Source organism: Saimiri boliviensis, chromosome 7 (genome assembly GCF_048565385.1).
Source record: "Saimiri boliviensis isolate mSaiBol1 chromosome 7, mSaiBol1.pri, whole genome shotgun sequence".
NCBI lineage: Eukaryota > Metazoa > Chordata > Mammalia > Primates > Cebidae > Saimiri > Saimiri boliviensis.
In genome coordinates, this window is record NC_133455.1 from 62039342 (window position 1) to 62327699 (window position 288358).

The 288358-nt window shown below is 39.0% G+C and overlaps 2 protein-coding genes across 5 annotated transcripts; both read right to left on the reverse strand.

Annotated features, from left to right (window-relative positions):
* Window positions 1–14524: 14524 nt before the first annotated feature.
* MYRFL (myelin regulatory factor like) lies at window positions 14525–161412 on the reverse strand. The gene is made up of 25 exons (XM_039472239.2): window positions 161367–161412; window positions 127759–127849; window positions 107556–107623; window positions 107198–107456; window positions 106356–106447; window positions 99434–99584; window positions 95279–95474; window positions 92329–92405; window positions 90682–90792; window positions 88928–89018; window positions 69407–69607; window positions 62485–62593; window positions 61650–61759; window positions 44669–44832; window positions 43980–44043; window positions 38954–39039; window positions 35377–35451; window positions 35229–35281; window positions 34933–35112; window positions 25032–25094; window positions 24320–24407; window positions 21403–21477; window positions 18680–18800; window positions 18350–18424; window positions 14525–18229 (listed from the first exon to the last, which is right to left on the reverse strand). Exons 1-25 carry the CDS (start codon window positions 161410–161412, stop codon window positions 18143–18145), a joined length of 2733 nt encoding a protein of 910 aa, XP_039328173.2. The 3' UTR covers window positions 14525–18142.
* A 1114-nt stretch (window positions 161413–162526) lies between these two features.
* RAB3IP (RAB3A interacting protein) lies at window positions 162527–237489 on the reverse strand. 4 transcript variants are annotated; one of them, XM_003927788.4, is made up of 11 exons: window positions 237306–237489; window positions 212791–213066; window positions 211797–212055; window positions 193741–193836; window positions 182387–182464; window positions 181565–181768; window positions 178468–178596; window positions 177114–177226; window positions 173272–173371; window positions 173116–173185; window positions 162530–170808 (listed from the first exon to the last, which is right to left on the reverse strand). In XM_003927788.4, exons 2-11 carry the CDS (start codon window positions 213039–213041, stop codon window positions 170726–170728), a joined length of 1383 nt encoding a protein of 460 aa, XP_003927837.2. In that variant the 5' UTR covers window positions 213042–213066; window positions 237306–237489; the 3' UTR covers window positions 162530–170725. The 4 variants fall into 4 exon arrangements, with proteins under 4 accessions (XP_074258662.1, XP_003927837.2, XP_010336730.2 ...); XM_010338428.3 differs by lacking the exon at window positions 237306–237489 and adding an exon at window positions 236439–236959; XM_074402560.1 differs by lacking the exons at window positions 193741–193836; window positions 237306–237489 and adding an exon at window positions 236439–236960.
* Window positions 237490–288358: the final 50869 nt, after the last annotated feature.

Consider the following 288358-nt stretch of genomic DNA (forward strand, 5'->3'; position numbering starts at 1 on the left):
GACTGGGCTCATGCAAGTCCACATCTCTAGAATGTGATACACAAACCAAAATCCAGTTCATTCACAGTGAGAACCGAAGATACCAAGCTGGTTGGTATGTTCATGTCAGTTGATCAATACCTGCTCCCTACGGAAACTCTATATGGAAAGCCAGATTACAATATGAAGTTTTCTTGACAAACACAGGTTAGGGGCAAGTGGAGTTACAAGCAAGATCCATGCATCAGACTGATACGCTGAGATACCAAGCTCCAGGTTTATTGATACACCTGCTAAATGGACCCAATGCTTATAACACCAGCTCATTAACACCTTCTCCTAAGAACAGTGCCAAACACTCGCTGACAAACATTTGATCTTTGGATTTTCTGTATACCATTTCCGTTTGGTTTATGCATCACAAATTCTGTTTTGAAATATATTAATTCCAATAATTAAACATTTCTTTTTCCATTTATTCAAGATTTAAATACATTACCAGGCTTTGTTTTATCTAGTTTTATATCATGCCTTTAAAGTACAAGTTTTAAGAAGAAAATCCTAATCCATGATCTAATGGACTAAATACCAATAACAAGTTTGGAAGAAAGTCTAGGAGTCTCCCTTCATTGACTATGAGAAGGCTGACAACTTTGTGATTATTTTGAGTATTAGTCCCATTCCTAGGGGCGTAAAACAGGAAAACTGAAACAGGGACAATTTCAGTTTTTATTAAAATTATTTACCAACATTTTCTATTCATATTCTTGGCTTATGATCTATAGTAACTTGCTTTGATTATCATAAATGTATTTTCCACATCCAGAGTTTGAAAGTAAAAATGCAAGAGGATGGTCTTCTCCAAGTTTTCCATCATCCCTTCCCTGCCAATACTTTCATCTTTTATGACCTTTTCTGTTTTTCTAGCCACAAAGGATCAGAAAATGAAGGATTCTGGAGTAGTTCTCATTCTCATACACAAGAATTAAAAATAAAGTCTGGCAAATAACATTTATCAAGCAACGTCTTCTCATACATTCCCATCTCAAAGTTTAATATACTCTGAGGTGTGTACCCAAGGTCTTAATAGAATCAGAGATGGTTAAATAAAAATCCAGAGAAGACCGATGTGTGTTTGTGTTTGCACTTGCTTTGATTCCTTTCGTGCTTGGTTATTCCGTGCATGTGTGTGTGTGTGTGTGTGTGTGTGTGTGTGTGTGTGTGTATGCGCGTGCTTTGATTCCCTTTGAGCTCAAATCTTCTAAAGATCTGCAATACAGGCTGGAGTGAAACTGCTGGCAGGTGTTTGATTTGTCTCAACTAGTGACAAGAAAAGACAAGAGGAGAACACAGCCAAGGGGGGCCTGACGGTTAAACATGTGGTGGGTGATTCCAGGTTTTGTGAGTCAAATGCCATATTTCTGAATGAAATCAAGTTTTAGGTTGTGCAAATGTTCGTGGCCTATTTACAAAGAAAACAGAAACCTCAACTGTGATTCTAAAGCTATCACCTAACCTGGTGCCCACATACACCCTATGGTAAGATTCTATAGCACACAGCTTCTAAAGATCTCAGAAAACTCTTTCTAGACAATCCCATGCTCATGATGCTCATGCTTGGCTCTTGCCTTTAGTTATATCACACTCTTCTTGCCCTCTCTAAACCTTACTTAGGAATCTTGGTCTATGGTGGTGCCTCAATTTCTGCTGCTCAATGAGGTTGGGTAGAAGCCAGAAGGAATCAATCTAGAAGAGCACGTGGCCAGAACAGGTGCAGGCAGTGGAGACATCCGCCAATCACGGTGCCTGGCAAATTCTAGTCATCAGCTTAGGGAAGTAAGTAATTGTGCCTGATGAAAAAGGTTTCAACAGCTGCAGGAAACAGAGCCCAGAAAATAATAACAACAAGTATTTACAGAAAACATAATTGTACTGCTAAGCTCAGCTACGAATAACATTTATAAAGTCCAAGTAATGAAAACACAAAATAGGAATTGTTAGAAAATTTTCATATAACTATATTGGAAGATGGGGTAGGAGGTAGAAGAGCTAAAATCTTCATTTACTTAAATATCTAAAATTGGCCGGGTGCGGTGGCTCAAGCCTGTAATCCCAGCACTTTGGGAGGCCGAGGCGGGTGGATCACGAGGTCAAGAGTTCGAGACCATCCTGGTCAACATGGTGAAACCCCGTCTCTACTAAAAATACAAAAAATCAGCTGGGCATGGTGGCACGTGCCTGTAATCCCAGCTACTCAGGAGGCTGAGGCAGGAGAATTGCCTGAACCCAGGAGGCGGAGGTTGCGGTGAGCCGAGATCGCGCCATTGCACTCCAGCCTGGGTAACAAGAGCGAAACTCCGTCTCAAAAAAAAAAAAAAATATCTAAAATTGATAAACAATAGCAGCATATGCATATTATTTAGAACTATGGAGCTAGTGCAAGAATAAAGAGTTAAGCAGTAGAAAATGCCACTGGAGAGTGGAAGGGTATGCTGAGAGAACTAGTTTCATCCATAAGATTACCAGTCCTATTCAATTTCTGAAACTGTGTGCATGCATTGCTCTGGAAAAAAAAAAAAAACTTCTTAAAATTGAGCATTGTCCAACTCCATAAATCAATACATTGGGGCACTAGTATTACAAATGTCTCACTTCTTTTCTAGAAGCAAAGAATCATAATGTCTGCTATCTCGCATACCTTGCAATTTGGAGTCCTTTCATGCAATCCCAAAACACTATCTGGGGTAGCAAATTACCATGGACTAGAGTAATCCAAAAGTTTATTCTTAGCATTTCTAGGTTTTCTGCACACACAGGCTTCACACACAAGAGGCATTATGAATAGTACTGTTGAAGGAAGAATTTGTGTAATAATATCAAAATAATTTGCAGTAAGAGACAAACATTGGCAATAAAAAGCTACTAGTTATTAAGAGAAGATATTCCTTAAATTGCCAGCAATGACCATAAATTTAGCTTTTTATGAAGACAAAAATACAAAGTAGCAAATGTTAGGCAACTCTTGGTTTTTAAAGATGGGTAATAGCCCCTTAAGGGCTTGCATAATTTCTCTCTTAAATTCATTTGCACATTTTATTATTTGCACATACCTCGCTTCATATAAGTAATAAAAGATTTTTATTTCTCTCTGTGTTTATCCTTTAGTTACACACCAGATGCCTTACCTGAAACTAGAAGTACAAGAAGAGGCTGCTCCAAACAAAAGCATGAAAGCTCAGAGCCAGAGAGTTCTCTGAAGACAAAGGCTTTCAAGTCTAGTTGAAAGAGAGCCCCGTAATGAGCAAGAGAGGCAGCTGTTAACCAGTGCCCCACTCCCGGCCCAGGGTAACCAAATTCCTTACTATTCTTGGGGAGAGAAATGCAAATAACGCTAACTTCAGCCAGGTAACCTATGCTGATTCTCAAGCCAACAATCTCTGGGTGGGGTCGGAAACTCATGCCTGGAAGAGCAATAGCAAGCCCTGACTCAGGTTTAAGAGCACTCCTGACCTCCACACCCAGACACCTCTTTAGCCGGTTCTAGGGCGCTTAGGGCTCAGTTTAAGGCTTTATTCCGCACTCCCAGGATCCTCCTGAGATGAATGGGGAAAGAAGATAAAGTTTGATGGCTATTAGAGTCAGTGGAGTCAAATGCGATGCTGCCCTTGGAACTGTTGGAAAGATCAAAGAATGATTGCAGATCAAGAGTGGTAGTGAGTATGGGGACATACACTCACACTCATCGTAATAGGATAGAAACCAGAGGGTTTGTGTTCAGTTATTAACTCTACAGCTTCCTAACTTAAAACGTTTGCCTAATTACCAACTAGTAAACATCTGCTACATGGTGAAAGCTCCATAATTGTTGGTTAATGAATGTTGAAATCATGTAAGCTTTACTGGGTCTTTCTGGCTCCATATTAAAAATAAGGAGATTGGCCAGGTGTAGTGGCTCAGGCTTATAATCCTAGCACTTTGGAAGGCAGAGGTGGGTCGATCATTTGAGTTTAGGGGTTCGAGACCAGCCTGGGCAACTCGGTGACACTCCATCTCTACCAAAATTACAAGATTAGCCAGCAAACACCTGTGGTCCCAGCTACTAAGGAGGCTGAGGTGGGAGAATCGCTGGAGCCCGGGAAGTCAAGGCTGCAAAAAGCCAAGATCCCACCACTGCACTCTAGCCTGGGTGACAGAGTGAGATCCTGTCTCAAAAAATAAAAATAAGGAGATCGGACTATATGATTGGTAATAATGATAGGCACTAATGTTTACCGAATACTTAATATATGCGGGGGACCATTGTGAATTAATGAAATATATTGTCACAAAAAAACATGTTATCTCCTTTTAACATACAAGGAAATCAAAGCATAGAGAGTTAAGGTAACTAGCCCCACATCACACATTTGGTTGGGCAGAACCAAGATTCAAAACTTCAAAGTCCATGTGTTTTCCCACTATGTTATTGTCAACTTCCAGCTTTTGCTATTATAATTATTCCCACTTTCATTACCTGTTACCTTTTCAATATCAATAAGATGTTTGACCTCTTACTCCAACTCTATATAGACTGCCTGTATTATTTCCCAGAGATTAGTCCTCTGTGTATCCATCAATACTTGAGCCTTCAAACATTAGTGAAAAGCCTGTACTTATATTATTCAAATAAGAGAAACTAGGCATTTTATATTTACTTGTGGATAGTATAAAGTGGAGAGGGATAGCAAGTATGTTGGATGACAATCACCCTCTAAACATACTAACAAGCGACAAAAAAGAACTCATCTAACAAGATATGAGTAATGGGAATAAATGCAGTGGTATGCTGATGAACAAGCTCTCTGAAAACAAAAACCCTGTTTTGGAGCATCTCCCTGAGAAACGTTATGGGCCAAGATGTACGCGGAGGAGCCCACAGTTGTGTGGGAGAAAAATCACAGGACTTGGATTTAGATGTCTGAGCATAAGTTGTACCTGCTGTGCAAGCCTAAGCAAGTCTGTTTACCTCATGGAACCTGCCTCTACTGCTGGAAGTGGGGATGTGTCAAGTACCTCACAGGTTTGTCATGAGGACTGAGTAAGATGACATAGGGAAACACTTACCAAACTCTTTCCAAGAGCAAGCCCTGAGGTTTAGGAGCACTCCTGACCTCCACATCCAGACACCTCTTTAGCCTGTTCTATGGCACTTAGGGCTCAGCTTAAGGCTCTTTGTCTTTCATTCCACACTACCAGGATCCTCCTGGGACGAATGGGAAGAAAAGATAAAGTTTGATGGCTACTAGAGTCTTGCACCTCAGGGTGTGTCTCATGACAGCAGCATCAACAGCATCCAGGACTTTGTTGGAAAGGTACATTCTCAGGCTCCACCCCAGATCCACTGAAATAGAGTCTTCATTTCCACAAGATTGCCAGGTGATTTTGTGCACATTAACATTTGAGAAGCGCTGTTCTTTTTTTTTTTTTTTTTTTTTTTTTTTTTTTTTGAGACGGAGTTTCGCTCTTGTTACCCAGGCTGGAGTGCAATGGCGCGATCTCGGCTCACCACAACCTCCGCCTCCTGGGTTCAGGCAATTCTCCTGCCTCAGCCTCCTGAGTAGCTGGGATTACAGGCACGCGCCACCATGCCCAGCTAATTTTTTGTATTTTTAGTAGAGACGGGGTTTCACCATGTTGACCAGGATGGTCTCGATCTCTCGACCTCGTGATCCACCCGCCTCGGCCTCCCAAAGTGCTGGGATTACAGGCTTGAGCCACCGTGCCCGGCGAGAAGCGCTGTTCTAAAGAACAAAACAAATGTAGTCTGTTGGAACTTTGGACTCTTTTTCATATTCTGCCAAGGAAATATAACATGGCCAAATTTAAAGGACTGGGCCCCTCTCAGAATTTTCCATAATCCTCCTACTCTGAGTCCTGATGACTTCCCTGGTGTCAGGAAGCAGATGCCCATCATGGAGCTCAATAGGTTATACTTGGAGAGCAGTTCCCTTTGCTCAGGAATGGACCACTTGAGTGAGTCATTGCCATACAAAATCCCTTGTTGTTTTCAAGGGAGGAGAACGAGTAAAATGAAAACCTACTGATAGGTTGTGACTGTATCCCCACCCAAATCTCATCTTGCATTGTAGTTTCCATAATTCCCACGTGTGGTGGGAGGGACCTGGTGGGAGCTAATTGAATTGTGGGGGTGGTTACACTCATGCTGTTCTTGTGATAGGGAGTGAGTTCTTATGAGATCTGATAGCTTTTATAAGGGGCTTTCCCCCTTTACTTGGCACTTCTCTTTCCTGCCACCTTGTGAAGAAGGGCGTCTTGGCTTCCCCTTCCTCCATGATCGTAAGTTCCCTGAGGCCTCCTCAGCCATGCGAAACTGTGAGTCAATTAAACCTCTTTCCTTTATAAATTACCCAGTCTTGGGTATTTCCTTATAGCAGCGTGAGAATGGACTAACACACCTACATATACAAAACTGTCTCAACCCTGGGAAAGATTGTTAAATTTGAGACTGAATGTAAGTAACAGCTATATAAGTCCACTCTTGCTTGCATTGCCATAGTGAAATACCTGAGACTGGGTAATTTATAAAGAAAAGAGGTTTAATGGGCTCACAATTTTTGCAGGCTGCACAAGAAGCATAGCAGCCTCTGCTTCCAGGAAGACCTCAGAAAGCTTCCAATCATGGCAGAAGGTGAAGAGAGACAGGCATCGTACATGGGAGGAAGAAAGGGGGTGGTGCCACACACTTTCAAATAACCAGAACTCATGAAAACTCTATCACTAGTGCAGTGCCAAGGAGATGGTGCTAAACCATTCATGAAGCACCACCCCCATGATCCAATCACCTCCCACCAGGCCCCACCTCCAACATGGGGAATTATAATTTGACATGAGATTTAGGCAGGGACACCCAAACCATATCAGCAGCCAAAGTGGAGTTGAGGTGAATTTTAACCTTTCCTCTCAGAGTGCCTCGGATCAACAGCTAAAGGTAACAACTTAGAGTAGGAGGGTGCCTTATCATAAATTTATCTTTTATTACAGCCCTGTTTCATGAGAGACACATCACAGATGCTTCACAAATACCCCTTTAACAGACTTGAACACTATCAGCTACCTAACTGCCAAAAGGCCCTTTTAATACAATTATGAACCTGTTAAGGCACCAGGGATTGAATAGATGGAATGTAAGAACTCCTTGACTTTTGGCTAGCTCAATTTCATTTTACATGTATAGACACAATACACACACACACACACACACACACACACACACACACAAATTATTGTTCCTGCTTTTTACCAGTTATCATTTTCTCCACTTTCCATTCTCCTGATCAAAAATTAACCATCTATCATCTAAACATATAGATTGCAATAACCTGTCAGTGTCATAATAGAAACAAAATGATTCCACCTAGAAATCACTATTTACAAGAAACTTTGCATTTCAAAAGTGCTTTAAGTAGATGTCCTAAATTTGGTTTAAGAGACAGTCTGTCCCAGAAAGTCTATGAATAAGGTGCGAATGAAAAACTAAAACCCGTTATTGAAGTATTAGTGAACAGACTTAAATAATTGTGCATTGGTTTAAAACTTCAAAGGTCAGAGATTTTTACTGAGCAGAAATGTGTCAGGGGAGAGAGGAGTCTTTTAGCTGGAGAGTATCTCACTTGGGGAGTATTCCAGTTGGGTTTGTGTGCTCCTCAGGAATAGTGGTATTTTAAGTTTTTTATTTGGTTGGTTTGGCTCTTGTCACAAAAGAAAAAAAAAATGAGTCTATAAAAGGGCAGTAGCACTCTCTCCTTGAAAGTCTAGCTGCTGAGCACAAACTCTCTGAGTGTGAGACACAGCATTACCTGGGACGACCCTGATCACCAAGATTCCAAGCCCAGAAACACAGGAACTAAAGTAGAGCATATGTGTCCTCGGATACATTGCTTTTCCAATATGAATTAGCGTTACTCTACTTCAGAGGTGGGATTATATGAAACACTATTTGATAACCTTGAAAAATCTGTCAGAAATTGTCCCATATAGTCACATGTATTTGTTTATATTTGGTTCTAAAATCTATGTTCACCTACGGTTCAAGCATGTCTGAAAATGAGGTGAGTTCCCGGGATCTTTGTAACATGAAAAACCAGAAGGCTCGTCCCAGGAGAAGCAAGTGGAGGCCAATAGCTTTGGCTCTAGGACAAAAGCAGCTTCTGGGAGGGAGATATTTATAACACAGTAGAGCCCAACTTTCACGTCAAGCGGCATGAATTCCATTTAGGCTGAATCCTAGGAAGAGGAGGCTGCCAACCAAGAACTGCCTGAGCACAGCCCCCTGGAGGTAGAGGCCTGGCACTGTCAGACCCAGCCCTCCAGCGGCAGTGAGAGCCCTCAGCACTGGTTTGGCTAAGGCTGCCAAGGCACAGACGCTGATGACGCGAACAGCAGCACCTTGAGCAGCTATTTGTGACATCTTCAGTAAGTGTCAATGGGTGACCAACTACGTTTGGTAAAGCTAGTGACCAAAGATAATTCCCCAAGTAGCCACAAAAGAGAAAAGGAGAATGGCAGCTGTCACATCACAACTGAGGGCGGGCCGCCAGGGACATCGGAACTGTTTAAGGTGGGATTGGAGTGTGGCCGGATGAGGGAGCGGGATGAGTCCTACAGAGCAGGTCCCATTAGAGATGAGTTCTGCAATTTGTATTAATTAAAATTATAAAAATTATATAATTTTGTAATGGTATTAATGAACATTTGCTTTTCTCTCTCTAAGTCTAGTGAAATATGAGAAGTGAAGAACAGAGTAGGAAAGTCTAAGTTTGTGGGAGCATGAGCTATAAATCTGAGATTCAGCTCTCCATATTTATTGAAGACCCAGACAGAATACTTTATGACAAGATCCATCATTCAATTGGCAGCATTTACTACTCAAACCTATCAATTAGGAATCGAATCTCTAGCTGTCTTAACTGCTGCCAAAACCCCTTCAGCAGTGGGGATCCACACACATGCCCCCAGCACAGGCCCACCATTATCCAACTACTTTTTCCTTTGACCTTTTCCCATCGGGATTTTCACTCTTGTTCACTTCTTCATGAGTGGATAACAGTGTTTCATCCAAGATATGGTTCAAATTTTCTTCTTCAACCTTTTCTTTCTAGATCACTACTAATGTTTGATTTAAAACCGTAAGTTACTGCTATTAAAAGAAATCCTTAAAAATCAGGACTGGATATGTTTGAGATGCTCAAGAAAGTGAGACCACATAATTTTGCATTGACAGAATAGTGCTGAGGAAACCACTTGCAATCTGAAGTAGAGTCTTGGGTTTAAAATCCTACATTTGTCACTTTCTAGTAGCATAGCATCAAACAAGCTGCTTATCAAGACTAAATCTTATGTAAAATACGGATAATAATAATTTCCACCTCTCAGAAATATGAGGACCAAATGAGATAAAGTGTCTGTACTGAAAAATGCTTATAATTTTCTTCTCTACTTACAGAATCTCTATCCACTAACACCAACCGTAGCCTGAAAGGGGTAGCCTTATAGAACACATTTATCTCGCCACAGCTGCTTAAATCCCACATGGATAGCTGAGCAAAGTTAAACCAGTCAGATGCTCTTTCACGAGAATTTAAAACTTGAGATACTGAGTCATTTAGCCCTGAAGAACCAATCTGGAAGGTAATGGAGACTTGGGGTCCAAGACTACATTTTAGGGTGGCCATGATGGGTGCAAGCAAATGAGCGAGTACCCATTTTTTTAACGATTTATCTATAATTTAATATTATCTCAGTAACATTAATTACCTTAAGAAATCAGAATTTGTTTTCTGAATACAACTATACAAATGAACACAATAAATACAATAAAATTAGGAAACTATCTTGATACATTGCTCGAAGTTAGACAGTATGACACTGAAATCATGATTGACAAGAGACAAGTAGACCAAAGAGATGGTTAAACTGCTGATACTCAGAGGTGGAGCTGTAAAAATGGAAGAGGGACATTTGGAGCCCCTTTAGGGAAATCTAACATTCATGTGGACTTTTCTCCTATGTGCAGCTGAAATGTAGTTCTTCTCACTACATTTGTCTGAGGAAAAGGAGGAGGAGACAGCCTTGTAGAGAGAAGCCGGCGGGATGTCAGATATCACATGGACTCCCAAAGAGAGTGAGTGAGATTAGCCTCTGGTGACTGTCTAGTTCTCGTGAAGCTCAGCTACATGTCCTACATTTGGTGTGCAATTCTTCTACATTCTTATATAATAAACCCACTGTTTGTTAGTTACTTTGAGTTTTTGTTCCTTGCCAAAAATAAAAATAAAATAGGAGAGAGAAATAACTGTAGAACTGTAAAATGAAAGCACTCTACAAATAAAAGATTAACTTTGTCTTTGATATCCACTTAGGGCTTAGCAGCCATTAGGGAATGGACGAGAAGTAAATAACCTGGCCTTCCAGGCAAGAGCAGCTCAGTGAGGGTTGGAATTCACCTTCCAAACCCTAAGTAATAACCAACACCCTCGCAAACCAGGTATCAGCATTTGGAATCAGCCATTTGGGCCTCCTGTGTGCAAAATGTTGAAAGAATCTTCATAAGAGCCGGTATTCATCAGAACTCTTTTGGCAATGTGGCAAGATCCAAATTCAGCCTAACTAGAGAGAAATGGAAATGTGTTAGTCCACCTAACTGCTAAGTCCGTGGAGGACTTTCATGGGAATTTAAATGTAAATTTCATATCTGGCTTAGAAACCTGCCCTTTTCATATCTCAGATCTATTTTTCTTTTTGTTGGCTTCATTCTCTGGCAGGCTGCCCACCATGATGGCAAGGTGGTCCTCGGAAACTCCAGGCTTATTCTTGCCAGCTGAATGATTTCCACAGAGAGTACCTCTTTGCCTGTGGTTTCAATCCGACACCCAAGCATGAGTGTGATTGGCCTAACCTGGGTCATATGCTTACCCCTAAAGCAATCACTGTAGCCAAGGGAATGAAATGTTTTCTTTGCCAAAGCCTGGGTCACGTCTGGAGCGATGGGATGGTATCAGCCTCATCTGATTCATAGAGACTGAGCACTAGGGCATGATAGTTCACTAACAGAAAATCAGGGTGCTGCTACCAAAGGATTGGAAAAGGCATGCAGGGAGGACTTAGATGCTCCCAGCCCTACCCACCATGAGCACCTGAGATTCAAAAATAAGAAGTCAACTTTCTGTAGGAAGGAAAACTTTTTTTTAATTTATAAATGGGTAGAGTGACCGGAAGACTTGTGGCCTTGCTCACCACACAAATGTTATCTCTATGGTAGCACAGAGAGACAGCAGTACCTGTGGATGAATCAGGCACTGGCCCCAGGCTCAGCCTCCCCACCCACAGTCTCATTGACAGCTCACTGAGTCATCCCATGCCCCACCCAACATGTCTTGTTTTTCCCACAGTTTCCTTGAATCTCCTGGGACAGATGGCTGGCTTTTGGAGCTGAGGAAAGGAAGTGGTGTCTTTCAGAAATAAGAGTGCCTCTCCTGTTAGTAAAGCTAACAGAAGAGCTGGCTTAAGATGGGAGGGGGTGGGAATTACTTTGCAGTTCCTGGTGCACTGAAAATCAGTCTCTTTCGTATAAAAAAGGGATTCATATGCAACGTCTGCCTTTCTCCATTTGTTTAACAAAACCCCCCAAACCCTTCTCATCCTCGTAGACCCAGATAGCTCAGGTGCCTCTTCCTGCTTGTCTTCCCTTTCCTGCTTCCTTTTTCTTACTTACCTGAGAAGCAGCATTAATGACCCCTTCCCTGTTCTCTCCCAGCACGATGTCAGTGCCACCGTTTCAGGCTGTTGGTATTGTGTGATGGCTGTGTGGCTGCCTGGCCAGTCCATGATGCCTCAAAAAGGTCAGCAGTGATGGATGCCATGCTTCTGTTGTATCCTAGGACCTTGTACAAAGTCTGCGCACCAAAAGTCCTCCACAGATGTTTGTTAAGTGAGCTAACGAGTGAATGAGTGAAAATGAATAAACCGTTACAGAGTTCAGAAGCAGAATGAATTATGTGCAGGCTCATCTAGGCTGAAGTATTGTGTGTGTGTTGGGGGGGGGGGTTGTTTTGTTTTTGTTTTTTATCTCCAAGAAGTAAAAGCCTCTTTCTTTTTACATACCTTTGAGTAGTTTCTCTACTGTAGATAATCCCTGATACTTCTCCTGAAAGCCAAGAGCGTCCACACTTAAGAGGAAAGGTTTTTCAGTAACTGAATACAATGACAGTCCTGCAATCTTACAACTCACATCAGGGCAAAGACTACAGCAGCCTAATTACTGACATATTGCATTCAATGTTTAGATACAATATGAAACATTTATTAAATGCTCTACAATTAATCTGAAATGAATTTAGATACTTATGCAGTTGTGCTGAACAGAATTAAGTGCAGCAGTATAAATATAAATAATGAATAATAAGCTGTAGTTGACTATCATTGTTCTAGAATTCTCTAACAGACAAATAATGAGCCATTTGGTTTTTGTAGTTTCTATGGGAAGTCATTTAGAAGTGTTTTAAATGTACTTGGGCAAGAGAACAATAACCTATTATTCCAAAATAATAATAACATAATAATACTCCTATTGTTTTAAATGGTAGCAATAAAAAAGTCACAATAAAAGTGAGAGGAATTAAAATCTGTTTTAATATATCATCTTGTCATACTCTCTGGTAAATAAGAGGAAAATGTTTCTATTATCCACTTTTTGCTTAATAAATGTTAATTGATTATCTACTATATGTTAAGCAACATGATTTAGAGGTGAAGAAGAGCTAGAAATGTAAGTAACTTAACCCTAAGCATTATGGACTGAAACTCACTAAAATAAGAGAGAATTTCTAACATCTGATTTATTCATTCAAAATAATGTCTTCTCAGGGACAATGCTTAATGATTTCTCTATTCATATAGCATCTTCCGCTATGCACTATAGTAGCTTCCACTTTGCAAAGAGGTTTCATATAAATATCTCATTTTGTGTTCACAAATACCCTTAGCAGTGGTCAAAACTATTACAAATCCAATTTTGCAATTGAGAAAGTGAAACTGATAGAAGTTAAGTCAATTATCCACGACAACACCAATGAAAAGTTATTGAACCAGTATTAGGCCCAAGTCTCCTGGCTCTGAGCTTAGTTCTCTTCCCAGTTACTTTTGAATTTAAACAGTGGGTCAGTCTGGTACAGCTTAAAATGTCTTGAGAACTCAGCTCTGGTGAAAACATGTTATCAGGGGTCTTCCTAATATAATGGTCTCATTTTATATTTGTGTAGAGCCACAAGGAAGTTGAAGGATTGGGACTGTGATCTTTGGCACTCATTTCTGCTCCAGTTACATATTTTAAGGGCTCAGAAAGACTTTCCCATTCACAGAATCCAGCCCCCAAAAATGGTGTAGTATACTCAGCACTGCCGGTCATTTGGAAGTCTCTGAAGCTGTACTTCTTCAAGCTTTAGACAACCACTCAGCAAAAAGTCACTAGATTCTTAATCCTTAGATGCTTCCTAAGAGTTCAACTGGCTCTTTAGAATCAGTCACAAAATCAAGGACACATGTCCTTAAAGAAATGAAAGCCAAAACACTTTCAGCTTTGCCAAGGCAAGATTTCACTGAAGTGTTTCTCAAACAGAGGTTGATATTTAGCATTCTCAAGTGAGCTGTTAAGCTCTGGCACAACAGAAGATGTAACTTAGTGACTGGTGATAGGAGACTCCACCCATCTAGGTCCCTCTGTTCTCTCCCTATTCTGTATTTTGACAAAATGGCCTGTTAGTGACTTTTCAGCGGGTCAATATGTGAGTTGGTGGTCTCTCACAAACTCCAAAGAGTCATGAAGAGAGGAAACAAATCTCAAAGGGGAAATTAGGTAATGGAGTAGAAAGGGATAAATAAGCACCAGAAAACCTGGCTCACCTCTTATCTTGCTTAACCTCCCTATGCCTCAGTTTCCTTAACTATATAATGGAGAAACATGAATACTTCCCCTCACCCCCAACATCACAGAGTTATAAAAATCAAATGAGACATCTGTGAAAATACCTGTAAACTGTTAACAGATTGCTTTTATTTTATTTTTTGCTTTGCTTTTGAAGATCTTTAGTTTCATGATTCAAACAATATATTGTTAAGAATCTGTCACTAATGTTGAAATCCAAAAGTTATATAGGAAAAATATATTAAAATAAAAACAGGGCTTGTGCGGTGGCTCATGCGTAATACTTTGGGAGGCCCAGACAGGCAGATCACAAGGTTAGGAGTTTGAGTCCAGACTGGCCAGTATGGTGAAACCCCATATCTACTAAAAAATACCAAAATTAGCTGGGTGTGGTGGTGGCACATGCCTGTAGTCCCAGCTACTCAGGAGGCTGAGGCAGAAGAATCACTTGAACCTGGGAGGTGGAGGTTTGCGGTGAGCCAAGATCATGCCACTGCACTCCAGCTTGGACAACAGAGTGAAACTCTGTCTCTAAACAAACAAACAAACAGAAAAAGAGATGGGTAATGAGCACTATAAAGTGTTTTTATTTTTTATATGCTGGGGGGTTGAGCACATACATACCAGTTGTTTGTTGTGAGTTAATTTTTATGGTTACATTGTTTAAAAATTTTTGACAGAGCTTTCAAATTCTCATTTGAGTAGGTTTATTAGAACTCATGAAAATGTATTGTAATTCTTTATATTATATAATTATCTCAGAATACTCTCTAATATTTGGGGGCTAATTAGATTGATATAAGACTCTGAACTTAAATAATTGTCAAACCTGGGAACTAAGATATTTTGAGGTTCTGAAGTTAAATATAGTACCCATTTTTAATGCTTGAACTTATCCTGTGTTATTACAAATAGCACCTGGTGGCAGGATGTGATTTTTTAGCCCAGCTCTTATGAATCATTTTCCAAGTTTTTAAAAAATAACCTTTTTATTTTAGAGCAGTTTTAGATTTACAGTAAAATTGCAAGGATAATTGTACACAGAGTTCTCATAAACCTCATGCCCAGCTTCCCCTATTGTTAACATCTCACATGAGTGTGGTACACTTGTCACAATTAAGGGGACAATATTGATACATGATTATTAACTAAAGTCAATGCTTTGCTTAATATTTCATTCAGATTTCCTTAGTTTTTACCTCATGTCCTTTTCCAGTTCCAAGATCCCATCCAGGACGTCACATTACATTTCATCATCATGTCTCCTTAAGCTCCTCTCGGCTGTGACAGTTTCTCAGACTTTCCTTGTTTTTGATGACCTTGATTAACACTTTAGAAGAATGCTTATCAGATATTTTATAGAATATCCCTCAGCTGGGATTTGTCTGGTGTTTTTCTCATGATTAGACTCATAAGTTTCTGGGAGGAGACTCTTACAGACACTTCAATTTACTTGATTTTGAGGATGTTACAGTGGAAAGTAGAAAATTCTCTGGCATAAAAAGAAAGCCTCTTGGCCTGAAGCAGTGTGGTCTGCAGTGAATATCTCACAACTGGAAAAGTGCTGCAAATACAAAGAGAATCTTCCAGCAAAGTCTTTTCTCCCAATAGGCTTAACTAACCCTAGCATGTCACAGGTTGTCATAAATCTATTCTCTCTCTTAAATCCTTCCTTTCTGAAGGCTTTCAACACAATTTCCTATAGAAGTTTTTCTGTAGGAGAAATACTTCCAGTTTTAAAATATAATTTAATGAGAAAATGGCACTTATTTTATAGAAATCTCTTTATAGGCAATATTTCTGAACTATGTTAGATATCTGAAATCTCCCATATTATCCCAAACTTAAGTGCATGAATAAGAATATGGGATTTATTAGCCAAAAGATCACTTGAAATTCTGCTGCTGAAAAACATTCCTTCACTAGGAGAAGAGTCAAATTAATGGAATCTCTCCCACATCAACCACTTAGGATCCTGTTTTAAAATGGTGTTACAACTATAGTATCTAGCCCTAAGTCATGCTAGGACAGGCTGATACTACAGCTTAGGAGAACCAAGTTTGAATCTGAATCTAAGAAACTGGTGGAATACTGAAATGTTCCTCCCAAGAATTTAACTAGCTTATTCCATTTTCAACAAAAGCTATGCTATTAGTAGAAATAAAAAGGAGAATAATTTTCCAAATACAGGGGGCCAAGTGCAGCGGTTCAGGCCTATAATCCCAACACTTTGGGAGGCCAAGGAAGGAGGGGAATCACTTGAGGTCTGGAGTTTGAGACGAGACTGAGCAACATAGTGTGACCCTGTTTTTACCAAAAAAAAAAAAAAAAAAAAAAAAAAAAAAAAAAAAAAGTTAGCTGGGCATTGGTGGCATGTCCCTGTCATCCCAGCTACTTAGGATGCTGAGGTAAAAGGATTTCTTGAGCCCAGGAGTTCAAGGCTGCAGTGAGATGTGATCACTCCACTATACTCCAGCCTTGGCACCAGAGTGAGACCATGTTTTCTAAAAAAAATAAATAAAAATACATTTAAAAGAAAAAATGTAAACATTATATGATATACATATGTATGGTTTTGTCTACAATTTAGTTTTTATAGTTGATGAAGATGCCTTGATGTATGAGTATTTACTCAATCCCTTTATAATCCTACTGTAATCTTTATAATTATTCTGTTCTATGAAGATATAACAATAACAGCTCACATTTATTTACACCTATCTGTGCTCTACATACATTATCTATTTAATCCTGTCTGTTGTAGATATTCACTGTCTTCTACAAGGGAAGAAATTGCAACTTATGGAAATTAGATAACTTGCTTAAAGATACACAGTTAAAATCATGATTTGAACTCAAGACTAAGCTAAGCCCATCAGAATCTCAGCTCCTAATAACTGGGTAAATGACCTTTGTGTTAATATGTTTATTTTAAAATGCCTTCTGTGAGAGCAATGACCATATCTTTTCTTTTCTTAATTGTTGGAGTCTCACATTTAATTTCCATCCATACGGCACCATATTTAATAATAGCTGGAAAGAAGGAAGAGGATGTTTTATTATTGCTGATTACCACTGTGACACACACAAAAATCAAATTTCTTACCCTAATTGACCCAGAGACCAACAGTGAGATAAGGCAAGGCCAGCCGTTCAGCATCCCTGTTACCCGGAACTGCAGTGATGGTGGCTTGGAGCTCCATTTTCTAAGAAACAGCTTATTAATAGAAAATCTGAGGCATAAGACCAGCAGATGAGGAGATAACTGCCCTCCAAGAGACAGTTTGTTATACACAGCTCAAAAGAAAAGAGGGCATGCCATGGCGGAGGGACTCACCTGGGAAGGCCCTAGGATCAGTTGGGAGATTGAAGGAGAAGGAGGAACTGAGGAACTGTGGGCAAGAGCCTTGATTGCGGTAATCTGAGAGAAGGAATAGGAGAGGCAGAGTAAGCAGGCTTAGGATTGGCTAGTTTGATTCATTTCAGTGAGCTCTGTGGTATAGGAGTTTCCATCTTTAAAGGGGGCATATCATACCCACACAGAAAGTTTAGTGTCCATCAAGCATTACAAAGCAGAATTGCAACTATTTCGCTAAATCCATTTCATCAGCAGGCTACATTCTGTACACAAGCGTATATGTGTATACAATACACACATACAAACACACACACACACACACACACACACACGCACACACAGAGGACAATTTGCCTAAATGTGAGCTCAGCATCAGATACCAGCCCCCACAACTCCTCCACATACCACACCACACATTCTCGAGAGTCTATGTTTAGTGGGCCCAAGGTGACATGGCCCTTTTGATTTTTCTCAAAAGCCTTAAAATACATTAAAACAAAGTAGAGCTAGACCTGCTTATTCTGAGCTCACAACTTCCTTAATACCAGAAACACTATTTTCAAATTCAACAGTACTGTTTACTCCAGGAAATGTTTTCTTCATAGTCATGGCAAAATCAAACACCATATTATTTCAAGTTTCAGCAAATGCTTTATTCCCCTCGTTATTGTCTCAGAACTGTTGGAAGCTAAAGCCTGAAAAAGTCCTTCAGCAATAAACATAAATGTTTTACAGAAAAAGAAAAAAGAAGTTGCAAGACGATGTCAGTTTCTGTTAAATGGGTTCCTGAGTATTTTTCCTTGGTAAAGTCCCCAAATGTGAATGAATTAGGTACAGCGTCGATAGAAGTAAAAGAAGTAATCTGTGAAGAATATCCCAGCAAAATAAGGATCAGTTGAACAGTCAGCTAAATCCTGTCAGAACAGGAGAAAAAAAGAGGATGATTAATGTAAAAATTAACTGTAGTTAAAGTGATTTTTTTTTTATTGCTCAATTTCTTTCTCACTGAAAAGAAAAAGAGAAAGCAAGCTTACCGCTGCAGCTACACGGAAATGGAACATGCTGTCGGAAAATGGGGCTACAGGGAGGCTCCAAATGTGCTGATATCCCTGAATAATGAATAAAAGAGGATCCATTTCATACCCACATTTGACAGTCAGTAGGAAAGAGTACAGGCTGAAAAGCATTTCTTCAATGGCTGTATGAGAAGTATCGGGATCACAGCTTTTGATGGATGTCACCAGAACAGTCTACAGCTTTGTAAGGACGCAAGGAAGAGGCTGACCAAGCCCTGTGACTAAGGTTGGCGATTTGCTCACTGTATCCCTCTCTCAGCAGAGAACAGAGGAGACAGAAAACATTACCTGTGTCATCTCCTGGGAGATTTCTCTGTGGGTTTCAATCCCTTTGGTTTCCCTTTTATTATGGAAACATATATTTCCAAGGGTGAATTTGCACTGGAAGACTATCAATGGCTCTGTTGTGCTTCAAGAGACGAAGAAAAGAAAGAGCACGTGAAAAAGCAGTTACCAGCGTCTATAGGATACTCCTTGATAAGAAGAGGGTCTAATGGAAACATAACTTGGAAATCCATTCAAAGTTCACAATAGGCATTGTATTAGGTGAAGCTCACTGATGCCAATAGGCCAGATCACATCTCATTACTATAAAAAGAAACCCAGTCTCAGATGGCTACTGAAACAGTATATGATGGTTTCTTTTTTCTTTTCTTTTTATTTCATTTTTTTATAGAGACAAGGTCTTGCTATGTTGCCCAGGCTGGTTTCAAATTCCTGGGCTCAGGCAACCCTCCTGCCTCAGGCCTCCCAAAGTGCTGGGATTACAGATGTGAGCCTGGCTGTGTATGATGGTTTCTAAAACCTAATCTCATCACTTAAATCATCTCACATCAGAACTTATCTCCATAATATTTTTTCTAATTTTTGGATATATTCCTTCTTTTTCCACTGACACTGAGTTTGCATTTATCTGAAGCTTTCAGGATTTTCGATTTTGCAAATTCCAGTTCTGGGTAGATATTGTTTAAAATAACAGAGCAAATAAATACAGACAGGAGTTTGGGAGTGAGCCCCATCAGAAATCACTAGATTTTAAAGCTGTCAGAGTTGAAAGCCTGCAAGAAAGAATGGTTCTTCTTCTCTGGAGGTTAGTCCACTAATCATCATCAAGAGGATGAGATCTATTTGTCTTTGGGAACAATCCTTTTGCACAAGTTGGGGCAACTTACAATCTCAGTTGAGTATATGTGTTATTTATTTATTTATTTATTTATTTTTGAGACTACAGATGTGCACCACCATACCCAGCTAATTTTTGCATTTTTAGTAGAGACAGGGTTTCACCATGCTGACCAAGATGGTCTCGATCTCTCGACTTTGTGATCCACTTGCCTCGGCCTCTCAAAGTGCTGGGGTTATAGGCATGAGCCACCACACCTGGCCAATGTGTTACTTTTAAATCAACCATTTTACAAAAAATGGTTTTTAAACTAAAAGACCTCAGTTAACGGCTCAAAGTGATCTGCCACTTCAGGGGATATAGCATATAACCTTATTTCCTTCCACTAAAAGCTAGAAATGTATAAGAAAACGTTATTTCAGATTACTCAAGGAGTGCTAGATAACAGTACTTTCAGTTTATAAGAATAGTACATTTAGCTTTTGCTCTGCCTTGAAATATGGTAGGTTCTGAGTCACAAAATATTAGTTGCTTGAAAGAAACCTTTCCAAGGCAAGCAGTTGGCTTGAGTGGCACTGGTTCTCACAGAGGCGAAGTTGATAAGAAAAGGAGTATGAAGCCCGAGTAAGACAGAGGAAGAGGCAGAGGGCACGTGGTGAAGGAGGGAGGAGGGAAACAGATCTGAACAAGCAGAGGGAGAGAGGGGAGGACAGAGGGAAGGGAAAGAGTGAGAGAAAAGGAAGGGGAGAAAAAGGAAATGTGGAGGGGAATAGAAAGAAGAGACTAAGATCAGGTGACACAAAAAACCATTTATCTTCATGGAAAGTGGCTCATTGCATAATTTTTTAGTGGAAAGTCTTTAAGTTGCATAATCATTTAAAATATCTGATAAGAATAGGTTAAGTTAGAGTTTTGTGATTCGAGAGGAAAGGTAGTGCTAATAAGAGCTACCATTTATTGTGTGCTCACTATGTGTCACGAAAGGGCAGTCTCCTTGCATGTCTTATCTCACTGGGGAGGCAGGACAGGACAGTGATGGCTCAGAGGATGGACTGAAGTTGAAGCCCAGCTCCATAACTTAGTACCTGTGATTTTCAGAATGTGACTTGCCTTGCCTTGTGCCTTCCTCTCCCCACCCCTTCCCGAAACTCTAAACCCAAGTGCCCCCTTCTGAAAAATATAAACTAGAAAAAAAAAACAGTGAGGATTTTATGACCCACTATTAAAGCCTGGCATCTAGTGTGTGCTCAGCAGATGGTAGTTACTAATTTCACTATTATTAATAATTCTCACAGCAGCTCTATGTGTTATGGTATAATATAATACTTATATTACAGATAAAGAAACAGTAGTTCAAAGAAGATAAGTGGCTTTGGGAAGATCACATAATAAGTAAGTGACAGAATCCTTGGACCCTGTTCTGTCCAATTCCAAACTCTGGTTCCTTTTTTTTTTTTTTTCTGTCTTTTGGAAGATAGGGGTGGTATCTGCATTAACATTGCTACCAGGAGCTCACCAAAATGTGCATCTTTCCATCTGGGGGCCATGTTATTATTCTTCTTTCTATTCTAATTCTCTCTCTCCAAGTGAGAGAGTCAGGAGAAGTCTACAGCTTGTGAGCATCAAACCAAAATCAACCCCAATTTGTAGGCATGGGTGTAGAGTTTAGAGCCCTTCCATTTCCTGAAGAAAGCCTGGATGATCATTTCAAAATGATCTCATTTTGAAAACCTTTCCCTCAACTGGCCCACCTTTCAAACCATCGTTAGTTAACAAAAACTGATAGCTTTTTGCTTCTTCACTTACTGACAAAATTATGAAGTAAATCCAGACTTGCTATTCAATTAATGATAAAAATAAAATTGTTTTTTTACAGCCATATACTTACTTTATTTCCAGAGAGAACTTGACATTGGTGGGTGTATGCTTATTAACAGGAATATTATAATTGTAATTTCCAGATCTAATTATGGAAAAAAATAAAACCACAAATCAAAATATGCAGCAAAGTCTTCAAAGCACCTTTTGATACTCATTATATACTATAAAAAATGTGAAATATTGTATAGTAAATAATAAATATAGAAAATTGAGTTCGACCTGGTATTATTTTTTTTTTCTTATATACCTGTCAAATTTCAGAGTAATCTCTTTCAGGTCTTACTATAAAATGTACCACAAAAAGTTATAGTTTTTTAGAACACACAGAAAAAGAAATGAAGGAAAGTCAACTCCCAGACCAAATGCACACAGGAAATGACTTTAGTCCCCTTTAAAGAGACACAGATTTCCGAAGACAAATGAGGCAAAGGCTCAAATTAACAATTCCCTTGGAAATCATAAATATGTTTTTTCTACCGTAAATCACTCCGTTTTGAGCAACAGTACGAGAAAATACCAGGTACTTTTAGAACCTGAATCTGCTAAATTGTTATAATGCTAATTACCATTTAGTAAGGGAGAAAATTGCAAGACAAGTGCTTATACATAGATCCCCTCACACCTTTAGGAGAGATCCCTGGATAAAAGGGAAATTATTTGATTTGTATTGTAATAAAAAACTCCAGCAAAAAGACATATGGTGTCTAAAACGATTTCTCCTTATGACCTGACCATCCCTTGAATTACATGGAAAAGCAACTTAAAATCAGATTGATGGGAAAAAGAGTCAATCGTTTCAGATTATTTTTAAGCAATGCTAAACTAAGTTGCTAAAAAGGTAAAAGCAAAAGTAAAGGAAATGGAAAGATCCTATGTTTTGCATTGAATAGGTATATTAAAACAAAACAAAAAAACATTATACACCTTGAATATAAACAGTTTTTGCTGGCCAATTATACCTCAATAAAGCTGAAAAAATAAGAGTGCATCTTGCATATCAAATTGAGAACAGTGTTATTTCAGGGAGTGAATGTATTTTTTAAAACAGAAAGATGTGCATAGGGATTAGGAGCATCTTGTTTGACTGGGAGAAGCTTAGATAAATGGAATTCATTTCCTAAGATGTGTCTCCCATTATCTGCATCCTTCAACAGCAACCCAACTCAGTTTTGACAGTATCCCCACCTTAGAGCTGAGAAATGGGTATTTGGGGAGAATAAACATCTTGTCAAAGTTCTAGGACTTGAACTTGAATCATCTGACTCTTCTCTATGTCATCCTACCACATTAATTAATATCTGTATCTGACACTTACAGGTGATCTTAGGCAAACTTTTTCAAGTTCACTGAAATTTAACTACAAAACAGGGAGAAATTATACCAACCTCATAGGGATTTTGTGAGAATTCGAAGAGATAATGAACATAGAGGTCATAAACAAATCATAAAGCACCATACACGTCACTTTAATAACTCACAGCCATCAACTTAAAGCCCAAGTTATGTCAGGTTGGAAAATAAATGAGGCTGAAAACCCACAGGATTTGTGACACTAGTTCAAATTATAGGCCTTGCCTTTAATCTAGCAGGTGCCCAAAAATTAGTTTTTTTGTTTTCGAGACAGAGTCTCACTCTACCACCCAGGCTGGATGCAGTGGTACGATCTTGGCTCACTGTAAACTCCACCTCCTGGGTTCAAGCGACTCTCCTGCCTCAGCCTCCCTAGTAGCTGGGACTATAGGCGTGTGCCAACATGCCCGGCTAATTTTTGTATTTTTAGTAGAGATGGGGTTTCACCATGTTGGTCAGGCTGGTCTCAAACTCCTGACCTCATGATCCACCCTCCTTGGCCTCCCAAAGTGATGGGATTACAGGCATGAGTCACTGAGACCAGCCCAAGAAATAACTATCAAATTAAGAAAATAACTCCCCCTTTCTCTGTGTGTGTGTGTGTGTGCGTGTGTGTGTGTGTGTGTGTGTGTGATAGAGAGAGAGAGACAAACAGACAGACAGGGTCATACTCTGTTACCCAGGCTGGAGTACAGTGGTTCAAACACAGAGCTCATTACAGCCTTGACCTCCTGGGTTCAAGAGATCCTCCTACCTTAGCCTCCCAATTAGCTGGGACCACAGTTGTATGCCATCAAACCCAGCTAATTTTTGTGTTTTTATAAAGACAGTATCTCATCACATTTCTATAAAGACAGTATCTCATCATGTTTTCCAGGCTGGTCTTGACCTTGAACTCCTGGGCTCAAGCAGTCCTCCTGCCTTGGCCTCCCAAAGTGCTGCAATTACAGGTGTGAGACACCACACCCAACCCTCCCCATTCTTAATGCCTACAACTGGCTCATTTTACTCTTTGAAGTAACTTGTACTCTCTGCTTCTAGATGTATCATTACCTTGATACAGGTGATAAGGCATATACTGGAGATGGATGCTGCTGATAACTTTTGCCATATCTGATTTTTTTCCTCTTAACTGAAAAGCTAAGTTATATTTTTTCAGCAATTAAAATAATGATATCCCTTGTTATTAAAATATACAAATGTCAGCTAACTCGTAACTTGGAGCCATCAGCAACAATGTCATTCTTGGCTATAAAATTAACTGGCAACTCCGTGCCCTTGATATGTGCCCTCAGAGAGTCAGCCGCAGAGCTCCTCCCTAGGCTTTCTGCTTTGGACTTATCCATCAAACCAGGAGACTGGAATAACTGGGGTTATGGCTTATTGACATTTGCTAATACTAACCGTTTTATGATTCTTTCTCCCACCATATAATAAAGATGCTTTCACTTAAGGAGCAATGTAAGCACACATTGATTTTATCATGTAGCTTTAGCTTTCACTGCAGTCTTAAAAACCCGGAGCTATGAGTAAATTCCAGAAACAACCAGGGCATGCTGGGGAGGCTTACCCACCCGCACTGGAGGCTTCGGCTGCAATACTGATGATCTATTATTTGCTGGATTTCCATAATCTGAATAGAACTGATAGTTGTATCAATCCCTAAATTGAGAAGAAATAGAGAAAAGAAAATAAACTTTTCTGTAAGGGAAAAGAATATTGTATTCCAGCCACACTCCCCAAATTACAGAATGGAAAGTAAGAGTTTCCTGAAGAGATTCCATTTGCATTTAAATGGAAAAAAAGGAGGAAAAGAAAGGGAAGAAGGCTTTTGGGGGGGGAGGGGGTGGTTATAATAAACTTTAGAAAAACTATTAAAAACTCAGGCTCCAATAAACAACCCCTAAAACATCCAAAAGAATTTCTGGACCATGGAAGTCCTACTAAATCAAAATTTATTGAAAATGGAGGGTACAACATGAAATGCAATCTGTTTCAGAAAACAGACTAAAAATATAACCAGAATAGAAGAGGAGGGCAGGAAGTTCAAATAAATTACGAAAATCCATGGAGACCAATCACAAGTTGTCTGGTAGTAAGCGGCCATTTCTAATGCCTCATTAGTGGTTAGGGTGGCATAGATCGTAACACGCAGTCCCACGAATATATGTGGCAGGCAGACTGTAGCCTTTGTCCCTTCTCCTCACTCCAGCAATGCTTTTACAACTTGTTAGTCTGCCTGGCCCCACGAAACCAAAGAATGGTGTCACTTAAATGTCAACTTACGGTCACTCCCCCAGTCAGGGCCGCTAAGCGCATTTCTTGCCAGGAATGATTGGCTTCTGTCTTCTGAAGAGGAAACAAGTCTGTCAATCTTGAAGCCTTGCTCAGGAGAAGAGATGAAACCCCATGTGTGATCTAGGTCATCTCTGTGAGTTCAGTGTTCCTCCACCCTTTCTGTCTCCCATCCTTCAACCCATCTAATCTCTATGCTATTTCTCATAGATCTAGTTTATTCTCACCCTTCTGCAAGAAGTCATCTGTTATGGACTATTATTGGGTCCCCCTTCCCAGCTACCAAATTCAAATGCATATGGTGAAGCCTTATTTCCCAGTACCTCAGAACATGACTGTTTGTAAATAGGGCCTTTAAAGGAGTGATTAAGTTAAAATAGGCTGTGAGGGTGGGCCCCAATACAATCTGACTTGTGTTCATGTAAGAGCAGAAGATTAGGACACACAGGGAGACCCTAGAGCTACCTGTACACAGAGGAATGAACATGTGAAGACACAGCAAGTTGACAGTCATCTGCAGGCCAAAGAGAGATGCCTCAGAAGAAATCAGACCTGCTGATACCTTGATTGTGGATTTCCAGCCACCAGAAATGTGAGAAAATAAATATCTGTCATTGAAGCCACCTAGTCAGTGGTATTCTGTTGTGACGGTGAAGCGGACTAAAAAACCATCTCCAACTAGGTCTGCAGCTCACAGATCACTCCTCTAGAATGTCATAGCATCTGTTACTGAACCATCTAGACAGTCATCAATCAGTGATATAACTGTCACCATACTGAAGGGCATATTACCTCTGTATTATTACTTAACTTTTCATGTATATTTGTCATTTCCTGACAATTCCAGAATAGGGAATGTCTATTAATATTCTTTGAATCCTTTGTAACCCCTGGCATAACATCTTGCTCAGTCTATGGAAACTATTTTTCTTTGATGACAAGCTAATGATAGTTTTCTTTCTCATCTATTTTGTGAATGAACATTGTTAATTGAAAGTACTGTATTTAGATTATCTGGATTCTTTTTTCTCCATCTTAGTGTTGCTATCTCAGGATTACACCTGATAATGTAAATAAAGAGATAAGTAACCAAGGAATTTCTGTTCAAACACCTCCAGTGACAGGGGACTCACTGCACATTCTTCTGCTGGGCAGTGCTAAATACCAGTTTTCCCTTTCACTGAGCTAGCGTCTGCCCTCCTGTTGATCCCCTTCTCATCCTGATGTTACTTCTTGAGTGAGTATAACAGGCCCTAAAGGCAACTTCTCTGGCCAACTGAAACCTGGCTCATAAGAAGTTGCAAAGAGTAGGAACATACTCATTAGTCATATTTACTTTCCTGAGTGAAAGCAAAGCCTATGAAAATATAACGTTTAGAAACTAGCAAGGAGAAAGAACTATTCCTGGAGATCCCAGGAGAAAGATGGAGATTTCACTGAATAATCCCTTTGGAGTTGAGTCCAGGTAGCACCAGGACCTAGCATCAAATGTATACTGGTCCCTATAGGTTTTTCAATCCTGCCTACTTCTGTGATCTCTCTGCTACTTGATACATCCTTTTAAAACAGAAAATACGTTTAAGGGCAGTAAAGAAACTGGGTAAAAATGAAGAAAAACAGGAGCACAACTATCCCTACAGTAAAATAATGAAACATTAACTTTCTTCATACAAATAGAGTTTGTGTCTCTAAAGATAAGCAAAACTTATAAAACAAATTGAGCATGTCTTCCTAATTGCTTTAATGACTTGAATAGGAAATGTTAGAGGAAATTCTGGGGGACATATATTTTTGCACTGAAAGATAACAATGACAATTACACCTAGTATTTGTTGATGCCTACTTGAGGGAACATTGTTCTGAGTGCCTTACAAAAGCCCGAGAGGAAGGTTATCCCCGCTTGACAGATAAGCTAAGTGAGGTACTAAGGACTTGTCTGGTGGGTAGGAATAAAGAGATTCCAATTCACACCATCTGATTCCAGAGTCCACCATTTTGCTATTTTGGGAATATGTGAAATATGATCCACGTAGGAAAAAAACTGAGCTTAAAGTCTAAGGTAGGGGTGTCCAATCTTCTGGCTTCTTTGGGCCACTCTGGAAGAAGAATTGTCTTGGGCCATACATAAAATACACTAAGACTAATGATAGCTGAAGAGCTAAAGAAAAATTTTAAAGAAAACCTCTCATAATGTTTTAAGAAAGTTTACAAATTTGTGTTGGGCCTCATTCAAAGTCATCCTGGGCCATATATGGCCCATGGGCCATGGGTCGGACAAGCTTGTTCTAAGGTAAGGCTTGAGCTGCAGCCAGCTGAAGGGAGGAATCAGATTGCTGGTGTGAGGCCAGAGCAGGCTTGTGGGGAGGGAGCCCAGGGAATGGCTAGGCTCCTCTCATCACCCAAAAGGCATTTTAAATGCAATTTTGAAAAGGTACCCATTCAGATGAATGTTATTAAGACTATTTTTTAATGTATCTTTTTAACATAGATAGTGAAAGCAATCATTTAGTGGGTTGCTAAACACACCTAATAAAATAACTTTATGAAGTTTTGGCAGTTATTTTTTTCCCATTAAACCAGTATTTTTATTATTTTTTTGTCCTGTGTCCTAATTTTTATTATATTTAAAAAAAAAAAAGAAAAAGAAGAAGAAAGAGAGGGGGTTCTAAGGGGTAAATCCTTTTATGGTGGGTCCTGTATCTTGCTGCAGTACTTGACTGAGACTTTGACCAACTCAGCCAGTCTCAGCACCCTTATTTCCAATATTTAAAGTATACATAAAGAAATTAAAATTCTATGAAGATTCTATAGTTTAGAACTGGTTCCTTTTTAAAACCAGACAAGTTCTGGTCAGAAAAAAAGGGGAAACTTTCAAATGAATACACAGACAGTGAAAGAAATAAAAGAGATTCTCCTATAAATCCAATTGCAGGTAGAATTCAATTATTTTATTTCCAGCTTTGGAATACATGTTTTGGACTTGTGCTTGAAATATCTATCTAAGACCTGGGAAATGGTCCCACCGACAAGTGGCATCATCTTTTGGAGCCTTTTGGCCTGAACATTCCTGCAAGGTAAATGTATACATAAGTTTAAATAAAGAAAATGATTGCACCCATTAGAACTTTAATGGGACCAACATAGAGGTGATCTAATAAAAAGTTAAGACAGTCATTTCATTGATATATGAAATTGACGTCTAATACTCACTTTGTTTTGCAGAATATTTTAATATTCAATTTTAGTTTTGCAGAATCCTGCCATAGGAAAAATGGAGCTGTTTGGCGCATCTGTAAAGAAAATTATGCTGGACCTAATTGTGAAAGGTAAGCCAATAAAATGTTCTATTTTCTGTGTAGGTCAAAGGAAGCTTTCTGTTTCTTACACTCAACAGCTCTGCCTTACTCCCGTTCAGTTGGTATTAAAGGAGAGGCTTAAGAGGGGTGGAGGGACCACATTTCAAAATCCCTTAGGGAAGCTTTCCCCAAATCTCATGCCCCAGATACAGCAAATAACAATATGCTTCCCAGGGCTCCAGGCCAAGGCCACATCTCAGGATAAGCGCACAGCGAAAAAGGAAATTGAGGATGCGGATTTTGAAAAGATTCTCTATGTGGTTTTGGAATGCTCTTTTTTTAATTTGCAGATTTAGATGTATGTTCAAGTTTCAGTATCCAATTTGAGGATAGAAAGCAAAAGCAATAGTACACAAGACTTGGGGACAATCACTCCTGAACATCCCTGACCTGGTTAAAACTGCTCTCACTAGGTGGAAGGATTAGTTTACTTACACTTACCCATTCACTTAACTGTGGGCTCCTTGAAGACTACATCCTATTTACTGTTGTATCTCACATAGGGTAATTCTGGTCTCAAGGTGGTACTCAATGAATATGGGTGAAAGGATGGAAGGAAGAGAGCCAGGGAAGGAGGAAGGAAAAGAAGAGGGAAGGGCCAATTTAACCTTTAAGAAACTTTCCTCTTACACATTCACAGGGAAAGTTCGCAGGGGAAGAGTGCAGAGGGATGCTGGGAATTAATATGGGAAGGTAGGCTCCTTTACGCTATTAGCAAAAGGAAGCAAGACACAACCGGAAGGCAGGGCAAGTTTCTGAGCCCAACATGACGCTTTCTATTAAGAAATGGGTCCTGATATATGAGAAGTTTCTAGAAAATTGAATATTTATTTTCTTTTACATGTAACCATATATGCTGCCAAAAAGGCCTCCAGATTTCTGGGATTCTTGCTATTCTGGTAATAATTTTCAAACACATCTTCTACTATTAGTTTTACTTAAGACTGCTTCCACAGAAGGTTGTAAATTTACAAGGCAAATGAGGCATAAAGAGAAGTGGAAATCAGGATTTCTCTGTCCTGTCTGTTTTCTTTTCCTATCTTATGTTCTACTTGTCTGCTGAATTTGCAGAAAAAGAGCTCATTATAAATTCTGGCAATGGAACTACAGATTTGCCTTATTCCACAGAACTGTGGTTTCAGGTCCTGGAGACATAGAACCCTATGAATATGATTGAGTGGGGTAAAGTTTTTTTAAAAAACAGCAATAAATAGATGGGAATGAAGAAAGATAATCCGGCAGATCAGAATTATAAACATGATTTTTCAAATACAAGAAATAAAATTTAAATTTCCCGTAAAACACCTCCAATTTACACTTCTCTGAAACAAGACTATCTGAGTCTGAAAGGCTGGTTATAGGAAAACCATAAATCTTCCAGGAATCATACAGGAAGTCACAGAAGCATACTTTCAGTACCTTCTAGAGTTGATCTCATTTTACAAATGCCTTCCAGTGATATTCACTATAAGCTTCATATAGTATATTTCCTGCAGTTTTCATTATAAAGTTGGAGATACATTTCACAATTGGTGGAAAGCTCTCCCAATAAACTAAATTAGAAACTTCTGGAGAGTAAAGATTTAGGATGGTGCCCAACAAAAGCATACTCCTGTCATGGCAGAAGGCATATATTGCACTATTTGCAAGACTGTGTTGGCGGCTGAGTCCAGTACAGCATCTTAGATACCTTTCTCTTCCCTTCACTGAACCAAACTCATGTGCTCTGAAGAAGTCAATGAGCCCCACCAGATGGCTGAGTCCTTTAATGCAGGGGACCCTTTTCTTCTGGCCATTCACTTTTCTCAGAGTCACGGTCTCCAAAACAAAATGAGCATGAATCCCAGATATTTTTTAAATCTTCACCAACTCTAATATATTCTGTAGAATTCCACTGATGCTTTTCTCTACAGGGTCTTTACTTTTTAATAGCTAACTCTCCCGTCTACTCAAATCTTTATTGGTTCCATGGTTTAAAATCTAATTCATCACATTCAGATGGTCCCTTAGAGTAGAAGTTCAATATTCTAAAATACTTACTCTCTACCTCCTGATTAGTCTTATCCAAACTTTTTATTAAGTGAGGGGCAGAGGGAGAGGTAACCTTTCTAAAAGATACTTTATACAGACAAAATCAACTTTGGCCCAAAAGAAGGATAATGACTTGAGCTCAGCATGTCATAAAAATGCTGATTTCCCTTTACTTATTTTATCGTAGTCTTACTCCTAATGGAGGAGGCTCATAAATGTGTTTAGGCATTTAGTGAACTGTTAGATATTACTCTGCATCCCACTTAGAGCTTTTCTAAGTTTTTTTTTTTTTTGGTTACCCTTGAATTCCTTTTTTTATTCTTTAATTTTTAATTGGTCTTTAATGCCTTAGAAACATCTGGCTGAAAAGAACAGTTTCCTAGACTTCTCCTCTTTTGTATTTAGAAGCCCTGGTGTTATACAGTACCCTGAACAGAGAGGAAGAGTAAACCAGCAGCAGAAGAGAAGAGGCTTTGCTCAGACACTGAAATATCCCACATCAGGGACATTGCAATGGCCAGAGGCACTTGCCAGGAGGAGGCAGAAGAGGCCATCAAGTGAATACTTTCTGCACCTTCTATAGTTGATCTCAGGTGCATGCACATCCCATGTCCAAATCAATGGACTCAGGATGGCAATTGGGAAGGAACTCAGGACAGGGATACAGAACTAATAGGTTCTTTGACTATAAATGCCACATAAGTCCTACAAATGCAACGTAAGGGGACCCAGATTTCAATTCCAACTTTTCTAGAAAGCTGAGGAATCTTAAGCAAGATCTAGTGCCTCCATTTCAACTGCTGCAAAATGAGTAATTTGGTATAAATCAGCAGTTCTGATATTGGATCCTTGGAACCTTAGGTGACTGCCTAAAGGGGTCTGTGGTGTTGTCTATAGACTTGAAAAGCAACATCTCTCCTACAGATTTGTACTATTTTTCAAACACCACTGTTGGAGAAATAAAAACAATTCAGTTAAAAGCTTAACCAAATTTATAGTTACATTTGCCCTTTATGTGTTTTCTCAATCACATCATTGTAAAAGTATGCTTATAGTAGAATCTCAAGGCTGAAAAGTCAGGTGCCACTCACGTAGCTGTTCTCTGAGATTCCATGACTAAATCTCCAAAAGTTTTCGGGGTTTCTGAAGACAAAAGTGAATCAAACATTTGAATCCTTTCCATTTTTCTCCAGTTGACAAAAGGAAGAGGGAACGACTTTCCCAGTGTATCGCAGAGCCTAGTAAGGCAGAACTTACGTTGCATTTGTAGTCAAAGAACCTATTAGTTCGTCTAGGTGGACACAGCCTGGCACCATGGAGCAAATTTTCTTTCCTTAGGAATCACTTCTTTCTTTAGGAGTTTACATAGCTATAGAAACAAGATAAGCAGATACTCATCTTGTTTCTAGACTATTGTTTTTAGGAGAAAATTTCTAAAAACAATAATAAATTAGTATACTTTTGGAAGAATTGTATATAATCTTATGGACATGATTATACTTGTAGCCCTTAAGTTTCTATAATTTTTTTAACATGAAAATTCTGTATTGTCACAAAGAGAGCACAAGACTTGATCTGGTTTAATAAGGGCTATTCTTCCCAATATAGACATGCATTGCTTAACTATATGATTCTGGGAAATATGTCATTAGGCAATTTCATTGTTGTACAAACATCACAAAGCGTACTTCACAAATCTAGATTGTACAGCCTACTACACACCTAGGCTATTTTGCTTCTTGGCTGCAAACCTGTACAGCATATTACTGTAAATACTGTAGGCAATTGTAACACAAGGGTAAGTATTCCTGTATCTAAATATATCTAAATGTAGAAAGGATACAGTAGAAAATAGAGTATAAAAGATAAAAACTAGTCCACCTGTATCAGCAATTTACCATAAATGGAGCTTATAGGGTGGAAGTTGCTCTGAGTCAATCAGTGAGTGAGTGGTGAATGAACGTGAAGGCCTGGCACACTACTGTAGACTGTATAAACACCATACTTTTAGGCTATACTAAATTTATAATTAAATTTAGCTTACTGAAACTTTTTTACTTTTAAATTTGAAAAAACCTTTTTGCCTCTTGTAATAACACTTAGCTTAAAACACAAATGCATTCTACAGCTATACAAAGATATTTTCTTCCTTTATATCTTTATTTGATAAGCTTTTTCTATTAAAAATTTTTTTCCTTTTAAGCCTTTGCATTAAAAACTAAAGTACAAATACACACATTAGCCTGGCCTACACAAGGTCAGGATCATCAAGGCAATAAGAATTTTTCAGCTCAGTTATTATCTTACGGGACCACTAGTGTGTATATGGTCCACTGTTGACTGAAACGTCATTATGTGGCAATGACTATATTCCCTCAATGTGAACAGCTAGTTACTTCAGGAAAGAACTTGTTCAGGAGTCAAGAAACCCTTGAAAATGCAGAGTGGACTAGTCTACGACTTCTTCCTCTTCAGGAACTTTTATTAGTACATCTCTCACAGGCGAGATGGTCTCCTCAGAGGACTGCTTTCAGAAAAGAACATCAAGTGTCCCCAGCATGGACTCCCAAGGTAAGAAAAGTGTTTACCAGCCACAGGGTTCCATGTGCTTTCACAAGGGATAAAAGCTTAGGGGATTTTTGTGATAGTTCTAGATTGTTTCATATTTTAAAATATTGAGAATATGATGACTGAAATGAATTCCTTTCTTTAAAATGAACCTTTGTTTTACTCTACAGTGATACATCTGCTCCTAGGTTCAATCAAAAATAGTTTTCATGAGAAAAGCTCATTGCCTCCTATTGGTGTAGGGAAAGAACTCTCTGAGTCTCAGCTTCCTGACTAGTTAAAACACTGGGATAATAATGGTACTTATCTTGAAGGCTTATGAAGATTAAATGATTTCTCATGTAAATTACTTATTTGCATAGAGTAATACTTCATTACATCATATAATCATGATGATGATGACAATTTGTAAAAGTTATTTAACCGAGACTAGGATATGGAATAATGTCAAAAGGGAAAGGAAATTACACTGTACCCCAACATTTAGCCACTGACTATATTCTATGTAGGTCATTAGCAGCACTTATAAGTATTTTGGTTCATTTCTCCAGACTTGTTAGGTATGTTCTTCCCCATCTGTTTTAAAATTAGACATGACTAATGTGATGTGACTGGCTTTGGCCAATAAAGTATAAGCAGAGGTGATATGTGTTAACCTAGGTGGAAGCTATTAACAGTCAGTACATAATTTGCATTGTTGTTTTACCACAACTACAGAGACTGTGGAAATAAGTATTGTGATGGAGTCTTCATCAGCCAGATCCTAAATGACATGATGACCAATAACCCACTTTTGATTCACATTTGATACATACGGTGAGTCAGAATTAAATTTTTGCCATAAGAAGCCACTGTTATTTGAGAATTGTTGTTATGACAGTATCCTAATCAGTAAGCCACAGTAATATGTATCCTTGCTAGCATCATCATTAATACTACTTTAGATAGTTATTAATATGTATATACAGAATAACATTTCTAAAAACAATAATAAATTAGTATATATTTGGAAGAATTGTATATAATCTTTTTTTTTTTTTTTTGAGACGAAGTTTCGCTCTTGTTACCCAGGCTGGAGTGCAATGGCGCGATCTCGGCTCACCGTAACCTCCGCCTCCTGGGTTCAGGCAATTCTCCTGCCTCAGCCTCCTGAGTAGCTGGGATTACAGGCACGCGCCACCATGCCCAGCTACTTTTTTGTATTTTTAGTAGAGACGGGGTTTCACCATGTTGACCAGGATGGTCTCGATCTCTCGACCTCGTGATCCACCCGCCTCGGCCTCCCAAAGTGCTGGGATTACAGGCTTGAGCCACCGCACCCGGCCAGAATTGTATATAATCTTTTGGATATGTTTACACTTGAAGTCCTTGATTAAGTTTCTATAATTTTTAACACGAATATTCTGTTACTTGAAAAACATTGTATTTGTGTATGTATGTGTGTGTCCCTAGGAGGAAGAAGAAAAAGTTATTCTGAAAGTGGAATGCCAACCTTGTGTTTTTCACTGACTTAAATCTCACCCTGAACTCTAAATTAGAGTTTCCAAAGTCTCTTACATTTTGCCCTAGTTGGTTTGGGCAGAGAGCCCAGATGCCACATCATTTTAAAAATTCTAAATGAGCCAAGAAACTCCACCCACACGCATGTAATTACTTTGCTTGTGCTACTATGACTATCCTTGCTGGCAGTGCACAAAAGTGAACCTTTCACTTGGTGAAAATTATAAGTACTTGAATCAACCAAAATTTCATTCCTAGGCAAGGAACTTGATATTACAGATGATTGCCAGCTTGCGTGTTTGTATTTTAAAAGATTTTGCCACCCCAAATAGAAGCATTATCTGGAACCATTAATGACCATCTAAGCAAACGGTGACAAGAAAAACAACCTGAAGTTCAAAGCTCTAGTTGCTTCTCTTTGAACATCAATCACTTACCTGACCATTGCCCCTGATGGAATTCCTTGTCTTCAGATTGTCTTTGCGCAGGACTTGAAAACCCTCTTTTCATTCCCCAGATGGGGCAGCAATAAGTCTCCTGACACGGCAGGATTTCACAGAAAGTAATTTCAGGTACTCGTAAGGAGGCCGGTGTGGTTACCAGGGATGTATTAGGTGCTGCAAGGCATTGGGCAGAGGGGAGGGAAGCAGGAAGGTTAACCTGAGAGGCTGGTTTCTTCTGTTGACAGTTCACATGAAACCGGGTCTGAGGGTGAGGAATGAGAAGCCTTTACCTGAGGACAAGGCTGTGGGCAGCAGAGCTGGCTCCCGAGAGCTTGTGACATTGCTGGAGAAAAAGAATGAAATGATTAACGAAAGATGCCTGCAAAAATCCTTCTCTCCAAAGGAATTTTAGGCCAGAAAACTGAACTGAACTCTCACCTTGGAGGGAGATTTGGGGCACGTCGGTTTTGATCTTTTAAGCTAAGTATATAAAGGACGACTATCGTCAAAGCACTGTCAAAAAAAAAAAAAAAAAAAAGCATTATGTGGCAGATTTGTTTCCAGATATATCTCACACATCCAGCTGGCCAGAGATGTACTCTCACAGGCCACACAGATGGGAGCAGGGGGGAGGGGGTGGCCACGGCTGACAGAAACACCATGGAAACCAGCACGGTTATGCTTTCTGCCCTGGAGAGAAAAAGCCCTCGGCTTCCTGGAGCTCAGAGGCTCCTGGGTTTCTCCATGCTGCTGGATTTTCCCACAGAGCAGCCCCCTGGCCCTGGCAAGCTGTCTCAGAGGCGCCTGTCACTAGTGGAAGATTACAAGAGGAAGCGTGTACGCTGCTGGAGGCAACTGCTCCTTGCAGGAAAGAGTCAGAGCAGTTTGTGTCCCGCCAGCGAGGGCACTGGCACTGTCACCCTGGGAGACGGAAGGCGGCACAGGTCTAGTCCGCTGTGGATGCCAAACCCTCTGGTTGCTGCTCTGACATCTTCCTTGCGGCTGCCTGTCTCTTCAGAGCACCATACACTGAATAGGTCAGAGGAAAAAAAAGAACTGCCAGAAAGTATTTGTTTCCACACTGTGAGACTTCAAAATAAGGAAGATGTCTTCTCCCCCATCATCGAAACTTATATATCCTAATGGAAGCTTTCCTTAAGGGTTGTGAGCCTTGGGAAGCTATTCCCAAATCCTCATACTTCGTGTTCTCCTCCTTGGGGGGGCATCTTTAGAACTCTCTCACAAGTCACACAGAAAGTCTGCTGATAGCGTTACAGCTCCACTTTGTACTAGGCTTGAAAGAGTTACCTGAGTTGACTTCTTGCCAGTTTCACGTCACACCTGGTTCTCCAAACCCTCATTATTTTGCTCCCCATCAAAGGTGCTGGATTTACCATTAGGATACACACACACACACACACACACACACACACACACACACACATACACACTGGGCCATATGTTTGAATTCTGCTCATAAAAAATAAATTCCTGAAGTGTTCTCAGCAGCAGCTAGTTACTGCCCAGCAGGCACAACACTGCCTGAGAAAAGTGGTGCTGAACCCAAAGATGCTGTCAGATAAAATTTATAGTGTCATCATGGTGATTGTTTGCTGTGGTCCAGTCAACAGAGGCAGGAGACAGATAAATCCTAGGCAGACAGGGGTGGGTCCCTAGTGAAAACCCACCTTCAAGCCAAAACAGCCTGAAACCCTCAGCCCAGAGTGAAAACAACTAGTCCTGTTTTCCTACTCTCTTCTGATTGGTTCTAACTAAATAATGCCTTTTAACCAATTGAATGTTGCTTTCTCCAGTAATACCCAGGGCCTGCCCCACTCCCATCCTGTGCCTATAAAAACCCCAGACTCAGTCAGTAGAGACAGAGCTAACCTGACTTTGGGGAAGAGATGACCTGACTTCAGGGAAGAGATAACCTGACTTTGAGGAAGACAACCTGAACTTTCCATCCCCTCTTCAGCTCCCTTCTCCACTGACAGCTGTTTTATTTGCTCAATAAAATTCTCTGTTCTCATTACCCTTCAGTCATCAGTGTGACCTCATTCTTCTCGAATGCTGGACAAGAGATTGGGACCCATTGAGTGTGGGTGCCCAGAAAGGCTGTATCATTGGCCCTCTGCCCTCACCAGTGGAGGGCAGCTGCCCCACGCGACAAGACCAGGGGTCAACTGAGCTGCTAACACACTGCTGTGCATTGGGCTGTAGACGGCAGAACTAAAACAGCTAATCAGCACACGAACACCTTCCTGGGGCTTCAGGGTCCCAGACACCCTTGCCTGGGCACTGCCGTGTTCCCCTGGGAGTGACATGCCTGGTCTGGCCACAGGCCCTGCATGGCGCTTGCTTGCTCCTGTATCAGTGCCTGGAGTGGCCGCCCAAACCCCACATCCACTTGCTCATGTGCTCCCACTCAGGTGAGCACGATGGGCCAAGTAGACAGATCAACCCGGCTGCGAGTCCAGCAAAAAGGCTGAGAAAAATCCTGTGTCACGGTCTCCACTTCTTTGTTCTCCTGCCTCTCCCACTCTCTATCTCCCCATTCTAACTCTAAAATACTCTTTATGATTTGTGTCCAGCATCTGCCTCAATGCATACCCCAGAAAACTTCTAGGACCATAGAATGAGATGGAAATCTGCTTCGTTCTTTGGGGACAAACCCTGGTTTTGACCCTGTTCAGGTATACCACAGGCCAGAAGCAAGATAATATACCTAATACCTTCCATTGACGGTCTTAGTGGTAAACAATATTGGAAATCATAATATCTAATAAGCATGTTTAAAAAGCAGTCTCTTTACCTTAAAATTAGACTTCTTATAACCTTTCCACTGGGCTGGGAATCTGTGGCTCTACAGAATGCTAAGTATGACCACTAAGACAGAGGTTCACATGCTCCTGAGTTGGGAATCCCAGCAAGAAAAGACAAGCACACTTAGGAGAAGAGACAAGTGCAAAGGCTTCTCATGGGAATTCTGGGCAGTGATGTCGAATCCTTGGGTATCTCCCTCCAGTGGGCAGTAGCAAGTCAAAAGTGAAAACACTAAGGAATGAGAAAGGCACAGATAAAGCTACATTATCTTCTCTAGCTAGGACACTGCTTTAGGTCAAGGAACTGGAAGTACCATGAGATCACAGCTTGCTTTGCCCATGAGAATAATTGTCTTCCCTAAGACAAGCCCCAGAAGCCAGTTCTTTCCCATGCTAACAAAGCATTTTTTGAGTGACAGATAAATACCCTTTCACCATATGAATAGTCAGACTAAGAACAAAACACGTGAATTCAAAGGCCCAGAGAAGACAGGCAAGAGAACACAGCAAGATGACCAGGTCTCAAAAGCCCAGTGTGGTGGGGGAGGGGAATCACAGCAGCAGAAGGCCAGAGGCCTGAGAAAGGGCCTTGCATTCTAGCGAAGGCTGCTTCCTGCCTTTGCGGGCTACAAAGGAGGGATGGTGTCAAAAGTTCCCCAATTTGCATGGCACATACTGTTGTCTTCACTGTATTGGTTTGGTTTAACTCCATCACGTGGTACATCTTGGTGTTCCTTTGGTAAAAGGCCTTCACTGAAGAATCCAGAAGAGTTATCGTAAATATGAGTGACCAGGGGAGGGTGGATTATACCTGATTGCCTATTTAACTTTTAATAGGCAAACTTCTTTCCCCTAAGTCAACATAAAACAAAGTTTGAGAAAACTCTTTGTTTTCAATGCTAAGAAAGATACTCCCCCCCAAACACACACGCAAAGCATAGTTTGCTGCTGAACATAGCAGTTAATTGAAAAAAAAAAAAGTCACATTTAAATGCAGAAAGCCAGTGCTTTTTTCTTCAAAATATGAGTTTTCAAGAAGGGTTCCCTCATTTTTATACTATCAAAGTTCAGTGTCTATAGGGCTTCTTGTCTTCAAAGTAAACAGGCCAGTCCCCAGTTCACATGTGATAAAAGAAACATGGGAAGGAAAAAAAGAGCTTGACATAGAATAACAGTGAACTTTTTCTTACCAAAACGCCATCACAGCAATCAGAGTTATAACCAACGTCTGGAAAACCCAGTTCGGACATGCCTGTCTTTTTCCTGAAAGACAAACCTATAAAAAGGTTCAGTAAAGAGCAGTGATAAATTAGCAACTCTGTGAGAAGGGAGCCTGAAGAATTGCTCCCAGTAGGGGTATTTACTGCTCTCTAGGGATGGTTTGAGTGCTTGCCTCAATTTACATCTCTTTCCTCCCACCTGCCTCTCTAAAAACAACATTCTTTCAAAGTCTATCTCAAGTCCCTCCGTTTCCTTGAAATTTTATGCTACAGCAATCCCTCTTTTCCCTGACATCCTGCAGACAATAGTCTATACCACTCATTGGGCACTTCTCTTTGCAGTTCTAAGAGAAAGGGGAACCTGACACAAGGTATTGTCAGACCACAGGTGTCCAACTCTTTGAATAGGATACTCTTGAAAGTCAAAAGATCTTCAAGACATGAAGAGATGAATCCCAATGGAGTGATTTCAGGTATCATGACAAATGATGAAAAAGGTTTTTATAGAATGAAATCCCACTAAATACTCCTTTAATTACAACACCGGTATTCAATTTTTCACCTATATATACAGATATCTCTGGGCCTGTGTCTCATTTATTCTTATATTCATTCAATAAATATTTATTGAACAGTATTATGTACAACACTATAGGAGACATGAAAATGAGTAAATTATAGTCTCCAGGATGTAAATGAGACAAAGCTTTAGGACTGATACATATTGGCATAAAAGCTTGCATATGGAGAACAGGCTAAGAGCTGCAGATTGACAGCTGTGGAACTGCTGGGGAATCTGGCTGAAGAGATAGGAGAGGTTTTCTGCCATCTTAAATGAGGTGCTACTTAAGTATGAGTTTCCTACAAATGCAATAAGTAGTATTATGTCTGCTCCCTTCTGCGGATAGAGGACAGAGTTATGCTTTTGGTCATTAGGGTATTAAAAGGTGGTAATAGTTTTAAACTGGTTCTTGGTTTAATTTATTGGGCTGATATCTGACTAAAGAAAATGTTCTTCAGCATAACATAGGGTGGGGGACTGGATTCAGTATACTGTTTTTTTTTGTTGTTTTTTTTTTGTTTTTTTTTTTGTTTTTTTACCATGTACACAAACCCTTGGGGCTATTATAACTGAGTTATCCTTCTGATGACCAAGAAGTCAATGGTTTATACTGTTCTGAGGTCTCACAGAAACTGTTCTGAGGACGTCTTAATAGTGTACTATACAGAGTAGAAACTCAGTGAAATTTGTTGAATTGACTGGAGTTAAATAGCATAGTCTCAGGATAAGCGTTGTCTCCTTTGGTCTACCCCCACAGCTGCTGAATTATTTTAAGTCTCCATGCTTTTGATCAAAATCCTTTGACCTAATATAAATGGCCTAAGACCTGGAGTCAAACTTGGAGTTGCATCTTCAAGTTATCTAAATGTCATTGATCCTCATTTTTTTGGAGCTGAGTCTTCAAGTTACATAAATGTCCTTGGTCGTCATTTTCTTTATCAATGAAATAGGAACAATAAAATAATGGCTACCTACTTTTCAGAGTTACTAGGTACAGCCAATGAACAGTGTAATGACTCTCAAATTAAGGTGTGCATAGAATTTCTGTGGTGCTTGATAAAACCCTAACTACCCTAAATGTAAAATTCTGATTCGAGAGGTTTTATTTCAGGGAAACTGGGGGTTAGGAAACTGTAAGAAGTATGATAATGAAAAGTATTTATTCATGTTCATTTTTTTTTTCTTAGATAGGGTCTTGCTGTGTCACCAAGGCTGGAGTGCGATGGCATGATTTTGCCTCACTGCAGCCTTTATCACCTGGGCTCAAGTGATCCTCCCACCTCAGCCTCCCAGGTAACTGCAACTATAGCCACCAAACCCAGCTAATTTTTAAATTTTTTGTAGAGATGGGAGTCTCACTGTGTTGCTCAGGCTAGTCTTGAACTCCTGGGCTCAAGCAAAGTATTAGGATTTTGCTTAAAATCCTAATACTGCTCTGGCCTCCCAAAGTATTAGGATTACAGGCGTGAGCCACCATGCCCAGCCATGTTCATTCTTTCCCTTTCCCTCTCCTCCTCCAAACAGTCAGTGAATTCTTACTTGAATCCTGGAGACTTTCCTATCTCACCATGAGTCCTACTTACAGGAAGAATAACCCACAACTCTTGGAGGTAAGAAAGAAGAGGAGCCCTATTGATTGGGAGCTACATCAAGAGACCTCAATCTTCCTCCAGAATGAACACCGTCTTGGCCAGCATTGGGAGCTATGCTGAAATAAAGGCAGGGCCTAGCCAGGCTTCTTATCATCTGGTAAAGTCCACTAACTGCCCACAACAGCAATTTACTCATTAACAAGACCCCCACCGTACCCCAGAATACCACTACTCCCCACTTGCACACAAGCATTTCAATGACCCACAGAGGCCCCAAGGAACAGAGGACACCTAGGAGATGGGTGGTGGCATGGAAGAAAAAGTGAACCTCACAGAAAGAGCTGAGATCTCTTAGCAGGTCAGCACAGAGGGAGAAAGTACTTCAGTTATTTGTATTTTATTGAGCTCTCTGGACAAGTCTGAAATAAGAATCGTTGACATACTGAGTTTGAACACATTAATAACACTATTGAGCAGCACTTACCATGTGCCATGAACCCTTCTAAGGGCTTTACCTATACCAATTTATTTAATCCTCACAATAATCCTCTACAACCTTATGAGGCCAGTACCTTTATCAACTCCATTTTAAAAATAGGAAAAACAAGACACAGGAAGGCTAAGTTTCTCACTCAAGATCACACAGCTGATAAATCACACAGCCAGCAATTTGGACCCCCCAAAAAAATTAGCTCCAGAATCTATGCTCTTAACCACAATGTTATGCTGCCTCCTTTTTACCATCTGTTAAAAAAAAAAAAAAAGGAAACTACACAGCTTAGATGTTGCTATTACTCAAAAGGTCTTCATGCCTTCTTTGTTTTCAGCCTTATCTTTTACTATCTTCCCTAAACCACTCCCACCTAATCCTTCAAGGGAGCCAGTTCCAGCCACCAGACTTTCATTTGTGGCATTCCATCTGTAACTTCTCCTTCAGTTTCATTGCTGTCTAGCCAAAGCTTACTCCTCCTTTAAGGTTTAACTCTTTTTTTTTTTTGAGACTGGAGTTTCGCTCTTGTTACCCAGGCTGGAGTGCAATGGCGCGAGACGCAACCTCCGCCTCCCGGGTTCAGGCAATTCTCCTGCCTCAGCCCCCCGAGTAGCTGGGACTACAGGCGCATGCCACCATGCCCAGCTAATTTTCTGTATTTTTAGTAGAGATGGGGTTTCACCATGTTAACCAGCATGGTCTCGATCTCTTGACCTTGTGATCCACCCACCTCGGCCTCCCAAAGTGCTGGGATTACAGGCGTGAGCCACCAGGCCCGACCAAGGCTTATAAACCTTATAAACCTCCTGACACTCTGAGCCTTTGCAGCATTGATGACATCCACGTACAACTGTTCTTCATATTTTCCCTGGCTACAATGCCATTCCTTAGAAGAGATCTGACTCATCTTTTCTGCCTCCCACATGCCCTCTAAAGTAACAGCAAGAGGTCCCTGAGTTGAATGGGTGCTCTTTAAGGTCTATATGAGGCCCTGACCCTGGGAACACACCCCACCCACATACCCAAGACACTGAACCACTTAAATGTTTTCTAATTTCATGCTTCTGGGAACATTTTCATACTGGGCTTCCCACTCATGTATTCATTTGACAAACATTTCTTGAGTGCCTACTATATGCTATAAAGAGAATCTCTTTATTTTGCAAGATGGGTGCAAGATGGGAGCTATAGAGACTGCAGGTGAGCAAACTGTACCTATCAGGGCTGCCATGGATGTGGATGCCACTCCCTCCATCCCACTGAAAACGGTTTAGTCCAAAGGGCACCTTTCCTACATGATACTTCTAGTGTTTTGTGTTCTCACCTACTGTGTGCTGGGTGCTGTGCAAAGAGCTTCAGCTCCTTCAAACCTAATTTAAACCCTATCAACCATCTTTGTAAATACTATAATTGTCTCTGTTTCCCAGTGTGGTTGAGAACCTTACCCCAGAGCACCTCTATGTATGTTTTTACCTGGGTATTTGTGAAGCTTATCAGCTGCATAATACTTCACTCATTTTTAGTAGAAGAATTTTGAACTCTTCCTGAATTCTTTTAGAATAATTCAACACAGTATAGCATGAGGAGTAGAGAGTAAACTGAGGCAGTGGCACAAATATCAGGTCAACCTTTAACAGGGTGTCAGTTAAGGTCATGAATATCTTCCCCAGGGAAGGGCCACCTTTAGGCCACTGCTGGATCAGAGGGAGCAAGCTGAGTTTTGTAGCTACTTACAATGTGCTGCTAGGAAGGGTGTTTGTAGCTTCTCCCTTACTGATACTTCTCTGTGATGGAGAGGGTATCCTTCAAGTTAACAAATGATTAATCTCCACTTTAACTATGAATATTATCCTACTTAATAAATGCTCTCTTTATTCATGAAGAAAACCGTCACATTTTAACCTTTGACAGCAAGTGAATACCTATTCTTCCATTTGCATAGTTAGTACTAAATAGCAAAGGGAAAGGAGGGATTTGGGAATTAGCTGAAGTCCCTTTGGGATCTCCTGAAGCCAAAGATAAGAGGGTGGGGGCAAGGCATGTGCACAGATCCCGAAGCACAAAGCCATCTGTGCACGGAAGCTGCTAGCTTCGCCTGAAGGGGACAACATAAACCAAACCTGCAGATAATAATTCTAAGATTGATATATTCTGTACTCGTTTCTCTAAACTTTGCTTCAAAAAGCTGGTTAACATCTACTAGAGGGCTAATATTTAAACACCTGCAGTACATAGGATACAAATTATGGATTTTCTCAACAAACAAATGAGAAGAAAATTCTTGACCAATTTCTGTAAAGGGTTTCTAAATAGAAAATACCGTCTCTTTTTATTGTAAATTTGTCTGTTTACCTTGTTGGTTTTCTTGTGAATGGCTCTTCTTGGAGAAGATGCACTAACAGCTCTGCTACATTTGCTTTAAAAGAGAGAGAAAATTGGTTACTATTCAAATACCTCTCCAGGAGGCGTATGACAAAGTCCCAGGCCGTCACTAACACAGCAGTATGAATTTCTTTGCAATATAGTGATGATTTGAAAAGGAAAAGTCATGGCAATTGAGAGTTCCTTTTGTGAAAAGGAACGTTAGTAAGCATAACTGAATAAATTAAATACTGCATTTCTCTTTTTCTCAAAACTAAACCCCAGAAAATGTGCGTTTACCTTCTTAAGCAATAAAAAAATAACAAAAAAAATGTCCCCCTGAGGACCAAACATGGTTTTCTAAATTTAGAAATGACCACTTCTTCTCATTAAAGGAGAAGCTGCTCTTGTGCTAAAATGTAGCACTTCCTACAACAATTGCTATTAAACAGATGTCTCATGTTTTTTTTTTTCCTACTTTTAAAACAGCAACAGAAAAAAAAAATAAGAAAGTTATCACTTAAGACAATTGTGTTTCAAAATATTCTAAAAAAATGCATACTTTTTTATCAGAAAATAATAGTTGCTGTTTGATCAAAAAGATCATTTAGATTGATCTTATTCTGGGAAGAGCTCACTCTCCTTTCCCAAATTTCTGTGGCAATCCTGGCTGCATGTACCTGATTGAGCTTGCTTCACTGGCTGAAGACTTCCAACTACTGAGCCGCTTGAGCCGGGCCAGCTTTTTGTTCCATATTTCTAACTCTTCTATTCTTTCCTCAAGGTTATTAGTTAGTTTACACAGCTGCTTCACTGCACCTACGTTTTCCATAAAGATCTGGTCCTAAAACAGAAAAATCAAACAGAGTGCACAGATTAACAATGTGAGATCACTATGGAGCTGTTCACAGCCCATTCAAAGACAGTTGGAATATATCATTGAAAATGGTTATAAACACACATATCTTCAAGTTTATTCAAGATAAATCTGGAGAGGTTTGAAACTTAATGCGGTCTTCCTAACCTGTTGGCTGTGTAGTAAAACTGCTTCTGTTCAATTTGCAATAAAGTGAAAATATGACCTGGTAACTCAAAAATGGAGCTGAAGGACACTGGTAAGTCTGGAATCGGGAGATTTATTTTCAATGGCCATTATTCCATATTTACAACTCTGAGGCAGAAGAATCGCTTGAACCCAGGAGGCAGAGGTTGCAGTGAGCCAAGATCGTGCCATTGAATTCCAGCCTGGCCAATAAGAGTGAAACTCCATCTCGAAAAATAAATGAAAAGAGAAGAGAGGGGAGGAGAGGAGAGGAGGCGGGGAGGGGAGAGGAGGGGAGGGGGAAGGGGAGGGGGGAGGGGAGGAGTCAGAACAGGCTTCTGAATGTTAATTTGCGTGTTCATCACCAAAGTCCTTTGAAAATGACTCCAGGTCTCCCTAGTAAAATGTGCATCAAATTGCTCACGTGAAGGAAGAAAGAACAAAGACCTGGGCTTTTCTCTGAGTTCTGCCACCTACTGGATGTGAGACTCCAGACAAAATGCAATCACTTTTTGGGCTTCCTTTTCTTTATCTATGAATGAGAAAATAATTCTTGATGCGTCAATATCTGTTTCAACATCCAGTGAACTATTGTGTACTGCTTATATTGTAACCTAACTTTGAAGCAATTTTTTTTTTAAAAAAAAGCACATAGTTCTTTCTGTTCACAGAAAGTCACTGACACATCAGAAAAAGAAAGGGGAGACCAAAAAAAGCCGTACAGTCCAGGCCATCACCTTCCCCACCCACAAACTTCTTGTCATATGAACACATGTGCCCATCTCTCAGCCATAACTAAAAGCCTGGAAAGCTCTTATCTACTCACATCCCAACCCCATGACCTCTCCTCCTACCTCTCTCTCTCTCTCTCTGTTTACAAGTTCAAAATCCCACAGCACTTTCTGAATTGCAGAAAGTCTGGTCCACTATTGTAAAGTGGTAAGTTCAAGGTGATAAGACTGTTTTGCGGTTGAGGGTCAAACTCAGGGCTACATGCCTTTGAGATCGTTATCAGGCAAACTGAAGCTTTGAGGGTTTCAAACACTGTAGAGCCATCACTCAGAAAGAATCAAAAGCTGAACATTCCAGATTCAAGGCTTAATGTATGTTCAAAGACAGACGTAGCTCATGATACACTGAGAACTCTCTTAAACTCCCAGAGCAGCCACACAGATTTGATGAGGCCCCCTGAACACTCTGTACTCTGCAATGTTTGGAGAGTTATGACCTCATTCCCCTAGTTACTTATGATAAAATGTCTTTCCTCAAGGCCTGTCCAAATCCCATCATACCCAGTATCTCCCCAGGACTACTGGTCAGAGAGCACCCCGCACTCTCCAATGTCCTCAAAGTATGTTCAATACTATCACTTGGCCATTTGCCTTGTATCAGGTGTTACCTGTCTGTCTGACATCTGGATCATGAGTTTGCGGAGGGCAGAATTATGTTGATTCATTTGCATATGTCATCAGCATTTAGCACATGCCTTTGCCCACAAGAAATGCTCAGCAAGAACGGACATAAGTGAATTGAAAAGTGCTATGAGGTAGCAGCTTAGGAAAGCAGAAAGCTTTCGTATTTGGTATGCAAAGCAACTAAAAGTTTGATTTCTGAGGCCTGTGTTTGCTTTAAGAAAACCAAAAACACACACACACACACAAACCAACAACAACAAAAAATCATGCTTGTATCAGCTTCTCGAATGTCATCAGAAAACCCTACGTTCTTACTGAAGTTTTACCATACATCCTTCAAAATCCATCCAAATAATGCAAATTGATAAAACCACTATGGAGTAGAATTTAGCAATATCTAGCAAAATTACATATATTTTTATTTTTAAGCCCGTAAACCCACTTATAGGAGTTTATTCCATAGATCTCCTAGAGAAACGGAAGAAATAAAAGAGACCAAAATCAAACCAAATGTCCATTGATAGGAGAATTGATAATAAACTGTGATACATTTGCATAGCAGTATACTATACAACTAAAAAATGAAGAATGTCTCTATATACTGTTATGGAGCAAAATCTGTAGTATAAGAAGAAAAAAGAGTAAATTCTGTAGTATAAGAAGAAGATAAAACATATTTATATTTTCTTACATTACTAAAATGAGGAATAAACCAAAAATTAACTAAAAATTGTTACACATAATGAAAAGGAAGAAACAAGATGGGGGAAATGGATAGAACCAGATTCTCTTTAATAGAGCTGGTTTTATAAATTCACCTTTAGAATATGTGGGTATTTTAAATACGTATAAAAAATAAACCAAAATTTTAAAAACATCCTAGAAATGGAAGGCAAAATAAAACAAATTAGGTATTGAGTTTCTGATTTAACCCTACAGAGAAGATTGATATTAACTGACTTAAAAGCACAGTAATTTGACTGCCCATTCCCAGAAAGACAAAAAATAAAACAACAAAAAAATCAACCAGAAAAGAAATCTTAAGCTTTTCAATAATCATATTGCTAGTAATAATAGTGATGGATTACATATGCATAGATAGCACACATATATGTTTGGATAAAACAAATGTATAGTTAATAATGCTATAAACCAAGATTTTTAGCATTTAAGAAAAGAGATGTAAACATAAAATTAAAACATTTAGAAAAAGCCTAGCAAATCTAAATTTAAATTGGCAATATTGCTATGAATTCCTGATATGTTTTATTTTTTAAAAGAAAAAGACATTTTCTAGCTACGTCAACTAAAAAGTACTGGAAAAAACTTCCAACCTCCTAACGATGAACACTGTTCACTGTAGCCTCCAAATACCATTCCCAATGAAAGGACCCAGAACTTTTCCAGATTTGGGGTAGGATATCTCTGAAGTAAACCTGGAATATCTTACAATATAAGAAAATAAGGAACCTATCACAGCATACTGCGGTTGGGTCAAAATGACTCAGGAGCTAACTAAAGAAGTGCTCATTGGCCAAAGACAGAACATCAAAGGACTAATTACCATGACAGATCAAAGAATCACATTTGCTTTAAAAGCATCCAAAATGCTATTCAATTTTTAAAAATATTTTATTATCCCCTTTGGGAGATATTAAGGGTGTAACTCATTTTTCTGAAATGTTATAAATAAACAAAGAATAAAACTTTATCCTGCCTGTCTTATATAACATCTACATATTTGAAAGTTCATTTAAGAATTTCAGGTAGGCCGGGCGCGGTGGCTCAAGCCTGTAATCCCAGCACTTTGGGAGGCTGAGGCGGGTGGATCACGAGGTCGAGAGATCGAGACCATCCTGGTCAACATGGTGAAACCCCGTCTCTACTAAAAATACAGAAAACTAGCTGGGCATGGTGGCGCGTGCCTGTAATCCCAGCTACTCAGGAGGCTGAGGCAGGAGAATTGCCTGAGCCCAGGAGGCGGAGGTTGCGGTGAGCCGAGATCGCGCCATTGCACTCCAGCCTGGGTAACAAGAGCGAAACTCCGTCTCAAAAAAAAAAAAAAAAAAAAAAAAAAAAGAATTTCAGGTAATAACATCTGCAGAATAAAAAAAGAAGAAATGATAGAGTTTCACTGTTTTCCAACCCCTAATGAAACAACAGATCTAGGCAATGATCCTCAAACTATTACATGTATTTGTTTCTTTGTTTTATGTATACATATGTAAAAACAAGTGGGGAAATTTCAACACCAACTGGATCGGATAATATTAAGAAATTACTGTACATTTTTAGGTGTGAAAAAATATTGAAGAATATATAATAAAAGAATATGATGCTGGAGATTGCTTTAAATAATCTAGTTGGTAGGAGAGGGTAGTTGGTGAATGATTTAAATAAGATTGGACAAGAATTGATATTAATAATTGGGAAATTTGAGTGAGACATACGTGGGGTTTCATTATTCTTCTCTCTAGTGTTTTATACATTTGAAATTTTTCATTAATAGTGTGCTTTTTTAAATCACAAAACAAAAACAAAAATCTCCTGACAAAAGCCCTTCTAAATTTCCTAATCCTGGTACAGGTTTTCTTTTACTTCTATATTTGTTGTAATAAAAATAAGACAGACATTAGGAAGCTGGAAACAGCATTCTGTGATTCTAAATCACGATAAATGTTATATCATTATTTACTATATTTACCCTGTAGAGAGCCTTCTACTATAATTACAGCTGTATTATTTACAGTGGATCACATGGTCAGCTGATGCGCACCAGCAGCCCAAAGCAGATTTCCAGCTGTCCTCTCTGACCCCTCCCTCCACCCTGCTCACTGGTGGCAACCTACCACTCCAGGCTGTCAGTTCTGCATCCTAAAGCTCCTGAACCTGCCCGCTTCTCTCCATCCCCACTGACACTACTGATTTTCTTTTTTCCCCCCTTGGTATCCGACCTCTTCTTTAATAAAAAATATTTGCTTAATATATTATGATTTAGCTCAAGCCAAAGCAGACTATGGAGAATTATAATAAAGCCCCCTCTAAACCACAGTAAGTTCTTTCTGTAGTATTTTCCTCAACAGGACTTTCAATACTGCCTCATAGGTTACAAGCAATGGCTGTAATTTTCCATTTCCTTGTCGATAATGATAAAAGGCCAGCTTTAATTTCTCCAACTCAAATTCGCCAGTACCATATATCTTCCAGGTAGATCCAATAGGCAAGGAGAGATAATTCATATGCTTTCCTATTCAAGAGGAAGTAAACACGGAGAGGAAATTTACTACCACTTTCCCGATTGTAATCGTGGCTGGCTCTGACTTTATGGATCCATCCAATAGAAAATTACTGAAAAGTAAATTTCCAATACATATTATAGGGATTCACATTTACTGAAATATTTGGAGTTCTGAGGCCAGTATAAATATGTTCAAAACTATAATCTAGAGTTTTTCTGAAAATGCTCTTTTCTATGCAAGTGATTAGGTCTACATGAACAGATTTTAACCAGGAAGCCATGTCACAGATGCCTGAGGAGATTTTTTAAATACACACGTCTGGACCCCATGTAGAATCTTGGATTCATGGGCCAGACACATTAGTTCCCACTTGTAATCCCGGCACTTTGGGAGGCCGAGGTGGGAGGACCTCTTGAGGGCAGTAGTTCAAGATCAGCCTGGGCAACATAGTGAGATCCCATCTCCAGAAAAAAACCCCACACAGTTTAAAACAGCTTGAATTCATTATGGCTGAGGGGCATTTTGAAAAGTCTCCCCATTTGATCCCCACCCTTGATGAAGAACTATTTTGTAACTGAACCGAGTTAATTACTCTACTTTGTCCAGCTATTAACGGTTTTAAATGGGGTCCACTACCTCAGCTGAAACACAACTTTACAGCTGCGATGTAGAAATGATTAAACGAACTTGCCACCAAAATTTGCCAATGCGACTGTGAAGGAAAAGGTGGCAACTGCTTCAAATCACCTGAGAATCTTCTACTCACTTTTTGAGATTTGCTATGGGGTTAGGGTTCATACGCACAGAATGAGCACCTTTTCTAAACGGGCACTAGAGGCAGTTTGGCAAGTGTATGTGCACATGAAAACAACAGGGAGGCATTTGTGAAATCAGAGCTGTTAGTGAGCTCAGAGCAGGCGTCCCTTGTCTAAAACTCATCTTTCACTACAGTCCCCTTCACGCTCCATGTTCTCACTATATTGAACCATTTGCCATTCACTGAACATAGCAGGATTCCTCTAGTCTCTGGAACTAGCACATGCTGCTTCCTCTACTTGAATCACCTGTCCTCCCTCCTCCCACCTTCCTTAAACTTGGTGTCGGATTTACCTGGAGAGTAAGCTCACCTGGACAGAACTCCCATCTCCTCCATAGTTGGCTCTCCAGCGTAGACTAATAACTCAGTACACATTTGAGGATTAAATGAATAAATATCTTACAGGTGGTTCATGCCACGAGGCACTGAGAGGCCAGTGTTGCTCTCTAGAGAAATGAAGAGAGTACCAGCTTCTAGTTTATACTTTTACCTGAAGTTTCTCTCAGAGAAGCAAAAACCAAAACAAAACCAAAACAAATAAATCACCTAAGGTCCAAATTCCTTTTTCATGTTGGGAAATGCCCATGGACATGTGAGTGAGTTAAACACACACTAGTGTTTATCATCTAAGGCAATGGGCTGGTGATCTGATTATACCTAACAAACCAGCTTCTATCCAGGTTAGGTCCTTTCCTCTTTGGGAGGGGATTCGCTCAGGAATCACACAAAAGCCCTTGAGTTCTCCCTCACCCGAACCCCTTCCAGGAAACCTCTGGACTCGGCAGAACACAGCTTGGAAGCTCCTGAGTCCATTGCAGGCCTAAAGATAATGTGCCCAAGATACTGGGGCACAGCCAGGCAGAGGAGTTGATTTCTCTTCTCTTCGGAAGCTACAATTTGTCCTTTATTTAACAACACTGCATGAGGGTAACTTAGCCTGACAGCAAAGCAAGCTTCAAGAAGTTGAAATAGGCCCTTATTTCTTTCCTCATAAGAGAGCACTGCAGACTTGAAAATCTCTCTTTACAGTAAATGATGCCTCTGATGTTGCATGGACTGATGTTGTATAATAAAACCATGAGAATAAAAGAGCCTGTAATCAAGCATTGTAAAAATGATTGCCAAAGGGAGAAAAACTGTCTTTAGCCAATGGGTGTGTCTGGCAATTGTGTGAGCTTTGAATAAGCTCAGCTTTAGATTTTTGTCCAGGAGTTTATTTTGTGGAGAATGTACTGGGCCCTGATATGGATTTAAAAAAACAGAATCCTTAAACCAGAAAAGCAGGCTGCTGGGATGGTGTGGAAGCTCAGACTTCCAGGTGGCTTTTCGACAGGTCTCTGGAGGACAGGCTTCCCTAGCATGCATATTTCTCTTGCAAAGAGGACAAATCTTGGACTCATTTCTCTTCTGCTTTACATGGAAAGAGCATAAGATTCATAAAAGTGTTTAAAATTTTGTGCAATATTGTTGCCCTTTGTTAGAATCCTCATTTAATTTTTGTTATTTTTATTTAAGTGCAATTTTCTGTGGAAAGAACTTGAGTTCTTTGACTGAGACAAGTTCCCAGTTGAACTAGCAAATGTCATAGTTTGTTGTAATTCTTTGATTTCTTGTCTTACCAAGATGACTAACAAGCTCCTTTTGAAGGCTGTAACTGTGTCCGGTGACTCCTCAAGGACGACTCAGTACCTGACACATGCAACTCAATATTCAATTGATGAACACAATCAGTAGTTCTTTACAAAGCACCTAAATATGCTAGACACTCACCTGAGTGCAGGGATAAAACAATTAGATAAAACAGACAGGATCTCTGCCCTCATAGGGCATATTTTCTAGTGGGAGAGATTGACCAATAACAAGTAAACCACAAATAAATAATACAGTTCAAAGGTGTAATTAGCACTTGGAAGGAAGCTAACAAGGCATTGAAATAGAAAATAAGTGTTAGTCTCTGAAGCTATTATTATTGACTTGGTATATTAATTTTATTTTTGAAACTACCAGGAAAGAATAAAATAACAGTCAAGTGAAAAGTTATATTCTCATCCTGAAAAAGACAAGTTAACCCAATGAAACACTGAGTCAAACCACTCACGGAAGGGAAACCTAATAGCTAACATAAAGAGACGCACAACTTTATTACTAATCAGAGAAAGGCAAATTATAACAATATGATGCCACTTTAACTCGAGCAGAATTGCAAAATTTAGAAAGTCTGACAATGTCAGGTGTTGAGGATACAGAGAAACAGGAAGCCTCATGCATCGCTGTTATGAATTAGAACTGAGCAACAATAGGTGGTATTTTACAAAATTAAGTCTGTGTGTATCCTGCACCCCACTCCTTGTACTTGTTCCAGAGAGAGCCTCACATCGCATCTCTCTCCTCCCCATTTCCTTATGGATCCTATTCATTCACTTGACTTGACACTGTGCTTACCCCATGTTCTCCTCCTACTTTCATCCAATCCTCTCAGCCCTCACAGGTTCTCTTCTTCCCCTACAGGCCCAAACTGGGTTTGTTCCTCAAGATGCTGCTTTTGGTTCTTTGGTTCTGTTTTTCATTCCATATAAACTCAAAAGCCCACAGGGCCGAGAAGGTAACAGGCAGCAGTGATATAAGGGCACATGAAGCCTCACTGGGGGAGCCACTTTCCAGGACAAGTGCCCAGCCCATCTGATACTTCAAAGCTGTAATAAATCTGATATTTTTATGAAGATCTCCTAACTTTTAAATGTAAGGAACAAATCTGAAATGTTTTAAAACACTCTGGGGGAAAAATGTCTGCATGCCAGACTTAGCCACAAGATTGTAACCTGTGACCTACACCTGTAATCGTTCCCTTCTTAATTAATATCCTCATCCACGGCTGCAGCTTCCTCTCTACCCTAACTGCCCTCCGAAGTTCTACACTCACAGTCACTTTCTGGATAATTTTTTTTTTCATCTGAATGTTCGGTTGACATCTCAAAGCCAAGATTGACTTTATCTTTTCCTCAGAAAATCACTTCTCCTTCAGATTTCCTTAAGTTAATGAATCTACTTCTCTTCCTTTCATGGAGATTTAAAAACTCAGGCATTAATATACACAAATTTTTATCGGTGTATCCATAAGTGTCAGATATTGTACTAATCAACACATCATTGATGAGGCAGATTCTCTGACCTCCGGAGCCTCACAGTCTAGTGAAGGAGAAAGATAATGGAAAGAGGATCGCAACACAACATGGTAAATACTCTAGAAGATGTGCATGCAGAGGCCTAAGGCAGTACAGAAACAGGATCAACCAAGGCGTCACAGAATTCATTAATTCATGTTACCAATATTTGTTGAATTCCTATAGTACTTGAAGTTCTGGGATAAAAGCCACAATAAAGTGTTGAATACATAGTTTAAAAAAAAAAAACCATAAATTTCTGCTCTCATATAACTAACAGGAGATACTGGCAAAGAAAAATCAGTGAATAAAGAAGACAATTTCAGTTAGGGACAAATACCCTCCAGGCTGTCCTGAACAAGTCTGTAGTTTGTTTACAGCACAGAGGCCCAACTGAGGGGGTGGACAGGGTCTGCACCAGCCAGGGGAGGCATCTTTTTAAAAATTAGAGCAAAGGTACTACGCATTCTTACAGTGGCCCTGACTTTTATAAACAAAATGAAACCAAGTGCTGCAGGGACTATTTTAGATGGGTGGTTAAGGAAGGCCTTGGCATTGAGGTCCAAATGATGAGATCATTTGAAGAGTTGTTAGGGCTGAGAACCACTCAGCAAAACAGGTCTGAGGCAGAAACATAATTGGCAGGATCGAGGAACAGAGAGTAGGAGCTGGCAAACAAGGGGTACCTGTGTCCGGGTAAGGGGAGCAGGGGAAGCTGCTAGAGAGAGATAAAAAGTAGGCAGTACAGGGAAACGCCGGGCTTTCGAAGGAATATGTAGGAGTTTTCAGGGCAGAGTGCTGAGTAGTAGCAAAGGCTTCCAAGGTAATGACACAAACACATCATATTCTGAAAGGGCCCAGCTTATTTGAGAAAAGATGAGAAGGTCATTTAGTCTGGCTACACTGAAGGCATTTTTCATGGGATTAAAAGCTTAGTGGGAGCATTCGGAAATGAGTTAGAAAGAGAAGACTCCATCCAGATTGTGAAGGGGTTAGAACGGTCTGTAGCCAGTAATGAACCAGTGGGAAAGGAAGATTGTCTGATCAGAGATTTGTTTTGCTTTGTTTTTAAGAAAGATAATTCAATTCTATTGGTGGCTAGCAGGTCAGTTAGGAGATCATTATAATAATGTGGGAGAAAAATGGAAAGAATAAGAGAATAAAGAAGAGAACTGATATACAAGAGATAATGCTAAAGGAAGAAAAATAGGACTTGGTGTTTAACTGCATATCATGGATGAGAAAAAGGAAGATTTGAGAGGTCATCTGTCCTCCCTTGGCCACACTTTCAGTCCCAAGGTCTGTCGTGTCTTTTTTGCTTAAGTCTTCCCCCTTCCTTTCCATCTGGGAACCTCTGCCCAGTCTCCAGGTATCGTCTCTCCTTCCTCTGAGCTGATGTGGTTCTTTATTTATGCATCCCATCGTATTTCTCACATTATAACTTAGAGCTTTATTAGACAATATGCTACTCGGAGACAGGAACTAAGGGTTAGTTATCATTGCATCATTCAAATAGACAATTCCTGGTACATTATAACTAAAAAAAATGGAATCAATGAGTAAAAAGTAGCCACATACTAAGCCACTGTAGGGTGGTGTATAGCATGCAATCTTAAATTTAAAAAACTGAACTGTCCAAGGAATTATTATTCATGAGACATACATACCTCACCTGTGTAAATGTTCAGTTGTGAATTACTTTAAGGCAGTACTTATATGCACTGGGTATTTTTCTTATACCAAGCACATCTAATTATAATGCTCAAAAGATGTGATCACCTACCCCTAAAGAATCACAGAAACAAAGTTGCTAAGTAAAAAGACAGATGAACAGGCAAAAAAGGCCAAGCTGCCACCAGTCTAATGCAGGGTTAGGCCACGGTGTCTACAGGTCCCCTTGCTCTCAGTGTCACTCCCAATCCCTCTCACTGCACCTCCTGCCACTGGGCCTTCACTGGGGCACAGGGAAACTATGGAGAATTGATGAGAAGAGGCAAGTTACCCCAAGTAGGAAGTTTATCTTTTAAGGTCATCTCTCCTGAGAAGGGAGAAGGAAAAGCTGCTTGTACCAACTTTGACAAAGATCAACCGACGTTGGTTGTTTGCATGGACAGTCTATAAAGATCCAGCCATTCATTTTCCTATTTTGGTATCAAGTTGTGAGGTACTCAGGGAATGTATTCTCTTTCTGGGTCCACAAGGGGGCGTAGTTTTAAGGGCGAGAACTTCCTAGAGCCATGCCCCACTCCCATCTCTCTCGGTCAGGAGATGTACTGGTTTATGTTTAAATTTCGCTGGCGTGGGAAGAAACTAAGAGTCAATCACTCCAGCGGAAGTTCTAAGGAACTCCTTTCACTGGCCTGGGGACTTAGAGAAGGTTGGGGTTCCTCCCAGGTTAAAAGTCCCCTTCTTCCACGCCCCTTAGGACTCCATGTTTAAATTCCCTTCCACAAACACTCCTTTCGTGAAAGCCGTCTTTCTGTCTCCTGGATTTCCTCTCTGGAGTCCCCTTCCACCCTCTCTCGTGGAAGCCTGTCTTCCCCTCCTAAACTCCATCTCTCTGTGTTCCCTTCCGCTCAGTGTGGAAGCTGCTTTCCTCTCCTGCATTCCGTCTTTCTGGATTCTGTCACTCAGTGTGAGAGGAGCTTTTCTTCTCTCGTTTTCCCCTTCTGGGAACCCTTCCCACTCCGTGTGAGAGCGGCTTTTCTTTCTCTCACTCACTGTGCGAGTTAGCTCTTTCTCTCTTCTCCTTTTTCTCTCTTTAAATAAATCACTTTCTACAAACACTTTTAAGTCCAGCATTTACTGCGCACTGCACCATGGTGCCCTCTCTCATTCTTGAGAGGGCAGGAGACCAAAAACCTGGAGAAACATCCTCTCAGGGGAGCTAAGGGCACCCTAAACCCATGAACCCCAATATTACAGTACACACAGAAATGATATAGCAATATTTCAACATTTTTGTAAGTTGCATTTGAACTTCAGTGAAAATTTCTTTACAAAAAAGGATCGGGTGGTGGGACAGAAATGGAGTGAAGAATGGAGAGGCTGTACCTTCATCTGACCTCCTCCACTTAGTACAGTACATGAAGCCCAGAATGTCCTAGAAACTTCCTTAGTACAAGCAACTCTGCACAAGGCAACCAAAGCCACACCGCTTACATGAATAGGTAGAAGGCCAGGAAAGCAAGAGTCTCACTGTACATCCTGCTTATTTTACAATTAATGAAGAACATGGGACAAGAGAAGCCACATTACCTGTATTCTTAATAAGAAAGAAAAAGGAGAGGCTCTGTGAGGTTTTTATAAGGTAGGGAGGCATATCCCACCATGTTGAGGGTTAAACTAGCAAACAAAGTTTATATCCTCAGAAGAGAGCCAAAGAACATAGCCGCTGGGCTTCTCCTGCAGCATCAGAGTAAGGAGATGTTCACTTGCTTGTGGTGTTACATATTGTGTGTGGGGTTTCTGTGACGTCTCCATAGACTGCAGCACTATGAAGTCCTGTTTTTAAGAGAATCACATTTCCATCCTGGACTCCTGTGAGTTTTACCAACTTCTAAACTGAGTACTGCTTTGGCATGGTTTTCTCCTCAGTTGACATATGAATGAGTCCGACTGCCTGGAACAGGAATGCTACCCCCTTACTTCCCCAGACCTCTGAGTTTGTCTTCCTAGGAATGAGCTTAGGTTGTAGCCTCTCCTGGAAGAAGGAGGATGGACCTCGGAACTCCTCTTAGAAAGAGAAGATTCTGTCTCAACTATTCCCATTCAACTCAACTGGGGAATGGGAAAATATTGGAGACAAAGGAGAGAACTCATTATTCGGCTGCCACAGGAAGACATGACCTACACACTGCCACTCAGGAACACTTCTTTTTGAGTGCTCTAGTGGAGGGCCACATCCAGATGTTATATAGCTGCCTCTAGAGGGTAACCCCAGAAGCTCCCACCTTGGCAGCCTGGTGACATGCTCCCAAGGCTGTTCCCTGGGACCAATACCTGTGCTTATACTCCATTCTTTTCATGACAGAAAGCTTATGAAAATAAGCTTTAACTTTAATAATAAAATACTAAAGTTTTCTAATAATTTCCTTCAAAAAATAAAACATCTAAATAGGCCCTAAAAATAATAAAATAGTTTCTAAAAATAGGCCCTATTTTATTTTTTAAGTAACTTAATGTAAAACCTCAGTATTTTATTATTAAAAATAAATTTCTGAGCAAAGTAGCAGGATACAAAGTCAACATACAAAAATTAGCTCCATTTCTATACAATAATAATTAATCTGAAAAGAAAAATTTAAAAATTCAATTTACAATCACATCAAAAAGAATAAGACTTTTATGAATTAACTTACCAAGTTGGTAAAAGATTTGTACAATAAAAACTTCAAAACATTGCCAAAATAAATTAAAGAAGGTATAAATAAACAGAAATACATCCCATGTTCAGGGATTAGACATGTAAAAATGACTCACTTTATGATTATATTGTAAAAGTCAAACACAATTTTATAAAAAAAAAAAAAACTACACTAAAAAAATTGCAAATTCAATGCAATCGCTATCAAAATCCTATTTTTTTTTTCTTTGCAGAAATAGAAAGGCCCATTCTAAAATTCATATGGGATCTTAAAAGAGCCTGAAAATAGACAAGGAAATCCCAAAAAATAAGAACAAAGCTGTATGACTCACACTTTCTGATTTTAAAACTTACTACAGAGTTACAGTAATCAAAACAGTGTGGTACTAGCATAAAGACAGACATACAAACCAATGGAATAAAATAAATAGCACAGAAATAAACTCTCACATATATGGTTAAATGATTTTTGACAAGGATGTCAAGACCGTTCAATGGGAAAAGGACAGTCTTTTCAACAAATGGTGCTGGGAAAACAGGATATCCACATAAAAAAGGATGAAGCTGGACTCTTACCTAACAGAAATGTTAACTCAAAATGGATCAAAAACATGAATGTAAAACCTAAAATCATAAAACTCTTAAAACAAAGGGCACAATCTTTACAATATTGGCTTTGGCAGGGATTTCCTGGATAGAACACCACTAGCATAGACAAAAAGAGAAAATAGATAAATTGGATATCATTAAAATTGAAAACTTTTGTATATAAAGACACTATCAAGAAAGTGAAAAGACAACCCATAGAATGGGAGAAAATATTTGCAGATTATATATCTCATCAAGGATTAGTATCCAGAATATATAGAGAATTTCTGAAACCTAACAATAGTAAACAACCCAATTCAAAAATGGGCAAAGTACTTGAATAGACATTTTTCCAAAGAAGATGTATGCATGAACAATAAGCACATGAAACAATGCTCAACATCACTAATGATTATAGAAATGTAAATCAAAACTAGAATGAGATATCACTTCAGACCCATATGGATGGCTACTATTCAAAAAAAGGAAAAGGCTACCAGACATACAAAGAGGAGCTGGTACCATTCCTTCTGAAACTATTCCAAATAATCCAAAAAGAAGGAATCTTTCCCAAATCATTTTATGAGACCAACATCATCCTGATACCAAAACCCGGCAGAGACTCAACAAGAAAAGAAAACTTCGGGCCAATATCTATGCTGAACATAGATGCAAAAATCTTCAATAAAATACTGGCAAGCAGATTGCAACAGCACATCAAAAAGCTTATTCACCATGATCAAGTAGGAGTCATCCCGGGGATGCAGGGCTGGTTCAACATACGCAAGTCCATAAACGTAATTCACCACATAAACAGAACCAAAGACAAAAACCACATGATTATCTCAATTGATACAGAGAACACCTTTGACAAAATTCAACAGCCCTTTATGTGAAAAAAGAAAAAGAAAATTAAAAGTTTGGTGAGGACATGGATAAACTGGAATCTATGGGCACTGTTGGTCGAATGTAAAACGATATACTCACATGGGTAACAATATGGCGGTTCCTCAAAAAATTGAAAATAGAATTGCCATATGATACAGCAATTTCCCTTCTGAGTAAATATTCCCCTCAAACTGAAAACAGAATCTTGAAGAGATATTATTGTATACTCACAATCATAGCAGCATGATTTACAATAGGTAAAACATGGAAGCAACCCCAAAGTTCATCAGTGTATGAATGGATAAGCAAAATGTGAATAAAAGTGAAATTATTCAGTCTTAAAAAGAAAGGAAATTTTGACACATGCTGTAACATAGATGAACCACGAGGACATTGAGCTAAGTGAAATAAGCCAGCCAAAACCAAAAAAATGCTCTAATGCTCTATAATTCTGCTTAAATGTAGTCAAAATCATAGAAACAGACAATAGAATTGTAGTTGCCAGGGGTTAGGGAAAGTGGATAATGGGGAGTTATGGTTTAACAGGTATAGAGTTTTTGTTTTACAAAATGAAAAAGAGTTCTGGAGATAGATGGTGGTGATGGCTGCACAACATGATGAACGTATCAAATATCAATGGCCCGTATGCTTTAAAATGGTTAATACATGTCATATTTTGTGTATTTCACCACAATAAAAAAAACCCTGGGAAATAAATATATAAATAAGCGTTTCATGATACAGCTCTCAAGTGAAATGACAGCCTGGGTCTGGGAGAGAGACTGAAGAATTGCTTCTAGTGAAGACATGTTCTTGGGAAGCAGGAGGTAGTAGGTCAACCACTCCGGTTCTGCCACTCTGCTTGTGCAGACCTGGGCTAAGCAGGCCTCCACACCCTGTCATCTAAGTTGCCATATGATCCAGCAATTTTGTTATGAAACCACCCTGTTTGTGGTACAGGAGCTGGGATGTGGCAGATGGTGGTAGGGCCTAACATGAAAAGGTATCCTCTGCTTTGCTGCTCCAAATGTGGCTTCTGACCAGCAAGTTTGGCAAGATTGGCATCACCTGGAGGCTGGTTGGACCGGCAGGCTCTCTGGCCTCACCCCATTCTTGCAGAATCAGAATCTGCATTTTAATAAGATTCGCAGTGATGCATATGCACTTTGAAGTTCAGGGAGCATTGCCTCCATTAAATAACAAATTATACATTAGTCTCCACTCAAGCATCCCTCCCCATGACTACAAAACTCTTAAATCAATTAGTATTTTCTCTCGGCATCAAATACACTGATGCAGCATGAAACAAATCTGCATCAGAGTGCATTTGCAAACCTTGCAAAAAATGCAAGATTTCATAGAATCAATAGATGTGGTATTAGGGATCTGCTCAAATCATACACATAGCATAGACAAGCAAGAAACTGGCAGATTTAGACCCATTACCAAATGAAAAGGAGCTAATCTACAGGCATGATGGCATTCCTTCAAAAGAGAATGATTTGAATATCAAAGAATTAAGAGAGGCCCTTGGGAAAAAATGATTAGACCTATGAATATCTTTGTAAAAATGACCCACTTTATGATTATACTGTAAAAGTCAAATACAATTTTATTAAAAAGAAAAACAAAAACCGAAAAAACAACCACCACTATGCTCAAAAAAATTCAACACTTCCCTTAATCTTTAATCATTCTGACAAAGCACATTGTATAATTATAATTTAGGTTGCATTACATAAAATATAATGCATTTTCATAAGTTTATTACCATTTTAAAAGATGAAGTCTAATTAAAACTTTTTCTCAGTATTTATCATGATGTTTGGCCCCTGTTCAAAGTGGATTCATGCTAAGTGTACTTTCATAGTTCCAGCTTTTCTCCAACAATAAGACCTGCTGAACTGGAATCCTTACTATTGCATGTGCATTTTTCTTTTTATCATATGGCACTTCTTTTTGGTACTTATGATCAAATTGAGTATCAATTATAAGACAGTTAATACCAACTCACTCCACAACTCAGTGAAGAATTCTTTTAGTGTCCCACTTCCTGGTTGGATGTTTCAGCCCATTGTACTACCACAGAAGGGGGTTTATCTCTAGAGTGACAGCCATAGCAGCTGATATCTTTTCAATAATTACCTTATCAACCATGAGGAAGTTCTCCAAGGTCTCTCCATTGTCGCAGGTGACATCACCAACCTCTCTTACTGCTCTGGGCAGGATTTCTTGCACCTCCTGGGCAATCATTCCTATAACAAAACACTCCAACAGGTTTAATCTTCAAAGAAAGATCTTTCTGGAGAAAATCCTCACTAAGTTTTGCTTTGATCTACAATATATCTGTAGCAAAGAAGGAATTTGGAGCCAAGAACCACTATAGAATTAAAAGTGGGAGTGGTTTTTTTTTTTTCTTTTCGAGACTCTGGGCCAAATGTTGGAAAGGGGGAGATAAGTGCCTTAAAATCCCTGTCCATACAAGGAAAGGTGGGCCATTAGCTTGATTTCCTTTCTTTTCCCATATGAAGCCTTTGTCCCTAAAATACTTCTTCCTTCTTTAGGTTTCTTGGATTGGAGTATAAACATCACTTTGCTTACCTCCTCTCTTATCTAGATCCACTTACCCTGCCACCTTCTCCCTCCATCTCCCCACTGCCCAATGCTGGTCCTCATATAGGTTGAGCTGCCATCTGCCCTGAACCCTCAGCCCATGAGCAAGAGGACTCCAGTGAAAAAAACTATATATTCAACCCACTCCACCAGTACAGTACCTTGGGGTGGAGGAGTGGAGTGCTGAATAAAAAATGACACAGAAATTCTTTCACCTTTCCTGTTCTAGTGACTATGAGTTTCACAGAGCACAGGTTAGATCAACATAATGTTGTCAAATGCCATAGTACAGAACCTCAAAATAAAAAGGAAATTAAAATTTTAACAGTTGACAATACAAAATGAAAAGGGGAATGTGTGTGTGTACCTGTTTGATGGGCGGTGTTTATTCCCATTGCAGATGCAAATTCAGGTTTATAGTCATATTCAACAATTCTCATTTGGGCTATTCTTTTCAGCTGTTCAGTTGTGTCAACCTAATTTAATTAAAGAAGAGCAGATTTTACTAGCACAGATATTTGCTATTCAAATTCATGCCCAGAGTGACCCAGAGACATCACTGAATTGCTTTTGGACATTTTGCTGGAGATAATTTCTTCAAGTGGATTGCAAGCCACGATTACCCAACTGCTGGCCCTTCAGGACCCAGCCATCCCCCTCCTCCTGGACACCCCTCCCTCACACCATCACAGGCAGCTGGGTATCTTCTACCTGCAGTCACTGCTCTTACATAGTTAAAAGCTGTCCCAACTGTCACTACGGGGTTCCAGCAAAATGGTAACAGTCAAGACAGTACAGTGAAATTTCCCTAAAGCTAAATGTGTTCGATCCAAAGGAGTCCTCTTTAAATTTAGAGATTTTATAAATGAATTGATGGTAATGGCAGAATCTATTTTTTTAATGTCTTTATCTGACAAGTAAAAAGTTGGCAGCCCTTTGTGGGAACCCTAAATTTTCTTTTGAACCATAATAAGATCGTGAAACCAGTGGTGTCTTGGCAGTTAAAAACAAACTTCCTGGGCATTCATCCATGTGATAGAGGAAGCAAAAATGCTTTTTGTTGTTGTTGTTTTAAGAAAACCACCGTCATGGTCCTCAGCTCCTCCCTTGACAGGAGAGCCCCTCCACCAACGTTTAGGATTCTCAGCCCTTACTAGCTGGGCTGGTTGTGAAAGATGGTGGCTAAACCATGAGTTTTATTTCAGGAAGCTATTCCAGAGCATAATTCTGAGCTTCCTGCTATCATTCATTCTTCATGTTACTCAACTAACATTTACCAATCACCTCCAACATATCATGCACTGCTAAGTGCCGGGACTTAAAAAGTAATTGCCTTGAGCTGGAGGCCATTAACCTTAGCAAACTAACACAGGAACAGAAAACCAAGTACTGCATGTTCTCACTTATAAGTGAGAGCTAAATGATGAAAACACATGGACACAGAGAGGGGAGCAACACACACCGGGGCCTTTTGGAAGGTGGAGGGTAGAGGGTAGGAGGAGGGAGAGGATCAGGGAAAATAACTAATGGGTACGAGGCTTAATATCTGGGTGATGAAGCAATCTGTACAACAAACCCCAATGACACAAGTTTACCTATGTAACAAACCTGCACTTGTACCCCTGAACTTAAAAGTTAAGAAAAATCACCTTTTAAAAGCTTATGGTCTAGACAGGAAGAAACACCTGGTATATACATACATAATCATATATGATTTTATTACAATATGAGAAACACAGGGCAATGGTGGAATTACACACAGAGAATCATTACAGCTCTGAGGAAAGGTGCCTAAAATATTCTTAGGGAAATATAAAGGAAGGATTCCTAGAGAGGATGAAGCCCAAGCAAGATCTTGGCTTATTCCAGTTCCTCAGACAAACTCTGCTCCTTTCACTTGCAAGCCTTTGCTTACGCTGTTTTCCCAGACTCAAAAGTTTCCTTCCAGCCGGGCGCAGTGGCTCATGCCTGTAATCCCAGTACTTTGGGAGGCCGAGGCAGGTGGATCACGAGGTCAAGAGATCGAGACCATCCTGGTCAACATGGTGAAACCCTGTTTCTACTAAAAATACAAAAAATCAGCTGGGCATGGTGGCGTGTGCCTGTAATCCCAGCTACTCAGGAGGCTGAGGCAGGAGAATTGCCTGAACCCAGGAGGCGGAGGTTGCGGTGAGCTGAGATCGCGCCATTGCACTCCAGTCTGGGTAACAAGACCGAAACTCCGTCTCAAAAAAAAAAAAAAAGTTTCCTTCCCACTCCCCTACCTTCTCCTTCTGCAATGTAAGCACTGTTCCTCAGAGAAGGTTCTCTTGACCTCCAAGTCTAGGCAAGGTTCCTCTTCTTTCTGTGCTCATAGCACCTGTTCACCTTCAGAGCATGCATCACAATTACCACAAGACAACTAATTGTGTCACCTTCATTCTTAGTCTTCCCCTACATAACATATACTCCGTGAGCATGAGGACATGTTTAAGGTCATGGTTCATCACCACGTCACCAGTTTCTAGTATAATTCCTTGCATCTTGTAGGTGCTCAACTAATAATCATTAAGTACACTACTAACCTTAAGATAAGAGTTAGGGAAAGATGTGAGGTAAGAAGGGAGGGAGAAAGGATGAGAGTAAGGCATGAATTCTAAGCAGAGAGAACGCCATGAACCAAGGCCTGAGGCAGCAAATGCCCTGTATGATACCTGCACAACCAAGGCAGAGTTTGGCATCACTGGACTAGAATGGTTAAGGCCAGAGCAGGGAGGGCCTTGCAAGTCATACTGGGAAGGAACGGTTACAATCTCATTTTGCCCTGTTCATGTATCTATCACTGTGAGTACCTTCACTCGGTCACCAAGTATTTATTGAGTAGCTACTATGTGCCAGATGCTCTCCTAAGCATTGGAGATTCAATGAATGTTTCTTACTTGGAGCTTAAATTTTAGTAAAAGTCATTCTTGGGTCTTATTCATCTCAGGACCTGCACAGTACCGAGCAAAGTGTCTGACATGTAATAGGCACCCAAAATTTTTGATGGAAAAAAAAGAAGAAATAAAAGAACGAAGGTATTGAAATGGGAGGACAATCCCTGACACGAACGGAACTGAAGCGAGAGGGTCAATCAGGAGCCAGTCTGGACTGGCCTCGCACTGCCTAGGCCCTACCCAGTTCCTCGGCCAGCTCTGGTTAGCATGTGCTCTTAAAGAATAAGAATTTGTAGCCAGGCGTGGTGGCTCATGACTGTAATCCCAGCACTTTGGGAGGCCGAGGCAGGTGGATCACAAGTCAGGAGTTTGAGACCAGCCTGACCAATATGGTGAAATCCCATCTCTACCAAAAACACAAAAAAATACATAGTTCCCTGGCAGTCCTCTGCCCACTTCCTATATCCTCCTGGTTCCTGCCCCACCTGCAGGGACCCCACTAAAGAAGGAAGCAGAGGCAGTGTTGGCTCCTTTGCTGCAGATGAAAAGCAGAGGAGAAGGTGCCCTCATGCAGGCTGTCCAGGCTACAGAGAGGGAAGTGGTCCCTGGTTTCTAAACTGGATCCTTGAATGCATTTTCGCCAAGACATACTGCTAGACATAGCATTAGGTCCTCTAGTACTACTACCATCCTCTAGACAGATTTTCGGCCAAGAAAAATTTTAAGGGTTAACTTAGAGAACTAAACATTTTAAATGGCAAGACTTGTCAAACAAACTGCTCTTCCAATTTCTGAATTTATAGGCTTCTCAAAGCCAAATATAAACAGCAGCCTGTATTGAGTGATCCCTATGTGTACACATGGACCAGGGAAAACAACTGAGGCGAAGGCTGTGCCTTCTCTGAATCCTCCCCGGGACCCTACAGAGGCCAGCGCTTACTGCTGTACCTTGCTCTTCAATGCCTGCTGAGTAAGAAACTGAAAACTGGATTCGGGTGTCTACTTTGACCTTGCCCACAGCAGTTATTGAAAGTTTGGACCATGAATGCAAATCGCCATCAGCATCATGCTGCCTCACACCCAAGGTTTCTACAATATATCACTAGCTCAAGAATTGAAGCACAGAGAACACCTTCCAGTCCGTGGGACTCAGTTTGTCCAGGGAAGGCTCTCTGTCATCTGGTGATGGCCCGTAGCCTAGGCACAGTCTGGAACAGGAGCAGCTTAAATGACACCTGCTCACCCTGAGCAGAGGAACTTCTGCATTTGGCTCCTGGCCCTGAGGGAGACTTTGCATGTTTGACTTTCTTGAGCTTTTCTCATGTCTACTTTTGTCTTCCACTAGCACACGGGTGGTGCGGTTAGGAGACAATCAAAACAGCCTTTGAGCATTTCATCTTCACTGATTTTCTTTTCTGGCTGGAACTTTTAAATATCTTGCTGCCTTTTTTCAGCCTTCACCACAGAATTTGACTGATGCATTCAACTCTCAACTTCCTCATGTTTTTGGCCATTGACACTGACGTTCTTCATGTGCCTCTGGTGCCTTTCCCCCCTAGTTTTGCTCAGTTTCCACTGTCAGAGCTGCATTTCCTTCCGCAGTCTGCAGCCACATCAGCAGACATGATGCCATTGGCTGGGAAAGTTAAGTTGCTCCTCTGCCCAGGACCTCAGTTGCAGAGGTTTCAGTCATATCTGCATCATCATCTCCATATCTTGGATCTGTGTCCTTGTGAGCATCAAAGATCTCCCCCACCAGTACTTTGTAGATAATCATGTGCTTAATATCCACAAAGCAATCTGTGTTTCCTGAGTGAGGAAACACATAGCCAGGGCAAAGCAGCAACCTATATCCATTTTCCCCAATTGTAGTATTAGGCAACATATTTGACCACTGTATTTTGTAGAAGCTCATCCAACCAGAAGCCAGCTCGGGTTAGCATGCACTCTTAAAGAATAAGAAATTACAGCCAGGCGTGGTGGCTCATGCCTGTAATCCCAGCACTTTGGGAGGCCAAGGCGGGTAGATCACGGGTCAGGAGTTTGAGACCAGCCTGACCAATATGGTGAAGTCCTGTCTCTACTAAAAATACAAAAAAATTAGTCATGCATGGTGGCACATGCCTATAGTCCCAGCTACTTGGGAGGCTGAGGCAGAAAAACCACTTGAACCTGGGAGGTGGAGGTTGCAGTGAACTGAGATCGCATCACTGTACTCCAGTCTGGGCAACAGAACAAGATTCCATCTCAAAAAAAGGATAAGAAATTGCTTCCAGTCCTAGGTGTGCCATCAAATCGACCAAGGGTCAGATTCCCAGAGTATTTGAAAGAAAGGCTCTCTTTTTAAAAGTTGCAAAAATTAAGACACAAAGAGGTGAAGATGAAATTCACAAATCAACATTACCATCATCTCCCTCATCTCAGTAATAAATAGTAGATTGGGGCAGACAAGATTTCTAGGAATATATATCTCAAAAATGTACATAGATCTATTAATTAATATGAAATAATTTAGTAAATGTCATCTAATTTTCATTTTGTATAAATAGAAAATAACATCTATTTGTTTAGACTTGTCTGGCTAAAAAAACACTTTACATATATGAGCTTAGAAGAATCTCTTAACCTGGGTAGAACAAATAAGAGCATTCCCTGTTCATGGACAGCAAAACAGAGTGACAGATCACCTCTGGACCAAAGTTCCTGGGCTGGTGGTTGCCGGAGTCAGGACTAAACTCAGTCTTCTAACCACGGGCCAGGATTTTATTTTTATTCTATTATGCTGCTGTGAGCAGGAAGGGGATACAGAAATTTCACATTTAGAGCCTGGATTGAAGTGACATTTCATCTATACAGAGAAGGCTTTTTAGAAGGGATGTGAGAAGTTCTCCGGAAGCTTGTTCTTTTAAGATACTATTTTCTTCAAACCAAGGAGCAATATTTGAAGACGTTTGGTAAACGAAGTTTTGTGTTTAGCCTGGTGGTAGCAGGAAAGGTTGTACAGGACTTTTCTCACTCGTTATATTCAATTTACATTTTAATAAGACTTGGTAGTAAATTGTATAGCCAATTGCAAGGATAAATTTGAGTTGGCATGATCTGAAATGCAGACAGATGATCTCTCTCTAAAGTTCAAAGGCACAATATCTAGGACCAATATCTGGAAATGTATGTGAGAACTCTCAGTCTCTGCATTCCCCTGGCCAGTAGGTCACAGGTCTTCTATCATGAACCGCAACTTCACAATCAGTATAAAAGTCTACAATTACAACCATTCTTTGGAATCCTCTAAGCAAAGGAGGACATTCCTTGACTAGTTTAGAAAAACCAGTGCAGATTTGCACTGAGAAAGGAATGCAGTCTGGAAGAAGGGCTAATGGTGAACAGATTAGGACTCCTATTAGCTTAAAAGGAATAAGGAAGGGAGGGAGAAGGAACTTTTAGAACACAGCCTCGCAAATGCTGTCAAGAGTAGTAGAGTGAGATGACGGGGAAGTGGCAGAAGGAATGAATGGAAAATCATTAAATGGTAGAAGAGCTGGAATGAGGTGTTAATAGCTGGCTAATGGACTGGAATCTTAATCCTCATCTCTATGGGGTACATAGAGTTGTAGCTTTCCAAGGTGATTCAGTTCAACTGGTTAAAAAATTAAAAAGAGCCAAGGGTGTCAGGCAGGCAGGCACCATTTTCATCTTATAGATGAAGACACTGAGTTCAGGAAGATTAAGCATTTTAGTGAGGGTCACAATGCTGGGGAGAGCCCAGAGCGGAGGAGCCCTCTCCTGATGTCTAGGGCTTTGTTCTGCTTTTCTCTCCACAGAGGGAAAAGGTCTTCACCCAGAACTCTTGGTGATGAACTGACCGAGTAAGGGATAAGGAGGAGGAACTTTTCAAGAGTTCCTCAGAGGAAGATGACGCCTGGGGAAGATAATGGCCAGGAGGATTGGTGCCAGGGACCTAGGAGGAAGAGGCTAGACACGTCCAAGAAAAATGTGATCAGGAACTGGACTGAGACAGTGTTCGGAAGATGAGTGGGAAGATGGAAAGGAAAAGGCAAGCTCTGGAAGCAAAGTGTGGAAGGAAGGGCAATGGCCTGTGGAAGATAACTGAGACTTGCTGCTTGTGACGCCAATGACATGTTGTCCTTGCCCACTGCTCCTGTCGGGTAAATCCATTCTCTCAGGTAGGAACTGCTTTACAATTTCAGCAGAGATGCCCAGCAGCTCAGTCATCACGCTTAAGCAGTGTGTTCGTCTCACACCAGTGGGTGACATGCAAAGATGTGGGGTGCAAGGTGTGGCAGAGGCCAGGAGCACCCTGCACATCCGACCGGGGTGTCAGAGGAGGGGCCCAGGGCCTGACTCTGTACTCACCTCCTGGATATTCTGCTTTGCCCGTCTGTCAGAGGGATGCATGATGGTCCCCATCACTTTCATGTTGCCACAGACAACCAGGGCTTCGTCCGGCGCATCTGTGTTGATTCCTACTCGACTGTGACAGACAACAGATTCTGGAACCTGTCCTCGCTGCCACAGTGCATCATTGTCATTTTCAAATTGCCCAGGGTTAGAGGCCTGGAAAAATACATAAATACATTATAATTAAAGTTACAGTAACAGGAATACATGATCATGTTAGTGTTCAGAGCAAAGGCAAACTGAGTATTATCTAAATATTTTACAAGAGAATCCTGTATTGAGTGACATATTCAAGTAACTCTGGGGCCCAGGAGACCCAGGGAGGTTCCCTAACCACTCTGCCTCCCCACTAGCAGGAGCTCTGTATGCCATGATTTGAAACATACATCTCTATTGCATCTATCTGGAATTAAGAATGTAATCAATTATATTAGGTGGGTGATAAAGAAGAAAACTAAAAATGGCTATCGTTTCAGGAATCATCATCATCATCATCATCATTTAAAATCAAAACATTACATCAGAAAATATTACAGGCGTACCAAAGTCAGATAAATAAATATACCTTTTATAGTCTCAAAATGCTTTTATATTTATGATTTCATATACAAGTGACAAGCAAATGATAAGCAAATATATTTAATATACCTCAACTATTCCCTAACACAGAGGATAAGGAAGAATAATAACAGCTATATTTGTTGTGCGATAATTCACAGTACAATTCTATGATCTCATAGAATTGTATAATTGTCCTCATTTTATTGACACTGACACCCTGAAAAGAGAAATAAATTGCCCAAAGCCACAAAGCTAATAAATTCTGGAGCTGGAACTATAAGTCCTCTGATTATTAAATAGTGATTTGCCTATTTCATGCTATTGCTTAGAAGTAGTCCTGGCAATCTTCAAAGAAAATCCGAGTGAAACCATTGGACTAGACAAAGTTCTGGAGATTTTACTCGTAAATAAAATTATTTGCCAAAGAATGTTCCACTGCACTGCCTTCCTTCCTCCCTGCTTCCCTGCAGCCACTGGATTGATTCCCAAATATTTTAAAGTCGGCATCTCTAAATCCCTCAAAATCCTCACGACAAAATTAATTTGTTTTTAAAATTACGATGTATTTTCATGATTGAGACAGGTTGTCACAACTTTAGGTAAACAGTTGTGATCCTGATTACCTAAAAAGTCAGTGCTAATACTTGACTTTTTGCCTTTCTGGTGCTATATGATACATTGCAAGCTCAGCACCTGAATATGCAGACTTTCTCCGAGGACTACTCAGGAAACCAGTAACAATGGTTTCCTCAAGGATGGAGTCTGGGAGGGGGAGAAACAGTGGTGAAAGGGAGATTCACCTTTCACTGTATACTCTCTTAATATTGAGTGTTTTGCCATATGCATTTGTTACAATTTTTAAAATAATGAAAAGGAAACACAAAGTTTATTTTTTAGTTTGGGTTCACTTAAATAACTTTTTGATGACTTCAATTTCCTAATTCAATCCCAAGTGTCTGAACGCTGAGCTGCTTGGAAGACTCAACCATTGACACTGACGGACAAAAGCAGTGAAAGAGGCCGGGTGTGGTGGCTCACACCTGTAATCCCAGCACTTTGGGAGGCTGAGGTGTGTGGATCCCTTGAGGTCAGGAGTTCAAGATCAGCCTGGCCAATATGGTAAAACCCCCATCTCTACTAAAAATACAAAAATTAGCCATGTGTGGTGGCATGCTCTTGTAGTCTCAGCTACTTGGGAGGCTGGGGCAGGAGAATCACTTTAACCTGGGAGGCAGAGGTTGCAATGATCTGAGATCAGGCCACCGCACTCCAGCCTAGGCGACAGAGCAAGGCTCCATCTCAAAAAAAAAAAAAAAAAAAAAAAAAAAAAAAAAAAAAAGCGGTGAAAGAATGTAATATAAAGTAATGGGGTGAGAGGCTAGCGGGCAGTGGGGAACGAATATAAAGTAATAACATTGAAGATTAGTTTTGTAAATTTATGTGAACAAAGGGCTTTTCTGGAAGGTCCCTAGAGCCCCTTGACTGTGAATGGCAAATTGGCTTTGACTCAAATCCTTTAGAGCACGCAATCAACTAAATCCAAAGGTATGCCATGTAAGATGGTGACGTATTTTTCTCTAATTTGAAGATAATGAGCCATTTCAAGGAAACAAAATAAGACAGTGATGGATTTTTCTGTAATGAGCTTTGGGATAGTTATTTTCATGTTGGTAACTTGATACTGAAACAGCAGATATAAGTGGATTTAATTTTTTGGAACAATTGTAACATTCTCACTTAGCTTTCATCAGATGAAAACTCAGATCCCTAAAATACGTTCACATTATTTTGGAAAGGGCCACAGATTCACAACGTTCTAAATATATAGCCCTAGGGAGAATTCCTCATCAGTAACGGAAATGTTCTCATTAGATCTGAGAACTTATGTCTCTTCTCTGGAATCTACAACGTTCACATGTCAAAGCAAGCTGAAATATACTACTTCTTTCTGGAATTATGAGTTTGTATTCACACGTGACCCAATAGTGGCTTATGGATATCAAACACCAAAATAAATGAATTAAAATGTCTAAAATACTTTTATTTGTCTCATAGCCTTTTATTTAGGGAAGAGACCTGAGCATTCTAGTCTATGTTGTAACACAAACTAGCTGTGTGACCTTGGGGCAGTCCCTTCATCTTTCTGTACTGTGTCCTCCTCTGATAAATAATCATGTCTCCTTTACCCACCTACAAGGGTTATTGTGGGATTAACTGAAATCATGTGTGCACGAACAGTTTGCAAAAATGAATATGAAAAGCCTCAAATTTATTCTCAACACACTCTCCTGGACACAGTAGCAGTTATTTAACCTCTAGTTACTTCATCTGCTCTCCTCAGCAACACACCTACAGAGTTGCACGATTCCAGGGGACGCCTTTCACTAAAAAATGCAATGTAAATGGCGCCCCCTGCAGGTCACTGGGATAGAAAACAGCATCAGCAGTAATTTGAGGCCTACCCTTTTTTTTTTTTTTTTTTTACTTTTTTTTTTTTTATTGTATTTTAGGTTTTGGGGTACATGTGATGAACATGCAAGATTGTTGCATAGGTAAACACTTGGCAGTGTGGTTTGCTGCCTTCCGTCCCCTCACCTGTATCTGTCATTTCTCCCCATGCTATCTCTTCCCACCTCCCCACCCCCAGCCCCTCCCCCATTTCCCCCCAACGGACCCCAGTGTGTAGTGTTCCCCTCCCTGTGTCCATGTGTTCTCATTGTTCAACACGCACCTATGAGTGAGAATATACGGTGTTTGATTTTCTGCTCTTGTGTCAGTTTGCTGAGAATGATGGTTTCCAGGTTCATCCATGTCCCTACAAAGGACGTGAACTCATCGTTTTTGATGGCTGCGTAATATTCCATGGTGTATATGTACCACATTTTCCCTATCCAGTCTATCATCGTTGGGCATTTGGGTTGGTTCCAGGTCTTTGCTATTGTAAACAGTGCTGCAATGAACATTCGTGTGCACGTGTCCTTGTAGTAGAATGATTTATAATCCTTTGGATATATACCCGGTAATGGGATTGCTGGGTCAAATGGGATTTCTATTTTTAGGTCCTTGAGGAATCGCCACACTGTCTTCCACAATGGTTGAATTAATTTACATTCCCACCAACAGTGTAAAAGTGTTCCTATTTTTCCACATCCTCTCCAGCATCTGTTGTTTCCCGATTTTTTAATGATCGCCATTCTAATTGATGTGAGATGGTATCTCAATGTGGTTTTGATTTGCATTTCTCTGATGACCAGTGACGATGAGCATTTTTTCATATGTTTGTTGGCCTCCTGTATGTCTTCTTTTGTAAAGTATCTGTTCATATCCTTCGCCCATTTTTGAATGGGCTTGTTTGTTTTTTTCTTGTAGATCTGCTTTAGTTCTTTGTAAATTCTGGATATCAGCCCCTTGTCAGATGGGTAGGCTGCAAAAATTTTTTCCCATTCTGTTGGTTGCCGATTCACTCTACTGACTGTTTCTTTTGCCGTGCAGAAGCTGTGGAGTTTGATTAGGTCCCATTTGTCTATTTTGGCTTTTGTTGCCATTGCTTTTGGCGTTTTGGTCATGAAGTCCTTGCCTACACCTATGTCCTGAATGGTTTTGCCTAGATTTTCTTCTAAGGTTTTTATGGTATTAGGTCTGATGTTTAAGTCTTTAATCCATCTGGAGTTAATTTTGGTGTAAGGTGTCAGGAAGGGGTCCTGTTTCTGCTTTCTGCACATGGCTAGCCAGTTTTCCCAACACCATTTATTAAACAGGGAGTCCTTTCCCCATTGCTTGTTTTTGTCAGGTTTGTCGAAGATCAGATGGTTGTGGGTATGTTGTATTTCCTCTGAGACCTCTGTTCTGTTCCATTGGTCTATATCTCTGTTTTGGTACCAGTACCATGCTGTTTTGATTACTGTAGCCTTGTAGTATAGTTTGAAGTCCGGTAGTGTGATGCCTCCTGCTTTGTTCTTTTTGCTTAGAATTGACTTGGCTATGCAGGCTCTCTTTTGGTTCCATATGAAGTTTAAGGTGTTTTTTTCCAGTTCTGTGAAGAAGGTCATTGGTAGCTTGATGGGAATAGCGTTGAATCTGTAAATTACTTTGGGCAGTATGGCCATTTTCACAATGTTGATTCTTCCTAACCATGAACATGGAATGTTTCTCCATCTGTTTGTATCCTCTCTTATTTCATTGAGCAATGGCTTGTAGTTCTCCTTGAAGAGGTCCTTTACGTTCCTTGTTAGTTGTATTCCTAGGTACTTTATTCTCTTTGTGGCAATTGTGAGTGGCAGTTCATTCTTGATTTGGCTCTCTTGAAGTCTATTACTGGTGTATAGGAATGCTTGTGATTTTTGCACGTTGATTTTGTATCCTGAGACTTTGCTGAAGTTGTTTATCAGTTTCAGGAGATTTTGGGCTGAGATGATGGGGTCTTCCAAATATACAATCATGTCCTCTGCAAATAGAGACAATTTGATTTCCTCCTTTCTGATTTGGATACCCTTTATTTCTTTTTCTTGCCTGATTGCTCTGGCTAGAACTTCCAGTACTATATTGAATAGGAGTGGTGAGAGAGGGCACCCTTGTCTAGTGCCAGATTTCAAAGGGAATGCTTCCAGTTTTTGCCCATTCAGTATGATATTGGCTGTTGGTTTGTGGTAAATAGCTTTTATTGTTTTGAGATACGTTCCGTCAATACCTAGTTTATTGAGGGTTTTTAGCATAAAGGGTTGTTGAATTTTGTCAAAAGCCTTCTCTGCATCAATTGAGATAATCATGTGGTTTTTGTCTTTGGTTCTGTTTATGTGGTGAATTACGTTTATGGACTTGCGTATGTTGAACCAGCCTTGCATCCCCGGGATGAATCCTACTTGATCATGGTGGATGAGCTTTTTGATATGCTGTTGCAATTGGTTTGCCAGTATTTTATTGAAGATTTTTGCATCTATGTTCATCATGGATATTGGCCTGAAATTTTCTTTTCTTGTTGAGTCTCTGCCGGGTTTTGGTATCAGGATGATGTTTGTCTCGTAAAATGATTTGGGAAGAATTCCCTCTTTTTGGATTGTCTGGAATAGTTTCAGAAGGAATGGTATCAGCTCCTCTTTGTATGTCTGGTAGAATTCAGCTGTGAACCCATCTGGACCTGGGCTTTTTTTGGGTGGTAGGCTCTTTATTGCTGCCTCGACTTCAGACCATGTTATTGGTCTATTCAGGGTTTCGGCTTCTTCCAGGTTTAGGCTTGGGAGGATGCAGGTGTCCAGGAATTTATCCATTTCTTCCAGGTTTACTAGTTTATGTGCATAGAGTTGTTTGTAATAATCTCTGATGATGGTTTGGATTTCTGTGGAATCTGTGGTGATATCCCCTTTATCGTTTTTTATTGCATCAATTTGGTTATTCTCTCTTTTCTTTTTTATTAATCTGGCTAGTGGTCTGTCTATTTTGTTGATCTTTTCAAAAAACCAGCTCCTGGATTTATTGATTTTTTGAAGAGTTTTTTGTGTCTCTATTTCCTTCAGTTCTGCTCTGATCTTAGTTATTTCCTGTCTTCTGCTAGGTTTTGAGTTTTTTTGATCTTGCTCCTCTAGCTCTTTCAATTTTGATGATAGGGTGTCAATTTTAGATCTCTCCTTTCTTCTCATTTGGGCACTCATTGCTATATATTTTCCTCTAGAGACTGCTTTAAATGTGTCCCAGAGATTCTGGTATGTTGTGTCTTCGTTCTCATTGGTTTCGAAGAACATCTTTATTTCTGCCTTCATTTCATTGTTTATCCAGTCAACATTCAAGAGCAAGTTGTTCAGTTTCCATGAAGCTGTGCGGTTCTGAGTTAGTTTCTGCATTCTGAGTTCTAACTCGATTGCACTGTGGTCTGAGAGACCGTTTGTTATGATTTCTGTTCTTTTGCATTTGCTGAGGAGTGATTTATTGCCAATTATGTGGTCAATTTTAGAGTAGGTGTGATGTGGTGCTGAGAAGAATGTATATTCTGTGGATTTGGGGTGGAGAGTTCTGTAAATGTCTATTAGGTTTGCTTGTTCCAGGTCTGTATTCAGGTCCTGGATATCCTTGTTGATTTTCTGTCTGGATGATCTGTCTAATATTGACAATGAGGTGTTAAAGTCTCCCACTATTATTGTGTGGGAGTCTAAGTCTCTTCGTAAGTCATTAAGAACTTGCCTTATGTATCTGGGTGCTCCTGTATTGGGTGCGTATAAATTTAGGATCGTTAGCTCTTCTTGTTGCAGTGATCCTTTTACCATTATGTAATGTCCTTCTTTGTCTCTTTTGATCTTTGTTGCTTTAAAGTCTATTTTATCAGAGATGAGAATTGTAACTCCTGCCTTTTTTTGCTCTCCATTTGCTTGGTAGATCTTCCTCCATCCCTTTATTTTGAGGCTTTGTGTATCCTTGCATGTAAGATGGGTTTCCTGGATACAGCACACTGATGAGTTTTGGCTTTTTATCCAATTTGCCAGTCTGTGTCTTTTGATTGGGGCATTTAGTCCATTGACATTTAGGGATAGTATTGTTATGTGTGAATTTGATGCTGTCATTTTGATGCTACCTGGCTGTTTTGTTGGTTAGTTGATGCAGCTTCTTGATTGTGTTGATGCTCTTTTACATTTGGTGTGTTTTTGGAGTGGCTGGTACTGGTTGTTCCTTTATATGTGTAGAGCCTCTTTCAGGAGTTCTTGTAGAGCAGGTTTGGTGGTGATGAAATCTCTGAGTGCTTGCTTGTTCACAAAGGATTTTATTTTTCCTTCACGTATGAAGCTTAGTTTGGCCGGATAGGAGATTCTGGGTTGAAAGTTCTTTTCTTTAAGGATGTTGAATATTGGCCCCCAATCTCTTCTGGCTTGTAGGGTTTCTGCTGAGAGATCTGCTGTGAGTCTAATGGGCTTCCCTTTGTGGGTAACCCGACCTTTCTCTCTGGCTGCCCTTAGCATTTTCTCTTTCGTTTCAACCCTGGTGAATCTGACGATTATGTGCCTTGGGGTTGCTCTTCTTGAGGAATATCTTTGTGGTGTTCTCTGTATTTCCTGGATTTGAATATTGGTCTGCCTTGCTAGGTTGGGGAAGTTTTCCTGGATAATATCCTGAAGAGTATTTTCCAGCTTGGATTCATTCTCTTCATCACATTCAGGTACACCTATCAGACGTAGATTAGGTCTTTTCACATAGTCCCACATTTCTTGAAGATTTTGTTCATTCCTTTTTGTGCTTTTTTCTCTGTTCTTGCCTTCTCTTTTTATTTCATTGAGTTGATCTTCGACCTCTGATATCCTTTCTTCTGCTTGGTCAATTCGGCTGTTGAAGCTTGTGCATGCTTCACGAAGTTCTCGTGTTGCGTTTTTCAGCTCCATCAATTCACTTATACTCCTCTCTATGCTGTCCATTCTCGTCAGCAGTTCGTCCAATCTTTTTTCAAGGTTCCTATTTTCTTTGTGATGGGTTAGAACATGTTCTTTTAGCTCATTGTAGTTTCTTACTACCCACCTTCTGAAGTCTGATTCTGTCATTTCATCACCCTCCTTCTCCATCCAGTCTGGTTCCCTTGCTGGTGAGGAGTTGTGATCCCTTTTAGGAGGAGAGGTGTTCTGGTTTCGGGAGTTTTCATCCTTTTTGCGCTGGTTTCTTCCCATTTTTGTGGGTTTATCCACCTGTTGTCTGTCTCTGTCCCAGGGAGTTGGAGCTTTATGAGTTTCCCTTGCACTACTGCCCTTTTTGATTTTTCTTTCAGTTCTGACCCGCCCAGCTAGCAGCAGGCCTAGCCACTGCCTGCCCACAGGGGCTTTGCTGAGCTGCTGTGGGCTCCGCCCAGCTGCCCTGAGCTCTTCCCTGTAGTCCTTTTTATATGGGTGTAGTTAGAACTGTCTCGGCAAAGGTGGGGTGGCCCTGCCTCTGTTATGGTGGATTCTCTCTGTTGTGGCAGGTTGCCTCGGCAACGGCGGGTTGCCTCGGCAATGGCAGCCTGCCTCCATAGTGGTGGAGAGTCTCCGTAATGGCGGAAGCCCCTCCCCCACGGAGCTGGACCGTCCCGGTTCAGCTGTGCTTGGTTTGGAGGGCTCAACCCAGAGGGTTTCCAATTACTGTTTTTGTTTTCGTTGTTGTTGGGGGTGGAGGGGTGGGACCAACCGAGCCTGATCACCTGGCTCCCTGACTCAGAGTCTTTTCTTTTAAGTTGAAGGACCCCGCGTTCGGGTCTCTTGTTGAAAAGGCGCCGGGATCTCCCATGCTGCGACTCACGGAGTCGGCTCGAACTGCGGCGCCGGCTCCTGGCGGATTTTGTGCCTAGGAATCTCCTGGCCTGACTCGCTATTTCAGATGAATGGGCAACTCTGCTGTCTCAGGGCTCTGCTCGCCAGCTAAGAGGGCTCCCAGACCAGCGGCTTTTGTATGGAGAACCGCAGCAACAGGGCGTGGTCACAGCAGCCGCGTGGGCGGAATCAGCCCCACAGGGGCCAAAACAGCCACACCGGCTGGGACTGCAACGCTGGTGACCCCTCTGCCTGGGTATCTCCTGGTCTGTGGGCAATAAGAGTTCGTCTGGAAATGCGGCATCCACTCACCCTCTGCACCTTCACTGGGAGCTGAAGTCCTGAGCTGTTCTTAGGTGGCCATCTTCCCAGCATTCTCTGTAATTTCTTTTGTCAATTAAAATTAATAAGCCTCCTATTAGTGGAAATCCTTTAACTATATCTCAGTGTTTTAATGGAGATGAAGTAATGATGGAAATGTGGTAAAACACTTATGTTTTCAGCAATCCCAGGGCATGCACACCCCAGACTGCTGATATAACCTGCAGCAAATGAGGAGTCTCTGGGGCAGAGGCAGGTGTGGCCTCTTCTTGTATCATAAGCCAGTCACAGAGGTGCCTGTCCGTCCCTCTGCATGGGCCAGGGCCATCTTTGACATCTCATTTGATGTCATCTGGAATTGCCTTGCTATGCTAACAAATCTGGTTTAAAGTCAAGTCTGGAAACCTAGGTTGCATGTTGTTTCTCTTAGGAAGGAATAAAGACAGATAATGCCATTCTTTTAAGAGTTAACATAGATTAAATATGATGACAGTACTCTCCTGATCGTTATAACTTCTGCTTGAGACAGATAGTCTGCTAGTCACCTGCATACTTGGAATAATTTACCTAGTGACAAGGTTTCTCTATTTGCTGCTGACAGCTCCTGCAAAGCTATACGCGGCTGCTGTGCAATTCCACACAACAGCAACATGAGAGGGAGGGAGCTCCACTCTCTAGCATCCTGTTTACCGAAAACTCTGTTAATTGGCACCTCCTTAAATCCCAAGTACAATGATAATGAGCTCATAATGATGACTTTGAGAAGCTGAAAGTTCCATAATTCAGGTTCAGTATGAATACCCAAAATATTACATTTACTCAGCATAGTTTGAGTGTCATGCTATTCACTAAATTTTCATTAAAAAAAAAAAAAAAAGATCGTATTCCAGATCTGATAGTTTTCTGCCAGATACGATTTTGGTTAAAGAGAATACCCTATTCTACAAGTGTGCTGGATAACACAAAAGTCACACTAACAGCAATGAGAAGAAAAGGATTATTAATATCAACTGTTCATCCCCACACTAGAAATACCTTATTGATATTATTTCACTCAAACTCAATACACAGAAATGAAAATGAATGCAGACTTTTCAGTCCATTTAATTAAGAAATGGCATTATTGTTCGAATTAGTGAGTTTTAGAAATGTCCACAGAATACATTTTCTGCCACGTGAGATTCTAGAGGAGTCTATATGGTGCATACAAATGGGTTGGGTAGAGGGCAGACCAGCCAACATTCTACAAAAGAGCCAGATGTGGCCGCTTAGTTCATGGCCTGGTTCTGTTAGTTTGAGCTCCAGAACAAAGAATGGAAGAAAAATCTGACACAGATACTACAAGCCCTGACCACATTAAATGGAGAAATGAAAACCGCATTTAAACAAATGCAGACTTGTTTTATGGCCTAAGAACCACTCCTCCTAATGGCAGAGATTGACATTTTACTATTTGGTAAGGGTGATTATATGAGGCCTAGATGAGTTAGAGGCCTCCAGGAAGGGTCCAGGAGACCAAGCTTGTCAGAATTCTGCTTGGAGAGAGAGTGGTGGAAAGGACCCAGTAATTGTTCATCTGGGTTGTCAATCAAAACAGCTTAAGAAGTATATTATAGTCCTTTAGCATAAATTGACCAATGAAAATTAAGGCTTACTCCAAAGAACAGATTTATTTCTTGAGTCTTTGTTTCTGGGAGAATTTCTCAGTGGAGTTCCTTCAGATTCCCCTTGTTAATGACTGGGCTTTTCTATTTCAGGCCCACTTTCCTTATAAAATACTTAATTAAACCTGGTTTGGAGTGCAATATTGCAAGCAGGAGGAATGATTACTTTTGTCTGCCATTCAAAGACAGTCTAGGGTTTCTTCATTTTGGAAAGTAATAAATTATTCCAGTTTCTTTTCCAGAAGACTAGAAATGGGCATGTCCCTAAGAATTCTTCCTCTACTGCTCTACAAATCACACTGCGTGAGGTGGGAAACCAAACCTAAGGTTGGGGAAGATCACATAATAATGCCTATATGCGCACGTGCGCGCACACACACACACACACACACACACCCCTCTTTTGGAGTTCAGGTGAATTTTTATTTACTCAAAGAAAACAGTATATGAGGCTGGGCATGGTGGCTCATACCTGTAATTCCAGCACTTTGGGAGGCCAAGGCGGGCAGATCACAAGGTCAGAAGTTTGCGATCAGCCTGACCAACATGGTGAAACCCTGTCTCTACTAAAAATACAAAAATTATCCAGGCATGGTGCCACACACCTGTAATCCCAGCTACTCAGGAGGCTGAGGCAGGAAAATCACTTGAACCTGAGAGGCAGTGATTGCAGTGAGCTGAGATTGCGCCACTGCACTCCAGCCTAGATGACAGGGCAAGACTCCATCTCAAAAAAAACAAAAAACAAAAAAAAACAGTTTACGGAGTAATACCTGTTTTGGACTCAACAGATCTTTCTGTCAAATATAGAAGGGTAACTTATGACCAGAGTACATGGTGTAAATAAGTAGTTCTCAAGCTTGTATTATGAATAAGAATCCCCAGAGAGCTTGTAAGAACACAGATACCTGTGTTTTTTATTTAGAAGGTCAGGATGCCTGAGAATATGCATTTCTAAGAGGCTTGCAGGAGATGCTGATGTTGCTAGCCTGCAGACCATGCTTTGAGTAGCACCAGCAGAGTATTTCTAGGTCCAATTTCTGTAACCCTTTCAAAACGTGCAAAAATGGATTTCCTAAGAGCTGCCTTCCTCAGGTCAAGCTCTTCTATTTGTTATTTGGCTGCTGCTTTTGAATCCCAAACGATAGTGAAACAAATTCCAGCTTTTCATTTCCAACTTAAGAGTAGGCCTAGGCCGGGCGCGGTGGCTCAAGCCTGTAATCCCAGCACTTTGGGAGGCCTAGGCGGGTGGATCACGAGGTCAAGAGATCAAGACCATCCTGGTCAACATGGTGAAACCCCGTCTCTACTAAAAATACTAAAAAATTAGCTGGGCATGGTGGCGTGTGCCTGTAATCCCAGCTACTCAGGAGGCTGAGGCAGGAGAATTGCCTGAACCCAGGAGACGGAGGTTGCGGTGAGCCGAGATCGCGCCATTGCACTCCAGCCTGGGTAACAAGAGCGAAACTCCGTCTCAACAAAAAAAAAAAAAAAAAAAGAGTAGGCCTGAATGCCGGGAAGATGGCCGCCTAAGAACAGCTCAGGACTTCAGCTCCCAGTGAAAGTGCAGAGGGTGAGTGGACGCCGCATTTCCAGATGAACTCTTATTGCCCACAGACCAGGAGATACCCAGGCAGAGGGGTCGCCAGCGTCGCAGTCCCAGCCTGTGCGGCTGTTTTGGCCCCCGTGGGGCTGATTCCGCCTGCGGCTGCTGTGACCACGCCCTGTTGCTGCGGTTCTCCATACAAAAGCCACTGGTCTGGGAGCCCTCTTAGCTGGCGAGCAGAGCCCTGAGACCGCAGAGTTGCCCATTCATCTGAAATAGCGAGTCAGGCCAGGAGATTCCTAGGCAAAAAATCCGCCAGGAGCCGGCCGGCGCCGCAGTTCGAGCCGACTCCGTGAGTCGCAGCATGGGAGATCCCGGCGCCTTTTCAACAAGCTACCTGAATGCAGGGTCCTTCAACTTAAAAGAAAAGACTCTGAGTCAGGGAGCCAGGTGATCAGGCTCGGTTGGTCCCACCCCTCCACCCCCAACAACAACGAAAACAAAAACAGTAATTGGAAACCCTCTGGGTTGAGCCCTTCAAACCAAGCACAGCTGAACCTGGACGGTCCAGCTCTGTGGGGGAGGGGCTTCCGCCATTACTGAGACTCCCCACCCCTACGGAGGCAGGCTGCCGTTGCCGAGGCAACCTGCCACAACAGAGAGAATCCGCCATAACAGAGGCGGGGCCACCCCACCTTTGCCGAGACAGTTCTAACTACACCCATATAAAAAGGACTACAGGGAAGAGCTCAGGGCAGCTGGGCGGAGCCCACAGCAGCTCAGCAAAGTCCCTGCCGGCAGGCAGTGGCTAGACCTGCTGCTAGCTGGGCGGGTCAGACCTGAAAGAAAAATCATAAAAGGCAATAGTGCAACGGAAACTCATAAAGCTCCAACTCCCTGGGACAGAGACAGACAACAGGTCGATAAACCCACAAAAATGGGAAGAAACCAGCGCAAAAAGGATGAAAACTCCCGAAACCAGAACACCTCTCCTCCTAAAAGGGATCACAACTCCTCACCAGCAAGGGAACCAGACCGGATGGAGAAGGAGGGTGATGAAATGACAAAATCAGACTTCAGAAGGTGGGTAGTAAGAAACTACAATGAGCTAAAAGAACATGTTCTAACCCAACGCAAAGAAAATAGGAACCTTGAAAAAAGATTGGACGAACTGCTGACGAGAATGGACAGCATAGAGAGGAGTATAAGTGAATTGATGGAGCTGAAAAACGCAACACGAGAACTTCGTGAAGCATGCACAAGCTTCAACAGCCGAATTGACCAAGCAGAAGAAAGGATATCAGAGGTCGAAGATCAACTCAATGAAATAAAAAGAGAAGGCAAGAACAGAGAAAAAAGCACAAAAAGGAATGAACAAAATCTTCAAGAAATGTGGGACTATGTGAAAAGACCTAATCTACGTCTGATAGGTGTACCTGAATGTGATGAAGAGAATGAATCCAAGCTGGAAAATACTCTTCAGGATATTATCCAGGAAAACTTCCCCAACCTAGCAAGGCAGACCAATATTCAAATCCAGGAAATACAGAGAACACCACAAAGATATTCCTCAAGAAGAGCAACCCCAAGGCACATAATCGTCAGATTCACCAGGGTTGAAACGAAAGAGAAAATGCTAAGGGCAGCCAGAGAGAAAGGTCGGGTTACCCACAAAGGGAAGCCCATTAGACTCACAGCAGATCTCTCAGCAGAAACCCTACAAGCCAGAAGAGATTGGGGGCCAATATTCAACATCCTTAAAGAAAAGAACTTTCAACCCAGAATCTCCTATCCGGCCAAACTAAGCTTCATACGTGAAGGAAAAATAAAATCCTTTGTGAACAAGCAAGCACTCAGAGATTTCATCACCACCAAACCTGCTCTACAAGAACTCCTGAAAGAGGCTCTACACATATAAAGGAACAACCAGTACCAGCCACTCCAAAAACACACCAAATGGTAAAAGATCATCAACACAATCAAGAAGCTGCATCAACTAACCAACAAAACAGCCAGGTAGCATCAAAATGACAGCATCAAATTCACACATAACAATACTATCCCTAAATGTCAATGGACTAAATGCCCCAATCAAAAGACACAGACTGGCAAATTGGATAAAAAGCCAAAACCCATCAGTGTGCTGTATCCAGGAAACCCATCTTACATGCAAGGATACACAAAGCCTCAAAATAAAGGGATGGAGGAAGATCTACCAAGCAAATGGAGAGCAAAAAAAGGCAGGAGTTACAATTCTCATCTCTGATAAAATAGACTTTAAAGCAACAAAGATCAAAAGAGACAAAGAAGGACATTACATAATGGTAAAAGGATCACTGCAACAAGAAGAGCTAACGATCCTAAATTTATACGCACCCAATACAGGAGCACCCAGATACATAAGGCAAGTTCTTAATGACTTACGAAGAGACTTAGACTCCCACACAATAATAGTGGGAGACTTTAACACCTCATTGTCAATATTAGACAGATCATCCAGACAGAAAATCAACAAGGATATCCAGGACCTGAATACAGACCTGGAACAAGCAAACCTAATAGACATTTACAGAACTCTCCACCCCAAATCCACAGAATATACATTCTTCTCAGCACCACATCACACCTACTCTAAAATTGACCACATAATTGGCAATAAATCACTCCTCAGCAAATGCAAAAGAACAGAAATCATAACAAACGGTCTCTCAGACCACAGTGCAATCGAGTTAGAACTCAGAATGCAGAAACTAACTCAGAACCGCACAGCTTCATGGAAACTGAACAACTTGCTCTTGAATGTTGACTGGATAAACAATGAAATGAAGGCAGAAATAAAGATGTTCTTCGAAACCAATGAGAACGAAGACACAACATACCAGAATCTCTGGGACACATTTAAAGCAGTCTCTAGAGGAAAATATATAGCAATGAGTGCCCAAATGAGAAGAAAGGAGAGATCTAAAATTGACACCCTATCATCAAAATTGAAAGAGCTAGAGGAGCAAGATCAAAAAAACTCAAAACCTAGCAGAAGACAGGAAATAACTAAGATCAGAGCAGAACTGAAGGAAATAGAGACACAAAAAACTCTTCAAAAAATCAATAAATCCAGGAGCTGGTTTTTTGAAAAGATCAACAAAATAGACAGACCACTAGCCAGATTAATAAAAAAGAAAAGAGAGAATAACCAAATTGATGCAATAAAAAACGATAAAGGGGATATCACCACAGATTCCACAGAAATCCAAACCATCATCAGAGATTATTACAAACAACTCTATGCACATAAACTAGTAAACCTGGAAGAAATGGATAAATTCCTGGACACCTGCATCCTCCCAAGCCTAAACCTGGAAGAAGCCGAAACCCTGAATAGACCAATAACATGGTCTGAAGTCGAGGCAGCAATAAAGAGCCTACCACCCAAAAAAAGCCCAGGTCCAGATGGGTTCACAGCTGAATTCTACCAGACATACAAAGAGGAGCTGATACCATTCCTTCTGAAACTATTCCAGACAATCCAAAAAGAGGGAATTCTTCCCAAATCATTTTACGAGACAAACATCATCCTGATACCAAAACCCGGCAGAGACTCAACAAGAAAAGAAAATTTCAGGCCAATATCCATGATGAACATAGATGCAAAAATCTTCAATAAAATACTGGCAAACCAATTGCAACAGCATATCAAAAAGCTCATCCACCATGATCAAGTAGGATTCATCCCGGGGATGCAAGGCTGGTTCAACATACGCAAGTCCATAAACGTAATTCACCACATAAACAGAACCAAAGACAAAAACCACATGATTATCTCAATTGATGCAGAGAAGGCTTTTGACAAAATTCAACAACCCTTTATGCTAAAAACCCTCAATAAACTAGGTATTGACGGAACGTATCTCAAAACAATAAAAGCTATTTACCACAAACCAACAGCCAATATCATACTGAATGGGCAAAAACTGGAAGCATTCCCTTTGAAATCTGGCACTAGACAAGGGTGCCCTCTCTCACCACTCCTATTCAATATAGTACTGGAAGTTCTAGCCAGAGCAATCAGGCAAGAAAAAGAAATAAAGGGTATCCAAATCAGAAAGGAGGAAATCAAATTGTCTCTATTTGCAGAGGACATGATTGTATATCTGGAAGACCCCATCATCTCAGCCCAAAATCTCCTGAAACTGATAAACAACTTCAGCAAAGTCTCAGGATACAAAATCAACGTGCAAAAATCACAAGCATTCCTATACACCAGTAATAGACTTCAAGAGAGCCAAATCAAGAATGAACTGCCACTCACAATTGCCACAAAGAGAATAAAGTACCTAGGAATACAACTAACAAGGAACGTAAAGGACCTCTTCAAGGAGAACTACAAGCCATTGCTCAACGAAATAAGAGAGGATACAAACAGATGGAGAAACATTCCATGTTCATGGTTAGGAAGAATCAACATCGTGAAAATGGCCATACTGCCCAAAGTAATTTACAGATTCAACGCTATTCCCATCAAGCTACCAATGACCTTCTTCACAGAACTGGAAAAAAAAACACCTTAAACTTCATATGGAACCAAAAGAGAGCCTGCATAGCCAAGTCAATTCTAAGCAAAAAGAACAAAGCAGGAGGCATCACACTACCGGACTTCAAACTATACTACAAGGCTACAGTAATCAAAACAGCATGGTACTGGTACCAAAACAGAGATATAGACCAATGGAACAGAACAGAGGTCTCAGAGGAAATACAACATACCCACAACCATCTGATCTTCGACAAACCTGACAAAAACAAGCAATGGGGAAAGGACTCCCTGTTTAATAAATGGTGTTGGGAAAACTGGCTAGCCATGTGCAGAAAGCAGAAACAGGACCCCTTCCTGACACCCTACACCAAAATTAACTCCAGATGGATTAAAGACTTAAACATCAGACCTAATACCATAAAAACCTTAGAAGAAAATCTAGGCAAAACCATTCAGGACATAGGTGTAGGCAAGGACTTCATGACCAAAACGCCAAAAGCAATGGCAACAAAAGCCAAAATAGACAAATGGGACCTAATCAAACTCCACAGCTTCTGCACAGCAAAAGAAACAGTCAGTAGAGTGAATCGGCAACCAACAGAATGGGAAAAAATTTTTGCAGCCTACCCATCTGACAAGGGGCTGATATCCAGAATTTACAAAGAACTAAAGCAGATCTACAAGAAAAAAATAAACAAGCCCATTCAAAAATGGGCGAAGGATATGAACAGATACTTTACAAAAGAAGACATACAGGAGGCCAACAAACATATGAAAAAATGCTCATCGTCACTGGTCATCAGAGAAATGCAAATCAAAACCACATTGAGATACCATCTCACATCAATTAGAATGGCGATCATTAAAAAATCAGGAAACAACAGATGCTGGAGAGGATGTGGAGAAATAGGAACACTTTTACACTGTTGGTGGGAATGTAAATTAATTCAACCATTGTGGAAGACAGTGTGGCGATTCCTCAAGGACCTAAAAATAGAAATCCCATTTGACCCAGCAATCCCATTACCGGGTATATATCCAAAGGATTATAAATCATTCTACTACAAGGACACGTGCACACGAATGTTCATTGCAGCACTGTTTACAATAGCAAAGACCTGGAACCAACCCAAATGCCCAACGATGATAGACTGGATAGGGAAAATGTGGTACATATACACCATGGAATATTACGCAGCCATCAAAAACGATGAGTTCACGTCCTTTGTAGGGACATGGATGAACCTGGAAACCATCATTCTCAGCAAACTGACACAAGAGCAGAAAATCAAACACCGTATATTCTCACTCATAGGTGCGTGTTGAACAATGAGAACACATGGACACAGGGAGGGGAGCACTACACACTGGGGTCCGTTGGGGGGAAATGGGGGAGGCGCTGGGGGTGGGGAGGTGGGAAGAGATAGCATGGGGAGAAATGACAGATACAGGTGAGGGGACGGAAGGCAGCAAACCACACTGCCAAGTGTGTACCTATGCAACAATCTTGCATGTTCATCACATGTACCCCAAAACCTAAAATGCAATAAAAAAATAAAAAAATCAAAAAAAATAAAAAATAAAAAAAGAAATTACAGAGGGCTCTTTGTTTCAGAACAGTTCATCACAGGCAAGAAAAGATGCCATTTCCCCAAATGGGCAGATCTTCTCCTCCTCCTCAGGGCCTCAGATTAACAGCCACAAACATGGGCAGGCCCACGGTGAACACTGCTCTCTATTGGAGCTTGCATGGACCCCTGTATTGATCGCTTTAAAGATCCATAACAACACAGCCCCTCCCACGCTGCCAGGCCTGTGGCTACCTGTTACTTCATGCCTCTGGTATTTTCAGCAGTGGCCAGCCTGAATTCACACAGCTGCAGCTGCAGCTGCCAACAGCTTTATGTTTTTGTGGCTGCCAAGACTCCCCTGCACAGCTGTGACCAACCATTCATTCAGCAAAATGTGCTGAGCCAGCCATTCCTATGTGCTAGGCAGTGGCCCAGATGCCCTGGTACCACCAATCACTTTTGGCCTGGAATGCTTTCCTACCACTTTTCCCACCCTGCGGGCTTTAGGGTCAGAGAGATCCAAGATCCATCACTTATAATTTGTGAGATCATGGATTAGTTACTTAGCCTCTTAAGCCTCACTTGCTCTGGATATAAATAATGTAATGTGAAAGTATAACAACGTAAAATGATGTCATATGTAAATTATTTAGCTCAGTGCCTAGAACATAGACTAAAAACCAGAGTTTCTCGACCTCAGCACCACTGACATTTTGGGAGGCATAATTTTTTGTTGTGGAGGTTGTCTCGTGCATTGTAAGATACTGAACAGCATCCCTGGTCTCTACCTATGAGATGCCAGCTGTGACAACCAAAAATGTCTCCAGACATTTCCAAGTGACCCTTGGGAGAAAAATTTGGCCTTGGTTGCGAACCACTATGAGAAAACTAAAATAAAAATTTCTGCTATTACTATCATTATCATCAAAATAATCAGTATCATTGAAAAAGCACATCATTGAAAATTCCAGTTCTGCCTACATGGGAGGAAAGCATGTGGAATCCAGAAAAGTCAGAGAACTGAGCTTACCCTTACAATGATCCTTTCAGAGATGTGGGCAGACAACAGATAGAACTGGTCTTGGTTAGCAGCATACAGTCCAACCACCAACATGAAGTATCTAATTCAGAGATAGCAGACCAATGTCAATGCATCAGGAATGGAGACACGCTTCGTACAATCAAATACCACCCAACAGTTGATCAATAGTGAACTTATCGAGATGAGTTCGCTTATTTAAAGACTTCCTTTTCCCTTCTACTCTAAGTTGTCCCCCCAGTGAAACAAGAGAGTAGTTGATTTACTTGTTATTGTTCTGGGTCAGCACTTTGCCCAGTTGGTGGTATTTGTGAGCTGTTTTACAGGCTCCAAAAGAGCAGGAAAGCAGGCTGCCCCAGGGAGATATCCCAGGAGGGGGCTAGGGTCAGCCTGTCTCCACGCTGCAGTCCTGGGCCCTCAGCACAGCACGGTTTACAAATACAAAAGGAAGCCACCTTAAAGGTCCCTTTGCTCAGAGCTACAGAAGCCACATGGCCTGGGCCTTAACGGAGGCTGACTCCATAGGGTCTGTGCCACCACACCGGATCCTTCTCAGTTCAGCCTGCCCTTGGCCATGTATCCTGTGCCTTCAACATTCTCAGGGCTTGACTTTAGCCAAAGACTCAGACCTCCCCTTCAATTGCTCCCAAGGCAATTTTCATCACTGTTCCTTCAACTGCCTTTTCATACGTATCACTGATGAGACAGTTTTAAGACTAGACCATTTCTTGAAAGTCAAAATTAAAACTATCCTCATCAAAGCTTTTACCCTAAGACCTGCATGAAAAAACTTCACCAACTTCCTCTACAACACTCCTATTCTCCCAGAGAACAAGAGTTTCCCTCTGTATCTAAAGTAAATCAGTAAGAGTAGTAACTGTTATCATTATTAGTATTAGCTACTATCAAGAGCTCAGTGTGTGTGATGTACCGGGCTAAGCAGTTTACCCACATTCAGTCTATTCAGATTCTCAAAACAGCTTTACTGGAGTAGAATATTGTTATTGTCTCTTATTTTACAGGACAGAAAAATGAACCTCAGAAAGGTTAAGTTTTCTGCCCAGGATCACTCACCTAGTAAATGCCAGTATCAAATGGTCAAATTCATTTCTATCCAACTCCAAAACTATGTTCTAAAACCAGCAGTTCTCGAACTTGAGCATGTATCAGTGTCACCTGGGGGGTTTGTTAAAATACAAATTGCTGAGCCCCATCCCCAGAGTTTCTGATTCAGAGTTTTCGATTCTTTGTTAAGGCCCAAGAACCTGCATTTCTAACAAGTGTCCATTTCGGCTAGTCCTGGAACCACACTTTGAAAGCCACAGGTCTAAATCATGAAAACAAGTTATTTTCTTTTTTAATCAAAAAGGTCATAGCAGAACTTCAGGTCTAGAGGCCAGCACACTGGGTAAGAAATGCAGTCAGTCATCAATCTTTTCAATCTTTGGATGGCAATGAGACATAAACATGTGGCTGCTCTAGAAAACCATGGAGGGAATTGAGCCAGGCTGAATGAGGGCTGGGCAGGAAAGTGTGCATTGCAGGGCATGAGGGTGGAGAAGAAAGATGTCCATGAGTAAAGGAGAAATGTTAATCATCTGAGAGGCAGAGAAAGGAGGCAAGTGGCTTAGGGAGGCCCCGTGTGCTGGCTGGTTTTATCAGGAGGATCAGAGGGGCCCAGGAGGGCACTTCCTGGCCAGATACAGTACCCAGCCATACTGCCATGCACACAGTGACACCAGTACCTCTGGTCTGGATTTGGTTTTCCCTTTTTTCTCATATTATTTGCTGTGGTTTCGCTGAAGTGTAATCGTCCCAGCGTTACTTTGGTGACCTGGTCGGCCAATAGGTCGATTCTAAAACAGACAGCAAAAATCCGAGAGACTATAAGAGAACATGAAATCTCCGATCATATCGAATTCACTTTTAAACTCTCAACTATGTTTGGTTCCCAGTTCTCATCACACTGGGAGAACAGTTTAATCTAATCGCCAGTTATTCACTGAAATCCACAGCGTGGTCTGGAATGGCTGCCAGGAAGGCCATGGAATCCCTTGAAGGATAGGAAATGCTCAGTCAGCAGAAGCTTAAGCCTGGAGCTCCCAACTCACAAGGGCCGTATGCTCCATATACCTGGTATGGATCCTTTTACCTCCGCAATGGGAAGAGAGAGCCTTTCATTTGTGCTGCTGCCGCTGTTGTGATAGCACTCATCTCCTGACTGAAGCAGTTTAGGTCTCACATGAATGCCTTTGCACCCTCTTCATGTATTTGCCTTCTCCTAGTCTAGCAGTGGGAGGCAGCTTCCTCCAAAGGAGGGCCACATACACCCTTCCCAGACAAGGGAGACCCAGCTGTGCCATGCACATTTAGTGCTGCGTTTGTACAAGTGGCTTCTGGTCTGTCCAGGCCATGAGACCATTTTCTTTTCAGCCCAAAGGGGGTTGACTCAGGATCACAACCCTGAGATGTCTCCATTGCATCCCAGCCAAACCAGTCAAAAAGCAAATCCCACTCATTCTAAGTCATCCTACAAAGAGGACTCGAACTTTGCATACTACCAGCTACATAAGCTTTCGCTATTGGAATCCATTCAGCCAGTTATCAATGCAGCTTTAAAGAATAAGAAAAAATGACCTCTAAGCACAGCATGGCTATACAATCTTGAAATTACTTCAATCAACACTATGCTGATTTAAATGAAACATTAAAAGAAAGATCTAGCCATAATCTATCTCAAGAAACTAAAGTTGTAAGGTTTTTAACAAAGCTTTTAGCAATAAATAATATAAAATAATAGCTTTAAAATAGATCTTTTTATAAAGAATTTTTACGATGGTTTCAAACCATAGTACAACTTTATTTTTGTTGATGGACATATATTCATAATATTAACATTAATCCTACATTAACCGCTGGGCACAGTGGCTCATTCCTGTAATCCCAGCAGTCTGGGAGGCTGAGGCAGGCAGATCACCTGAGGTCAGGAGTTTGAGGCCAGCCTGGCCAACATGGCAAAATCCGGTCTCTACCAAAAATACAAAAATAACCTGGGCATGGAGGCGGGTGCCTGTAATCCCAGCTACTCGGGAAACTGAGGCAGGAGAATCGCTGGAACCCGGGAAGTGGAGATTGCAGTGAGCCAAGATCGCACCACTGCACTCCAGCCTGGGCAACAAGAGCAAAACTCAGTCTCAAAAAAAAAATGAAACAAAAAAACAACATTAACATTATTAATTTGGATTCTATGGTAGGCTTCATTTTAAATAAGTGAAATAAATTAGGTAATTATATATATATATATATATATATATATATATATATATAAAATAAAGAAATTAGGTGTTTATTCACAAAACATTCACAAAAGAATTTACAAAGTAAATTCTTACTTAACAGGATTGAAAATGTTTTTGCTCCTATCTGCTTGGGACTGTTCAATAGCAATTATTTGATTGGTGGCTTCTACCTGTATGGAACAATAAAAAGTAGATTAATTATTTAATTTACTTACTTATAAAAATGTTAATTAGCAAAGAATTTTTGAGTATGTAAAAAGTTTTTTGAGGCATCATCCTAGGCAGGAGGGACAAGTCACTGAAAAGACACATAAGACAATAGTCCCAGGCCAGGCGCGGTGGCTCAAGCCTGTAATTCCAGCACTTTGGGAGGCTGAGGAGGGTGGATCACGAGGTCAAGAGATCGAATCCATCCTGGTCAACATGGTGAAACCCCATCTCTACTAAAAATACAAAAAATTAGCTGGGCATGGTGGCATTTGCCTGTAATCCCAGCTACTTAGGAGGCTGAGGCAGGAGAATCGCCTAAACCCAGAAGGTGGAGGTTGCGGTGAGCCGAGATCGCGCCATTGCACTCCAGCCTGGGTAACAAGAGTGAAACTCCGTCTCAAAAAAAAAAAAAAAAAAGACAATAGTCCCTACCTTAACGCAGTGTGCTGTTGATGAGGAAAGAAATAAGTACCTGTGAAATTAAACAATGAGAACACAAGACAACAGAGTATTTCAGTTAAGTAGTGAACACAGAGTGGGCTAGAACATGACTGAAACATCAGGAGCAAGGCAGCTTTTTATTTATTCATTCACTCTAGAAGTACTTACGGAGCACCTACTATGTACCAGGAACTGCTTTAGACGTTAGAGATAAGAACTGAACACAAGAAGCAAAATTTCCTGTCCTTGGGGAGCTTACATTCTACTGTGAAGAAACAATGATATACAATATAATAAATAAAACACAGGAAATAACATTTATTCAGCTTCTGCTACAAACTTCTTGTTCTGTGAATATTGGAAAGGGCCTGTGAGACCAGCCCTGTAATATACAATTCGTGTAATTTTTCTGGAAAGACTGTAAAAAATCTTTCTAGAAAGCAATTGGTGGCCTATATCAAGAGTTTTAATTATGTTTGTATTCATGTGTAAATTCCCCTTCTGGAATGTATCCTTATGCAAAGGTAGGTTTACATGGATGTTCACTGCAGTTTCATTAACAATAAAAAACTGAAAATAAACAAAACTTCCAATAATAAAGGAATTAATATGATACATCCATACAATGGAAAAGTATACATCTTTGTGAACAATATTTTTATGGGGTTCTTAATAATATTATATAATGTGATATTCACAATATAGTATTAGCAATATAAGATTAATTTTAATAACAAAAAAATGAGGAAAAAATAGCTACTGAATGGAGGATCCCAAATAAAAATGAATTTTATCTCTTTTTCATATATTTCTATTATGTTCCAAAATTTTCACAATCAACTCACATTACATTCATAATAATAAAAAGAATGTCTTTTCGTTGCTGGTTTGTTTGATATTTATAAGTATTTTTGTATTTTTTGTTTTGTTTTGTTTAAGAGCTCAGTCTGATGCAAGAGCAGTTGATGTGTGTAGCTGCCAAGCCTTGGTGCCTAAGCCCAGGTTAGCTATCAGAATAAAACATGTAGGCCAGGCACAATGGCTCAGGCCTGTAATTCCAACACTTTGGGAGGCAGAGGCAAGAGGATGGCTTGAGCCCAGGAAGTTGAGGCTGCAGCGAGCCGTGATAAAGCCACTGCATTCCTTTAGGTGACAGAGTGAGACCCTATCTTAAAGACAACAAAACAGCCACAAAAAACAATAAAATAGGCAGATAATGAATGCTACTCCCTCTTAGGAACTGGATATAAAGTTACAATTTCATAAATACTTTTTGATCACTCAGAAGTCATATTACCTGCATTCTGAACCCAGCTCTACCATTTACTACCTTGGATAAATTGTGTAACATTATTGGTTCTCAGCCTCCCTTCTGTTAAACTGTAGAGGAGGGGTATTGACGAAATTAATGACTCCTTGACTTTTTTTAAGTCACAGATCTCTTTGATAATCTGATGAAAATAATGAATCTACTTCATATGGAAACGCATAAACATGAATAAAAATTAAATTATTAAGAATACATTTAGTAAAAGAATTACAAGAGTATTCACTAAAAATGATAAAACTATAGTTTGAAGTGATACTGTGCCATTTTCTGAGCCCAGGCTTACGAAATCAGCATCTTGGCTGGATATGATGGCTCACGCCTGTTATCCCAGTATTTTGGGAGGCTGACGCAGGAGGGTCACCTGAGCCCAGGAATTCAAGACCAGCCTGGGCAACATAGTGAGACCCCATCTCTACAAAAGCAGCCACACTCCTGTGGCATCAGCTACTTGGGAGGCTCCCGTGTGAGCCTGGGAGGTCAAGGCTGCAATGAGCCATGATCATGCCACTGCACTCCAGCCTGGGTGGTAGAGCAAGATCCTTTCAGAAAGAGAGAAAGAGAAAGAAAGAGAGAAAGAGAAAGGGAGGGAGAGAGAAAGAGAGAAAGAGAGAAAGGAAGGAAGGAAGGAAGGAAGGAAGGAAGGGAGGGAGGGAGGGAGGGAGGGAAAAGGAAAAGAAAAAGAAAGAAATGGACACTTCACTTGTCTTGCAATGTTTATACTTAGAACCCACCCATCATACTGTGAAGAAACACAAGCTATCCCATAGAGACGTTCACATACAGAAGAGCTGAGTCTTGTCAGTTAGAGCCCCGTTTGAGCTCCAGTTGATGGCCAGCACTCAACAGGCATCTGAGTGCTTGAAAACGGCCCAGTTAAGCTGCCCCAGTTGATGACTTCTGAACAGAGATGAGTTGTCATAGTCACACCCTGACCCAGTTGCAGATTTGTGACCAGAAATAAAGATTATTATTTTAAGTCATTTTGGGATAGTTTGTCATGCAGCAAAGACAACAAGAACAAAATAAATGACTTATGTAAACAGAACTAAATAAAAGACGTACCTTAATGCCAAAAGCTTTCAAGTAAAACATTTCTATTGGCTTTAGGCCCATCTGGGTTTCAACAAATTTTGGGCTTCCCCAAACTTGGATGTGGATGGTTATCTGAAAATGATTCTTTTTTTGGCAAACAAAAGCTTCATCTGCTGGTGAAAAATTAAATCCTTTGTCTGTTACAACTCGATAGCCCACATCAGGTCTATGAAAAGGAAACCAAGAAACCAGTTTTACAAATGTTTTCTACATATTTCTTTTCATTAACAATATTAATTGTATAAACATTTCAGGAAAGTGCACTGTGAAAAATGCCTTTTGCTGTATTTAATCAATTGATTTCTTGAATTTTTAATGAGGAAATAAAAATAACATTTCCAAACACAGCTGGCTGTTTCCAAGCTTTTTATTTTCTCACAAAGAAGTACAATCTTTTTTTTTTTTTTTTTTGAGACAGAGTCTTGTTCTGTTGCCCAAGCTGGAGTGCAGTAGCACAAGTGCTCACAGCAACCTCGGCTTCCTGGGTTCAAGCGATTCTCCTGCCTCAGCCTCCTAAGTAGCTGAGACTGCAGGTGAACATCGCCACGCCTGGCTAATTTTTGTATTTTTACTAGAGATGGGGTTTTGCCATGTTGGCTAGGCTGGTCTCAAACTCCTGACTTTAAGTGATCCCACCTGCCTCAGAATCCCAAAGTTCTGGGATTACAGGCATGACCACCGCACCTGGCCAGAAGCACAATTCTTGCCAAATGGAAGCATTCTTTTTTCAGATGGCCTTTCCCCTTTGTGCTTTCTAGACTCTTAATTTGACTCCCTAATACTATAGAAAGATGTAGACTAGATGTTGAGAAGTCAACATGTTATTCAGACTTGTGAAATATCTAAGGTAAAATTAATCTCTTTTCTCCTTTAGAAAAAAAAAAGGTCTTTAAATTTCACCAGTAACAATATATTTAAGAAGACACTCAGATGAAAGAATATTCAGCCTATTGATGATCATATGGAAAAGCAGACTTTGCAGAATTACCAGGAATAGCTCTTAAATCAACCAGAGCCAGTTATACAATTGATTGGAAACCTGTTTTCACTAGAGTATGGTCATTTCCTTTTTATTCTCACAATTTGGTAGAGGCACTGAAAACCTACTAGGGCTGTTACTTCTGCAGAAAGAAATGGGATAGTGGTGAGGTGACTAATCAAAAATTTGCTTTATTTATCACTGGTATTTCCAATAGGAATGCTTTGTATATATAAGTTGAGCATCCCAAATCTGAAAATTCCAAATCTGAAGTGGTCCAATATCCTAAACATTTTTTTTTTTTTGTGATGGAGTCTCACTCTGTCACCCAGGCCAGAGGAGAGTGGTGAGATCTTGGCTCACTCCAACCTCCACCTTTAGGGTTCAAGCAATTCTCCTGCCTCAGCCTCCCGACTAGCTGGGGCTACAGGCGGACACCAGCACAAGCAACTAATTTTTGTATTTTTAGTAGAGACAGGGTTTCACCATGTTGACCAGGATGGTCTTGATCTCTTGACCCCGTGATCTGCCCGCCTCAGCCTCCCAAAGTGCTGGGATTACAATCTTGAGCCACCGTGCCTGGCCAATCCTAAACTTTCTGTACACCAACATGATGCTCAAAACAAATATTCACTGGAGCATTTCAGACTTCAGATTTTTGGATTGGGGTGCTCAACTGATAAGTAGAATTCAATCTTCCAAAATCCATATAAGTTCCCAAATCAGAAATACTTCTGATCTCAAACATTTCAGATAAGAAATACTCAAACTGTAATAGGTTTAATGAAATAATTCTAAAATGTTAATAAAAAGAAAACATTAAGTGTATATTATCAAATAGAAAATATAAAAGTTGAAAACTTCTTTGGTGAATTTTTCCCACGCATGTTGAAAATATGCAGCAGGATTTGTAATTCATCAAGCTTCCTAAATGCGGGTTTCTTCTCTCTACAAGCAGAGGAGGGCAGTACTCACTACTGTACGGATCTTTGCATCCTGGGATCTCAATTTGAACAGCTGCTATTATAATGAATAACACAGAGTTTCTAAATTTTCCTCTAATTCTGGAAACAGAAAATATTACTGGGTCTCTTGGGAGAAGAGTGTTCATGTTCTTTGCACCTCCCCAATGGATCAAGTTATTGAGTCATTGATTACCCTTAAGAAGCCAATCAGTCAAAGCCTCCACAATCACAGTGCCTGTCAGCAGCAAAAAGAAAATCCACTGAATGAAGAATTTGATAAAGACTACATGTCTTATGCCATCTGGAAACTTCTTATTGACTCAGGTTTCTAGAATTAATTTGCTAATTTGTTCATATAAAGGCTAGATGGCCAGAACTATATAGATTTTACTACAGAGGGTAATAAGAACTGTCTTGATTGAGGAAAAAAAGGAGATTCTTTGGTGATGCTTCATGCTTCACCATCAAAAACTCTGAAGAAAAAAGTACAGTTAAGCTATGAGCATCAGCCTGAAATTTAGGGTAGCTGTAATCAGAAATGGAATCAATCAACAAGAATTATACTGTTGATGATTATTCTGAACCTTAAACATCAATCTCTGATTATAGAAATCTGTTTACATAAAAATGGCAATTCTGCTTTTGATATCAAAAGTATAAAAGCAATTAAACTGGCTTTTTAAAAGTTCTTTGATAGCATTGAAACATTATTCAGAAAAAAATTAATAAAATTCGAATGTCCTAACTGTAATGCTTTTAGGTAACTTAAGAAAATGATACTCTTGGAACAAATTAGACCTGATTATATAAGAAAAGATAGGTGTTTTTCTGTCACATTGATAAAAGCAGTGAAATTAGGAAGGCCTGAATTCTAAAGGAAGGTAAATATTGCCTTCCTTTTTTGCTTAGAAAAAGTGAATCATTGCTAAATATTCTACATAAATCTGCCTCTATACTTTTGAGTTTATATAATCTGTGCTCTCCTTTTTTCCCATATCCTCTGTGTTCTCCATTTTTTTCTAGATTATTGAAGTTGAGATAGGCTGTTCAAACAAACTTAAAAATGCTTTTAAATAAGAAGAGAGCTAATAACACTTACCTTGAAATCTTGATCAACTTGATGCATACAGCCTGGGAAGCAGTTAAGTTTTAATTAAAACATTGAGCCTGTGTGTGACAGCTTCATACCTCGGTTATCATATTTCACATAGAACACGGAATGTTCCCCAAAAGATAATGATGGCCAAGCCTCAAAGCCAAAACCCATGAACCCCTCATTTCTTTTTTTAATTGTACACAGTAGAAAAGACAAAAAGTCATGACATTTCAATGATACAATGAGCAATGAGCTTCCTTTAGCTTATTAAACACACTAACTCCCAAAGTCTAACTCCCTAGATTTTGTTTTAAGGAAAATATTTCTTCCTCTTAGTACATTCAATATAAAAGTCCTAGTAATAAGCTTTACCATATTTGAATTTGGATAATTTTTAAAAGCCCTCTATAACTATAGCCCAATGAAAATTTTAGAAGACTTAAGTAGGTAAATTACATGCTAGGAAATAAAAAAAGTTTAGAGGATGTTTAAGAGTAATAATATAGGAGTCCACATTTATTTCTTGAAACTATATTAGGTCATAAAAATAGGGTGAAGCTTTTCCATTTCTTTGGTATGTTTTGTATTATTTAACTTCAGACTCCTTAACACAAAGAAACCATCTACCATGATTCCTGCAGGATATATTGTCAAAAAACTTGGTGATATTCATTCACAGCATATATGATGGGGTGGTCACTGGCTCACAATTTAATGTGGCCCTCAGAAAAGTATTTTATAGCCTTGTAAATTACCTGCAGGATTAAATGTTGGGGATTTGGGGAATGTCTATATTCCAGTTTTTAAACTGGTATGCGATCCCAGAAAGATTCCTTCTTTCTCCATCATTTAGTGGTTAAATTATAATCAAATAGAATTATAAGTCTGGCTTTCTGAAGGCCAGAAACCCATGCCCCAACTATGTATTTGTTAGGATGCAAAAACTGAGGAATAAGACAGACACTTTCTCATCAACTTGCCCCACTTGAGCACAGGTGGCATCAAAGCTCCAGTGCTTGAACTCAGTACTGAGCTTTGGCACTGTCTTTCTCCCCACACTCTCCAGCCCACCCAAGGCCACTTACAGTTTTTCATAATGACTGTTTAATAAGCTGTGCCAAGGAACACTATGGTATGGCTGCCACTTCAGAGCACGAGAGCACTGGTCTGTAGGCATCCCGTTCTGTCTCTCACTGTCAGGATCCTGGACTTCACTGCTGTGACTCCTACTTGTCACTGCAAAGAAACAGGTGGGTCAGAGCCTTCCTTCCAGGCTGTTTTTCCTAGACTCACAGCTAGCAGCATGGTGCTAATGAGAGGGCCATGTGTAAGGCAGAGTGACTGGGCAAGTGTCATGTGCTGGGGGTAGGTGTGCTGCTGACCTCATTTTCTCATCTGTAAAAGGAGCAGCCTAGGGTCAGTGATGTCAAAGGGTGGGGGTGAACCCTTGTTTGTAACATTGTCCCTAATATCTATCTGCCCTACAAACTGCATAGCTTCTCTTCCTTTTCACTCTGTGGGGTTGCAGTGAAATCCACTCCCAGAGCCAAGAGGGTAGGTGACCCAGTTCAATCAAAGTACAGCATTCAGCCCTTGCATCAGTAACTGCAGCAGCGGTGGACTTGTGGCCTATCCCAATTCAAGCAGAGTGGATCTCAGCATTTCGGGGATGCTCATTCTTCTCCATGAGGTTTGAACCTGCAAGATACATCCCCAACAGCTGCTGGCACCATTTGGGGACATGAGGGAAAGGCATATGGGAATGATGCCAGCATAGCCGAAGGCAGAGTTAAAAATGAAGGGCACCCAGTCCTGAAGATGTCATCTGAGTTCCGGGACCCAATTCTAAACCTTCGGGTTACAGGAGCCAATAGATTCCTTGATTTTGTTTTTTACTTGTTTTGTTGTTGTTAGTTTGCTTTTTTTGCACAAGGCAGTTTGAGGGGTTGCTGTTTTTTTAAATTTTGGGTTGTTTTCTTCATTGTAACCAATCTGTTTTGATTTTGGCAGGTCTTTTGTGGCTCTAAGATCCTGTGGTCCAGCTTTTTGAACTTAAAGCAGTTATTCACTTGGTGTCTTACTTCCCTCAACTGCAAAATAGAAATTAAAAACATGTGTCATGCCATCTTTACACATCACAGCATTACATGAGCAGAGAGAATGACATAATGGAAGTGAAAGCACTTTCAGAAGCTGGAACCAAGATAAAGTAACAGAGAAAATCTTGTTAGTGTGCAATATCAACTGTAGAAAACTGCCACTTTTCTATGTCAAAAATGGTCAAATAACAGCAATTTCACAAGTGCAACCTACTATTCTGCATAATCTTTGCAACTTGTCTTAATCTGAGTATGCCTCCTGAACCATATGGATTCAACCTCAGATAATTTTATGTAAAATGGTATTGGCATGGTTGCTGTTCCTTTTAACTCCTCTACCATCACTCATGCTTGGCATCAGGAGGGAATGGGAAATAGTGGGTGTTTGTGAGACCAGGTTCAGGCTGTCAGTAACAATGTGCAAATAGGACATCAGCTCCTATTGAATGTATCCTCTTAGCTCACAGCTTACAGAATACAGGAGAAAGGAGCTGAGTTGTTTTTTAATCATCAAACTTTTCCTTTCTTTATACTTCCATTGAGGACTTCCTAAAACAAATAAATAGAGCTACTTTTCATCCCAAATGTTAAAAAAAAAACCCAACTATTTCTCTTGGGGTATTGCTATTAAATGTCACTTAAGCGAAATATGCATTTTTTTTGTTTTCATAAAACACCAATTTTAGGAAGATTTCTCAAAACCCTGAAAAACTTTTTTCCCAGCTATAAACACATGAAGTGGACAATGCAAGGAGCTCTTCATGCTCTCACTCCTCCAAAGGCTACCTGGTCTAAAATATTTTCAAAAAAACAAAGAAAGAAAGAAAGAAAGAAAGAAAGAAAAGAAACATCCTGCTTACACCAAATTGAGAGAAAGAGAGAACGTAATTCTTTCTTTCTTATCTTCTTCTCTCCTCCAATGGAGAAAGGGCCAAAGAGCTTGGGAGTTTCAAATCGAGACAGTCCTGGGTTTGAATGACAACTCTACACTTAGGGCTAAAGCAATCTTACAAAAATGATTTAAGCTCTGTGAGCTTCAGTGTTTTCATCTGCAAAATGGGACTAATTATGTTACCTCTCGGGGTTGTTGAAGGGTTTCAAGGAGGCCATGACTGGGAAGTGCAGAGCACAGTGTCTGCCACTAGTAAGAGTTTAAGCAACGGTGCCTTCAGCTATGACCAGTGGCACTGTCATCATCACTGTCCTTGTTTCAACATGTGTAGCTCAGTGTTTCCTAAGAAGTCTTGGGAAATACTTCTGTTCTTGGCCTCCATGGCAGCTCTATCTAATGTGAAATAACTAACCCATGTGCCTGACTGAATACCAGCGAAATCATGCACTTTCCTACCCAAGCGTGGCAACAAGGTCAGTGTTCCCAGGCATGCAGTCAAAAGCCAGCTCTACTCCTCCAGACACTGATGGGGAAGGTGGACGGGAGATTGTCCTAAAAAATAACAGCATTTCCTGCCTTTGTCATCACAACAGTAAGGGTATCAGAGCAGCCGCTCCAGTAGGGGTGACACAGCTATGCCTTCCCTGGAAGATGGCTATCCGCTGGGAGATCCCTAGGGAACAGAATATGGGATTACAGGCCCACACTGAAACCCAAGGCACACACCTGAGGCTAGCTAGAACTTATTCATATCAATACGACTAACAATGTCTGCTACTTTGAGGGCTTTCTACACACAGGTGCTTTCCCAGACACTTTACACAGTATTCCAACAGCTCCTTAAATTATTTCCCAGGTAAGAATCTTTTGTTCCATAAACGTTCTTTTTTGAAGGACACTGTACATCAAGAAGAGTACACAGATCATGAGTACACAATTTTATAATTTACGAAATGATCTAATGGTACAGGACCCTTTTAGCCCTCCAGGGGATACCACATGACCCCTACCAATAATTAGTCTCTCCTGCCCAAGACTGACCACTACCCTAAAATCTAACACCATAGCACAGTTTATAGAAATGGAATACTATGATATAATATATAATCTTATATGCTGAGCTGGCCTCTTTTTCTTTTTAAGACAGGGTCTTGCTCCATTGCCCAGGCTGGAGTGCAATGGCACAATCATAGGTCACTGTAGCTTCAACTTCCTGGCTGAAAATATCCTCCCACCTCAGTCTTCTGTGTAGTTGTGACCACAGGTACGTGCCACCACATTGGCTTTTTTTTTTTTTTTTTTTTTTTACTTTTTTGTAGAGACAGGATCTCACTTTGTTGCCCAGACTGGTCTCAAACCTCTGAGCTCAAGCAATCCACCCACCTCGGCCTCTCAAAGTGCTGGGATTACAGACATGAGCCACCATGCCCAGTGTCACTGGCCTCTTTTGCCCAACAGTATGTTTATGGGATTCATTCATTAGTGTTGCAAATGGCAGTCCTTTGCTCAATCTCATTGCTGTATTGTACTCCATTGCATAAATATACTGCAATTTATCTTGATGTTGATGGCCATTTGGGATCTTTTTAGTTTTTGGTGGTTGTTAAGTAATGCTGCTCTGGACGTTTCTATGCATGTATTTGGTGGGCATATGTGCACATTCCTGCTAAGTATACTTCTAGGTGTGGAATCACCAGGTTGTAGGACATGCTTTAGTAGATACTGCCAAAAAAAAATTCCTAAGTGGTTACGAGATAAGGTTTCTTAATCTCATTTAACAAATGTGGAAACTGACTTTCAAAGACCTGAAATAACTTTACCAGTGTCACAGCTGTTAAATGGAAGAGGTGGGATTCAAACCTTCCTCTTCACTTCATGCTAGACTGAGGATCTCTTGAGAAAATCTAACAGAAGTGAGAATGTAAAAGTAGCAAACTGCCTAAGTCCAGACCTTTTGGAGAAAACTGATAGCTTGCATTTGAATGCTTTTCAAATCATGTTTGCATAACTTACTTTAAAAAGTCTTAGAAATGAGTAAAGTCAAAATTATTATTCTCATTTCATAATCAAGAAAAATAAGGCTCTGAGAATCCCAGATTCCTGGAGAGACAAGACAGGTACTTTTTCAGATGCTGCAGTGTGAATTCAGCCAGTGTACCTCTTACTGGGGGCTGCTGGCCATGACTCTAAGGCTGGAAAACACTTTGTGTTTAAGCTTCAAAATAACAGAGGGTTGAAGCCTCCCAGGGAGGCCATGATCCCTTTTTTTTTTTAAGTTGGGTTTTAAAATTACTTTGACTATAACTCATTTTTATTTATTTATTTAGAGACAGACTCTTGCTCTGTCACCCAGGCTGGAGCGCAGTGGTGTGATCTTGGCTCACTACAACCTCCGCCTCCTGAGTTCAAGTGATTTTCCTGCCTCAGCCTCCCAAGTAGCTGGGACTATAGGTGCGTGCCACCACACCTGGCTAATTTTTGTATTTTTAGCAGAGATGGGGTTTCGCCACGTTGGCAAGGGTGGTCTTGATCTCTTGACCTCGTGATCTGCCTGCCTTGGCTTCCCAAAGTGCTGGGATTATAGGCGTGAGCCACCACGCCTAGCCGAACCCTTTTTTTATTTGGGGTTAAGACCAAGTAGGGCCAGGAACCAGCTGGTAGGAGCCTGCCTACCAGCACTTCCTCTCTCAGCAAAATTTTACATTTGCCCACACCAACCCAGTGATTCTACATTTTCAGGCCTATAAAGGGGGATCTTGGAACCTTTGAGCAAAGTGTACTACTTGGGAGGATGGCACTAGAAAAGTTTTATTGATTAATTTAAGACATTTCTGATACAAAATCAGTGATCCTTCTGTCTATAACACTAGCATAATCTTTTTCTAGCAATGTGCTGCTTCCCCAGGACCTTTGTAGAAACCCTTGGCCCCTGCAACATCAAATAGGAATTATTGACTAGAAAACTTTTGCTAAAAATACAAAATGTAGTAAGAATGTGGCATGTGGATTAACTACATGCTTTGTTTTATGTCTTTCTTATTTTTTGTTTTTTCTTTTTTTTGGTCCTGAGAACGTGCTCACTTTCATGCTGGAACTGTTGTCCGGAATCAGTTATCTTTACTCAGCTTTTCAGTGACCTGTGAATAGGACTTAAACAAGGGATACAGAATTTCCTATCTGTTGGAAATCCTAGTAATTTCAGTCACTCTTCCATAGTTGTTCTCTGAAGTTGGTGAAGAATCAATGGCCTTTCTGGGGCAGGCAGCAGAAACCCATCACAGGATGGAGCTTAACTCTGGGATGGCCAGGACAATTTGAGCAGCAATCTGGTTTGACGAGGAAATTCTTGGATGACTTGTCCTGTATCCCTTAGTGAGCTAGTACATCTGCAGTAGAATGAACAGATGGTTCCCCCGTCTGGCTAGGAATTTACTCAGCCTTTTATGTTTGAGAATCATAAAGAAAGCTGCAGGCTAGATGTGGGGATCCCTGAAGAAATTAGGGTAGCCTTGCATGGGAAGGTGGATGGAGAGCTCTATCTTATCCACAAACGGGGCTTTAATTAGCATTTTGTGTTTCTAAGGTTGGAAAAAAAAATGGTGAGCAACTGCTGACCATGTTGGATGCATATAAAAAGAAAGGAGGCAGTTTGAGGTTCAGTGGATGTGAGGGATGGATGCCCAGTGCAATTCTGAGACCGCACTCCTAGGAGGTGGGTGGGACTTGACTGACAGGGTGAAGTCAGCATCCACAGAAGGCCTCCACAGCCCATGCTGGAGCTGACGCCAGAGGTCCCTCCGAGAATGAGATCTTACCATGTGCTGGTAAAGGCAAAGGCAGAAGCCCCAGCTGGAGAGATTGTGTCTTTTCCCACTTGGGTGAGTCCACACATCTCCTTTCTGGACAGTGTAAACCTCTAGAGTCTGGGGACAATGGTGGGATGGGAGGCCCAAGAAGGAAATCTTCAACCTTTTGCCAAGCTGACAAATGCAGACAGAAAAAATGGGACTTGGTACGGTGAATTTGTTCACACTGCCCACATTAGCCATTTACAGTGGCTAACAGAACTGGGTTGAGGCCAGACACAGTGGCTCATGCCTGCAATCCAAAGACTTTGGGAGGCTGAGATGGGAGACTCACTCAAAGCCATGAATTCGAGATCAGCCTGGGCAACTTAGTGAAACCCATTTCTACAAAAACAAACAAACAGAAACCGGTCTAAAGTGTCATCCTTTACCCTTAGTATATGCCATAGCATTTACTCTAAAAATGTTGAAGTTCAGGTCTTTAGACTTCAAAAGCCTACTTTGTTACTCATGTCTCTTAGCTCAAAACATGACATGTTAACACGTTATATAAGACAAAAAACGACAACAACAACAACAAACAAACAGGTAGGCTGACCACTTGGGCATTTGATGACTTGGTTAAAGAATGCTAAAAGGATTTTACAAAATTTCAAACATCCACTGGGAACTTCCCAATTTGAAGTCAGTTTGAGGAAGAGTTCAACTTTCCACCTCCCTGTTCTAGCTTCTCAGAGTGCCTTCCATGAGCCAGCAGCATCGCTATCACCTGGGAGCTTGTTAGAAATGCAGACCTCAGACCCTAGAGACTGAATCAGTCTGCAATTTACCAACATCCTCCAGCTATTTTGTGCACATTAAGGTTGAGAAGGATTGCAACATTGCAATGGCCTCTTGAAGACGCTGCCACATCGCACAGCTTCCACAGGCCTGGAGCCTGGATCCCCTGAGACACATTGTCCCTGAAATTGAAAGACTGGCATTTCACCTGCACCCGAGAGAGAAAACCGCATCTCTTCCTTGGAGGATCTTTGAGACCCTGCCTGCATGAAAGGTATGTCAAGAGGAAAGAACCAAACTCCCAGAGCCTATCATTGCTCTCCTCTGAGAAGGAAACTTTTGTAGGGCCGCTCAAAGGCTGGTAAAAAGCCTTGATTTAATGCAGAAGGCTTTGCTGGCATTGCCCTTGTGCCCGCCCAAGTTTGCTCACTTGGTCTGCAGTGGTGGGCCCACACTCGGCAGTCCCCGGAGTCTTCCAGTGCCTGCGTGCACTTTCTCTTCTTGGTTGGAGGTAATGAGGCTCTAAAATCAAGACACCAAAATGAAGGTTAGGATTCTTCCTTGTGCACCATGTTATATTAAATAAAACGTAATCTCCCAGGTCACTGCTCTCTGCTTTCCTAAGTCTAATTCCAATTAGTTAAGGTTCTTTGAGCCTTACTAGGCTGAAACTCAGTTTTCCTTGATCAAGTGGACCTGAGATTCACCAATATGAAAGATAAATTGAATAATAAATTACAATGGCAGAGTACTCATTGAGACAGAGAAGATATAGACTTAAAATATAGGTATACATCTTACACACGACAATTTTTTTTCACGTGGAGTTTTACCACAATTTTTGATGGCCCTTACTCTTTTTGGCACCCTCTAGATCCAGAAGAGGGAATAAAAGAAAGAAAAGGAGACAAGACAGGAGAAAATAACATTCGTTAATGCTTAATTAGCAGATATTTCTTTAAGAGTTCATTCACAATTCCCTTTGATAGTCTAGCTGCGGCTGCATACGCACAATCAGTGTTTCCTCCATCATCCAGAACCTCACTGACATTTTAGCTTTGGGTTGAATGAGGACCTTGGATTTAGAGGGTTTTTAATTAAAAGATTGTCTAAGCCGAGAACACTGGGACCTCGCGACGTCCTATATACGTCTAAACACTGCCATCTCCTGGACAGGACTCCACTGTGCAGTCTTTCTACCTCCCTGCCAGAGGCAGCCTGCTCCGAGGCTTTCTGCAGAGATCTTTGATGACTAAATGTCTTTTTCTTTACCCAGGGCTATGGCACAGAGGCTGCGGATGGTAAGAACAACTTATCCCCATATGGGAGGACACGGATTGGTCCAGGGGGGTGGCAAGATGACTGGCGTTTGAGTGGCAGCTGTGGAAGCCTCCGTGGATTTGGCTGGAGTCGCCCATTCCAGAGGTGACCTGCAGCGGGTGCACAGGCGGCATCGCAGGGGCAGCTGCGGGGTGGAGAAAAGGAGCTGGGGTCCTCCCAGTTGTGGGCCTTGGAGTCCGGTAGCAGGCACCTGGGGAGAGACACAAGCAAGAAGTGCCCCTTTCTCACCGGCCAGAGTCCAGGAAAAAGAGCAACAGTGCAAGATGTGCGGAAGGTGGGTCCCACTCACCTTTGACCTGCGGAGGAGAGCAGGAGTCAGATGCAGAATAGGGTGGGGTGACTGGGAACTGCCGTTGCCTGAAGATTAGAGACATGCATTGCATTTTTGTTTCACTCTATTATATTTTTGTCACAAATAGGAGGCAACCCTCAGTATACAGCCCCCACAATGTTGGTTCCAGGTGCTGGGCGTGCAGGCATCTGAGGGGCTTGGGAAATGGGGTCCCATCAGACCATGCCCAGGGTCATGTCCTGGCTAAGTGAGCGGGCTTTGGATCCCAGCTCCTCCACTTCCCAGCCGTGTATCCATGAACAAGTACTTAACCTCTCCAGGCCTCCATTTCCTTACCTATAAAATGGAAGTAATCATTACATCTACCTCCCGGCATTGTTGTGAGAATTAAATGAGATCATGTATATAAAGCCCATAACATAATGTCACGAACATAGTAAGTGTCCAACAAAGTTTAATGTTATTGCTTCTTATAAAGACGGGACAAATATTTAAAGTGATAGATATCCCAATGGCACTGACTGGATCTTTACAAATTACATGAATGTCTTAAATTATCACATTTACTCACCCATATATATACGTCTATTACCTATCAATACATTTTTTAAAATAATTACTTCTTAGCACTCCTAAATCAGAAAAAAAAAAAAAAAATGGTTGCACCTACTGTTTGGGCCAGGACAATGTAAATTGCTGTCCCTAGAGTAATGATTTTCCATTTGTGCTCCAGGGGATCCCAAAGCTCTTGAAAGGAGCTGAGGAGTTTTATAACAAGAACACTTAAATGGCTGGGGAGAAAACAACTTTTTCTGTTTGTTTGTTTGGAGACGGAGTTTCACTCTTGTTACCCAGGCTGGAGTGCAATGGCGCGATCTCGGCTCACCGCAACCTCCACCTCCTGGGTTCAGGCAATTCTCCTGCCTCAGCCTCCTGAGTAGCTGGGATTACAGGCATGCACCACGATGCCCAGCTAATTTTTTGTATTTTTAGTAGAGACAGGGTTTCACCATGTTGACCAGGATGGTCTCGATCTCTTGACCTCGTGATCCACCCGCCTCGGCCTCCCAAAGTGCTGGGATTACAGGCTTGAGCCACCGCGCCCGGCTCGTTTTCTGTTTTATATATTGAAGTGCAAGTAAAATTTTATTTCATTCATTCATTTATTTATTTGAGATGGATTTTCACTCTGTCACCAGGCTGGACTACAGTGGCATGATCTCGGCTCACTGCAAACTCTGCCTCCCAGGTTCAAGCAATTCTCCTGACTCCCTCCCAGGCAGCTGGGATTACAGGTGCCCACCACCACACCTGGCTAGTTTTTGTATTTTTAGTAGAGATGGAGTTTCACCATTTTAACCAGGCTAGTCTTGAACTCCTGACCTCAAGTGATCTGCCCGCCTTGGCCTCCCAAAGTGTTGGGATTACAGGCATGAGTCACAGCACTTGGCAGTAAAATTTTATTTTTAAAAAATGTGTACTACCACTAAAGAATTGTGAACATCTCTTTTCCAGAAGACCCACAAGTTGCTTAGAGCTCAGCATCTCTATAATGCTGCATCACACTTAAGCACCCCAACCTCTACTCGATTCTCCTTCTTGGAGAGGAAGCTTCAAGTTTAGAATGTTGTTTAAAAATCCAACATGATATGATGAAAAGTTTGCTTTTATCATTTACCAGAAAAGTTATGTTTTCTCCTTAAATTAGTTCCTTATAATTTATTCACTTCCTATTAATAAGAATGAGAGAAAATACATCTACTCTCCTCCAAAAACTCCACTCAAATGAATGTAAAGAAATAAAGAGACGTAAACACCAAAGCATATAGAGAACATGAGCAAAGACCCCAGAAGACCAAATTTCAATAGCATGGCAGCAGACAGAAATAGGATGGATGGTAACTCAACCAGTAGAATGGAAACACACACAGACACACACACACACACACACACACAACCAAGACTGTGCCTGGAAATGGTGGAGGGAACAGAGGGAGCCGATAAGAAGTTTTCCAATCAAAACTCAAAAAGCCCAGGACACAGAAGTCACCATGACCTTCTGCCTTCAGGGTTAGGGTGGAGCTGAAAACCAAGGATTGGTTAAACATCTGAACAAGAAACAACTAGACCCTTAGACCAGCTTCCCCACTATAAAGCTACCTCCATCACCCCAGCAGAAGTTGGAAAGGTTTACACTCTAGAGAAAGGACCCCAGGGAAACTGTGAGACAGGGTTACCATGCACAGTTAATGCTGTAGCTGAGCTACTGGGCTGAAAAATGGAAGAACTCATTAAAAATCTGAACACTAAACTCTGAATCTCTTCCTTAACTCTGCTTTGCATGCATCCAAGCAGATTTCCCACAAGTAATAAATTGGAATACTGTTCCCAAGAAAAACTGAATGTACTCGAGGAAAACGTAGTATTTTGAAGTTACCAAGGAAATACCCATCACCTGCCTGATCACTCTACCAAGAACAATGGTTTGCACACAGAACTTCTTAAACAGGAACAAATAAAGGACCAGACATTTTGAGAAAGCCTTTAACATTAAAGACAGAGAACAAAACCAGATAAATAGGGAATGCTAAAGAATCACAAAGAGCTCTTTCTGGTTTTTTCCTTCTTATATAACGTGTAAACTACTACCAGATCTGACCCTCCCATAGAGAAACACTCCAAACGCTGGAAATAGTTTAAAAACAAAAATAAAACAAAACGAAAAATACCACCTACCCAAAGACACTGGAAACTGGACAAAAGCAAGGAGATTCTGGAGGGCGTTGAGCTTGGAGAAGGGACTGGCATACAGTGAGTTTCTTGTTTACGGCATTTAGTCTGAGGGCTGGTTGAAGTCAGAGCCACAGGACAGCTAACCTCCGATAGAAATCCACAGCCTTTCTGGCCTGAATAACCAGAAAACAGATCTTGGGGCAAACTCAGCTGATGAAAAGTGACAGAGAATCTCGGAAAAGGAAGGTAAGAGCAGGGGACCCCCAGATTCTGTGTATAACTCTGCCAAGTATTTTGCTGATCCCTGAGTCACAATGTATGGGGCAGACTGCGCACAACCCAACCAAAGAAAACAGGACTAAACAGGACTTGAATCTAAGCAAAGTGATTGACTACTAAAACAAAAGTATACATATTCTTCTGAGGAATATAAAAGAATCCAGCCATTCCCAATGCCCAGGTAAAAACTCTACACCAGCAATCCCCAACCTTTTTGGCACTAGGGACTGATATCATGGAAGACATGGATGTAGTAGGGGTGGGGATGGTTTCGGGATGGAACCGCTCCATCTCAGATTATCAGGTGTTAGATTTTCATAAGATGCATGCAACCTAGATCCCTCGTATATGCAGTTCACAGTAGGGTTCCTGCTCCTAAGAGAATCTAATGCCACTGCTGATCTGACAGGAGGCGGAGCCCAGGTCCTAACAGGCCGTGGACAGGTAGCTGTCTGTTGCCAGGGGTTGGAATCCCCGCTCTACAAAGAACCAGAAAAATGTGGCCTAGATTGGAGGGACAGAACAATCACTGAACACTAACCGAGAAATGATCCAGGTATTGGATTAGCAGACAAGGATCTTCAAAGCAGCTACTCTAAGAAGCTAAATGGAGCAGAGAAGCACATGCTTGTGAAAAAATAAATAAAATCTCAGCAAATAAATCAAAACTACACATGAAAAAACTAAACACAAATTCTAGAATTGGAAAAATTCCAGAAAGAATTTTTTTTTTTTTAATTACTAGATGGGTTCAAAAGCAGAACTTGAAGATACAGCAAAAGACACCATCCCATCTAAACAACAGAAAGGGAAAAAATGAACTTTAAAAAAGAGAAGAAAAAGATTTATGAACCTGTAGAGAGGATGAAATAGAAAAAAATAAAGATATAACAGCCAAAATCTTCCCAAATTTAGAAAAAGATATAAATGTATATGTCAGCAAAACAAATACATCTACTGCATTAAGGTGAAGTCACTGTAAACCAAAAATAAAGAGAAAGTCTTAAAAGCAGCTGAAGAAAAGCAGCAAATTATGTGCAGGGTCATAGTGATTCAAATAATCACTGATTTACCAAAATCTCCAGAGGCCGGAAGACAGTACAAAAATATCTTTTTTCTTTTCTTTTTTAGGCTGAGTTTTGCTCTGTTGCCCAAGCTGGACTGCAGTGGCCCGATCTTGGCTCAATGCAACTTCCACCTCCTGAGTTGGAGCAATTCTCCTGTCTCAGCCTCCCAAGTAGCTGAGATTACAGGCAGGCACCATCATGCCCAGCTAATTTTTTGTATTTAGTAGAGACAGGGTTTCACAATGTTGGTCAGGCTGGTCTCAAACTCCTAAAAAACATCTTTAAAGTGCTACAAAAAGCAAAACTGGTAAGCCAGAATTTTACATCCAATGAAAATAGTCTTGAAGAATGAAAGCAAAATAAAGATATTTTGAGATGAAAGAAAACTAAGTGAACTTGAGAATAGACATGTACAATAAGAAATTTTAAAGACAGTTTTTCAGGCTAAAGGGAAACAGCTGTAGATGGAAATTTGAAACTATGGAAAAGGATGAAAAGAATAAGAAAGATTATGTTTGAATGTAAGTTATTTTTTAACTTGATTTTTTTAAAAACACATCTGAAGCTGGGCACAGTGGCTCATTCCTATAATCCCAGCACTTTGGGAGGCTGAAGCAGATGAACTGCTTAAGGCCAGGAGTTTAAGACTGGCCTGGGCAACATGGCAAAACCCTGTTTCTACAAAAAATACTAAAATTAGCCAGGCATGGTGGCATACACCTGCTCTCCCAGCTACTTAGGAGGCTGAGGCAGAAGGATCGCTTGAGCCCAGGAGATTGAGGCGTGAGTAAGCCATGAATTGCCAGTGCTCCCCAGCCTGAGCAACGGGCTGACCCCATTTCAAAAATATAAAATAAAATAACAAATAAAGTACCCCTGAGTGTTTAAAGCAAAAATTATGACATTATTTTGTGAAGTTTATAATGCACATAGGTATAACACTGAGGTATAATACAACTATAGCACAGGGGATGGGACGTGGGGATAAATGGAACCACACTGTTGATGGTTCCACATTTTATGTAAAATGGCTACAATATTAACTCATTAACTGAACTGTGAAAAGTGAAATAATGCAAAGAAGTAGAACTAAAGTCGATAGATAAAATGGAATCCTAAAATTATTCAAATAATACAAAATAAACCAACAAAGGAGTTACAGAAGAATAAGAAACAGAAGGAGCCAGAGAGAGAGAGAGAGAGAGCGGAGAGAGAGACATGGTTTCACTTTCTAAGATTTCAGTTACCCACAGTCAAACTTGGTCCAAAAATATTAAATGGAAAATTCCAGAAATAAATAATTCATAAGTTTTAACTTGCACATCATTCTGAGAAGCATGATGAAACCGCACACTATGAATCATCCCTTTTCCCAGCATATCCACAATGTAGCCACTACCCGCCCATTATCTTAGTGGCCTAAGACAGACAGATTGCCTGCCATGCTATCACATTGCTTGTGTTCAAGTAACCTTGATTTTACTTTAATAATGGTCCCAAACACAAGAGACGTAAAGATGGTAATTTGGATATGTCCAGGAGAAGCTGTAAAGTGCTTCTTTTAAATGAATATTTGAAAAATTTTGATATAGTACGGAAAGAAAAAACATGTGCTGAGATTGCTAGAATCTACTGCAAGTTTGTCCAGCCTGCTACACGCAAGCTGCATGCGGCCCAGGACGGATGTGGCCCAACACAAATTCATAAACTTTTAAAAAATGTTATGAAATATTTTTGCAATTTTTTTTGTTTTGCTCACCATCTATCATTAGTGTTAGTGTATTTTACATGTGACCAAAGACAATTCATCTCCTTCCAATGTGGCCCAGGGAAGCCAAAAGATGGGACACCCCTGATCTACTATAGCAATTAATCTTCTGTTCATGAAACTGTAAAGAAAGGAAAATAAATTTGGGCATAGCATATATAGGGTTTGGTACTATCCTCAGTTTCAGGCATTGAATAGTAGTATTGGAATATATCCTTTATGAATAAGGGGGTCTATTGTACAATACTAATAATTACTTTAGATGTTAAAAGATTAAACACTCCAATGAAAAGGCACAAATTAGGTCAGCCACAGTAGCTCACACCTATAATTCCAGTGCTTTGGGAGGCTGAAGCAGGAGGATCGCTTGAGGTTAGGAATTCAAGACCAGCTGCAGCAACATAGCGAGATCCTGTCTCTAAAAAAAAAAATTAAAGGCTGTAATCCCGGCACTTTGGGAGACCAAGGCAGGTGGATCACAAGGTCAGGAATTCAAGACCAGCCTGGCCAACATGGTGAAACCCCATCTCTACAAAAAAATACAAAAATTAGCCAGGTGTGGTGGCACATGCCTGTAATCCCAGCTACTCAGGAGTCTGAGACAGAAGAATCTCGTGAACTCAGGAGGCAGAGGTTGCAGTGAGCCTAACATTGCAATTGCACTCTAGCCTGGGCAACAGAGTGAGACTCCATCTCAAAAAAAAAAAAAAAAAAAAAAAATTAAAAGTTAGCCAGGTGTGGTGATGCACACCTATAGTCCCAGCTATTCAGGAGGATGAAGCAGAAGGATCACTTGAGCTCAGAAGTTTGAGGTTACAATGAGCTGTTATCATGCCACTGTACTTCAGCCTAGGTAATAAAGTGAGACCCTGTCCCTAAGGGGGGGAAAAAGGCAAAAATTATTAGAATGGATTTTTTTTAAAAGCAACACTCTGTTGCTGGCAAAATACTTTATAAAGACACAAATAAGTCAAAAGTTAACCAAGAGAAAAATGTGTACAAGAAGGGTGAAGCAGTTTCATGAATAATAGCTAAAATGGACTTCAAAATAAAGAGTACCACCACAGACAAAGAGGCTCATTTCATAATAATAAAAGAGTCTTTTTTTTTTTTTTTTTTTTTTTTTGAGACACAGTCTCGCTCCATCACCAGGTGCCAGGCTGGAGTGCAGTGGTGTGATCTTGGCTCACTGCAACCTCTGCCTCCCAGGTTCAAGCAATTCTCCTGCCTCAGCCTCCTGAGTAGCTGGGATTACAGGCACATACCACCATGCCCAGCTAATTTTTGTATTTTTGGTAGAGATGGGGTTTCACCATGTTGACCAGGATGGTCTCGATCTCTTGACCTCGTGATCCGCTCGCCTCGGCCCCCCAAAGTGTTGGGATTATAGGTGTGAGCCACCGCATCCAGCCTAAAAGAGTCAGTTTTTAGGAAGGCATAGCAATCATGATTGTTTATGTACCTAATAACACAGCTTCAAATATACAAAGCAAAAACTAGTGAAACTAAAAGATGTAGACAATTCTATAATCACATAGCTAAACATTTTAACATTCCTCTTTCATCGACTGATAGAACAAAATGGGTAGAACAAGTTGATCGAACCAAAAAACCAGTAAAGACATACATAGATTGAGGAATTTATTTAAGAGGAAAAGAACTGATTTTTTTAACACTGAGAAAAATTTTCAGCGTTTTTTAGAGAAGTGAGGGAATCAAAGCCAAACAAATGGTAAAAACAAGGCGATGATTCAAACAAAGCAAAAAAAGAAAAGAAAAAGAAAATTATACATGACACATCATGATAATAATGTAAACCCTGGATATTGACATAATTAAAAAATTTTAGACAACTTTATGATATTGGAAGGCTGAGTGTAGAAGTGAATGTAGAATGTGATAAAAGAAAATTAAATCTTCCCAGAAGATTATATTATAATCCTTAAGTGTATATAGCAAGAAAGCAATATAAAAACAGTAATTACATATAGGGCAGTGGATATTTCCAAAAAGACTAGGAAAGTGGCTGCCTCTGGGGAAGCCAAATTTAAAGACAAGGGTGGAGCAGGGTATTGCTGGTAATTTCCTATTATATGCTATATATAGTATCATTCCAACTTCTTACATTCTTCACATGTATCACTCTGATAAACCTATAAATTAAATTTTGTAACTGACTCTGTGGTCTCATAATTCCACATTCAAGGCTCTGGGAAGTTGTTTAGTTACCTTACAGTACAAGCATCATTGAATTTAATAATGTTAACAGCAAATGAAAACCACAAGTAAATGATCCATCTACTAAAAAAAAATGTGGCTTGGCATATTGCAAACAGGAATGCAGGCTCCATCCAGCAATCCCTTAGGGAGAACCAAAAGTCCCTGAGTTGAGTGACAGTAATATGTGTTGGTAGGTTTAAGATGAAGGTTTTAAAATATTAAATGCTGTACTTATGGTTCCTTTCCCTTCCAAAATTAACCACAGCTACTCCTTTATTTCATTGTATTTTATATATTTCCAAGCTCAATGCATTTTAATATATTTAGGGAAATGTTGCACTTCCTTTCAGAGAACTTGAAGGAAGAATTAATGACAGCTACCTTCAAACTGAGCAAATTGTTAAAACAAAAGCAATGATTAGCTCCAAGTAAAACACTTGTTTGGGATTTTTTCTTTACTTCTTAACCCCACCCTACTCACAATCATCATGTCAAGAATCCCAGAATTGCACGTCAGACTGTGTTTCAGTCTTCGTGCTCCCAATTGTCTATTATACCAAAAGGATTACCGTAAAGCAGACAAACACCAGACAGCAACAGGCACTGTGAGTCACACCTCGAGTGGCCAACTCTGTCTCTAGCTTCAGCAGGAAGGAGTTGTAAAAATCAAGAGATCCAGGAGGCTGAGGTGGGCAGACCACCTTCGAGACCAGCCTGGCCAACATGGTGAAACCCTGTCTCTACTAAAGATACCAAAAAATAAAATAAAATAAAAATAAAATTAGCCAAACGTGCTTGCTTGAACCCAGGAGGCAAAGGTCGCAGTGAGCTGAGATCTCACCACTGCCCTCTAGCCAGGGCGACAGAGCAAGACTCTGTCAAAGAATTAAAAGATTCTTAGCAGTTGATAAAAAAAGAGAATCATTTGCCTTCTAAATCCCTTCCTCTCAGACATACAACTTGTTTTTGTCTTTTGGAGAATGAATGGAGAAATAGTCTCCCAGGGGTTGAATCTACATGAACCAAAAGAGGGCGTACAAAAGAGGCTATGCCCTCCAGCTCGTTGAGGTGATATGTACATCCGAGACATTCACATGCTGCCCTCAGTGCAGCCAGTATTTCTTTCATATTCCACATAGGCTTGCTCAAGTCTTTACTGAGTGCCTACTGTGCTCATGACCCTACCAGATATGAGGTGAGACAAATACACAGTGTGTCTTCATGTGAATATCTAGGTGGGATACTCAAGACTGAGCCATCCAGTCCTAGTTTTCTCCAGTGAAGCCCCCAGTACCTTCACATAACACCAACAGCCCGTTCTCTAAAGCTCTACTGCACCTCACCCAGAGCTCGGCTCAGCACAGTGCCCATACAGAGGTGGTGCTTGACAAACACAAAAGACTGTGTTAGACTACATATGACCATGAATATGCTGTATCTATAAATCTGCATATCAAGAGAGAGCTTTCCTGACCACCCAGTCTAAAACGGGAGCCTCTCCTCCTTGCCTTACTCTTATTTGTCTTCATCTTACTGAGTGACTCTAGACTACCTGCCATTGTCTTTTTCTTCCCACTGGAGTGGCATGACAGCAATGGCATGCCAAGGATGAGGGGATGGGAATAGTTCACCCCAGGTGCAGGTAATAAGGAAATGCATTGTCTGCAGACAATTTGAAAACAATACTAAGCCTTCAAAGAGCCAGTCTGCTTTTTATTATCTACATGCATCACCAATTCTAAGAAAAATGCCTGGGTGCCCTGCCAGGGCAGACTGTTCCCACCACGCCGCCCTTGGTGACTTACTGGCAGGGATTTCACTGTTTTGTTCACTGTTTTACTGCATCCTCCAACTATAAAAATGGTTGTTATTAAACTTATTCCCCCAATTTCATATATATGATTTATCTTTTCACATGAACTTTCATATTAAAATTATGTCTTACTACTCTGTGTGAGAGCATGTGTGTGCATCTGTGTGTGCATGTGTGAGTGTGTGTATGAGAGTGTGCATGCGTACTTCATAGTGCTCCAATGGGGAGACTGTGAAAGGCACTCAAATTCTTGGTCAAGGTCAGGTAGGGTTTGTAGCCACCATCTAGAAGTTGATATAGGAAAGCGTTCTGGCAGAAATGGTGTCAATGTGTATGGTTGCCCAAGAAAACCATTTCACAATAGGGCAGCCAAAAACAAGGCAAAGAAGATGCCACCCTCTTCCTCCAGCTCTGCCTGGCAGACTGCAAGTATCTGACCCTTTCACACCCCTCCACTGCTGCTTTAGATGTAGAGAAACTTTTGAGAACCTGCTCTGAGCCAGGCACTATGCTAACCCTTTGCATGTGTTGTCTCATCTAATCTCCACAACTCTTATATAAAAAGGTACCGTCATTGTCCTTAATCCTCAGGCAATGAAACCAAGCCTTAATGAGGTTAAATAATTCACTCATGAGTATTTATCTCGTAGTTAGTCAAGCTGGAGTCAGATGGTCTACTACCAGAGTTTAACCTCTAAATAACAGGGTATTTTAAATACAGACCATTCTAATCAAATTCTTTATTACAGGTTCTTTCATCTTGCACACATATCATTAGAATCAAGGAGTATCAGATAATGTTTTAGCCCAGTCTTCTTCTTCAGGCTTTCTCTTATTACATCAGTTCGAACTCAGAAGTCAAACCAGTCACTGAACTCAAACAGTCTTTAACAAGCTCTTCTCACAGAACTCCACGTACTCTCTCACTCCCTTCCACAACATCTCAGCAGAGCTCATCGGGCCCACTACAGTGACGGCAGAACCAAGACATGCAGCTGGCAGTTGGCTCCTAATTCATCTTGCCATCCAAACCCAATAAGCCAAGTCCTAAGTTAAACCCAGAATATTAGATGCTTAAGCTCAAACATTAGAATGAAATAAAATGAAACCTGCAGTTGATTCCCTCACAGATCTAACATGACTCAAGTTTCCCCTCCTGTGAAGTCCCCTATTCAAACATCAGTGTCCTCAGCTAGTTCTCTCCTACCCCTATACCAGATCTCAAGGCCTGAAGTTCATTATATCTACCCCTACTAAGCACACAGACTCAAACCAAACTGCATTAACTTAGCCTGTCTTGAAGATTTACTAGTCTCTTTTCTAGAGCCTTGCCTCCTCTATACACACATACATATAATGCTTCTTGTCCTTTTTCAATGCAGTTTCAGGGTTTTATCCTTCCCCTAAGTCACTCCAATCTCCCTCTCTTGAAGCAGCAGTGCATGCCTGTAAGTTTCCCAGTATGTCCCACCACCATAGCTTAATTGTGTACCAAGTGGGTAACTGCCTGGTTAACCTAGGAAATCACAGAGGACCTCAGCCTGCTCCTCCTAAGCAGACAGCTATCCCAAACTCGACCACACAAGGAAATAAAGAGTTAAGGGCAATTTACAGAAGCCTTCACATGTTGACAGGACTGGCCTCAGCTCTGCATACATGCCTTACATATGCTCATACATGAGCACACATGTCCCAAATGGGGCCCGTGGCCAAATAAGTTTGAGGAACACTTCATTCCATTTCTCTTCCTTTGTTGCACATTAGTGCATCAAAGGCACTGAGAAGTCCTGCAGTAAAAACCCTCATGTGATTTTGTTTAAGTCAATGAGGCACAAGCTAATTTATTGACCATGGAACTTTTTTCCCCACAGCATCTAATGGGACAACTTTTTCATAGAGAATTTGGTCCTTTTGCACAAGGCCAATAATTCAATGTTTTAATATGTTTAAGATCTGAAAATCTGCCTATGAGATTTGACCAAGCTCTCAGAAATTTTAAAGCCCAATTGTCTCTTACATTTTTTAGATAAAGCGTTGTCATGAATATCTTTTGAATAGACACATTTTAGGCAATATGGTAGAGGGGAGCTAACATGATTTGTAGTAAACCCAGGTCTGAATCCCACCTCTAGTACCCAGGCAAAAAAAAAAAAAAAAACCCTACATGCCAAGGCTGTTGTGATACGAAACTATGAAATGAAATGAAACGAACCTTCGTAAAGAGCCTGGTATTTAGAAATACTTAAAACTTGGAGTATTTGAATACATCGTACAGATCTAATGATCACTCAACTAGCCCAATGTCCTTGCACTCATGGACTAGACATGTTTCTGCTTGTTCTCACTCAGATTTTACTGCAGTTCCACTTAACTGCATGCATCTGAGCATTTTTTTAAATCAAGTAATGACAGGTTGTCTGATCATAGGGCTCTCCTTTAATGAACGTGAACTCTGACAATCTTTATGAACTAAGGCTCAGACGTACTCTGAGTCACACCTTTTGGTAGATAATTTTAGGCATATTTCATATATTCCCCTGAGATTCATTTTCCTCTAAAATATCAATTAATCTAAAAGCTTCATATAGAAGAAAGGGCATGTTTCTACAGCCAGGCAGATTTTTATCTCAGCTTTGCTACTTATTGACCTATAAAGAGTTACTTAACCTCTCTGCACCTTACCCTCCTCATCTGTAAAACATGGATAATATACTTATTTAGAAGAGTTCAGAGAGTGAGATGTGTTACATCAAATCCACAATTAAGTAAGTGAATATGTGAAGTGCAAAGAATGCCCAACACTTAGTAAATGCTCAGCAATAGTAACTTCCTCTCCTACCTCACCTGCAAGCCCCACCACCATCCTCAAAGGTAGAGAGTGAAACCGCTTGGACAAACCAGTCCTGAAACTCAACAGCAACGGGGAAGCCTATGGGTAGAAATTTCTGGTCCTGTAGGAAGGACCATTATTATCCTGGAGACTAAAATATAAAGACAGATTTCAGACCTCCCAGGTAGCTCAGAACACAATACCCCAAAGTATGGTGCCTTGGCATGCTGAGTACTTTGAAATGAAGGAGACTGGAAGGACCTCAGAAGCAAGGTATCTCTGACCTTCCCCGTACCCCTGTCCTCCTGTCTCTCATGCCCTTTTCTCCCTCAAAGCAAGTCACAGAAACCATAGTTCTTTTTCCCTAAGATGGGTCATATATACTAGAACTCCTCCCCCTAAATCAAGCCATAAAACCCAGAAAAGTCACTCTCTCCCTTCTCTCTCATTCCAAGGAGACTCTCATTTCAAAGGGACCCTATCCCATACCTTGGAAGAAGCAATGCTACATAGAGAAGCCAAGAAAAATCTGAACAGACAGGTCCTGCTGGGTTTCTTCCCTCAGTCCATTGCCATTAGATCACACCCTTTTGTCCACTTACATTTCTACATAGCTGTTCATTCTTCATTGAACCTGAGCATAAAAATAAAAATGGTTTTCCCTGAGTCTCTGGGTTTCATTTCTGAAGGCTCCTGCATCACATACAATTTTAATTAAGTAAATGGTTTATACTTTTCTCTTGTTAACCTGTCTTTTGTTATAGGAGTGTTGGTTGTGACCATTATGATGAATGAGGGATGGTATCACACATTTCCATCCCTATAAAAGACAACTCTTTGATGAAGACCTTTGTTCACTTTTCTCTCTAAACAGCTAAAGATCTTTCTGTTAGTTATAAAAAGTAGTCTAGATGGTTATACAAAACCCGGGTGGCATCAGCTGAGCCTTCACTTAAGGTTAAGACACTTAGAGGAGAGAGACTAGACGACTTCTGGAAGGTTGCTTCCAAGCCAGAGAAAAGAAGGATATATCCATTGTCCACAATTCATAACAGTTACTGGGATGTAGTGAGAGGAATGTGAGGGCAGGCACAAGGGCAATCACTACCTGAGTTCAGCCCATGCAGTGCCTAGAACAGAAAAGCCAGCTCAGAGTGTGGGCTCAGACATTTGGCAACCTACTAGTTTGTGTGTGTGTGTGTGTGTGTGTGTGTGTGTGTGTGTGTGTGTGTGTAACTTCCTTGAAAAATGTTGAACTCACCTTCTTCCCACAATTTGTTGCCCAGGAAGTTTCTGTTGGCAGAGAGCAATAAGAGCCAAGTACAGGAAACATCTGCATACAAGTTTCTCCAATCCTATTGAAGATTCAGGCCTGGTTTTACTCTCTGTCTTAGGAGGGCAGGGACATCTGAGGTGGGCTCAATAACAGAATGGAGATGACAGTGACAGAGGAGGGGCAGTGAACTTGAAGTCATATCAACAGAAATTATCCAATATAAGCAACAGAGAGAAAAAAGATTGAAGAAAATGAACTGAGCCTCAGTGACCTGTGCAAAATATGAAAAGTCTAACATTTGCATTTTTGGAGTTCTAGAAGGGAAAAAGAAAGACATTGGTACAGAAAAATAAATGTGAAAAAACAATGGCTAAAAATATTCCAGATGTGGTGAGAACTATACACTTACAGATTCAAATTTGAGCAAATCCCTAACAGTATAATCTTAAAAAAAGAATGCTCATACCTAGAAACATATCATCAAACTGCTGAATACCAAAGATAAAAAAATATCTTGCAGATGGAGAAAAAAGATGTATTACATACAAGAGAACAGTGATTCAAATAGCTAATTATTTCTCATCAGAAACCATGGAAGCTGGAAGACAGCGGGTCAAAATTTTTTAAATGCTGTGGGAGGGAAAAACCCTAATGACCAAGAATTTTATATTCAGCAAAAATGTCTTTTAAAAAGTTTAAATAAAGACATTTTCACTGGAGGAAAACTAAGAAAACCTATCACCAACAAATCAGCTCTACATGAAATTTTAAAGGGAGTTCCTAAGGTGGAAGAAGAATGATACCAGAAAGAATTCTGGAACTTCATAAATGAAGAGGACCAACAAAAATGGTAAATGCTTAGGTCAATATCATAGCTTATTTTTTCTCTTTTTAAGTTCTTCAACATATACATGAATGTTGAAACCAAAGATTATAGCATTGTCTCATAGAGTTTTAAATATATATAGATGCAATACACATGACAGCTACAATATAAAAGGTATAGATAAAGGGGATTTTTATGGCTATAAGCTTTCTACATTTCACATGAAGTGGTAAAATATCTCTAAATTGACTGCAAGAGGTTAGGCATGTAAATTGTCCCTTGAGTTACCACTGAAAATAAGTCTATATAAAGAGTTTAAAAGACAATCAATATATTAAAATGGAATACTAAAAACCTTCAAAAGAGGACAGGAAAGGGAGAAAAGAAGTACAAAAGGCTGAAGGGATGGAAATTTTTTTAACAGAAAAGGACAGATTCAAATCCAAACATATCAATAATTAATTTAAATATAAATTGCCTAAGTAGCAACAAAAATTGTCCAATTAGGGAAAAAATACCCAATGCTATACTGAATAAAATAAAACTAATTTAACTTTTGTGATATATATAGGTTAAAATTAAAGGACGGCAAAAGATATATAACACAAACACTAATCAAAAGAGAGCCAAAACTAATCACAATAGCAAAAACATGGAATCAACCTAGGTGCCCATCAATGATAGAATAGATTAAGAAAATGTGGAAATATACACCATGGAATACTATACAGCCATAAAAAGAAATGACATCATGTTCCTTGCAGGGACATAGATGGAGCTGGAAGCCATTATCCTCAGCAAACTAATGCAGAAATGGAAAACCAAACACCACATGTTCTCACTTAAAAGTGGGAGCTGAATTATAAGAACACATGAAGACAAGCAGGGAACAACATACACTGGAGCCTGTTGGGGGACCCAGGGGTCGAGGGGCAGATGGAGAGCATCAGGAAGAACAGCTAATGGATGCTGGGCTGAATACATAGATGATGATGGGATGATTCTTGCAGCAAACCACCATGCCACATGTTTACCTAACAAGCTTGCACATTCTATACATGTACCCCCAAACCTAAAAGTTGAAGAAAAGAAAAAAAAAAGAGAGCTGGAGTGGCTAGATTAATATTGGACCAAATAGACTTCAGAATAAGAAAAAGGAGATAAAAAGGAACATCACTCTGATAAAAGACTAAGTTCACCAGAAAGACCAAACAATACTAAATGTGTTTGCACTTAACCACATAACTTGTCAATTTAATTCCATTTTGCTTTTGCAAAATCCAATGGAATTGAAGGAGAAGTAGAAACATTCACGATGACACTTGAAGACTTCAACATTTCTGTCACTGTCATAGATAAAGTAAGTAGAAAGCAATCAGCAAGTATATAGAGGACCTGAACAAGAGTGTTAACCAACTTGACCTAACGGATATTTATAGAATATTATCCAACAACAGCACAGTGAGCATTCTTTCAAGTGCATATGTAACATTCACCAAGATAAAGATCATATTCTGGGTCATAAAGCAAACCTTAACAGAATTTTAAAACCTTGAATCATACAAAGGATCTTCTCTGTTTATAATGGAGTTAAACTAGAAAGCAGTCATAGAAAAATATATGGAAAATTTCCAAACATGGAAGTTACATAATACATTTCCAGCAAGCCGTGAATCAAAGAAAGTCAAATAACATTTCTCAAAAGAAATTTGAAAATATTTTGAACTGAAAAAATTACATATATTATATAAAAAACTGAGTGAGGCAACTAAAGCCACATAGACAGGAAAATGTATAGCACTGAATGCTTAAATCAGAAAACAAAGAATAACTCAAATCGCAAACTCTTTCCACTTTCCACTCTAAAGAGCTAGAAAAATAAGAGCAAACTAAACCCACATAAGCATAATGAACAAAATAATAAAGGTAAGAGTAGACGTCAGTGAAATTGAAAACAAACACAATCAAGAAAATTAATAAGGTCAAAAGTTACTTATTTGAATCAATCGACAAAATTGATAAAAGTCCAACAGACTGATTAAGGAGAAAAGAAAAAAGAAACAAACTACCAATATGAATAACAAAAGAGGGACTATCACTACAGACTCTTCAGAGATTAAAAGGTTAATAAAAAATACTATGAACAACTCTATGGCCATAAATTTAATAACTTAGGTAACATTGATCAATTCCTTGGGTAAAAAGTAAAACAAGCTACCAAACTCACTTAAGTAGAATGAGATACCATCAATAGTCCTGAACCTACTAAATAAGTTAAATTTGTATTTAAGACCCTCCAACAAAGCAAAAGAACAGATTCTGTTGCTGATGACTTCTACCAAACATTTAATGTTTAATGTTACATAAATTAAATTTGTATTTAAGACCCTCCAACAAGCAAAGGAACAGATTATTTTGCTGATGAAGTCTACCAAACATTTAAGCAGGAAATAAATCCAGCTCTACACCACCTCATCCAGAGAATTTAAGTAGAGGAAACATTTCTCAACAAATTTTATAAGGATATAGCTGTGATGATACCAAACCCAGAAAAAAATACAACATAAAAAAAGAAAATTGTAGATCAATATTCTTATAAACATAGATGCAAAATGCTCAACAAAATTTTACCAAATTAAATCCAGCATTATATCAAAAGATAACATATCACAATTAACTGAGGTTTATTCCAGGAATACAAGGAAGCTTAATAGTAAAAAACTAAGTAAATTAATCCATTATACTAACAGATGGAAAGAAAAAACATATGATTAATAAATACAGAAAAAAACTGACAAAATTTAACATCCATTTATGATAAAAATTAACAGCAAACTAACAGTGGGAGAGAACCTCTTTAAGCAAATAACGGGCATGGCAAAAAAATATATATATATCACTAGCATTACACTTAATGATAAAAATTAAATGCTTTCCCACCAAGCTCAGGAACAAGGCAAATATGCCTATTCTCACTACTTCTTTATTCAATACTATACCCAGGTTTTACCCTGTTCAGTAAGTGTCAAAAGGTATATGGTTTAAAAAGAAAGACATACAACTGTCTCAATTTGCAGATGACATGACTGTCAACATAGAAAATCCAAAGAAAATATATTTTAAAAGCTATTAGAAGTAATAAATTACTTAAGAGTGCAAGCCCAATATATGAAAATCAATATTTTCTATACTAATGATGAAAAATTGAAACATAAAAGTTGAAAAAAAATCATGTTCAAAGATGAACATGAAATATTTAGGAAAATATGTGCAGTATTTTCATGTTCAAAACTATAAAACACTGATGAAAGAAATCAAAGAAGCCCTCAATAAATACTGAGATATACTATGTTCATGGATTAAAAGGCTCAATTTTGTTAGAATGTCAAGTCTCTTTGGCTAGATCACTAGGTATAATAAAATTTTAATAAAAATCCCAGAATAACTGTTTAAATATTGACAAGCTAAGTTTAGTATTTATGTGGGAAGTCAGAGAAACTAGAATAGCCAAGATGATATTGAAACAGAAGAAAAATTCATAAGACTTACATTATATGATTTTAAGACATAATAAAGTACCTACGTACAGTAATAAAGATCATGTATAATAATCAAGATAACATGGTCTTGGCAAAATGATAGGTACATAGATTAATGGAAAGCAATAAAGAGTCTAGAAATAGACCCACATATATTTTGTCAATTGATTTTTTTTACAACAGTGCAAAGGCAATTTAATGAAGAAAAGTTATTCATCAAATAATTCTGAGATAACTGGACGTCCATATATAAAGAAACTACAATCAATCTATATCTCAAGCCTTATACAAAAAAACAAAACAAAACAAAAACCTTAAAAAGTCATAGACCTAAATGTAAAATATAAAACTCTAAAACTTTTAGAAGAAAACATTTGGGAACTTGGATTAGATAAAGTGTGTATTTCTTAGCTATAAACCTTTAGCCATATACAAAAAAATAAAAAAACTGGACATCTTCAAAATTAAAACTTTTGCTCTGAGGAAAACACTGTTAAGATTAAAAAACATAAGTGACAAATCACTTATGAGAAAATATTCACAAATAATGTATCTAACAAAGTTCTTATTTCCAGAATATCTAAAAATTTTTCTAAACTTAAAACAACCTCAATTTTTAAAATGAGCAAAAGATTTGAATGAAGACTTTGCCAGAGAAAATGTATGAATGGTGAACAAGCACAAGAAATGATGTTCAACATCATTAGTTACTAGAAAAAATGCACACTAATACATGAAATGTCCCTAAAAACCAATGAAAATGACTATAATAAAAACAATTTTAAGCTCCTAATACCCAGGAACTGGCAATGAAGAGAAGCAACTGGATATCTCACTAATTGCTAGTAACACAAAATAGTACCACCGCTCTACAAAATGTGGATATTTTTGCAATTAAGCTTACACTTACAACGTGATCCAGCAGTTCTTATCCTAAATATTTATCATAGAGAAATTTAAACTATTGATCACACAAAAACCCATGAAGTATGATTCATAATTGCCAAAGATGGAAATAATTCAAACATCCTTGAACAGATAAATGGCTAAACAGTTATAACAATTTAAAGCTATCTTTCTCAGTAATAAAGAAGAAATAAAATATTGATCAAATCATTATGCTAAATGAAAGAAGGCAGACTCAAAGGGTTATATACTGTATGGGTTCATTTGTGTGACATTTTCTGAAATAAACCAAAACCATAGGAACAAAAACACATCAGTGATTACCAGGGGTCAGGGTAGATGGTGAGTTTGAACTTTAGTAGATGTTAATTAAAAATTTAAAAAGGCTAGAGTGCCTATATTAATACCAGAAAATAAGAGCAGAAATCAACAAAATAGAAAACAAAAAATTAAGAATTTAAATCTAACCAAAAGCTGATACTTTGAAAGATTAAGAAAACTGATAAACTTCATGCCAAATTAATCAAGAAAAAAAAAAAAGACACAAGTTACTGACATCAAGAACAACAAATCAATCAACACTATAGATCCTATGGACATTAAAAGTATAAAGGAATATGAAGAACTTTATGCTGATGAATTTGACAACTTAGTTGAAATGGACAAATTTGTTGAAAGATACAAATTGCCTAAGCTGTAGATAACCTGAATAGTCCCATATCTATTAAGTATACTGAATTTACAGGTGGAGGTGAGGATTGAGTAGAATTTCTCACAAAGAAAATTCTGCACTGGTGATATTTGTCAAAGATTCATAGACATCATAATATCAGTTCTACCCAAGTTATTTTGGAAAACAGAAGCAGAGGGAACACTTCTTGGCTCATTTAATCATTTTATAATATTTTAAACATCAACTAGAGAGCAGTACTCTCATACTTACAAGGCCCCCAAATCAAAGTCATTGCCCAAGAACTCCTCCAATAGACTTGTATCCAGGGCTGGGTTCTCCAGAGTACCATTGGCTCCCTGAGCTGCAAAGGTAAATGGAAAATATTGAAAACCATGAAGATTTCAGAATGGCTAATGGCTAAAAACACTGACAAATCTTTAAGGACAGGGACTGTGTCTTCCTTATTGTATCCACAAGGATCTATAGCATGGAGGAGGTAAAAAGTAAACATTTATTTGATGGGTGGATGGATGGAAAGATGGATGAATGGTAGTTTTATTGGTCAGCCAAATTATTTCCAGTTAAGTTCAACAAGAAGTTCAATACCTTGTTTCACCCTTTTTTTTAGATCTGCCAAAATGTAGCAAAATAGTTATCTCCTTTTCCTTGTTTACAAAATGAAAATAAATTTACTGGTTTCTTACTGGCTATAATAAATATGTTGACATTTTTACAGAACAAAATATAGGGCCATATACTATAAAAAAGACAAAACTTTTTATCTGCAGATAACATGACTCTATACAACTGACAAACAGAAATAATCAGAAACTTAAATAGGGGTTGTAGGTGATGAGTACACTAAAAGCCCAGACTTTATCAATATGCAATATATGCATGTAAGAAGCCTGCCCTTGTACTCCTAAGTACATATAAATCAAAAATGAAAAATAAAGTGGCCAGTCATGGTGGCTCATGTGAGTAATCCCATGGTGGCTCATGTGAGTAATCCCATGGGAGGCTGAGGCAGGCAGATCATTTGAGGTCAGGAGTTGGAGACCAGCCTGACCAACATAGTGAAAACCCATCTCTACCAAAAATACAAAAAAAATATCTGGGTGTGGTGGCATGTGCCTATAGTCTTAGCTACTCAAGAGGCTGAGACAAGAGAACTGCTTGAACCCAGGAGGCAGAGGTTGCAGTTAGCTGCTATCACGCCACTGTACTCCAGCCTGGGTGACAGAGTGAGACTCCATCTCAAAAATAAATAAATAAATAAATAAATAATAAAAATAAACAGCCTGTCTGCAACCCTTTGAGCTATGATTTAAAATAAATAAATAAATAGGGTAGTTGGTTAAAATTAAATACAAAAACTAATTGCTGTATACAAAGAAATAATAGCAATTCAATCATGCAGATACATATAATAGGAAAAAAGATTTTATTCAAAATAACAAAAAGCATATCTAAATAGATATTTAGAGACAATTTTTTTCACTAAAAACTCTATGAAAGGCCTTAAGAAAAGATTTGAATAAATAGACCTACATTGTTCTTTGGCTTAAATATAATATTGCAAAAATCCTACTACACATTATTTAGGATGTCTGCCAACCCCACATAGTTGCTTTCTGTGACTTTCCCCTTACAAAGAGAGTCTCCTGCAGCCATAATTGTAATATATAACCTCTACAGGCATCTGAATCAGGGAAAAGCAATCCATTGGTTGGACAATGACCAATTCAACTATTTCTCCCAAGAATTTAAACTCATGGACTTTAAAGCTGGTAGTTGAGATTAAGTCATACAATAGCTAAGGCAGAGGACTAGAGTGATAGTCTAAATACTTCTGATCCTGGCTGGGCACTATGGCTCATGCCTGTAATCCCATCATTTTGAGAGGCCAAGGCAGGCAGATCACTTGAATTCAGGAGTTGGAGACCAGCCTGGACAACATGGCAAACCCTATCTCTACAAAAAAATCTCCCCCCAAATTAGCCAGATGTGGCGGTGTGTTCCTGTAGTCCCAGCTCCTCAGAAGGCTGAGGTGGATTGTTCACCTGAGCCTGGGAGTTTTAGGCTGCAGTGAGCCATGATTGCACCACCGCACTCCAGCCGAGGCAATAAAGCAAGACCTTGTCTCAAAATAAAATAAAGTAATATATTATGTAAGTGATATTGTGTCCTGCTCAGTGCCTTACATTAGGAGGATAGTAACGTCCTGTTATGACTGATGTTAATGTTGATTCCTTGGTTAAAGTACCGTATGCCAGCTTTCCCCACTGTAAAAGCTCTCCTTTTGGAATCTGTGGGGAGGTACTTTGAGATTCTACATACATACTGTTTCTCATCAAGTTTTTACCCAACAGTTTTAGCATCTTTTGATGATCATAAGTATTTTAATACAAAAAATGAAAAACAAACTGAAATATTTTATTTTTTGGTTTAAGCCTCAGCATTCAGGAAAAATTCTTTTTTTCAACTTTGATTTTAGAAATAAAGGGTGCGATCCGACTTCCAAGATGGCCGCCTAAGAACAGCTCAGGACTTCAGCTCCCAGTGAAAGTGCAGAGGGTGAGTGGACGCCGCATTTCCAGACGAACTCTTATTGCCCACAGACCAGGAGATACCCAGGCAGAGGGGTTGCCAGCGTCGCAGTCCCAGCCGGTGCGGCTGTTTTGGCCCCCGCGGGGCTGATTCCGCCCGCGCGGCTGCTGTGACCACTCCCTGTTGCTGCGGTTCTCCGTACAAAAGCCACTGGTCTGGGAGCCCTCTTAGCTGGCGAGCAGAGCCTTGAGACGGCAGAGTTGCCCATTCATCTGAAATAGCGAGCCAGGCCAGGAGATTCCTAGGCAAAAAATCCGCCAGGAGCCGGCGCCGCGGTCCGAGCCGACTCCCTGAGTCGCAGCACGGGAGATCCCGGCGCCTTTTCAACAAGCGACCGGAACGCGGGGTCGTTCAACTTAAAAGAAAAGACTCTGAGTCAGGGAGCCAGGTGATCAGGCTCGGTTGGTCCCACCCCTCCACCCCCAACAACAACGAAAACAAAAACAGTAATTGGAAACCCTCTGGGTTGAGCCCTTCAAACCAAGCACAGCTGAACCGGGACGGTCCGGCTCCGTGGGGGAGGGGCTTCCGCCATTACTGAGACTCTCCACCGCTACGGAGGCAGGCTGCCGTTGCCGAGGCAACCCGCCGTTGCCGAGGCAACCTGCCACAACAGAGAGAGTCCGCCATAACAGAGGCGGGGCCACCATTGCCCAGACAGTTCTAACTACGCCCATATAAAAAGGACTACAGGGAAGAGCTCAGGGCAGCTGGGCGGAGCCCACAGCAGCTCAGCAAAGCCCCTGCGGGCAGGCAGAGGCTAGGCGTGCTGCTAGCTGGGCGGGTCCGACCTGAAAAAAAAAAAAAAATCAAAAAAGGCAGTAGTGCAACGGAAACTCATAAAGCTCCAACTCCCTGGGACAGAGACAGACAACAGGTGGATAAACCCACAAAAATGGGTAGAAACCAGCGTAAAAAGGATGAAAACTCCCGAAACCAGAACACCTCTCCTCCTAAAAGGGATCACAACTCCTCACCAGCAAGGGAACCAGACCGGATGGAGAAGGAGGGTGATGAAATGACAGAATCAGACTTCAGAAGATGGGTAGTAAGAAACTACAATGAGCTAAAAGAACATGTTCTAACCCATCGCAAAGAAAATAGGAACCTTGAAAAAAGATTGGACGAACTGCTGACGAGAATGGACACCATAGAGAGGAGAATAAGTGAATTGATGGAGCTGAAAAACGCAACACGAGAACTTCGTGAAGCATGCACAAGCTTCAACAGCCGAATTGACCAAGCAGAAGAAAGGATATCAGAGGTCGAAGACCAACTCAATGAAATAAAAAGAGAAGGCAAGAACAGAGAAAAAAGCGCAAAAAGGAATGAACAAAATCTTCAAGAAATGTGGGACTATGTGAAAAGACCTAATCTACGTCTGATAGGTGTACCTGAATGTGATGAAGAGAATGAATCCAAGCTGGAAAATACTCTTCAGGATATTATCCAGGAAAACTTCCCCAACCTAGCAAGGCAGACCAATATTCAAATCCAGGAAATACAGAGAACACCACAGAGATATTCCTCAAGAAGAGCAACTCCAAGGCACATAATCGTCAGATTCACCAGGGTTGAAATGAAAGAGAAAATGCTAAGGGCAGCCAGAGAGAAAGGTCAGGTTACCCACAAAGGGAAGCCCATTAGACTCACAGCAGATCTCTCAGCAGAAACCCTACAAGCCAGAAGAGACTGGGGGCCAATATTCAACATCCTTAAAGAAAAGAACTTTCAACCCAGAATCTCCTATCCAGCCAAACTCAGCTTCATAAGTGAAGGAAAAATAAAATCCTTTGTGAACAAGCAAGCACTCAGAGATTTCATCACCACCAAACCTGCTCTACAAGAACTCCTGAAAGAGGCTCTACACATATAAAGGAACAACCAGTACCAGCCACTCCAAAAACACACCAAATGGTAAAAGAGCATCAACACAATCAAGAATCTGCATCAACTAACCAACAAAACAGCCAGGTAGCATCAAAATGACAGCATCAAATTCACACATAACAATACTATCCCTAAATGCCAATGGACTAAATGCCCCAATCAAAAGACACAGACTGGCAAATTGGATAAAAAGCCAAAACCCATCAGTGTGCTGTATCCAGGAAACCCATCTTACATGCAAGGATACACAAAGGCTCAAAATAAAGGGATGGAGGAAGATCTACCAAGCAAATGGAGAGCAAAAAAAGGCAGGAGTTGCAATTCTCATCTCTGATAAAATAGACTTTAAAGCAACAAAGATCAAAAGAGACAAAGAAGGACATTACATAATGGTAAAAGGATCACTGCAACAAGAAGAGCTAACGATCCTAAATATATACGCACCCAATACAGGAGCACCCAGATACATAAGGCAAGTTCTTAATGACTTACAAAGAGACTTAGACTCCCACACAATAATAGTGGGAGACTTTAACACCCCATTGTCAATATTAGACAGATCAACCAGACAGAAAATCAACAAGGATATCCAGGACCTGAACACAGACCTGGAACGAGCAAACCTAATAGACATTTACAGAACTCTCCACCCCAAATCCACAGAATATACATTCTTCTCAGCACCACATCACACCTACTCTAAAATTGACCACATAATTGGCAATAAATCACTCCTCAGCAAATGCAAAAGAACAGAAATCATAACAAACAGTCTCTCAGACCACAGTGCAATCGAGTTAGAACTCAGAATGCAGAAACTAACTCAGAACTGCACAGCATCATGGAAACTGAACAACTTGCTCTTGAATGTTGACTGGATAAACAATGAAATGAAGGCAGAAATAAAGATGTTCTTCGAAAGCAATGAGAACGAAGACACAACATACCAGAATCTCTGGGACACATTTAAAGCAGTCTCTAGAGGAAAATATATAGCAATGAGTGCCCACATGAGAAGAAAGGAGAGATCTAATATTGACACCCTATCATCAAAATTGAAAGAGCTAGAGGAGCAAGATCAAAAAAACTCAAAACCTAGCAGAAGACAGGAAATAACTAAGATCAGAGCAGAACTGAAGGAAATAGAGACACAAAAAACTCTTCAAAAAATCAATAAATCCAGGAGCTGGTTTTTTGAAAAGATCAACAAAATAGACAGACCACTAGCCAGATTAATAAAAAAGAAAAGAGAGAATAACCAAATTGATGCAATAAAAAACGATAAAGGGGATATCACCACAGATTCCACAGAAATCCAAACCATCATCAGAGATTATTACAAACAACTCTATGCACATAAACTAGTAAACCTGGAAGAAATGGATAAATTCCTGGACACCTGCAACCTCCCAAGCCTAAACCTGGAAGAAGCTGAAACCCTGAATAGACCAATAACATGGTCTGAAGTCGAGGCAGCAATAAAGAGCCTACCACCCAAAAAAAGCCCAGGTCCAGATGGGTTCACAGCTGAATTCTACCAGACATACAAGGAGGAGCTGATACCATTCCTTCTGAAACTATTCCAGACAATCCAAAAAGAGGGAATCCTTCCCAAATCATTTTACGAGACAAACATCATCCTGATACCAAAACCCGGCAGAGACTCAACAAGAAAAGAAAATTTCAGGCCAATATCCATGATGAACATAGATGCAAAAATCTTCAATAAAATACTGGCAAACCGATTGCAACAGCATATCAAAAAGCTCATCCACCATGATCAAGTAGGATTCATCCCGGGGATGCAAGGCTGGTTCAACATACGCAAGTCCATAAACGTAATTCACCACATAAACAGAACCAAAGACAAAAACCACATGATTATCTCGATTGATGCAGAGAAGGCTTTTGACAAAATTCAACAACCCTTTATGCTAAAAACCCTCAATAAACTAGGTATTGACGGAACGTATCTCAAAACAATAAAAGCTATTTACGACAAACCAACAGCCAATATCATACTGAATGGGCAAAAACTGGAAGCATTCCCTTTGAAATCTGGCACTAGACAAGGATGCCCTCTCTCACCACTCCTATTCAATATAGTACTGGAAGTTCTAGCCAGAGCAATCAGGCAAGAAAAAGAAATAAAGGGTATCCAAATTGGAAAGGAGGAAATCAAATTGTCTCTATTTGCAGATGACATGATTGTATATCTGGAAGACCCCATCATCTCAGCCCAAAATCTCCTGAAACTGATAAACAACTTCAGCAAAGTCTCAGGATACAAAATCAACGTGCAAAAATCACAAGCATTCCTATACACCAGTAATAGACTTCAAGAGAGCCAAATCAAGAACGAACTGCCATTCACAATTGCTACAAAGAGAATAAAGTACCTAGGAATACAACTAACAAGGAACGTAAAGGACCTCTTCAAGGAGAACTACAAGCCATTGCTCAACGAAATAAGAGAGGATACAAACAGATGGAGAAACATTCCATGTTCATGGTTAGGAAGAATCAACATCGTGAAAATGGCCATACTGCCCAAAGTAATTTACAGATTCAACGCTATTCCCATCAAGCTACCAATGACCTTCTTCACAGAACTGGAAAAAAACACCTTAAACTTCATATGGAACCAAAAGAGAGCCCGCATAGCCAAGTCAATTCTAAGCAAAAAGAACAAAGCGGGAGGCATCACACTACCGGACTTCAAACTATACTACAAGGCTACAGTAATCAAAACAGCATGGTACTGGTACCAAAACAGAGATATAGACCAATGGAACAGAACAGAGGCCTCACAGGAAATACGACATACCCACAACCATCTGATCTTCGACAAACCTGACAAAAACAAGCAATGGGGAAAGGACTCCCTGTTTAATAAATGGTGTTGGGAAAACTGGCTAGCCATGTGCAGAAAGCAGAAACAGGACCCCTTCCTGACACCTTACACCAAAATTAACTCCAGATGGATTAAAGACTTAAACATCAGACCTAATACCATAAAAACCTTAGAAGAAAATCTAGGCAAAACCATTCAGGACATAGGTGTAGGCAAGGACTTCATGACCAAAACGCCAAAAGCAATGGCAACAAAAGCCAAAATAGACAAATGGGACCTAATCAAACTCCACAGCTTCTGCACGGCAAAAGAAACCGTCAGTAGAGTGAATCGGCAACCAACAGAATGGGAAAAAATTTTTGCAGTCTACCCATCTGACAAGGGGCTGATATCCAGAATTTACAAAGAACTAAAGCAGATCTACAAGAAAAAAACAAACAAGCCCATTCAAAAATGGGCAAAGGATATGAACAGATACTTTACAAAAGAAGACATACAGGAGGCCAACAAACATATGAAAAAATGCTCATCATCACTGGTCATCAGAGAAATGCAAATTAAAACCACACTGAGATACCATCTCACACCAGTTAGAATGGCGATCATTAAAAAATCGGGAAACAACAGATGCTGGAGAGGATGTGGAGAAATAGGAACACTTTTACACTGTTGGTGGGAATGTAAATTAATTCAACCATTGTGGAAGACAGTGTGGCGATTCCTCAAGGACCTAAAAATAGAAATCCCATTTGACCCAGCAATCCCATTACTGGGTATATATCCAAAGGATTATAAATCATTCTACTACAAGGACACGTGCACACGAATGTTCATTGCAGCACTGTTTACAATAGCAAAGACCTGGAACCAACCCAAATGCCCAACGATGATAGACTGGATAGGGAAAATGTGGTACATATACACCATGGAATATTATGCAGCCATCAAAAACGATGAGTTCACGTCCTTTATAGGGACATGGATGAACCTGGAAACCATCATTCTCAGCAAACTGACACAAGAGCAGAAAATCAAACACCGTATATTCTCGCTCATAGGCGGGTGTTGAACAATGAGAACACATGCACACAGGGAGGGGAGCACTACACACTGGGGTCCGTTGGGGGGAAATGGGGGAGGGGTGGGGGGTGGGGAGGTGGGAAGAGATAGCATGGGGAGAAATGACAGATACAGGTGAGGGGACGGAAGGCAGCAAAGCACACTGCCATGTGTGTACCTATGCAACAATCTTGCATGTTCATCACATGTACCCCAAAACCTAAAATGCAATAAAAAAAAAAAGAAAAAAAAAAAAAAAAAAAAGAAATAAAGGGTGCATGTGCAAGTTTTTTCTATAGGTATATTGCATGATGCTGAGATTTAAAGTATGGACCCATCACCTGGGTAGTAAGGATTTATAGTCATTTTTTTTTCCAGGCCAGAATCTAATCTAGAATAACAGAATACATTGGGTTATCATGTATTTTTAGATTTCTCAAAGTGTGCAGGCTGTTTATAGAATGTCCTTCAGTTTTAGTTTGCCTCCTATTTTCTTATGGTTAAATTCAAATTATACATGTTCAATGAGAATATTACATAAATGGGGTCCGTTCAATGAAATACTATGTACTCATTTAATAAATTTTACAATATCTCAAGAGAAAAAAATGGGTTGCAAAAATCTTGTACTCAGTTAATTTGTTTCCCAATATAAAAGCAACAGATAGACAATTCCAAAATGAAAACGTTGAGGGTATAAGACTCCCTTACATCCCCCTTGAAAGTAGCTCCTTAATAAAATTCAGCCAATCAAGAATGACTCACGAGAAAAAAAAAATTCAGAAACTGAGGTGAACAACAACCAGGGAAGAAGAGCAAATTCATACAAATATAGGATTTAGGCTGAATTTCTAAGGGAATTATGGCTGCAAATCAAAATGTAAAAGTAACAAACTCTGACAAAAAAATATTACAAACAACCAAAATTGAAAGGTGAGGAGATAGAAGGTGGGAAGAGATGTAATACTATCTCATCATTCGTATCTCAGAATGCGTCTTTACTACCTAAACCTGTACCATTTGGTTAAAAAAAAATTCTTTTCAGTGATTTTTTAAAATCCCCTTTCTTTAATCTTGGAAGAATCCTTTAGAACTGATACATTTAACAGTAAAGAATCACTTTTTTCAGAATTACAATTCTGTAATTCCTTTATTTTTCTTCAAGTTCTTTTTATTCTGTTAAATTCAAGTAAAATTAATATTTTATATTAAATTTAATATTTTATGAAAATAGTGCATATAAGAGCATTTCTTATAAAACTATTTCTTATGGTTAAATTCAAATTATACATCTATCTACTTACCTATTATATTAGTCCATTTTCCTGCTACAGATAAAGATATAGCCAAGACTGGGCAACTTACAAAAGAAAGAGATTAGACTTATAATTCCACATGGCTGGGGAGGCCTCACAATCATGGCAGAAGGTAAAAGGCACATCTCACATGGTGGTAAACAAAAGAGAGCTTGTGCAGGGAAACTCCCATTTTTAAAACCGTGAGATCTTGTGGGACTCATTCACTATCACAAGAGCAGCACAGGAAAGACCTGCCCCCATGATTCAATAATCTCCCACAAGGTCCCTCCATAACATGTGAAAATTATGGGAGCTACAAGATGAGATTTGGGTGAGGACACAGAGCCAAGCCACATCACCCATCCATCCATCCACATATCCATTGTAGATTTTCATGGAAAGATGATGAAATAACATCCATAACTTTTAACACTGGTTAGATTATAGGATTGAGAGCAACTGATCATGGTTTTCAGGTCCTAATTTTAAATTTTGGAAAAATATTTTATATAATTTTGGATAAAATTATTTTCTAAAACAATTAAAAAATCGAATTGCCAAAATCAACTCAAAAATATAGAGGAAGTCTGAAATGACAAATAGCCCTGAAATAGTGAAAATTTTCGCCCATAACTTTCACCCTACCCCTGCATAAACAAGCAAGGTTCCAATAACATCATGGCTCATGCTTCTAAAACTTCAACAACATAACTTCTACCATTTTCACAATTCTAAAACTGAGAAAGAATAAAAGCATCCAAAGTATTTTCATGACATTAGCACCAAATGGATGCCAAAATCTGACAGAGATGAAATACATAAAGAAAACAATAGACTAATATTATTTGTGAATAGTATACTCAAATCCTAATTAAAATGTTGTCAAATGAAATTCAACATTAAAAGAAAAATTTATCATTAAGAAACACAGATGACTCAACACTAGAATTCATATTATCAAAGGTAAAAAAATACTTGACCTTCTTAATGCTAAAAGGCATTAAAAATTCAACATCGATTCCAATGAACACATCCTTAAGATTATATATATCCATATGCACATATATATTGTATGTATAACAGAAAACTAATGTTAAATAAGAGCCACTGGGCGCAGTGGCTCATGCCTGTAATCCCAGCACTTTGGGAGGCTGAGGTGGGCAGATCACTTGAGCCCAGGAGTTTGAAATCAGCCTGGCAAACATGGTGAAACCCCGTCTATACTAAAAATACAAATACAGTATTAGCTGGATGTGGTGGTGGGCACCTATGGTCCCAGCTACTTGGGAGGCTGAGGCATGAGAATAGTTTGAACCCAGGAGGTGGAGGTTGCAGTGAGCTGAGATCATAGCACTGTACTCCATCCAGCCTTGGCAACAGAGCAAGATTCTGTCTCAATTATCAAAAACAAAAACAAATAAGAGCCAGTGTCATGTTTAATGATTTAGAAAATTAAAAGTACTGTATATTCATTATGGTAAAATTAAAATAAGTATTTTAGTTACCATGTTATTACACGATACATTGCTAAATGCACTAGCATCCCATTTAATCAAGAAAAGGAAGAGAGATATGAATGTCAGAAAGGTGGTAAAAATTTGCATATGACATATATTTTAAACATATAAATCAAAGAATATCAACTAAAACTTCTTCAAACTAACAGGCAATTTCAATAAAAAGACCATCACAAAAGTAATGTATAAAAAATAGATTTCTATATTAAAACAACAGCTACTGAGAAAATATAATGTAGAAAGGTCCATTTATAATAGGAATACAATTTTTAGGAATAAAATTAAATCAAAAGAAGAAACTCTAAAACTCTAATATAATTTAGAGAAGATCAATAAATTCAGAGCATATTTTGTTTGCATAAAAAAGGCAATAGTATAAAGATGTAAATACTCCTGAATTAATTTATAAATTTAATATATCTACAATCAAAAATTTCTTAAGGAAACAAACCGATTCTAAAGTTTATCTCAAAGAATGCTAATGTGAAAATATTCAGGAGAATAAAAAACATGTGAGTAAAAAAAGGATGTTCACCAACAAGATGTACAAAAGTAATATAAATATTGTGTTGCAACAATAAACAGACCAAACTTTTGAACATAATAAAATCTTGAAATAAATCTATTTATGAGAATTTAGTTTGTGATAAATGTATCATTTTATGTCCACAAAAAAAAAAAGCTAAGTTCTATACTAGAATCTCACTTCTACACCAAATTCCTAGATGCATAGAAGATTTAGACAAGCTGTAATATTACTAGAAGAAAACAGGCACATATGTTTGTATGTTTCAGAAGGAGAAGAGTCTTAAACCACCATGGGAACACCAAAAAATATACAGAAAAAAAGGTCTATAAATTTGACTACATAAATATGGAATTTTTGAGACTACATAAAAAGCAAGGTTGAAAGCAAATGATGTTTCTAAGGTTTTGGACTAATAATTCCCAAATCAAAGCTTCTTAATGATTGTCTGTTTCTTACTAAAAAAGGTTGATGAGGGCAAAAATCATAGTTGTCTTATTTGTCACTGTAACTTCACAGTGCTAAAGCTTTTTTTTCCCCTTTTTTAAAGAGAGAGGGAGAGGTCATTTGAAGAGTGAGTTAAATATTTTCTAGGACTTCAGAGCCAGCTAATGAGGAAGTACATGTGTCTGGATAACAAATGCATAGAAAAGCCAGAGAGATGGAATCCAAAATGTTCATGGTGACTATCTGCAGTGATTGTGCTTTGTTTTGTTTTCTCTTCTTTATACTTCTGTTTTATTTTTTAAATATATTACTTTTGTAATCATAAAGTTATATAAGAAGTTCATCTCAGAGTAAAAATAAAATAACGTTTTTGTTTGAAAAAAACAGTATTCGTTGAATGGACGGATGAATGAATAAATGAATGAATGAATAAATATCTTCACTAGCAAGAACTGGATTGATGCTCCTTAGTAAAGAGGTGTAAAAAATTGGGCATATGCTCTCTGTTCTGTATGCCCTCTTTCACCCCATCCTGCAGTTTCTGAGCAGAAGAATACATTAGCACCCAACAACAAAAGGGTCTTGAAATTTGAGTTTCCTTTAGAGCCCTCTGACTAAATCTTTGTCTTACTGCAGCAGTTTGAGTGGCACAAGAACCTCTCACTCCACCAATTACCAAAGAATGGTAGCTCCTGATTGCCACTAGTTGGTAGTCAATAGCCAATATCTAAAAGCCAACATCTAAGGGTTAAACTAAGGCAAGGAGTTTATTTGTGCTAAATGCAGATGAGAGCCAGTTTTGGGGGAGTCAATCGCTCTCTAAGTTGCCATGGAAAAACAAATGCACCAATCCCATCATTTAGAAGGGTGTCAAGAGCACCGCCTGATGCAGGTATTATCTTCGGCAACTCCCAGTCTCCATTCTGTGAGGTATACTTTGCTTCATGCTTTGCTTTGCTAGAGGATTATAATATTCACATCTGTAGACTCTGAAATAACTAGGGTTTTCTTTTCCCAGCGGTGGAAATTCACACTGTTGGAAAAAGTGAAAATCTGAAATAGGTGACAGATAATTTAATGAGGTCTTAATAACTTTTGTGGGTGGGTTTTTTCCAGGTACAATTTAAATACCTCACAGTTCAGCTTTCTATCCCCCACACCAGTACTCCTCAATTTTATGTTAGCTTCATAAAAAGAATTTAGAGGCTTTTCTTCTTTCTGTACATTCTAGAATTGTGAAGATAGTGCAGGAGAGACATCACCAACCCAATTTGTTGACATGAGCTAAGAGGAAAATGAGTGGAATACATCCCACATGCCTCCTGGATTCACAGGAGAGAGTCCTAGAAATTTAAATGGAAAGAAATGACCTCATAGTGGAGTTGAGTCTTGAGCTGGAATTTGAAGAAAGGCTAGGATGGGCAAGACATATTGATTCTTTCATTGATTCAACCACAATTTACTAAGTACCTACCACGTGCCAAGCGTTGCCCAAGGGTCTGGGGACTAAGCTGTGAAAAAGAAGAAGACAACAACCCTGTAGAGGGCTTGCATTCTAACAGAGGGCAAGAAGGCGATACTGTGGGTAGGGTAGAACACACATGACATATAAGAAATAACAAATAAGATATTTTCAGAGAGTGAGGAAAACAAAACCAGCTGGTGTAATAGACTATGATGGAGGGAGCGCTTTTATATGTGGATACCTCTCACAGGAGGGAGTCAGCCATGCAGAGATCAAGGGCAGAGTGTGCCAGGTGGAGAAAATGGCAGGGCAAGAAACAGATCATCTAATGGGTTAGGGCACAGGAGCATGGGAGTAGGACAGGAGGGCAGAGCAATAGGAAGCCTTTGGAGAGTGACATTATATGCTTTATGTTTTTGAGGGTCATTCTGGTTGCTTGTGGGAAGATTATAAGGGGAGAAGAAGAGAAGGGAGATCAATTTGAATACTTCTGCAGTTATCTAGGGACACGTAGAGTTTGAATTTCTTACTCTGGGCCAAGCAAAAGAACAAGCATTTTGCTTACGTGATCTTATTTAATCTTCCTAACAGCCCTAGGAGGTGGCGATCAATATTACTCCCAGTTTACAGAAAAGGCCAAGTGATTTCACAGGTTAACCAGCTTGCCCAGAGTCACACAGCTTGAAAGCAACACACAGGGAGGCCAACCCAGGCTTCTGAGCATGCTCTCACCACTGCCCGTGCTCTGCTGCCTCCCCAGCATGCCAGCCAACTGCAGGGAGGACTGACTTGCTTCTACTGCTTCACTGGGCTTTGGGCAAGCCAACTGCTAAGAGAAGCAGATGGAGGGAGGGATCTGTTTCGTTTTCCACTGAAGCCCCTGCTGGTGTCCCATCTGCTTTATATAGCACCCTCCCTTCCCCACCCACCACACAATTCCCCAGGTAGAAATAGGAGGTGGCCCATAGATTCTAAGACCTGACTCTTGTGTCACTTGCTTTACATCGCCCACCCGCCCCGACCTGCTCCCCCAGGTAGAAATAGGAGATGGGTCACAGCTCTAGGACCTGCCTAATGTGGCTTGCCCGAACACCTTAATGAATAAGGAGAGATGATCTCTGCTGGCTTCCTCTTAGACTCCGAGGGAGTGTTTTTCAAATCCAAAGGAAATTACTCTACAGAGTAAATCCACAGTGTCAGATAAAATTGTTTTCAGGAGGTTTTACACACAGAGAACTCTCAAATGGCTCCTAAAATAAATTTCATGCTTTTAAAAATAATCTCTTTGCTCTAAATGTTTTAAACACTTGTTTATAACACCCAAGCCTGCCAAGAGGGCTTCCTTAGGTGATCCCCTGTCAGGGAGGCTCAATTTGAAATCAGATTCCACTCTTTACTTCTGTGGCTAGGAAGGTCTGCCACAGTCTTGCTCACAAAGGATGAAGCTGCCTAGGCCTCCTGGGTGTGTCAGAGAAGCTGTCCCCTTATTGCTTTTGTAAAGCAAAGCCATTCCTCACCTAATTCTCTGCCTCCCTTTCCAGGCATAGCAAGAGCAGCAAGACAGTAACACATTGTGCTGCCCTTGGCCTTAGGCAGACAATAAAAAGGCACTTGGTTATGAAGATCAGTCCATCAGGGAGTACTACAAACATACCCAAGTCGCATCCACCAGGACCTACTAAAAAATCTACATATGTCTTTGCGGCTTCTCCAAGGGTGTGAGCAGGGAAGGCACAGCAAAGACCTTGCTTTTGGGAATTCCTGCCTTCTCTGCTCACCACCTGCCAGTACTATATAAAGATCTTTCTTATTTCTATCCAACAGCTTTCTTCATTACTTCCCCCACCCCTGGTGTGGCCTTCCTTATTTATTCTTTCGCACTTGGTGCCCACATAATAACACCCAGAGTATTCAGACAACTTGCAACATGACAAAATTTGTCCCAACAACTCTAGTTATTTAAAAGATTTAAAAAATAATAACGAGGGTCTCCCAAATGGTTACTTTCCAGATTTAAACATAAAGATAGTTTCCCTCTGACACGCAGTTTTCATGAGCGGAAATATCAATAGCTATTTCAAAGAAGGAGAGGAGAAGAAGAAAAGATGGAGGAGAGGAAGAGAAAGAAAATACTCCCCTTTTCCATTTGCTAAGAATACTTTTGTCTTCAAGAGCAGAAAATCAAACACCGTATATTCTCGCTCATAGGCGGGTGTTGAACAATGAGAACACATGGACACAGGGAGGGGAGCACTACACACTGGGGTCTGTTGGGGGGAAATGGGGGAGGGGCGGGGGGGTGGGGAGGTGGGAAGAGATAGCATGGGGAGAAATGACAGATACAGGTGAGGGGACGGAAGGCAGCAAAGCACACTGCCATGTGTGTACCTATGCAACAATCTTGCATGTTCATCACATGTACCCCAAAACCTAAAATGCAATAAAAAAAAAAAAAAAAAAAAAAAAAGAATACTTTTGTCTTGAAAATCCATTAAATGTAGTACCGGATCTAAAATCTAATGCTGGTGTGTAGAGACACAACCAGTCTGGAGTTAGAGAAGTTAGGATGACATTTTCTTAGAGATATTACCAATTATTAATTGACTAATTGCTTTATTCATTTACTCACACATTTACTTAGTGTTCACTCTGTGTCCTGAAATAAAATCAGAGACAAGCTCGCAGTCCAGCGAGAGGGACAAGAAAACCAGCTATAGCAATGCAAGATGTTAAGTAATGATGAACGTGTGCTTGGATACTATGGAAGCCTTTCAATTAGGCTGGCCTGGGGTGAGCCAAGGACTTCCTGTCAGTGACACTTGAGAGGGCTTTTTAAGGTTAAGTCGGGATTCACTAGGTAAAAGATGATAAACATTCTGGGAACAAAAAAGGCATGTGCAAATAAATTCAAATAATCAACAGGAGGACTATGTGGAAATGTGTCCATAGTCTGACCACGGCCAGGAGGCAGGCGAAGATGTCAGAGACAGAGGGCCACACCCCTTCTGGACCCCACTGCCAGCTGTCCATGCTTTTATTTCAGCCACTAAAGCAATCATGTGTTGTGCATCTGTTTCTTTCTGTACAACTTTAAGCCTTTCTAGGGCAAAAATGATTTTTTTATTATATAAATCCTAAGCATCCAGAACAGGACTTAGAACATGATAGCTATTCACTAACTGTTGACCTTGTTAGATGAGTAAATAAAACTTTGAATGAATAAATGTAATTATGAATGGTGGAAAGTGTATTACGGTAAGAACTTTATCTTGAAAGTGATAGAGTCATTGAAAAACTTTAAGCAGGGGAGTGATGTGATCAGGTTTATAGTTCTGAAAAATCATTTAACCTGCAGCTGGGAGATGGGACTGAAGCTGGGCAAGACTAGTACAAAGAGACTAGTCAAGGACATTGCTGACATTAAACTTCCCACATTGTATTTCTCTTTTTTTTTTTTTCACATTGTATTTCTTAACACAGTGGACATGTTATATGGGCCAAGCACAGTGCTAAGGGTTAGGGACCCAAACACAAAGGAGCAATAGTAGTTAAGGATTATGGTTCTATAGTCAGGCTAGGGCTTACATCCTTGCTGAGATTTAGCTGTGCAAGCTGGGACAAGTTAGCTAGCCTCTCAGTGTCTCACTTCCCTTATTTACAAAATGAGGCTAATACGAACATCTACTTCATAGAGTTGTTGTGGGAAGTAAAGGAGATAATACATGCAAAGTGCTTAGCGTAGGTCCCAGCTCAATAAATGCTACCCTTTGTCATTACCATCATTTTCGGTGCTCAAGAAGGTGATAGACCAGTAAGAAAAACTGACATAAAAACATATCATAGTGAAAATGTGACAACAGAGATGCACACAGGGCACTGTGGGGCACTTTAATGACTCAACGGGAGCAAAAAGGTGCCAGGAAAAGCTTCCAGGAGCAGCGGCCAACAAGGCTGCCACTATCAACACAAACAGATCCTAGGGCCTTGAATACCATGAAAGTCTGACCTGGTGAGGTGTGGTCCGGAAAGTGGAACACTGTGCAGCAATGCGCAGGAGCCAGGTTGTACATGCTTGTGCACATCTCTTCCAACTTCGTATTTAACGTCATTTGGGTAGCTTGAAATCAGTTACGGTGAGAGCGTTTACACCATGGAAATTAGCAAATGCTACAAATCAGGGCTGCTTCCCGACTCTGCCTTCTCCCAAACCTAGAGAGTTGGTTATTAAACATTTACCACATCACTGTATGTGAGTGGCATTTGGGAGGACAAGTCATTGAATTTTGTGACTGACTGTATAAAATCTAGGTGATCCCCTGGTCCCTGTCTTGATGGTCATGCTGGTGACCTGAAATAGGAAATACAAGAGAATTGGATGAGGAGCCAGGGAAGGAGCATGAGGAGTTTACCTGCATGGGACCATGTACTGTTTCGTACTCTTGGAGGTAGAAGTGAACAGCAGGGCACTGCCTCCAAGAAAAACTCCACCTAACAACCTGGAATCCTGGGAATGTCCCAGTTTCCTTGTACAGATAGTCTTACATTGACCCAGGAAGAATCTAATCAGTTATTTCAAACAGAAGTAACGTGACCCATTGTTGGAAATAATAACTGAATTAGAAGACTGTCTCTGGCTGGACTTTAACATGACATGAATCACCTGGAATTTATGTGCCTGATAATTGAGAGATAAAATAAAAATTAACCTTAATTCAACTTGAGTAAATAGTTCAAGCACATTGTGTAACAGGATGGCAACCCCAACATGGGTTTTCTAAAACTGTCACACATGCAAAAATCTGGCAAGGATTGCTAAAATCTTGGCTGCTGAATGCTGAGAACAGCAGAAAACATCCAGGAGCCTACATGTGTCTACCAAGAACTAGCCATACAAACGGACTTCATTGCCTTTCCTGTTCAGCTGCCTGACTGGCAGAGTAGGAGACTTTCAATGGAAATATATATCTTTACTTCAACTAGAACTTACTCATTTATTCAGCATTCACCGCATATGTAATGAAGAGTGGTGTGCTAGGTGCCGAGGATACAGCAGCGAGCAGCACTAAGGCAGGAGAGGAGAGCGCAGAGAAGTCAACACGCAGGAACACCGCAGTGTGATGTCAGACCCAAGCAGACATTTAGGATAAGCTTTTGTTACAACTGGGAAGTAGAGAGGAGAGGTAAAAAATGGCTGTGTTTGTAGCTAAGACAGAGAAATGTAGAGGGAATTATGTTAGAATTTGTACCTGGGAGAATAACTGTCCCCTAGCAAGCTAACCTGGAGAAAATTCTAAAATTCAGCATAAAATTGCCTGCTTTCATCCTTCTTAACAGTGTTATTTGTAATTTGGATAAATATAGAGATGGCAAACTGGACACACATTCAGACAGTCTGAAGAAAGTCGGCAGGGTACAATACAGCAGAAAGTGTCAGACTCTAATCTTGACTGACTGCATTCATGGCTGACTTTGACAGCATGAGATCTAGCAGGTTAAGCATACAGGTCTGTGTTGTTTTTAATTATGTAAATGTAATATGGGGAAATTTGGCTTCTGAATAAATAGATGACAAAGACGTGAGTCTTCTAGTTTTGTTACAAGTTTTTAAAAAGACAAGGAAACTAATGTAGAGTTATAGTAATAAAAGTACTGAGTACAGAACTAGGACAGTGTGATTCCTTTCCTCTGTGCACAGGTCAGATCTTGAGGATGTGGGACCCAGGTTTTAAAAGAAATCCTAACAAACAGTAGGAGATCCAGAGGAGTTCCAGTAAGGAGCAAAAGAAATACAAGCTAAGCCATTTGAGAGACAATCAATGGAGAAGATTGGTAACACTTGGTAAGTTTAGCAAACATTTATTATGTACCAATGCTATGCTAAGAAGTTTACATTTACTTTCTCATTTAATCCTCACAACAATTTTATTCTATGAGATAGGTACTATGATCATTCCCATTTATCAGAGAAGCTGTTTTAGCTTAAGTATTGCTCAAGTTGCAATAACACAATTGTCACTGCAGGGGCTCAGGTGTTTTCTACTATAACATAATGTACAAGTTCCTGAACAACCTTGCTTTCTGCAGAGTTTTAAAAAAAAAAAAACGGTAGAAGAATGCAGGGTTGAAGAAAAACACTAAAATTTAAGAAAAGCAATGACATGTCTAATAAAAATTTAAGACACGTTTAATTATTATTAAGTGCTTTAGCAAATAGCAAATATTAGCATTTACTCTAGAAATATTAGAACCAGTTGTAAATAAGAGTTGCAGTGCTGAATTATGAAGACCAAGGAAAAAGAGAGAGGAATACTGAGATGATGATAACTGGCTTAAACCAATTACAATCTATCTGATGGAGCTGGGTCAAGGACTCTCCTCCTCAATCTGAACAGATTTGGCTTCCGTTTGCAGGAAAAAGGTGGGTATGCCTGCTGATGGTGTCAGCCATATGCAACTTTAAAATGTTACGGATCTACGTTCCTTTAGCATTACTGTTACTAAAATGCCACATGACTGGCAGAGTAGGAGATTTTCAATGGAAATATATATCTTTACTTCAACTAGAAGTAAAATCCATCCTTCATTGCTTTTTCACAAATTTAGGAATCAATCGGGTAAAGAATAAATGATTGCTGGTTGGCTCAATGTCTTTAGGGAGCTGCCCTTGTGGCTTTGCACAGCTTCTCAGTGAATAATCTAAACATTTTAATGGGATTCAAAGTAAGAAGGGAAAGTGACTAGTTCATTGCATCACGTAACCTCTATCATGGTGAAAGTATTTCAAGGTCTTTTAATAGTACATTATCAGGTTCACACTTCTCCTTTTAAATTAGTGATTTCAAATACAAATTAAGCATGATCCTCTGGCCTTTCTGGGAGCCTGGGAATCAATTTTTCCAGTAGTTTGAGAACCTTACAGCTAAGCCTCCTCCCAGTCCTACGATGTGAGGATTAAACTTTTATATTACATCCATTTTTCCTTCAACAATACACATTAATGTTAATATATACAAGAATAAATAAAACAACAACAAAAAGAAATAAAACACAACTGACTGCATGATAAGCAACATTAACTTTAGCCATAGAAGATAAATTTGGAAAAGAGAAGCTGACAATTTCTTTTAAATGACAGGAACATCTCTCAAGAAAATGAGTAATCTCATTGATTTTACAACCAAGGTTTGGAAGAATTATTGTTCTGGCTTGGTCTATTAGGAAGTCTAATTTTGTCCATGGCCAAAAAAAAAAAAAAAAAGGAGTAGGAAGATGAAGAAGAAAAACAGAAGGGAGAAAAGGAGGAGGCAGGAGGAGGGAAAAAGCCTTTCAAAAGGAAGGACTGCTAAGGAGGAGACACCACCCACAGGCTCTACAGGTGAGTTGGCTCACCTGAAATGTACAGTGTTAAATATTAAATCAGTGTCCCCTGGCTGACACTACATGGCACAAGTTCAGAAAGATGTGACAAGAAAACTGCTCACCTATGGTTTTCAGGGTGCCTGTCCTGCCTCAGCAATGCCTTTCTGTCCTCCCAAGTCAGGCAGAAAGGGAAAGGACAGTCCAGTAGAGCACTGTCTGAGGACCTAGTCTTCAGCCAATTGCAGGATAAAGAAGGAAATCCAGAAGACTTGAAATCCTGGAAAAAGGATTCGAGTTTTTCATTTATTGACTCAACACATACATTTGAGTGACTGATATATACCAGTCCCCAGGCGCTGAGGCTACAGGAACAAAGAAGGCATAGTTCCCTCCTTCCAGGTGTGCATAGGAGACAGACAGAAAAAAGGCATTCATTACACGATTTGAAAGGTGAAATGCAAAGTCCTGTGGAAACACACTGGGAGCCCCGGAGGGAATGATGCCAAAGCCAGAACCTTGAGTGAACAGCAGTTAACCAAGTAAACAAAGCAGGGAAGTGTGCTCCAGAAGGAGGGAGCCCCATGTGACCCATAGGTAAGAAGAGCATGAGACTTGGAAAACTGCAAGTCAGGCAGATCTGGGTTAAATTCTACTCTTACTTAACTTCTCTGGGCCTACTTCCTCATCTGGATAAAGGAGATGGGTTTTACCACCTAAGAGAGTTGCTTGCAGATGAAACATGGTAACATACATGAATCCACCACTGGTGCATCCCTTTCCATTTCCTCCCCTGGTCCCTGCCTCCACTGCCCCGGAGACAGGGCTCAGAGCAATAAACTGATGGTTCAACTCATGATAAATCAGTTACATCCAAGCAGGGGGTTAGGCAAAGTCCGAAAAGATAGAAACTTTGACTCTGTCCTGGAGAGGGAGTGGGGTTGGGGAGCCAGTGGACAGTTTGTGAGCTATGATACAATGGCTAGGGGTGAGTGAGTGACAGGATAGAAGGGAGGCGATTTTTCCAAATGCTATATTTACTTAAGTATTTTTTCTGACATCTCGCTCTAGACGGGCCAATACATATCTTTCCCTGCTCTTCCCTCTGGGTAGGCGGAGTGGTGTACAGATGAAAAGAGCACTGGACCTGGAATGAGAAGACAAGGGTCTTGCCTGAAACTTATCAATCTGATTTTAGGCACATCTGTCAATTTGTTAAGGCTCAATTTTTTTTTTATGTGTGACGGACCAACGAGTTGATGGCAATGCAAGAGTCTGTAAAATGTCAAACTCTATAAACAAGCATAACACAAATGGCAGAGTGAGAAGGAAACTTTGAAGTTGGGTTAAGAATTAATTGGCAACATAAACACGTTAATGTTGGTGGCCGTCTATAGATTTTTGTTTTTTCTAACATTTTCACAAAAAGCCAGCAAAGGGGAGGACAGGTCTTGAGCAGTTTCACAGACCTGACCTCCTCACAATCATTAAAAGTTATTTCAGATTCTCACACAGAAATTTGCCTCTCTCAGGGAAAGGAAGCAAATTTTTGTTTGTCTTATATGTTACAAAGATCAAAAGAGCTAATGGTAGTTCTTCAAATGCTTCTTAAGGAACATTTGAGATGGATGGATAATATATTTCAAAGTGTCTCTCTTCTGATTGACTGGAATTAGACTACTTACAGCTAGATCTTACTCTTAGATTCACACAGAAAAATCATTCCAAGGAATATTTACTCTCAGCAGAAGAGCCTTGACTAGCTGTTACCTTGTGGAATTATAATAATTTCTAAGTGTCATTTCTGCTTCTTCCTGAACATAGGACTGATATGGGAGTGCTGGGTAGAGGAGAGTGTAGTCCCTAGCTAGGGCTCCACCCCCACGGACCTAGGTGAGGACAGGCATTTTTGTTGCATTTCCCAAGACCACCCTGGCCTGCCACGCCCCCATCCTGTGCCTATAAAAACCCAAGACTCTAGCAAGGCAGAGACAGAAGCATTTGGAGGTCAAGAGGAGCCCATCAGTGGAGGGGCTGCTGGATGTAAAGAGAAACATATCCGCACTAGCATGCTGGCCGGCAGAAAGACAGAATTTGGCCAGGGCAGTCGGAGGAGAACCCAGGCTATGCCACCAAGTGGCCCAACTCCAGGGGAAAACCATCTCCCTTCTGGCTCCCCCATCTGCTGAGAGCTACTTCCACTCAGTAAAACCTTGCACTCATTCTCCAAGTCCAGGTTTGACCCTTCCAGTACACCAAGGCAAGAGCCCATGATACAGAAAGCCCTCTGTCCTTGCCACAAGGTGGAAGGTCTCATTGAGCCAGTTAACACAAGCCTATACACGGCAAAACTAAAAGATCACACTGTGACACACATCCACCGGGTCTTCAGGAGCTATAGGCACTCACTCCTAGACACTGCTGTGGGGTCGGAGCCCCGCAGCCTGCCTTTGTCTACATTTCCCTAGAGGTTTGAGCAGCGGGGCGCTGAAGAAGCAAGCCACTCCCCGTGTCACATGCCCCGTGAGGCGGGGCAAGGGAACCTTTTCCATTTCAGGACCTTTTATGAAACTTGTCAATAGATTTGTTTCAAAGCAACAAGCTTCCTACTTCAACAATGGAAGAAAAAAGGGGATCACTGCCTCGCCTCTTTGCATCTATAGAATCCACTACATATACAGAACACATACAGGAACAAGGGCAGTAAAATTCCAAAGATGTCTAATCTGCTTTGGCACTGTTTTAAGACAGCACAATTAAAAAAAAAAAAAAAGCTATGCAAATTAAAAATTGTTTCCCATGCATGCTTTTATGAGCTGTTAAATATGAGTTGTACTGGAATTGTTTACAGGATATGAAATAGTAATATATCCTTCTGCATTATAAGAACTTTCAAACCTTTATTTCTGGTTTTTCAAGAACGAAAACAAAAACAGCAGAAGCAGTTAAAAGCTTTGATCCCTTTTAAGGAAGTAGAGAATTTAGTTCAGTTCTGAGCCAGCTTCGCCAAACCCTGCCAAGGCATGGCTGAATGACCTATTTGAGCTCAGTAATTCAAAAGGTCAGCAAATAACATTTTTCTGTATAAATTTTATATCACCCCAGCCTTTCCTGAAAGACAGTTGATAAACAAACCAGTTCCTTTAAAGTGAGAGCATCATAGAACATAGGTATCCTGAAGAAAGTTATCTCTTTAAAATGAATCTGCAGTTTCTCAACCTCAGAACTTCTTACAGATTTACTGTAAAATTAGAACAAAATGCTTTAGACTATTTAAGAACAGGACAATAACAACAATGTATTTCTTTCAGCTTTGAATCCATCCAAAAACAAAGCCAACTAAACCTTGGAAATATGATATTAAGTTTCACTGTTCTGTATTTTCTGAAAAATGTTGATTTCAAGACCAACATGGAAAAGCCAAACCTTTTGCAATAAAAGGAAATACTCAGTACTTTGTCCTTTGTTGCTTGGCAACTAAGGGCTATAAATGGATTTTATGATTATAAATTCTCTGGAATTAATGTGAACATGTAAAACTTGTAATAACTCCCTGGAGATAGGAGTGTTTCTTTGAAAAATAAATGTATGAATCTATGTATATAGCTCTACTCGTCCTTCTTGTTTCACGATAAATAAAGCAAGAAATGTGGTTCCTTCACACTTGCAAATATAATAAAATCCACTACCATTTATTCTATAATTTCAACATTTTATTGTTAATCCTCACAACCCTAAGAGGTAGGTGGTGTTATCCCCTTTTGACAGATGGAGAACACTGAAACTTTAAAAGGTCACACAACTAAGATGCAAAGAAACCAGATTCAAAGCCATGTCTGCCTGAAGCAAGGCGTAGGCCATTAGCCTACATACCACAGAGATTCCTATGAAGCTTATTTCTCAGCTCTTAATAGTTGAGCTATTGATAGCATTAACCCTACGAGAACAACACTAATTCTCAGTATCAAGTCACATGATGCTCTCTTCAGAACACATTACTTCTTATTGCCATATATGACACTTGTTTCTTATATTGTGAATACCAGGGTATCAACTATTGGGGTCCCATCCTGCTGGACTTTTTGTCCTGAGTCAGGTTACCCAAAATTACAAGATTAAGCGTTAATATTTATACTGCACTTCTGAGCCTCTGTATATTTTGGTTATGCACAGAGCAGTACTAAAGAAAAGTTATAGTGTTCTGATAACTTCGTATTTTTATTAGTGAACTTACATTTTGAGTTTCTGGAGCTGCCTGCTCTATGAACATAAGCCATTACCTTTCCACCACTAACACGTCATCTTACTGTGCTAGAGCTGGGATTTGCAAAGGAATAATGGCAGATGGCAGTGAAGTGCCAACAGCTCACAGTCCAGAATAATTTTACATGCAAATTGTCCAAAAAAAGAGAAAGAAAGCCCTGGATATTTTAACAGGAGACATGAGTTCTACAACTATCTCTATAGATGTTCCCTGTGACCTTTTTAGAAGACAATGTGCACAGTGTCTAGGGACACAAGCCACCAGAGCCAGACAGACTTCTGACCAGATCTAAGCACTTCACATACCTTAATAGCTGTGTTACCTTGGGCAAGGTACATAACTTCTCTGAATCTGTTTCCTCATCTCTAAAATACTGACAACATTACCATTCATTGTGTTGCGCAAATTAAGAATTAATACACCTAAAATTTTATGTCTACCATAAAGTTAAGCATTCATCAAACAGCAGTGGTTTTCCTTCATTATATGGTAGTGGTTTTCAGGCTGCTCTCTTCAACCATTGATTGGGCATCCTTCCCTACTGCACAGAAACCTCTCTTCAAAGTCACACACAACCTTCTTTTCCCCAGATTCTATGGGCAATTTCCTGATATGTCAGAAACATTTGAAATGTTTGACCATATTCTTGAAATACCTTCTTTCCTAGATTAACAACCACATTCTCCTGGTTTCCCTCCTACCTCGCTGAACATTCCTTTGCTAGTTACCCTCACTTGGATCCCAAAATGTGATCTGGAACCCTTTTCTCTATCTGTACTCTTCCTGGTGATCTTAGTCTCATGGCTTAAACGCTACTTACACGCTGATGACTCCCAAACTGACATCAGCAGCCCCAACCCTTCCTTGGGTTTCAAATTCAATAATCCAACTGCCTCCTCGTTGCTTCCACTTGGTTGTCTAAAAGATATCTCAAATACAAAATGTCCCCAATTAATTCTTAATTACACACACGCACATGCACACACCCCTACCTGTTCGTTCTCACACTCTTCCACATCTAGGTACATTGTATTACCATCCATGAATTGTTGACACCAACACCTAGGCATCATCCTTCACAGACTCCTCTGTCTTCCTCACCCCCACATCTCACAGGCCATCTGCCCCGGCCTGTTCTCCTGCTTAAAACCCTCCACGCTGAGAATAAAAATCCAAACTCTAATGTCATCTTCCACCACCCTCCCCATGGTCACTCATACACTTCAAGCGCTTCCACCTTACTGTTCCTTTCCTGCCCCTCTCCCAGCCACTTCAAGCTCAGGGACTGCCCAGGTGTTCTTTTTACTTAAAATGTTGTTCTCCCAGACAGACACATGACTTGCTTATGGTCATCTTCAGGTCTCAGCTTGAATGGTACTTCCTCAGAAACCAGTCCTGACTGTCTTAGTTCAAGTTAACTCTCTCTTCATCAGAAGCTCTGCACCATCATCTGGTTTTATTTTCTTCATCATTAATGACATTTTGAAATCATCATTCTATTTATCTATTACCTTCTTCCTTTGTCAAGAGTAGAAGCCACTATAAGGCAAGGACTCTGCTTATTCATCACAGAGTCCCTGGCCCTTAGGAAAGCAGTAGGCTCATGAGAGATACTCAAATATTTGATTGTGTCAAAGTTGATCATACAAATTGGGTCATTCTTGTCATATCCAATAAAAGACAGTCATGAGGTCAGGGGGAGAAAGCACTCGGGGCATATAACATTGCTCCAAAAATGTAATTCTCTGTAAGTCTGGATGCTGAAACTGCTTGCTGTATAACCTTAGACCAGTTTTATACCTAAAACAATCTGCTGCAACTCTTAAGACTAGTTTTACCTATCACTGTCACTCACCAACCAAAACTTGCCAGCTTCCTAAACTTTAATAGTACCAATGAAGTTTCTCAAATAACAATACATAACAGAACATTTCTCCACCCTATAAAACCTCCAGCCCCCTCTTTGTTCTTTAGACATACCAAACATCACCTAGTCTGCCTGTATGCTCCAAATTGCAATTCTTTCTTCCCAAATAAAACATGAAATTTAGAGATTCATCTCTACATTTTTCTTTTGACTTTGACAACTGACTGAATAAACAATGTAAGGAATAAATGACCTTGCAGCTACTTACTACCTGGATTACCTTCAAGCAAGTTATTTAACCTCTGTCAGCCTCATGTTTCTCATACAAGAATGGAAATCCCCCAGGGCTGCCTTGAGGCTAAATGGAGAAAATAAGAATTAAGGAACAATAAGAATAATAACTAAAAATTATTGTCTCTCTGTACCAGGCATAGTGCTTCACAACCACAATTTGAGATAATAGGATTATCCCCATTTACAAACAAGGAAACTACGGCCTGTAGAGCCTTAGAGACCCATCCACAGTCCCAGAAGATGTCAACGGCAGAGCTAGGATTCACACCCAGGAGGACTGACTCAGAACCCATGTTCCTAAGGATGCTTCTGCACTCAGAACATAGTAAGTGCTTGACAACAGTTATTATGATTATTAATTAGGTTGTAGATCAGGGTTGGTGAACTTCTTCTGTAAAGAACCAGATAGTATTTTAGGTTTTGCAGGCCATATCGTCTCTGTTGCAACCATTCACCTCTTCCATCACAGCATCAAAGCAGGCACAGATAATGTGTTAATGAATGTGTTCCAATAAAACTTTATTTGCAAAAATAGGCTGCAGGCCAGATTTGGTCTGTGGTCCATAATTCACTGACCCATGTTGTAGATGAATAACTAACGATAAGAGATGCTTACCATATGTTTACTAAAAAGCACAAATTACATACTCCCATTTTTGTTTTAAAAAACACATAAGATAGACACCAAACTGAACATAGTTAGCACTAAATAGTAAAATTACTAGTGATAATTATCTTCTTTTAAGTTTTCTTTATTTACCACAATTGTTCATACATTGAATGTTTAGCTTCCAAGACATTGCAGAGTCTTCCAGAAACCCAGTTCTAACTCCAAAGTTGAAACATGACAGTACAAATAACACAAAAGGTGGGTGGCTCCTCCATGCAGAAGGGTTTGTTTGGGTGATTCTGTTCCAGGGCTCCCCAAAGATGGTGATAAATCTGACAGGTCTCAAAGGTGGCGTGGATGCAGGTGACCAAAGTCAGCTCTGATCTCCTTATGGCACACTTCAAATTCTAATTAAGTCACCTTCATTTCAGAGATCCCAGAATGAAAGAAGAAACGTATTTCTTAGAAGCCTTCAGCTAATCCCAAATTCCTTGCATGATCTGGCTAGTTCTTCCTTGGCATGCTCTTGTTCCCAGTCTCCTGAGAAGTCCATGCTGTTTCCACACAGAATCAGAGGCTACCTGCACAGATGTACAAGGAACTCCTGCATCTCTGAAATTATCCCACAGGTTCAACATAATACCCACAATTCCACCATTAGAGATTAACCAGACCTGCTCCTGGAGGAGGTATCCTTTCTGCTGCTTTTGAACAAGACAGCTTCAATGTTCTATGAAAGCACTTTGAATATAAGACTCGAAAGAGGTGTAAGGTGGTGTGAGATCATTTGCCATTTGCTCCTTCTGTGCAAGCTTAGGTTTTATTGGGACAGAAGGAAGAGGGCATAGGAAACTGGTTGTCTGAGAGAGTGGGAAAGCAGTGGCCCCAAAGACACAGAACTCAGAGACTGGCCTGAGGCCAGAAATATACTCTTTACCCACAAGACAGACTTGCCTGGTGCCAGCACTGGGCAGCTTCTGTCCTCTACACTGCATTCGGCTTTCAGAGCTTCTGATTCTTCTGTCAGAAATTCAGAAGCCAAAGTTCTTTTCACATTTTGGAGAAATAATATACAGGGACCACGTAAGACATTTATCATTTTATCTCTGGTAATAATGGAATCTGAGGCATTCTATCAACTGGCAACACTTTGTCTCAACTACTTCTGTTTGTTCTATTCGTTGGACCAGTCTGCTACTGGGCAAGTTTTCCCTCTTCATACAGCTGAACTTGCTAGGTGCCCCAACCCTAGTTGGAATTCAGTACCTGCTTGTTAAATGCATTAGACTTTTGCATTGTTCCTTCATTCATTCAGTCATTCATTCATTCTGTAAATATCAGTAAGTGCCTACTACATGCCAACATCATATAGGCACTTTTTCCAAGCAACACCTCTCCTCTACACAGTAATTCTGCTTAACCTCCATGAAGTCTTTCTAGATTCATCCCATATGGGTTGAGCACTTCACTCGCTGCCTGTCTGCTCCAAAGCCTTCAGCATTTCTCCCATTTTCCTCAACATGGGGCACTTCCATGGTATTCCTAAACAGTTCATGGGCAGCAGATGTTTCTGCCTTCCCTGCATCCCTACTGCCCTCTTTTGATAATAGCTCCCTGGAGAATTCAAATTTTAAGCAGAGAGACAGATAGAAAACATTCAAAGCATTTTTGATGGCAGCTTCCGGAACAGACTGCCCTTCCTCGTAGATTTCAGGAGCTTCCTGGTGGTTACTGTCCCTCCACAGGTTCTAGCAGCTACTCACACAAACCTCAACAAGTGAGCTGGAGTTTCTGCCAGTTTTCTTTTTGAGCCTTTACTTGTGATCTACTCTTAGTATGTAGTTTTTCCCAAGGCATACTTTTTCCCTCTCTGCTCAATCTGAGCAGGAATCTCCTCTTTGCTTTCAATGCTAAGCCAACAAATCCTTTGAGCACCTACTTCAGGATGAAGAGTATAAATAAATAACTTCTCAAAAATTTCTTTAGAGATTAAATATAATGAACAATACTGTTTTAAAATCATTTTTAATAAACTATTTTTAAGAGCTTGGAAACAAATAATGAGTCCTTTGATATCAAGATAGTACAAATTAAGAGTCTAAGATTATAGCTATCAAAGATAAATGAAGTAAAATGAGGAATGGAATTTACTGTACTTCATTTTTTAATTCCTTTTTATCCGGAAGGTTGCTGTAAGAATAAAATGATGTGATGTAAAGTGAATAGCACTGTGTTTGGCACATGGTAAATGCTCAACAGATGTTGTTAATCTGGTTCAAACTTGAGGCGAAATTGACAATGTTTTCACGTTAACTACCTTAAAACTTTGCAAACGTTAAAAGATACAGATTTCTAAAGATAAAACCATGACTCTCATAGAAATATAATATGAACGCATGTCAGAGATTGTATTTAACTACTTAATTAATGAAGGGACCATGAAGATGTTACAATTGTCTCAAAGGAGAATTCAAACATCAGATACCCACATAACACGGTATAGAATGAATTTAGAAATAAATGCAAAAATTGCTTTTACTGAAACTATTGATCCCCCTAAGAACGCTTCATTTGTATCTCTCTATATAAAGAATCGTTTGCATCTATATCAGTTACCTGCAATTCACAGAGTTTTAAAATAGCTGTACTACACTGAAAGGTGCAAACACCATAGAATCCCATAGCCCAGAATGATATGATTTAGGCCTAGTTTTCTATGGAAGACACCAGTAATCCTTTTAATCCATGCCAAAATCTTTTACAATTTTTCTTGACACATCGATCTTAAGCAGAAGTGTTTTGCTGAATCAAACCTATTCTCCTTTAAGACAAACTCTTCCCTGATTATAACATTATACATTCAAATTATAAAGCACTTAGATAGTAAACTATAAAGAAAATAAAAATCTTCATAATCCTATCACTCCAAGGTAACTACTATTAATGCTTAAAGTATATCCATCTGTTTTTGTCTAAGTATTTGTGTGTGCACGAATGGAAATATGTTAACTGTTTCCAACTCAGTTTTAATAAACTTTGTTATAGAAAGTTATCTATTATCTAATTGTGTTTTTATAATCCACATTGTAATTTACTCTTTTCCTTAAGATCAAAAACATTTTCCCTTGTCATCATTTTTAATAGCTACAAAATATTTCATTATATGTTAGAACCACAACAAATCCACTACTATTAGAAATTTAGGTTGTAACCAGTGTTTAGTTATTATAAATAAAACTATGTACCCATCTTCTGACAACCTTTTTCTTGCAGTGGTACCATTTTACTGAAAAAGTCAAACATTTCATATGGCATCTGAGTTACCAGAAGATGTTGCGATCCTTAAGAGTGCCTGATGTGCCTCTTCTGCTTTAGCTAACAGGCCTACCTATTGCATCAGTGGCAGACAAGGATTTGAATTAGAACTGGAATTACCAGCTACCCAGAGCAACCACCCTTGTCATTTTCATGAGACACCATAAAGACTTAGTCACGTTTGGAAGTTTAAAATAAGAACTAAGATCATCATGAGCTTTGACAGTCAAGGCCATTTAATTCAAGCTGATTTAATTCAAGATAATTTTTAACACAAAAATGTTTATAAGGAAAAATACATTATTTAGGGCTTAGTTTCTTAGAATGAAGAGCCTGAGGAAATGGAGAAAAACAGCTTTCGGGTGGGTAACAAATTGTCGAATCTTTTCCTCGAAATTTTTTTTTTATATGAGATAGTATTGGATTAGAAAAAGTAATGTACCAATAGGAGTATGACATGAAACAACTGGCTCCTCTCATTAAAATATCAGATTCAAGGAGAGGGTGTAGCTCAGAGGTAAGGCACCAGACCGCTGACCAAGAATATCAGCTTCAGTTCAGCTGTCTTAATTTTAAAAATTTGAAAAGAGTCCAGAGAAAGGAAACTATTAAAATGTAAAATAAGGGATCCAAAGTGCTACAAGCTACCATTTAAAGGAAGTGGTTGTTGAACTTGACTCAGAGTAGGTGCTCAATGTTTGCTGAATAGTAGAGGTAATAAAAAATTGACATTTAGCTGTGTGATTTTCAGGGGGATGGGAATCACTTAAGCTAGTGCCTTCATTTTAATTCATAAAGTCCACCACTGTCTTCCAACTATTCAAAGATAATGTAAGAAAAAACACTGACCATTTTATTCTCTTGCAATAAAGAATGGACTTTTTCCCATCAAAAAGGCTTCAAATGGAGCCACAGAGTCTAGTTTGGACTAAGAAAAATACTATTATAATAATGATCAGATAATTGAAACACGCTGCAGAAGGGACTTTTAGAAACAATATCCATAGAGATCTCCAAAAATAGTACAAACAAGGACAGTATAGGGATCCCATAGAAATAAAAGATTTTTCAAAAAACAGAAGGTAGACCAGATTCAATGTTCAGGTCTTCTCCAGCTCTAGAGGCAAACTGAGTAGATTTTTGCATGTATACAATAAATTGCTGATTTCTCTAAAATAGACACAATGGTAGATTGAAGCTTGCTACCTACTGCTCAAGTAAAAGTTGCAAATGATGTAAAATCAGGCAATAACAATCTAGCAACGTTAGTGTGCCTACCACGTGCCAAGCATGAACCAGGTAGGCAATACCAACTTGGCCACTGTCAGAAAGAGAACACTCAATGGGATGGATGGCAGGACTGAGATAACATGGTAATTCTCTTGGTCTTATGTTCCTTCTCACAACTTCTGGCAAAATCCAAGCCACAGAAACTACCCCATGGTGTTGATTCCTCCCAATAGTGATGGAAAATCTCACTATTTCCTTGGCAGGCCCTGTCACTCTTTAGTGTTCAGCATTGTTTGCTATTCAGTCCGTTCCATTCAACCTTTAAATATATATTATTTGTCAGGCACTTTACAAAGCACAAGAAATACCGAAAGCACTTTTCTCAATGTGCTGCTGACTGATTCCTAGATTCTGTAAATAATCAGGTCTGCCCTCACTTCTACTCATACTCCCTCAGGCAAAATACCTTAACGTGTAAAAATAATAGCCACGTTTCCCTTCACATGGAATCTGAGCATGGCTAACTGACAGAGAACTGAAGCCACAGTGATGTGGGGTCTCCAAATGGCACACCTAAAAGGTGCCACAGGAGGAAAAGTCTTAACTCACATTTTCAACAGACCCGCCCTTTGACTATTATCTCAATTAAATATGAGAAGCTGTACTGTCGTTTTAAGTGTTTAGAAGGAAAAAAACCCATGTAACATGTCTCATGGTATGCCTGTTCCTTGAAGAAAAAGATATTCAACTTCAAAAACAAATCGATATTCAGTTACACATTTTTTAAGTATTGTGAAGAGCAGAAAGATGGGAATAGGGTGGTTTGGACAGGGGCATTCCTTGCTGGTTTAGGCTGTCTTGTATTTAATTATACTAAGAGAAAAAAATGTTTTAAGTAAAATCTTTCAGTTTTCTTGTACTATACTCAATCATTCTAGAGATAAGACACATCTGTAGTTTTTTTAAACATAGGGTATGGGAAAAAATAGAATCCAGCACAGGAGGGACAAGTAATAGTAACATAAATATGCTGACTCCTTGATTCTAACAACCAAACTGTAAGATGGAAATTTTGTTTTGTTTAAAATCTCTATCCATACCATTGATTTTTTGCTAGCAATGTAGCAACTAACCCCTACTTTCGATATTAGGAGAATTACCTAAGTATGATAGTGTTTCTTTCAAAATAAAGTTTAAGTGAACACAGAAAAGATGAAACAAGGACAGTAAGCATTTCTCAGAAGCAGCAACTTCATGTTGGAAATTGGCCTCTTACCTTCAAAGAACTGCTGCAGAGCCTCATTTTCACCCACCACATCCATGGTGCTGTGGTCCTAGTACTATTTCCTCATCAAACAATGGTTATCAGACCTCAGGAAGTAAGTGTTGTCCTTTTGATTCGAAGCCTACGAATGCTCTTGAAAAATCTTCATTTTCTTTTTATTGGAGTGAAGCATATCTTCTGCTATCAATTTGTTCCCAGAAAGACGGTTGAGTTTTCAAATGTGATTATAAAACTGGAAGAATATGCAACCATGCATTTAAAAAAAAATCATAAAGGAAAGTGGTAGCAAATTCATCTATCTTAATATAGGGAACTGTTTCTACTCTGCCTTTCGTCTTTAAGGACCTTTGTCCTTAGTGACACATGTAATTACATAAATGGGTAATAAATACATAGTCTTATCTCCGATTTGTCCTTTTACACCAGTATATCTCCACCTTTATCAACTAGATCCATTTAGCTACCACCAAGAAAAGATACTTATTTTTTTAACTTAGAAAAAAGGAATAAATCAATATAATCACTTTTATAAATACCTACAATCACAAGTAATTTTAAAAGGCTTGTGATAATGAAAAGTTAGAATTTGTTAAATATTTCCAAATTTACAGCAAAAACTTAAACACCTTAATATAAACCTGGTTTATTTCCTCTACAGCTTATTTGCTTCCAAAGCATAAACCATAAAGCATGAGAAGTCCCTCTAATAACAAGCAACAAAAACAGCATTACCAATTTAATAATTCTCACAGCTGAGTCACTAGTAGCTGGATTCACTCCTAAATATAAAACCGTACTCAAATAAATGTTTTATTTTCACTGCTTAGCTATAATTCATTTAATCATAGCCTAAGAAAATACAATTAGGAAATTATCCTTTCAGCCCCTTCCTTTTCTCTTTTTTCCCAAATATTTGGAAAAAAAAATAGTACCATAAAATATTCATATACCTACACTTACCAATTACTGACTCTCTGAATATTATATATTTTTATATAAAAATATATTTATAAAATATATATTTTTAACATATATATTTCATACGACTTTCCTTTATAAAAATATATAAAATATATTTTTATATATTTATATATTTTATATGTGTATATATATATCATATATATATCATATATATATCATATATATATCATATATATCATATATATCATACTTGTCTTTATGGATCTGAGGCTCAGTGTGACCTTCAAAAGAAGCTCCTAAACTTTTTTTCTAAGCTAAACTTAGTTTGCTCATTTTCAAGTAACAGGAAATGTGTGTGAAATTTTAAAATACATGTTTGAAATTATGTCACCTACTAATTCTAATAATGAAACAATAGACAAATTTGGAAAATATTATCATCTCATATATAATTTCTTCCAGTCTCCAAAATATTTTTTATGGCTTTTTGATTTCTGATTAAGGACCCAATGGATGCCCACGCACTGTCTTTGGTTATGTCTTTTTAAAATACAGAACAGTTCCCTTGTCATTTTGGTTGGTTTGTGCTCCTCATGATTTGGGGTCTTTTTTTACAGTCCAGGCTCAATGCTTTGTAGAATATCCCATTTTCCGGATTTGTCTGTTATTTCATTATTATAATTAGTAGGTGACATAATTCCAAACAGATATTTTAAAATTTCACACATCTATAAGTTACTTAAAAATGATTAAACTAAGTTTAGCTTAGAAAAGGTTTAGGAGCTTCTTTTGAAGTCACATTGAGCCTCAGGTCTATAAGGACGAGTCATCAAGTTGTTTAAAGAAATGAATTTTCAACAATTGTGTGAAGCTGTCTGCTGCGTGCAAGAAATAAAAAGATGAATAAATAATAGTCTCTGCCCTCCATAAACTCAAATCTAGGGCATGAGAAAAACACAAGTGACTGTAACTCAGGGCAGACTGATGCTGGGGAAAATGTCTCAAGAAAACAGAGGAAGGAGAGTAATTTAATCTGGGAGGAACTGGAAAGGCGCCACAAAGAGCTAGGATGTAAATACACTTAAACAGTGGGTAGGGTGGTTTTTCTATTTTATAGAAAACTAATAATAACTGCTCATATTTATGGGGTACACAGTGATATTTCCATACATATAATGTGTAGTGATCAGATCAGAATAATTAGCATATCCATCACCTCAAACATTTATCATTTCTTTATGTTGGAAATCTTCAACATCCTCCTTCCAGCTATTTGAAACTATGCGTTACTGTTAACTACAGTCAACCTATGGTGGTACAGGATATACTAAACAATAAGTATGTTTCTTGCAACACGAAAAAAGCCCTGGAAGGCAAATAGCACAGGTACAGAGATTGTGTGCCTAGTGCAGTGAGACAGGAAATTGGAAAATAGGCTGAAGAAAGATGGTGGTAGTTTATTTCCAATTTTTATGGACACGTAATAGTTGTACATACTTAGAGGGTACATATGTTTTGATACAACCATACAATGGTAATAATCAAATGAGGGTAATTGGGGTATCAATCACTTCAAACCTTTATCATTTGTGTTGGGAACATTTCAAATCCATTCCTTTAGTTAATGTGAAATAGACAATAAATTACTGTTAACCGTATTTCACCTGTTGTGCTACCAAACACTAGATCATATTCCTTTTATATAGCTGCATTTTTGCACCCACCTCCCAAGCCTCATTACCCTTCCCAGCCTCTGCTATCCACCATTGTATTTACTACTTACGGTGGTAGATTCTGAATGTAATTTGACTACATGCATCATATTCATTCTAAATGTATCTATTGATAGTTTCTATCTGGATGGGTGTGGGACATGATACAATCCCATCTAACTCAGAGAGATTTCTGTGTCAGAACGCGTTTGCTGAGGCAATAACCAAAGTTTAAGCAGTTAAGAAGCTACTGCAAAATCCAAGTAGGCTGTAGTCGAGCCTGAAGTAAGGTGACGTAGAACAAAGCACTGGTTACTGACTGGGTATAGGCAGCAAGGATGAAGTCAAATGATTTTTTTAAAGGATTTATATGCCTTTATAAAGTAAAATATGAATTAAGATGCCTAAAACATGTAGCCTCTGGTTAACTCTAGACTCCCAGGGAAGCTCCTAGCCAAGTTTCCTAGAGGCCACTGGAAATAAGACATCACACTATAATCCACTGCCAAGTGATGATTCTGGATCCTGTCCACTAGTTCACCCACAGACTTCATGTTCTCACCAGCACAGTGATGTGGCAGGGAGCACCACAGAGAAATAAATTAGATTTCATTTAATGGCCCGAGAAGCTAAGGTTAGATTTGGGGTTCCGAACTGAAATACCTCCACGGCCCAGCAGATAAGTGAGTAAAATGGGTCTCTTAGCCTTGGTGTCAGGGAGAGAGACTCCAGGATGGTAGGTCATAGAGCAAACCAGGAGTGCATGCCCTGTGCAAGGGTGTAGCCAACCAACAGGTGGAGTCACTCAACTTCACCCAAGTGTTGCCATTCAAGAATGTGGGCTCAGTGTTGTCAAAACAGCAAATTTTAAAAGAGCAGCTTGAAATGCAAATTTTAGATTTCAAATGTTGGCAATTGTTTAAAAACAAGATGGACAAACAGAAAAATAAACCAAAACACTGTCAAGGACAAACAGCACATCGTGTGAAAACGTAATGGAGTCCACAAAATACAACCTTTGTGCCAAGATCTGCAGAAAGTCAAGAGAATTGAGAAGGAAGTTGTTGGGGGGGAGGGGACTAGAAAATCTCTATTACAGAGTCCAGAGCACTCCGCTGAGAGCACAATCCAGCTGGTGGAAACGGGATTTAAGTGGAAATTCCTCTGTGAATAACAAATACGACACGTATTTCCTTGATTACGGTCTTTATATCTCTTACATTTTCCAACTCTCTTGACACCCCCATTTTGCACACATTCAGTGAAGAGTTGTCCTCTTGAATAGTAATCTAACCTAGTTGTGGTTTGGGTTTGCTTTGGTATTGACATTTCCTAGAGAGCTCCAAAAGATAAACAGATAAAAGCTGAGCTACTTCAGTTAAATCTGGAGATGTGGTGATGGGAGCTTTGTCTCCCTCATGAGACTGTCCCTGAGAGCTGTAGTTCTAGAATCTAATCCTCATGACCTCAGACGTTCCTCGGGAAGTAAACTGTGTGAGAACTTGTTCTCCCTCGAGAAGCTGCCTTGAGGAAGGGTTTCAATTCTTTAATATTTTAGCAAATTTGCTCCTCTTCTACAGTTTTTGTTTTGCAAATTTTCATCAAGTTTTTTAAAGCTAATATTCATAATTATTTCTCTGTTAACAACTACCACTATGAAAACTTTTCTATTGAGTTTGGATTTTTTTTCTAAGTGCAAGCCACTAAAAGGGCTTTAAGCAGGGAATGGACATTATCTGATTTTTGTTTTATAAAGATTCCTGTGGCTGCTGTGTCAGTGATTGTAGGAGGGCACGGGTGGATGCAAGGATAGCAGACATTAGCACAGAAACTCAGGTGAAAGAGATAATTGCTTGGACAGTGTGGTAGCAGTGGATACGGTGGGAAGTGGACAGATTTAAGATGTTTCCAAGACAGCTGATGGAATTTGCTGATAACTGGATTGGGAGTGACAATGACAAATAAAGGAACCCAGAATACGCCCCAGAATTTTGTTTAAGCAACTGAGAGTTCAGCCATGGCAGATTTCTAAGCACAAAAGTTAAACACAAATACAAATTCATACTGCATTGGACTCTTTTTAAGCAGTGTCTTATTTTAAAAAAACAAACATTTTATCTAGGAAAAAATGCAACAATGAAAACTTTTGAAAACAAAAGACTATGAATAAAAGCAGACCCATTTTAGACTTTGGATGCACAGAACAAAAACACATAGGATTCTTGTGGTGGTGATGGGAGTAAGCAGAGGTAACAGGCTGCAAGTTATTTTAAGGATTAAGATCCAATGTTCAGAAACCAAATCTTGTTCTTCCAATGTGGATCCTTAGTCAAAGGCTGTGAATTGTCTTCAAGCCAAGAGAAACCATGAAGAACACTTGATTCAGTCTTCACTGGAGGCCAGAAAGGAGTGGCAACTTACCTGGCCTTCCCTGTTTTCGGGAGCCAAACCTGGACCAGAATGCAGGTCTGAGTGACTCTCGACCCAGAACTGTCTCCATTAAGCCAGGCTCTCACCCCAGCTCTAAACCAATTTCTAAAACCTTGTCCAAGAGTCCTCCTCTTTAGAACTGGTAATCTTAGCAATTAAATTCTGTGTAGAAACACTCTCCTGAACATAATTCGCACGGTGGTTCTTCCTTTTCTGTTGCTTTGCTCTTCCTAACAGTTCCTCCTTTCGTCTTTGCAGGCTGCTTCTTCTCTGTCATGTAACTCAGAGCTCTGTGCTGTACTTCATCTCCAAAATGTCCCTAAAGCTCCCATCTGATCCCATAGCTAACCACTCCTAAAATTATCTCCTGGACTGACCTTATTAAATTTAGACTTGTATATCCAATACCTACTTAACTTCTCCACTTTGATGCTCAGTGGGCACCTCACATTTGATGTATTGTCCAACGTTGAAATTCTGTCTCTATTTTGCACGTATCCAAATTTTCCCCCTCCATGTATTTCCCCATCTCAACAAACTGCAATAGCTCAAGCCAAAAGGCTAAGATTCTTTCCTTTCTTCTCTCTCAAATGCAATTCATCAACAATCTTGTCAGCTTTTATGTTTTATTTTTGGAACGAAGGCAGACATAATTGGGCTAATAATGCTTGGTTCATAATACACCACCGATGTTCCATGCATAATTCTTATTCATTTGTTCGTGCATTTATTTTGTTTTTAAAAATTTTTAGAGGGGGGCATGCTCTATGTTGCCCAGGCTGGAATATAGTAGCTATTCACAGGTGAAATCATAGCACACTAGAGCCTTGAACTCCTGGCCTCAAGGGATCTTTCCACCTCAGACTCCCAGATAGCTGGGACTATAGGCACGCACCACTACACCCAGCTAATGTACTTACTTTTAATGACAAATGAACCACCCCCAAACCCACCAGCTAACCCAGCAACTAAAACATTACCAGTGACTTACTCATAGATTTGCTCCTCCTCTACCTTTCTCACACCCAGAGGTAACCACTATCTTGAACTTTATTACTACTTTTTAGGTTCTGTCACATGTCAATGCCTAAACAGCTGTTCAGTTTTAGCTGTTCTTGACTTTTATGTCATAGTTTTCTCAGAATTGCTTTTTCATTCTGAATTATTGTGTTGCATGTAGCTGGTATTCATTCATTTTGCTGCCATGTAACAATCATTCTATAAACACATTACACCCTCTGACACATAAACATTTTAATTTATTCCAGAACACTCTTACATGTGTGTTCTGGAGAACTTTGTGCAAGCATTTTTCAAGTATATAATTAAAAGTGAAATTGCTGATTCATGGGTATATGATCTTGTTTTTTTTGAGTCAGGATCTCACTGTCACTCAAGATAGAGTGCAGTGGCACAATCATGATTCACTGCAGCCTCAACCTCCTGGGCTTAAGCAATCCTTCCACCTCAGCTTCCCAACTAGCTGGGACCACAGGCATGTGCTACCACGCCCAGCTAATTTTAAAAATATTTTGTACAGATGAGGTCTTCCTATGTTGCCCAAGCTGGTCTTGAACTTGTGGGCTCAAGTGATCCTCCTACCTCAGTCTCCCAAAGAAGAGGCATGAGCCACCAGGCCCGGCCCAACTTGTCTAGTGAATGGTTTTTCAAGGTGGATATACCAATTGATACCCCTATCAGCAATATGTGAGTGATACTATTGACTAAAACCCTCTTGACTTTGTTATGTTTCTTCATTTTCACCAATCAAATGAATTTGAACACGTCACTGTTATCTTCATTTACATTTTCCTGATTAAGAGATGAAAACCTCTTAATATGTTTATTGGCCCATAATGCACTTCTAATTGTGTGGAAAAACTGGTTCAGTCTTTTGCCCATTTCTGTGACATTGTCCTTTTTTGTTGGTTTGTAGAATTTATATATACATTCTTGATACTATTACCGGCTATAAATGTTTAGTATCTTCTCTCAGTTTGTAGTTTGGTTTTATTTTTTAAGTTTTATTTTTTAGAGATGGGGCCTCCCTATGTTGCCCAGGTTGGACTTTGGACTTGAACTCCTGAGCTCAAATAATCTTCCCATTCAGCCTTCCAAGTTTTGATGGACAGAATTTTTTTTTTTTTTTTTTTTTTGGTGGAGACAGTCTCTCTATTTTGCCCAGGCTCATCTCAAACTCCTGGTCTCAAGCAATCCTTCTGCCTCTGCCTCCCGAAGTGGTGGGATTATAGGCATGACACCATACCTAATCACTGATGCACAATTCCTAAGTTAAGAATTTGTAATACAGCATAATTTATTTTATTTTATGGTTATCTTTTATGGTTTCTTTCTGCTTCCAGTCTAAGAAGTTCTTCCTAAAGGGAATAGGATCAGGAAGATAATCACTTATATTTTCTAAATATATATCAATTACATTTTAACCTATAATTCCAATATATTTTCTACATCATCAGTCTCAATTTTAAAGAGCATGCTTCTAGTATATCAGGTTGAAAGTATTCTTTCCTTTATAGATTACTGAGTTATTATTAATAGGTATACTGATTTTCTTTAGTCTTTTTATTTATCCTTTTTAAGTCATCAACAAACTTTTCCCGAGTATTCGATTACCTTTCTTTCAAATCTCTTACAGCATCTGGATTTGTTTCTAATTTAGTACTTTCTCCAAAAGTGGTTTTAGTTTGTTTGGAAAATCTTCTGAAGCCTTGATGGCACATGTTTTTATTAATGCCCTCACATTAGAATAACTATTTTTCAGAACATAAAATTCTAGGTTCAAAGTTTTTTTCATGTTCAATTTTACATTCTTGAGCTGGGCATGGTAATGATGGTTTTTACTGTAACATACTTCAGTGTCCTTTTGTCTGTGGGCTCCCATCCAGCTAGGTGGCTGAGGTCATCTACAGGCAAGATTAACCAAATCTCTTAACAGGACTTCAGAAAACCAGCTCTCTCACACACTACTGCTGTGAATACAAATTGGTTAACTTTTCTGAATGGCAATCTAACGAATACAGATCAAACACTTAAAAATACATATATATCTTGACTCAACAATTTTATCTTCAGGCATCTACATGAAAGAACTCAACAATGTCCAAGTGTACAGATAAGGCTACTCATCACAGCATTATAATATAAAAAACTGAAACAACCTCATCTCCAAACACAATTAAATTATGTTAAAATTCTATAAACAGGAATTAGGATGTATAGGTTTACCCACAGGGAAAAAGTATTTAATGTTTAGATTTAAAAAGCAAAAAAGCCTACATTTTGTTTCAAAAATATGCATATGTAAGTAGAAAATACCTGAAAGCTGAAAGGCTACTTTCCAAAAATATTAGTAACAGCTTTCTCTAAACAGAGATTGAAGTGATTTTTCACTTTTTCTTTTTGCTTTTCTGTACTTCCTATATTTCTACCACAAACCCCTTTGCTATAATTTCTCCAGTTGAGTCAGTTTTACAATTTGGAACACAGAGATCAAGTGTATACTTTGCATGTACCATTCTTTCAACCCACACCCCTCTAAACCCTTCTGACACACATCAAACTCATTTACATCTATGTTCCTCCAATATCATTATAATGGTCAACATATATAAAACATGAATACACTACATCAAGACGCTCAGGAATACATCTCTGGGATAAAATCTGACTGCCTTCTATTTTAATGAATCACCAAAATAAAGAGATTCCTTCAATTACAGAGAGCAGAATAATTACAACAGCAACTTTCAAACTTCGTAGCAGCAGAAGTATTTCTTCAAATAAATTCATTTTTGAAGCCCAGTATACAAAACAGACAAAAATAAAGCCTTTCTAGAGGTGGGGGCCTTTGAAAGTGAGTAATGTCCACTCAGCCTTCTTCCTTGCCTCTCACAAGGAGGGAAACTGCTGTGTAGTTTGAAAATTACTATTTAATACATTCTGCTACTAAATGCCATGTCAGAGCTAGAAGAGAAAACATACACACATTCAATCTAACATTTATTTATTTCCGGTGGGTTTTTTTTTTTTTGCAACTATATATTACATTCACTAGTACACCTGTAATTCTTCATAGTGTGTTCAACTGAAGAATAAGCAAACACAGCATCGGTCAGTTTAAAAGAAATCATAGTATTTCTTAGAGCAATTTGCAAAAGGGAAAAAAGTCTTAGGCCCACTCTCTGGAAATAAATATCAAGTAACCATAAAAATATTCAGCCATTTTTCAGTTATTCAAGGAGTTCACGCATGGTCCCACGCAGAGCATCAGAGTTCCTCTTTGAAATAACCCAACTTTGCCAATGACATCTCTTTTCTCAACTGCATAACTTCCCAAAACATCTGATCAACTATACAAACAGAAAAGAGAGATATTTAAATCATAAAATACCATCTTCATTATTTTTAATGTTTTGCTGAAAACTTGTTAGCTGAAATGTCAATTGTGCATTTCCTAAAGATGTACCTACATTTTTTCAATAATTCACATAAACTTTTCGACAGACTTGTGACCATCCCAGTTTTATCAATAAATAAAGCAAAAGTCACAAGCTTTGTCACAATTATTTGTTAAATACATCAGAGACTATCATTTTAGCTCAAGAAAAGGTAGCCATTTCAGTGTTCTGAGTAAATGCCAATGCTGTCACCTTAAGTTGGTATATTCAGTGCTCAATTATTTGAGTTATTCTCTTACTTATGATTCTTCTTGCTCTGCTTTGCTATATTGTGGCCATTTTACTCTTCATTAACACTAACAGAGGGTGAAGAGGAACAAAAGCAAACAAGACAATCCAGAAAACTCAGTGGCATTGTTTGTGAGTAATAAAAAGGCTTCGGATAAGGCTCAAATTAGAAATAAAAATGCACGTGGAAGATGAACTATAAATTCAATTATCTGTACTTTTTTAAAGTTCCCACTCTAAGTGGAAAAACATTGGTTCCTTATTTCAGACAATAGAAGGTCTCTGTTTACATGATCAGATTATATTCATTTAGATTAATGGTTCCCAATCATGGAAGATTCCAGTACTACCACTGCCACCACTCCTCACCCCCTGGCCACCCGAGGTCCATTTGGCAATGTATAGATAACACTTTTTACTGTCCCACGTAGGGGGTGCTATAGGTATCTAAGGAGTAAAAGCTAGGGATGCTATTAAACATCCTACAAATGCACAACACAGAATTATCCAGCTCAAAATGTCACCAGTACCAACGTTGAGAAACTCGGCTTTAGATTTAGCTGCCCTAAATCCTTTGTTAGTACAAGGCACATATAGTAAACAGATTTTAAAACTTGTTTACAAGTAAACAAGACTTGTTTAATACTTGTTTACAATAAACACACATAGTAAATGATATGTACTAAATATCATCAAGTGGAAGAGTGACAGAAACCAGAGAAGATACTACTTTTATTATCATCACCCTCACCATTCATTACTCGTAACGCTTTCTTCCTATTTTCATAAATTATCTTTCATCTTTCCTACAAACTTCTTAAACAAACAAAAATATTTTTGACAACTATACTTGACATAAATTTTCTGTTCTCTAGCTTAAATGATATCAGCCGCCAATAGGTATTCAAAAAGATTTCAGTTTTATTAAAGTCAAAAAAAGTATTACACGGTTTAAAGACTGCTTTTATGTTACCAAGCCTTTTGAAATTCAACATTAATTAGGTTATTAGGTTAACAGGTTTTATCCCTATTGTTTTAGGCATAAAAATCTAACTATATGGGATTCTAAAGAAATATAACATTTTTCAATATACCAGACCTTGAGAAAGGCTAAACTAAGTTTTTACCAGCATGACTAATTTCTCCATAGATTTAAGATTCACTAGTTTACATGACTGAAAGATGGTAGGCTTCAACTAGTATTTAAGCAAGATAATATTTTCAGTGCCTAAAAAATATAAAGACGGAAATTTCGCAAAACTTTAATTGCAAACTGGCATAGACTTGTCCTTAGCCCACTATCTGCTATTTTTATTTTTATACAATCATTTGTACTCAAGAGATACTCCTTTGGAGCTGTCAGGTCATATTAGTTTTTATGCCTGATATTTAAGATATGTAGCTATAAAACCATATAAAACTGTATTACAAAATATTAACACACTTGCATGAGGTTGGTTCTCCTGGATATATCACCTGCACATTTCTGCTGATTTAGAATATGATAATCTTTATTCCATTAAGAATTATCCTCATGACTGCTTCATTAATTCACATGTGAAAGCAGAAAATACAGGGAAAACTTAATTGTTAGTTCCATTTTGGTTTCCATCAATTAAAATAAATCAGACCACTCTGTGGGCTTGCTCATTTTCATCTCTTAAAGAGTCGATTCAATGAGCTTGGAACTCTCTTCACGTTTACCATCTGGTTTATCATACACCTCTGATGAGTTAAAACTAATCCTGCTTAAAATTCAAAATTAAGAGTAAAATGAGGCAAATAAAATAACTAAACTACAATATTTGTTTAAAGACATTTGTTCCCAAATTCTCCACAAATTTTATTAGAACTATAGAAGGAATTCAATATAAATGTACCAATAATAAAGTTGATATATGCATTACTACTTCGTCCTATACTTTTGTTGAACTTTCATGTAAAGATTCATAATTAATCAAGAACACTCACCGTCCTGCTGTTTCACGAGTCCCTGCTGAATGTATCGAATGTATGTAAAAAAGTTACATACAGAAGTGATCTAGGCCAAATGGAAAAAATGTCATGAATGGTGAACTGTATCATGTCAAAGCAAGCTTTATTAAAATTCATGGTTAAGTCACTTACCCTGTATCTGCAAAAAGGAGAAATATAATAATAGTTGCTTGAGTCCCCTAATTTAATTCTGTGTTTACAGGACTTACTCTGGCCAGTAAGAGCACATTTTCTGTAAAATAATGATAAATTTCAGTTTTTTGAAATTAAAAGCATTTGCCCCTACCTTCTGTATAAGTTGCCTACTCATTCGGTTAGATAATAAATATTTAAGAACCTGCTATGTACCAGGCACAGTTCTAGATGCTGGGCTACAGTGATGAAAAGGACAAAGTCTCTGCCCTTGTGAGACTTACATTCTATTAATAGTATAAGTTTAATGCCGTAACATTAACCATAATTCTAGAAACAGAAACTAGGTGTTTTCCATATATGTCCCATCTTGGAACAAATTTACAAATGAGTAATCAGCTGCAGGACAGCTCTCAGCTTTCCATCACGATTTCAACTTCTCAGTTGAAAATATCCTCATGATGACTGTTCAAGTGTCAAAGTATGTTGATAGCTTGCAGGGTAATAGTTTCCAGATCGGGTATTTGTTTATTTGGTTGGTTGGTTGCTATATATGCATTTAATGTGGGACCTAGGGAGAAGTACAAAGGAATAAGCCACCTTATAAAAATACTGAATCTTAACAATCGTTTATCAAGTTCACTAAATTTCACACCATCCTTTCTATTTGCATATGACAAAAAGCTAAAATTTTATATCAGGGCTTCCTGGCTGGGATTAGGCTATCAGCCTCTTGAGGGCAGGGACTTTGATTCATCTTTAAATGCCTGGCACCAAGCATGTGCCAAGCACACAGCACATGTTCAATGACTGCTGCATGAGAAATGACCCATCTGTTACTCTATGGTTCTGTGAGGTAAAGCTGGCATGTCTATCAGACTGGACTTGCAGCAGCTCAGCTGTCTTCCTCCTAAGCTAGAAACCTGGCTTAATATGACTATCACTCCCCATCAATGCAAAATGAGCATAGCTCTAAGTAAAGTGAGTAGCCAATAGCATTTTATGTGACAGTACAAATTATATAGTAACTACATTAAAAACAATGTTTTAGCGATACTTAAATATAATACAAATGTGCCTCTATATTAAGAACACACACAACAATGTGTATTTGAAATAGGATAATTTTTGAGGTGGCAATTAAAATCAAAAACCAATTCCTATCTTTCTTCAAAAAGCTATTATTTCTTTATTAGCAATTCCTTTAATGATCTGTAACAATATTTAAAAGCACTAACTACCAGCTTGAGGAGGATAGAAGATCTAGAAACTTAAAGCACAAAGTGTTGGAAATCTGTGGAACTTCCAAAAGTATAATTTACACAAGACTAAAATGTGCCATCAATCTGCTAAAAATCAATTTATACACTGTTCTTCTGGAAACAGATATATACCTGCTGGTCTACTATTTAGTTTAATTTTGAAATGGATCTGGTAAGGTGGCTTTAAGTATCAACTTTTAAAATAATAAGTGTTTCCTTTTTTTTAACTTGTAAGTTCAGGAGTACATGTGCAGGATGTGCAGGTTTATTACACAGGTAAACATATGCTATAGGGGTTGTTGTATCCATTATTTCATCACCCAGGTATTAAGCCTAGTATCCATTATTCTTCCTGTTCCTCTCCCTCTTCCCTTCCACAGGTTGCAGTGTGTGTTGTTCCCTTCTATATGTCCATGTGTTCTCATCATTTAGCTTCCACTTGTAAGTGAGAAGAGGCAGCATTTGGTTCTCTGTTCCTACATTAGTTTGCTAAGGATAATGGCCTCTAGCTCCAGCCACATCCCTGCAAAGGACATGATCTCATTCTTTTTTATGGCTGCATAGCATTCTATGGTGTATAGTGTTTCTTAAAAGATCTCATTTCTAAGCCATTTTGTAAATTGGACACACTAATATATTTGTAGTTAAGCCAGGATTCAACGCTAATAGACCTCTGATCTCCAACTCCAATTTTTTTTCCAAATATGCTACACTACATTAATATATCTCTGTAACTCTAGACCCAAGATTTCAAATCCTTGTTTGGCCATTTTCATGTGAGAATGTTAACATGTCTACATATAGACCTGTAATCTCCTTCCACAAACCAAAGCCTTTCCTGTTAATTTCCACAATCACTTCAAATCAGTCTTCCAGTCAGACATCTCTAACTCTTTTCTCCTTTACCTATCTCTCCACCCCAATCTAACTTTTCTTTCTTAAAATCTCTCACATCTTCCCTTTCCTCTCCATACACTCGCCATCCTTTGAACATGCTTTGATTTCTTGTTTCTAGGCCTTCAGTTGTATGTACTGCTCTTTATCCAAATTCCTTTATGCTTCAAACACCTAAACAAAATCTCTCTTCCTTCAAGAAGAGTACCTAATCATAGAAGGAATGATCTGACGTTCTTCAAAACCCTCAGTGCTGTGCCACTGATTTAGCCAATATCTTCACACTCTAGCTCACAAGAGCCATGGCCAGAGCCATACTTCACGTTTCATAAAAGAAGACACTATCTTCCTTCAGTTTTTTCCATATGATATGCATCACAAATGCCTTGGTTTCTGGCCCCATTCCCACAAACACAGTATCCTTAAACTTTGTAAACTGTTCTCTAAATCCAAACTAATAATTATTTTACTAAAGATACTATAAATCCACTTTAATATCCCCATTTGTTACCATTTGATGATATGTGCACATGTATGATATGTGTGACATATAATGCAAGCACAAATTTTAAATTCTACATTAAAATTGTCATATGCCATATTTAAAATGTGGCATAACATAGACTTTAAAAGTACAAAAACTGCTATGATTAAATTTAATTCTCCATATTTGAGGTGGAAGGATCAGAAAAAAAATACTCTTATGTTTGTAGAATTTAAGAATGTAATCCTTTCCCTAAAATTCAGAGGCTACTGTGGTACAGGTGCGGCACTAGGGGAGTGAGGTGGACAGGTGGCTTACAGAGCAAATCAAATATATGACTAGGAACCCTCCAACAAATGATCACCTCAATAACAACATTCTGTAATCTTGCTGAGAATGTAACGAGCATTAATAGGAAACAGAAAGGCATACGCAATTCCCACAACAGCTTTAACAGAGACCTGTTGGTTCATCTCAACCAGACTTTTCCTCTTCTCGCTTCAAAATAACCCTGACAGCAGTCAGTTATGCTTTCTATGAGCGCTCTCAGGCTTTCCAGTCCCCTATATTGATCTGGCTCTTAGCATTTAATAAGCATCTTTCTCAAAAGCTTTCAAAGTCATTTTCTAAACAGAAGACAAGACACAATTATGCTGTGGTTTTAGGCAAAACCTTTCACCTTTGCCAGATGTGTTAAATCTTCCCAAACTATTTTTGATGGTCACCTTCAGAGAGAAGTATTTTATACAGAAACCCAGGACACATGGCTATATATATAAATATAATAAACAAAAATTCTGTTTATGACCCACTAAACTGATTTCACAATGCACGATAGGTCACAATATGAGGTTAACACACACACACATACAACCACTCAGGTTTCTATCTCTAGTTCTATCATATATGTATATTATTGTATTGGGTTGGTGCCAAAGTAATCATGCTTGGTGCCATTACTTTCAATGGCAAAAACCAGGATTATTTTTGCACCAATCTATAATTAAAAGGGCTCTCCTTTGATGCTAAATCTGAAATACTGTATTCCACACTGTCTCAGGAATTCGTCTTTGGGCTACACAGACTCTAAAGAGAAATCTGAGGGAAATATAACTACATTTAAAACCAGAAAAACTAAATAACTACAACCCAAAACATTTCAAAAACAGTCACTTTCACAAGTCATGCATGGAAAAACCTACTTTGGTCCGCCACATTCAACTGCAGAAGCTTTCACAAACCGGATAGGTTGTAATCCCACTGGTTCAATGCTTAGGGTATTGTTTTCCACAGCCTCCAGAACAGCCGAAGCCAACTTAAAAAAATGTATATTAGATGTTACACTGACAGAAAAATATCAAAATTGTATTCTACAGTAAACTAATTTTATAAATTCTTCTTCTCCCAAATTCCACTAGCTTGGCTTTAGCAAATGAAAAAGGAAAAAAAAAATCACACAATTTTGGTTTAGTTTATAATCCAAACACTGTTATGAAAGGCAATTCACTTACGGTAAAATAACTTTCCTCATTATCTGGATGAGAATTAAAGGCATTAATTCCAGTCTCTGTTCACTTCTTACCCACAATTAATATCTACTGTTAATGCCACTTCAAAATTAATATCCTAAAGCTTTATTCTGCTAAATGTATACAATATTTTTAAACACTGGTCATTTATAACACACTAATATATATTAATTAGCTATATATTTTCTGAATTTGTATTTATGTGCACAAGAGTGAGTCTACAAAAGAATTAGCTGAATTATCAAACATTAAATGCCTAGATGAAGATGGCAGGAATTGATACGAGATTTGAAACAGGCAAACTTCTGTAGTCTGTCAAGGCTACTAATACTGAATGGCCTACCTGAAACCAGATACAGAGCCACAATGAACAGCACATATTCATATCAAAAGTGTGAAAAATGTTCATCTTAACTTCTGATAAGTAACATTACAATTAAATCCTTGAAATGTTTAACATTAAGGCTCTTAGGATTAAATTTCTTATACTTTGACAGGATGTTTGTAAACAAACCTTTCACATGTAAGAACGAATTAAAATTACAGCTTAAAATTTTTATACTGCCTTATTTTTCTAAGTTTTTTGTATCTACTTAATCTACTTCATTTTATCTTTTTAACAATCCTGTGGCACAGGCAAAGACATTATTTTTCCTGTTTTAAAGTTAAAAAAATAGGATTTTTAATCATGTATAGATAGACACAACAGATACCTTTAACAGAGTGTGTAGAGAACTTCCCTTACACCGAACCTTAGATTGCAAATCAAGAAATAAGCCCTATACCCTATATCTAGTTAATACCTGACTCCAACACAGTACATGTTAGCGTGAATGAGCCTCTGCTTATATAAGGATGTTCAGTAAGTGAATGCCAAGAAATTATCATGATTCTAATATGGAAGGGCAAAAATAGTAAAACATGACATTTTATAATAACTTATTTAAGAGATATTAATATGCAACATGATTTAGTTTTAAAAAGATAGAAACAACTATAATGTATTCCTAACATGAAAAAAAGTTACCTCGCTTTTTGAGAATGTTAAACATGGAAAGATATCTTCTTGGTAGATTTTGTCTAAAAAAGGACACGTCCTGTCCATTGTGGGCTCATCCTTCCACAATCGGAACTCATTATACAAGGATAAGTCAGCCTATCAAACAAACCAAAGGAAAACACAAAACACTTTTTATAAAGTACAAACATAACCACTTTACAAAACCAAAACTAATTTAAACATCATTGAAAAAATGCTCATTTAAAATAATAAATTGAACCACTCTTGATTAGTTATAACCTGGTAGCAGTTTTCCTTTTAAAAAATGACTCCCAAATAGCCAGTCAGCCTTTTTCCATTATCATCCACTACCATGTTCAATAATACTAACATTATCCTCACCCTGAGCCCCTTCTCCCATTCCCACAAAAAAAGCTGGAGTTCCTCTTAAGACACAAGTGGCACTCTATTCAGAATATAATAAATGATGACAAGTCTGTTCTAAAAATAATAAAAAAGTAATCTGGAACCTAATTAATTGAAGTGTCTGAATAAACTGAGACTGGCTGAACTGTGAAACCTAGTTTGCGATCAAAAATGACACTAATTGTTCTACTATAACTTGTAGGCATTCCCAAAAGAACTGTCAAAACATTTATTGCAGAAGCAACAGGATTAAACAAGAACACATAAAGCCTCCTAAACTGACTACCTTAAAATATAACATTCATTTAGATATTTTTGACATATTTTTGGCATCCAGCAGCTACCATCTTAGGCATCAGTAATAATCCACTGATGGCACCTGCCTTCCTATTTACTCTTCCAGCCGTCCCTCTCTTTCCCACCTCTGTAATAAACCTTCCCCAAGTATTCTTCCTTACAGATTCTCAGATTCCCTAAGTCCAGCTCAATACCATCTGCTGGAATACAAAGTTCCACTGACATCAGCCACCCAAACTAGAGCAGTCTCCTTCATCCTATAGCTCTAAGCCACTCTTGTCCAGAAGCACTGGACACACCATAAATGATGCACTCACTACAGCTACAGCCTGCCTTTAGTATAGCTTAATCAGATGTGCAAGTAGTCTACACGAATGTAACAAAGAGCTGAGGGTAACCAAGCTTTCCTACAGATTTCCTTTTAGGGTGTATAAGGGCAATTTCCATGAGAATTTTTTTTTAGCCCAATTCATAAATTCCTTGAATCAAAGCTAAAAGCAAAAAAAATAAATAATATTAGCATATAAGCAATACTTACATTTTCAAATGCATTTTCTTTCTAAAGTTACTGAGAAAATGAACATAAACCCCAAAGCAGATAAATGGTACTCTAAGATTCTAGTTCAAAGGCAGTAATTTAAACCATTTATTAAGAGCTGACTTTGTGCCAGAAACTACTGTAAGCACTTTACAAACATTTAATCCTCACAACTGTGCAAGAGATATTATGATCCCCATTTGTAAATTGCCCAAGACTGCATAGCAAGTAAGCAGTAAAGTCCAAATTGAAATCTAACTGGCTTGATCCCAAAGCCTTGCACTTGGCATCTATGTCTGCAAGCGTGCATGTGTATTTTAAATGTTACAGAAGACAAACTGCTGCTTTTGTCCTGACTGAGTGCCCCACCATGTTTTCTACAAAAACATAGACATGCATCATTTTCTTCCAGATTGTTACATATTTTATAAGACTTACATAGGTCAAATTTATGTAATCCCTTTGTCTAGTAAGACTTTTTGACAAGCTTTTTATGAAACATCAGAATATAACTCATACCTGGAAAGCAAAGGTTATTATTTTGAAGTTATGTGCTGCCTACACACATTTTAAAAGATTTCAAAAAATTAAAAATGAACCTTTACAATGTTCCATGAGAAGACATTCAAATTTTGTTAGTGTAAATGGGGGGAAGTCCATAATTACTTACACATACTGAGTGAGAAACAGCAAAAATATAAGTTGTACCAGGCAATTAAAAAAGCTATCTAAATTCCAAAGAATTCAAATTAAAGTCAGGACAAAAAAAAAGTTTGTTAAATATTTCACAGAAACCAATGTAAATTTTAGATTTGGTTACATTCAGATTTAACCAAGTATTGAACTTCTCTCTTACCAGCATCTTTTTTGTTAATAATTAGTCAAAATGCAATTCAATTAAAACAGGTTAACAGCATTGGTTATTCCATTTAATAAACTTCTGGTTTCCAGACAAAAATTTAACAAGCACACACATTTCTGCAAGATTAATGATAGACTTGAAACAACAATGTAAAAGATGACTTCTAAGAAGAAATGGGAGAGCTTCATAAATTATTGATCAATCCTCTTAGAAATGCATTCTCATAGTATGCAATGATTAAAAACAATTTTTACTCTAAACAGCTCTAAATATTTATATATTATTTCAGTTATCTTTATAACACATCTTTTAAAATAAGACTACCATTATTTCTTTTTTAAATTTTTAGTTATTATGGATACTTAATAACAGTAGCCTTACATAGTTGTAAGTGTCTGAATAACTGAGACTGGTTGAACTGTGAAACCCAATTTGGGATCAGAAATAACACTAATTATTCTACTCTAACTTGAAATTTCACTTAGCAAAATGTCCTCAGCATTACAAAGTTGTAAGGCTACCATCATTTCTATTTTTTGTTGCTTAATTATCTGAATTAACTCTAGGACTCCCTTACTGATATAAAATTCCTTCTTCTCTCTGAATTTAAATGAAAGTGCACTGATCTTTAAGAAAACCATCTTATTTTCACATATTTCTTATGTTCATATTTTGTAAGAGCACTCTAGAAATAAATTTGGACTAGTTAGATCACTAAAGCCACCCACTACCCTCTAGACAACACATAATAGTTTCCTCCCTTAATGAAATATTGAGATTAAGAAACTTACCAAGTTTCCAGCAGGTACTCCAAGGTCAGTCAGGTAGAGAATGGAACTGAAGAATCCCTGAAAGCAGCCAGCTCTAGATAAAGCCTCCCCCATCTTAATACTGCATATTTTGTACTAAAAATTTTGCTGGCCAAAATGATAACTGACACCTCAGTGATGAGAATTAACAAGTATCAACAGAGTCAGAGGGGACAGTCCTTGACGAGTTACCTCTTTGCAGTCTTTTACAATTGGCTGTATCACACTGAGGTCCTGATGACTGCCACTCATAGCACTGCTTGTGCTTTTATTTCTTGTATGCCCCTTTTTAAAAGGTGTCTTTCCACCTGGCAGAGGCTCCTGTGTAGGTGAAGTTGGAGAACTGGACAATACAAGTGTCTTCAGTGCAGCTACTTCAGCTTGAAGTACATCAATCTTGAAAAAAAAAATCAACATAGTCACATACATTAAATATGTTTTATAACAGATGCAGCTAAATATTAGCAATCTGGTCAAAACACTTTCAGAGATGAAAAGTAACTTTTAATTTCTATTTCCTGTGGAGTAATAAAGAGAAAGTAAAATCAAGTTTTTTGATGTTTCCATACGGTTTGGATTCATCTATTAATTCACGATGTCAAATGAATTTGTGAAAATTATCAAAATATCTAACATTTCTGTGAATTTTCAAAATATAATAGCTTATGATTAGTTGTAGAAGTTCACTGCTAAAACAGCAAAATCTAGTAACATTTAGGTGGCTTTTCTCAGTGAATTTTAAAATAAGTATTAACTTTAAAATGTGATTCTATAATCCTTTGGATAATTCATGTGATTTACAAGGCTTTAATCATTTGGTTATCACATAAATGGACACCAAATGTTCACTATTAATTATATATACATAGTAGCTATTTTCTTCTATTATTCTGCAGTTTCCAAATTGAAAACAAGCACTACTTTACCATCAGAACGAAAGCCAACAGATGTTAAGGTATCTTTAAAATAGTTATCACTAATTATTTTATACTATTAAGAGCAGCAAAAACTTACTTTTCCTTGTGCTTCTTTTAGCTGTTTTTCTGCTGTTGCCTGCTTGATATTTGCTTCTCTCACCATTTTATGAGCTTCCTGAAAAAGTTAACATCTCAAATTTTGGAAACAAAGTAGCATTTGTTTTCAAAAAGCTTTTTGCCTAGTGTTTATGACTGAAGCAAGAATATACTACCAAAGGTTACCCTGAAAATAAGTATTCAATGTCAACTACCGAAGCAGCAGTTGAAAAGAGAGAGACAAACTATGAGACATCAGGAATAGGTGCCTTCTTTTAGGACCTATTACCACTGAGGCAGCCAAGTTGAGATCAATCCTCCTGATTAATGCTTGTGTAAAGACTGTGAATGTGATGAAGGCAAACAAACAATGACCAACATGTCAAAGCCAACTCCTTTGCAGCCACATTTTTATAATGCCATCACTATATATGTTCTTATTAGTCACAGCAAAGACATACAGGAGGGATAAGTAAAAACATTAACACACCAATAATGTTGCAGTTTACAGTAATGACAACTAAGAAGTCTTAGGGCTTCCAATAAAAACATTCATAAAGTTATACTGACAATTTTGTGCAAAGCAACCTAAAAAGGCAGATAAGAGTTTAACCCTTTAATAGTTTTAATCTTCTAGTTCCACAAGTATGGAACTCTAGGTATTTAATTCCCCTTTATTCATATAATGTTTATTTATGAAACATTTAATCATTTCACCTCCTTGTGAGGTGCTGCTGCTCCAGATATTGATTACCTACTGGGAAAAAAAGTCCCTGTTCTTAAGGAGCTTACATTCTGATTATATGTATTAATAAAATAAAATATCAGGATAAGAATTACAAGTTTTATTCTAAATGCAATATGAAGCCTTACAGTTTTTTTAAGCAAGAAAGAGAAATGATCTTTTTATTTTTAAAAGATTATACTCCTGTATAGAATAATCCCTATAAGGGATTAAGAATGGACTGGAAGCCTACATAGGGCACTTGAGCTAGTGCCCTGGGATTTAAGTACTTATGTTTTAGAACTTCAATTTACAGTTTATCAGAGGAAAGAAGAAAATGAGCTTCAAAGGTATTTAATAATAGTTTGACAATGGCACTTTCACTAGGTCTGTCAAAATGCACAGTTGTAGAATGGAAGAGTGGAAGTTCTTTACATCAGAGTTTGACTGTTTTCCCATTTGCTCATTTGCTTTCACAGTACTGTAATGATTGCAGTTTATGTGTGCCCATGAATGTGAATTTGCAGCTTACATTAAAAAGGATAATCTTTACTATCAATGATTTGTAACAAAATGATATGAACCATGAAGATATTCCATGCAGTATTATTCTGGCTACCTTGCAAAGTCCTTAAGAGCTGTCAAATTTAGAATTAAATATTCTCCTTTTAAAAAAAAACAAATGTTTCAGATTTGCTGTATTTCTTCTGGCATAAGTGGCTGTCCACAGAAAAGTACTTGGCAGTATTTTAAAAATACTAAGCCCAAGTAATCTGACTCTTCAAGATAAGCAATATTTTAGCTATAAATGCAAAAGTAATTCATACTATGGAGAGAACAGTTGATGAAGTTTTTGGAAATGGACCTTGTTTTCATTAATAGTGAATTACGCAATTTGGACCAAACCTCTAATGAAGAACAGTTAGAAGAGCTAGGTAAGTTTTTTGTTTGTTTTTAAAATGCGTTTGAAGGTATTTGAGAACAAAATAGCAAAGTAAACTTAGAAGCGATGTGAAATTTTAGGTGACGTTTCCACTACAGACATAAGGATTACAGTGAAAAGGTATAACATACATGTAACTGGAGCCCCAAAAGGAAAGATGAGCACTAGACTGGGACAGGATAGGTATCTAAAAAGATAACATGCAGAATTTGTACAGAATTTTTTAAAAATTGACAAAAAATCAAAAGTTAGATTCAAAAAAGTTTTAAACTTTTTCCATCACACTGTCCTTCCAAAGCTGAAAATAATATAAGTATCACCTATACCAGGAGTCAGCAAACTTTTTCTGTAAAGAGTCAAACAGTATGTATACATATACAGTCTGAGTTGCAACTTCTCAGCTCAGCTCTGCTGTTGCAATGTGAAAGCAGCCATAGATAATACACAAATTAATGTGGCTATTTTAATAAATATTTATTAACACTGAAATATACATAACATTTTCTTTTTCTTTCAGCATATCCAGCACCTCTCAGTTACCTTTTTTTTAGAGGGGAGGTGGTGAGCACACAAGATCTACCTTTTTACCAAAGTTGTAACATACAAAATAGTCATTATGCTGTACACTGGGTCTTCAGAATTTATCTATCCTGCATAACTGATATCTTGTACCACTGAGCAAAATCTCCCATTTCACCCAACCCTGACAACCACCAATCTACTCTGTGCTTCTATGAGCTCAACTATTTTAGATTTCACATATGAGTGAGATAATGTAGCATTTGTCTTTCTGTGTCTTGCTTATTTCACTTAACAAAATGTCCTCCAGGTTCACTCATGTTGTTGCAAAAGGCAGAATTTCCATTTTCTTTTAAGACTGAGTAGTATTCACATACACACACATACCCCATATTTTTTTTATCCATTCATCAATAAACATTTAAATTGTTTCTATAACTTTGCTACTACGAATAATGCTCGAATGAACACAGAACATGTAACTCACCAAGTTAGCGATTTTCTTTTGGATACATATACCTGGAAGTGGAATTGATGGATCATACAGTAGCTTTAATTTTTTGAGGAGAAACTTCCATACTGTTTTCCATAATGGCTGCACCAATTTGCATCCCCACCAATAGTGCCAATAGTGTACAAGGGTTCCTTTTCTCCACAGACTTGCCAACATTTGCCATCTTTTGTCTTTTAATAACAGCCACTCTAACAAGTGCAAGGTGCTATCTCATTGGGGTTTGATTGGCATTTACCTGATGATTAGTGATGTTGGGTACCTCATCATACACCAGTTGGCCATTTGTAGGTCTTATTAGGAGAAATGTCTATTTAGGTCCCTAGCCCATCTTTTAATTGGGTTGTTTTTTTGCTACTGCATTCCTATTTTGGATATTAACTCCTTATCAAATACATGGTTTGCAAATAACTTCTCCCATTCAGTATGTTGCTTTTTCATTTTGTTGACTGTTTTTTGCTGGGCAGATGCTTTTTAATTCGATGCACTCCCACTTCTCCACTTTGCTTTTGTTGCCTCTGCTTTTGGTGTCACATTCAAAAAATCATCGTCCAGACCAATGTCAAGAAGCTTTTTCCCTGTTTCTTCTGAGTTTTACAGTTTCAGGCCTTAGATATTAAGTCTTTAATCCAATTTGAATTGATTATTCTTTATGGTGTGAGATCAGGGTCTAATTTCATTCATTTGCATGTGGATATCCAATTGTCGCAGCAGCATTTATTGAAAAGACTACCTACACCCCAGTGGATGTCCTTGGCATCTTTGTTGAGGATCAGCTAACCATAAATGTGTTATTTCTGGGCTCTCTATTCTATTAGTCCATATGTCTGTTTTTGTATCATTATCATACTGTTTTGATTTCTGTAACTTTGTCATGTATTTTGAAATTGGGAAGTGTGATGCATCTAGCTTTATTTTTCTTGCTCAAGATTACTGTGGGCATGGTGGCTCATGCCTGTTATACCAGCACTTTGGGAGGCTGAGGCAGGTGGATCACTCTCGCCTCCTGGCCAACATGGTGAAACGCTGTTTGTACTAAAAATACAAAAATTAGCTTGGTGTGGTGGTCCACACCTATAATCCCAGCTACTCAGAAGGCTGAGGCAGGAGAGTCACTAGAACCTGGGAGACGGATGTTGCAGTGAGCTGAGATCACGCCATTGTGCTCCAGCCTAGGCAACAGAGACTCCATATCAGAAGAAAAAAAAAAGATTACTTTGGCTATTAACGTCTTTTGTGGTTCCATATGAATTTTCTACTTCAGTTAAAAAATGCCATTGGATTTTGATAGGGATTGCACTGCATTTGTACATCACTTGGGTAGAACAGACATTTTAACAGTATTAATTCTTCCAACCAAAGAAAGCTCTTTCCACCTGTGTCTTAATTCCCTTCATGAACTATACTATGATTTTCATTATACAAGTATTTTGGCCTCTTTGGTTAAGTTTATTCTTGAGTATTTTATTCTTTTTGACACTGAAATTATGAGATTGTTTTCTAAAATTCCTTTTCAGATAACTGGTTGACTGTGTAAAGAAACATCATTAATTTTCATATCCTGCAACCCTACCAAATTCATTTATTAGTTCTAACTTTTGTTGTTGTTGAATTTTGTCTTTAGAATTTTCTGCATTTGTGATCATGTCATATGCACACAGATAGTTTTATTTCTTCCTTTCCAATTTGGTTGCCTTTTCTTTTTCGTGTCTGATTGTGCTAACATTCCAATACCATGCTATACAGAAATGGTGAAGAGTGGGCATCCTTGTCTTATAACAGATCTTAGAAGAAAAGCTTTCAATTTCCCCCACTGATTATGATGTTGGCTATGGACTTTTCACATATGGCCTTTATTATCTTTTAAGTTCCTACATCTATTTTGTTGAGAGTTTTTACCATAAATGAATGTGGAATTTTGTCAAATCCTTTTTCTGCTTCTATCAAGATGATAATGTATATTATATCATTCTATTGCTGTGGTTTATCACACTGATTGATTTTCCTATGTTGATGCATCCCTGCATCCCAGGGACAAATATCATTTGGTCATAATGTATAACCCTTTTAATATGGTATTGAATTTGATTTTCTAATATTTTATTGAGGGATTCTACACCTATGTTCATTAGGAATATTGGCCTACAGATTCTTCCTTGTGGTACATTTACTGACTTTGGTATCAGAGTGATATTGGCCTCATAAAATGAGTTTCTAAGTGTTTCCTCTTCAAATTTTTAAGTGTAAAAAGAATTGGCACCGATTCTTCTTTGAATGTTTGGTAGAATTTACCTGTGAAACCATCTAGTCTTGGGCTTTTTTGTTTCTACGTCTTGAATCCGTTTTCTGGAATTTGATTCCAGAAAATGGTCTAGGAATTTATTTCTTCTAGATTATCCAATTGATTGGTATGTGGTTCATAAAAGTCACTTATAATCCTTTTTATTTCTGAAGCATCCATTGTAATATCTCCTCTTTCATTTCTGATTTATTTGAGTCCTCTCTTTTCTTGGTTTGTCTACTAAGCGTTTTTCAAAAAACAAACTTCAGGTTTTCTTAATATTTTGTTATTTTCCTATTCTCTATTCATTTCTACGCTTTGTTATTCCCTTCTCTCTGCTAAGTCTGAATTTAGTTTGTTCTCTGTCTGATTCCTTGAGGTATAAAGTTAGGTTGTTTGAGATCATTCATCTTTTTTAATGTAGCCATTTACCCCACTTACTACCGCTTTTTCTGTATCTCGTAAGTTTTGCTACATCGTGCTTTCGGTTTCATCTGTCTCAAGAAATTTTTCAAGTTCCCTTTTCATTTTTTATTTGATCCAAAGGTTGTTCAAAAAAATCATTATTTAATTTCCATATATTTGAGTTTTCCTGTTTTCTATTATTAATTCCTAACTGTATTCCATTGTGAATGGAAAAAAAGATTCTGAGAATAATTTTGATTCTCTCAAATTTAAGACCTGTTTTGTGACCTAACATGAACTATAATGGAGAATGTTTCAGGTGCACCTAAGAAGAATGCATATTCATTTGCTGTTGTGTTAAAAGTTCTATACGTATCTGTTAGGTCCATTTGGTCTACATTGCTATGCAGTTCTGTTTCCTTATTAATTTTCTACCTGAATAATCTATTCATTAGAGAGACTGGAAGTACCTACTGAAGTCACCTACTATTAATGTCTTACTATATCTCCCTTCAGATTTTTCAGTTTGTTTTATACATTTAGGTGCTTTGATGTTGGGTGCATACATACAGTCATGCACCACATAACATTTCAGTGAACAATGGACTGCATATATGACAATGGACTGCATATATGACTGCATATATGACAATGGACTGCATATATGACAGTATATAATATGCATATATTATAATTTCTATAAAATTATAATACCATATTTATTTTTACTTCACCTTTTCTATGTTTAGATACATAAATATTGACCATCATGTCACAACTACCTACAGTACTCAGTATAGTAACATGTTGTACAGGTTTGTAGCCCAGAAGCAATAAGCAATACCATATAGCCAAGGTGTATAGCAGGCTATGCAATCTAACTTTTACCACATCTAGGTTTGTATAAGTACACGCTATGATATTTGCATAATGATAAAATCTCATGACAAAATTACCAAACAATATATTTTTCAGAATATATTCCCACCATAAGTGATGCAAGACTGTCTTTATAACTTTTATACTTTTTTGTTGAACTCTTTTGTCATCATATAATGACCTTTTTTGTCTCTTGTGACTGTTTTGACTTACAGTATATTCTGGCTGATATAAGTATAGCTACCCCTGCTCTCTTCTGAATATCATTTACATGGAAATATTTCTCCACTCCTTCACTTTCAGTCTGTATGTATCCTTGAATCCAAAGTGTCTCTCTCACAGACAGCATACAGTTGGCTTTTTAAAACAACAACAAAGAAACAGGATCTCACTCTATTGCCCAGGATGAAATGTACTGGTGCAATCATAGTTGACTGCAACATCAAACTCGTGTGCTCAGCCTCCTAAGTAGCTAGGACTACAAGTATGCACCACCACGTCCAGCTAATTTTTATTTTTAATTTTTTTGGAGTCATGGCCTCACTGTTTGCCCAGGCTGGTCTCAAACTCCTGGATGCTCCTGACATCAAGCAATCTTCGTTCTTTGGCCTCCCAAAGTACTGAGATTAAAAGTATAAGTCACCATGCCAAGTCAGTTGGCTTTTTAAAAATCCATTCAGCCACCCTATTTCTTTTGATTGAGTTAAGTCCACTTACATTTAAATAACTGATGAAAAGTAAGGACTGTTCTTACCATTTTGTTAATTTATTTCTTGAGGCTTGATGATTTTTTGTGGTAGCGTAATTTCTTTTCTCTTCGTCTTTTGTGTATCTACTCTACTTTTTTTGTGGTTAGTATGGGTTCACATTAAACATTTTACAGTTGTAGAAGTCTCTTTTAAGCTGAGAACAACTTAATTTCAATCACATGCAGATACTCTACACTTTGATTCCCCACACACACTTTTATGTCATGTCAGATTTTACTTCTCTGTTCTATCTCCATTAACAAATTTCTGTGGTCATAGTTACTCTTCCACATTTGTCCTCCAATTTATATAATATTAAATTTTTCATATAATTTTCATGTCACAAAATCTTTTTTTCCCCCACAACGATTTGAAAATGTAAAAATCACTATTAGTTCACAGGCTGTGAAAAAGTAAAGATAAGCTAATTTTACCCTGCAGGCTGTAGATCCTTACATTTATGTATATACTCTTACAAACTTTGATAACAAATTTTTTTTCTAGCTGGTTAGCAGTGATTCAGAGGAAGGTTTTCTCTTTTTCAAAAACACTGTTTAAATGCAACATCTTCTGATTAATTTGTAGAAATAATGTGTTAGTATTAGAGAAGACAGATATTTGCCAGAGGATTTTTCTTGAAAAACCTTCACATAACTGGTAATGGAACTGAAAATTTAGTATAATGATTTAAAATAGGGAAAGATGTCCTTCTTCTATTAGAACAATAGACATGTGAGTTACAAACAGCATTATATTTACTTTTGAAAATGGAACTCAGACCAGACCTTCATCTGGAATATAAACTGTTGCAACAAGATTTTCTAAAATAAAGTAACATATTCAATCACATCCCTGTCACTTAGCATATATAAAACGTGTACATATAACTAACGTTTTAATGAGAATAAAGTATTTTTGTACCAGAATAAAAATTTTAAGCATTATGTCTTATCTTTTAAAACTTGTATTTATATGTTAACACATTAGTATGTCCATTAGCAAGTGTGTATAATTTATAAATATGTATATTGTTCATATAGAACACTGCCTATATGCACCTAGCACATAGGGATCTCTCAATAAATATTAGGTATCTTCATCATAATGGAGGTACATGCTCAAATTTTTCTTGTACTGATCAAGTAGAGGATCAAAAAGTTTGTTATCTATTGATTTAGCTAACAAATGATGGTGGCTTGGAAGGTGATTTGCTCTTTGTCCTAGAGGTAGCATCAAAAGACTTAACTGATCATTTGAGCATGAAATGAAGAAATAAGAGGCCTCAGTGATGACTTCTTTTCTGTGGTTTGAGACAAATAGAAATGCCACTTACGATTTTCACAGTAGGTAAAGCAAGAATCATGAATATGATTACCTGCAATGCTCATTAGCCTCTCTATGCCTCACTTTTCTTCTCAGATAAAATGATAATAATCTGCCCTCTATGCATCATAGTATTGCTGAGAGAGAACTAGACTTATCATAAACACTTACTAAACCGACTTATAAAACATCAACATCTTAAGACTTTATTCTCCATGTGAGATGTAGACTGCTTTGTAAAGTATTCAACGGATTTAATTTTATATTATCTGAAAATTGGAGGTGTTAGAAGAAAAACATAACTTTTGAGGTTAAGTATTTGATACTTTTAAAACTCAACATTATTACATACAAAGTGTAATTATAAACATTAGGATAATAAACTCCTAATTCGAATATACATGTCAGGCTTACCAAAAGTGTGTATATTGTTTATTCAGAATAATCTTCAAATATTAAAAAGTTATGCACACATACACAAACACATATGAAGTGCAAAAATAAAAGATCTTTTCATAAGACAATAGTAAACAGATGATGAAGGCACAATTAAGATCAAAGAAAAATTTTAGCACCTTTTTCACAATTCATAATTGGTTCAAATACAATTTTCTTCATTACCAAAATCATCTCTAATCAATGTACTCTGATTTCCAGAAAGTAGCCACAGTGTCAATACTAATTCAATGGCCACCGCTGGGTTAGAAAAGGTTAGGGACTCCAAACTGTATTTTTTTAGATATGCTATTTCACTAACTGCACAAACTACATTTCTGGCCCTTCACATCCTGCTACTAACAAGTAGAAGTTTCCTTCTGTTTTTTCTCCTTCTATTTCATGTAACTGAACATACATACATGTACAGATGGGTAAAATTAAGCAGGGCTAAAATTAAATGCAAGTAGTCAGGAAATCAAAATTAACATAAATAGCTTAATATATTTGCTTTCTTACCTAGTATCCATATATCACTACAAAATTTTCTTCCATTCGGACAATACTGGAAGAAAAATCTTATGTTTCTGTATAACCCTCTATATACAGAAATGTAACAAGTCACATAGCTTCTATTCTATCTCTTTAACTTTCCATTCTTCCTATCCTTAAATTCATTTTCCTCTCATATCTGATGACTAGCTAGCTAAGGAAATAAACGAATTAGTTTTAAAATGTTCATGAAAGAAAATGACCCCAAAAAGACAGAAAAGAAGGCAAAGAGGTATGGAGCAGAGAAGGCACGAAAGGTCCTACATGTCAAAAGACATTCAGTGCAATGTTACTTGTAATGATAAAAGTTGTGGAACAGGCACCTGGTAGATTATGACTATCATTACAATTAGCGATGGTGTAGTAACATTGAAAATGTTATTTAAAAAAACACAAATATTAAATTACAGCTATGTAAGAATATATATATTCCTGAGACTGAAATAGATTATGAATAAATAACAAAAGGTAATGGAATTTCACAAGTTTATTATAATAAAAGTTTTAAGAACAAATCTTTAAGAAAAAAATATATATATTGTTAAGTGATAATGGCATTAGCCATTCCAGTAACACATCAATGTTTTGTTAAGGAACTTCTAAAGACTCAGGTCTTAACCCAAAGGAGACACTTTACGGCAACAGTCCTTACCATGGAAGTATTACCCTCACCTCACCCCCCAGAGATATCTGTAAGCTGTCAAAATGATTAGGGAGTATTACTAGCACTTTTTGAGCAAAGCCTATTGTGATAGTTAATTGTGTATGTCAATTCAGTCAATTGAATCACAAGGTGCTCAAATCTGAATCACAAGGTGCTCAAATACGTACTCAAATATTATCCTGAATGTCTCTGGGTAAGAACAACATTTACATTGGTAGACTGAATAAAGTAGACTGCCCTCTAGAATGTGGGTGACCCTCATCCAATCAGTTGATGGCCTGAACAGAACAAAAAAGAGTGACCCTCCCCCAAGGAAGAGTTTTTTTTCTGCTTTCAGAGTCAAACTGAAACTTTTGCTCTTCTGAATTCTCACGCTTTCAAAGTCGGACTGGAGGTGCACCATCAGCCCTTCTGGGCCTCCAGTTTGCTGACTCCCACTGCAGTTCCCTGAGACTGGCTAGCCTCCATAACAGCAAGAGCCAACTCCCTATAATAATGAGTGCCTCTGTCTCTCTCTCTCCTTCTCTGTATCTCTCTACATATGTATACATATAGGCTCTGTTTTATACCAAGGACACTAAACATCCTACAATGTCAGTGGCACCTCTATGGAGAAATACTGCTCCAGTTAGGCAGAAATTTTAGTCCTGGTGGCAGGCTGGATATAAAAAGTATGCCTTCTTGCCGGGCGCGGTGGCTCAAGCCTGTAATCCCAGCACTTTGGGAGGCTGAGGCGGGTGGATCACGAGGTCGAGAGATCGAGACCATCCTGGTCAACATGGTGAAACCCCGTCTCTACTAAAAGATACAAAAAATTAGCTGGGCATGGTGGCACGTGCCTGTAATCCCAGCTACTCAGGAGGCTGAGGCAGGAGAATTGCCTGAGCCCAGGAGGCGGAGGTTGCGGTGAGCCGAGATCGCGCCATTGCACTCCAGCCTGGGTAACAAGAGCGAAACTCCGTCTCAAAAAAAAAAAAAAAAAAAAAAAGTATGCCTTCTTACAAGAAGATGTGCCTTCTAATATTTCTCCAATCATCCCATATAAGATGACTATCTCTAAGAGTTTGCCCTCTTAGTTGTACAGTCTTATGTAGTTAATCTAAAGTAGCCTGTAAATATTTGGTAAAATATAAATCAATACTAAAATTTACCTTTTTTCTTTGCACACATACATTTTTTAACAATCGGATACTGGTAGCCCATAGTTGTTTTGTAAACTCTACATTGCTTAAAGATTTTCTCTTTTGCTTAGAAGACTTATAAATATGTATGAAGCTAAGCAAATCTTTTTCAAGATTCCCTCAAAAAAACAATTTGTCAATATATAAAAGTCAAGATGTTGCTGTTGGCCAAGATGTAAATAGACCAACCTCAAATAGACTAGCTGTGAGTTCTTCCAATTCCTGTCCAAGTTGATCTCGCACTTTTGAAAGCCTCTCACATTCTTCATCTTTTAACTTCAGTTCCTAAGAGAAATTAACAATTTTATTTTGGATCTCCATAGTTTCAAGTTAGGTTCAGCAGACTATACAATCTTTACTAATAAAACTATTAAATATGAATACTGTTGCTTCCTACAATGTTCACATTGAAAATATTTATCTAGCACCTACTATGTGAAAGACAATCAGGCAAGTCCAAAATTACAGAAAATCCCAACTAACAAATTAAATTTTCACATTTCTTTCATAAAATATCCAAAAATTAAAAATAAATATATATGACAGTTGAAAATAAACAAAATGACTTAATTGTTTTAAAATTGTTCATGAAAGAAAATGACCCCCAAAAATATGTATTTTGCTATATTTATTTCCATCAAGCAAGAAATTTAATTATGCATATTAATTTCAATAAAAACTCACTTGTTTTCATGTTTACTTTAAAAGCTATTTATTTATAGGTAACTTCATGTACCATACTGCAATTAATCTAAAATATCTATTAGGAGACTATACCCATTAAACAATATAACCAGATATAAAAGATGCATATTTGCATTTAAAATCAAGAAAAATGTTAAAGAAAATCACATTCTATATTTATATTCAACTCCTCACCAGGTCACATATAGATGATTTAAATTCCTTTATTCCGGTATTAAAAATAGGCAATTATGTAGGATGTAAAGTAGCCTTTAACTAACCTTTCAAAAACAGGGAGAAAAAAAAAAATCTAAGTTCCTTACATATTAGTCACAATTAAATTAATAAAACAACAAGTAAGTGGTGTTATAATTGTAGTGGCAGTATAGTCTTTTAATCCCCCAAAGATAACTCCTAAACACCAGATATACCAAGAAGGATATGAGACAATCTTAATGAAACTAGGTAAAAGAAAATCCCCATAATTCTCAGAATATTAAGAGAATGTGGATAAACTACTCACAATGCATGATCAGTAGCTACACAAAAGCAGCAGGAAATTAAAGCTACAATAGAGGTACCCTACCAAGCAACAAAACCCAAAAATCACTAATAAATATTCCAAAAGCACAGGACTCTATCCTTGGAGAAAACTGGGAGAGCAAATCTAAGAATAAAAGGAAAGAAAGGAAGAGGTTTTCACAGGCTCCAAGTTGCAGGTGAGTGTAAAAACCTGTATAGCCAGTCCTACAGGCAACAAAGAGTGCTACGAAGCTCTAAACTCTCAAGCACCTTAGGAGTATGTAACAAAGAGCCCTCACCAAAAGGACACGGTCTCACCCTAATGATAAAAAACTCTGAAATCTCAAACAAAACTGTAGGGCAATGAAGACAGGGAGAAAGAAGGATCAGATACAAAGTGGGAAGGGACTAGCAAAGTTCCAAAGGAAACAGTTCAGAGAAAATACCATAAAGAGAAAATTAAGTGTCTTATGATGGGATACTTAACATGTAAAGCTCTCAGAAACAGTGTGCTATAAGAGAAAAACCCTTTTGACCAAGGCTTACCTAAGAGACAAAAGGTCTACACACACACTCCATTAACAACAGAAAAGACAGACTTTGAAATGTAAACTGACAGAGCTATCCTGATTTATTCTTTTACAGGAACCTCTTCCTAATAGTCCAGGGAATCCACATCATTTAAACACAGGAAACAAAAACATGTAAAGTTATCACAATAATAAAGTTAAATACAAAGACAAGTCACCTACCAGGGAAAGAAAATAAGATTGGTACTAAATTTCAACAGCAACATTTATATTAGAAAACAATGAAGTAACATTTTTAAGATACTCAAAGGAAAAAATGTGAGCTGAGTATTTTGCTTTTGAGACGGAGTCCCACTCTGTTACCCAGTCTAGAGTGCAGCAACACAATCTTGGCTGACTGCAAACTCTGCCTCCTGGGTTCAAGTCTCCTGCCTCAGTCTCCTGAGTAGCTGGGACTATAGGCACACGCCACCATGTCTCGCTAATTTTTTGTATTTTTAGTAGAGACGGGGTTTTGTCATTTTGAGCAGGTTGGTCTCAAACTCCTGACCTCCCACCTCAGACTCCCAAAGTGCTGGGATTACAGGTGTGAGTACAGGGATTACACCATGCCCAGCCGATCTGAGTATTTTATATCTAGCCAAGTGTCCTTCAAGTGTATGACCACAAAGTCATACCTTCAAGAACTTAGAAAATCTCTCTCTTAAGAGCTTGCCTGTGTGGACCAGAGAATTTTCAGATTGAAAAAAAAAAAAAAAAACTGGAGAAGCTGTAACATGATGATGGACTGGGGTAAGAAGAAAATACATCTAACTTTAGAACTACAACTAAAAGATGGTAGTATCAAGAGAATGAGAAGACAAGACACAAATTGAGAAAAACTATTTGCAAATGGCATAAGTGACAAGTGACTGTTACCCAAAATATACAAATAACATTTAAAACTCAACAGTGAGAAAAAAAACCACCCAATTAAAAACTGGGCAAATGACCACAACAGACAATTCACCAGAGAAGACAGATACACAGATGACAAATACTATGAAAAGATGATCAATATCATATCTCACTAAGGAACTACAAATTAAAACAATGAGATACGTACATAAATATTAGAATGGCCAAAACTCAGAACACAAATTAGTGGCGTTGTAAATGTGGTGGCAGTATAGTTTTGTAATCCCCCAAAGGGGGATTAAAACTGGTAATACCAAATGCTAGAGAGAATGTAAACCAAAAGGAACTTTAATTTATTGCTAGTGAAAATGCAACATGGTAAGGCTACTTTGGAAAATAGTATGGCAATTTCTTACAAAGCTAACCATACTCTTACCATGGGATCCAGCAATCATACTGTTTGGTATTTGCCTAAATTACTCAAAAACATGTCCACACAGAAACCTGCAAACATACATTCATAGCAGCTTTATTCATTCATAATTGCTCAAACTTAGAAGCAACCAAGATGGCCCTCACTACTTGAATGGTTAAATACACTGTGGTACATCCAGACAGTGGAATATTATTTTGTGCTAAATGAACTATCAAGCCATGAAAAGACATAAAAGATTAAGTGCACATTACTAAGTGAAAGAAGACAATCTGAAAAGGCTACACACTATATGATTCCAACTGTATGACAATCTGGAAAAGGCAAGACTAGAGAGATGTTAAAAAGATCAGTGGTTGCCAGGGTTTATGGGGAGAAAGGGATGAGCAGGCAGAGCACAGAGGATTTTTAAGTCAGTGAAACTATTCTGTATGATAGTTTCATGGTACATTATGCATTTGTCAAAATCCACAGAATGTACACCACCAAGAGTGAACCCTAATGTAAACTATGAACTTTGGAAGACAATGTGTCAATGGAGGTTTATTAATTCTAAGAAATGTACCACTCTGGTAGGGGATGTTAATAGTAGGAATGCTGTGCATGTGTGGGGACAGTAAGTATATGGGGACTCTACTTTCAATTTTGCTGTGAACCTAAAACTGCTCTAAAAAAGCGTCAATTTTTTAAAAATGGAAATGAAACTGACAAAATGTATAAATATGATACAAGCTCAAGGGATGTAAAATTAACACATATTATTTTAAAAAAAACAAAAACAAAAAAACTACAAGAAAGATGAAACTAAGTGTACTAACTTATTATCCTAGGAAAAAAAAGAGTTAAAAATTGAAGCTCTCAAATCAACTAGGATAAACCCAAGTACATTTATGAACATAATGATTGGCATTAATACTTGTAACTAAAATGATACAAGAAAAGGAAATAAACAATTATTTAGCATTGTTTATGGAAGGAAACAAAGGTAGTATATAAAGAAGTTTTAGGATATACAAATATATATGATTAAAAATAACAAAACAAAAATCAAACCTTCTAAAATACTAACTAAAAAAAAAAAAGAAAGAGAGGTCTAGGAGGAATCAAGCACATTAGTGCCCAGGCAGGAAGTTTCATCTGCCCACTGATAGTGTTCTTGGCAGCACACCCGAAAGTTACCCTGTAAATTGGCTCCAATCCCTCTGCAACCCAGCCATCGGCCCAGCTTATTACTGTTTGCACAAGGACCCAGAGGAAGATTTATCCATATCCCACAACGCAGGAATGTGTCTGTCTGAGCCTCCTTGAAGGATCTGCCAGCCTTTGCCCCAAGCAGATCCTAAAGGATCCCACTCCCCGCTCCAGCCCCTCTCACTGCAGTCACAGAAATGTCCTACCTGTTCAGGGAGCTTCTGGGGGAAGCTTGCCTGCCTGGGCTAACCATGGTGGGTTTGCCTGTCTCTACCTCAAAGCAGTGAAGGAGCACAGACTCGGCTCCAGCCTCTCTCACTGCAGGTAGTAAATTGTCTCAGCCATGTAGGAAACTGCTGCGAAACATGCATGTGGGCCACAGGGGCAAGCTCACCAGCCTCCATCCTACAGCAGAGTGTAAGGGGACCCAGTCTCAGCTCCAGTTCCTTTTGCTGCAGTTGGGGAACTGTCCTATCTGTGCGGGGAACTGTCCTATCTGTGCAGGGAACTGCTGGGAAATACGCATCTGTCTAAGCCAATGGGACAGGATTCCAGGTTCGGGTTCCTGGCCAACTTTTTCACAGGGTACTCCCACCTTGGGTCATCATCAGGTATATCCTGGCTGGAATACCATGTCACCCTGGAAGCCCTCGTGAGACTAGTGGTAAACACGGGCTTAAGGCGCCCTCTACTGCTGAAATGGCTGCAGCACTAACAGGCTTGACAACACGCAGTCTACGCAAAGACTTGAATAAATAATTAATCTGTTAATAAGCATGTGTACATCCATATGCATTAAGAACAATCAGGGAATTATGACTTCACCAAAGAGACAAAATAAGGTGTCAGTAAATAAGGTGTTAATAACAGACCCTAAAAAGATGGAGATGTGTGATCTGTCACAATAAAAATCAAACTAGCCGTGTTAAGGAACTTAACAGTGAATGTCAAGAAAATACAGATAAACAATTCAGAAATTTATCAGAAAAATTTAACAGAGACTTGGAAATAATAATAATAAATACTTGCTAGCTGGAAAATGCAGTGAATTCAGTAAAAAATGCAATAGAGAGCTTCAACAACAGCACTGACCAAGCGGAAGAAAGAATGAGTGAGCTCAAAGGTAGGATAAGTGAAAAATATACAGGCAGAGAAGAAAAAAGAAAAAAAGACTAAAGAGGAATGAAGAAAGCTTGCAAGATCTATGGGATAGCATCGAAAGAGCAAATGTTCGAGCAACTGGAGTTCAAGAGGAATAAAGACAAAGGGGTAGAAGGCACATCCAAAGAAATAACAAACTTTTCAAAACCTGGAGAAAGATAAAACCCAGGTCAAGGAAAGTCAAAGATCACTAATCATACTCAACTTAAATAAGACAATCCCAAGGCATATTATAATCAAGCTCTCAAAGATGAAAGACAAGGAGAAGATTCTGAAAGCAGCAACAGAAAAGAAGTTAACATATAAAAGAATTCCAACATGCCTGGCAACATCCTTCTCTGCAGGAAACTTGCAGGTCAGGAAGAATTAGGAGAATATATTCAGAGAGCTGAAGGAAAAAGCAAACAAACAAAAACATCGAGAATACTGTACCCAGCAAAGGCATCTTTCAGAAATGAAGATTAAAAGTTTCCCAGAAAAACAAAAGCTGAAGGTATTCAACACCATCAGACCTGTCTTACAAGAAATGCTAAAGGGAGTTTTTCAATCTGAAAGAAAAGAATGCTAACATGTAACAAAGAAACTTCAAAAGGTATAAAAATCACTGGCACAAGTAAGTACACAGACAAATTCAGAATAATACTGTAATAGTGGTATATAAAACACTCCTATCTTTAGTATTAAGACTAAAACACAAAACTTAAAAATAATAACTACAATACTTTGTTAATAGACAATATACAAAGATATAAATTGTAACATCAAAAATTCAAAATGTGGGAAAAGAATAAAGTGTACTTTTTGTTTCTTTTCTTTGAGATCAAAATTAAGTTGTTGGCAGTTTAAAATAACTGGTTACGTTTTTTATAAGCCTCATGGTAACCACAAAGCAAAATCCTAAATCCTACAATACACTAAAAGGATGCAAGGCATCAAAACATATTACTAGGGAAAATCACTTAACCACAAAGGAAGACAGTTAAAAGAGGTAGGATTTACAAAATAACTATAAAAGAAGTACCAAAATTGCAGTCGTCTTTACTTATTAATAATTATCTTGAATGTAAATAGATTAAAATATCCAATAAGAGACAGAGTGAATGAATGAATTAAAAAACAAGACCCAACTCTATGCTGCCTACAAGAGATTCAAATCCTCGGTAAGGACGTACAGAGACTGAAAGAAAAGACATTCAATGCAAACAGATAAACAAAAGAAAGCAGGAGTAGCTACCCTACTTATATTAGATAAAATAGGCTTTAAGCCAAAACCCGTAAAAAGAAACAAGAGTATTATGTAACGAAAGGGGGGCCAATAAATAGGATATAAAAATTGGAGCACCCAAATACATAAATTAAATATTAATAGACCTAAAAGAATAGTCTGTCATACAATAACAGTAAGGGAATTCAGCACTCACTCCCAGAAACTGAAACAACTCAATAGCAAAAATACAAATAACATAATTTTAAAATGGGCAAAAGACCTGAATAAACATCTCTCAAAAGAAGATATACAAATGGCCAACAAGTATATTTTAAAAATGCTCATCATTAATAATTAAAGGAATGGAAATCAAAACCACCATGAGTTATCAGCTCAACCCAGTTAGAATGGGTATCATCAAAATGACAAAAAATAATAAACACTGAGGAGGATATGGAGAAAGGGAAACTTTTATACACTGGTGGTAATATTAATTAGTACAGCCATTACAGACAACAGTATGGAGATTACCCAAAAAATTAAAAATTGAATTATAATGTCCAACTGGGAATAAAATCCAAAAATCAGTATATCAAAGAGACAGCTGCACTCCCAAGTTTACTGCAGCACTATTCTCAATAGCTAACACATGGAATCAACCTAAGTGTTCATCAGTGAATGAACTTTTTTTTTTTTTTTGAGACAGAGTCTCACTCTGTCACCCAGACTGGAGTGCAGTGACATGATCAGAGTTCACTGCAGCCTCAACCACACAGATTCAAGCAATCCTCCCACCTCAACTTTCCAAGTAGCTGAGACCACAGGCATGCAGCACCATGTCTGGCTAATTTATTTTTTTCAGAAATGGGGTCTCGCTATGTTACCTAGGCTGGTCTCAAATGCCCCTGCTCAAGCAATCCTCCCACTTTGGCCTTCCAAAGTGCTAGAATTACAAGCATGAGCCACCAGACCTGACTGGAGTATTTTAAATGCGGTATATATACACAATGGAATACTATTCAGCCTTAAACAAGAATGAAATCCTGTCATTTGCGACTACATGGATAAGACCAGAGGACATTATGTTAAGTGAAATAAGCCAAGTACAGAAGGACAATTATTGCATGATCTCACTCATATGTGGAATCTAAAAAATTTGACCTCACAGAAATAGAGCACAGAATAGTGGTTATCAAAAGCTGGGAAGAGTAGGGAGAAGTAGAATGGGGAGAGGTTCGAAAACAGATACAAAGTTACAGTATGGGAGAAATAAGTTCTGGTGTTTTACTGCACAGCAGGGTGATTAGTTAATGATAATGCACTGTATACTGCGAAATAGCTGGAAGAGATTTTTAATGTCTTATCACAAAGAAACAATAAATATTTGAAGTGATGGCAATGCTAATTTCTCTGACTTGATCATTATACAATGTATTTGTGTATATATGTGTATGTAGATATATACATGTAAGTAGATACACACACACACACACACACACACACACACCACTGTGTCACATAAATATATACAATGACTGTCAGTTAAAAATCACACTTTTTTTTAAATAGTAACTTGGACATTATGGCTAGGTTAAAAAAAGATGGAAACAGACAAAACTAATCACTGCAATATTTTAAGCATGAAGTACGGGTTCAAAGTGGTAATACTGGAGAAAAAAATTTGAGAGATACAGTCAGCCCTCTGTGTACACAGGTTCTGCATCAGCAGGGTCCATATCAGCATATTCACCAAACCACAGATCAAAATAGAGAAAAAACAATAAAAATACAAATCTGTATAAAACAATATAGTGTAACAACTATTTACACAGCATTTATATTGTATTAGGTATTGTAAGTAACATAGAGACTGATTTAAAGTATACAGGAGAATGTGCATAGGTTATATGCAAACACTACACAATTGAGGATCTATCGATTTTGGTATTCCTGACAAGGTCAGGGGGGTGGGTTTGCGGGGCTGAAACAAAACCCCTCATGGATATCAAGGGATGAGTATATTTACAACACAGAAGACTATGAGGACTCTATAATCAAGTGTATTTCATCAAATTCAAGACTTCATCATTTTTTAGAAAAACATTTTGGACATCAAAAATATACTATTGATGAATCTATATCTTCTTTTTTCCAATTGGAATTTTTATTTTAAACTTATAGGAAGACCCTTTAAAACTGGTGAAGACATAGAGTTTTATCATATGTAACTATGCTTTTTTGTGCACTTCTGTTTTGATGTCATATCACAGTGAGATCCTTTTGAAGATATTTAACCCCGTAATTAAAATCACAAATATGGAACCCTGCTCACATAATTCCATTAAATTTATAATACAGCTATGACAAGTTCACACATAAGGCAATGACAAATGTCACAATTAATATCTAGCTGACTGAAATTTTAAGACCTATATTGATTTCAGAGATGTCAGTTGAAAAAAATGCACAACTCAGAATGAATAAATTAAACATCACCATAAAATACATGCTGCTTCTTCCCAACTACTAAACTCCTTAAAGAGAGAGTCATATCTATATTATTTCTTCCCCCGACACAACCTAGTATAATGCTGTGAGTACTCTGGTTATTCAATAAATATTTGCTTTTGGTTTTCTGCTTCCCCAAGATGGTGATTAGAGGATTTGAGGATGCCTCAGCCACTTGAAAGTCACAAGACAGAGCATAACGAGAAAACAGCAATCCACCAGAATCATAAAGGACACCCCAGATCCCAAGGAGGAGAATGCTGACAAATAGCCCACACGATAGTTTCTGGCTGCTAAGAGTGAGTGAGGCCCGAGTATGTGAGAGGCAGAGAACTTCCCTCTGGGATTCATCTGTCCACTGGGGTCCCAAGCTATCCTGGCTGAAGGAGGGCACTTTGTTTCTCCCAATTCCTGGAGTTAACTTGGGGAGAGACTTGGAGACGCTATGAGGAAAGGACACTGGGGAAAGCTGCAGACATTTTCCCAAACCCAGGACCAAGAGCAGAATACCATTTTTAACCTGGGCATGTATTAGTCTGTTTTCATGCTGCTGATAAAGGCATAACCAAGACTGGGCAATTTACAAAGAAAAGAGGTTTAACGGACTTACAGTTCCACATTGCTGGGGGTGGGGGCGCAGGCGCGGGTACGCTCAAAATCATGCCAGAAAGTGAAAGACACATCTCACATGGCAGCAGACAAGAGAAAAGAGATTGTGAAGAGAAATTCTCCCTTATAAAATCACCAGATCGACTTTTATTTGAGAGGTGGCTGGCAAGATGGCCGAACAGGAACAGCTCCAGTTTGCAGCTACCAGCAAGATCAACGCAGAAGGTGGGTGATTTCTGCATTTCCAACTGAGGTCCCAAGCTCATTTCATTGGGACTGGTTAGAGAGTGGGTGTAGCCCACACAGGGTTAGCCAAAGCAGGGTGGGGCATCGCCTCACCCAGGAAGCGCAAGGAGTCAAGGAACTCCCTCCTCTACCCCAGGGAAGCCATAAAGGACTATGCCATCAGGAAAAATGCACTATGGCCCAGACACTAAGCTTCTCCCACGGTCTTTACAACCTCCAGACCAGGAGATTCCCTCCAGTGCCTACACCACCAGGGCCCATGGTTTCAAGCACAAAACTGGGCATCCCTTTGGGCAAACACTGGGATAGCTGCAGGAGTTTTTCTTCGTACCCCAGTAGCACATGGAATGCCAGTGAAACAGAACTGTTGACTCCCCTGGAAAAAGTGCTGACGCCAGGAACCCAAGTGGTCTAGCTCAGCAGATCCCAACCATCATGGAGCTCAGCAAGGAAAGATCCACTGGCTTGAAATTCTCCCTGCCAGCACAGCAGGCTGAAGCTGACCTGGGATACTCAAGGTCAGCTTGAGTGGGGGGAGGGGCGTCTGCCATTACTGAGGCTTGAGTAGGGGTTTTCCCCTCAGTGTAAACAAAGTTGCCAGGAAGTCTGAACTGGGCAGAACTCACCACAGCTTGGCAAAGCCACTGTAGCCACACTGCCTCTTTAGATTCCTCCCCTTTGGGTAAGGCATCTCTAAAAGAAAGGCAGCAGCCCCAGTCAGGGGCTTATAGATCAAATTCCCATCTACCTGGGACCGAGCACCTGGCAGAAGGAGCAGCTGTGGGCACAGCTTCAACAGACCTAAATGTTCCTGCCTGCTGGCTCTGAAGAGAAGGATCTTTTCCTCTGAAGGATCTCCCAGCACAGCACTGGATTTCTGCTAAGGACAGACTGCTTCCTCAAGTGGGTCCCTGAACCCCGTGCCTCCTGACTGGGAGACACCTACAAGCAGGGATCAACAGACACCTCCTCATACAGGAGAGCTCCGGCTGGCATCAGGTGGGTTCTCCTCTGGGACGAAGCTTCCAGAGCAAGGCAGCAGTCTTTGCTGTTCTGCATGCAGGCTCCACTGGTGATACAGGCAAAGAGGGTCTGGAGTGGACCTCCAGAAAACTCCAGCAGACCTGCAGCAGAGGGGCCTGTTAGACGGAAAACTAACAAACAAAAAGGAACAGCATCAACATCAACAAAAAGAGGGCCACACAGAAACTCCATCCGAAGCTCACCAACATCACAGACCAAAGGTAGATAAATCCACAAAGATGAGGAAAAAACCAATGTAAAAACGCTGAAAATTCCAAAAACCAGAATGCCTCCTCTCCTCCAAAGGATCACAACTCTGCAACAGCAAGGGAACAAAACTGGATGGAGAATGAGTTTGACAAATTGATAGAAGTAGGCTTCAGAAGGTGGATAATAAAAAACTCCTCCAAGTTAAAGTAGCATGTTCTAACCCAACACAAAGAAGCCAAGATCTCAAAAGAAGGTTAGGCGAATTGCTAACCTAGAATAACCAGTTTAGAGAAGAACATGAATGACCTGATGGAGCTGAACAACACAGCACGAGAACTTTGTGAAGCATACAAAAGATTCAATAGCCAGCCAAATCCATCAAGCAGAAGAAAGGATATCAGAGACTGAAGATTAACTCAATGAAATAAACCATGAAGACAAGATTAGAGAAAAAAGAATGAAAAGTAATGAACAAAGTCTACAAAAAATATAGGACTATGTGAAGAGACCAAACCTATGTTTGATTTATGTACCTGAAAGTGACAGGGAGAATGGAACCAAGTTGGAAAACACTCTTAAGGATATTATCCAGAATTTCCCCAGCCTAGCAAGACTGGGCAACATTCAAATTCAGGAAATACAGAGAACACCACAAAGATGCTCCTCAAGAAGAGCAACCCCAAGACACACAGTCGTCAGATTCACCAAGGTTGAAATGAAGGAAAAAATGTTAAGGGCAGCCACAGAGAAAGGTCAGGTAACCCACAGAGGAAAGCCCATCAGACTAACAGTGAATCTCTTAGCAGAAACCTTACAAGCCAGAAGAGAGTGGGGGCCAATATTCAAAATTTTTAAAGAAAAGAATTTTCAACCCAGAATTTCATATCCAGCCAATCAAACCTTCATAAGTGAAGGAGAAATAAAATCCTTTACAGACAAGCAAATGGTGAGAGATTTTGTCCCCACCAGGCCTGCCTTACAAGAGCTCCTGAAGGAAGCACTAAATATGGAAAGAAAAAACTGGTACCAGCCACTGCAAAAACATACTGAATTGTAAAGACCACTGACACTATGAAGAAACTGCATCAACTAATAGGCAAAATAACTAGCATCGTAATGACAGCATCAAATTCACATATAATATTGACCTTAAATGTAAACAGGCTAAATGCCCCAATTAAAAGACACAGACTGGCAAATTGGATAGAGTCAAGATCCATTAGGTACGCTGTATTCAGGAGACCCATTTCATGTGCAAAGATGTAAACAGGCTCAAAATAAAGGGATAGAGGAATATTTGCTAAGCAAATAAAAAGAAAAAAAAAGCAGGGGTTACAATCCTAATCTCTGCTAAAAAAGACTTTAATCCAACAAAGATCAAAAAAGACAAAGAAGGGCATTATATAATGATAAAAGGATCAATGCAACAGGAAGATCTAACTATCCTAAATATATATGCACCCAATACAGGAGCACCAAGATTCATAAAGCAAGTTCTTAGAGACCTACAAAGAGACTTAGACTCCCACACAATAATTGTGGGAGACTTTAACACCCCACTGTCAATATTACACAGATCAACAAGACAGAAAATTAACAAGGATATTCAGGACTTGAACTCAGCTCTGGACCAAGAGCTGAACTGACAGAATATACATTCTTCTCAGCACCACTTCACACTTAATCTAAAATTGACCACATAATTGGAAGTAAAATACTCCTCAGCAAATGCAAGAATGGAAATCATAACAAACAGTCTCTCAGCCCACAATGCATTCAAATTAGAACACAGTATTAAGAAACTCACTCAAAACCACACAACTGTATGGAAATTGAACAACCTGCTCCTGAATGACTACTGGGTAAATAACAAAATTAAGGCAGAAACAAGTAAGTTCTTTGAAACCAATAAGAACAAAGACAAAATGTACAAGAAACTCTGGCACACAGCCAAAGCAGTAGAGGGAAATTTATAGCACTAAATGGCCACAAGAGAAAGCAGGAAAGATCTAAAATCAACAACCTAACATCACAAAAGAACTAGAGAAGCAAGAGCGAACAATTCAAAAGCTAGCAGAAGACAAGAAATAACTAAGATCAGAGCAGAACTGAACGAAATAGAGATACAAAAGACCCTTCAAAAAAAATCAATGAATCCAGGAGCTGGTTTTTTTTAAAAGATCAGCAAAACAGACAGACTGCTAGAGAGACTAATGAAGAAAAGAGGCTGGGCACAGTGGATCACACCTGCAATCCCAGCATTTTGGGAGACTGAAGTGGGTGGAGCATGAGGTCAGGAGTTTGAGACCACCCTGGCTAGATGGTGAAACCCTGTCTCTACTAAAAATACACACACAAAAACGCTAGCCAGGTGCAGTGATGACCACCTGTAATCCTAGCTACTCGGGAGGCCGAGGCAGGAGAGCAAGACTCCATTAAAAAAAAAAAAAAGAAGAAGAAGAAAAGAAGAATCAAAAATGATAAAGGGGATATCACCAGTGATCCCACAGAAATACAAACTACCATCAGAGAATACTATAAACAGCTCTACAGAAATAAACTTGAAAATCTAGAAGAAATGGATAAATTCCTAGACATACACACCCTCTCAAGACTAAATCAGGAAGAAGTTGAATCCCTGAACAGACCAATAAGAAGTTCTGAAATTGAGGCAGTAATTAACTAGCCTACCAACCAAAAAAGGCCCAGGACCAGACAGATTCACAGCCTAATTCTACCACAGGTACAAAGAGGAGCTGGTACCATTCCTTCTGAAACTACTGCAAACAACAGAAAAAGAGGGAATCCTCCCTAATTGATTTTATGAGACCTATGTCATCCTAATACCAAAACCTGACAGAGACACAACAAAAAATAAAAATTTCAGGCCAATATCCTTGATGAACACTGATGCAAAAATCCTCAATAAAATACTGGCAAACTGAATCCAACAGCACATCAAAAAGCTTATCCACCATGATCAAGGTGGCTTCATCCCTGGGATGCAAGGCTGGTTCAACATACGTAAATCAATAAATGTAATCCATCACATAAACTGAACCAATGACAACAAACACATGATTATCTCAATAGATGCAGAAAAGGCCTTTGATAAAATTCAACACCGCTTGATGCTAAAAACTCTCAATAAACTAGGTATTGATGGAACGAATCTCAAAATAACAAGAGCTATATATGACAAACCCACAGCCAATATCATACTAAATGGGCAAAAACTGGAAGCTTCCCTTTGAAAACTGGCACAAGACAAAGATGCCCTCTCTCACCACTCCTATTCAACAGAGTACTGGAAGTTCTGATCAGGGCAATAAGGCAAGAGAAAGAAATAAAGGGCATTCAATTAGGAAGGCAGGAAGTCAAACTGTTTCTGTTTGTAGATGACATGACTGTATATTTAGAAAGCCCAAGCTGGTAAGTAACCTCAGCAAAGCCTCAGGATACAAAATCAATGTGCAAAAAGCACAAACATTCCTGTATACCAGTAAGAGACAAACAGAGAGCCAACTCATGAGTGAACTCCCATTCACAGTTGCTACAAAGAGAATAAAATACCTAGGAATACAATTTATAAGAAATGTAAAGGACCTCTTCAAGGAGAACTATAAACCACTGCTCAAGGAAATAATAGAGGACACCAACAAATGGAAAAACATTCTATGCTCATATCATGAAAATGCCCATACTGCTCGAAGTAATTTACAGATTCAATGGTATCCCCATCAAGCTACCATTGATTTTCTTCACAGAATTAGAAAAAAACTACTTTAAATTTCATATGGAACCAAAACAGAGCTCACATAGCCAAGACAATGTGAGGTAAAAAAGAACAAAGCTGGAGGCATCACGCTACCTGACTTCAAACTATACTACAAGGCCACAGTAACCGAAACAGCATGGTACTGATGCCAAAACAGATACATAGACCGATAGAACAGAAAAGAGGCCTCAGAAATAACACCACACATCTACAACCATCTGATCTTTGACAAACCTGACAAAAATAAGCAATGGGGAAAGGATTCCCTATTTGATAAATGGTTTTGGCAAAACCGGCTGGCCATACGCAGAAAGCTGAAACTGGATCCCTTCCTTACACCTTATATAAAAAAGACCTAAAACCATAAAAACCCTAGAATACCTAGGCAATATCATTCAGGACATAGGTATGGGCAAAGACTTCATGACTAAAACACCAAAAGCAATGGCAACAAAAGCCAAAATGACAAATGGGATCTAATTAAACTAAACAGCTTCTGCACAGCAAAAGGAACTAACATCAGAGAGAACAGGCAACGTACAGAACGTGAGAAAATTTCTACTATCTATTCATCTGACAAACGGCTAATATCCAGAATCTACAAAGAACTTAAACAAATTTACAAGAAAAAAACAAGCAATCCCATCAAAAAGTGGGCGAAGGATATGAACAGACACTTCTCAAAAGAAGACATATATGCAGCCAACAAATACATGAAAAAAGACTTATCATCAATGGTCATTAGAGAAATGCAAATCAAACCCACATTGAGATACCATCTCATGCCAGTTAGAATGGCGATCACTAAAAAGTCAGGAAACAACAGATGCTAGAGAGGATGTGGAGAAATAAGAATGCTTTTACACTGTTGGTGAGAGTGTAAATTAGTTCAACTACTGTGGAAGACAGTGTGGTGATTCCTCAAGAACGTAGCAACAGAAATACCATTTGACGCAGCAATCCCATTACTTAGTATATACCCAAAGGATTACAAATCATTCTACTATAAAGACACATGCACACATGTTTACCACAGCACTGTTCACAATAGCAAAGACTTGGAACCAACCCAAATGCCCATCAATGATAGACTGGATAAACAAAATGTGGCACATATACACCATGGAATACTATGCAGCCATAAAAAAGAATGAGTTCATGTCCTTTGCAGGGACATGAAGCTGGACACCATTATTCTCAGCAAACTAACAGGAACTGAAAACCAAACACCGCATGTTCTCATTCATAAATGGAAGTTGAACAATGAGAACACATGGACACAGGAAGGGGAACATCACACCAGGACCTGTTGAGGGGGTAGGGGGCTAGGAGAGGGATAGCATTAGGAGAAACACCTACTGTAGATGACGGGTTGATAGGTGCAGGAAACCATCATGGCATGTGTATACCTATGTAACAAACCTGCACATTCTGCACTTGTATCTCAGAACTTAAAATTTTTAAAAATCAGCTCTCGTGAGATTTATTCACTATCACAAGAATAGCATGGGAAAGACCTGCCCCATGATTCAGTTAAGACGGCAGATTTAAATCAAACTATATCATTATCCATTAAATGTAAATGTAAATGATCTAAACACCAATTAAAAGACAGAGATAATTACAAAGGATAAAAAAACAAGACCTAACTATACACTGTCTACAAGAAACTTATATTAAATAGGAAGACACAGTTAACCTAGTAAGTAAAAAGGATAGAAAATGGCCTCTTTTAAGACAATAAGACTAAAGAAAATGGCTGTTGACATAGTTTTGATTCACAAGTTGTCACAATTCAGGAAATATTTTTATATTCAAGAGTCCTTTTCAATCCTTGAGATCTAAGTAAATATTAATACTGCCTTATACTCTTCATAATAAAAGTCACCATATGTGTTCACACATCATCATTTTGATCATCTCAGCAGTATCTCTAAAACCAGCAAATTAAAGATTTCAAAAGAAATTCTCAAGTGAGCTAAGAGATTAGCAATCTGTTCTGATCAATAAATAACCATAATGTTCTTAAAGATATACATACTCAAAATGTTACCTCTACATAGTGTGTGATTTTACTAAAATACTGTCTATTAAAACAACAAAGTCTGAGCCAGATGACAGAAACAAAATGTAACCACATCTCATCACATCCCTTTCCTTTGCAAAGGAACTGAGGACTAAAAAATGAACATATTACACTTACGAGAGAGAAGTATGCTAGGGAAAGAGTGGGAATATATGATTGTGAAATGTCACACTATGCTGGAAATTACACCTGTAGAATGTGTGCCCTATCTTCTCAATTTTCTAAATGTAAACTGGTATTTCACCTAGGTTGTCAGGTTTATATACGCAGTGTTTCACATCCTTCCATTATACTTTTGATCTCTGTGACACCCTGCATTTCACTCCTGCTACGGATAATCTGTCTTCTTACCAGTCTAGCTAAAGGTCTGTCAATTTTATTAACATTCTTAAAGAACCAATATTTTGTTTCCTTCATTTTCTCTATCTTTTCTGTTACCAATTTCATTGATTTTTGCTCTTATCTTTATTGTTTCCTTCCTTCCACTTGCTCTGGTTTTATTTTGCCATTCTTTTTATAGATTTTTGAAGTGGAAGCTTAGATTGTCCATTTGAGACTTTTCCTGTTTTCTAATGTATGTATTTCATTCAATAAATTTCCCTTTGAAATATCTGCAGACTCAGAAAAAGAATAAGATATGACCCCAAGTTTGGAAATAAATAGCAGAAACTTTAAAGATGACCAAATGGGAAACAGAACAATTTACCGAGAAAAGAAAATTCTACAAGGTAAGATACAGAAAATATTCAAACTCAGCTGAAACTCCTCAAAACAAAATGACTTAGACTGAATGACTTTAAGTAAATAACCATCTAGTAAGCCACAGATGGCTTACTAGATAAGGAGAGAAAACCCCGCATGTGGAATATAACCCACTAAATCTGCATTACAGACAATGCAAAACAGGGAGCGGGCAATGCAGCTAGGGCATGAAGAGTTAACAGAACCACATTTTTCCAGTTAGTAGTCTTAGATGAACTTCTTTACTACCCAACCAATTTCACAAATTCCTACATACTACCTAACAGGAGCTGAGGCTGGGCATATGTGAAGGATAAGAATACAACTGTCATGATTTCATTTCTGCAGGTTGCCCCACCCCATGGAGAAATACTAATTTTTAGCATAATATATGGAAGAATAAAATATCTTCTTCTTACCCTCTGAGCTTTTGCAAGTTCTTCTTTTAGTCGTTCATAGCCCTTTTCTCTAACTTCCAAAACAGATGGGCTTCGTAAACGAGACAAACTATCAGTACTCAACCCAAAAATATCATCGCTGCCATCGCAAACCTCTGTTATAGTAGCACCCTGTAAAAACTCTCTCTCTGCATTATAGTTGTCCTTTCTTGTAGATAATTTAGTTAACCCAACTGTGACTCCAGAGGTAGAACAAGGTGCTGGGTCTGTAACATGAAAGCTGTAAAGGAAAGAAACATTTTTCAGAAAATACCAGCATATGCTCAAATAGAACTGTCTTACGCATATAGCTCTAGACTGTACTACCCAATTTGGCAGTCTCTATATTTAAATAAATAGTATGTCCTCAGTCATATCAGCCACATTTCAAGTGTTCAACAGCTACATGTGGTTAATGCCTATCATTCACATTAGATAGCACAGAAATAGAACATTTTCATCAACAAAGAAAGTTCTACAGGACATGCTACTCAAGAACAGGGGTTAACAAACTACAGCCTACAGGCTAAACCAAGCCTTCCACCTGTTTTTATAAGGCATCAATGAGCCAAGTATACTTTTTACAATTTCAAATAGTTGAAATCTTTAAAAGAATATTTTGCAACACATGAAAACTAAATGACATTCAAAATTCTGCATCCATATATAAAGTTTTATTGGAGCACAGCCACTCTCATTCATTTACATACTGCCTATGGATGCTTTCAAACTCTAAAGGCAGAGTTGAATAGCTGCAACAGAGGCTGTATGGCTTGCAAAGCCTAAAATATTTACTATGTGGTCCTTCACATAAAAAGTTTGTCAACCTCTATTCTAGAACATTATCATGTATTTCTTTACATAGGTACACTTATTTAAATTTTCTAAAAATAGTAAAACTTAAAATACAGTAACTCAGCAAACTGTCCGTTTAAAAAAATAATAAACCAAAATAAGTGATTTAATTATTTCTTACCTGATACTAGATATTTCCGCACAATTTAAACGTCTGGGGGATGAATACACGGGTTGTGTGGGAAGTTCAGAAACATCTAACGCATTTGCCTGGATAGGTACAGAGCATAAAGCTGAAGGGTGTGGCCGGTAGATGACACTTGGTGAGGTAGTCTGCTCTTGAGTTCCTGATTCATACACACCAAGAAGGTCCGGAGAAGTAGGTGAAGCAAGGTTTACTTCATGGAAGCCTTCCAAGGGATCATTAGCCATAGCAAAAGCCTCATCATAAGATAACCTATGTTAAAACAAAAAGCAGATACTTACTTTTAGACAACATTTAAAACTAAATTAAAATGTATAAATTATAAAATGTATTTAAGAGCTCATCACAAATTATAAGCTTACAATAAGAGACTTTTTAAAAAAACACAATCACATGGTGGTATATGCCTGTAGTACCAGCTACTCGGGAAGATGAGGTGGGAGTATTGCTTGAGCCCAGATGGAGGCTGCAGTGAGCCATGATCACAACCCTGCACTCCAGCTGGGTGACAGAGCAAGACCTTGTCCTCCCAAAAAAAACACAAACAAAAACAAAACACCATAATGACTTAACATTAACTAAATGATCTCAGAGTATAACTACTATAAAAGGCAAATAATCTGATTTAGAAGAAACCTGGAAGTGAAAAGTAATGCTATTAATGTGAGAAAAATCAATTAATATGAGGAATAAAATTTGCTTAACTAAAAAAAATTTTTTTAATTATTAAATGTTCATATTAAATTCTCTCATTGAGTATGCTATTTATGAAAATATAACAAAATCTAACGGTATTATGTAATCTTAGACTCAATAACAATTATCATATTATGCTGTAAAACTCTTAAAACAATTTTTTTTTAACAGAAAACACTGTATTTATCATGTACAACATGTTTGAAGGTACATATACACTGTGAAATTGGCTAACACTACTTAATTAAGAAATACATTACCTCACGCCATTATTTTAGGATGAGAACACTCAACATCCAATCTGCATTTTTCAAGAATTTACAATAAATCGACATGAACTATAGTCATCCTGCTGTACCATAGATCTCTTGAATTTATATTTAATTTTATTATTATACATGACCTTGGTTACAGTAAGTAGAAAGGCAGTAAAGACACACACATACTCTCTCATACTTGTCACCCAGATTATAACACTTAATATTTTTGAGGCATTTGAGAATGTTTCAGACATGATGCCCACTTAATATCTCAGTGTATACATATACACAGTGTGTGTGTGTGTGTGTGTGTGTGTGTGTGTGTGTGTCTGTGTGTATCTAAGTACAAGGACATTCTCCTATCTAACCACAAAATCATCATCAAAATCTGGAAATTAATGTTGATCAAAATTAGTAATTAATCAATAGGCCCCATTCAAATTTCACTAATTGGTCCAACAATATCATTTATATGTACAGGATCCAATCCTGGATCATGTGTTTCATTTCTATAAGTTTTAAATTTCTCCTCTGATGGTCTTAGAATGGGGATAATCCTAGTCACTCCCCTGTCCTGGTTGCTGTGAAGATTAAAGGAGACAATCCATGTATAGTATTTTGTAAAATACTATGTACCTGGCACAGAGTCTGTCCTCAATAAACTTGAATTATTATAAAACAGTCATTAACAATACTACATATGCTTCAGCTTCTCCATTAAGCAAAAAAAAAAAGTTCATGTAACTATTCAACTACATCACATTTTACATGTAAACAAACAAGTGTACCACTCAAGTTTTTCCTTTGAAGAATTCAAAGCCAAATGACATATAAATTCTTCACTGATTTTCCACTGTCTGCTGAATACAGATCAAACTTCTTAGCCTAAAAAGTAAGGTCTTCTAGGATCTGAACCCAATCAATCTCTCTTTCCAATTTTTTCCTTCCTATGATAGTACTTTGACAGTTGTGAATGATACTTTCCTGGAACTTAAAAAATGCCAAACAGGCCAGGCTTGGTGACTCACACCTGTAATCCCAGCACTTTGGGAGGCCAAGGCAGGAGGATTACTTGAGGTCAGAAGTTCAAGACCAGCCTGGCCAACAAGGCGAAACCCCATCTCTACTAAAAATACAAAAATTAGCTAGGCATGGTGGTGCACACCTGTAGTCCCAGCTACTTGGGAGGCTGAGGCAGGAGAATCATTTGAACCCAGAAGGCAGAGGTTGCAGTGAGCCCAGATCATGCCACTGCACTTCAGCCTGGGTGACAGACTGAGATTCTGTCAAAAAAAAAAAAAGGCAAACAAAACCACTAATACAGCACATCATTTCTTCCATAAAATACAGAAGTATTCATTTGTTAAACTAGCTAAAAAATTTAACTCTCAAATCTTTAATAAAAAGTGCTAAAAATAATACAAGTACTATAATCCCAGCACTTTGGGAGGCTGTGGTAGGTGGATCATGAGGTCAAGAGACCAAGACCATCCTGGCTAACACAGTAAAACCTGGTTTCTACTAAAAATACAAAAAATTAGCTGGGCGTGGTGGTGTATGCCTGTAGTTCCAGCTACTCAGGAGGCTAAGGCAGGCAGGAGAAGCACTTGAACCCAGGAGGTCGAGGTTTCAGTGAGTTAAGATTGGGCCACTGCAATCCAGCCTGGGTGACAGAGCAAGACTCCGTCTCAATAATAATAATAATAATACAAGCAAAGAACAAAAAGATTTCAGTAAAGTTGGAAGACAACTGACTCAGTATCATTTCAAAATTACAAATTAGTATGTGTCACAGACTTTCCAGCATATAGACAACCCAAAATGCAACAATTCAATCAACAAATGACAAATTTCAAATCCAGTGAACTGTTTATTAATAGTAAATGGTTTATGCCTCAAAATGAAACTAGTCCTTGTTTTTTTCACATAAAATATTCACGATGTCAAATGAAAGATGAGATTAATAAGGAATGTAAGGTGTTTAATATTCACCTACATTAAATAAATGTATTATTTTTTCACCCGAAAGAATTTTCATTTATTCATAATCCATATAACCACATACACCAAGAAAACAGCTATATTCAAAGTACATGATTCATTTTCACTTGAATATAGTTCAAGCAAGTACACTAACCAATTCATTAGCATAAAAATCCCTTGTATTATGTTTAAACTTTGATATTTTAATCAGTAACTATGATTCTTTCTTCTATCCCATATACTTTGAATTCACCTCTCTATATCCTGAAGGTTCACTGAATCATAAAATGTAAAAGCATTTGCATTCTGGAAAAACAAAATAGTATAAATCTTATGGAGGAAAATTTAGCAATAACTGTAAATGATATTAAACCTGTGACCCAAATGCCACTCCTGGGTCTTTATCCTAAAGATAAACTGGCAAAATGAAAAGCAGCACTCTTTGTAACAGCAAAAGACTGACTTAATGAGTGAGGGTACATCCTCATAATGAAGTACTGCAGAGTTGTAAAATACATGTCCATGTATCACTATGAAGTGACCTTGAAGATATACCAAAAATTAGCTGGGCATGGTGGTGCACGCCTGTAACACCAGTAAGTTAAAAAACAGGTAACTGTGTATAGTATACTACCTTTTATCTTAAAAAGAATAAAAATATGTATTTATATGCACGTGTGTGTGTGTGTGTATGTGTGTGTTTTAATGGAAGGGCTGGGTTCAGTGGATCACACTTGTAATCCCAAAACCTTGACCCACAGAGGCAGGAGGATAGCTTGCGGCCAAGTTAAAGACCAGTCTGGGCAACATAGTGAGACCTTGTCTCTACAGAAAGTTTTAAAATTAGCTGGGTATGATTGTGCAGTCTTGCAGTCCTAGCCTCCTGGGAGGCTAAGATGACAGGATGGCTTGAGCCGAGGAATCTGAGGTTACAGTGAACTCTGATCGTACCACTGCACTCCAACCCAGGTGACAGAGCAAGACCCTGTCTCAAAAAAAAAAAAAAAAAAAAAAAAGCAGGCAAAAGAAGAGATAATAGTGAAAACATGAAAGTTAGACTTTCTTCTGAAAACACCTTGCTTTACAGATTTGATTTTGAGCTTAGAACAATGTAAACAATAAAACAAAATTAAAGTTTCAAAAATAATCCCTAAACATAAAGCAAGTAAATTTGTGTACTGAGATGGTTGCTTAATGACACAGAAAAGAACTACTTCAAGTGATTTTCAAACATAACAATATAAATATATATCCCTAATGGAATGTACTCTAAAACCAAAAGGAAGTGAAAAAAGTCATAAACTATTTTCAATGTTAATAACAGTAGCAATATTAATACTATTATTATAAAATTTTGTTATAAGATAAAGCAAGTAAGTTATGCTAATGTCATCTGGAACTAAGATTTTCAGCAAATTAGAAAAATCAAAAAAATATAAAATCAAAGAATTAAATCCTGGAAGCCTAAATTTGACTCAGAAACACTAGAAAAAAAATTCTAACTTTATCCAATGAAAAGGCACAGCAACACTTACCAATTCAGGAGCAAGGAGCACCCATGTACTCAGAGTAATACCACATCCTCCAAAAAAGAACACAGGCTCCTAGGGAATATGGCTGATTCTAGCCTGAGACAGGAATGTACAAAAGGACCCTGGAACATCTTGTTATAGCAGAAAGCAAGTACACTATCAAAAACTACTGGACTGATATCAAAAGGACTCCCACTAACCAAAGATGGGACAATCTGAACATCAAAAAGGATAATATCTGCAAAGAAATGAAAGGCAAAAATTTTTAAATCCATGAGGTCAAAATGACACTAAAAATAAAGCAAAGTACCTCAGTGGCCTTCTTTGATCAATGCTATGGAACCAATTCATTATTTTCAAAATAGGTAAATAAAATGAAGAATGAAGTATTTATCTTGTTTTCCTGTACATCAAGGAACTGAACAGCTCATGAAAAAAAAAGTTCATTTTAAAAGTTCCATTTAATAAATATAACTTTGGAATCTTAATGAAATAATGGATTTAGGGTAATAACTATTTAAATAACTATTAAAACCACAAGGTAAAAGGTTTTGTTTGAGGAACTTTAATGAATCAGAATGACAGCACCTGAATTCACTGATCACATCTTGTCACAAAAAGGGAGACAATCAGACATTATGTATATATGCAGTAAATAAGAAATGAACATCACTGACATTAATTTTTTTTTTTTGAGAGGAAATACATCTTTATTATGTCAGTTTAAGCCCTGCGCCATCCCACCCTGGTGTCATCTGTGCAGCAGGCTCCCCTGCACACCCAGAGGCTGCTGGGGGTAGGGGCAGGGTGAGGCCTGGCTAGCCTTCTCTCACGCCTGCTCCAGCCCACCACAGTCATGTCAGCAATGCCTGGCACAGCATCTGCTTCTGCTGGGGCGTCAGGTGGGTGGGGAACTGGATGTCGAAGATGATGAAGAGATCCCCCTTTTTAGTGGGGTCCTCCAGCAATAGCATCCCCTCACCTGGCACCTGCATGTGGCCCCTCTAGGAAAAAAAAAAAAAAGAAAGACCCCAAACCAAACAAGCCTCTTGATTCATCAGTTTATAGTAAATACAGAGGAGAAAGGAACACATTAAATAACACCACAGGGACAAAAAAACCCCAGCAGAATCTACACTTTGGAAACTCTCCTAAACAAACCTCCCGGGTTTTCCAATAAACTGTAAAAAATTTTTTAAAAAAAGAGGTAGAGAGAATTTATAGACTTAAGAGAAATAATTAAACCCAAGAATCCTTATTTGGATTCTTCTTTGAATAAACCAACTGTAAAAACAAATTATGTTATTAGGAATTACAGTTAATTTTAGGGGTAATAACGGCATAATGGTTATATTTTTTAAATCCTCACCTTTTAAAGATACACATTGTAGTATCTATAGATGAAATAAGAAGATTACTTGGATTTGCTTCAAAATAACCCAGGGAGAGAGGAAAGGAACAAGAGCCAAGGAACTGAGTCATTCAACTACCAGCCTCAATCTCACAGGAAATTAAGGTGGCTTCTCCCATAACTAGTATTTGTTGAGCACTCACTGAATTCTAAGTACAGTTCCAGTGCACCTACAGTTGAGGAAACTGCAGCTTAGAGTAGTCAGAATGAAAGCCTGCAGTTATTAGACCCTATCATCCAAGCTCTTCACCACCACCAGATACTTACTACTAAGTAGAACCGCTTTGTCATTCCATTGTTCCACTGTTCTAGTGAAAATGTTTCTCTTAGTTTTGAATTCAAATCCCTCATGCCTGCAACATTAACCCTGTTTTCCCACATATAAACACAGTATTTCCCACATATAACACCTTCTTTCAACGAGTATTTACTAATGACCTAATCTGTGCGAGGCTCTGGGGAAAGAAGATGAACAATCCACTCTGCCTTCAAACAGCCTAACAGAGTAGGAGACTGACAAATAGAGGCAATGATACATGATAAATGCCATGGAAAAGTCAAACAAGCTCAGAGACCACATGGGAAGGACAAATAAATCAGAGGCAAAGAATTACTGAAAAAGACAAAGAAAAAACTTAAATTTAACAAGCAGGAAATGTGAAACACAAAACCTTTATAAGGGCTTTCCAGACATGTCCAATGTGTGAAAGCAAAACATTTATAGAAAGTGCAGATCCTCCATTAGCTGGAGTACGAGCTATGAATATAAAGGACAAGCCTCCAAGAGAGGCAGGTTTGAATCCTGCTTCTATCAAATGACTGAGACAATCTGAGCCTAGGTTCTCCCATCTGGAAATCTGTGCCTTTATTTTGCTACCTAACACGATGAAAATTAAAAGAAATAATACTATGTAACAGCAGTCCCCAACCTTTTTGGCATCAGGGACCAGTTTCATGGAAGACAATTTTTCCACAGACAGAGCAGAGGGTGGGAGAGGATGGTTCTGGGATGAAACTGTTCCACCTCAGATCATCAGGCATTAGATTCTCCTAAGAAGCACACAACCTAGATCCCTCACAGGTGCAGTTCACAATAGGGTTCACACTCCTATGAGAATCTAATGCCACTGCTGATCCAACAGGAGGCAGAGCTCAGATGGGAATTCTCGCTGGCCAGCCACCTACCTTCTACTGCTGCTTACCTCCTGCTGCGCCGCCCAGTTCCTAACAGGCCACAGACCACTAACTGTCCACAGCCCAGGGAATGGGAACCCCTGCTATACAGCACTTAGGACAAAGCCTCTGAGCAATGCTTCTAATTTACAATTTATTTAAATATATTTAAATACTGTTTAAATTAAAGTCACTTCTGAAAAAAGGATTATTTTGAGATTAAATTTAATCCCTATTTCAAGCACGTGAAATTTCCATAAAATGTAATTTAACTGGTAATGAGCAGCCAAACTCACTGGTCTGAAAACCTTTTCTCCTTTAAATATATGGAAGCTTTGGAGAGATCCAAGATGGCCATATAGGAACAGCTCTAGAGCGCAGTTCCCAGGAAGAGCAAGGCAGAGGGTGAGTTACCACCGCATTTCCAAACGAGGTACCAGATGCATCTCAATGGGACTGTTTGCACAGTGGGTGTAGCCCAAGTGGGGCGCTGCCTCACCTGGAAAGTGCAATCGCGAAGGACCGTCCTCCCTACCCAGCAGAGGCCATCCGGGGCTTTTCCATCCACTCCAGCACTCCGGTTCAGATACCGCGCTTCTCCCACAGTTTTTGCCACCCACATATCAGGAGGTTCCTGGGCTGAAAAGTGCCACCAGTTTCCAACATGGCTGTTTCAGCCTGAGCCGTGGGTTTCCACACAAAAACTCACACAAATCTTGGTGGCCGTTTCAACTGGCGCCTGCAATGCCTGGGATACAGAGCTGCCCATTTAGCTGAAAAGAAGTGGGCTGAAAGCAGGGGGCCAGGTGATCTGGCTCAGTGGGTCCCACCCCCACAAAGACCAGCAATCTGAAACGCTCTGGATTCAGAGTTTCACAACAAGCGCAGCTGGACCCAAGACAGTCCAGCTCTGTGGGACAAAGGGTGTCCACCACTACTGAAGCAGTCCATCACTACAGAGGCAGTCTGTCACTACCAAGGCCGTTCTAACTGTACCTCTGTAAACAAAACCGCAACAAAGTTTACAAAGCAGCTAGGCAGAGTCCACAGCAGGTCGGCAAAGCCTCTGCTGGCAGACTGTGACTAGACAACCTCCTTGCTGAGCAGGGCATTTCTGAAAAAAGGCGGCAGCATGTCAGGAACTTATAAATAAAGCCCCTCCTTCCCAGGAGAGAGCACCTAGGAAAAGACACAGTTATGAGTTCCACTGCAGCAGACTTAAAAACATATTTGCCCAGCAGCTCTGAATGGAACAATGGAGCTCCCAGCATAGCACTTCAGCTCTGATAAGGGACTGACTATCTCCTCAAGCAGCTCCCCGACCCCCACAGATCCAAAGAGGTACCTCATAAAGGAGAGCTCTGGCTGATATCTGGTGAGTACCCTTCTGGGATGAAGATAAGAGAAGAAGAAACTGGCAGGAACCCTTACTGTTCTGCAGCCCCTGCAGGTGATTCCCAGGCAAGCAGGGTCTAGAGTGGAATTCCAGCAGTCCTGCAGCAGACAGGCATGACTATTAGAAGAAAACTAAAAAACAGAAAGAAGTTCGACATCAAAAAGAGGATGTCCACTCAGAGACCCCATCAGAAAGTTACCAACTACAAAGACCACAGGTAGATAAATCCACTAAGATGGGAAGAAACTAGTGCAAAAAGGATGAAAACACCAAAAACCAGAATGCCTCTCCTCCTCCAAGGGATCACAACTCCTCACCAGCAAGGCAACAAAGCTGGATTGAGAATGAGTCTGAAGAAGTGATAGAAGCAGGCTTCAGAAGGTGGGTAATAACAAACTCTGAGCTAAAAGAACATGTTCTAACCCAACCCAAAGAAACTAAGAACCTTAAAAAAAGGTTAGAAAAAATGCTAACTAGAATAATCAACTTAGAGAAGAACATAAACATCTTAATGGAGCTAAAAAAACAACATGACAACTTTGCAAAGCATACACAAGTTTCAATAGCTGAATCGACCAAGCAGAAGAAAGGATATCACAGATTGAAGATCAACTCAATGTAATAAAATGAGAAGTTAAGATTAGAGAAAAAAGAGTGAAGAGAAATGAACAAAGCCTCCAAGAAACATGGGATTATGTGAAAAGACTTAATTGACATTTGACAGATGGACCTAACTGTGACATAAAGAATGAATCCAAACTGGAAAACACACTTCAGGATATTATCCAGGAGAATTTCCCCAGCCAAGCAAGGCAGGCCAACATTCAAGTCCAGGACACAGAGAACACCACAAAGATATTCTCAAGAAGAGCAACCCCAAGTCACATAATCATCAGATTCACCAGAGTTGAAATGAAGGAAAAATGCTAAGGGCAGCCAGAGAGAAAGGTGGGGTTACTCACAAAGGGAAGCCCGTCAGACTCTCTTGGCAGAAATCCTACAAGCCAGAAGAGAGTGAGGACCAATTTTCAACATCTTTAAAGAAAAGAACTTTCAAGCCAGAATCTCATATCCAGCCAAACTAAACTTCATAAGCGAAGGAGAAATAAAATCCTTTATGGAAAAGCAACTGCTGAGAGATTTTGTCACCACCAGACTTGCCTTGCAACAGCTCCTGAAAGCAGCACTAAACATGGAAAGGAACAACCAGTACCAGCCACTTCAAAAATGTACCAAATGGTAAAGACCACTGACACAATGAAGAAACTACAACTAATGGGCAAAACAATCAAGTAGCATCAAAATGGCAAGATCAAATTCACGCATAACAATATTAATCTTAAATGTAAATGGGCTAAATGCCCTAGTCAAAAGACATAGAGTGGCAAATTGGATAAAAAGTCAAGACCCATCGGTGTACTGTATTCAGGAAACCCGTATCATGTGCAAAACACATATAAACTCAAAATAAAGGGATGAAGATTTACCAAGCAAATGGAGAGCAAAAAGAACCTAGTCTTTGACAAAATGGACTTTAAACCATCAAAGATCAAAAGAGACAAAGAAGGGCATTACATAATGGTAAAAGGATCAATACAACAAGAACAAACGATCCTAAATATATACACACCCAATACAGGAGCACCCAAATACATAAAGCAAGTTCTTAACGACCTACAAAGAGACTTAGACTCCCACACAATAATAGTGGGAGACTTTAACACTCTACTGTCAGTATTAGACAGATCAACGAGACAGAAAATTAACAAGGATATCCAAGACTTGAACTCAGATCCAGAGCAAGCAAACCTAACAGACATCTACAGAACTCTCCACCCCAAAGCCACCGAATATACATTCTTTCAGCACCACATCACACCTACTCTAAAACTGACCACATAATTGGAACTAAATCACTCCTCAGCAAAAGTAAAAGAACAGAAATAATAATAGTCTCTCAGACCACAGTGCAACCAAACTAGAACTCAGGATTAAGAAACTAACTCAGAACTGTACAACTTCATGGAGACTAAACAACCGGCTCCTAAATGTCGACTGGATAAACAGTGAAGTGAAGGCAGAAATAAAGATGTTCTAAACCAACGAGAATGAAGACACAATAAACCAGAATCTCTGGGACACATTTAAAGCGGTGTCTAGAGAGAAATTTATAGCAATAAATGCATGAGAAGCGAGGAAAGATCTAAAATCGACACCCTATCATCAAAATTGAAAGAGCTAGAGGAGCAAGATAAAAAAAACTCAAAAGCTAGCAGAAGACAAGAAATAACTAAGATCAGAGCAGAACTTAAGGAGACAGAGACACGAAAAAACCCTTCAAAACATCAATAAATCCAGGAGCTGGTTTTTTGAAAAGATCAACAAAATAGACCACTAACCAGATTAATAAAAGAGAGAAGAATCAAATAGATGCAATAAAGAACAATAAAGGGGATATCACCACTGATTCCACAGAAATACAAACTACCATCAGAGATTACTATAAACAACTCTATGCACATAAAACAGTAAACCTGGAGGAAATGGATAAATTCCTGGACACTTGCACTCTCCTAAGACTAAACTAGGAAGAAGTTGAAACCCTAATGAGACCAATAACAAGGGCTGAAGTTGAGGCAGCAATTAATAGCCTACTAACCAAAAAAGGCCTAGGTCGACGGGTTCACAGGAGAATTCTACCAGACATACAAATAGGAGCTGTTACTGCTCATTCTGAAACTATTACAAACAATACAAAAAGAGGGAGTCCTTCCCAAATCATTCTGTGAGACCAACATCATCCTGATATCAAAACCCAGCAGAGACTCAACAACAACAAAAGAAAACTTCAGGCCAATATCCATGATGAACACAGACGCAAAAATCTTCAATAAAATACTGGCAAACTGATTGCAACAGCACATCAAAAAGCTTATCCATCACAATCAAGTAGGCTTCATCCCGGGGATGCAAGGCAGGTTCAACATACACAAGCCTATAAACGTAATCCACCACATAAAAAGAACCAAAGACAAAAACCACATGATTATCTCAATAGATACAGAGAAGGCCTTTGACAAAATTCAACAGCCCTTTATGCTAAAAACTCTCAATAAACTGGGTATTGATGGAAATGTATCTCAAAATAATGGAAGCTATTTACAACAAACCCACAGCCAATATCATACCAAACAGGCAAAAAATGGAAGCATTCCCTTTGAAATCTGGCACTAGACAAGGATGCCCTCTCTCACCACTCCTAATCAATATAGCATTGGAAGTTCTAGCCAGAGCAATCAGGCAAGAAAAAGAAATAAAGGGTATTCAATTAGGAAAGAAGGAAATCAAATTGTCTCTATTTGCAGATGACATGATTGTATATTTAGAGAATCCCATAGTCTCAACCCTAAATCTCCTGAAACCGATAAGCAACTTCAGCAAAGTCTCAGGATACAAAATCTACGTGCAGAAATCACAAGCATTCCTATACACCAATAAAAGACTAACAGAGAGCCAAATCAAGAGCAAACTCCCATTCACAATTGCTACAAGGAGAATAAAATACCTAGAAATACAACTAACAAAGGACGTGAAGGAGCTCTTCAAGGAGAACTACAAACCACTGTTCAAGGAAATAATAGAGGACACAAACAGATGGAGAAACATTCCATGTTCATGGTTAGGAAGAATCAATATTGTGAAAATGGCCATACTGCCCAAATGCTATCCCCATCAAGCTACTTATGACCTTCTTCACAGAACTGGAAAAAAACACCTTAAACTTCATATGGAACCAAAAGAGCCTGCATAGCCAAGTCAATTTTAAGCAAAAAGAACAAAGCTGGAGGCATCACACTACCTGACTTCAAACTGTACTACAAGGCTGCAGTAATCAAAACAGCATGGTACTGGTACCAAAACAGAGCTATAGATCAATGGAACAGAACACAGGCCTCAGAGGCAATGCCACACATCTACAACCATCTGATCTTTGACAAACCTAACAAAAACAAGCAATGGGGAAAGGATTCCCTGTTTAATAAATGGTGTTAACTGACTTGCTAAGTGTAGAAAGCAGAAACTGGACCCCTTTCTGACACCTTACACTAAAATTAACTCCTGATGGATTAAAGACTTAAACATAAGACCTAACACCATAAAAACCCTAGAAGAAAACCTAGGCAAAAACATTCAGGACATAGGCATAGGCAAGGACTTCATGACTGAAACACCAAAAGCATTGGCAACAAAAGCCAAAACAGAAAAATGGGATGTAATTAAACTCCAGAGCTTCTGCACAGCAAAAGAAACAATCATTAGAGTGAACAGGAAACCAACAGAATGGGAAAAATTTTTGCAATCTACCCATTTGACAAAGGACTAATATCCATAATCTACAAAGAACTAAAACAGATTTACAAGAAATGAACAAACCCATTTAAAAATCGGTGAAGGATATGAACAGACACTTTTCAACAGAAGACATATATGAGGTCAACAAACATGAAAAAAATGCTCATCGTCACTGGTCATTAGAGAAATGCAAATCAAAACCACACTGAGATACCATCTCATGCCAGTTAGAATGGCGATCATTAAAAAATCTGGAGACAACAGATGTTGGAGAAAATGTGGAGAAACAGGAATACTTTTACACTGCTGGTGGGAATGTAAATTTGTTCAGCCATTGTGGAAGACAGTCTGGTGATTCCTCAAGGATCTAGAAACAGAAATTCCATTTGACCCAGCAATCCCATTACCACATATATACCTAAAGGATTATAAACCATTCCACGATAAAGACACATGCACACGTATGTTCACTGGGGCACTGTTCACAAGAGCAAAGACCTGGAACCAACCCAAATGCCCATCAACGATAGACTGGACAAGGAAAATGTGGCACATATACACCATGGAATGCTATGCAGCCATAAAAAATGATGAGTTCATGTCCTTTGTAGGAACATGGATGAATCTGGAAACCATCATTCTTAGCAAGCTGACACAAAAACAGAAAAATCAAACACCACATGGTCTCACTCATAGGCAGGTGTTGAACAATGAGAACACATGGACACAGGGAGGGGAGCATCACACACTGGGGTCTGTTGGTGGGGGTTAAGGGAGGGACAGCGTGAAGTGGGGAAGTTGAGGAGAGATAACATGGGGTGAAATGCCAGATATAGGTGACAGGGGGATGGAGGCAGCAAGTTACCTTGCCATGTATGTACCTATGCAACAATCCTGCATGATCTGCACATGTACCCCAGAACCTAAAATACAATTAAAAAAAAAAAAATATATATATATATATATATATATATACACACACACACACAAATGTGGAAGCTTTAAGATTTATTTCATATGCAATGTCTTTATATGAGTAAAATAAACTGCTATTTTTAAGCGGTACTTTTTGCAAAAGCAATGAGTGATTCAGAAAGAACTAATTTCAATTGAAGATTATCCCAATTAATAAATCAAACTTGTCAAAGATCAATATGTAAAAAAGATGATCACATTAAATTCTATAGGGGAATTACCAACACAACTTGGCTGGCCTTATTACTCAGCCCCAGGTAACAAAGCCAACTGCTGATCACAAGAAAAAGCTGATCAAAACAATATGCTTCTTATCCCTAAAACGCATTTCCTTTTATTTTTTTCTTTCTGGAAGTCAGTACTATCACAGCAAGAACAGCAGCTAATCTTTACTGAACTGAATGCTAACGATATGTCAGATAGTGGTGCTAAGAATTTCATACATATTAACTAAATAAATGAATGCCTATAAAAATCCTAAAAACTTCTTATAAAATTTTTTTCTAATTAAATTTATTTTTTCTATATTTTAAAAATGTTTCTTGAAAACAAAAGGCATCCCTAGACAACTCAAGAAATCAGGATGAATTACTGGGAAAATATTTTCAATGAAACATCTGAAGAACATGAATAAAATGAATACACATATTTTAAATGAAATCTAGCAACCTGATTTATATTTGTAGTCCAAAAGAAAAATAAAATCGATTTTTCCACAAAAAGCACATTCCCCTAATTTGGACTTACCTTAACAAATGGGAATCATAGGGCGATTATACTTTTAGAAAAAAACTAAAGCTGTGATTTTTATCTTTTTTCATATCAATTTAATACACAAATGAAAATTAAATAATTTGAATTCTATATTTACTGAAGTTCCTCAAAGCACTACCCTTGGAAAATAAATTATTTCCAACAAAGGAGGTAATAAGGCAACATAGCAGAGTAGAAACATCAGTACCTGCAAAAGAAAGCTAAGGCTCTTGATCAAGCTCTGAGTTCTATCTATGAACCTGGGCAGGTAACTTATCTGAGCCCAAACATCTTCATCTATTTCATTATAGAATTGGATCAAATAATCCTGGTAGATAAAGGAGTGTACTTGTCTACTAGAAGGCAGGCCAACGGGGTGACTTAATATTCACTACCTCACCAAAAAGCTTGTACTCTAGAATCAGTCTCAAATCTTGGCTTCACCAGTTACTAATAAAGTGACCTAGAGATCTAAGCCTCAATTTCTCATCTGAAAATGGAAATGACAGGCCAGACACAGTGGCTAATGCCTTTATTCCCAGTACTTTGGAAGGCCAAGACAGGAGGGTTGTTTGAGCCCAGGAGTTTAAGCAACAACAAAAAGCAAGAGAACAAGACCCCATCTCTATAAAAAGTGGTGACATAACACCTGTGGTCCCAGCTACTTGGGAGGCTAATATGGGAGGATAGCCTGAGCCAAGGAGGTTGAGGCTGCAATGAACTATGATTGTGCCACTGCACTCTAGCCTGGGCAAGAGAGAGAGACCCTGTCACCAAAAATAAAAAATAAAAAAAGAATGAGGGAGATAATTGTACCTATCTCCTAAGGTAGTCATGAGAATTAAAGGGCTTAGCACCATATCTGACACTTACCAATTAAGATTGGCTGTTACTATCATAATGATCTCTAAGGCATTTCCTAATAGTTGCCAAATATTTTGATCATACTGTATCATCACAAACACTATCACTAGGAACAAAAAGCAGTAATTGCTGTGTTTGGGTTTAAATATAATATTAAAAATTAAAAGCTTACTGTTTGAATTTTTCTCAAAAAAGTAAACATCTATATATTATACTGTAGAATAATTTTGTTTTACTTTTATTATCATAACAATAGAAATTAAATATTCCAAGGCATGTCAAAAGAAAGGGTTTAAAGATTCTGTAAGCAGTATTTTCCTCTTTCAATCTGTTCACAGTTGTGGAAGAGGGCAGGGAAGAAAGTTCAGATGCTTTTTAAATTTCCAAATGACTTTTTTTTTTTTTTTTTTTTTTTTTTGAGATGGAGTTTCACTTTTGTTACCCAGGCTGGAGTGCAATGGCGCGATCTCGGCTCACCGCAACCTCCGCCTCCTGGGTTCAGGCAATTCTCCTGCCTCAGCCTCCTGAGTAGCTGGGATTACAGGCACGCGCCACCATGCCCAGCTAATTTTTTGTATTTTTAGTAGAGACGGGGTTTCACCATGTTGACCAGGATGGTCTCGATCTCTTGACCTCGTGATCCACCCGCCTCGGCCTTCCAAAGTGCTGGGATTACAGGGTTGAGCCACTGTGCCCGGCCCCAAATGACCTCTTAATTTAACATGAATTAAGAAACAGTTTCTGAGATTAAAAATGAGACTGCTACTTCAACAGCATATAATGAATTGAACTAATATAAATTCCATCAATTAGTTACAAATTCTATCACTTCTTTAAAAACCTTCAACATTTACTACATATATTTAATACATTTATTTTATACATATATGTGATAAATTATATTTATTCTTGTTTGGAATGGAAGGATGATTGCCAGTTTCAACTCCTCAGGGCAAATCCTGGTACTAAGTTCTAAGAATACAGGTACAAATGAACTAAAGAAATTGCATACAGCCTCTACAAGCCGCTGCATGATTATTCTGAGAGTTGTGGGGAGGGAAATGGGGGAAAAGAGAATATTTCAAGGAGAAGTAAAATGTAAGTCAGATTATAAATGCTGAGTACAAATCCAGGAGATGGGCAAGGGGAATAGGATAGAACATTCAAGGAATAACGGTCTGACACTAACGAGAGAGAGTAGCAGAAAAGCAGGCTAGAGAGGCAGACATGTGACACACCATTAAAAGCCTCCTTTAAAAGAGAAAATGTTCCTTAAAGTTTACCCTCAAGAGATGGCGAGAGCTACATTTTAGGAAGTACAGATGTATTATAATGCAGTCATTTAAAAATGACTCCCGAGGCAATAAGAAATTTACTAGAGAGACTAGAGGCTGGTTAAAAAAATAACTGTCTGATCTAATGCCAAGGTCATGCACTGGGAATGAGGGGATGGAGACATGTATACAGATGGAAAACATTCAGAACAATTTCATTTATATTTATCCACAAATACACAATTATTCCAGTTAATTTCAGAGCATTCATTTGAAATGGTTCTTATCCCTATTTTACAGATATAAAAAGCTAAGGCTCAGAGAGATTAGTTTTGTCAAACAGCCAAAAAGTAACAGAGCTAGTATTCAAATCCTGGTGTGTCTGACTCCAACACCTAACTCCACTACATCTAAAATACACTTAGAAGGTGAAATGGACAGGGAGTAGGGAGATGGGAATAAAGGTTAAACCACAGCAAAGGATCTCTAAGAAGTGAACAATCCTGGGTGCAGCAACCCACCATGGCACGTGTGTACCTACGCAACAAACTTGCACGTTCTGCCCATGTATCCCAGAACTTAAAAGTATTTTTTTAAAAAAGGGGGGGAGAATGAACAATACAAACATAACATGTTTGATCTCTGAACCCTTCTTTTACTTTCACAAAGACAAAACTAAAGTTTCTCAAAAGCACTGCTATTGAAATGAGCATTTGCTACTGCTTTGTGTTCTTTCTATTCTTTTCCCTTATATTATTTTTGTTATTATTTCCATTTTGCTACTATGCCAGAATTTAAGAATATTTATTCAGCTCCCTACAGGACTTGTGGGGGGGGGAGGTAAAAAAAGAAAAAGCATATAAATCAAAATAAACAGAAACTTTAATTTACTATAGTATCCATGTTCCCATGTATTTTTTTAAGTGTAGATATTTTATAACCAAGGAATTAGTGTTAATTTTTTTAACAATAATAAAATCAAGAAATGTAGATTAAAATGAAAAATAAATAAAAAACAAAAGTTTGTAATAGTACTGCAGTTAACTGCTCTTATCTTTGGGAAATACATACTGAAATATCTACAGGTAAAACTATATAGGACCTGCAATTTGTTTCAAAATAATATAGAAGTGAGAGAAGTGGATGGATAGGGACCTATCATTGCTGATGGTTACTGGGCTACATGATGGAAACTTTCAGGTTCATTATACTATTGTGTCTACTTATCTTATTTGAAACTCTCCATATTTATAATAGTCTCAAAAATAAAAATTCAAGATTTGTTCAAATACTGTATAATAAAGGAGGAAAAAACAAAACAAGTATATAAAGTCATTTATTCATTAACTTTCATAATAATTTTAAAGTTGGCTTCCCAAACTAGCATTTTAGTTATGACCAAAAAAATCACATTTATCTTTTAAGAAGCATTCGGTGTTTATAAATGCAAATGTAATTGATAGCCCAAGGGCAAAATTAGTCAAATGGTCAATCAGGCTATACAACTTTCCCATTTTTATTAAACTAGACGACAATTAAATTTCCACTAATTCCACAATACCTTTTTTTTTTTTTTTTTTTGAGATGCAGTCTCTCTCTGTCATCCCAGCTAGAGTGCAGTGGCACAATCTTGGCTCACTGCAAGCTCTGTCTCCGCAGTAGCTGGGATCAGAGGCGCCCACCACCACACCCAGCTAATTTTTTGTATTTTGAGTAGAGATGGAGTTTCACCACGTTGACCGGTCTTGTCATGACTCAAGCAATCTGTCTGCCTGGACCTTCCAAAGTGCTGGGACTACAGGTGTGAGCCACCGCACCAGCCTAATTCCATAATACTTCAGTGTACAATCTGACAACTGCAGATACGTTAGTTATTGCAGAGTGTTATGTTGAGGGTTTTCAGAAAATGCTCTAAACATATGGACTAATGTTATGTTGTATTTAATTACAAATACATATTTGTAATTATCCTAACATTCTTCAAGTGACCATCGCCAAACAGCACGGTACCTATGAGGCCCAATGTTAAAGCTATAAAATAAATAATTTTCATTATTTTTTATATTTAATAAATTTTTGTAATTAAATATTACAAATAAATATGTATGTAATTAAATACAAATATTGTATTTAATTACAAATATGTATAATTATTTGTAATTAAATATTTAATATTTGTAATTAAATATTTAATTACAAATAATTACAAATAAATATTTGTAATTATTTATTTAAAGTTTAACAGAACTTAACATTTACAGAAATATTGAAAAATCATTTTCCACAGGAACATAGTTAAAGCTGGAAACCATCATTCTCAGCAAACTAACACAGGAACAGAAAACCAAACACCACATGTTCTCACTCATAAGTGGGAGTTGAACAATGAGAACATATGGACACAGGGAAAGGAACTTCACTCACCCGGGCCTGTTGGGGTGTGAGGGGGAAGAGAAGAGATAGCACTAGGAGAAATATCTCATGTAGATGACAGGCTGATGGGTGCAGCAAACCACCATGGCACGTGTATACCTATGTAACAAACCTGCACATTCTGTACATGTATCCCAGAACTTTAAGTATAATAAAAAAAAATCATTTTTGAAATTTCTTTTTCTCAAAAGTTGAAGCCTCATTTTGTATATCCTCTTAAGAATATATGTCAAGTAAACATTCAATAGGTACTGAAGTATGCACTGATTGAATAAACAAACAAGTCTTTAGAGAAGAAATGAATGGCAAAGCAGTGAAGAGTGAAGACAGTCAGGCTACGTTTTTGCTGAAAAACATAGGAATGAAACAGTAAGTACCTTGTAAGAGTATTAAAACTGGAGAAACAAGTTTGAGAAAACCTGAGCATTTTAACAGACTAACTTCAGAAAACCTTCCTTCTAGTTCTTCACTGACAAGCTGTGTGAACTGGTACAAGTCATTTAATATCTCTAAGCTTCAGTTTTGACATCTACAATGGTAGTGATATTATCTCCCCTGCCTACATTTGAGAAAATCAAATGGCATATCAATGTAAAAATGTTGTAAACATTGTAAAGTACAACACAAATGTATGATTTTATAAAGATCTAAGAAAGAGGAAAAAAGTAATAGGGGGAAATAGCAAAAGCATACTGAGGAGTTTGCCTTACAAATCAGAAGGGATCTTTATTTACCTTAGATAAAGGGGAAAGAAGGGGAAAACTACTCTTTCTGAGGCCTATTGTTCAAACATTATTATTTTCCTCACAGGGAATTGATACAAATTTCCTTGTTATTTCAAACTTATTTTGGTTTTGCTTTTATACTTTCTCCTTATCTGACAACCAGGTGCCCCCAAACAAATATTCAACACTATTACACTTATCTGGGCATATCAAATTATAATTCATTTATTTAAGTGGTTCTAAGCTATCATCTGTATGCTCCTTTGTGCTTATAGGGTATTCTCACATTTTTGAATAGAATTTCTTTATACTAAACTGTCAATTCATATACTTATTTGTGTACGTAACCATACCTCTCAGGGAAATTTCATCAACTGCCACTATGCTTATACGTACAATCCTATTGTTAACTACAAGCATTAATCTTTCATGAACTTGAACTAATTCAATAATTTTCCTTCTTTTTTCTCTAAGTAATATCAGTTTATGGTTATAGTTACCTAATTTTGTGTTGTCTATATTCTAAGATAAATCAGGTTACTTTTTCCACTTTTCTCTAACCATGACTATATACAATGTAAGCTTATAAAACTATCTCATTTAGTTTTAAGTTGGAATAAAAAAAAACAAAACAGAAGGGAAAATAGAAACAAGAAGTTAATGCTCCCAGTTGTAGAAGTATCCCCTTCTTCCTTCCTTTGTCCCTTCATTTCTCACTCAATGTTCACTTCAATTTCTACCACTAGATCAGCTTCAATACATCCTAACATTTTTCAGCTGACCCAAAATCACCAAACACAGCACAGAACCTATCAGGCCCAATGTTAAAGCTACAAAATGATGTAAGTCCTATTCTCAAAGCACTTGTAGACTAGAGGAAGAAACCACCTTGTCAATTAACATGCTTCTACGGCCCTAGAAACGGTTACAAATACAACACAAATATCAAAGCTCATCAATACCAACGAAGAGATATATACTAAGTTATTATAAAAGCATAAAATTTTAAAACAGAATACTACCTGGTACAACTAAGGATAGTAGTACAAAATAGGAGAAACTAGCTAGAAAGCAGTTTTCAAAGGCTCAGATTTTTTTTTAGGATATCATGTGCATAGTAACCAATTTACTATCTTTTGTTGAACCACATCTTAATCAGAATCATAGTGGACAAAAGCTTAGTTTGAAAAAACGTACTCCTTCAGAATATCCTCAACGCTTTCCCTCATTACCTCAATGCACAAATCTCTCTACCCACTACCCATCTGTCCTTCCTCTCAACTACTCAACTATCCTAGCACTTTGTCTTAGTTGGCATTCATTAAAATATACAAACTGCCTTCTAAATTTTAAAGAACTTATCAAAGATAGGGAATGATTATAAGGCCCTACCTTCCATATTCCTTATAAATAGTTTCCTTTAACCCCTACTGTGACTTGCAGAGTAGACGCTCAATGAATATTTGATTTAAAAAATTTCTGGTGACACAATGAGAATTACATGTTACATTAATATTATGTATCTCATAAAAGCTAAATTAAAAACAGTTCTTCAGCATTATAAGCTACACATAAACAAACGACAATGCAGTGATTATGAGCAAACGATTCTTCCGCATTACCACTTAAGCCATGAAGAAATGACAGAGTGTAGTGGTTAAGGGCACAGACATGGAAGACAAACTGACATCTAATCTAGGCCTGTCATTTAATTAACTACGTGACCTTGGGCAAACTACATAAGGTCTCAGCATCTCAATTTTCTCAACTATAACATAAGGATGAAGTATTATCTCCTAGCTCACTGTGAGAGTAAATGAGTTAGTATAATGCTTGGACCAGGACTTGGCATGATAAGCACTAGACTTAAAAGTAACTGTAGTAGCAATGCTGCTATCACTGTCATCAGAAAACGTGGGTATTTTTAAACCAAAAATACAAATGGTAACACTTCTGATCTGTGTGCCTCCTTATAGTTACAAAGCTCTTTAACAGAAAGTACACACCAGGAATGTAAGAAAGAAGAGCACCAAGTTCCACTTTGGGCAGTCAGATACAGTTTTTAATACTGGCTCTGTCACTGGCCAGCTCTATGACCACTGCCAACTAAGTAACTACAGACAAATTATTGCAACTTTCTTTTTTTGACTGAGTCTCACTCCGTCACCCAGGCTTGAGTACAGTGGCACCATCTAGGCTCACTGCAACCTCCGCCTCCCAGGTTCAAGCGATTCTCCCACCTCAGCCTCCTGAGTAGCTGGAATTACAAGTACATACCACCATGATCGGCTAATTTTCGTATTTTTAGTAGAGACACGGTTTCACCATTTTAGTCAAGTTGGTCTCGAATTCCTGACCTCGTGATCCACCGCCTCGGCCTCCCCAAATGTTGGGATTACCGGCGTGAGCCACGCGTCCAGCCAAATTATTGCAACTATCTAAGCCTCCATTTCCTGATTTGTAAAATTTGATAAACCACCTATATCCCAGGAATGTCCAGAGGACTAAAGAATCAAGGTACCGAAAACAAACACACACAGTGCCTTGCACACAGTCAAGCTCATGTTTGTTCCTTCCCCACTTCCCCTCATCTCTAATGGAGTATCTTATTAAATCCTCATCTCACCATTAGGAAGTTCACATTAGTTGAAACGTAAACAGCAGAATATTAGCAGTTTCAACCTAATAGTATTTCCATTGACAAATGGAGAAAATAAGCTCAAAGAGGTTAAATGATTTACTCAAGGTTTCATGCATAGTAACTGATGGAGCTGAACCTTAAATAATTTTTCATTCACCCAGCTTACTAATTTGTTCAGTCCTGCTGAGGAGAATAAAGTATACTAACTACCATAATGCATATAAAACTACTGTAATCTACAAGGTCTTTTTCCTGCCATGTTTAAAAAATGAAGGGGTGAAAGATTTCTAAGAACCTTTCAATTTTAAAAATTATTTGTAGAGGATGTGTGTGTGTGTTGGGGGAAGATGAGAGTTTAGGGAAAATAAAAGATAAAGAATATTAAAGGAAGCATATGGTTAACTACACTAATTCAAAAAGTACAATAGGATCTATTCAGAAATCTCACAAAGCAGCTGGTGAAAGGTTACAAGTATTCAATACCAGATAAGCTGTTTGCCAAACACACAAGGAAGAGTTATATTAAACACCTTGGTTCACAACACTACTGTAATGGGGGAAAAAAATGCAAAGGCTTTTCCTCTAATCATTAAAAAAAAGACTACTTAATTACCTGTTTATTTCTATAAATTCCACAAGGGCTTTAGGATTAGATCACATAAACTGTATCTGGAATACAATGTCTGTCCAAACACGAAAAGTCCTACAGAAATGCACAGCACTAATAATAACAAATGGTAACAGAACAAGGCCCCCTAAAACTGGTGAAATATTTAACAGTATCAATTATTTACTATGCTTGGTCTATAACTCTTATTCTGCGTCTTTTCTCCTTGATTTGTCATTCACCATTAAAAAAAAAAACCTTCATGAACAACAAAATGAGAAAAAGGATAATGAACAAGAACTGGGTCTTTCAGTTGATTTACAATGGGCCAGTTTTGTTGTAATCCTCTTAGAGGCCCCTCCAATTATGCAATCATTCCACTGCAAGAGATTACAAGGCTGTTAACCCGACACTGAAAGGAAAAGGTGGGGCGGGGGTAGCAGGAGAGCGTCTAACAGGTAGCCTCCGAACAGGCAACATTTCCACGAAACTCAATTGCCTCTCGCGAATCAGTACTAACTCAGCGCTCCTGTCTTTCAAGACCTTACCCCTTAGCCATTGCAGAGATCTCTTTTTCAATCCCATAACAACCGGCAACTCTTCACTCGCTGCGGCTTCTACCCAGCAGCATCATCACTTCTGGAGCCAGGAAGCTCGCGCTTCCCGGGACGGTCGGGGCGAGCAGTCAATGCTGGGAGGGCAGAGCCGGCGCAATCCCACCCGTGCAGCTCGTCTCAACTCCCTGGAACACGAGTCGGGCTGCACGGAGATCCTCGGGCGCGACTCCGGGCACCTGCCCGTAATTTCCCACTAGGTTTCACCGAAACCTCCTGAGGGTGACCTCTACGCCTCGGCACGGTGCCTCGCGCGTCCTTTCCTAAGACTGGGGCGCGAAACCACCACCTGTCCACGGGTACTGCCTCGTCCCCAGTCCTGCCGCACGGCGTCCGGTGCTGTGAGCGGCTTCTGACTTGCTCGGGAACTCTTCACCCACTTCGCGACCCCGGCCCTCCTCTCTCCGCCGCTCCCGCCCGCCCGCCGCCAGGTAACCCGCCCGGCTCTGGCTCCCCGCCCCGGGCGCGCGGGACCGCGCAGTTAATGAGTAACGCGCCCGTGCCCGGGGGAGGAGCCGCCGAACGACGCCCACTAGCAGCCCAGAGGGTGGCCGGCTGACCTGGGGCGCCGAGGCCCTCACACGCCGCCCCCAAGGGCCCGGAGCCCGAGTGCCCAGGCGGACAGCGCGCTCGCCGGGCCGGGGCATCCCGCCGAATCCCCGCCGCCGCGCCCTCCACAGCGCCTGCACCTGCACCTGCGGCGGCCGCCCCTCCCGGCCGACTCGCGGGAGGCGGGCGCGCGGGCGCCGAGGGGGGCGGTGCTCCACGCCCCGGGCCGCTCCCTCCCGCGGCCCCACTCACCTGACTAACCCACCGCCGCCCCGGCCGGCGCTCAGAGGCGCTCACAGAGCCGCAGAGAGCGCGCCCCGAAGCAGCGAGAGGCGGAGGAGGGCGGCCAGCCCTTCCCGCTACACTCCGTGGCGGCGGGCTCAAGGCGCCGGCAGCTGCTGCGAGAACACGGGACTGCGCCTGCGCCGGGAGCGGGGCCGGGGCCGGGAGCGGCGGATCCTCACGGAGGGAGGGCGGGGAGGGGGTGTGGCCGGCAGGGGCGGGGCCAACCCGGCTTGAGGCCTTGGGGCGGACGCGTTTCCGCGCCCCCTGGCGCCAGGCGGGGCTCGTCGCAGGTGTCATGGCCCTGGCCCCAGGTTCCTCCGCGGGCGGTTTCCCTGGGAACAGGCGGGGGCCGGGGAGGCGGCCTCAGGTTGACTTCAAGCATGTCGGGCTCCCCAGGAAGGGCAAGCGGCACCTTCGTCGTGAATTGAGGACTCCTAGAACCAACCTGAGACTCCATGGCCATATACACCTTACGACGTGTGTGTGGCGGGGGATGGGAGGGGAGGAATCCTGTAGAACCCAGATCCCACCATTCCAGCAACTGCCAGAGCATTCGAGAATGTCTTGTCTGTACCTGCCTTATCTCATCTTTTCTGTCAACTGTTTTATCAAACTTCCACCCCACTTTAGGTCCTCCAGGAAGGAAAAATACAGAAAAAGCCAAGCTCCCAAAAATAAGAAAATAAAGAGGCAGTCATCGTATGAGTTTATGTTTAGCAAAAGAGAAACGTGCAGTTTATGTGATACACATATTGAATAGGACTATCATTCTGGGTATTAATCTCATCTATTAGAGGCAGTAAAGAAAAGTAGACTATGTGCATGGCTGTTGGAGTCAGAATTATTGGGTTTGAGTCTGCCACCTGCTAGCTGAGTGATCTTGGGCAAGTGAATCTCTCTATAGCCCCAGTTTTCTCATCTGTAAATAAGTATATGAGAACCTGCCTCACTGAGTCATTGAGCGTTTAAATGGCTTAGTTCATGTAAACACTTTATGTACTTCGTGACACAGTGCCTAATGAATATTAGCTGTTATTATACCATTATAACTATTACCATGAATCTATAATCCAGAAACCTTGAAAGTCGGCTTTTCTTATTTTATACCCCATCATCAATATGTCACCAAGTCTTATTTATCCTAATTTCTAAATAATTCTTAAATCTATCTTATCTGATACTCATTGCCACTAGAAATGACCCTTCTCATTAATGGACTCCTAACTATTCTCCCTTATACCACATAGCTGGTCATTCATTCATCATACATTTTACTGCACTCCATCTGTGTGCCTCCTGTTAGACAGAGGGACAGAGAAACCATTACAAAGTCCCCACCATCCAAGGACTCAAACCTACATGGGGAGACAAGTATGTCAATAATAGCTATGTGGAATGAATAAATTAAATATACAGCAAACCACTTGGGCCCCCCAGTCTTGCCATACTTATATACATCTCTGTATTTTCATATGCTGTTTCTTTTTATGTCTTGATCTCCTACCTTTTCCTTGGCTTCCCAGTTATTCATTATCCATTATTTAGCCTAGACATCAGTTCCATTGTGAACCTTTCCCTGTTGTTGGCCACTCAGCCCTATCCCACCCACTCCAGTATGGGCTAAGTGCCCCGCCAGTGCTTCCATAACACCTTATCGCTTTGTAACACTTATCACATTGAGTTATAATTGTAGATATATTTCACCATTTTCCTAGACTGTGAGCTTCTTAAGAACAGGCACAAGGTCTGACATGCAGTAGGACTTAAAAAATGCAGAAGGAATGAATGGCATGCATGTAGAGTGCAGTCTTGAGTATGTGAATGTTTAGAGGACAAGTCCTATAATATATTCTACATAAGACCTAAGACAACATGATCTACAGGAAATAGCAGTAACCATATGCCCGAGTCCTGTTGGTCCATTTACAAATCACCTACCATCCATGAGGCTTTTTGGAATATACTGAAGGATGTTTCCTCTTGAATACTTAACCTGCTAGCACTGTTTGAGATGAGTAATATAGTTACCTATAATAATATTTCAGTGTTCTTGCAGTACAGAGACCAAGATACATTACAGAATGTTAGACACTCAGAATCTCAGCCTACAAAATATGTTAAGTACTGTGAGCATCTTAAGTTTCATAGTATACCCATATATAAAAAGGACAGCTATTTCACAAAATTTTAAAGTGTGAAAGATTATTTGGATGGACGTGGTGGTTCATGCCTGTAATCTCAACACTTTGGGAGGCCAAGGTGGGTGGATCACTTGAGGTCAGGAGTTGGAGGCCAGTCTGGCCAACATAGTGAATCCCTGTCTCTACCAAAAAAAAATACAAAAATTAGCTGTGCGTGATGGTGCACACCTGTAGTCCCAGCTACCTGGAAAGCCAAAGTAGGAGAATCACTTGAATCCAGGAGACAGAGGTTGCAGTGAGCCGAGATCACGCCACTGCACAATAGCCTGGGTGACAGAGTGAGACTCTGTCTCATAAAAACAAAACAAAAGGCCGGGTGCAGTGGCTCATGCCTGTAATCATGGAGGTGGGCAGATCACTTGAGATCAGAAGTTCAAGACTAGCTTGGGAAACATGATGAAACCCCCTCTCTATTAAAAATAGAACAATTAGCCAGGTGTGGTAGCAGGCGCCTGTAATCCCAGCTGCTTGGGAGGCTGAGGCAGGAGAATCACTTGAACCTGGGAGGTGGAGGTTGCAGTGAGCTGCTCCCGCCATTGTACTCCAGCCTGCAATAAAAGCGAGACTCCATCTCAAAAGAAAAAAAAAAAGTGAAAGATTTTATAGTGTGCTCAAGATTGCTTCTTCTCTTTATTTTTCTTTTTATTTTCTAAAAATGTAAATTATACAATGAATATCAAATATAACAAATAAAATAATATTTTTTTAATCTTAAGACTTTCTCATTTAAAATACCTTGGGCCAGAAGCAAAGGAGATGAGTGCAAAGACACAGAAATTTTAAATTTCACAACCTATTCTAAGGTTATTACCCTTAGTTATAACTTTTATTACTTATATGCCTATGTTTTGTTTTTAAAGTTAAGAAAATGTGTGTTTTCACGGTATTTTCCAGTTGCAAACTGACTTCATGTTAATGATTACATGAGTCCCATACAAAAAACAGTTTGATGCAGGTGGAAAGGTAATTATTCTTCGTGTTTGTGGATGGGAAGCTTAGGCCACCAGAGTGAGAACCCTACCTCTGTTGTTTGGAATGCAGGTTAATATCTTACAACCGAATCAAGTGAAAACTCTAAAAAGAATGTTGGACTTTAGTGTCTAGTGGTATGGCAGACTAGAGATTCTGGCTGATTCTTCCACCAAAAGCAACTTAAAGTGCTCATAAAATATGTAAAATGTCCTATCAAACATATCAAAGAGCTGGCAAGAATATGAGAAATCAGGAAGGGCAAAAACTAGGTATAAGTGAGAACTCAGTAAATAATCACAATGCAAAAATGAAATGAAAACAAGAGACAATTATAGAAAAAATGTACCAAAAGTAATCTATCACTTCCTTGTCTAGCAACATAGTTGCTGAGTGCCAATGCTTGCTTTCTTATAAAAACTGGCTTTCACAACTTCTGGACAAAAGTGGAGCAATCTTGAAAGTGTTATCATGATATTAATTACGAACAACTCTGTATTTCAGGACCCTTTTCTGACGTTAGAATAGGCAACTGGGAAAAATTGAGAGAAAGGGTTTAACAGAGAGCTTAGACTCTAGATAGTATGATCCCTCCTTCAAAAGAATCACTTTAACAAGCTACATATATATAAGAAAACATTTTGAGAATTGACTTTGAATCTAGTTTATCACACACACAAATTGCCATCCATCAAACAAATATTTATTTGTTGCTTCTCTGTGCCAACTATGTAAATAATTTTTAGTAAGAAGGAAAAGAGGCAAGATGAGACACAATCAGAGAGCTTCCTGGTCTCCCCTTAGTATTTTAATTCCAGCTACCAATCTATTACTGAAGCTTCCTTCATCTCTTCCCATAGGTTCTGTAAGAAAGACTTCTGTCCTTAAAATAATTCCCCCTTTTTGCTTTATATAGCTTTGAATGATTCTTGTTACTGCCACCAGAAAATTACCCTAAACAATATATTTTCATACAGGTATTGATTTCTGTAGCAGTTAAAAAACTCGAAGTAACAGTAGCCTAAAGAAAGTAAAATGTGTTACTCTCACATCAGTATAGATTACTCTAATCAGCAGAGCAACAAGCTCTTTTCTTCATGGCTTTCCCATCCTAAATGCAGCTTCTACCTTGTGATCCATCGTGGCTGCTCAAGCTCCAGCCATTACATCCTTTTTCCAGTGAGAAAAAGGAGGTAGGGGCAGAAAGGAACACATGCCTTTATTCTAGACCCCTTGCAAAAGTTGTATACATCACTACACTATTCTCTCTTAGTCAAGTGCAGTTTTTATTGGGTAACCATGTGCCCAGCTAAAAATCAATGGTTCTAACACTAATGAAGAAGGGGAGAACAGATATTGAAAAGAACTAGCAGTCTCTAGTTCATCATCTGAGATGAGACTTGGGATGAGAGAAATGGCAATGGGGTAGGACATACAAATAGAGCAAAGGCAGAGTTCGGAAAACATGCTGTGTGTTCAGAGATGGTAAGCAATGCAGATTAGTTGGTCATGGAACAAGTGCAGTAGATAGATAAGCCTGGAAGGATACACAGGAGCCAGATTGTGGAAAGATCATAAATGCCAGGCTGAAGAATATAGAATTTGATAGAAGAGGGTTTCTGAAAGATAGTAAAATGATAAAAACAATGCTTTAGGAAGACTTGCGTTGGCAATGCCTAGAATATATTTGAGGGGAGAATGACTACTGGCAAGGAAATTAGATAGGAAGCTACAATGAGATAGTTGCCTATACTTCATCAAAGCTGAGAAATGGAAACATTTCAAAGGATGTTGTCTAATGCAACAAGTGATTAGATGTCTCACATGCTTTCTCTCTCTCTCTCTCTCTCTCTCTCTCTCTCTCTCTCTCTCTCTCACACACACACACACACACACACACACACACACACACACACAGCTTACTTGGCATCTGTTAGGTCTTTTTGAGATCAGCACATTGGTATTATTTGGAGAAGCATCTTTCCACCATATTCAGTCCATATGATTCCAGTGGAACTGAATTCCCCCAACTCTAGGGGTGAATATGTGACCCAGGCATGACCAATCAGAGAAGACGCCTAGTCTCTGTGACGGATTCAGTGGTAAGCAAATGACTCAAGCAGAGCCAATATTAGAGTCAGTTCTGGGACTTTTGAGAAGTTGGGAAAAATGAATCTATCTATGTAGATTACTGAGAAGATCAAATGTGAGCTGCTGGCAACAATCTTGTCCCCATTGGAGAACATGCCTAAAAATGGAACTAACATGGAGAAGGCAGATCTGAGAGAGAAGAAAACCAAGTGTGAGTCCTAATGACATCATTTTACTTCCTGGATCAACCTGTGACTGAAGCCAGTACCCTGGACTATTTAATAACATGAACAAGTAATTTTCTCTTTGCTTATGGCACATTAGGTTGGGTTTTCTGTTACTAGCAACTGGATATACAGAAATAAAGATGAGAAAGGAATCAATGAGAATTTCAAATTTTAAAGTTAGTATCATCTACCTTTGCCATAAGTAGTATTAACCAGACTTGGCTCTGATCAATTTTACCTGTTCCAAAAAATCAAATCTACATTCAAAGAGAGGGTGTTTGGGGCCAGGCGTGGTGGTTCACACCTGTAATCCCAGCACTTTGGGAGGCTGAGGTGGTCAGATCACCTGAGGTCAGGAGCCTGGCCAACATGGGGAAACCCTGTCTCCACTAAAAATATAAAAATTAGCTGGGCGTGGTGGTGGGTGCCTGTAATCCCAGCTACTCAGGAGACTGAGGCAGGAGAATTGCTTGAACCCGGGAGGTGAAGTTTGCAGTGAGCCAAGATTGGGCCACTGCACTCCAGCCTGAGCAACAGAATGAGACTCTGTCTCAAAAAAAAATAAATAAAGAAACGAAGGATGTTCAGTATAATTAGGAATATTCACAGTAATGCATGAAAACTCTGAAAAAGAATTCGAGTCATAGATTGTTGGAGTTGGAAGAGATCTTTAAGGCATCTACCCTCACCATCTATTTTCACAAATGAGAAAGCTGAGACCCCAGAAGAGGAAGTGATTTATCCAAGATCACACAGCTAAAATGTGCCAAAGCTGAGTCTCGAACCCAGGTCTTTGGAATACTAGTCTATATATTTCCATTGTATCATTCTGACACTTCAAAACAGAACATCTACAAAAATGTTGTCAAATATATTTGAAATACATATAACACAAATACAGACAACTTCCTATGAAGCAACTATTTTGAAAGGATAATATTTATTTTGAAAGCCTGGGAGTGGCAGCAATGTTCACCACATTGTTGTGAGGACAGATGGTCTTCTGTACAATGCTGCTGTGACTCATGCCATTGTACATTAAGTGAAACCAACCATGCTGTGTTAACCACTAATAACTGGACCTGGATAGATACCTGAGCCAAAATCAACTCTGTGTGGCTAGACTGAAGATGAGAAAGGTCAAACTTGTGAAGTGGCATGAAGGTCTCCCCAATAGGGATTATCCATTCTGCTGATGGAAATCAACCCAGTCAGTCCCCCTCCCTTTGAAAATATAAATGCTAAGTATACACACAGAGGGTAGTCATTCGAGTTCAACTGGCAACCCAAATCAAGATAAACTATTCTTCATTAGGCCTACTACATCCTCATTATAGGAATACTAGGGTCGACATATCTCGTAATACCTAATCTCTATATTTTTGCAATAATTATGCATGAATTCCGTTATTTATTGAGTGTCCTTTACCTGTCAGATACTTTTCAGATATTTGGAAAATGACAGAGAATAAGATAATATCTCTGCTGCTTTTTAATGGCTCTTACATTCTGATGGAAGAGACAGTCAATACAGGCATAAATATATAACATCATGTCAAGTAATAATATGTGCTGTGAAGAAAAATAAAGAGGACTCATTACTTCATGAGAACTTTATCACATAGCCAAACACGGCTGTAAGGAAAGCCAGAAAATGTGATCTCTTCGTCAGCCGTCATCTGCCCAGGAAGAAAGAACTAGCAGTCTGCTGCCAAAAAAAAAAAAGAGAAAAAAGAAAAATAATAATACGGGTAGAAATAGGGAAGACATTACACTTTGATCTATCTAGCACATCCACAAATTAATGAACAATTCATCTTTTGTTTAAATTAATCTTAAGGTAGTATTTGCCTGGTTATTCACATAAATACATAAATAGCTTGTATTTCTTGGGTTACTTTAGGGGAGTCTTGTCTCTCAGTGTTTACCTAATTTTGATGCTGTCATTGATCAGCGATTTATTGTGTATCATTAATGGGCTAATATTCAATTAAATAGATGACAGAATATTTCTGAGATAGAAAAAAATGTTGCTTTATTCTCCAAAAAAAAAAAAAAATCCCTGCTTCAGTCCCTCCTCTATTGCTGCATATTTTAGCTCAGCCAGCGTTTTTTATTTTTTAAAGTGATAGATAAAATTGCATTATTTACTGTGTACCCTCAGCAAGCCTTATTTATAAAAACAATATCTACCCTGTCTCACATAAATACCCATGCCCTTGTAAGTCAGTCAGTTAATTATTGAGTGGCTACTATGTACAATGTGCAGTTGGTGAACCACTAGCATCAGAATCACCTGAAATGCTTATTTAAACAGGCTTTATGAATCAGAAGCTTTAAGAATTGGGCCTATCTGAAATTCTTCAAAAAACTTTGGAAGCAATTTTTATGACACTTATCTTTAGGAATCAACAGTAAAGAATGCGTGGTACAAAGTAAAGCAGAAAATTCTCCCAACTACAATCTAGCTGGGTTAACATCATATATACATAAAACAGTGACTTTAAAAATGTATCCAGAGAATAAAGATAGCATCCTCTACTCCTCCACCTCTCAGAAGTTACTCAGTAGTAGCAAGGATAATGACAATACTACAAAATTTATTTTCATTGAAAACCGTAGATACCTGAAACCCTGAACTACAATATATGTGAAACAGAGTGAAAGGCAGAAATACTTTGACAAAAGATGTAAATGCCTATAGACTGGAAAAGACATCATCAACATCAACAAAGCACTTTTAACAGAAGTGGCTTACCTTAGAGACAAAACCAACAATTTTCATTTGAAATAAGTAAATCAAATATGTGGATGAGCAGCACTGCCTTCCCTCAACCTGGTAAGGCGGTAAGGCGCCATTGAAAGAAGAATCATTCAGACATACCATATATGCAGAAAGCATTGTGTTGGCGAGGCCAAATGGGAAAAAAAATAGACTGCAATGTGAGCAGCCCTGTGATTGCCAAGTTCTCTTAGTTAAAAGTAGAAGCTAAAGGAACTCATCTACACAACCACTGTGTCATGAGCACAATTCCTGTTAGGCTGAAACATGGTCCAGGCCTCTCAGCACAAACCTTCTGCAATTAGCATGGCTTGGCAAACCTCTCCTCCAAACATGAGCAATCAATCAAAAAGTAATCAATTATCCAGGAACCGTGGTGCAGGCCTGTAGTCCCAGCTACTTGGGAGGCTGAGGCAGGGGATCTCTTGAGCCCAGGAGTTCGAGGCTAGCTAGGGCAACATAGCAAGACTCTATCTCTAAAACACTTTTTTTTTTTAAATTTTTAAGGTGCGTATATAAAAACCACGCACATTTTACAAAAAATATATGCAAACAAAAAGATACATATTTAATGCATCTGCATGATTGCTTATCCAAGGGAGGATAGGAATAGGAATAAAAAGGAAACCATAAATAAATAAAACTAGGCTTGCATGAATCAATTCTGAAATGTGGCATGAACTAATAAGTATGACTAACTCAAATTTCTTAAGTCCCTTCACTTGAAATTTTTTTTTAAAAGCAGCAGGACCACAAAAGGAACTTAAATAGGAATTGAAAAGGGAGAGGAAAAAAATAACTGTTTCAAAAATGAAGACAAAATTAACACAAACTTGGAATAAACACTTGTTAAGGGGGAAAAAAGCAAAATAAAAATGTTTAAAGAATCACAAGCAAGTTAAACGAAATGAAAATGAAAAAAAAGTTTTAAAAAGATTAGAGAGAAAATTATGTAAATAGAAAGAGACCAAAGAAATCCAATATGTGCATAATCTAACAAAAGAATCTAGAAGTTGGAACAGGAAAAAATAAGCAGATAAATATTTTGAGACACTTTCTAGAAATAAAAGACTTAAATCTATAGACTGAAAGAGCATGCCATATCTCAAAGGAAAAAAGCCAATAATAATCAAACCAAGACCTAGTCTAGTATAGCTACTGGATTTCAAATATAATGAAAGAATCCTTGGGGCATCCATAGCAACGTAATCAAGATATCTATAAGGGGAAAAAATTAAAATATAATTCTAATGATTTTATACCCAAGGGTTTCATACCAGAGAAACTTGTTCAAATAAAAAGGTAATGAACAAACTCTTTTGAACATGCCAGCAATATGATTTTCATATCACCCTTTTTAATAGGATATTCCAAGAGAATCAATTTCAGCTACCAAAGTAATAAATTCAGAAATATGGACAGTGGGAGGAGACTGGCAGCAATCATTAAATCCATTTATCTGTGGAAGTAAGTCTAAAACATGTTGAGAATTATGGTCATAGAACAGAGAGTAACTGTTGTAAGTCTTGGCAATATCACATGAAATAAACAACAAAAGCTGAAAGAGAAGAGAAATAAGGTAAACATTACAAAAACAATATAATTGGGGGTGAAGAGGCAAGGAACAGGAAATATACCGTTCAATGCTTTTAATAATTATAAAAATAATTTTGAAGTTATTAAGATGACCACTGGAACAAAAATGCAAACTTTCAAGTGCACAAAACATGCATACACAAAGAATATACAGGCCATGTAGTGACAAATACGTAAATGAGCGCTACAAACAAAGCCTAACAGCAACAGCAGAGATAGGTAAAGTAAAATAAAAACATGACATAACTTTCTTTTCAATATGCACTGAAAATTTTCAATTGATTTTCTCAGCTGGGACATCAGGGCAAATCTCAGCCTTGTGCTATTTACATAAGATACAGTGAAAACAAAATAATTTTAAAAGGTGGAAAATAAAAAGATAGGCGAAGACATACCAAGCAAATTAAAGCCAAGATCAAGATTTTATCTCAAAGTTAAATTCAAGAAAAAAGCATTAAATGAAACAAAGATAGGCACTTTATAAAACATGAGATGCAAAATTAAGATTTCACACTTATAAATTTAAATACCAGTGTACCAAATAACATAAATTGATATTTATAAAGTAAAGCTACATTAAATAAAAAGAAAAATCCACAGAAAACATGACTGGTTATCTCATCCAGAACAGATCAAGGGGTCAAAAATTAAGTAAGGATATAAAAGACCTGAATAATGTAATTAGCAAGGTAGACTGCATATGTACATTTATTTATGTTTATATAAATATGTGAGCAAGAATAATACATTTTCTTTTCATGTACCATAAACTAGTTACAAACATTGACTAAGTATCTAAAGGTGCTTCAGATAGACCTAAAAATTTTGTCTCTAATGGACAAGGGAAATGCTCCTTTATTCTCAGCTCCCTTTATTATTTTTTATTTTTTAAAATACAACTATTTTTTTGAAAATTTAAATAAGTACAAATGAAGAAAAAGAGTGAAATAAGATCATACACACCCATTTCCACTTGTAACAATTATCAGTTAAGTACCAAATCTGTTTCCATACCTCCAACAACTTCTTGCCATCCTGCATTATTTTATATTTAGTTTTTTTATTAACTTTATTAAGGTATAATTTACATACCATAAAATTCACTCATTATAAGCATATGAATCAATAATTGTCAGTAAATGTATAGAGTTGTGTAACCACACTACATTCCAGTTTAAGAACATTGCCATTATCCTCGAAAGATTCTTCATGTTGCAATAAGATTCTCCATTTGCAATAATTTCACTCTTAGCCCCAGTTCTAGGCAACCACTGGTCTACTTGCTGTCTATATATTTTCCTCCTGAGCTTAAGTGATCTTCCTGCCTCAGCCGCCCAAGTTGTTGGGACTACACATACCTGGCTAATTTTTGTATTTTTTGGTAGAGATGAGGTTTGCCATGTTACTGAGACTGGTAATTAAAAATTTCTTTTTGTATATGGAGATGGAGTCTCACTATGTTGCCCAGGCTGGTCTCAAACTCCAGGCTTTAAGTGATCCTTCTGCCTTGGCCTCCCCTGCCTTGGACAGGCATGAGCCACTGTCCCTGGCCTTCATTTTACCGTGGACTAAGATGCAACATTATTATTATTATTATTATTTGAGATGGAGTTTTGCTCTGTGGAACAGGCTGGAGCACAGTGGCACGATCTCAGCTCACTGTAACCTCTGCCTCCTGGGTTCAAGCAATTCTTGTACCTCAGTCTCCCGTGTAGCTGGGACTACAGGCATGCACTACCACACCTGGCTAACTTTATTTTGGTAGAGACGAGGTTTCACCATGTTGCCCAGAGTGGTCTTGAACTCCTGAGCTCAGGCAATCTGCATACCTTGGCCTCCCAAAGTGATAGGATTACAAGCATGAGCAGCTGCTCCTGGTCTAAGATGCAATGTTTTTTATATTTTAATGTCTCTGAATTGGGATGTGTCTTATAAATTTTTATGGCTAAAAACATCATGTCTTTAACCAAAACTATTTTCTTATTTGCTTGGTAGTATGCTGGGTTTTATAATCAACAGTATCTTGGATTTGATGAAATACAATAACTTTTAAGAAAGTAGTTTCTGAACAGATTTTAATTTGTTACAGTTGATATCTGCCCAAGAAAATACGTATTCTGTTTCATCATGATATTTTGGACATACTGGAGTAGAAAAAAATTTTAGGCCAGGTACTGTGGCTCATGCCTGTAATCCCAGCACTTTGGGAGGCCAAGGCAGAAGGTTTTCCAGAGGCTAGGAGTACAAGACCAGCCTGGCAACATGACAAGATGCCATCTCTAAAAATAAAGTAAAAAAGGGGAAAAAAAAAAAAAGGCAGCATGGACCTGTGAGGCCTGTGGGTGCCTGCATTCCCCAGATCCCCTTGTGTCCCCCAGCTAGCCTCCACGTCCCCCAGCTCCCCCCGGAGTCAGCTCTGCAGTGGTCTGCTCTGGATACCCTCTGCGATTCAGGTTCCAGACAGAAGGTTGACTGTTCTCTGCCCTTTGTTGTAGCCCCCACAGGCCCCCGTTACTGTGGCAACCCCGAGAATAGACTTGGCACAATGGAGGCTACCCCTCACTCACACTTGAGGCTGGTCCTGGAGCTGCGACACAGGGTCGTGGCAGTACTGCGTCAAAGTAGGGGAGCAGATTCTAATTCTTATGGTTTTCCATGGGAATGGGTGATATGGGCAGCTATGTTTGGATTTTTTGCTGTTCTCTTTTTTTTGTGGAGAGGTTTTAGATCTGTTAGGAGTCAGCTTTATGTGGGAAGAGAGAAAAATCTTGCTGAAACACTGTCTAGACTAATTGAGGAAAAATGTCAACTACTTGAACAACTGAGTGTTGTTCAAAAAGAGCTTGAAGGCCAAGAAGATTTTATAGAGAGGTTTGGATGCTGCCCAGACCTGCTGCCTATCAGTTGTGGTCTATGCTTATTTATGTTACCTGGAAAACTGACAGAAAGCCACCCAGGCACAAAAATACCGGCTTGTACAAGATTACCTGAAAGCTTGTGCTTCCAAAGTGACCATTAGGGAAGGCACCTTCGGAAGTGGCCTGCATGCAGAAATGCATGCTGCAGCTTGCTGTTGGTGGGGTCAGGCTAACCAGTCTAGAAGGGAATGTTTTCCCCTGAGGCTGGAAAACCAGTTCCAGTCTACTGTCTCCCCTCCTGTCCTTCCACCCTAGGTCCCTCCTACCCCAGGTTTCTGTTTATATTAGTCCCTCTAATAGGAATATTTCTCGGCCAGGCGCAGTGGCTCACACTTGTAATCCCAGCACTTTGGGAGGCTGAGGTGGGTGGATCACAAGGTCAGGAGATCAAGACCATCCTAAGATGGTGAAACCCTGTCTGTACTAAAAATACAAAAATTATCCGGGTGTGGTGAGCACCTGTAATCTCAACTACCCGGGAGGCTGAGGCAGGAGAATCACTTGAACTCTGGAGGCTGAGTTTGCGGTGAGCTGAGGTCACGCCATTGCACTCCAGCCTGGGCAACGGAGAGAGACTCTGTCTAAAAAGGGAGGAGGAGGAGGAGGAGGAGGAGGAGGAGGAGGAGGAGGGGGAGGAGGGGGAGGAGGGGGAGGAGGGGGAGGAGGGGGAGGAGGGGGAGGAGGGGGAGGAGGGGGAGGAGGGGGAGGAGGGGGAGGAAGGGGAGGAAGGGGAGGAAGGGGAGGAAGGGGAGGAAGGGGAGGAAGGGGAGGAAGGGGAGGAAGGGGAGGAAGGGGAAGAAGGGGAAGAAGGGGAAGGGGAGTCCCTTCTGTGCCCCCAGATACTTCACGTACAAATCCAGCTTCCTTTTACAATCTAGTAGCAGCTGTCCCTGTTAGATGGCATGTCAGCATTACATTTCTCCAAGGTCTTCACTACTCCCTATTGTATTCCAGCTTTGTGCACCCTTGGGGTAGACTGCACCTTTTCTAAATCTGTTTTTATTCTAATTACACTGCTATCATGATTACTTAGTTGCATGTCTGTCTCCCCTATTCAACTCCAGGGTGAGCTGTGTGTCTTGTTCATCTTTCTTGGTATAGTTCCTGGCTCACAGCAGGCAGAAGCAGAGTAAGCATCTGAATGAATGAAGGAGGCCCTTGGTAATAAGGAACGTGTCTGAGATTCTCTCAAGCAATCAGTCACCTCCACTGCTCTTATGATATTAGCTGATAAGGACACAATGAAGGTCTTATTGTGCCTAAAGGTGTTTTAACCACTTCTGGATCAAAATAAACCAGCGGGCACTCCTGGGTGAAGTCAGTAAGGAGAATGGAAGAAATGAAGAGAAACTCACCTTGGAGTGGATACCAAGAGTAGCCATTTGTAACATCATTAGGAAAGTTCATTTTGTTTTTAAACTCGTCTCCTTTCTTCATGTTGGGATTTCCTGAAGCACAGGTATGTGCAAGATATTGAAAAAATCATCATCAGGAGTTAAGCTTCCTGCCTCAGCCTCCCAAGTAGTTGGGACTACAGATGTGCACCACCACACTTGGCTAATTTTCGTATTTTTTGGTAGTGATGCTCCTTGCATCATTCATTGGGTATGTTTTTGATTTGAGCTTTGTAAGAAAGCTTTTCCTGGTTTGAGAATAGAAGTTATCATGGTTGTACATTCTTCATACCTGTGCTCCTAACCATTACCAGTTTGGGCAAAGACAAAACAGTATATGCAGTCTGAGTTTATTTTAATGCAGTCAGAAGTGTAGGTTGTTAAAGAGATGTTTTGAGATCAAGAACTCTGGGGAATTAAAGAGCTCTCACAGGCCCAACTTATTCAACCTTCAGGGGCCCAAGAGATTGTGCTTTCTTGTTGTTCTGATGAAACATCTGAATATACTGAACCTGAAACCACAGGGGAAAGGAAAGCTTTTGTTTCAGAAAGTAAAAATCTCAGGCATAAACCAGGCATATGAGTGAGCTCAGGTCAACTAACCTGAGCTTAATGAGATTTTGAGGAGTTACTGTACTATTTTGGGAGATATAAGTTCCAAATTTTAGAACACATATTCTGATGAACATGAATCATACTTTAAGTTTTGCAGCTGCTTTTGGTGTGCAAACCCCAAGATGTGTTTGAATTACCAAGTGTCTCCCCTATCTGTGCAGTTTGATTGCAAGAGGAATTTAATTTCACAGACCTAAAAGGGAAACAGGCTATCAAAAAAGACAAAATTTAATTAGAATTTGAGTAGTGGTATATGAATCACAAAGTTATCCTAAATTTTGTTCTTCCATGAAATTACCGAAATCCAGACTGATGGCACCCATATCATCAGGAACAAAAATTTGGAGTAGAAATTCAGTTATATACTGCTTGAATACAGTCTGGACAGTTCAAGAATTGTTCAGTAACATATATAACTGTATTATCATTGACATAATAAAAATTAATTAACAAGTTTCTGTTTCAGGTAAATATATTTCAGGACCAAAAATACTCTGAAATCATTCCTGTATGAAATTATTCTTGCCAGATAAGCAGACACATTTGGCCACAAGAAATGAGCATCTTTTCCTGATTCAATGCCAGCAATGCCAAATTAGGGCCCAGATGATTCAGATAACCTAACTTTGAGGTAAAGAGTTGGAAACAGTGTTAGAAATATCTGAATATTGCTTAGCCTGATATTTTACAAGAAGTAAATGAACAATATATACTCTTAATTGGTCTGTCTCTTTGGGTCCTGAAATTTCCAGCATATTGCAATTATGAGGCTTTTTTCTTTTGTTTGAGATGAAGTCTCACTCTGTTGCCCAGGCTGGAGTGCAATAGCACAATCTCGGCTCACTGCAACCTCTCCCTCCCAGGTTCAATCTCATGCTTCAGCCTCCCGAGTAGCTGGGATTACAGGCGCCCACCACCATGCCCAGCTAATTTTTTGTATTTTTAGTAGAGACAAGGTTTCACCATATTGGACTATGCTGGTCATGAACTGCTGACCTCAAGTGATCTACCCGCCTCAGCCTCCCAAAGTGCTGGGAATACAGGCGTGAGCCACTACTCCCAACCCAATTATTAGGCTTTGAGTAACACCTAGCCAAGAAATATGAGTCATACCTAGTTTTGATAGGCTACATGTGCATTTTTATTAAATTTTCAAACAATTTTGAAACACTCTTTTTATATTATTTTAAACATCTATAATTTTGAATAGCATTAGGAGAGAGTTCAGGCCACATGCTTATAGATTTCTAATTATTCCTAAAATGTGGATGTTACTATTCTAATGAGCTAGAGAAGACTTCTGGTGTAAACATGAGTGGGTATATTTGTATTTTGTCTTTTCTATCTTTGAAAATCATTCCAGAGATAAAAGGATGAAAACAGAAACCCCACCCTTCAAAATCTGTAAGCGCACTTTTTTTCTTTTGCAGAGTAGGACATAAATATACTGCCCAGGTTCTAAAACATGTATAAGAGTTGACAAAATCAGCTGAGATTTAGCAGAAATTGCATAGGAAAAAGTAGACAGGAAAAATGCAGAGCCCTATCTCAGCTACAATAAGGCTCATCTAGACTCTGCTAGCAAAAGTGTAACTCCTGAAGGTAAGTGACACAGCCTGAGTTACAGAAGCTTTATCCTTGTTTACAAAAGCAGGTGTGGGAACCATGTTGGCAACAAGTTCCCTGTACCCAGACAGTGCAAGTGAGACTACACTAAGAATCACACAGAAGCCATATTCACAGGAAGCAGTATGTTCATGTGTCAGCAGAGAAGTGAGTCTGTACTTAGTCAAAAAAAGCTTCTTCCTAACCTTGCTCCCATCCATACTAGAACCCTTGCAAATAATTGGTTGACTCAATGATGATAGATAGGAAAGGAAGTAGCATGCCACCAATACAATGAAATAATAACAAAATTTTAGAAAAAGGAGCAAAACCTAAAGATGAAGAATGCTTTACAAATGAAATGGTAGCTATGGCAGATGAAATTTTTGAAAATATCTTTCCCTAAATTAGAGAAAAGAATGAGATCATAACCTCAATAAAAAGAAAATTATACAACATAAATAAAGGAATCTGAGGAATATTTAAAGATGGGAGGTGATAAAATGCAATGGAAGAACTCAGAAAAGAAGTGGTAGAAAAAACAAAACTATCACAGAAATAAAGACAAAATTAGAAGGGAAATGAGAAAGAAAAGAAACATAAGGGAAGATGATAAGAAATATGAAGAAAAGAAATGAAAAAAAAAACAAGAAAAATGAATTAATAAAAGCCAGAAAGTATTAGACACAAAATAATATATACAGAAAACAGGGAAAGGAAGTCTTTAAAAGAAAAAAAAAAAACAAAACGAAACAAAAAAACTTATAAGTAGTGCCCCCAGGAAAAGATCCAAAATAATGGAACAAACAAATATTTAAAGATATAACTGAAGAAAACTTTTTTCTATTAAAAAAAAGTACACCTCTTTATTGAAAGGAGGTAGCATATGCCAGGGACATTTTACCTGAAATAATTACTGACTACAATGAAAAAGAAATAATCCTTTGGGGAGGTTACAGATAATCAGTCAAATCCTTCATAGAGGTTGCATATAATCAAATCACTTATAAAGGGAAGTGCCACACTGTCCTTAAATCTCCACACAACAACATTCATTCCAAGAAGACATTGATCAATGTATACAAGATATTCAAGTAGAGAAAATGGACACAAAGTCTTTATGTCTAGCCAAACTGTCTTTCAAGTATAAAAACTACAGACAAAGAGTTTAAAATATGCAAAAACTCAGGTAGCATTGTTTCTATTAGCCCTTCTTAAGAAAACAACTAAAGATGAACTTTAGGTAACAAAAGATAATTGGCACAAGTACAGCAAAAGGACTGCTTGTGAACATTGAATCATTAACAAATGATGTCCTTCCTTCACGCCCTCTGGAATTCATCCATCACCAGCCAATTCTCCTATATCCTTAGCCTCTTCTCTGAACATTTCATTCACTTTCTTGCTCTAGAAAACCAGGTCTCTCCTGAGAAGCCATCTTACATAGTGGCTGCTTCTTTTCTTCCACTGTCCGTACATATCTGGGCCTACATCTGGGGAAGACCACGTCTTTGCTCCTCATTGCCACTTTCAGACTTTTCTCACTTGCCTTCCTAAAATTCTACCAAGTTAAATTGCATGTTATCAAATTAACTCACCCAAAAATGTTCATTTTTGCTGTCATTTATTGATACCTGAGTCAGTCTCTTTCATTTCTCAATGCTATTAGCCCCAATCTGATCATCTCTCTCTTTAGTATTTTTGTATTTTTTTTTTGAGACGGAGTTTCGCTCTTGTTACCCAGGCTGGAGTGCAATGGCGCGATCTCGGCTCACCGCAACCTCCGCCTCCTGGGTTCAGGCGATTCTCCTGCCTCAGCCTCCCGAGTAGCTGGGATTACAGGCACGCGCCACCATGCCCAGCTAATTTTTTGTATTTTTAGTAGAGACGGGGTTTCACCATGTTGACCAGGATGGTCTCGATCTCCTGACTTCGTGATCCACCCACCTCGGCCTCCCAAAGTGCTGGGATTACAGGCTTGAGCCACCGCGCCCGGCCTCTCTTTAGTCTTAGTTCTTAATGGTTTCAATAACTATTGTAGGGGATACTTCCAACACCATAGCTTGTCCATTTTCTGAACGTCTTTGCTCAAATAACCTTGTTCTCCACCATATCTCAGTCACTCACCCTTATTGTTATGTTCTAGATTGTCATTATCAATAACTTAATAATCTTAGTTTCATCATTCTATCCCCTGACATCTCACTTTGTTTCTTTCCAGTTTACTCTGTTTGACACCCCGTGAAGGTCAATACTGTCAACTTGATTGGTTTGAAGGACACAAAGTATTGATCCTGGGTGTGTCTGTGAGGGTGTTGCCAAAGGAGACTAACATTTGAGTCAGTGGGCTGGGAAAGGCAGACCCATGCTTAATCTGGGTGGGTACCATTTAATCAGCTGCCAGTGAGGTCAGAATATAAGCAGGCAGAAAAATGTGAAAAGAGAGACTGGCCTAGCCTCCCAGTCTACATCTTTCTCCCATGCTGGATGCTTCCTGCCCTTGAACATCCAACTCCAGGTTCTTCAGTTTTGGAACTTGGACTGGCTCTCCTTGCTTGTTAGTCTGCAGATGGCCTGTTGTGGGACCTTGTGATTGTGTGAGTTAATACTGACTACACTCCCCTTTATCTATATATAAATATAAATATATTCCATTAGTTCTATTCCTCTAGAGAACCCTGACTAATACACACCACAATTCTTTGAGCCTTAATCAAGGGGAAAAAGTGACATGTATACAAAGTTATTTACTGCAGTATTATTCCTGATAGAATACTGTTAACAACCAAATATACATCTTTAAAGTCTAGGTTAAAAAATTTATTTAAGGGCTGGGCGTGGTGGCTCACGCCTATAATCCCAGTACTTTGGGAGGCCAAGGTGAATGGATCACTTGAGGTCAGGAGTTCAAGACCAGCCTGACCAATGTGGTGAAACCTTGTCTCTATTAAAAATACAAAAATCAACCAGGCACAGTAGTGGGCACCTATAATCTGAGCTGCTTGGGAGGCTGAGGCAGGAGAATTGCTTGAACTCAGGAGGTGGAGGTTGCAGTGAGCCAAGATCACACCATTGCATTCCAGCCTGGGCAACAAAGTGAGACTCTGTCTCAAAAAAAAAAAAAAAAAAAAAAAAATGTATTTAAGGAAGGGAGTAGTTACTTGAGCCAGGAAACAGAGAAGTATATGGAGAGGGCTGCCTGACAGGAGCTGTCACCTTCAGCCAGGAGGTGCAGCCAACCTGTAGTGGTGACACAGCAAGGGAGGAACCTTGGAAATAGACACCCAACCTCCCTCTTATCACTCTGTCTTGTTTTCTGCCATTGACTCAGAAACTGAATAATAGTTACTTAATTACCTTTTTTAGGTCACTTTGAAAAGATGAGGCATCAAACAGCCACTACTATTAAGTAGGGTACAAGTATCACAACACTAGGGTTATCTGAGAATTCATATCAACCCTTAGCTAAGGAAGTAGCCCCCAACCTGGGGATCTCTGGGTCCTTCAGGGCTCTTAAAGTAGTAATGGAGCTCATGGAACCATTTTCAATGTTTCAAAAAGATGTCACTTAGCAATTGTACATCCATCCTGGATAAAACTGCACAAGCAAACTGAAATGTTACGTTTTCTAGCTCTGAGTTGATGTATTATTAATTCAATGCTGATCAGAAGAGTGATAGGTTTTATACAACTTTAATTAATAAATAAAGGCACATCATTTTAAAAAGAAATGACCCCAAGTGTAGATTTATAGAATAGGGAAGTTCTACGTCCGTCTTTCTCAACTTTAGACGGTCACTGAATCTAGGAGGTACTGTTTATAATTTATAAAATTATTTTACCACTAAAAATCACAAAACATATTCCATTATAAAGATATCACAACTAAAAGATATTACTATTTGTTTTCCTGGAATTATTGACTATCTGATAAATAACAGTGTAACATGTTTACATTAAAAATAGTTAATAATATCATGTAAAATAGAAACATTGTTGTGATCCTAAATTCAGTGGTCAGATTATACATATATAAAGAGTCTGGAAGCACTCTTTGGTTCACTCAACATTACTAGTCAAGCACCTTTCGGGGCTGGATTACATATAAATTTGTCCTGTCTATTTGGTCTGATCAATTTTTAAACAGTTTCATGCAGAGCTTGCCTTTTGTTTTATAGCAAAGTCTTGTGTTATTAAGCTTTTCTGAGAAATAAATCAGAAGGGTACTAGAAGAAAGAATATTTTGTATTTTGTAATATAATTACTTGTCAAGGAGTTAGTTGACTTTTAAAGTAAGGGGGTTTATTAAAGTCAGGAAAATTTGCAGGTTTCAGAAATGCTATAGTTAAATATTTTAGGGTAATTGGGGGAAGGGCAACAGAGTGATCTTCAGAGGCTTAGCAGTGAATTGGAGACAGAGAAGGAAGAGCTGCCTAGAAAACAAAAAGCAGGTGGAATTTCTGTTTCTTCCCATAAGGGATCATTAAGTTCAAAACTGTCAAGATGTCAAAGCATTAACAAGATTAAACACAAAAGATAAAAGGTTTTCCTCCAAAACAAGCCTGAAAACTGAGGTGCTTTTGATAGAAGACATGTAAAATTACCCATGTGGTAGTGGTTGTCTTATCAATGAACACTTGAAACCCCTTGTCAGGGAATGCAGCGTGATCTGCCTCTCTAAGGTCTCACCTTTTAGCCATTGCCTGATTAATTTCATCTGCCTCCACCATAGGGCTCACAAAACCAGGCTGGGCAAAGTCTCATCCATAGAATTCTATTTCTCTATCCATTCAAGACACTTATTCCCTAACAAAATAACTCAAATGGAAAAGCTCTGGTAATACGCAAAAATAAAAAAGAATCTCCTCTCAGGGTTCAGAGTCTCCTGGGAGAGTAGCATACCTTATCAGTGTCACAGACCTCCATTTGAAAAGCTAGAGATCTCCATCAGGGGCATAAGCTCAACTGCCAGAGCCAGGGCAAAGTGCAATGGGTCACCATTAACGCAGTCGCAAGTATCAGATCAGTAAAGTTCCAGACAGGTGTGGTGATTCATTTTAAATAAGATCTTTCTTTTCAAATTATTCTTGTACTTTAAAGTTGTCTTCCCCAAAGACTCATACAATAATGTAAATTTTGGGGGACAACCTGAATGTCCATCAATAGGGAAATGGCAAAATAAATTACAGCACATCCATTCTCTTGAGTCTTAGGCATTTGCTAAGAAGGGTAAATTTGATCTCAAAATAGTAACATGTAAAAAATGGAGCTTTTAACAAATAAGCAAATGGAACAGGAATATACAATTCAATTTTGCAAAACAAATGTATTGGATGCAATCTTTGTGTACCTCTTCAGATTATCTCTACTGCCTTTTTTTCCTGAAATAATCTCCATATCCCTAATGCACCCCTAACCACAACCACTGCCTTTACCGAGTTCCCGGGGCTGGCTGGAGTTCAAATTGGAGCCCTAGGGCTGCATGGCCCTTAGTCCTGACATACTGAGCCCTATCAGCATTAAGTTGTCACTCTTTTTCTAAGTTTAGGTGAAATGCCACACTATGGAGCGGCGAGGGGACAGGGGAAGGGGCGTGGGGATTGGCTTCCTGAGTGTCTGCCAAGGGCTGGAAATACAGGAAATTATCTTTTTAGTGGATGAAATTTAGCCCATGGGATATGAGAGGCAGGAACGTACCAAGGAGAAAAAAAAAATCCCTTCCCTTTACTCCTGGAGTAGGCTACTTCTCGCAGCTTTTCCAGAGAGGTCCTGCATGCTGAGTGGGCATGCCTGCAAAGTATCTGCTGGGTCTTTGCCAATCCCCTTGTAAAACAGTGGTCTTAAGACTTCTCAACAGAGAAAAGCAGAGTCAACACGAGGACCCTTCTAACTTCTTAAAAGTGTTGTTGCCTCCGTACTTGTGGGGTTATTTCTCTCCAGATAGAATTTTAATTATTTTTATCACGTTTAATTATAATAACACTATGGGTTAAAACGCAGAGCTCCAGAGTGGGCTGGTGGAAAAGAACACCTGGGGCAGGTGTGTCTTTGGTATCTTAAATCAATTAGATAGATTTTCTTTTCCACCTTCAGGTACAGCCAATGCTGTCAGAATCACTTTCAAGTAATAGATATATGACTGATTAGACTAAGTTATACAGCTGTGGCCCAGTGTTTGCAGGCAACTAGGGCACTTTCTGGTATAGCTGCAGCCCTTTCTCTCTGCATGCTGGCTGTCAGGAGCCAGCTGTCCCCACCCTGCCCCTCTTCATCCCCACTCCAGAGTCAGCATCCAGATCATACGATTTGCTTCTCCCCTTACCCCCATATCTGATATTGCTAGGGTGACCATGTAACTATTGTCTAGGAGGAAAAGGAGAGAAAAAGGAGGCGCTATTAAATAATTACACCAGGACAACAGGTGTAAACCAGGACCCTACATATCACTGCCGAATAAGGGGTGAAAACTTTTAAAATAAAATAAAATAACAATAATTGATTACAGGGCCAGGCGCGGTGGCTCATGACCACCCTGGCCAACATGGTGAAACCCCGTCTCTACTAAAAATACAAAAAAATTAGCTGGGTGTGGTGGCGCACGCCTGTAATCCTAGCTACTCAGGAGGCTGAGGCAGGAGAATTGCTTGAACCCAGGAAGCGGAGGTTGCAGTGAGCTGAGATCGCACCATCGCACTCTTGCCTGGGTGACAAAGCAAGACTCCATCTTGAGAAGAAAAAAAAAATGATTACAAAAGAAGTCCTGAAAAGTTGCACGTTACATAAATGAAATTTCAAATATATAAGAAGGCTAGCTAATTCAGGAAATTGTTTTTTACCTTAAAATCTCTGCTCTCCCCAAATGCTTGGGGAGACTGATTTGAGTAATATAATTAAGGAAATTGTTAACTGTGAATTCTTGGAAACGTAAGAAAAAAAGTTTCACTAAACACTTTACTATCTCTTATATAAGGCTATACAATTTAAATTTTCTATAACAGTTTCTTAATACATAGCAATATATATTGGCTGCTGCTACACATGGTAGAATATTTAATTCTCACAGGAAGCCTGTGGAACAGTGTGCCTTGTTAAGGCATCATGCTAGAACAGATGCTACTGTCCACCAACAAAATCTTTATTCAGATAATTTGCTTTGTGTTTTAATACTATAAAATAATACATGCTCATTACAAAAGAATTAGAAAAATACAGAAGAGTAGAAAGTAAAATAAATCACCCTGAATCATCATCTCACCAATAACCATTATTAACATTCTGACATATTTTTTCAAATGTTTGTGTTTGTACTATTTTTGACTTAGTTATGATCCTACTATATTTAAGTGTATTCTGCTTTTCACTTAAATTATATCACATGTATTTTGCCATGCCATTATGAATTATTTATAAACCTAATTTAAAATAACCACACAGTAATCTATTATGTGGGAAACATCTTGTTTACTTAACTATTCCCAGTTTGTAGGGCATTTGGGTTGTTTCCAATTTCTTATTATAAATAATGCCACAATGAACACTTCATCCTATAAGCTCATTTGGTAGTTCATTTTGTTTCTTGAAGCTAGATTTCAGAAACTGAACTTGTCTTAAAGTAAATGAACATATTTAAGATTTTTGTTTCATATTTAAAATTGCCTTCCAACAGGTTTTTCTTCAGTTTACATACCCATCAAAAATAAATATGACTCTCACCAGCACTGAATATTTTCATATAGGAAATACGTGGTTTTTCTTTCGCGTTTCTTTGATTTCTACAGAGGCCTAGCACTTTCCCATATACTGACTAATTGTGTTTTCTATCTTTTTGTTCATATTATTTGCACACCAGTTGTTACTAAAAGTACAAATTCTAAATATCTATAAAATACCTTAAAGAATTCTTCATGTTTTGACTAGATGCAAATCATAAGATCTGGCCAGGCGCAGTGGCTCACACCTGTAATCCCAGCACTTTGGGAGGCCAAGGCGGGTGGATCATCTGAGGTCAGGACCAGCATGGCCAACATGGTGAAACTCCGTCTCTAATGAAAATACAAAAATTAGCCAGGCGTGGTGGTGTGTGCCTGTAATCCCAGCTCCTCTGGAGGCTGAGGCAGAAGAATCGCTTGAACCTGGGAGGCAGAGGTTGCAGTAAACCAGGATCATGCCACTGTATTCCAGACTGGGCAACAGAGTGAGACTCCGTCTCAATTAAAAATGTATATATATAAGATATAATAAGAATTATTACATGGATTAAGGAATGAGAAAAATATACAATTTTCCATATGGTGTTAATTTCTATCCTCACTGAAAATTGGTAGAACCCTGAACCTAGGAGGCATCTAAGGCAATGTTCTCAGTCCTGGTCAGTGACGGTCATATTCTGTATTCATAGTCTAAGTCTCCTGATTACCTTCCTCTGTGTTTTCATGTTTAGCTATTTCATGCCTCCTCTTGTAGAAGCTGAAGCAGATATTATTACCATCTTAGCAGATAAGAAAATAAGGGTTCAGAGAGGCATGTGACTTGCACAAGGTCTCACAGCTGGTAAAGAGTGGAACCCTTTCTGATAAAAAAAAAAAAAAAAAAAAAAAAAAAAAAAAAAACCTCATGTTCATTCCACTGATATTCCACCCGAAGTCAGGTGTTTAAGAACATTCAGGAAAAGGAGGAAGAAAGGGACCTGAAAAATTTATTAAAATAGCAGCCATTAAGTATCAGAGGTGCCTTAGCCAGACTGTACTGAGCATTAGCAAGATAAAAAGCACTCATTTCATATGCTCCAGGTTTTACTTTTCAATTTCAAAAAAAAAAAAAAAAATCCTACTTATCCACAGCCTGGCTCTTTTAAGTGTTACCTTACCTGAGAGGCAGTAAGCACAGTGGGCAAGTGTGGGCTCTGAAATCCATCTGCCTGAATTTTAATCCCAGCTTTGTCATTTGCTACTTGTTGTAACCTACATGACTCAAATGCTCAGTGCCCCCAGTTTCCTGCACAGTACAGAGAAAGGGATAGTAATAATAGTACTTACCATATAGAGTTGTAGAGAAGAGTACATGAATTAATACACATAAAACACGAGAGTGTGCCTAGCCTGTGGAAATATGCGAGTAATGTTAGTTGTTGTTGCTGTCATTATACCACTATACGTATGGATTCATTTAACCTCATGACAACCCTATGACCCTATGACAATCCTACTGTGATCCCCCTTTGACTAATGAGAAAACAGAACTTACACTAATTATAAAAACATAGCATAAGATGCTATTCAAATCTAAAAGAGAATCTCTGTCTGTGTGAACTAGATTTGAAAAATATAACACATCAATGAAATACTAAAAGCTAAGGGAAATAAGTTACATTTTACATCAAAAACAAAATTAAGTAACATTAGATGCTAACATTAAACTTTTTTGTCAGCACTGAATGTGCAAGAAATATTGTAGAGATTTTTTAAATGTTTTTATTTGTATCATGAAGAAGCCTTAGAAAAAAACTGTCTAACCTAGAAGCATAGCAGGATGCTGACAGGTTACAGTCATCCTCCTTTGTCCTATTTAAATACCATGGAGTCTATTCTTGATAGACTCAAATGCTTGGTTTCAGATGCCTGTGACTCATATTTGTAAATAATTAATACATATATTAAAAACATATCTTATGCATCAACATATACTTTCATTTTGACTGTGCACATCCCAAATGTTTTCTTTAAAAAAAAAAACTATCTTTTTTAGAATAACCATGAATCAAAATTCTAAGGGAAATCAACATAACTAAAATATTTGTATGAGTACTGTCCTTAAGATATAAGAAACTGGGAGAAGTAGTTACACTCACCTTCTTCCTCTCATTCCCAGACACAGGAAAATACCTTAACTGAGGGATGGTTTCCTGCTGTGTCCTCAGAACCCCAGGGCCTGGCTCAGAGAGACAAGTAAGCAATGGCTGAAGACTGTTGCAAATGTCAAGACCTAGAATTTACCAATGAATGACAATTTGAACGTGAGCAGCTTAGAGAAAGAGAAGATGGTGGTGTGCAAGGGAAGAAGAAAAATAAAGACATGGGAAAAAATGAGAGGAATGAATATAGGTAGAGGATCAAATAGCATCAAACTCACAGCAGATAGATTGGATTTATCTATTTAAAAAGGAAATTGTTTCTAGCATAAAGAAAAGATAAATATTTAAGGTGATGACTATCTCAGCTACACTAATTTGATCTGACTCAAATTATATGAATGTATTATATTATCACATATACCCTGAAACTATGTACATGTATTATGCATCAATAAGTAATTGTTTAAAAAAATAGAAATGCTAGAACCGAAAAACTCAATAAAGACATTAAAAAAGAAAATCAAGCTACTGAAGAGATCCCTGGGCTGTGACAAAAACAATTAAAATGGCTTATTTCTAAGGGCACTCAGCTAAGGAGTAAGTCTGAGCCAAAAGGTATAATGTACAGTACACCAAATAATAATGATAATAGCCACAAAAATAAGTTTCTCAGCCTATTGCTTTGTGGTTATAATAATTACACACTCCATTGGAGCAGTAAGCAATCTACTTATCTACGTATGTAAATTTGGCCTGAAGTTTATCCTATTTTTCATCTACTAGAGTGACTCAATTACTAGGGCATCTATATTTGCAAATCTGCAAAGTGAATGTTGTCATCAAACAGCCTTGCTACATTGCCAGATATGTCCTGAGTACTTCTTATAGTCTTTGGCTTCCTAGATTCACTTCAGCCATCCTATAAATTATTGTTTCAAATTAGATTAACACTCCCTGAGAAGTAAAATAAATATTGCAGCTGAGTGCAGTGGTGCATGCCTGTAATCCCAGCACTTTGGGAGGCCAAGGTGGGCGGACCACATGAGGTCAGGGGTTTGAGATCAGCCTGACCAACATGGAGAAACCCCATCTCTACTAAAAATACAAAATTAGCCGGGCATGGTGGTACATGCCTGTGATCCCACTACTCGGGAGGCTGAGGCAGGAGAATCACTTGAACCCAGAGGCGGAGGTTGTGGTGAGCCAAGATCATGCCACTGCCCTCCAGCCTGGCCAACAAGAGCAAAATTCCATCTCAAAAAATAAATAAAATGAAGGAATGAATGATGAATGAATGAATGAATATTGCATGGAGAGAAGGAGAGAAGATTCAGATGGGTCAGGTTGAAGAAAGAGCCATGTGAAGGGAGCAGGTTTGCTAATAAACCTCACAGAGGATGACCTGAGCACACCAGGCAGTTTCAAACTTTTGTCTTAATGGTGCTCGTTATAGCCAACTATAACCTCTCCCTGCCTGACAGTGATTTGTCTATGTCTGTTTCTCCATCTAGACCTCGAATTCCTTGAAAGCAAAACCTAGTCTTCATCTGTGTATCCCCAGCTCCTAGCATCAGGACTTGAACAAAGCTGCTACTCAGTATCTTTTAGTTGAATGAAGGAACCAAAGACTCAAATATATTTTTTTATATTTTTCACCTTATGAAACTTTTGGCCTCCTGAAACTTTTTGACTTACGAAACTTTCTTAAGGGCTATGAAGTAAGGTTGAATGCATTGCTTTGTGTTCAAAATCCATTCAGCCCCTGGGGTGATCACTGGAAATTTATATAATCTGATTACTTATTATATCACCAAACCTCCAGAGTTGGACACAGACTGGAGGGTGAACCCACCAATTAAAAGAGGCAGAGGGACACGTGAGCATTTATAAATTAACATAAATTAATTTAAAGGTTATTTAAAATTCACATGTCTTGGAATGCACCCTAAAGTGGCAGTTCTTAACTTAGGGCTCATGGATCTTTAACAAGTCCAAGGATGAATTTTAGGGGGCATACTTATGAATCACAAAGACAAACTAACATCAAAGACAAAATGACGTATATGAAGACATGTGTTTTGGAAGGGAGGTGATCTACAGCTCTCATTAGATTATTGAAGGAACTTATGATCCAAAAATAATATAATTCATAACTTCAAACAGATATTTGCAGAGTATGAAAGGAAATATGCACAAGGATATTCATCATGGCATAAAGAGAGTGGAAAATTGGAAGTAATCCAAATGGATTTCAATAAAGGAATGATGAGCCCATAAATAAAACATAAGTGATATGCTCCATATGGATTACACATTGTTGAGGGAAAGGGCAGGTTATTGCACAGCATGTGTAGAATAGTCTTATTTATGGAAATAATATGCATGTGTATCTAAGCAGAGAATGTGTCTAGGCACAGAAAGACAGTCACCAAATGTTAACAGTTATCGTTGATTGGTCGAATTTGGGATGTTTTTGTCCTTCCTTTTTATACTTTCTAATTTGTTTGAATTTTTAGTGAGCATGTTGTCATTTTAACAAAATAATAGTATTTTCAAGAATGGAGGGATTATTATAGAGAAACGTAAGGAAGACAGAGTCATAATTGGCAAGTAAAAGAAACTCAAGGAGGGCAGATCCAAGACAGCCAAATAGGAACAGCTCTGGAGGGCAGTTCCCAGTGAGAACAACACAGAGGGTGAGTGAACACCGCATTTCCAAATGAGTTATTACTGCCTACAGACCAGGAGGTTCCCAGGCTGAGAAGCGCCAAGAGTTTCCAGCATGGCTGTTTCAGCTGGTGCAGCGGGTCTCCGCACAAAAACTCACACAAATCTGGGCAACTATTTCATCTGACACCTGGAATGCCAGGGAGACAGAGCTGCCCATTCAACTGAAAAAAAAGGGGGCTGAAACAGGGAGCCAGGTGATCTGGCTCAGTGGGTTCCACCCTCCCACAAAGACCAGCAATCTGAAATACTCTGGACTGAGAGTTTTGCAGCAAGTGCGGCTGGACCCAGGACAGTCCAGCTCTGTTGGAGGAAGGGCATCTGCCATTACCAAGGCAGTCTGCCACTACCAAGGCAGTCCACCATTACCAAGGCAGTCCGCCATTACTGGTGCAGACCACCATTACTGAGGCAGTTCTAACTATACCTCTGTAAACAGAACAACAAGGAAGTTCAAACAGCAGCTGGGCAGAGCCCATGGCTTTTCAGCAATGCCTCTGCTGGCAGACTGTGACTAGACTACCTCTTTGCTGGGCATGGAGGCTCTGAAAAAGGGCAGCAGCATGTCAGGAACTTCTAAATAAAGCCCTGCCTTCCCAGGACATAGCACCTGGGGAAAAGGGTGGTTATGAGTTCTGCTACAGCAGACTTAAATGTACCTGCCCGGCAGCTCTGAACAGAACAACAGAGCCCACAGGTAGACACTTGAGCTCCTATAAGGGACAGACTGTCTACTCAAGCAGCTCCCTGACCCCCATATATCCAAAGAGTCACCTCATAAAGGAGAGCTCAGGCTAACATCTGGCAGGTATCAAAGATAACAGAAGAAGAAACTGACAGCAACCCCTACTGTTCTGCAGCTGCCACAGGTGATCTCAGGCAAGCAGGGTCTGGAGTGGACCTCCAGCAGTCCCATAGCAGAGGGGCCTGACTGTTAGAAGGAAAACTAAGAAACAGAAAGAAATAACTTCATCATCAACATAAAGGACGTCCACTCAGAGACCCCATCCAAAAGTTACCAACTACAAAGACCACAGGTAGATAGATCCACAAAGATGGGAAGAAACCAGTGCAAAAAGGATGAAAACACCAAAAACCAGAATGCCCCTCCTCCTCCAAGGGATCACAACTCATCACCAGCAAAGGAACAAAGCTGGATAGAAAATGAGCTTGATGAATTTACAGAAGCAGGCTTCAGAAGGTGGGTAATAACAAACTTCTCTGAGCTAAAAGGACATGTTCTAACCTAACACAAAGAAATTAAGAACCTTGGAAAAAGGTTTCATGAAATGCTAACGAGAATAAACAGCTTAGAGAAGAATATAAATGACTTAATGGAGCTGAAAAACACAAGAACTTCATGAAGCACACATAAGTTTCAATAGCCGAATCAACCAAGCAGAAGAAAGAATATCAGAGATTGAAGATTAACTCAATGTAATAAAATGAGAAGTCAAGATTAGAGAAAAAAGAGTGAAGAGAAATGAACAAAGCCTCCAAGAAATGTGGGATTTTGTAAAAAGACCTAATTGATGTTTGATAGATGTACCTGAATGTGACAGAGAGAATGATCCAAGCTGGAAAACACTCTTCAGGATATTTTTAAATTGCATTTTAGGTTTTGGGATACATATGAAGAACATGCAAGATTGTTGCATAGGCACACACATGGCAGTGTAATTTACTGCCTCCCTCCCCATCACCTATATCTGGCATTTCTCCCCATGCTATCTCTTCTCAACTCCCCACCCCCCACTGTCCCTCCCATATTTCCCCCTGACAGGCCCCAGTGTGTGATGCTCCCCTCCCTGTGTCAATGTGTTCTCATTGTTCAACACCTGCCTATGAGTGAGAACATGTGGTGTTTGATTTTCTGTTCTTGTGTCAGTTTGCTAAGAATGATAGTTTTCAGGTTCATCCATGTTCCTATAAAGGACACGAACTCATCGTTTTTTGTGGCTGCATAGTATTCCATGGTGTATATGTGCCGCATTTCCCCTGTCCAATCTATCATCAATGGGCATTTGGGTTGGTTCCAAATCTTTGCTATTGTAAACAGTGCTGCAATGAACATTCGTGTGCATGTGTCCTTATAGCAGAACGATTTATAATCCTTTGGATATATACCCAGCAATGGGATCGCTGGGTCAAATGGAACTTCTATTTCTAGGTCCTTGAGGAATCAGCACACTGTCTTCCACAATCACTCTCCAGGAGAACTTCCCCAACCTAGCAAGGCAGGCCAATATTCAAGTCCAGGAAATACAGAGAACACCACAAAGATATTCCTCAAGAAGAGCAACCCCAAGGCATATAATCATCAGATTCACCAGAGTTGAAACGAACAAAAAGTGCTAAGGGCAGTCAGAGAGAAAGTTCGGGTTACCCACAAAGGGAAGCCCATCAGACTCACGATGGATCTCTTGGCAGAAACCCTACAAGCCAGAAGAGAGTGGGGGCCAATTTTCAACATCCTTAAAGAAAAGAACTTTCAACCTAGAATTTCATATCCAGCCAAACTAAGTTCCATAAGCAGAGGAAAAATAAAATCCTTTATGAACAAGCAATTGCTTAGAGATTTTGTCACCACCAGAGCTGCCTTACAAGAGCTCCTGAAAGAAGCACTGAACATAAGAAAGGAACAGCCAGTACCAGCCACTCCAAAAATGTACCAAATGGTAAAAAGCATCGATGCAATGAATAAACTATGTCAACTAATGGGCAAAACAGCCAGCTAGCATCAAAATGGCAGGATCAAATTCACACAAAACAATATTAACCTTAAATCTAAATGGGTAAATGCACCAATCAAAAGACACAGAGTGGCAAATTGGATAAAGAGTCAAAACCCATTGGTGCACTATATCCAGGAAACCCATCTCACATGCAAGGACAACATATAGGCTAAAAGTAAAGGGATGGAGGAAGATCTACCAAGTAAATGGAAGGCAAAAAGAAGCAGGAGTTGCAATCCTACTCTCTGATAAAATAGACGTTAAACCAACAAAGATAAATAAACACAAAGAAGGGCATTACGTAATGGTAAAATGATCAATACAACAAGAAGAGTTAAGGATCCTAAATACATACGCAACCAATACAGGACCAATACAGGAGCACCCAGATACATAAAGCAAGTTCTTAACGACCTACAAAAAAACTTTACAATAATACTGGGAGACTTTAACACTCTACTCTCAATATTAGACAGATCAACGAGACAGAAAATTAACAAGGATATCCAGGACTTGAACTCAGATCTGGACCAGGCAAAACTAATAGACATCTACAGAACTCTCCATCCCAAAGCCACAGAATGTACATTCTTCTCAGCACCACATCATACCTACTCTAAAACTGACCACATAATTGGAAGTAAATCATTCCTCAGCAAATGTAAAAGAACTGAAATCATAACAGTCTCTCAGACCACAGTGCAATCAAATTAGAATTCAGGATTAAGAAACTGACTCAGAACTGCACAACTTCATGGAAACTAAACAACTGGCTCTTGAATATTGGCTGGATAAACAACGAAGTGAAAGCAGAAATAAAGATGTTCTTCTAAACCAACAAAAACAAAGATACAACATAACAGAATCTCTAAGACACATTTAAAGCAGTGTCTAGAGGGAAATTTATAGTAATAACTACATGAGAAGTGAGGATAGATCAAACTGGGCACTCTATCATCAAAATTAAAAGAGCTAAACGAGCAAGATTAACAAAAAAGAACTCAAAAGCTAACAGAAGACAAGAAATAACTAAGATCAGAGCAGAACTGAAGGAGATAGAGACACAAAAAACCCTTCAAAACATCAATAAATCCAGGAGTTGATTTTTTAAAAAGATCAACAAAATAGAACAATAGTCAGATTAATAGAAAAGAGAGAAGAATCAAATAGACACAATAAAAAACAATAAAGGGGATATCACCACTGATTCCACAGAAATACAAACTACCATCAGAGATTACTACAAACAACTCTATGCACACAAACCAGTAAACCTGGAAGAAATGGATAAATTCTTGGACAGTTGCATCCTTCCAAGCCTAAACCAGGAAGAATTTGAAACCCTAAATAGACCAATAACAATGGCTGAAGTTGAGGTAGCAATTAATAGTCTACCAACCAAAAAAAGCCCAGGTCCAGATGGGTTCACAGCCAAATTCTACCAGATATACAAAAGGGAGGTGGTACCACTCCTTCTGAAACTATTCCAAACAATCCAAAAAGAGGGATTCCTTCCCAAATCATTTTATCAGACCAACATCATCCTGATACCAAAACCCAGCAGAGACTCAACAAAAAAAGAAAACTTCAGGCCAATATCCATGATGAATGCAGATGCAAAAATCTTCAATAAAATGCTGGCAAACTGATTGCAACAGCACATCAAAAAGCTTATCCATCACTATCAAGTAGGCTTCATACTGAGGATGCAAGACTGGTTCAACATATACAAGTCTGTAAACGTAATCCATCACATAAACAGAACCAAAGACAAAAACTACATGATTATCTCAATAGACACAGAGAAGGTGTTCGACAAAATTCAACAGCTCTTTATGCTAAAAACTCTCAATAAACTATCGACAAATGAATCTCAAAATAATAGAAGCTATTTACGACAAACCCACAGACAATATCATGCTGAATGGGGAAAAACTGGAAGCATTCCCTTTGAAATCTGGCACTAGTCAAGGATGGCCTCTCTCACCACTCCTATTCAATATAGGATTGGAATTTCTAGCCAGAGCAATCAGGCAAGAAAAAGAAATAAAGGGTATTCAATTAGGAAAGAAGGAAGTCAGATTGTCTCTATTTGCAGACAACATGATTATATATTTAGAAGACCCCATCATCTCAGCCCAAAATCTCCTGAAACAGATAAGCAACTTCAGCAAAGTCTCAGGATACAAAATCAATATACAGAAATCATAAGCATTCCTATACACCAATAACAGACTTCTAGAGAGCCAAATCAAGAACAAACTGCCATTCACCATTGCTACAAAGAGGATAAAATACCTAGGAATACAACTAACAAAGGATGTGAAGGACCTCTTCAAGGAGAACTACAAATCACTGCTCAAGGAAATAAAAGAGGACAGAAATAGATGGAAAAACATTCCATGGTTAGAAAGAATTGATATCAAGAAAATGGCCATACTGCCCAAAGTATTTTATAGATTCAACCCTACCCTCATCAAGCTACTTATGACCCTCCTCACAGAACTGGAAAAAAACCCCTTAAACTTCATATGAAACCAAAAGAGCCTGCATAGCCAAGTCAATTCTAAGCAAAAAGAATAAAGCTGGAAGCATCATGCTACCTGACTTCAAACTATACTACAAGGCTACAGTAATCAAAACAGCATGGTACTGGTACCAAAACAGAGATATAGACCAATGGAACACAACAGAGGTCTCAGAGGCAACTCCACACATCTACAACCATCTGATCTTGGACAAACCTGAAAAAAACAAGCAATGGGGAAAGGATTCCCTGTTTAATAAATGGTGTTGGGAAAACTGGCTAGCCATGTGCAGAAAGCAGAAACTGGATCCCTTTCTGACACCTTACACTAAAATTAACTCCATATGGAATAAAGACTTAAACATAAGGCCTAACACCATAAAAACCCTAGAAGAAAACCTAGCAAAACCATTGAGGACATACGCATAGGCAAGGACTTCATGACTAAAACACCAAAAACATTGGCAACAAAAGCCAAAATAGACAAATGGGATCTAATTAAACTCCAGAACTTCTGTACAGCAAAAGAAACAATGATTAGAGTGAACCAGCAATCAACAGAATGGGAAAAAATTTTGCAATCTACCTATCTGATAAAGGGCTATTATCCAGAATCTACAAAGAACTAAAACAGATTTATAAGAAGAAAACAAACCCATTCAAAAGTGGGCAAAGGACATGAACAGACACTTTTCAAAAGAAGACATATATGAGGCCAACAAACATATGAAAAAACGCTCATCATCACTGGTCATTAGAGAAATGCAAATCAAAATCACACTGAGATACCATCTCACATCACTTAGAATGATGATCATTAAAAAATCTGGAGACAGCAGATACTGGAGAGGATGTGGAGAAATAGGAATGCTTTTACACTGTTGGTGGAAGTGTAAATTAGTTCAACCATTGTGGAAGACAGTGTGGCAATTCCTCAGGGACCTAGAAATAGAAATTCCATTTGACCTCGCAATCCCATTTGACCCCGCAATCCCATTACTGGGTATATATCCAAAGGGTTATAAATCATTCCATTATAAAGACACATGCACATGTATGTTCATTGCAGCACTGTTTACAATAGCAAAGACTTGGAACCCACCCAAATGCCCATCGATGATAGACTGGACAGGGAAAATATGGCACATACACACCACGGAATACTATGCAGCCATAAAAAACAATGAGTTTGTGTCCTTTGTAAGGACATGGATGAATCTGGAAACCATCATTCTTAACAAACCGACACAAGAACAGAAAAACAAACACTGCATGTTCTCACTCATAGGCTGGTGTTGAACAATGAGAACACATGGACACAGGGAGGAGAGCATCACACACTGGGGTCTGTTGAGGGGGAATAGGAGAGAGACAGTGGAGGTGTAGGGAGGTTGGGGAGGGATAACATGGGGAGAAATGCCAGATACAGGTGACAGGGGGATGGAGGCAGCAACCCACATTGCCATGTATGTATCTATTCAACAATCCTGCATGTTTTGAACATGTATCCTAGAACCTAAAGTGCAATAAAATATACATATTTAAAAAAAAAAGAAACTTGAAAATTCTTAACCTTAAAGTGAGCATCAAGACCACTCCTGCTCTCCAAATAGACAAGAATGGGACACGTCATACATAAGCCTGACCCAGTGTGGCAATTGCTGTGTCCTAGTTTAAACATATTCAAAGTGAAGTAACAATAGGTCTTGGAAACTCCTGGCTCCAACTAGTGCATTGTGAACTGGTTTTTCTGTGAAGACAGAGCACTATACAAGAATAAAATCATGTGTATGAGAGGTAGAGATAATTACATATTATCACTCCTGGTTGCGCCAGTCAGCCTGGCATGTGGCACAACCAGTTCCTGGAAACTGCGCATCATCTGAATCAGATTAGAATCTTCCTTCCTCCTAAATGAACAAAGGCCTACTTCCAAACTTATATTTGAAATGTGGAACATTTGTTTGTGAGATACAAACCCTTCTCAGAAAGACCATGTACCGATGCACATTTGCCATGAGTGAATGCTGCCCCTTTCAGTATTTCTTAATTGAAGTTGTCTGGTGTGCTGTAAGAGGAATCTGCCTCAAAAGCTATGCATTTTCAAAATGCCCCTTTGTCTGGTATCTCAAAATGTTCACACCTTGGGGTAATACACTTTGGTCATATGTGTGATAAATGGGAGGCATGCTTTTCTTGCGTCAAGTGGGAGAAGAACAATTATGAAGGGGAAAACAGATTAATTTTAGAAGATAGTACATGTAAGAAGCTGTGGGTCTGGAAAATAATTCACTTAAAATGATTCATGCAGCCCTATACCTTCCACAAATTCCTAAGTAACTCAGGTGTACAGATACCGCAGTTTGACGACTGTTGCTTTAATCTGCCTCCATTCATTCATAGATACAGAAACTGAAGCCCAAGGCAGTGGCCATCCAAGACTAGAACCTGTCTTCCAACATGCAGGTTAATGAGTTTCAACTCTACCAAACGGCCCCTTATTGTGACCTTGAATAAGTCTCTTATTTGAGGCTTGTTTTTTCCATCTGCAAAATGAGAGAAGTAGACTAGATTATCTTCATGCTGGATACCTTACCTTCATTTTTCCAATCTACTCTCCAGTCTTCTCCACTCTGCTCTGGGCACTAGAAGTAGATATGTTTGAACTGTATCCATGGGCTCCCTCGTCCTGTGGCTTCTGATTAGGTGCAGTTAATGGAGGCCCTGGCAAGAGGTTGGAGGCAGAAAAGAAGTAAAATTGGATTTTTTTTTTTTTTTTTTTTTTTTTTTTTTGAGACCAAGTCTTGCTCTGTCGCCCCAGCTGGAGTGCAGTGGTATGATCTGAGCTCACTGCAATCTCTGCCTCCTGGGTTCAAGCGATTCTTCTGCCTCAGCCTCCTGAATAGCTGGGATTACAGGCACGTGCCCCCATGCCCGGCTAATTTTTATATTTTTAGTAGAGACGGGGTTTCACCATGTTGGTCAGGCTGGTCTCAAACTTCAGACCTCGTGATCTGCCCGCCTCGGCCTCCCAAACTGCTGGGGTTATGGACTATTCATTTACCTGCTCCAGCTGCTTAGTTACCGTGAGTTGCTCATGTCCTGCCCCTGAGAGCCATGAATCCTGCCCAGTATTCTTTTCATTCAGCTAACCTCTCTGGGTTCCAGTAACTTCTCCCTCCCCTCTCTCATTCAGGCATAGGAGTGACAACATTTTCCCAGAAAATTCCATTCCACTGGATCCACCCTGAATCCTCCACCCACCTACTGCCCCACCATTTCCCTGTTTGGATTGAATCTTGTCTCTAGGAAGGGAGAGGGCCAGAAGCAACTCAGCATTCCCAATATCCTTCCTTAATTCCATTAAAGTATTCTAAAAGAGAAATAAATGATGTCACTCTAAATATATCTTTAAAATCTGGGCCCAATAAAAAATCAAAGCAAGTAAAATAAACAAAAAAAATGTTTAACTGAAAAAGACTTCTTCATGTTTTCAAATTTTTATTTTGAAAAATTTTAGATGTAGAGAAAAGTTGCAGGGTGATACAGAGATTTCACATACCTATTGTTTAGCTTCCTCTAATATTAACATCCTACTAACCATCGTACAATGAGCAAAACCAGGAAGTTAGTATTGAGATAATTCTCTTAACTAATCTGCAGACCTTATCCAAATGTTATAGTTGTCCCACTAATGTCCTCACTTGTCTAAGGTCTAACTGGTACCTCTCCTTAGTCTTCTCCAATCTGTGACGGTTCCTCAATCGGTCTTTTATTACCTTGACACTTTTGAAGAGTGCTAGTCAATTATTTTGTAGAATGTCTCTCAGTCCATGCTTGTCTGATGTTTTCTTATGGTTAGATTGAGGTTATGCATTTTGGGCAAGACTGTGGCAGAAGTGATGTTATGCCCTTCTCAATGCATCACGTTAAGAATCCCTGATGTCACTACCGCATTACTGGTGAAGTTAACTTTGGTCACTTGATTCTGTGGTAGTTAACAGGTTTCATGTCTATAAGGCTACTACTTTTCCCTAAAAGCATTTTATGGGGAGATACTTTGAGATTATGCAGACACCCTGTTTCTTAACATAACTTCTCTCACTACTATTAGTGTATATTGATTCCTGTCTTTGCTAATAGTGACTTTCTATTTCCATCATTCCTTCTATATTTATTAAAGAATAGCTGGCCCTTCACTTCATTTATTTATTTACTTATTCAATTACTTATATTTATATCAGTATGTACTCAGGAATATTCATTTTATTTTCTGGGTTATAATCTATTACTATGATTATCCATTTTTAGCACAGCTTGTCCCAGATTTCACTGGGACCTCCTTCAATATGGCTCCTGTGTCATTTTAACAAACTCTATCACCGCTCTTAGAACCAAGTAATGATTCACATAGTGATTCCTACTCTGTCCAAATAATTATAATCTACAGGATGTAAGAGGACCCCAATTAGAATACAAAGAGTAACAGGTGGAGCTAACTGTATTACAAATAAATATGATAACTATAATTAAAGAGTTGGGGAAGAACCAGCTATGTTTGGAAAACAGTGTTTTGACTGTACAATATAAAGCTAAAGATATAAAGAACTGTACAAAACATACTCTAGTTAGTAAATTTGTTTCCACAGACAGAGTTTTGGGTTAGCAACTCTGAGACTACTTTATGTATATATTAGGATTGAGCAAATAAATAAAGTGTTCTTTGGAGAAATAATCAATTCCAGGAAGTATATAAGATAAGCCTGAATGTTTTGTAGTGCCAGAAACTAAGGAAGTACTAAAAAATGATGGAGAATGTCAAAATGATACAGGAGCCATATTGAAGGAGGCCCCAGTGAAATCTGTCTATATGGATTCACCTATCTGAGTAATTTTATACAGATGGAATCATAATATGTGACCTTTTTCTATTTGGTTTCTTTCATTTAACATAATGTTTCACAGTTCGCTCACATTGTAGCATGTGTCAGTGCTTCATTTCTTTTTACGGTTGAATAATATTCCATTCTATGGATATACTACATTTTGTTTATCTTTCTATCAGTTGATGGACATTTGGGTTGTTTCCACCTTTTGGCTATTGTGAATAGTGCTGTTATGAACATTCTTATACGTGTCTTCGAATATATGTCTTCAATACTTTGGGGTAGATACCTAGAAGTAGAATTGCTGGGGTCATATGGTAATTTTATTTAACTTTCTGAGGAGCCACTGAACCATTTTCCACAGTAGTTGTACCATTTTACATTTTTACCAGCAATGTACAGGATTCCAATTTCTCCACATTCTCACTAAGACTTGTTATTTTCTGTTTTATTTGTTTACTTATAGCCATCCTGGTGGGTGGATGTAGTATCACATTGTAATTTTGATTTGCATTTACTTAATGATTAATAATGTTGAGCATCTTCTCACATGTTTATTGACAGAGGTTTTATTTTGTACTTTTTTTACCCATCGGTATACCCTGGAAATCACTCCATATCAATGCATAAAGATCTTTCTTATTTCTTTTTGCAGCTGCATAGTACTCCATTTTGTGGATGTACTATAGCATATTCAACCACTCTCCTGTGTAGGGGCATTTAGATTTTTTCTAACATTTTGCAATTACAAACAATGCTGCTGTTAATAACTTGGTGCAAATGCATTTTTTTTAATTGTTGGAAGTATGCTTTAGGTGGATTCCTGGAAACCAAATGGCTGGGTCAAAAGGTCAGTTCATATGTAATTTTGTTAGATATTAATGAAGTTAGCAAGGAACAACCCTGGCTCTCTTACTCTAACGATAAATGTAAAAACAAACTCTTTCTATAAGGGCTTGCAGAAGGGAAGCCCAAGAGACCAACCACCTAGTGTTTTGCTTTGAGGGAATAGAAATATGTATACAACTTACCTTTTTCTTTGGTGTCTTATAACAAGACAATGCTATGCTAAGGAAAGTAGCCCTCTCAGCACTCAAACAGATCTTATGTTCCTAAAGGCAGGGTTAAATATTCTGATAGAGAGATTTGGCGAGATCCGACTTTCAAGATGGCCGCCTAAGAACAGCTCAGGACTTCAGCTCCCAGTGAAAGTGCAGAGGGTGAGTGGACGCCGCATTTCCAGACGAACTCTTATTGCCCACAGACCAGGAGATACCCAGGCAGAGGGGTCGCCAGCGTCGCAGTCCCAGCCGGTGCGGCTGTTTCGGCCCCCGCGGGGCTGATTCCGCCCGCGCGGCTGCTGTGACCACTCCCTGTTGCTGCGGTTCTCCATACAAAAGCCACTGGTCTGGGAGCCCTCTTAGCTGGCGAGCAGAGCCTTGAGACGGCAGAATAGCCCATTCATCTGAAATAGCGAGCCAGGCCAGGAGATTCCTAGGCAAAAAATCCGCCAGGAGCCGGCACCGAGGTTCGAGCCGACTCCGTGAGTCGCAGCACGGGAGATCCCGGCGCCTTTTCAACAAGCGACCGGAACGCGGGGTCGTTCAACTTAAAAGAAAAGACTCTGAGTCAGGGAGCCAGGTGATCAGGCTCGGTTGGTCCCACCCCTCCACCCCCAACAACAACGAAAACAAAAACAGTAATTGGAAACCCTCTGGGTTGAGCCCTTCAAACCAAGCACAGCTGAACCTGGACGGTCCGGCTCCGTGGGGGAGAGGCTTCCGCCATTACTGAGACTCTCCACCGCTACAGAGGCAGGCTGCCGTTGCCGAGGCAACCCGCCGTTGCCGAGGCAACCTGCCACAACAGAGAGAGTCCGCCATAACAGAGGCAGGGCCACCATTGCCCAGACAGTTCTAACTACGCCCATATAAAAAGGACTACAGGGAAGAGCTCAGGGCAGCTGGGCGGAGCCCACAGCAGTTCAGCAAAGCCCCTGCGGGCAGGCAGAGGCTAGGCGTGCTGCTAGCTGGGCGGGTCCGACCTGAAAAAAAAAAAAATCAAAAAAGGCAGTAGTGCAACGGAAACTCATAAAGCTCCAACTCCCTGGGACAGAGACAGACAACAGGTGGATAAACGCACAAAAATGGGTAGAAACCAGCGTAAAAAGGATGAAAACTCCCGAAACCAGAACACCTCTCCTCCTAAAAGGGATCACAACTCCTCACCAGCAAGGGAACCAGACCGGATGGAGAAGGAGGGTGATGAAATGACAGAATCAGACTTCAGAAGATGGGTAGTAAGAAACTACAATGAGCTAAAAGAACATGTTCTAACCCATCGCAAAGAAAATAGGAACCTTGAAAAAAGATTGGACGAACTGCTGATGAGAATGGACAGCACAGAGAGGAGAATAAGTGAATTGATGGAGCTGAAAAACGCAACACGAGAACTTCGTGAAGCATGCACAAGCTTCAACAGCCGAATTGACCAAGCAGAAGAAAGGATATCAGAGGTCGAAGACCAACTCAATGAAATAAAAAGAGAAGGCAAGAACAGAGAAACAAGCGCAAAAAGGAATGAACAAAATCTTCAAGAAATGTGGGACTATGTGAAAAGACCTAATCTACGTCTGATAGGTGTACCTGAATGTGATGAAGAGAATGAATCCAAGCTGGAAAATACTCTTCAGGATATTATCCAGGAAAACTTCCCCAACCTAGCAAGGCAGACCAATATTCAAATCCAGGAAATACAGAGAACACCACAGAGATATTCCTCAAGAAGAGCAACCCCAAGGCACATAATCGTCAGATTCACCAGGGTGGAAATGAAAGAGAAAATGCTAAGGGCAGCCAGAGAGAAAGGTCGGGTTACCCACAAAGGGAAGCCCATTAGACTCACAGCAGATCTCTCAGCAGAAACCCTACAAGCCAGAAGAGACTGGGGGCCAATATTCAACATCCTTAAAGAAAAGAACTTTCAACCCAGAATCTCCTATCCAGCCAAACTCAGCTTCATAAGTGAAGGAAAAATAAAATCCTTTGTGAACAAGCAAGCACTCAGAGATTTCATCACCACCAAACCTGCTCTACAAGAACTCCTGAAAGAGGCTCTACACATATAAAGGAACAACCAGTACCAGCCACTCCAAAAACACACCAAATGGTAAAAAAGCAGCAACACAATCAAGAATCTGCATCAACTAACCAACAAAACAGCCAGGTAGCATCAAAATGACAGCATCAAATTCACACATAACAATACTATCCCTAAATGTCAATGGACTAAATGCCCCAATCAAAAGACACAGACTGGCAAATTGGATAAAAAGCCAAAACCCATCAGTGTGCTGTATCCAGGAAACCCATCTTACATGCAAGGATACACAAAGCCTCAAAATAAAGGGATGGAGGAAGATCTACCAAGCAAATGGAGAGCAAAAAAAGGCAGGAGTTGCAATTCTCATCTCTGATAAAATAGACTTTAAAGCAACAAAGATCAAAAGAGACAAAGAAGGACATTACATAATGGTAAAAGGATCACTGCAACACGAAGAGCTAACGATCCTAAATATATATGCACCCAATACAGGAGCACCCAGATACATAAGGCAAGTTCTTAATGACTTACAAAGAGACTTAGACTCCCACACAATAATAGTGGGAGACTTTAACACCCCATTGTCAATATTAGACAGATCAACCAGACAGAAAATCAACAAGGATATCCAGGACCTGAATACAGACCTGGAACGAGCAAACCTAATAGACATTTACAGAACTCTCCACCCCAAATCCACAGAATATACATTCTTCTCAGCACCACATCACACCTACTCTAAAATTGACCACATAATTGGCAATAAATCACTCCTCAGCAAATGCAAAAGAACAGAAATCATAACAAACAGTCTCTCAGACCACAGTGCAATCGAGTTAGAACTCAGAATGCAGAAACTAACTCAGAACCGCACAGCTTCATGGAAACTGAACAACTTGCTCTTGAATGTTGACTGGATAAACAATGAAATGAAGGCAGAAATAAAGATGTTCTTCGAAACCAATGAGAATGAAGACACAACATACCAGAATCTCTGGGACACATTTAAAGCAGTCTCTAGAGGAAAATATATAGCAATGAGTGCCCACATGAGAAGAAAGGAGAGATCGAAAATTGACACCCTATCATCAAAATTGAAAGAGCTAGAGGAGCAAGATCAAAAAAACTCAAAACCTAGCAGAAGACAGGAAATAACTAAGATCAGAGCAGAACTGAAGGAAATAGAGACACAAAAAACTCTTCAAAAAATCAATAAATCCAGGAGCTGGTTTTTTGAAAAGATCAACAAAATAGACAGACCACTAGCCAGATTAATAAAAAAGAAAAGAGAGAATAACCAAATTGATGCAATAAAAAACGATAAAGGGGATATCACCACAGATTCCACAGAAATCCAAACCATCATCAGAGATTATTACAAACAACTCTATGCACATAAACTAGTAAACCTGGAAGAAATGGATAAATTCCTGGACACCTGCAACCTCCCAAGCCTAAACCTGGAAGAAGCCGAAACCCTGAATAGACCAATAACATGGTCTGAAGTCGAGGCAGCAATAAAGAGCCTACCACCCAAAAAAAGCCCAGGTCCAGATGGGTTCACAGCTGAATTCTACCAGACATACAAGGAGGAGCTGATACCATTCCTTCTGAAACTATTCCAGACAATCCAAAAAGAGGGAATCCTTCCCAAATCATTTTACGAGACAAACATCATCCTGATACCAAAACCCGGCAGAGACTCAACAAGAAAAGAAAATTTCAGGCCAATATCCATGATGAACATAGATGCAAAAATCTTCAATAAAATACTGGCAAACCGATTGCAACAGCATATCAAAAAGCTCATCCACCATGATCAAGTAGGATTCATCCCGGGGATGCAAGGCTGGTTCAACATACGCAAGTCCATAAACGTAATTCACCACATAAACAGAACCAAAGACAAAAACCACATGATTATCTCGATTGATGCAGAGAAGGCTTTTGACAAAATTCAACAACCCTTTATGCTAAAAACCCTCAATAAACTAGGTATTGACGGAACGTATCTCAAAACAATAAAAGCTATTTACGACAAACCAACAGCCAATATCATACTGAATGGGCAAAAACTGGAAGCATTCCCTTTGAAATCTGGCACTAGACAAGGATGCCCTCTCTCACCACTCCTATTCAATATAGTACTGGAAGTTCTAGCCAGAGCAATCAGGCAAGAAAAAGAAATAAAGGGTATCCAATTTGGAAAGGAGGAAATCAAATTGTCTCTATTTGCAGATGACATGATTGTATATCTGGAAGACCCCATCATCTCAGCCCAAAATCTCCTGAAACTGATAAACAACTTCAGCAAAGTCTCAGGATACAAAATCAACGTGCAAAAATCACAAGCATTCCTATACACCAGTAATAGACTTCAAGAGAGCCAAATCAAGAACGAACTGCCATTCACAATTGCTACAAAGAGAATAAAGTACCTAGGAATACAACTAACAAGGAACGTAAAGGACCTCTTCAAGGAGAACTACAAGCCATTGCTCAATGAGATAAGAGAGGATACAAACAGATGGAGAAACATTCCATGTTCATGGTTAGGAAGAATCAACATTGTGAAAATGGCCATACTGCCCAAAGTAATTTACAGATTCAACGCTATTCCCATCAAGCTACCAATGACCTTCTTCACAGAACTGGAAAAAAACACCTTAAACTTCATATGGAACCAAAAGAGAGCCCGCATAGCCAAGTCAATTCTAAGCAAAAAGAACAAAGCGGGAGGCATCACACTACCGGACTTCAAACTATACTACAAGGCTACAGTAATCAAAACAGCATGGTACTGGTACCAAAACAGAGATATAGACCAATGGAACAGAACAGAGGCCTCACAGGAAATACGACATACCCACAACCATCTGATCTTCGACAAACCTGACAAAAACAAGCAATGGGGAAAGGACTCCCTGTTTAATAAATGGTGTTGGGAAAACTGGCTAGCCATGTGCAGAAAGCAGAAACAGGACCCCTTCCTGACACCTTACACCAAAATTAACTCCAGATGGATTAAAGACTTAAACATCAGACCTAATACCATAAAAACCTTAGAAGAAAATCTAGGCAAAACCATTCAGGACATAGGTGTAGGCAAGGACTTCATGACCAAAACGCCAAAAGCAATGGCAACAAAAGCCAAAATAGACAAATGGGACCTAATCAAACTCCACAGCTTCTGCACGGCAAAAGAAACAGTCAGTAGAGTGAATCGGCAACCAACAGAATGGGAAAAAATTTTTGCAGTCTACCCATCTGACAAGGGGCTGATATCCAGAATTTACAAAGAACTAAAGCAGATCTACAAGAAAAAAACAAACAAGCCCATTCAAAAATGGGCAAAGGATATGAACAGATACTTTACAAAAGAAGACATACAGGAGGCCAACAAACATATGAAAAAATGCTCATCATCACTGGTCATCAGAGAAATGCAAATCAAAACCACATTGAGATACCATCTCACACCAGTTAGAATGGCGATCATTAAAAAATCGGGAAACAACAGATGCTGGAGAGGATGTGGAGAAATAGGAACACTTTTACACTGTTGGTGGGAATGTAAATTAATTCAACCATTGTGGAAGACAGTGTGGCGATTCCTCAAGGACCTAAAAATAGAAATCCCATTTGACCCAGCAATCCCATTACTGGGTATATATCCAAAGGATTATAAATCATTCTACTACAAGGACACGTGCACACGAATGTTCATTGCAGCACTGTTTACAATAGCAAAGACCTGGAACCAACCCAAATGCCCAACGATGATAGACTGGATAGGGAAAATGTGGTACATATACACCATGGAATATTATGCAGCCATCAAAAACGATGAGTTCACGTCCTTTATAGGGACATGGATGAACCTGGAAACCATCATTCTCAGCAAACTGACACAAGAGCAGAAAATCAAACACCGTATATTCTCGCTCATAGGCGGGTGTTGAACAATGAGAACACATGGACACAGGGAGGGGAGCACTACACACTGGGGTCTGTTGGGGGGGAATGGGGGAGGGGCGGGGGGTGGGGAGGTGGGAAGAGATAGCATGGGGAGAAATGACAGATACAGGTGAGGGGACGGAAGGCAGCAAAGCACACTGCCATGTGTGTACCTATGCAACAATCTTGCATGTTCATCACATGTACCCCAAAACCTAAAATGCAATAAAAAAAAAGGAAAAAAAAAAAATATTCTGATAGAATGCCATGAGCTCTAGTAGAAGATGAGTCCTGTGATTTTTGTGTTTTTAATTTAATCATGTACCTGTGAGAAAAAAACAGGATGAGCAAGAACACAAGTCACCCCCAAATTACCAGGTATGAGAAGAGGAGGTACACTCAATTCTCAATTTTCTTCCATTTTTCCCCCCCAGAAATATTAAAACACATCAGAATGTGCTCTGAGATGCCACCTTAGCAGTGGATCTGAACATCTGTATCTCTTATATACTATTACTATTCTGTTGGAATGTAGTCAGTCAAATTCCACTAAAGAACCTTTATAATTTAATCTTCACCAAAACTCTCCTATACTAGAAGGGCATTATGGGTCAAGAACCCTGAGGCATCTTATGAGCCACAAGAATAATATTGCCACCACCTAGACCATCATCAAAGAACATTTACTGTGTTGATCCTTTCATTATTATTGCTTACTGCTATCTTAAAGGGTATTCAATGATTTATCACTCACCATGTGAGTGCCCGATCCAACGCCTGTAACATAATGATATTATGAAGTAATCAGCAAGAGGTGGAAGGAATCAATTTATTTCTGCCTCTGTCCATTCAAATATTATATTGCAATTTCATGTGCAGTAGTCTAGTTTAAATCTCCTTGAGGTCAATAAAAAAAAGAAAAGAAAAGAGATGACAGGCCATGTTTCCGACAGATTGGCTAAAAGAGGCCACTCACATCCCCACTCTTAGTTCCTGATTTAATTTGCTCAGGATACAGAAACTCAGAAGAGAGGTAACCACACAGAATCAGATAAAGCATTCCACAATGCAGACAGAATGCAAAGACGGTACTCAGAGGTCCCTGAATAATGCCTGTCTTTAGCTTTCTGGAATGCTGTAAAACCCACACCTCCAGAGGAAAAATGTTGAGATTTTAAAAAAGAGTATTCAATAAAAACCACTTAAATTGCCGGGTGCGGTGGCTCACACCTGTAATCCCAGCACTTTAGGAGGCCAACTTGGGTGGATCATCTGAGGTCAGGAGTTCAACACTAGCCTGGCCAACATAGTGAAACTCCCATCTCTACTAAAAATACAAAAATTAGCCAGATGTGGTTGTGGGTGCCCAGCTACTTGGGAGGCTGAGGCAGGAGAATAGCTTGAACCTGGGAGGCGGAGGTTGCAGTGAGCAGAGATCGTGTCATTACACTCCAGCCTGGACGACAAGAGAAAAACTCCATCTCAAAAACAAAAACAAAAACAAAAACCACCATTTATATTAAAAAGACGGGCTAAACATCTGAATAAAAAATATATCCTCACTTATTCATTTCACTAACATTTAAGTGCCTACTACTGGCAGAAAATTTGCTGGGCATTGGATATAAAGTAATTAACAAAATAGTCATGGAACTGGTCCTCATGACATTGGCATTCTCATATGAGGAATAGTGGAAACCCCTCTAGGCTGTTTTTAAATTTTCATTCAATAAATATTTCTTGAAGTAGGCACTATGCAAGCCACTTTCATCAGTGAACAAAACAGACAACTCCCTACCCTTGTGAAGCTCCCATTCTAGTAGGGAGCGAAAGAGAATAAACACAACAAATGTATTGATTGCATGGTGTATACAAAAAAGAATGGTGTGGAGAAAGAGCACAAGTGAAGCCAGGTGAGGGCATCAGGAGTGCCGTGGGAAGGGACGTGTGCAGGGCAGTTTGAAGTTTTAGGTAGAGTCATCAGCTCATTGAGAAGATAATCTGAGCAAAGGCTTCAAAGAGGTGAGGGAGACAGTGCCTCAGGTACCTGGAGGAAGAATATTCCAGGCAGATAGATTCACCACTACTAAGGCTGGGGACATGCCCATGTGTTCGAGGAAAGAAAGGAGACAAATGCAACTAGAGACAAGTCCACAGGTGAAAGTAACAGGAAATGAGACCAGGGAGGAAATGAGAGCACGTCATGTAAGACCTTGGTGGCTATTGAAGGACCTAGGCTTTTCCTATGAGAAGAGCAGGGAGTGAATGAAGGGTTTTGAGCAGGAGTGACATGGCTTACCTGAATTGTCTTTTAATAAGATTATTCTGCCTTTGTGCCAGAACAGACTGCAGGGAGCAAATGCAAACACTGGGAGACCTGTGGGACTCTGCTGGAGTGATCCAGGAGAACCACAATGCGGGTTCTGAAGAGTAGGGGCAGTGGAGATGGCTCCCTGTCTGCGATAGTGAGATGACAGATTCTGAGTATATTTTCAAAGTAGAGCCAATAAGATTTGCTGAAAGACTGGAATGCAGTATGAGAGAAAGAGAGGAGCTGAAGATGACTCCAAGGTTTTAGGGCGGCCTTCTGGAAGGAAGGAATGTTATCAGTAGAGATGGGAAAGTTTACAGATAGAGGACATTTGTGGGAAAAGACCAGGAGTTCCATTTGGGGCATGTTGGGTTTGACATGTGTATGGGAATATCAAGGTAAGTCTGGAGTTGGGTGGAAGATCTGAGCTGGAGGTATGAATTTGGAAGTGGCATTAAATCTGATTTTTATTGCATATGATTAAATCTTAAAATATAGATGTTATTTTTAAAAATATAAAATTATATGAAGTAAAACTTGAAATTTTCTTCTTCCCAAACCTACTACTCTTCCCAGCAGTAACCACTATTAGGGAGCTGTTGTATGTTAAGAGCCTGAAGTGATGTCTGAAGAATGCTCAATATACCATATTAGAAAACCAGAACCAATATGGGTTTTTCATTTCCACATCCATTTTACTGCAATAGAAAAGATATTTTAAAATTACCCACATATTTATGCACAGCATTTTTCAATTTACCTATATCTTTACCCACACAGTAATATAATTTCTACCTTCTGCAATCACAGTGGTAAAGTAATAGAATTTCACAGCCGTTTGGAATAAACAATATTCTTGGATTTGTGTGCCTTTTCTTACAATATTAAACTGATTTTTAATTGATTCTATGTTGAATTTTTTTCCTTTAGCAATCTGGAATGTATTTCAGATGAACAATATCATTCATTTAAAAAATGTCATCGATTATAGAGTACAGGATACACATTCAGCACCATAATAATTCTCTAGACTCTAAGCTTTCATCTCTAAAATAGAACAAAGTTTCCATACCTTCCATTAGACACAGATGACCTTCAAAATTTGAACTAATGCATTTCTGTTTTGTTGAGTTAGCAATTAATCTATGCTAGGAAAGTAATGATGACTCCTCAAATATCCAGTCTCTTACACGCTTAGAACTTCAGCTGTAATAAAACTCAGTCTTTCTAGTCTGAGGAGTTCACTATATCTCTCCTGAGCTCAAAGATAATAAATTAATTGAAGAGGTTTTCCACCCTCTTTGGTTTGATTTTTGGCAGAGTTCTACGTCCAATGACATGTACAGAAACTTCTGCACACCTGGAATGCCACATGATTTACCCCAAACAGTGCTTGTTATGCAGCTGTTCGATCCATTGTTGCAGCCAGTAAATAGAAAACAAAACAAACACACACACACACACACACACACACACACACACACACACACACAAGAATAAGAAGAAGAAAGAGTAGCATGAGCTCTCAAGAAGCTCACTATCCAACTTGGCCAGTAAAAATTTACTTGTAGGAAAAAATGATCACTATAATCGGTTCTGAAACTAAACAAACTAGTGTATTCTGCTGTGAAAAGAATTGGACTGTTTTCTATGTTTTACTCTGAATTTTTCTTGAACTTTTAGCATTGCTTACTATCTTTTTTCTAGAGAGATCCTGCACATAGCAACATAAGCTCCAGAAAGGAGTACTAACAGGAAAACAGACAACAGGCTCATCGTACTTAATTCAACAACTTTATTTTTTATGTGCACATGGGCTGCCACTTGTGACTTGACTTTGCATCGATTTTTGCTGGTAGAATGTTTCTATTTGCAGGATAAAAGAAAACATATCAAAAGTTCATGGCACATCATGAACAGCATACCTGAACAAATTTGAGAATCATGTTCCGTAATGTTTATTCTTCATGAGCAAACAGGCTCAAAGGACACAGGAAGAGTCATATGAGACTTCTCTTTCCTCCTCCTCCTCCTCCTCCTCCTCCTCCTCCTCCTCCTCCTCCTCCTCCTCCTCCTCCTCTCACTTCCCCCTACTCTTCCTCTCCTCCCTGAAGTAGTAGCTATCCCTTGGGCTCTCTTCCATCATCCTTCCTCTGCATTCCAGCCACCCACCATCCCAGTTTATTCCAGAACAACCAAAATAACCTTCAAATTGATTCTCCTTCTATAATCCCTACCTACTCCAATTCATCACACACTCTTCCCATAGACCTGCCTTTCTGCAGCAAGGATTTTTTCCAAACCCTTTTTCCATCAAAAGCATTTATTGATTCATTATTCCCCGCTTAATAATGTCCCAAAGTCTTATGTTCAGAGTCAAATCCTCCAAAATACAATGTCTGGTTTTTCGTTAATATTTGAATACATGTGTTGTCTACACACAACTATGTTCAACTAATCACTCAGAAGAAATTTGATAAGAGGTTTCTCATGTCAGTGGAATAACAAATCCATTTAAAATGAATGC

Coding starts and splice junctions, on each gene's coding strand:
- MYRFL (XM_039472239.2), bottom strand. CDS start 161,412: ATGGATGTGGTGGGTGAAAATGAGGCTCTGCAGCAGTTCTTTGAAG. Junction 35,452..38,953: donor ATTGCTGTGATGGCGTTTTG/GTAAGAAAAAGT, acceptor TTTTTTTGACAG/TGCTTTGACGATAGTCGTCC. Junction 21,478..24,319: donor AGCCGAAGCCTCCAGTGCGG/GTGGGTAAGCCT, acceptor TTCCATAATTAG/ATCTGGAAATTACAATTATA.
- RAB3IP (XM_010338428.3), bottom strand. Junction 182,465..193,740: donor TCACAGCTAGTCTATTTGAG/GTTGGTCTATTT, acceptor TAACTTTTTCAG/GAAGCTCATAAAATGGTGAG. Junction 177,227..178,467: donor TAACATTCTCAAAAAGCGAG/GTAACTTTTTTT, acceptor CATTTTTTTAAG/TTGGCTTCGGCTGTTCTGGA.